Source organism: Agelaius tricolor, unplaced genomic scaffold, assembly GCF_023055355.1.
Source record: "Agelaius tricolor isolate 1412-34295 unplaced genomic scaffold, bAgeTri1.0.p SCAF_2, whole genome shotgun sequence".
Classification (NCBI taxonomy): domain Eukaryota; kingdom Metazoa; phylum Chordata; class Aves; order Passeriformes; family Icteridae; genus Agelaius; species Agelaius tricolor.
Window position 1 is genome coordinate 26,458,106 of NW_027269262.1, and position 288,358 is coordinate 26,746,463.

Here is a 288,358-nt window from a genome sequence, read left to right on the forward strand (position 1 = left end):
GGCAAGACATGACACTTCTGCAATTGTTACTCATTCAACATTCTACATTAAATCATGCACCTCTGTAGCTATTTTGTGCCTAAATTGTCACTGCTGAGAGGGGTCCTGGTATAGCTCAGGTTATTGTGGTCCAGTCTGCTAACAAGATAACATGGGGCATGTAGGCTTTGGAAACCTTTTTTATAAATTAGTTTTGGAGTTCAATCATCTGTCTCCATCTGGATTTATAGGCGACCTTTTTTTTAGTTAAATGGTTATTTAAAGATGACATGAGAATATAGTGTACTTTGCCTGCCAAATTTTTCTCTCACTCTTGGATTGTGATTGAGGTCCTGCTTCTGCTTGTGCTAGAACCAATAAGAGCTGCAGCATTTATTTTGATACTTCTGTGCCCAATGCATTCATATGAGCACTTGCTGGGACCTGACAGTAAGGACAACTTAGCACCTTTAACCTAAGCAGTGCCTCACAAACATTACCCACACCACCTTTCTGAGGGGCCACCCACCACAAATACCTGCAGTCCAACAGCCAGGGGAGCTGGATGGGCTAAATAATCACATTATTATGATAGTCATATGCTAGGGGGATCACAACTGCTGCCTAAGATTTGGACCTCCCCAATGCTTAACAAATGCCCAACAATTCAGCCCCCTCTTCATCCTCTGGCAGATTTCCTTTGGAGCAGACAAGACAGGCGAGGCCAGCAGAGAGGATATCCTGTAGGAACACAGGTCTGGAAACTGGGACATGCAAGAATGGAATGATTTGCCCAGGGCCACAGAGGAAGTCTGTGGGGAGGCAGAAATATAACCCAGGCTTACTGGGTCTCAGGACCATCCTCTGTTCCAAACAGGGAATCATGGCCAGAAACTGCACAGAAATCAGGAAGTTTTAGCTCCTGGACACACATTGATATTGTGAAATTCTGTTTTGTTTGCATGACTGTTCTAGTTTCCCTAAAATTGCCACAAGTATTTTGGAAGTTAGACTGTTACCCTTTCAGCAAAACACATCCAAGCCTGGGAAAGGGCCAACAGAGGAGCTGAGGGTTCATTGTGACAGGACACTGTACCACAGGGAAGGTGCATCTCACTGTAGTCTCAAAGCAGTGATTTACAGCTCCCTTGCAAATCCTCAGCAAGCCTTTACCCTCTATGAGTCCCCTATTTTCTCTTCACCCTGAATCAGTTTTTTGTTCTGCTGATAAAATCATTATCTTTCTTTCTTTCTTTGACCACATTGGGCACCCTGACCTTGCAAAAATGAGACAAAATACCACACAGGGACCTAATGATTTAAATATGAGACTGCACATTTCATCTTGAAATTCAGATGATCTTATTAAAGTGTGGAGGGAAAACAGACAGAAGTACAGCCTTTTGTGTTTGGTTGGGTACATGTATTATTTATGATGTAGAATGAATGACTGATTACCTTGAATCTTGATATGTGAGGCAAATGAAGAAATGTTACCTCTTTATATGCAATGCTACAGGAAAGTGGTTTCTTCAAGCCTCTGATGTGGGAAAAGCTGGATTATGGCACATTTCATATGTTTGATCTGCAGCTGAAAGGTAAACAGGCAGAGTTGATTCAACAGCAAGGACCTACAGTCATCTGTGGGGCAAATTCCATTGTATTTAACAGTATGGTACCCGAGCTGTATCTGCCCGGTATTTGCTGATTAAAACTTCATGTAATGGCAATGTGATTACTGGCAGAGCAGTGACCTTCACCCTTGCAACTCCGCTTCAAGGGCCACAGAGCTCTGCAGCTGAATAATAGACTCATGCCTGCAGAAGACTTCAGTCATAAAAATCAAGGCTCTTCCCTGACTTTGTGATTTTCTCATAATGGCCATCAGGATAGGAGGTGAATTAATCAATGTTCCACACTGCCAAAATGACCTCGAAATTATTACAGCCAAAGAGAGGAAGACTGTGAATTCACATTTAGTGGGAAAAGACTTGGGTCACCAACCTGCATACTCCATCTATAATGCAGTAAGTAATCATGCTGTCAGCAGGTATTTAAAAATCATTTCCAACCCATTCTTTAAGTTATTTTTCTTATCACCTAAATGGAGAGGCTGACTCCATTTCTGAGCACAACTAGAGGCTGCGAGAAACTAAGTCCTGCCTTTCCCTTCCCTTCCCTCCCTTCCCCTCCCACAGGAGTCCCAGCAGCAAAAGCTTGACCATTTCCCAACCACTGCTGTGCACAGCTCAAGCATTTTCCTGTTACATAAACTGACCTGTGAGTGTTGCCTGTCTTCCTGGTTATGTTTACATAGAGCCTATAAGAAAGGACAGAGCACCCACACAGATAGACATACTCCAGCGAGATGAGTTTAAATATAACTAGAGTTTGCAAGGCATTCTAAGGTGAAAAGCTTCACATGATTGCTGACTACCCTTAAAAGTTGTATTTTGTCTTCTTTTTGCTTAACATACACTGTCTGTAAGCGATGACAACTGAATAGGCTATTATCTCACAGGATAATGGCTTTCTGCTTCTGTATCGTGCTGAGTTAAATTGGAGATACCCAGGTGTGAGCAAAGGAAGGATGTTCATTTCCAAAGCAGAGAGACTCACAGTGACAGGCTTCTGCTACCAAAGCTTTATTCCTCTTGTGCAAAATGAACTTACGAAGACCTTGTAAAAGTAACTCTTCTTGTTGCAATGTGTTACAAAAAATTGACCCTCATATCTGTTGTCTGCTGCCTCCAGATATCAGCAAAACCATGCCAGATATGTGGACTATTTTAGCAGACAACTAAAGTACAATGAAAGCACTCCTCCTCCTTCTCCACCAGATTTTGATAGCCTCATCCAGTGAAATAACTAATATCTGAATAATCTCATTGACTTTCTGCAGCTTTTTGGCACAGTGAGGCACTGGCAGCCATGAGGTCTTTTCTACATGGAAGGTGTACTACTGCAAAGGCTTGGCTACACACAAAATTGTAGCTACACTAGCATAGTAAAAAATGGTTTAATTTCCCTAGGGTAGAAACAGTTACACCAGTATAAAGAAGCTTATTTATGCTTAAATTTCTATTTCCATACAAGCAGTACGGAATAAGCTGTACTAGTATAAAGCACTGTTGTGCCAGAACAAGTGTCCCCAACTAGTGGTTCCTATTGGTTTATCTATTTCAGTAAAAAATATCACACCTCAAATGGAAATAGCTGTACCAGTACAAAACCTGAGTCCAACAGGCCTAAGCAAAAATTTTCAAGACAGTCTTTTTTTCCCTCTCTCAATACTATAAAAACTGGCGTATAAGTAATCTGGCCAGATTTTTTTTGAGTACTGGCTTGAACTACCTTTCAGTACTCTCTGGTAAATGTGTGTCAAATATTCAGTAGCCTGATAGCATGAATGACAGTGCTTGCAGGGAATATTGTACTTGAATCCTTCTTATTCTCATGCTTCTCCTTTTTAGGCAGCAATTAATGTCCTGTGTAGAGATACTGGTGTGGACAGGGGCTGAGTGAGAAGCTGTGCTCACCAGGGCTGCCTGAGCACTGTGCTGACTCAATATCCCTTCTCCTGGAACTGCTCATTGCCTTTGGGGCCGCTTGGGGTTTCCCTGCCTGACCCCACAGCACAGCTGGGGGGACAAAGTAGGAGAAGATGGTGCTGACAGCTCTACCCACACCCCACAGACAGACAAAGGAGTTTTAGACATCAGGCAGACCAAACCACATGGCAGAACCTGTTCCCTTAAAAACAGAAAAATGCAACCCTCATCATACTGGATACTGGTCTCATGATTTTGTGGGTCTGACTCATCATTCCTCATCTCTGAAAATTCTGCCTCACACACTGAAAAATAAAATCTGCTCCTAGGTACAGGTCAGGTAGAGCTGGGATGTGTTTTTTATAAAACCAGGTTTACGTCTTCCATTTGGTATTTCATTGGCAGACTTCAGTGCTGGACTGGTTTGCTGCTGTGGAGAATAATGTTACCTGCTCTTGGGAGAAATGTCCCTTGGCAAGTTAAACCCATTTTTTCTAATGCTACCTTTGATTATTGGTGACAATTTACTTTCCTGGGCATATGAGCCAAAAGAGCATATTTACCATTGTTGGTAACAGTGGCAAACTTTCTTCTGGTTAAAGGTATACAAAGGGAACAGGTTGAAATTAGTTTTGAAATCTCATCCATATTGCATCTTTAGACAAGTAACACGAGACCTGCATTCTGAGGAAAACAAGAAATCCTCACCTTTTGTTCACAGTTTTGGGAACATGCAGCACGTTATTGCTCTGGGCTGGGCTCTATGCTGTCTGTTAGCACCAGGAAGAACGCTCTGGAAAAGAGGTACTGCATCTTGCCATAGACTGCATAAGCCTAAGAGCAGCTCTTCTGCACCAAGGCAAAAAAAAGAGGGAGATGAAGAGAAGTACAGGTTGTCCCCAACCCTTTTATTTTTGTCTGTGCAATTACTCTACTCACCATGCTTTAACCTGTTTTTGAATTGGGATTAAAATCTTCAGTCTTTCCACTGCGAGAAGAAGGGCAAGTTGTGAGCCTGTGCTGGTGTAAAGCTTTTCCTTGAGAACAGGACTTCTCCTGTGTCGGATCATTTGTTGTGAATTTTATTAGCTGGAAATAGTCTCCATTGCCTCCCAAGTGCAGTGTGTAACACAAGATCCACTCTTCGCAGATCATGCCCGGTGATTTAGAACGTGCAAATGATTTAAAATGATACGTGCTCCCTCCACCTGGTGTTGCCTGCCAGGGCTGCCATCCTGTGTTTACACAGGGGCTAATAGAAAGATCCTTGTTAAGGCACTCAGGCACTGCTGGAGCAGCAGTATCAGGAACCTTTTCCTCTTGGATCTTCCCTTGGGAAGAGCGGGCAGTGCAGCTACAGGTGGGCAGGAAGCTGTGATGGACTTATTGACTATTTAACTATCAGGGAGCTTCTACCACACAGAAAGTCTGTTTTAAATTTAGCAGCTGGATTCCAAATCCCTCTTCTATTGGGTGTTTGTTGGAGATGTATCTCATTATAGGCACAACTACCTAGGAGCATTATCTAATATTTCATACTTAATGCATTTGAGAGAACAGATATAACCACAAGGGCATGTTGAGTTACTAAAAGAGGTTGATACCAAGAGAGGTTGAGTTTGTTTCTTATACGATCCATACTTACTGTATTTATTATATAGGCCAGGAAGCTCTATGACTTGGAAAACAGGACCAAAGAATGGCACAGGAATCCCAGGCTCCAGTTCTGCCTCTGCCACTAACAACTTGGGTGACCTCAGGCAAGTCACACGACTGCTTTGCTCCCATCCTCCTCTTCTGACTTTTCTAGTTTGTAAAGGTCTTTGGGGCAGGGACAGTCACTTATGTGGTGATTGCACAGTACCAAACACAGCAGGACTCAGGAGCTCAATTAAGGCTTGTATTTACAAATATAAGTAAATAGTAATATAAATAGAAGGCATTCTGCCTGCTCAGCACACTGCTGCTGGAGAGGATTAACCTATTCCAGAAGTCCAATGTCTTCTTGACCGCTTTGATGCCAGGACAAGATGAATAAAACATGCTACTCATTACTTTTAAAAAACATTTGCATAAAATATATTGCTATATTTTACTACATTTTCCTGTTATGCAAGCCCACCTTTATGTGGTAAGATTTATTGCATGCTAAGAATTATTGACTTATTTCAGCATGGAAATGACTATTAAGATTGACCTGTCAGCAGTTTTTAATTTAATTGCTCTTTGATCCTTCAGCCTTGAACATATTTGCATTTGCAACTAAGCATCTCTTGGCAACACTTGTAGAACACGGCAGAAGCAGTCGCTGAGATGCAGAGTCCTAGGGAAGCCTGTGAGTTTCTCCATCTCTGGATGTGGACCATATTGACTTACTGTAGGTTGTTAATCTCACTTTACCCTTACAAGCGTGCTTTTGGGTGGCAATAACACTCCTTTCTTTCCCTAATCTTTTAATCCTGCTCTGACTATAAAATAGGTGGAATCTCAAAGGAACAACTTCCAATTTGAAACCAAAACCAGATATATCTACATCTGCCCATATTCTGTGTTCCCTGCTCACATTAGGTGCATGGAAATATGTCTTAGGTTGCTCTGTAGTATAAAGCAAAGGTCTGGAGGATTGATGATTTCCATGGCATTTATATGGAAATGTATTACATAGCCTCCTCCTCTGTGGGGAAAACCAGCACTACTGCACAACCTAGTGCAAATCTGACCACTTGGAAATAGGTAGGGTGATCAGGATTATAAAGGAGAATGAGGATGTGGAACTTCCCTCTCCTGGAATGAAAGACCTGCTCTACTTCCCAGTTTGAACCTGGAAAAATTATCTCTAATGACAGATGCATAGGATAAAACTAGCAAGCTTTAACTTGTATAACTGGGCTTAGAACACTTTGTACGAACATTGGCCCCAGTAGCAGTAAAGCAGTAATTTTACATAACACAGAATTGTTGCTAAATTATTCATCAACACATAAAAATATAACTCTTTGCAGTTTTGCAGCACTGGCTGCCTGCAAATTGCCTCTGACAGTTCCTTCCATAAGTTGGGAAGTTTGGAACATTAGCAGCGAGGCTAATGAATGAGGAAGCATGCACTGTGCAGGCAGCCAAACCACTGCTCTGTGTTTGGTGCTGCTGGTTGGGAACCTGCCAGGTACACCCACCTCCTGAGCTGACTGAAGGACTGAGAGCTGGATTTTATCAGCAAAGGGTCTATACTGGGAGAGTTTTAGTCTGGTCGTGGGAATGCTAACCCACCAGGTAGCTGTATCAGGAGAGATATGTGCAGTTTCAGGGTCCTGTCTGTAAAATTCAGACCTATCACTAGTTTTGATGGACCTGATGCTTACTGAGTCACCTCCTGCATGTCCTTTGCACTGTTAGATGTTGCTGGGGCAGGGAGGGCTGGAGCTCTTTGAATTACATGTGGCTTATTCCTAGGTTCTGTCACAAGGCAGATGCATCCATTTCTCTCTGCCTTCCCCATTATCATTACCTCTGGCTTAAGAAGATGAGATTGCACTGGCTACTGGCATCTGGGTGCTGTAGTTGGCACACACTGGATCATGGATCACTCTCCATCTCAACAGCAGTCCACGTGTGGAGCCTTTGCTCATGGCTATAGCACAGGTACTTGGTTTGCAGTCTTGAGCACTGGCTAAATCAAACCACATTTTGGCTTATCACAAGGCCAAAAAAGCCCAAACCAGTGGCACAACCCATCAGTGGTGCCATCCAAATCAGTACTCTTGAGCTGTGACCCACTCACCCGTGCCAAGCACTACTAGGGACAGATGCCAGTGCTTCTGACAGAAACCCCTCTGTTGAATGCATGGAACAAGACAAAGGAAGCCCATGCCTATTTGCACTATGTTTGCTTTGTTCCTGTTACAGTAAACACAGGTTCTGATGTAGAAGACAATAATGTTCCACAGTCTTGTTCTTTCAATAAGGTTTCCTTTTCAAGCTCCTGACTTGCCAACTGGACAGTGGTGTTTGTGTATGAATAAATGTCCTCTTTCAGTCTGATGTTCAATTGCAACACCACTATGCTTTGTTCAGGGGAAAACCTTTTAGGGCTTCAAGCACAATAATGACCTCAGAAAAGAGACATGGCACATACATGCTTTTATCAGTTCACAGACAAGAAAGGAAAGAAGGAAAAAAACCCAAAGGAAAAGAAATTGGCTGAAGATAGCATTATATGGAGCTGGGTTTGTCATTGCTTCCAGCAGTGACTGTGTATCGCTGCTGTGACTGCGCCAAAACTTCGTCCCTGACTTTCTGGAAGTTCCTATTTTACAGGACAAAAAAAGCTACTGTTAAAAATGGAAAAGGATCCCGTGGTAAAGATGCTTTTTTAACTATTCCTGACCTTCTGAAATGATGAAGGAGACTCTGCACGCGCGTGCTCCTGTACATATGGAATGAGTGATGGGAGGGAACAGACTATGGAAGGGAGCTTGTTCCTAAACTCCTTAAGTGTGAAAAACACAATATTCCTGTTAAGTAGTTCTATTTTCTCTCTCTTTTTGAAGTCTTCAATACTGTAATAAATCAGAAACTGTTTAAACAAGAACAAAAAGTTGGTAGACAAACAGAGGATAGTGGGATTTTCCTATGTGGTGCAGCATCATGTAACATATTTAAGCAAATTATATTTATTTAACAAATAATTATATTTGGTAATAATAACAAAAAAGGTACCTTTTTGCTCTTGGAAAAGGTCAACCATCTTACCATACTTTGATGAACAACCCTGAGAAGGCAACTATAGGGAAACTTTCTCCAGCAAAGGAAGCCATCAGCTATGAACCAAACTCCACACCATACTCAGCAACAAAAAAGTAAAGCAGATCAAAACAGTGATGCACAAAATCCAGGTAAACATTACTGAAAAATCAGGAATTTGTTTCCTTTTTTGTTTAAAAAAGAACTTTATCATTGCAAAGGTCATTTTCTGCAAGTGGGGAAATGCAGCCATTATGGCAGCTAAAGCAATATAGCAGAGGCATGGAGTATTTTATGGTGTGTGCTCAGCAACAACAAATGGAGAACAATGGGAATAGTCTAATAAATCTTAATAGACATGTTAAGATTTATTAGGCAAAGCACATTGGTACATATAATGGATATGTAACCCAACAGAGGATTAGAGATGAGAAACAATACACACAAATAAATACTTTACATATGTAAAAGTTGCTAATTAATGGTTGCAGAAGACAACTATTTTTCATATTGAACCAACAAAGGAGCCATTTATAAACATTTCATTCAGACAAACTGATTCAAATCGAGATTTGTGCAAATCTTTGGATTCAAATTAAACCTTGTGCTTAATGCTAAGCAGCACTCAACAACAGAACTGCTTCTTTCTTTTCTGGAGAAGTTAGAGGGAAAACTATCTCAGGGTGTAGTTTTCCATTGTTTCATAAATGCATCTCTTGTTCTCTTTCTTTCTCCTACACACTGGTAAAGTGCCAATTTTTGGCTGTGGCAAATGTAGCATAAATAGTGCAAATCACTACTATGAGCTGGGGAAGTAGAACCATGCCATGTTTGAAACTCTGTAGATTGATGTGCATGTCAAGAGGTCCTTTGGTCCAATACTTTGCATGACTAATGTTAACAGGCTGTCTTTAAAAAAAAAAAGAATCTATACTGAACTCCTCTAAATCAAATAGCTTGTGCAGACAACCAGTATTATTTAAATTAAATATCTAGGCAGAGAGATCTAATGATGGCTGACTTAATGATTGACAATTACTTTAAACTCAAGTTTAAAAAAAATTTAATAAAAACATGTAAAGAAAGGGAAGGAAGAAGTAGAAATTTTTATTTGAGACATGAGATTGGATTTCTTTAAGCCCTGAACATTGAATTATACCTGCACAATAAATAAAGATATCAAACCCAAATTCTCCATTCAGTTTCCGTGGTGATACCATTTTTTCACTTAATTCCAAACTCTTACTAAAAAAAAAAAAAAAAAAAAATAAAGGGCTGGATGAATCTGAGCCTTTCCTCTGGTTGAATTGAGGCAGGAGAATGTGAGGACAAGCTAGGTGGAGAGACACTAAAGAAAAGGGGAGCTCCCTGTCCTTCTTGCAGTCCTTCAAAAAAGAAAGGAGCTTGCAAGCTGTGCCATGACAGGACATGTCAGGGTGTAACCTGGGCAACGTGTGCATCTCTAGACACAGGCTGTGTCTGCACTAGCAAACAGCGTGGGAGAGTAAGAGCAGCCAGACAGATGAAAATACTTGTTGCTGAGAAGGCCATGTCTTTACCAGACACATTTCAAGGTTTTTCTTTTAACTCGGGATGAGCTAACCATTATTACAGCTAAAAGCATGAACAGAAGTTTACTATATGGAAGGGTCACACCTGTAACTAGACTTCATTATAAACAGGTTTACAGCAAAATCTACTAATTTCTTATCTAAATTCATCTGGGGTTAAATTGAGCTCCTACCAATAGTTCAACAGCACTTGGATGACAGTTTAAGAGCAGACGTAAGTCTCATTACCATGAGAAGGGAATGAATGAATCCTACTGTATATAGCTGAACACCCCCTCCATTTTTAGTTTGAGTTGTGACTGAGCCATCAGGGTCTTTGTAATTTTTTTTTTTTCTGTCAAAGTGAAGATGACATCTTATCTTGTAGCTGTTTTTATAGCTTTTACTCAGAAGTTTAGCTATGAATAAAACTTAGAAACTTTAGTTCTATATAGTGCCAGCACCCGGAACCAGAACCTTTGCACTGTGAAACCCAGAGGATGTTATTGTCCAAAAATCCAGTTTTGAATCCCTTACATTGAAAAGTAAGTACTCATACAACTTATTACACTAAAAGGGTGTTAGGAAGAAGGGCTATGCACACAGGGCCTTCAGGCAACACTAAGAACAAGCAGAAGGAGAGATGCACTGAAATTTGCCTTGTAGCAGCCAGCCAAGGAAGGAGTATTTGCTGCTCTGGGGAATATCTACAGCATCAAACTATGAGTGACTGAATCTTTTCCTGTGATAACATTTTCAACATGGTAGTGCCTCTGATGGCTAGCCCACCAAGAAATCTTTAAAGGCAAAAGAAGGATAATCACAATCAACAGAGGTGATCTTATTTATCAGAGAGTGCAACTGAGCATCTTAATTCTGAATATATTAGCTTCCCTAATGAGGAAATGGAACATTACCAGTACTCCATCATTGTTGAAATGTATATAACTCACATATTGATCCTAGATGGTGATTTCTACTGCACTTCTAAACTGTTAGTTGTGAGCACTTTCCTGGCTTGAGATACTTCACGTTAGACTTGAGATACTGAGCACAGCATACTGGTTTGCTAAAGTTCATTTCTAGTTCCAATTTCTTTCAGTAAATGGCAAATATTTAACCAAAAAAAAAAAAGAGCCTTTAAAGTCATGTCAGGTTTTGATTTTGTTTTTATTTGTGGCACTAACAGACATCATTATTTTATAATTTATAATATATAGTCACATTAAATGCAGATGGCTAAATATTTTCGTGCTTTCAACAGTCCATAGCTATACATTTTAAATTCCAACTTAAAGCAAAAATCTGCCACTGCTGTAGTCTGTGATTATAAAAATGTAAATGTACAAACTTCATCTTCTTCAGTTTCATTACAATATAGGAAATGTGAAAAAGCATTTTCATTTGTCCTTTTTAAGTTAATCAATTTAATGAAATATTTTCAAAATATGTACAACAACAACTACCAAAGTAGTTAACATTTGAAAAAGATGCTTCTATAAATACTTGTGAGACAACACACAACAGCCATACACATTAGAAACCAAGGGCCAACTTATGCATGACCTGAACAATAGACCACAAAAGTCCTGGTTACTGACATAAACCAGCTCTGCTTCATTTTACAGTGCAGAATGAATTCTACATCTTCGACCTCTATACTCTGAATCATATTTATAACCTTCACAGTCTGTTGCAAATAGAGATCCTTTAAGGTGGCTCAATATTTTTGAAGTTCCATGTTTGTTACCAGGGTTCAGCATATCTCTGCACATTAGCATTCTATACGTCATACCCCATAAGTAACTTTTCAATAGACACTGTCTCACATTCATTATTGATTGCCTGCTTTCTCAGAGCTCCAGCAGAGATACAAAGTTAATTTAATTTTAAAAACCTGTGACCCCAGCACATGACAATTTAGGTATCATAACTTTTTTCTTGTGATTGTTTTTTATAGATCTTTACTCTGGTTTTCACCCTAATTGCTTACAGCCCTTCTTGAAATCAATAAAGAAGCAAGTGAATAGTTTGAAATAGTTATATATTTTTAACAGCTGGAAATGAGTATTACTTTTCAGATAGCTAGCAAAGTTTTTAGTTTTGCCCATAAACACAATTAAGTATTAACACAGGACTGCACAGTGTTTATATTCTTATTAACCTGCCAACAAGAATAGTTTATTGGCAACCTTAAATATTCAGAGGCAAAACACAATTCCTTGGCACAGAAGCTTTACAGCAGAGCAACATATTTTCCCCTTAGAACCATTATGCAGGAACACACAGAAAATTAACTACAACTTATTTTGGCTTGTAGTCAAGAGAATAAACTAAACTTCTTGATGTTTTTTGCCACTTCAGACTTTGAATGATGATTATGGGTGCATACGGGGTTAGATTTTCCAGTTACCTATTGTTTTTACATGATTCAAACGAGCAGAGGGACCTGTAAGAAAGAAAAGCACATGATCATTCAAGATATTTTTAAACCTCCAACTGTTGACATTGTTAACCAAACATTCTCCCGTGGGGCTGTTTTCAAGCTTGGTTTCTTCATCTGCTCCTTGAGACTACTTAAGCTTATGTGCCTTTTTTCCTAGCTATATCACTTGGTTTAATGAAAAGTGCTATCCTTCCCCAAAAAACTCACACCTCATACATCCTTAGGTATTATGTTTGCAATTGTGTTATTTCTGGAGCATAGGTGATTCATTTTTCTATGAAATTCCTTCATTTTGTGGAATGAACAGAAGCCCGGCTGCAAGTATGCAACATCTTTAGCAGATGCATCTTTTACATCTGTTGCATCTAATGCAACATCAACAGTCAAAATCTACTCTCTATTGGTTAGCTGTCACTGGCCATGAAAATGAATTGATGAGTACTTTGCTTTCTGATTGAATGAAGGAAACTCCTGGTGGCTTTGATTCAAGAAAACACACAAATGCTTATCTTCCTTCCCAGTCCTCGGGTCATCTAAGCATATTCGTTATTTTAAATACATATGCTAAGGTGTTCTTCCAAATTCAAAGTTACTGAGCTTTGATTCTATCAGAGAGATATACATTAAGGTCACCACAAAAGCTGAACAGGAATAATGCATTTGATCAAGTCTAAATTTTCCATTTTGACCCTTACTCTCGAGGAAAAAAATAGGTCATGGTATAAATTATTAGCAAGGTGAAAAGTTCAAATTATGTTTTATCTTCCAATTCAAACAGAGTAACAGCATGCAAATGCCTGCGTCTCACTGTGCATGGGAACTAGAATCACTTTATAAGCTCATTTGACTACCTGTATATCAAGCTTGGTCAACCTTATCATTGGGCCTCCTGCCTCATTTCCAGAACACCAAAGCATACATCAACTGTGGCTTTGAGTCTGTAATTTCTTTCATTGCACCCACAGATACTGATAATAAGAAGCAGTATTTGTTCATTCACAATTATACTTCTCTGCTTATGTGAGAAGAATAGTCCACTGCTTGACATAAAGGTATGGAACTAGGCCATGCTTCCTAGAAGACACTCAACATGACATAATTCTGATCGACGCGTTACTTGTTGACAACCAACTCCAAATTATCCCAGAGAACACAGGGACTCCTTGCAATTGGTGCAGTAATTATCTTACCTGGCTCCTTTGACTGCCAACAGAATGATACACTGCACGTATCAAGAGCTGACGTGACCTAATGCTGATGCCAAACATCACCATGAATGCTTGTGGGAATTGTGATGGAGCCAAATTAGTTTTTAAAAATCTCAGTGAACAAACAGAAAAGGCTACTTCGGTGCAACTACAATCTTTATTGGAAAATACATGGAATCTGCAGAATCTCCCTTGCACATACCATTAAAAAGTGGTCTGAAGCAATCCCTTTACCAAGAGCAACAGCCTATTCTTCAGAGATATAACTTGCTTTCCCCACCACATCCAGAAAAATTCCTCTGCGATATTTCTACCAAATCTCTGAGTACAGAGAGTTATGGCATATAAGCTAAAGCAACTTTTATAGCTTCCCTTTGTTCCCTTTTTAATCCTGCATGGACTTGTGCTGCAACTATACCTACAGCTAGACATCTAATGGGTTATTTGCATGTGTAGTTATGGTTTTTATCCACAAATAGTCATGGTAAATCCCAAGGCAAGTTACATAAGCAGAAAAATACACATCCATTGATATAGAGAATTTCAGACATCTAGCTGCATTATTTTGCATTTTATGAGACGGCAACTTCAAGGAAGTTGAATACTGTACATAGAGATCTTAACTATATGATACTGTTTGACACAATTTAAGGAAAACACTAGTTCACTTTTAAAATCAGAACATTAAATGGTACAGCTCTATGACCTGAGTTCTGTCCACCAGAATTAGCCAAAATTTGGTCTCAGATGAGCTGTTTACTTCCTAGATCAGCTGATTCTCCTTTGCTCGTGTGGCAGACCCCATGGCTGGGAGAGCCTCCTTGCTAGTGAGACATGTTCATTTTGCATAAGTAACCACCAAAGGCACCAGGGAACCCATCCTGGATGGTGGCTTTACTTGATGCCACCTCCCTGACTTGCTGTTGTACTTTGGATGTGTTGAACACCTGTCAGGTTCCTTGACAGATCATTTTAAAAACTGGAGAAAAGGGTTACTTCCTTGTACATTGTCAGGTGTTCTCGAGATTGGTAAATTCATCCCATTCCTGTAATACATCCATGTCTCCCTTTCTTTTGGGTAGGATCTGTAGTGTAACCGCTTTCTGGAAGGTCTCTGAACTGCCCTGCACTAGGGATGAACCACTTGACTGAGCAGGCTCAAATGGGCTTGGCACCTGCAAGAATTTTCCTTCAGGAGTCTGGACAGCAACAGTGCAATTCAAAGCTATTTTTTCAAAACAAAGAGTGATTTATTTGCCCAAACAGGCACAGTACTCCAAAAAACGGATTAAGGAAGAGAGAGGAGAGCTATGCAAATACTATCTTACCTATACTTGGCATTTCCCTCAAGCATCTATTTCTGCTCTGGTTTCTTTTGGCTGACCCAATTAGAGACTGTGCTGTGCAGACCCTGACTCTCAGCTAAGCAAGGTCAGCCTGCAGCAACTTCTCTCCTCATTTCCTGCACAGTGAATTTTTTAACCTTAAAGTTCATGACTTTAGCAAACAGCTGTGTAATCAGGGGAGGAGTGGAGGAGCTGCCTTTTCACAGATAATACTTGAGCTCAAATGTTTGTTGGGATGCTCCTTATCTAGGTAATTGGTTGCTTTTTACATTTGCTTCCCATGACAGCTATGTTTGATCTACTTCCATTGCAACTAACCCCACATAAAAAAGCACCGAGTCACGCATAATTATGCAACACAGATTTTTCCCAGCTCTATTAGCTAAATAAATGACTTTGCTGTCAGCAACATAGATTTTTCCCGGTTCTCCACAATATTAGCTAAATAAATGACTTTGTTGTCAGAAGTCTTTGTCCCAGAAGACTTTGAGAAGACAATGGAAGAGAAACAGATGCCATTACTGAACTGAACTACCTACTCTGCTGCTTAGTTGCTGCAACCAAAATCTTCCAGGAAGCAAAGCCAAAAACAGTGCTGTGCTCACATCTCCAAAACACAACATCATAGAACTTTGACAGAGGAGGCAAAACAAAGAAAAAATTTGCTTCAGCCCTGGCACAAAGCAACCTGTCAGCCACTGCCTACAAAAGACTCAGTGTTCCTTAGACACGGGTAAAGGAAGAAAACCTTGATATTCAGTTATTATGTGCTCACTGTCCTCTGTGGATTCAACTTTTGCTCTCACCAAGTTGTCCAATTGCAGGGAAGGATCAGAATTTGGCTCACAATATAATGCATAATACTAGAAGAGATATTAAAACACACTGGATAGAAAGCCTTTTCAGAAATCTGACAATATTTTTACTTTAATCAGTTATCAAGGGCTTGAGATCTCAGACGTCAAAGTGTCATGATGACTTTGGCACACATAAGACTAGCTTGCGTATCCAGTATCTGGAAGGACAGCACAGTAATAAGAAAATCATACTCTGTCTTGGACAAAATACTGCTCTCTTTTATTTTCATAAGAGAACTATATAATGAAATGTACTCTTCTGTTGTTTCAATGTCAAAAGTAGCAAAAATTATTCTGTCTTGGAAATGAGACAAGACAGGCACAGTATTTAGCAGAATACATCCGTCTATCTGGTGTACTTTCATGACCTGCACTGGTTATCCAAGTGTTTTGAAATAAATCCCCAAAGATATGATAAAGACTTGTTTTCATGAGTAGAGCTATGGATTCCCTCAGAGACTTCTGCAAGAGCAATGCAGTTGGAAGAACAAGAAATTTGGAAGTATCTAGAAAACAACTGCATGAAGTGCCCTTCAATGTCCAAGTCCCATTTTTTTCTGTCAATTGGTCAAGTGGGGAAATAAAGGCCTGACTTCTTCATAATTTGTAGTCTTAAAATCACAGAATTTCTCAAATTGGAAGGGACCCATAAAGATCACTGAGTCCAACTCCCTGCTCCTCCCAGGAATGCCTAAAACTAAACCATATGACTAGGAGCATCATCCAGCTGCTCCCTGATCTCTGTCAGGCTGGTGCTGTGACCACTTCCCTGGGAAACCTTTTCCAGTGCCCAACCACCCTCTGGGGGAAGAACCTTTTCCTGAAGAAACTTCCCCTGACACAGTTGCATTCCATTCCCTTGGGATCTATTGCTGGCCATCACAGAGAGGAGTCTGTGCCTGCCCCTCAGCTGCCCTCCTCAAGGAAAGCAGTGACTGCAATGAGGTTGCTCCTCAGCCTTCTCCAAGGTGAACAAACCAAGTGTGAACTCAGCTGCTCCTCATAATTGTATGCATAACATAGATGTAATTTTTCACATGAAAAATTAACTGCACATCCAGGTTCCTGATGTAATCAGATCATGCTGATGTAAATTTCCCTGAAACACTGCTTTGTTTTGTGCCATTTGTCTGATTCTGTGGAATTTCTGGTTTATCAGAAACCAGATTTTTGTTTTGACAACTTCTGAATATTAAAATTTGAGTGCATTTTAAAATTATTTAAATGAGGAAAAGTGAGCAAGATTAAAGTCTATTTACACATTTATGGTTGGTATCAGCTAACTCATGTGTTGGGAAAACTGTATCTGCTTTTCTACATTCCTTTAAGTCCTTGGATCAAAGTCTATTCTTGGATACTGCAGTGCAATATTGGGATGCCTCCACTCAGGACAATTGATCTGCTTCTCTTTCCCAAGAAACACCGTATAACTTGAGATAGGGAAGAACAAAATTTGATTAAAGAGATAAGTAAAGTTACACCAAAAATCACACACAGGCAACTGAGCATTTAGTCATCTGGGAGCTGACCGATTCACATCTAACCACAAAAGTGAAACACACACAATTCAATTAATAAAGTTCAGGCAGACATTAAATTGACCTCACAGTTTCACTGACAGCTCTCAGCACATGTGATCAAGGCTTAAGTGCTGGGAATCAAGGTCTAGGACACACTGCAGAAGTTAGGAGAGAATATTTATTTATAAATTTGCTTCAGGGTCTCATATCTGATCTTTCTTAGGCTCACCTTGTCTAAAGGACATCCAGTATTATCCCAGATAATACAGAATGAAAAGGTCATGAAAATGAAATTATAGTCATGCTCTTGATGGTCTCTTTAATAAAACACATTGTCTGTTCACATGGTTGCATATATGCATGGGTGTGTTTCATTAGCTGTTCAAAGGTTTCAAATACATTCCTCATCTTTGATTCAGTTAGAGGAAATAGTGCATGTACCTTCTTCTGATGGAAGAAAGAAATGTCTGCCTAGAACAGCTTAAGAATAGTTCTGAAAACACAGCAAGCATAGGTTGCTTCATCCACTGTAAAATATAAAAGTACATTTACCTTTCTTAACTTTGCTGCTCCGGCACCAGAGCGAATGGCCTCCAATAGCGCTTGCCTTGCCTCCATTGGATTACCTGAAGCTGTGGCAGAGGATTTAGGAGCTGCTGCTGACAGCTGCATGGGAGGTGGTGGTGGTGGCTGCGCAGGGGCAGGTGGGATACACAGCTGCTCTTCCTGAAGGTCTTCTGCCTTCTGCAAGGACTGTTCTGCGTCCCTAAAACGCTGCAACTCTTGGGAGGCCAATGAGGAGATCTGCTCATCATGCAATTGAAAGAAGGTAGTTAATATCAAGCATGGCTAAACTGTAATTATTTGACATTAGATTCACTTTCAGTACCCCGATTTCACTTTTCTTGGATGATGTAAAACCCATAGAACTTTTGTTTGCTCATGGGGTTGAACATCTGTTACTACTCACTCACATCACTCAGCTGGGCTGATTACCAGCATCGAGGACTTGGCATTGAATCTGTCTCAGAAACTAAATCTTTATTTACTGTGAGCTTCAGCATCCTGTAACTCTTCTTGGCATGCAAGGTAAGAGAGAAAGTTGGACTTGGTATTAATTTGGAAACAACCACAAGGGTTTTGGAATCAGGAAGATATATTAAGGCTGCAGTAGCCACCCAGGAATATGATTACTTTTTGCAGTCTGGGCTGCACAGAAATAATCTCAGATGACAGGGAAGGTCTTCCAGATCTGAGCTCTCAGACATAGCTTCACTGAAAAAAAAGCCATTAAACCTAAAGTTTCCAGCCATACTTAAAAAAAAATAAAATACCAGAGAGAGCTGCGTGAAAGCACTGAGGACAAAATCAATTGATAATTCTTCCAAGTGTATTTCTATGGAATTTCAGAAACTAAAATTTCTGCACAAATTACCAGCTTGGAAACTCATCCTACTTTAAATGCATCCAGGCAAAGAAGACAGTCTTTCAGACTAAGCCAGTTTTTCCATCAACTGTGTCAAGATATACTTTTTTCCATTAATACTGGTTACAATCATGATGAATTGTTAGTAATTACAATGATTCAGCAATTATTAAGAAATTCAGTACTACAGGCCAAATAGGTTTCCAAGCAGATTCATTATAATTCATTTCTCAGACAAACTTCAGCATAGCTTCTGTGGAGAAAAAGTAAAGGGGTCATTTCCCCTAAAATAACCCACAGAGAGCTCCAGTATTATATTCCTTCCCTATACATATATATACACACAATATATATATGAGCATCATGTCATGTTACATAAAAGGCAAACATTTGAGACAACCTGAAAAGGACACCACATCTGTACTGTGCCCTGTACACACACAAACACACTGATTTAACTAGTGCAGGTGACATGGTGTGAAAAAGCATATGGTTTCTAGGTGACTTCCTTTAAAATCATGGCAAAAACTTCTCTGCCAGAGGAAAGTATTCAAAAAACTCTCAGTGATGACTTCATTGTCAGAGCCTCTTTTACACAAATTGCTATTTATTCCTAATGAATGCAGAATGCAGTTAAGTATGTGTGAAGATTGCTGCTGCTTAGCACATCTCGCTCACAGGCTCAGAGGAAGCTGTGCCCTACCTGCAGCAAGGGCAGTAGGATATTTGAGGGGTGAAGTAATTCCCTAACATAGGCAAGAGAATTTTTCTATCTCATGCCAACTATCTGGATATGTGCTAATGAACTGAGTCATTGCACGAGGGAAAGGGGAACCTCTTTGCCAAGGACACATCTTTGGCTGGATTAGTCAACTGAGTGAAAACTAAGGCTAGAAAAATGCAGGTTTTGGCTATTAGGAATAAGAAATGCTTTAATGGTTAGATAAATCTTTCAGAGAGAAGGAATCATCCTGCTGTGGTGAATGTTGATGAAACATCAATATCAATTACTTGCATCATGTTAGCAGATACGTGTTAGCAGATACACAGCACGTATGAAGAATCCCTAGTGTGTTTTCAGGGAGCTGAGATTGGATATATAGGGTAGGTAATGCAAATATATAATCCAACTGCAAACTCCTAAACTACAGCTTCTCTGTGCAGAGAAGCTGTGGATGTCCCATCCCTGTTGGTATTTGAGGGCTGGTTGGATGGGGCCTTGAGCATCCTGGTCAAATGGGAGAAGTCCCTGTCCAAGGCAGAGGGGTTGGAACTAGATAATGCTTCAGTCCTTTCCAACCAAAACCATACTAAAAAAAGACCTCACCTAAATGTGAAAATGATGAACATTTGATGTCTTCTATGTACATTCCCTGTAATTGGTTTGGATTTCTATGTGCTTCTTTCTAAGCTACAAGCACACTATTTAAAATACCTTTAAATTTTACAGCAGAGAATAGGGTTGAACCTGCTGTGCTGTCTGCCTAAGTAAGATCTGGTCTTCTGTCATGTGCTTACCCCCTCAATTTCTCTCTTTGCAGCACAATGTTTAATTTGTGGAATATTTGGGTTTATTCAAAACACTCAGAAGGAATAGAATGCCCTTCAAAGATCACTTACCATCCCGATTCCTTACCTTTTTTAGCTTTGAGGTGCCACTGTGGCCTCTAATTGCTGCTAGTAGGGCTGAGCGCTCATTCTCTGGCTCAGCATATGAGGGTTTCCCATGATTGCCATTTAATGCACCATTTGAAACCTAGAATATGAAGGGAATAAACCTCACATTGTTATTAGATATTTACTTAGAGATATCTTGGAAACACTTTTTGGCACTTGTACTAGAATGCAAACTATGAAGACCAATCAGTTTGTCTTTTTTTGGGCTTGCTTGTAAAACCTTATTCACACTGCACAGTAAGGGTATGTGTAGACAGTAATGCTGTACTTGGAGATGCAGTCCATATCCCCTGAGCATGAAGTCAGTGGCATACTATTATACCCTAGTAAAACAAAATGCAATTTTCTTTCACTGCAGATATTTACAAGTTTTCTCCATGTTCCTGTTTTTACATAACACACTGAAATGAGGGTTTGGCTCTTAGACTAACCTCAATTACCTCTCCTTTATCTGTGTCTATGCACCCTCTGCCTGTCCAGCTTGTGCAGCAGCCATGATGTTGTATAATATACAGGATGTACAGAATAAGCAGCAGCTTGGTCTGCATTTTGCCATTATAAATTTTTCAAATGCCTTGTGTTCTCTGGCTCACCAGCAGCTGTACAAGTTACCAAACCTCTGGTGTCTGACAGGGTGAGTATAGGGCTCTGCAGTCTGAGCAGGTTAAAAAAGGTTTCCACTTTACCTTTCTGAGTTTTTCCTTTCCCCCTCCAGTTTGAATGGCTTCCATTAGGGCACTGTGCAATGATGTGTCTTTTGGAACTGGCTTTTGGATGACAGGTTTGAACTTCTTCTTTGGTCCGAAAATATTGGTCTGCACATTAAGATCCAGTTCACCAACAGTATTAACATCTGAATCATCAGGTTTCTCCTCCTGTCCTGACTCTGCATTTGCTGCTGCACCATTTAGCTCAGGTGAAGCTTTAAGTGAACCAACTTGTACACCATTAGTGGGACGCCATTTAGTGACTCGTAAAGACGAGCTCAAAGAGGATGGGACTCCTTGGAGATCAGGAGACTTGAGGGATGAGGCTGAATTAGTATGGGTCAAAGTCTCACACTTCTGGTCAAACACAGTCTTTTTCTCTGCTACACTTAGCTTGCTGTTTAAATCATGATCATCTTCTGCACTGTTGTTATCCTTTGAAGAGGATTTAGTAAGTGGGACACTGGCATTCTTTTTATAGAAACTCACAGTAGTTGCTTGATTTGGTGCCCTGATATTAACTACTTTGTTTTCCATGCCAGAATTATCACCAGGTGTTAACCTGTGGGATGCTTTCTGACTGCAAGCAAAAATACTTGAAAGGCTTTCTCTTGTTTCTGCTGATTCTGTTTCCACAGGGCTATATTTGGCCACAATAATACATCTTTTTGGTGAAACTTCCGCTTCATTCTTAACCTCTCCTGCCCCTTGCTTGTTTTCATCTTTCTCATTATATTCCATAGTGTCAGATTTAAAGGTAGTTGCATTGATGTGTCTTGCAATGGCAGAGGCAACATACTGACTTGAAGTTCTCCTGTGCGGCTTTACAAACGGGAGTTCCAGCTTGTCCTTACTAATGGCCGGGGCTGCTAATGGTGTTACCTGGGACTGGGTAACTGAAAGGGCTGGTTTGGTCCTCTCATTCTCAGATGGTCTTTCAGCTACATGGGTAGTAACAGTTTGTGGTGCTGCAGGTTTTGGAGCTGAAAGACAGACAGGTTTGTGTTCATGTTTTATAGTAAAGGGCTTAGAGTTTGGGGTGACTGCTGACTTTTTAGGAAAATTCTCAGCAGAGTCATCACTTTGCTTTTCCATAGAACTTGACCTCCAGAATGCCTTCACTTTCCCAATATGAATTTCCTCACTTTCATCAGAAGAAAAACCTTGTACAAGCTTACTAACACTGGTGTTTGGGCCTATAAGATTGCCTAGTTCATCTATCTTAATGGCACCAGTGGAGACTGAAACTCCTCTATCAAAATGTCTTACTTCTGGTTTGGGAGGGACAACTTTAAATGTTGTCATGCCCATTTTAGGTTCGTAGTTTGACCCTGAATTCTGGGCACGATGACACCATGTGGGTGTTGATGGGACTTCTACTTCCGTTGTTTTTGCTGGTGGCCATTTGATTTCTAACTCTGATTTACTTTTTTTCAGAGATTTCTCTCTGCTACTACATTCATTAACTGGATTTAGCTTCTCTTTTGCTGTACTGATTTCAGCCATGGCTTTGGAGTGAGATGGACTCAGCTTGGATTTACATTCCTCAAACTTCATACCATGTTTAGGAGAGGGTTCCAGTCTTAAGTTCTTTTCATTTCTTTTTTCAAAGGAGGATGTGAGAGATTCAAAAATATCTCTCCTCTGTTCCACAGGCAAGTGAATGAATTCATTTTCAGATGGTTGCTGATATATTAGGTCCTTGTATACAGCTCCACCATCTGTGTGTCCCTTATCAAAGGAGCCTGCATTGTTGTTTTTATTTGTGAAGTTTCTTGCATTAACAGAGTCTGCTGAGATATTCTGTGAAAGCTTAATCTCCACCTCTTGATTTTCATATGAGTTAGAGGTGCTAATTTCTGGAGCATCATCTATGATTGTTACTGGAACAGAAATGGAGACATCTTGGGTGGCCTCAACTTTTCTTAAATGTGGGTTCAAGGCTTCACTGGTGTAGTCAGAGTCAGAGTTACTGACACGATCCACTGCTGCAAAATACATATACAATGTTACATATAGGCAGTATTTAGGCAAGACAACTATAAATTACACAAACAGCCAGTACAAATTTAAGCAAACCATGTATTTTAGTTACACATTAAGTAACTGACTTTTTTTTATGCCTGCATTACAAAAAAGGGAGACATCCGGGTCCTTCTTATTGTCGGGTTGCTGATTAGGATCGGCAAAATATTCCTGCAGTTCTGCTTCAGCCAGTGGGAAACACACAAATGCAGCTGAAAGCAGAATTCCATCTATTGTTCATACCTTATCTTTGACTAACTTATCTAAGTGATAAACATTTCACCACATGACTCCAAAGCAGAAACATTTCTAAGAAACAGCAAGCAACTCCAAATTATATTTCCCAGACCTGGTTTGTAATAACAGCCCAGCTGAAGGATTTCCTTGAACAAGCAAAAAAAAAAAAAAACAACAGTACTTTTATTTTTTCTCCATTCTTCTCACCCTTTATTACCAGTGACTCCAGAAGCCTCATTGTGCAAGAGGGCTATATATCCTCTCAAATTTGCTGGTATAAATCAAAGGTTGCAACACAAGCTAAGGAATGGCTGTGTCTGAGAACTCACAAGAAATCAAATCAGACTCAATTCCATCACAGAAGTATTAAAATGGAGATGGGAAGTTAAAAAAAAAATCAATGTCATTTGTTGACAAACCAATAATAGAGAAGTTGGGGTTTTTTTCACAGTAGGAAAAAGAGAAGCTCAATATGACATTTTATCTCTTCCCACTGTTTCATGTTTTCCAATTTTAACTTTTAAATGTGCCTGTTAACACAGAGGAGACACTGGGTACAAAAATGTTCCATCCTTTTCCACTTCATAATGATAAAATAAAGACAGAGGGATTCTTCATTAAACACAGAGCTAAATTCACAACTGATGTAGCTTCACTGAAGTCAGTGAAATGATACTAAATTTGGCCTATAAAATGTGTCCATTGACTGCTGTTCATCTCTTTTTGGTAGAAGACATTGAAATACAACAACAATCTGACATGCAGTTTGAAAAATATTCAGTGGGAGCCTATAAAGGGTGTCTGCTCCTAAAGCAAAGGAGCCACTTTGGGAGGACCACGTTCTACCACACACTCATGAGTTGTTCCCCGTGATCTCAGTGAGAAACATACAGGATGTCTCAAGAGTACAGCTTGATTCTGCATTCACTGGCCGTGTCTCTGTCTTTGGCACTTCAGAGGTAACACACGCTTTCCTACCTTCTAAATCTTCATCCAGGTCAGCCAAAGTCTGCTGGAGCTGTGCTGCAATGAATGTATCTTCATTCTCATGCTTAGCCAAAGCTGTTGCTTCATCTTGCCTGCTAAAGGAAAGAGAAGAAAATCATTGAGTGTGTCCCCTTTCTTTCACTTTGCACTGTTGCTCTGAAACACACTATAATTTCAGCCCCTTTGCTCCCACTGAGGTTCTCAGACTCATTCCCCAAAGCATGAAAACTGTGTAGCCTTACACACAAACCATTGTACTGACACATCCACATCTAGTAAAGATCTCAGTGGGGCTTGAGCAAACCCAGTGTGCTGGTAATCAAAAGATTACGATTAATAAAGCCTGCAAAGAAATGGTCTGGCTTCAGTGTGAAGTACACATTTCAGCTGGACTGCAGAAACACAGCATATGCCAAGACAAAGGTTTTGCACATCCATACAATTTTAAGGCAGACCACTAACAATCCCGTGCACTCGCTGTAACAATATATGTGCACCTTAATTAAATAAAAATTGCATGGTAATGAAAAATAAGTACACTCAAAGTACTGTTAGACAATCACTCTGCATCTTGAGGTGTGGGAGGGAGTGAAAGCAGTTTCTAATGAAACATCAAGGGACCTGATTTTGCCAGAAAACTGATGAAGCTGTACAATGACCTAAGACAAGCCTGAAATCAGAATCTGAGTGCCAAGTGTTGATTTGGCTTATTAAAAGAAGAGAAGAAAAAGAAAATGAAACAAAATAAATCCTAAAAACACCCCCCAAAATTATAAAAAGAGAAAACAACAAACCAAACAAAAAACCACCTGTATGGCAACCTGGTACACAACAGTTCTTGTTTTTATTAGAGGAAAATCTTGATCAGCAGATCACTTTTATTCAAATCATTGAAACTAGAATTTCACATTGGACAATTTATTTCTTTCAGTTACCTCACCCAAATTTAAGATGTTGTGGTCTGTGACACTGTATCTATGTTTTTCCCTTGTAATTAATCTATTGAAAAAGTTGCTTTCCATTCCATCCACACTTAAACTAATTCTAACTGGGTGAAGCAGATTTGCCCTTTTCAAGATCATACCCTTAATTGCACAGATACAGTAACACATGACAGATTTTTTTTGTTAGTTTACCAAACACTACCTGAAAAATGCCATTTTTCTTCTTCCCTTTAAAACAGTAATCTGAATAAAAATGCAGGCATGTCTTCTGACATTGATTTAAATTTCGTCCAAAAATGAAGCATAATTTTTCGTTACTTTGTTGTTTGATTTTTCCCTTGCTCATGCCAGGAGCAACCGAAAGGACATGTTGAAGCATCAGGTATTTGATTTTATTTTACTTCATTATTTATTTAGCATTCAGTTCTCCTTTATGTCTTTTGTAGAAGTCCTGCAGCCTGATCCTTCTGCTTTTACCTAAAATGCCTTGCACTTACAAAGCTGACGTTGCGTATGCGGTATCAATGAAAACAACAACATACACCTCCAAGGAAGCCTTCCAAAACTGTCATGCACACATTGTTGCATATCTGAATACACAGATGGGATTAATTCAAGACAACAAGGCTTGATATATGACTAAGAGGTTTCCTAAACTGTAATCAAAGACAGAAATCAGTATTGGTTGTTTGAAATACAGATGAGGATACAGGATGCGCTGTGACTGGAATAAAATTTCTTCTGACATCTGCTACTGACCTGAGCTTTGACAGGCCCTGAACATCCCCACAAGCCAGTGTGATCTTATGATGCTCAGGCTCAGCATCCACACAGCAAGATTCAAGGTGAACTGAGTTTTCCCCCTGACAGATTACGAGGATGGTGGAGTTAATCAGTTAAAGTCTCCAGTGCAGGCACCTGGCGCTATAGCACTGCAGTCCCTCTGTACCCTGAGGCATGCACACACACACACACACATACATTCATAAATCAATGAGATTACTCATCTGAGCAATCTGACAAAAAGATTTACACTTCTTGCAGCATTCAAATTGGGAGAGAAGACTGGCAAACAAAACTCCCAATGTGAAGATGGCAGAAAGAAGGAACTAACTGAATTTCATATTGTTCTTGCAGTGGGAAGTTTCATAAAATGAATAAAAAATACTCTACTCTGAGTGCATTTTAAAACAATTTATTTGCAAACTCAGAGAGAGCATTTACAATGGGAGAACCATTCAAACTGTGCACCAGCTAAGCAACAAGTCTATCCATCATGGAAAGCAAATATCACTTTCTTTTTTACAAAGCTGGTCTTGCAGAATAGTTGCACACAGCTGGAGGTAAGTAAGTGATACACACTGAGACTCATTCTCTGACCTACTGTGGAGAAGGTGCTTCCAAAACTCTGGAAGAAAAATCTGTAAACTCACGAGACCTAATTTCATGAAGACTATGCCAGCTCACCACCCTTTTGCTACCTGATTATATTTTCCTGTCTATTGCCTGACTTCTTTACAATGCAGCCAAAATCTGTATTACTAAGGTTGTTTGTGCTGGAATTTCTACAGGAAAAAATAGGCTTGAGAATGTTATGGGAAATTTCTCAAAAAAAAATTTTTGGGATGGGAACAAGCATTCCTGGGCTTCAAACATGGAGCATAGGTCCATTGCACTGCACAGACCAGTTCTTATGTCTATCAGTGGGAATCTTTCAATTTTCATAGAAAAATGAGCCTCTCCTTGCTGGGTACAAGAGTCAGTAGTGGTCTCTTTTATTATCCTCTGAGCACTTGTGCAGTGACTACACATAATTTGCCTCTCAATCTCTGCTTCAATCTCTTTACTTAGACAACTGGAATAATATTATCCAATTCACAGCATTTTTCTGAAGGAAGGAGAGCAATGCATTGAAAATGAAAGGATTCTTATTTGCTGCTCCAGAGGGAGCTTCAGAAAAAGCAGATATTTTCTTTTGCATTTCTAAATCTCTAAAAAAGAGCTACTGTTCGATGCATCTCCAAACTCACCTACAAAGCAAGCCAGAAGGTACAGATTAATCACAAGGGCTTTTCTGAATATTCTTACCGCTGGGAATTTAGAATGGGCTATGTGTTTTATGAGGTGAAGGTCTGGTAGTTTCCAGTAGCTCACATGACTTACAAATGTGCCTAAGAAGACTCTTTCTCACAGGAAAAGGAAAACAAAAGCGCCTCAATTTTATTTTTTCCATAGCCTTCTTCCCTTCTACACTTTTCTTTTGTTGACAGCTGTTCTGGCCAGAAGCCAAGAAAAATATTACTTATTTCGATACCATGTTTTACATTCTGGATAAACATTACCAGTGGTATTTTCTCATATACACTTTTTTTTTTTTCTTTGACTTAGGGAAGAACTTGATAACCTTTACGCTGCCTTCCTGGTTAAAATATGAGGTGCTAAAAATACAGCACTGGTGAGCATTTAGCCCAAGCTCGAAATGGCAAATGTGCACGGTTCCTGGAAGCCTGCGCACATATTACTTATGCAGATTAGCAGAGATTTGTGCAAGAGCACAGAACGAAGCAAAGTGACTACTAAACTACAGCATTTAATGTTCCACTGAGCTCAGGCTACAACGCCTAATTACTCCTTGGCAGTCATTTGCGCAGTTGGAGACAAAATGAAACTTACAGCAGCATTTTACCAAATTAGTGCCATGAGAGACATACATTTACGAGAAGGTTAACATTCTAAGAAAGAGAGAAATTTTTCTGATAAAACTAGCTGGAAATGCTGCATAAAAATAAATCCTTGTGGTAAGACAAGGGATTTGCAATGAGAAAAGCTGCCATTTTCTCATAGTCAAAGTTAGGACCTGTGGGTCCCTAAATGATAAATCTGACTCAAGTTTCTCTAAGAACTTCTTGGGAGGCTTGGTGAGCCTCCTGAATGGCACCAGAGGTAGAGACCACACCTCCCACCATACCTGCTTAAGGACAACACAGACCTATGTAAACTGCAGAGAAGGGAGGGAGGAAGACATTCAATTACCCAAATGCTGATACTTGGTGCCATTTTAAATGCTGTAGGATATTCAAGACATCTGTTTGGGGCTCTTAGACTTAATGTGGAAGACAGGGAAACTTGTGTCCTACCTGAATGGCAGCAGGTAAGAAGAAGCCTAGTAGCAGACATATCTCAAGTTAAATGAATGTGATTTGCAATCTCACTCATTTTGCACAGTATTTGCTGTACTGAGAGACTTGAGAACATGGCTCCTGTGAACCTGTTACTAAGTGGGGTGGGAGGACAGAGCCATTGCAAATAAGTCAAATCCATACAGGCACACTGGGCAGTTGGACATGCAGGGATGAAGTGACAACTGTGAGGTACATTGAGAGCATTCAGCTTCTCTCATGAGCCTTGGGCAGGTAAGAGGGACTGACCTACAGGGAAAACTGACATGGTTCCTCCAGTTCCAAAGACTGGGCTTTGGAAAATTCAGGCTCCCCTCCCTGGGACAGCCATCCCAGACTGGTACTGGGGAATTACATTAACCCATCTTTATGTATCCCAATTTGTCCTCTTTAAAATGAATCCATTATATTCACCTCTTACACAAATGCTGCAAAGAGAAATGCTTCTCCCTTGTCTATATATCAAGGTGGGTGTTAAACAAGAGACTGAGGCTGTAGGATTTCAAGCTGTAGGAAGTATGGCTGAAACTTTTAGAAAACAACTTGCTATTCAATCAGGCCAGAAAGATGACATTAAGCAAACTCAGGGTTTTTATATATTCATTTTTGTGAGTGATGTGGGAAAGTACTCTTCAAAAGTGGAGGTAACTGTTTCCTGAATAAACCAGTTGTTTCCACAATCTCAGAGACCATTTCTCCATTCTTTCTATTTCTTAGGCTAGGTAACTTTTTTCCATTTCTATTCAAGGAAGTAACATAACTGCAGCAGGAGAGCAGCTGGAATAAGTGCTGGACACTGTAGTCACCTAAACTGACTCTAGCCATGACCGGACCAGTGATATTTTCCGTTTCTACTGCCTCCTGTGAACTTGAGAATGAATTTTTAACCAAAGCCTGTTAAAATTTAAAAGTTGTAGACTGAACAATTCAGGACTGGTTAGATAGCAAAGTCGTCACTTGTGTTTGATGCAAGATTTCTGAAATTGGCAGGCAACTAGGAAGGGGAAAAAGCACATGGTCATATTCTGTTGAATACCAGATAACGTTCTTTTTTACATTCTTAGGCAATAAAAAAAAAAGCTGCACATAGTTTTGAGTGCAAGGAACAGGTATAACTTCCTTTCCATTTTTAGTTTGTGTTCTGTTTCTAGTTCTGTGGGACTACATCAAACAAAGGTCTTTACACTGCATTTATATCTGTGCTGAATAAAAGTCATCAGAGATTGAATTTAACTATTTTATAATCCTGTAATACAGAGGTCCAGTAGTGTCTTCAGATATGCTGCCACCCAATTAACAATAAGTACTTGAAAATAGAGGTGAGGAGGAAAATGAAGCAATTTTTCAAAGGCAGCTGGGTTTATGGTCCTTTTACAATTTTCCTCCACAGTTACTGGTCAAGAATCTAAACAGAAAGTAAATGAATATGCTTTTGCATAGTATCATTTTGTGTTGTAATGCTAGCAATCTCTAGTTTGGTACATACCAGGGTGATTTAAGCTTCCAGAGTACCCAACATATGCCAGTTCCAGGTCCTGCTGCTTAAGCAGCAGCTTGTAGTTGCTGTAATGCGGATGCACCCCCACTCCCCCTCCTCTGGCAACAGCTTCTCCACAGGAAAGGCCGCAGGCAGACAGAATTGCCAGAAATAGTCAGGAAAGGGGGCTAGCATGATTTAGATCTTAATACAGTCACATCACCTGTGTAATGTAACATTGCAAGTTAAAAGATGGTACAGTCAAATAACTTATCTTGATTTACACAGAAAAATAGAAATAGAAAAGGACCAGAGCCTTCCTCTCCTGTAAGCCAACACCAGGCCTTTAGCAACCCAAGCTGCTCTCTAATATTTAAAATATTCTACAGCTCCAAAGCATACAGTATTTTTCCAGTGGACGAGTTTAACTGAAAGGCTGATCAGTATCCTTGCCCTAGAATGACTGTGAGTATCTATTACTTAACCATAATATCCATCATATCTTTCCTCCATGAAGATCTGCCAGCAAAAAAGTGCACAAAAGTTTCCAAATTTGAAGAGTTTTCTGGAACAAGGGGAAAGGGAAAGCCAGAAATAAGGAAGGAAAACTATGTAAGAAGCAGAGGCTTGCAAATCTGTCAGACATCTGGGTCTTAATTAAATAATTTTTCTTCCCTGAGGTTCTCCCTGTCACTTTAACCCTTTCTCTACTTTTCTACTGACTGAAACTATTTCCAAAAAAGTAAAACAGATCTACCCAGTTAAAATAAAACCTATCCTACAGAGAAAAAACAGAACTAAACTTTCTCCTGTTTCTCAGAAACAGTTACAAGTAATTATACAGAATGTGTTTGCGCACAGAGGTATATATAATACATACATACACTGCTATTTTTCACTGCAGTTTTTCTTCTTCCCTTCCTGCCTTCTGCCACTCACTATTTTTATTTCTTCTGACCAATTTCCATGCTGAATTCTCTCCAGCTACTGACTTCTCCTTCTGTCCTGTCCTGCCCAAGCAGAACACAAAACCCTGCAACATTTGAATGTGAATGGGCTGGAAATTAAGCAGAACAGGTTCACCCACCCCTATCATTTCAAGCTTTTGTTTTAAACTAACTCATCAAACCCCAAACAGTTTAGTAGCAAACATCAAGTACTTCTCAGGTTGGTAACTAAGAGAACTGTCCTCCCAGCAGCTTCAGCTACCCTGACCAGAGCCAAAGGTAACAAATTCTTCCAAGAGAAAGGGAGGAAATGGGATTATCTCCGTCCAGACCCACAGCACGAACTGATCTCTGGAGGGTTCCCGTTCCCCCACCCCCACCCTGTGTCCTCTACTAGCTGTACGTGAAAAAATATTCCTCTCTCATGGCTACTGAAGCAGACACTCAAGGGAGGGGAAAATCCCTTTCAGACTTTTAGAAGGTATTTTGTCTTTTTGCCACACACAAGCCTGTATTTATTTATATCTGTATAACTACAAAGTTCCCTTCACATTTTAAAATACTTTCATTAGACATTTCAGTACATTTAAAATATTTTCAGAATAAAAAAATGTCTGGTATTTTAAACTGTTTTTCCTTCTCTGAGACAGGACAGCAGAACCACTCTTGGGAGTAACCCCCTTTAAAACACTGATTTCAGTTGCTTTTAAAGTTGAGAAACTACAAACCTCTGTGAGGTGACAGTCCACATGACACTTTATTTCATGCTCATAATCATACTACTATCTTATTTCAATCAAAATGTTTAAATTTCTTCCAAGAACAGAGTTTGCAGGAAAAGGACAGCTGCATTCTGATACATGAAATTCTATTAAATACTCAGCCCTCTGAAAAAACCAGTGGTCCTGGCATGGTCTATCTGTTCACTACTCTGCCTTGACTCTCTGCCCATCAGCTCTCCTTCCCTAAAACAGGAAAATGCCACCTCCTCATATCACATGAGCACTGTGCAGAGAAATGAATTAAAGCCTGCATAGCATGTGAATACCAGTGCAATGAGTAACATAAAGAGAGCCAAAGGAAATTAAGCAGTAATTAATTAATTCCAGAAGAGAATTTGAACTGAGTGAACAGCGGTATATCTGTCTTTTTAACTGGGTCCTGAAACTTAGAAAGAAAATAAAATTGAGTCCCATTCCTGTAACCAGAGACGTTATCATACTGCACAAAACGGGGGGAATTGACGTTAAAAGGGGAGAATCTAAGATTACACACAAAGCCTCAATATTGGAGTTACCTAACTTTGAGCACATGACCTAGCATTCCTAATAATATTATTTTAACATAATTTTTAACGTGTAATTATTTATAAAGCTCCAGACAGTAGGTGTGTATATTCTTTATAGGCGTGTAAAATTGTCTGATCCCTGCCCCTAGGAGCTTGCGTGATGACACCACACATGGGATGGGAAAAGAGGGGGTATGGGAGGACAGGGTTGCAACACTGTGAGATCATGAGATGTACTTACTGCTACATAAGCAACATTTCAGCTTCTCTGTGGTTTTCTTGTTAGTCATTTAACAATATATATTAAAATTTGGTGAACAGATACATAACACAAAGACATCAACCGTAAGAAAGGATATGAATAAAGAGAACTATGTAGTACAATGTTCAGACTCAGCAGTTAATATTAAAGCATTCACAGGCAAACGTTGCATGTAGTCAATTATTTATATGGGTTTAGCCCTTGGCACCTCCAGCTGAGGTCTGGATTCTGCTCCACCAGACACTGTACAAATGTATCATGAGATATGATAGCTGTGTTATGGTTTTTGCTGTAAAAAAACAGTCAGTGTCAGAAGGGGATCTCACAGGCAGAGAGACCAAGATGTTTTAACAGGTTAGAGGCAGAGCTAAGAGTAGGACTAGAGTGTTTTGACATTTGTTTTGATATTCGAATTGCTAATTAGTATGTATATTTGGATTACGATTGCTTGAACAGGAATCCCCAAACCTAACCAAACAAAAAGGAGTGCATTTTCAAGTTGCTACCATGAACAGAAAATTAAAACCATAGAGGAAAGACCCCAGCTTGGAAACCCTGGAATCCATGTACCTTCTTTTAGAAATTTCTGTTTCTGTGCTCTGGGAACTGAAGTAGATTAGAGCTCTGCTGTGCTGTTATATTTGTTTGTGCAAAGCCCGTGGTTGCTGTAATTTCTGACCTGGCCACAATCTTACCCTGCCATGTGCAGACAAACATATCCCACGCCAGAGACTGTACCCTTAAATACTCACAAGTTTCGTCGACTTCGGTAGTAGATGAAAAGCCTGCTGTGATATTCTAATGCTATCAGACATTACAGCCACACAGAGACCACCTGGAACAACCAGTAAAAGCTCCAGAAACCCTAAGAAAAATTAATTTAAAGCAAAACATACAACTAATTGGAGGAAGCCACATAGCAAAACATTCTTGATCTTCTGGAGCACAGGCTAACTCTTTGGAGAAAACCTATATGAGAACTGTGGACTTGATTCTGCTCTTCATTGCAGTTCTTCACAATGGATGGACAAAATACTACCTGGACCTTTTTTACAGCCCTTCACACTCCAAATATTGTTTGCTTCCACTTTAAGGGTACTTATCACAATCTACCAGAGTACAAAACTATTTTAGCACATAGCACTATTAATTCTTAGGAATTTATTTCACTGGCTGAAAAGCCCAATTTTTGGTCAGGTTTACAATTTAAAATTGCAACCAAATGTTTCCATTATTCTTATTAACCTTTTTTTCCCAAGCCTTAGCCAAATAAATAAAATTTCACTAAATAAAATTTCTGTCTCCAGTAGATCTCGGACTCAAGGAGAACTCAGTCTTACTGCTGCTAACCCCTACTACATCACAGTAGCAACACATTGTTCCAATTTCTTTGTTCTTATCTTCCTTTTAGAATTAAGTATAGATCACCAGGGTACAAAGTAGAAGATAGAAAGGAATGAGTAAACTCTGTGTAAAAATGTCCTGTATATTTTGTAGCTTATGCTACAGAGTTTTGCACTTTAAACTCTGTATAGTTTGGTATCTGTTGTTCACACAAAGTGCATTTTGACTTGTCTGGGGATTCATGAGGCTGGTTTGGTCCTGGAAGTAGCTCATTCATCAAAGAGCTAAGTAGAATTTCTGGGTTCCCAACACATTTTACTAGTGGGGTAGCAGTTGTTCTGACAGTGAAAATGGAAATTTATGTTCTCCAAATTTGTCTGTACTCAAAATGGTACTAAGAACAGATTTATGTCTGATTAAAACAAGAATTTCATGCAAATAGTTTTAAAAAATACCTTTTTCCCTTTCCTCTACACTTAGGAAGTGGTTTTTAAAAACCTAGGAGCTTGACCTCAAAAGGATTTAGAGGAGTACAATTTTCAAAGCTGCTTTGTTTACAAAGATAGGTTATGAGTGGAAATGGATTTATCTTCAAATATTCCTGGCACATTCCAAGCATAATATTTTAAAGAATATTACTCTCAGCATCACTGTTGTGTCAGTCTAAGTGGTTGCTGACATAAGATTAAAACACATCACAAATGTTAAGTTTTTGCTATATTGCTAAGCTGATCTGGAGCAATTTTGCTGTCTCAGAACCAAAAAAATAAATAGTATTTATTAAAAACAACTTCATGTCCCAAACAACAACAACCTATTTCAGTCCCAAACCCCTGTTTTTAAATTACAGACAGATATATTAGATAAATACAGAATATTAAGCATTATAAAATCACAGGAAAAAAAAGAAAGAAGAAAGTCAGAAGCCTAGCCCAATCTCCTGCTCCAAGCAGGGCTAACTTCCAAGCCAGAACAGGTGGCCCAAGGCTTCACCAGGCTGACTTCTGAGAATCTCCAGACATGGAGATTCCTCAACTCCTCAACTTCTCTGGGGAACCTCTTCCACTGCCTAACCATTCCCATTTTGAGGAATTCTCTCATATTTAATTTTTTATTTCCTTTAGAGAAGCTGGTGACAGTTGCTTCTTGTCCTTTCACACTGCACGCCTGAGAACCCTGATAGTTTTCCTTCTGTTAGGGAAAGACTGCAACCAGGTCCCTCCTCACCAACATTGCTTTCCCACTGTGAGCAGCCATTCCCCTCACACCTCCTGTGCTCCAGTGCCCCAGCCCCCTCAGTGGCTCTCCACTGGATCCTCTGAGTTTTCCAGTCTCTCTCTTGAACTGGGGGCCCAAGACAGGACCCTGCAGCACTGGCCTCTCAGAGCCTTCCTGACTGCAATGGGCAGTGCATCACACCATACTTCCAGCTTCCACTCCTTTGGCTCAGCAAGACCCCTGGACCCAAGTCCTGATGGACAGCTTCTCTGTGCACTCTTTCCAAATAGTAAAAATTATGTGGGCTTGTGGGGCAAGAACAATTCTAAATGTCATGGACAGAATATGTATCTTTGGCTGAGGTGAAAGATGTAGGGAATACTGACTTTCAAGAGGGAGTGTGTCACAATGACCTGTGGTTAATCCTTCATTTGATTAAAAAAACAGAAAAAGATCCCCCCAAATTGTAGCTGATTAGTATTGTTATTGCAAGGTTTTGCTTTGATGTCTTTGGTCAGCAAAATGCTAACTTCCTCCTCCGCCACTGAACATGCATGTGTGTTTTTCAAACCACTCTAAATCCTGCATTTTGAAGAAAGTTGGGATAGCCTATTTACCTCAAAAGGACCAATCTAAGCCTACTGAAATTAATGGGTTGCTTTTTTGGATCAGGTCTGGAATGTTAATTGCAGTTACTATACCAGCCTATCTAATCCTTTCAATAGAAACTGCATCAGGACCTAAGACACTGCAAAAGGAAAAATCACAAGGATAATGTATTCTGGAGCAAGTATCTAAGTAAAGCTTGACCTTGTCCCCATTGATACTGATGGATAAAGAAAAACCCCAAGATCATTCCAGTAGGTTAAATACTGACTTTGGTCTAATTTATCCCTAAGTTATCACCCACTGCATGATCCAAGATGAAGTTCTCACTCAGAAATGTGTGGATGGAAATAACTAGGTCATGATACATGCTTTTATGAAGAGGGTACAGATTAGCAGCTGAATGGAGAGAGACCAGAAAGCACAGACTTTGTGTCAACTGAGAATTCAGAGGAATTTCTGGCCCCTGTCCCATGACTCTGCAGCATCACACAGAGCGGATCCCTGTCAGTATTACCAGGCCACCCTCCTTGCTGGAGACCTAGCTTCCTATTTGGCCAGCTTGTATTTGCAAAGTCCTATAAATTTTGGGTTCCCTTTGCAGCTCTGCCACCAACTATGTGAGTTTTGGCAAACAAACAGTGTCAGAGTCATTTGTGCTTGAAGGCAGTTTCTAGTTAAACTCCAGGTTCTCGTATTTTCTTGCAAAAACTGCAGAAAAATGTTTGTTTATGGTGAAAAAAAAAAAGAGGGAAAAGAAAAGAAAATATGCTGAAAAGACCCCCACCCCAAAGTATAACACCAGTGGAGGTTAGCATTAGGTGAACAGATATATATACACATATAAACATATATGTGTGTATATATATAAAAATATATATATGTGTGTGTGTGTGTGTGTATATATATATGTATGCAAACATTTCCAAACCAATCTCCAAAGTTCACTGCATACAGTCCTTTTCCACCTGGCTTTCAGTGGCCTGAATTTTCTATTATATGACCTGCATGTAATTTTTCTGGATCAATATATGGTAACATTTTTTAAAAACTCCAGGTGCTATCAGAAGTATAAAATAAACCAAACTGTAACAGAATTATTTCATATTCCTTGAAGAAATCAACTCTGGAGGGCAGCGGTCTTTTGCAAGAAATGTAACTGCAAGTTCAAACAAAAAAGTGACCTTTGCCTGTTGCTACAAGTATGTCGCTTGAGGGGATTTGGCAGTGAGCTTTTCACTGGGAGGAGTCACTTGGCATTGGTACTGGTTTATGAAAGAGCAGAAGAAAGTATAAGTTGGTTTTCTTAAATGAGTCCCTAGCAGGAGGACAAGCGCTGGTGGCAAGCAAATGTTTACCTCGGCGGAGCGCGGTCAGGTCCCACGCTGTCACAGTAAGCATTCGGCACGGGGCCCGTCCCTGTGCCACACACTGCATCTGCCTCAGCTGGGTCCGTGTAGCCATTGACCAGCCTGATGTCTCTCAGCTTCATACTGTCACTTTGTGACTCCAGAGACACAATGTCAGACGGGGAGCTCACAACACCCGAGTCCTCTGTGGCATCCTCTGATGCAAAGCAGCTGCTTTCTGACGCCGTTTCTTCCACCTCTGATAGCTCCAGAACCGTGTCATCCACTACATAAACATTATCATGTGTAGACAGCAGGCTCTCTAAATGAAATACACCAAGGAAAGTTAGCTGGAAGTCATCAGTACATAAATCAGAGAGCTGTCCCTTTGTAATTGGAAAAACCCACATGAAATGCATTAGAAATGTGAGGGAGGGTGCTCAGTATTTGTATATAAGATAAAGATGATTTGAAAAGTGACAAAAATTATGTCCTTTGCTTTTAGAGATGTGGTTTGCTAGGCTGGTCCTCTGGGGTTTGGGACTTATAACTTCCAAAGTAAATCAGTTTCCTTAATTCTCTGAAGAAAGAATTTTCCAGGGACAGTTTCCTGAGGAATTAGACTGAAGTTTAAATAACATGGTTCAAGAAATCTCTCCTATTACTCCTTATGGCAACATAATCTGATTATTTCTCTTCTATTCTATGCCAAACAGATAATATTTCCAATAAGAAGTCTGGGTACAGGTAAAAATGGGCAGCATTTCCCAGTCAGGACACTTGGCAAACTAGACCTACTCCTCGCCCAGTGGGTGCCACTGATTTTATCACCCTTCAATTTTTCTATTTTTCAAAGCATACAAAATCTCCTAATAATTGTGCAGAAAAGTAGACAGTACCATACTTAAAATATAAACTTTTCCAATGTTTAGTTATTTATAAAGGAGATCAAGGGATATACCCTTTGCATGTTTAATTCTATTAAAAGCTACAAATTTTGAGAGGAGATTTGATACAGTATAATTTCTTGTACCCTGCTTTAGTTTGGTTTCTATGAGCTATCCCTTTTTGTGCTTTTTGGTAAAAAAAACAATTCTAATTTATATTTATAAATGTAATCAATTTCATCCTGCAATTATGCCACTAAAGGAGAGCTCCCAACCAGGTCAAAAATTTCTGTGACTGAAATTACTGAGTGACGAAACAGAATCAAGCCCAAACACACTTCTCCTGATCAAAAGGAATCAATAAAGACTAATCTAAATGTTTAATTTGGAGTTATAAGTGTGCTCCATTCTCTTCTTGAACCTCAGTAAGCAACAGGAAGATTAAACAACAGTTTATGGTCTGATCTTCCAGACACTTGTGGTGGATGTTAATTACATGAGAAGTCCCAGGTCTGCAAGTGTGACTAAGATTAAACATACACTTCACTGTATTTTAAGCTTGGAATTAACAGCTTTTTGGAGAATACATAAAGCTACAGCTCAACAAAAATGATCAACAGAGAGAAATACTTCTGAATTCTGCTGTATACACAAAAGTACTTTTTTCAAGTCAGAGAACTGAAAACAACTTTGTCAAAGACTGTCACAGAAATAATTTTGTCAGGGTATAGCTTAGCAGTGAAGCTTTGAGTAAAAGCAGAATAAAAATCAAGCCAACATTCTCCTTGACTGAGGTTACAAGATGCCATTAAGTACTGAAATTGATTTCCGACAGTAGAAGCAATAAAATTCAGAGGGTTACAAATCATGATTAAACTTTTAAGTGCTGTCAAGAATTGATATTAATGATGGAAGATGATCCAAAGACTCTATTGCAACTTTGGAAGCAATGTTATTTGATTTCTTTGACCTTATTTTCTGTAACATTAGTTCTAGATTCTGGATATAGTCTCAGAGATTATTCCATTTTAAAATGGTAATTACAAGAACAAAGTATGTGCCGCTGAATGGATTTGAGTATGCTAGCCATAGAACTACAGTTAGCAAAACACCAACATGAAGGATAAATATTAATAGTTTGACATTGAACATCAAATAATAAAACCCCACAAAAAACTCACTGTGAACAAACAGGTATGAGTATATGGCTTCTTGGCTTTTAGATAAACAAAAAAAAAAAGCCCAGTAACAAACATTAGTAAAAGTTACAATATGTTAAAACCAGGACAAAATAGGATAACAAAGAAATCAATTTATAGAGTGGCTGTTGAAGAGTGAAAGGACACAGAAAGATTTTGAGGTAATGCACAATGCAGTATATATACCTTGATGCAAAGAGATCTCTCTGTAATACATGACAAATCTATTGTCACATGGATGCCATAAATGACCTCCACCCTATAGCTGGCATAGTAATTTATAGCCAAGTACCTACTCCCAGATCCTGACATGAGGGGGGCAGCCTTTCCCTCACTCACTGTCTCTTGCATTTCCTCATCCTCTTCTTGCCTGCCTGCAACTATTTCCTGCATCTTTCTGCTCACGGATTTAGATCCTTTTGGTCACAGAACCCTACTTGCCTATTCAGTAATACCAACACTCAAGTCTCTCCCTGCTCTGCTGCAGGATCCCCAACTCCAGCCCACTGTCCCCACATGTTGACAAACAGAAGGAAAACCAATCTCTTGTTATCAGAGTTCATGGGTGAACTGATCCCTGTTACATCTGGATCTTGGCAGCTGAATCACTCAGGCCAGAATAAGAACCTTCTCATTCAACAGCAGTTTTATTCTGAAGCATGGAAATACAAATAGACATCTTTTTACTCAATGATTAAATTCCCAAAGCTCAAGCAAAACTAAAATGTTCCCCTTTCTTCAAACCTATCAGTTTGACAAAGTGCTTCCCTAATTTTTATCTTTACCAAGAAGATTCATAAATTTTTAACACAGTTAGCACATGGCACTGAATAGAGTTATTGGCTGAGGCAAACCATTTTGATTGCCACTACTACTTGTCTGAACATGAAAGCACACACATAAAACACGACTGTGATGGTTCTGTTTCATGTTAACAACCCTGTTTCAGCTAAGAGCAGCACTAAAACACCCCTGTTTCAAATTTGAGCCATTCTTGGATGGATTAAGTAAGAACTATTCTTCCTCCTACATGCTTGATTAACTCTTCACTGGTGCAAACTGAAGATGGGATGGGCATTATCGGGTAATGATACATGACATGAAGAAAGCCTACCTCAACATTACTGAGTGGTCTTGTCTTCAGGAGACCAAAAATACTTTATAAAACTTTCTAATTCTACAAGGAGAACAGGATAACATTTAGTAGTAGATGTGCTTCTGCCTTGCAAGTTTTGCATTTTTTTTCTCCACCCCACACTAACAAAGTGTGACCACAATGATGGCACCACTGAGGTTTTTTGTTGGTCAAATAAAGGAAAAAAATCTCAACATTTTCTTCTCTTTCCTCTGTCATAACATTAAGACAAATTCAGGCTCTGATCCCCAGGACCTCATGCAGACATATCCAAGTTAAGAAAGAGTATTCAGCAAGTACTTCAGAATTGAAAGCACAAATTACAACTGCCACAGATAATATAGTATTGAAAGATTTCTATACAGAAGGCTGAGTTTTCAAATGTATAACAATTTTCAGTAACATAACCTTATTCACTGGCATCAGGTGGGATGTGGTACTGAAAAGCACGTAGAAGTCAGTCCATGGTCTCCAAGTTATTCTAAAATTTCCTTGGGCATCTCTCCCCCACATGAAAATGGAGAGAATCCTTCAAAGCCTTGCATTGCTGCTTACCTATATCCTGCTGCAGACACTGCTAAGCCCACATGAGTGCTGCACCAGGGATCTCCCCAGACTTGCAGCAGCAGGGCTGTCGTTGCACAATTAGGTCAGCCACAAGTTACAAAGGCTTTCTTGCAGAGGGGGATGGACTAGGATGTCTGTTTGCAAAAATGTTGCCCGTGATCACCAAGAGGGAAAGAGGAGAGTAGCTCATGAGTAAGGAATGTGAGCTTCTTGTTTAACACAAAAGAGATCTTGTTGCTTTAATCTCAATAGCCTGTAAGCAATTAGGAAAACACTGAATTTTGAGTTTAGAGGAATCATATCTGCACTTGTGCAGTTTGATATTGCATATATGTACACATTACTCATCCAGAATGCCAACGATGGGGAGACAGATAAACCTCACCTGGTTTAAATGTGAATCAGCACTTTCAGAAATGAAGATTTAATTCAATATGTGAAGATTTCAATGGGTAAAATACTCACTCTGTTTACGACTATGAAAATAACCACTATCAAAATTGAATTAGATTAGAATTGGACGTAAGTGTTCAAAAGATGCCTATCCCACCTGGACTTACAAAATCAGTCACCAAAGCCCAAGTCATCACCCCTTCTGAGTCCAATGGGCACAGAGAGTAAATCCTAACTGTTCAGGAAGTGCTGTGACCTGGTTTTACAGCACTGCTGATGTTTTGTTATTACATTCAATAAGGACAGACATAAGACGTAAAAGTTGATTCCACCCTTACATGATGAGTAACCTGAACTTCACAATCATTTTAGAGATGCAGAGTTTCTCTAAGTTTATCTAACTCTTGCTAACATGTTGGTAATTGTTTTACAATTTCTTTCATAATTTGTTCCACTGCCAAAGAACTTTCTTTTCATGGACTAAAATTGCTTTGCTGTAGTCCAAGTGGCCTATTATAATGAAGTTGTAACAAATTACCACAAACTTCATGATATTAAAGAATATTAATTCTTATAATGATCCCCAAATTATAACATAATTATTTCACTGACAGTACTTAAAACTTCTATCTGGAGAAAGAAACACTGCTCTAAATATTTGTCCTGGCAGTAAAAAGTTGAGACCATCACAAAAGACCAGTATTAAAATACTGTGCATTTTTTTTCATATGCTTGGGAGAAGGCTGATGGAAGAAACAGGAAAAGATAACATTTGTTATGGCAATTATTAATAGAGATTATGAAAATGAAGAACACAGGATTAGCTTAAGGGTTTTCACACAGGTACAATGTGTTCTTGTTACATTTTACTCATTTTTCTCATGGATAAAAACCTGTATGTAGAGATAAGTGTTAAAGATCACTCAATGAGCAGATAAAGCAGTACACAGTCTGGGTGGTCTTCTCTCTATCATAATTAAAATTTTAATTTTAGTATGTTTGAACCTACGTGCATACTTTCTTCTTTTTTAAAAAAAAATTCAAAGAAACAAAGAGAAAATAAATGACCACTGTTATACTTTAACAATATTATTAGGGGAGCAGGGTAATGGATCAATTCCAAAGCACTCCTCTCCCAACTTCTGGAACTGCCTTGCAGAAAATCAAAAAGAGGCCAGGAAAGACTGAGCTGAGGTACCATGCTCTGCAGCTCCAGCCCTCCTCCAAAATGAGGATGTAGAGCAGCTTAATGTTGGCTTAGTTTATTTAGGTCACAGAATCACAGAACAGTTTCATTTGGAAAGAACCTCTGGAGGTCACCTAGTTCAATGTCCTCCTCAAAGCAAGGCTATCTTCCAGCTTTGACAAAGTAGCGGCCTTGAACAGCTTAGCTTTGAAAATCTCCAAGCATGAAGACCCAAAAGTCTCTGGAAAAAATAATAAATCATTCCCTGGGCAGCATCTAATGCTTCTCCCACTTAAGAACATTATTTTAATGTCAAACTAAAAAAATTCTAGCTGCAACTTGTCACTGTTGCAGTCTTATTATCTTTTGCAGTGAATCTCAGAGAAGACTGTCTCAGTCTTCCCTCTTCCTTTAGATGCAAGACAGCATTCAAACTCTCCTTACCCTTCCCTTCTGCAGGCGAGAGCTGAACATGCCCTGTTGTCTCAGCACCTTAATGCACATCCTTGATGCTTTGTGCCAGACTCTGCTGCCTCTGCTTTGGTGTGTCAGTATCTTGTTACACAGAACTCAAAACTGGAGTCGCTTTTGGACAATGGACTCACATGTGGCTTCATGGTAGCCAAGTAAAGGGGAATAATCATTTCCTGTGATCTGCTGGCTGTGCTCTTGCTAGTGCAACCGAGGCTGTGGTTAGTGCTTCATCCCTGCAAGGGCACGTTGCTGACTCACACAGCCCTGCATGCGACTTCCAGTCTCACATAATGAGATATTTTCAGTCTCCTTCCTAGTCTTATGCCCCATCCTCATGTTTTCCAATAGGCTCTTTAATTGAAGTCATTCTTACTGCAAACCCTGCAAACAAAAGTAAATCCATTCCTTTACACGCTAGCCAATAACAAAAATTAAAAGACTCACAAAGGACATGTCTCACCAGACATATCATCAGAAAGGTACAAATGGAGTGTCATTAGTTGCACCCTGTGAATCTTCAGCATTTCCTGTCAGTCCCAAACTAATGACAGTTAACTTAGCTACCTACGTCTACCCTCCTATGGTTGAAAAAGAAATAAAATGTGGACTCATTTAACCTGCCTTATGAATTTGAGGTAGTTAAGCACTTCCCTTGGGGTTAAAATTGTCTGTTGTTAGTTGATAACACAACAGAAAAGTATTGTAACTTTCACAAAAGCTTTTTTGGCAGTGGAGTTTCCTACACCAAAGGCAATACAAGATAGGATCAAGCCAGGGAACGAGAAGTGAAGAGTGTTCCAGTCCCTCCATTGTTTTTTCCATGTACAAGCAGCTGCGAAGATCTGTGCACTAATGTTTGCTTTTCCTTTCAAACATATACTGAAAATGATCCTGAAGCCTCTCTCTCAAAACAACACAACCTAAAATGTCTGCTGGCTCTTGAAAGTCTCAGAGGAATCTACCCCTGCAAGTAAATGTCTGCTACCCTCTCTCATTTCAGACTCTTATTTTTACCACCTGCCAAACAAGCAAAGAAAAATTTCTGAACTAATGCAGCACAGATTTTCAGACAGGGGAAAATCAACATATTGGACTTTATTATTCCTATTTCTTTCCCACAATCCTTTCTTCAGTGACTGAAAAAGACTCTCTGACCCCTGCAAAGCCCATTTGACCTAGAATGCTGCTGCTATTGCTGAACTGCTTTTCATCCTCTCTGTTTTGGCACCCTCTTGAACCCACTAGCTCCTTGCTTTTATAAAAGCCTTGTTTGGACTCTCTGACAACTCTACATCATAGCCAGTAACTAGCCTTCCTTATTCAAAGGGATCAGATGTCATAAAAGCGACACAAAGAGTAAAATGCTCTTTGACAGAAAAAGGATCATGTGTCAAGGTAGATCTTTCCTTGATTAACCAGAGAACATTGTCACTTGGCTTTGGGAAGGACAGATTTTAGAAAATGAACCAGTAGTGTGAGTCGTTAATTTCCTTTTATATACAATGAAGCATGATGGGGAAAGTTTTGTAACAGTTCCTGGTGTTCACTTTCTGAGGTTAACAGCAAGCTAGAATGATTCACAAGGTGATTTCAGGGCTCTGGATGGTCCCTTACTTCAGGTGAGGAGAGGGGCAAGGTGCCTAATTTGTGCAATTCAAAAAGACTACAAACAAGCAGACAATGTAGGTTAGAGGAGGGTGATAACACAGAAATATATTTAAGAGCAGTTATAGATAACTTCGAACTTGCACTTTCATAAATCACCACCTGTAACAGTGGTGACATGCTGTGTTAAATAACAGGGCTCTTTGGGGGTGTTTGCAGGACAGGAAAATCTAGCTCTAAAACCAGAGACTGTCCAGTAAATGAGCCTGGTGAAGAAATAACCCACTCTCCCCATTTTGCAGGGAATTATTAGTCTTAAGTGATAGATTTGGGCAATTCGCATCCTTTTCAGAGGTGGTCGGCTTTCACTCAGGCACACTGCAGTATCTAAACAAATGGACTGTGAAGGTGATTTTCATGAGCCACCTTAGAGAACACACTCTATAAAATTGCTTGAAAAGCATATGCAGTGCAATGATTAAAAGGAGAAATGATTAGTGTACCTGTGCAATAAAACAACGTTTTATTAGGTGATTTTTAAGACCACCGAAAAAGGCTATTTGCCCAACATCTCTTTTTAAACTTCACTATCTTTTTCCCCTTGTGCACTCTGCATCAATTAATTATTTCCTTAGTTTGTTAACAATTCCATAAAATCTCTACTGCAATTTTATATTTATAGCATCATCCACAGGAGAAAAACATAAGACAATTTTGCATTGTAATTATCCTTTTCTTCCCCAGCAACTGGCTGCCAGCAAACTCAGCAAAGAAGAGACACAAAAACCCAACCCTAAACCAAGCACACATACACATATGTACAGGCACTCTTGTAAGATTTAAGAGCACTTTCCAGAACTCTACTCCCAGTTGTGTATTTATTTCTGAATTAAAAGTGATTAAAAGTTAGGAAGGGTGAAAGAGAATCAGGTCAATCTGTAATAATCTATTACTGAAACCATTAGGTATTACACACATACAAATAAAAAATTTTGAACAGCTGCCTTCTAATTTTGGGGACAAAGTATACTTGTCTTGGGAACAGAAGCATTTCTACTGGGAACTGCTGCACATCTGAGAAAAAAATCTTATCAACGCAGACTTACTGGCAGTAATGGCAACAAATACTGTTTTTTCTTAATACTAAAAGCTAATAGTGAACTACAGGCTGGAGTGATGATTAACAAAATGGGATTTCATCACTCTTGCAGAACCATCCATTTCCCCCCATCAGTGCAGCCATCATTTCCCCTTCGATCTTTTTCTCTTTGTATAGGATAGTAACTTAGTCAGACAGAGTTCTGAAGTCAGACAGAGCCCTGAGAAAATTTTGTGAACAAACCACCTAACTTACAATTAAAATGGCATAAAACAGCTCCATTTAATCGGCCAAAACATACTTCAGCCAAACCACCAACAATGTAAATACCTACACAGATTTTCAACAGCTAGCTCCAAATTTAGATATGAAAACATTTTCATACACCTCCATAGTATAAAGGCACAAAACTCTACTCTGACCTCTTCTGATGTACGTGAACCGACTCTTCTTGGACCTTCTGATCGGTGGAAAACGTGCTTCTGCCTCCAAGAGGCTTTTCAATAAACTTGGGCTGGTGTTTTACTTTGGCAATTATATTTCCAGAAATAACTTAACCTAGAAGACCGTGCTTATTTTCTGAGTTATAACACATTTTACTGGGCATACACACTGGATTACTCTGCTATCATACTTCTCAGAGCCGTAAGACATCCAATTATGTCAGTAAAAGCATAAATCTAGTGAGAAACTACTTTGAGTATGTGAACACTTCTTGTCACTAAAGCAGTCTGCCTTCTGAAGCTGCGCAGTAAAGAAAAAATTATTCTAGTAGGGAAGAAAAACCAAGGGTTGGAGTACACATAGCATCTCCCTGAAGTTCTCGTGTGATACTCTCTATAATGGCATTGTACCATTTTCAAAGGATATTTCCTAGGCCCTTTGAAGACCAGACTCCTGTGCTGGGATGAGGGCAAACCAAGAGCAGTGAGGCCAGGACAGTGCATGCCAATCACACACTCCACATAAAACACTGCCAGGCACCCCTGGATCTAAACTAGCAGGAAACAGGCACACACATGCTGCTGAGGACCAGCAGGTAATTGGTTTCATGGAATTATAGCAAGAGACAGACTTCTTTTTCAGTGATACAGACATAGTCAAGAAATCACAGCAAAGGACAAGAATCAAATGCAGGGAGGGTACTGTGAGTCCAGAGGAGGTCCATGGAGATGATCAGAGGGCTGGAGCACCTCTCCAGTGGAGACAGGCTGAAAGAGCTGGATTTGTTCAGCCTGGAGCAGAGAAGGCTCTGGGGAGACCTCATAGCATGTTCCAGATCCTTGAAGAGGGGCCTTCCAAAAGAGCTGGAGAAGGATTTTTCACAAGAGCATGTAGTGATAGGACAAGGGGGAATGACTTTAAACTGGAAGAGGGTGGGTTTAGACTAGATATTGTGAAGAAATTCTTCTTTTTGACAATGCAACAGGTTTTCCAGAGAAGCTATGGATGCCCCATCCCTGGAAGCATTCAACGTCAGGTTGGATGAGGCTTTGAGGAACCTGGTCCAATGGAATGTATCCCCATCCATGCAGGGGTGTTAGACTATAGACGATCTTTATGGTCCCTTCCAATCCAAACCACTTTATGGTTTTTGATACTATGATGTCCACACACTATCCATGAAGTTTTCTTTTCCAGCAGTGCACACTGAAGCTCTTCCTGGGAGCCTTGTAAGAAGGGGAATACTGGACAAGTAGAGAACAAAGTGCTCACAGAAGAGCACTGCTGTCATGCCACCACTCCTCTTTGGCAGCAGATGGACTACATCAGATTATTTCAGACATAAGTAGAGATAGAAATACTTAAGTCAGAGCTGAATTTGGCCTGCTCTTCCACAGTCCTCGTGTGAAGTCAATTATCTCATCAATCATGCTTTGCCCTGGGGCTCTCTTTCCCTATTAACTTGAAGAAATGCAAACATGCAAGAGCGGTAACTGGATGTTACGCTTTGTACTGATTTGTGGATAGTAAAACGTTAGTGGCAGTGCCATCTCTGGTGAACAATAGACTGATGCAAGAAATGGGTCATCATCTGAACACCCACTTGGAAAACATTTTCCCCTTTCATATTACGTGCTGTTAGTATCAGCTCTTGCTTCCACTGCAGCAGTTAGGATCTGCCCCTGACTTCAACAGCAGCAGGATCAGACCATTCACTGATTAAAATGCAAAGCTGCAGATATCTCCTGCATGGGATGAATCCCCACAGGGAAAATTTGTCTGCATTTTTATTCATGTGAAGAATTTTAAGGCTTTCATTTACACAGTTCATTCAATAATAATGTGCATGCTGTATAATGGGGTACCTGATTAAGCATGCTTAAGTGCTTTGCTGGAGCAGGGCCATTTCTAGAATTTAAAGGTTTGCTATGATCATACGCTCAAAATAGGCAAGCTAGTTTGGGGAATTTCTCACCTGAGTCGATGGGCTTAAATAGGATCAGCATAAAAGGGAGAAATTTGGAAATGCCTTTGAGTTTCTTTCTTTTCAGCATCAGTTCCTCATCAAATAAGGCTGAGAAGGTCACCCAATTGTAGGTTTTAAGCTTGTCTATGAAACCCTCCAGTAACTTTTAAACTGGCTACCAGCTTCTCCTGAATGAGTCAGGAAGGATAAGAGCCTGAAGTTCAGTTACAAAAGTTTAATAAAGAGGTAGAAGGACAGAGCACATAAACTTTTTTCATCTACATGTAAAAGCTTATTTTCTATTCTCTACCAGGGATACTGATAAGAGAAGGATGAGATACTGAGAGAAGGATGCTATGAACAACAGCAAAACTTCAACCCCTAGTGTGATGGGGTTTAGATATCAGAGAACTCAGTCATTAATACAAAAGTTCAAAAGAAATCCTTACTTGATGTGGTCTGGGGGAAAAAAATAAGAAATAAAAGAGGAAAAAAAGAAAGGAGAAATTCTCAAATCTTTTTGGGTTTGAAGATCAAGAACCTCAAGGTCCTGGGATTTTAATCCCCATCTATTTTTCCCTTTTTTATTCATTATTATCCTCTCTCTTTACTGTTCTTATCCCTAAATAAAAAATTAAAGACTATTAAAAAAAAAAGGCACCTTCTCTTTTAAACTCCAAAGAACCAGGCAATTTTTTTCCTAAAGCCATTACCCAAGAAGTGTGTTTGAAAAAATTTTTAGCAGGTGTGACTGGCCACTGTTGCACTTTGTACAGTACAGTTTGTACAGTAATGCTCCAACATTACCTTAATTCTCCTGGTTAGTCATAATTTCAGCATGGTATTACAAAACTTTCCACTCACCTTAGAGCAGCCCCTATCAAACCAGCACAGAATCAAGCTGGTAGGTTGTTATTACTCTTCTCACTACAGCATGAAAATTTAAAGACTTCTGTCTCAATTACTATCAGCCTGCTAATTTTCTCAAAGGCACTAATTTAAGTCTGTGGAAAAAACCACAAGGAGTTTCCCTGTGCAGGGATTTTTTGTGTAGAAGAAAGCAATCGATACTTTGCCAAAGCCTTGTATTATGAACAGTGGCATATATTTAACGTACTCTGGAAGTGCAGAAAAGACATTCTAGTACAGTCTGTGTCCTTTGTAAGAGCAGACCGAAGACAAATGATTTTATTTCAGGAAGATCTGAATCCCATTGATTAGCATGATGAATACAGAACAGGAAAGCTGCCAGGTACGAAGGAAACTGGGCATGTCCACAAGGGAGTGGAGCAAACAAGCAAATTACAGTATATGCATGCCTTTTTTTTTAACCTAAATGTTTTCATTTGGAAAACTTGGACACTTAAACCTCAAGGTTTCTTTAACTGACTGGTCAGTTAATCAGCATATTGTTCCAATTCTCTGAAGGCAAGCAGAGAAGGGTTTTAGAAATTAAAAAATACAGTTTTAAACTGTAAGTAATAAATAAAATATTCACATACATTGTATTTAATCGGGACAGGATCTCTTCTGGGAAAAAAAAAAAGAAAGAAAAAAAAAGTAAAAAAAGATATTTCTTATTTTTGGGGAGAACAGTGGCATAAAAATAATTGTGTCACTCCCAAGCATTGATTTAGCATGTCTGAGACTGGGAGCACCCAAAAAGGGTTTCAGAACAAAACCAATATACCAGTGCATTCACAAAGTAGTCCCCAAAGTGTCATCTACTTCCAACAGCACCTGGAAGTTCCAAAGGGTGGCCCTTCTGCAGTCCTTGGCAGTCCACTGTGAGGCTTTCTGGAGAACAAGTCTGTAACAGGTTGTTTGCCTTCCAAAATGCTCCATCTCTTACAAGTAAAAGTGAAGTAAACAAGGCTCTGAACTTGAACTGAAAGCCAGTAATTATTTTTTCTTACAGTCTTTATAATTCTTACATAATTTGTCATACTTCTTATGTTTTAAGAAGTATATTCATTTAAATCTTGACTGTTTCATCCACAGATACACCTTAAAAATAGATCTCTTGCATGTTTCCACATAGTTGAGAAAAAAATATTGAAACTATTTCATCATTTTAGGTTTATGCTTTTACAAACTGTAAAAATATTTTCCTTTTAGTTTTTACCTTCTTGTCAAGTGAAAAAATTGAGGAAAAAAAACATGGAAGAGAAAAATGCTTACATACACACTTTAAAAATCAGAAAACAATAATGATTTTTATCAGATGCTTGAAAAGTAGAAAAATTTGTTGTTTTGTTTACTCTAACAAGTACGCAGATAATCCCCTACCAATCTTCAACTGTTTATGGGAGGGCACCATATATTTAGCAACTTTATTTTCACCTATTTTCACCTTTTAATCCCTATAGTCTTAGAAGAAAAAATTGTATTTGTCCGTCATGGTCTTCCTTTCTTGGTCTTTCCTCCATCTTCTTTTGTCTTTGTCCTCCATTACACCCAGACTTTGCTTATGGTAGTAGGTTAGAAAGTAATTATTTTATCCATGCCAGGAACCACAATTATGGAATCCACAAAAGGAGCTGACAAAGGAGAAGCTGTCTCTGCTCTCAGCCTTTGCTGCCTCATGCCCGAAACCCAGAAGTGAATGTGCATGGCCAGAATTCTCAATTTCTTAGCAGAAAGTAGGTAGGCATTTTAGTCAGTGTTTTCTGACTTAGAAGTGGTAATAGGAAAAGCTGGGTATGAGCATGTCTAAGGATGGAAAAGCACTTTGGTATTAGAATCATCACCTACCTGAAAAAGAGAAGAATTTTCAACAGTTTGTTTACTGCAGCTCCATGAGCATTGCCTGCATTTGAATCAGTAGGATCTTGCACTACATATGCCACTTAAAGCACCAACCTTCCAGTTTTATTTGGCCCATACCTTGTGTGTAAACCTGGCATAACTTCAAATTCACACCCAGGATGAAAGTTCTCACACACACACTTGCACCACATGCATGTTTTTGGTTGAACACACTTGTTTAGCCCCTCCTTGTTACTGATGAAGTGTAAGTTGTTCTGTGTGTATGGCTGTGACAACATCCTCACATTCCACCATTCAAGGGCAGCAGAGTGTGCCTAAGATGCCACTCAGTTATTAAAGATACAGCTGCTGTAGTGAAAACTGCTCTTCTTTTGATGAAGGAGGAGGACAACAGGGAATTTGGTTTCACTTGGAACAAACATTCACAGTTTATCCACAGACCACTTGGATTGCAAAGCTGGTCTGCAAGGGAATTAAGAGAAGAAATGTCTTGACATTTAGTCAGGATGGGAGAAGGGAAGCTCAGGTTTATTCCACACTACATGAAATAGGTAAGTAGCCAGATAAAAATCTAAATACCAGGAAATGTGTCTAGAAAGACTATTTGATTCGCTGGGGTCTAGTCCCATACTAATGTAACCAGAAAATATTTTCTTTGATTATTTAAAGTGATTGTGCTTCCTTACACTCAGACAGACTTCTGGCTCAAAGTGTGCAAAACCACACCTCTTATTTCCAATACAGGCAGGCAGCACAGTGTAGGGGAATGTAAAGGAATATGAAATTACCCCCACTTTCCAACCAGTGTTTGTACCCAGGACTCAGTCTCCTTCCTTAGAACTTTTTCAAGGTATGAGAAAATGAAGCAGATCTGGTGACCCAAATTTACTATTTTCTTATTAGAAGTGAACAGAATAAATAATTTTTTCATATTCAAGGTACATTCAAGGAATATAAAGGACTCAACAGGTAGTTGATACCTGTTCAGTATGCTGCCAGCTTCTAGAGTCATTCATTATTTCTTTGGGCTTGATGCTTTCAGCAGTCATTTACCACTACAAAATGGTGCCACAATAATATGCAATAAAAAAGGAATAAAGCAGGGGATTATTGCAGGGAAATATACATGATCACCTTTCCCCTTGGCCACCTCAGCAAAAATCAGCATTTATTACCTGTAAGCTCTTCTGGATAAACAAAGAATTAATTATGTCACTTTCTGTTTTGTCAACTTCTAATGAATTTTAACAGTGGACTTCTGTAGCCACAGAGCTGCTATAGCACAAGCTTATGAATAAGAAGTGTAAACAGAGACAGCAATTTTGTTTCACTGTCCTTGAGGAGGGAGTCCATAGTTTTACAATGACATCAGAAAACAACATGGCTGTAATTTTTGAGGGATGGAATAAGTTCCATTCTGTCTTCTAAAATAACATGTACTTTGGTATGGAACGCTAAATGGTGCCTACTGCATGTACTAAATATATATTGAGAGCCATGGTAGTGACTGGAAGCCAAGCTCAGAAGACAGAGCTGCTGTCATACACACACAGAGCCCAGCTTTCAAAAAGAGGCACTTTTTGAAGTGCGACAGAACAATAAGGAGGGCTTAAACTGGCTGTACACGTAAATGATGAGGGTTTGAGAATCATGACCACAGAGTTTACTTTAAAAAAGCAGAAAAAAGGGACAAATGATGGGCATATGATAGATTGGATGGCCATATGTTTAATAAACAAATGCATCATAATTCTTTGCAACTCATCATACAATTGGAACTGGATGATTTCTCTGCCAATCATTCTCCCTTGGCACTTACTGGAGCACTCTAGATACTACACACAGCTTTAAATAATTCCAGTTAAAAAACAACAAGAAGAGAAATATTTACTTTTTCCATTCATATATTTAGAATATCTTTCTCGATATTTTACCTGCCCAGAATAATTTTCAGTGCTGCACCAGTAGCACATTTTCTGAAGATAAAAATGGAATGAGTTCAAAGTTTAGTATTATTCTAAAGCCTTGTCACTAGAAAAGGAAAATAAAAAGCCATCTGCCCAGTGAGAAAGACAATATTCATTTTGATCCTCAAAGATTCCAACTGTAAAGAAAAAACCCTAAAGTATGACATGTAGAAAAGATATTTAAGGGTGTTTTGAAAAGCAGAGATTTTAGTCTCTAAGTGACTGAATTAATGGTAATGAAGTAATATGTCTGTGAAAGAAGATGGATACTAAACTGATCTGGTCATGATTTTAAAATTCTGATATTCAAGCTGATAAGATCCACCTAGCAGAACACAGCCTATCTGTACTGGCACTAAACCTGACCTACTCCTATGCACTTACACATGTTTTAAGCACGTATACCAACCATATGCACTAGTTACCACACTTTGGATACAGCTGCTATAGATAAAGAGGCAATATCTAGGCACCATAACTTGAGAAAGCTTAAAACAAAAATTTGAACTTGCATCTGGAAGATGCCGTCACAGTGGCATCACCTGAAAATATAATTTTATCTTCATTTTCTTATTTGTGAGGAAACTGATTTTAAAATAACCTAGAAACAACTTTTTTTTAAATTTTTAGTTGCAGAAAAGAGTAAAATAACAACTACTCCAAAAACTAAAAAACTTTGTGTAATTTTGTAATCTATCACGTTGAAATTCACTCGTAGCGTTATTTTTCTTGCTCTCCCACTGTGAATCTGGGACAACACCGGCTCCCTCTGGTGGCCAATGTACAAAAAGATTTCAGTAAAATCTTGCGCACCACGAAGTTTACTTAATCTGTTTCTAATTCACTAGATTTCGTATGGGTTGAGAACATTAATCAGAACAAGTTTAATCATAAATTATAAATCTGTCCTTATTCCCTAAGAGCACTGAATGTCAATGACATTGGAGTTTTAAGACAGAAATTTGTTTTGATTTATAAGTTATCTAGGCATTTATTTGTTCTCCAGAAAGAGCTCAATGATATTTTCCATTTTTTGACTGCTTATTTGATTTTCACGCCAGATATCTTAACATGAAGGGCATTTGAACAAGGCTGTTTGGTAGTGCAGATAAATCCTGAGTATATTAAATATGCTTCTTACTAATTCTGATAATAGCATTTTGGTGAAAAATTTGTTATAGTGGTGAATTTGTTATTAACTTTTCCATGTCATTCTCACTACATTTCCAATGTCTCCAAGGTTAAAATAAAAGGAGTAAAACCAAGCCAATGTCCTTTCATATCACTGCTGACCTAAGACTCCATCAAAGAGATCTAAACTGATACTCCTGCCTGTTATTAAAAATGACAGAAAAAAAACATTCTCTTTCAGAAACCAAGTTGAGGATCTCTTACAAATCCTGATTGGAAGCTTGGAACAAAGAGGAATTCCCCTCAGGGCTGAGCTGGTGCTCATGACCCAAACTTCCAGAGAGTTCCCGGTCCTGCAAATATGCTTTGCTCAAACCCCTCTGTGCACACACTCTGTTGTGCATTAACAGCTCTGTGACAGAGTATCTGTGCAATTCCACTCAACAGATTTGGATTTCTTGAGTGTCACTGGAAGTTTTTTCTGATACCATGTACAGTACTGGGGGGTTTCAAACTATCCTAATGTCATAGTATAATTTCTTGTAACTAGGATGATTTCTTATAAAGACACAGAAATCTTTCTTCTATATTTTCTAGGAATTTCACAAAAACTGTTAATTCCCCTGAACACATTTTAGAGGTAAATTTTGCATTTTAGTTAAAGACAAGGTCAATTAAGTGAAAATAATGAACTTTTTGAGATTTCACCTATAGCTTTTAAGAGCTTGAGGAGGCTACCTGAAAAGAGACTGCTATTTGTAGGAAACATGCCAGCTATGCAGAGAGAGGCCACGGCTGTATCCTTTCAAAGCAAGGAGATTTTTTTCATTAAAAATGTGATTTTGTTGAAAACTTTTGCCACCTTTCAAAGACAATGGTGTCAACGGAAAGAACTGCTTTGACAATACACCGTACTTTGTACTCAATATAAAACATTTTGTTTCACCGCTTCATTAATTTTACACTAGTTTGAACTCCACAGGACACGCAACTGTGGAGTTACAAATAGGGTGCAAATAGAGCAATGAGAATGGGTAAATTAGGTTCTTAATCTTCACATTGTGAACACCTACTTTTTTTTTTTTTTTGAGAGAAGACTTACAATTAAACCATTGTCCTGTCTTAAGAAGGTATTACAAAGTACCTGGCAGCTCAGAGAGTTCAAATCCACTCCACTTTTATTAGAAGACCCTTAGGGTACTAAGTATACTTTCTAAAGAATCATTTAAAGCTTACTAACTACATGTCATATTTGTATTAAAAACTGTCAAAGCCCACTTTAGTCATATTTCATATTATCTGTAGGAATGCTTTGCTTTCTTATTCTCCATTTTGCCTACCTGGAAAGGATTCAAGATTAACATGATTATTTGCTTGAGGGTAAAACAATAATTTTTCATCATTTAAATTAGAGTTATGTATTGCAAGTCACTCATTTAAATAACATTAATGTCTTAAAGCACAGTACATGTGAGGTCAGAATAGTTCTGGGTGTGTGCACCATTACATTACAACTCATAAAGCCTATGTTTGTAGCTCAGGATTATTAAAAATACATGTCTTATGGGTCGTTCTCATGAAGAATCTCCTTTAGCACAAAGAAGTTTTTGCTAAGTACAAACCTAGAGAAGATATTTTAATTAGAACTCACTGACTATTCCTAGTACGAGTGCAAAAAGGAGACTTGTAGAACGAGATGTATCTTGAGCAAACAGTGTTTGAGTCTTTTGTTACAGAAATAGAACACACACCTCGGTTTCCACAGCATGTCTTCAGCATCAAGATAAAATTACTCATATTAAACATCAGGATGAAAGCATAAGTAAAGAATATGAATCAGTGCATTTGGTATTAGTTTTTGGTATTCCTTTTAAGCCCCTTATAGATACAACAGATCTTCCTGTTTCTTTTGTCTTGACAGCTTGATTGATAGCCAAGATATAGAAAGAATCTTGCACTTCAACTTGGCTAGGCCATGCCCAGTACTAGTTTTGTTCCAAAGGAACAAAATAGATGCAATAAAAGGAAAATAGAGCAAATAGGCAATACAAAACTTTATATCTAGAGTAACAGGAAGAAAAGCTTAAAGAGTTCTTAGAAACTTTCCATTAAAACTTCAAACAATATGGAAAGTAAGACAACCTGTCCCAAGAACACACGCTTTTGCAACACCAAATCAAAGCAAACCGTGGCTTAAAATAAGGAGAATCTTTTGGAAAAGAACGACAGATAATCTTTCTGAGGCTGATATATAGATTTATGTAACACACGATTCAGTTCTGGAGCATACATCTCACCAATGAACCACAGCCAAAAATAATCAATAGAAATTAAAGAGAATGTGCGAGTTTAAAAAGAAAAGAAGCCAAAATCTCAGTCAAAAAAAAAGGGTTTTTTTCCCAGCAGAGGAGGAAGGAAGGCAACAGAAGAATCAGGGTAGCAGAGGCAACAGGAGGTTCAGAAGTGTGAAGGTCATAGGAAGAGGCAAGGTCTGTCAGACACGCTTGGAGTATGAAGGGAATGATGCACAACAGTAAACTGTCAGGGGAAAGAGTAAAAGGATAAAATTGTAAGTATTGTGTAGGTCAGCTGGCAGAATGGCTAGCATGCTCAGCAACACTAAAGAATCAGATGCCCAAAGGAGGTGTAGGTGCATGGGCACATGTGTTAAAATTTGGAATTCTACAGTTGCTCTAACTGCCTGGGTTCATGTATAAGCTAACTCAATCTTAAAAACAAAATACTTACTGATACACTGTATGTCTGTGAATTCTGCTCTACTTGGCCTGAATTTTAATTTTCCAGAAGGAGCAAGATAGATTATATTGGAGATTCAACTTCATTCTTTAGCCTCAGATTGCCTGAATGAGTGAGAGTAGTGATGGCGATAAAAACCTCCTAAGCCACATCTGCAGGCATACTTGCTTTAAAGACCACCTCTGAGAAAGAAAAGGCTGGGTCACTTGACACATGCCTTATGAAGCAGTGTACCATGACAAGCCAGCAAAACTCCCTGCACAGCAGCCCTCAGTTCTCAGTTGATATAGAGCCACATGTAAAAGAGTGAAGTTTACTCTGTGTTTCTACCTATTTTTTGCTTCAAGCTAACAAAACTGAACTCTTAGAATCTAGCCCTATGAAAGACTGATATGTCTAAAGTGACTGAAGAAATACGACTGAACTGTTTGTGAAACTGTCATTGCCTTTGTCAGCCAGATTGTATTACCTTTTCATATATCAGTGATATAATGAAAAAAAATTAAAAATTACATCTATAGACAAGGCTCTTGGTTTTATTCATCAACCACTAGTACACATGTCATCTACAGAAAATAAAATAGTGTGCCCATTCCTTCACCCCTTAAAGACCTTCTAATTAAGGGATGTTTGACTATTTTGATCTACAGTTAAAAACAATGACAGGTTCAAATCATTATTTAATTTCTTCAAAGAAATAGCACTTTCTGAAATTTACAAATAAATCAGTTGTCAAGTCCTTACCCAGTGTGAGCCCTGACTTCACTAGTACTTTATCCAGTGCCAGAGTGAAAAATTTAATCTCAGCATCTCACTCCACAGGAAGGCAGAGTATATTGTATATTCTTTCCCATAGAGCTTTTAATTTCTTACTGCATATCTTAATGATAGTTCATAACTAGCCAAATAAAGGGCTAATGTGGAGTTTCACAGGAATACTGAATTTATTCTAAAGTGCTGGCTGACATTTCAAGGCAGCAGGTTTCAGTTGCATGTCTAGGTGCAGCCGTCTTTCCCTACAAGCATTCTTTACCTCAGGTAAGTAGCACAGAGCTTACCACCAACTCACACATTTGGAACTTCACAAGCAATATGACATAACCAAACACCATGCAACAATCTCCATCTCTGCATTCCCAAAGTACAGTCAATCTTAGAATCAGGCCGTGAATAATCTGATTAGTATGGTAAGGAAGGAGAAAGGATCACATAAACACATCAATTTAAATGTGCACACAACATGCAGCTAAGATTCTACCACACCAAATGTTAGAGGAAAGGTCATGTAACCAGGATAAAAAGATTTAAAAGACAAACTGTGAGGATCTTCTGCACCCTTGTTTGTGGAAGAGATTCTAAAATGTATTAAATGGTATTTAATAAAGAAAAGCTCAAGTATCCTAATAAAGGCCATACTCATTAATTACTTACACTCCACATAAATTTGGAAAACTTAATGAACAGTGATAGCTATGTCTTGGGAGGGAGGGAGGACAGTCCTTCACAGACAGTGGCAGATCATATGAAGTGAGAATTTAAACTCCACATGATCACAGAATTTAACTTCTAAATGGGAATTTTTTCTCATGGAACACATACTGCTGTTGACAGTCACCCACCCACAACTGTTACCAGAGAAAGTGGTTTTGAGAGTGATTTCAGAAAAAAACATGTCTTCTAACAACACCTGGTATCAGCCGTTTATCCTCCTCCCCACCTCATTCTATGAGAAAACACATTTACTGAGGTTAGAGTTAGGAAGATTGAAAATTTTGTTCTTTGAATCTACCACCCAAATCTCATTTGCACTGCTTGAGGCATTCTCAGGCAATAAAACACATTGTTGCAAAATGTTGTTCTTACAGGGCTCAATCACTACAGTATCTAAGCACCTTTCAGAATGGCATTAGGCAATGTAATTAGCATCTGTCCTACCTGTGCTGCTGTCTCTCATGGGTACATCTATGCACACTTCTCTTGTGTAAATCTACACACTTATCTTTATCTAGGTAGGACAAGCATAATTACAGAGCTAAAACTTGTCCCTCTTCAACACTGATGCTTTAAGTCTAAAATAAGTACCCACTAAGCTCTTGCTCTCAGTAAATTGAGGACAATAAAAATTCATGTCATGTTTCTATGCACAAGCTTAATCAAATCCTTTTGGCTGAGATACTGTGTTTGTTTAGGAGCAAATGATGACACTGATTACATCAGTGCTGCATTGATTAAAGGGTATTTGATCAGCAAGGTAGATCAGGAAAGCATTGCAAAATAACAGTGATAGAAACTCAAATGAAGCAGAAATATTAATGCAAAGAAGGCCACAATGGATTTTTAATAAAGAAAACATCACAGGAAAGCTGATACTATCTAGAACAAAAAGAAGATTTTAAGTATGATTTCTGTGCATAAGCTGGTTAAGATGTCTTAGGGTTATTCCTCAAGAAGATTCAGGTTTTCTGTTAGTATGATCTCCTTAATTTCCATCATTAGCTCCAATAAAGCTTAACAATTTGTATTTTTGATTTGAGAAATAGTGCTTTAGATTTAGCTGGTAATCAACAGCAAACACACCCACATTAATGTATCAGAGTAACTGCTACTTGCAGAGTACTTTTGGTAAACATAAGGTCCTGGAAAGAGACCTTTTGTCAAATTAGTAGCTAATGGAGACATTTCTCTATGCCATGGTTGGGAGACACCCTCCTAGTCTTCAAAGGAAATGCATCCATGAGATGTCATAATGTGCAGAGCTTTGCTGCTTTTACCGGCTCTACATGGGTGTGCAGGGCAAGCCCACAGGGAACATAATACATGATCAAAGACTTGGATTGTGTACAAAGATTTAAAGGCAGTCAATGGATAAGCACGAAAAGCAGCATGAAAACATGCTTTTCACAAGTACACAGGCATGTGAAAAATATTGTACTTCTTTGTCTGATAACTGTTACGCCCCAAGGTGAAGAGCACACAAAGGACTACCCAGAGATGCCAAGAAAGATGTACCCATTAGGACAGGAAGGCCTTTACAATATACAGAGCCTGTAAATGGTTTACTTTTCTTAAGGAAGACACTGTAGTTTTCAACCTAGACTGATAGACCCATCAGGTCTCAAAGGAACTCATCTCTGGGGTGACAAAAAATTGTTAGTACAGGAAAACAAACTTGGTGAATTGATAAAAGATAAATATGTTTTTTTTCAGTTGAACAAAGCAAAAAAGCTTGATGATTATTTTAAAATGCTTCTGTACAATGACCAGGTATCACATGCAAAACTCTCTCCAAGCAAGTGTTTTTCTCGCTTTATATTAGTTAGTTACACTGCATTGGGCATTTTGAAAGATAGCAGGCTGGAAAAAGGGGGAAAAACAGACATGGATGTCTAAAGAGCAGAGAGGAAAGTCTGGAAAAGCTACCCCTGAGAGTAATCATCAAAAGAATGGAAATGCAAATACATATATTTTCAAACATACGTTTAGGTACCAGCTCTGTTGGTGCTGTAACATCTGCTTCTCTGTAACACACTGTTGGATCCACAATGTCAGTGCCAGGAGGAGGGTAAGGTGGGGGTGGGGGGATCACTAACTGGGGGGGACCACGAGTGGTGCCCCTAGGAGGCTTTTGTGGCACCTGCCGTCCAACACCTACAGGGGGATCAATTGACTTGTTACTTCATTGCAAGATAATGATCACTCTGTTCATTTTTATTTTTTAAAAACACATTGATTTTCCCTTACCCACATCCAAAGTCTCTCTGGGTATAGTTCTGCTCTTATTTACATCCAAATAATTAAGGGAGAAGGAAAAGGTGTGTCTTAAACCAACAGCAGTGGGACCAGAATTGAGCCCAGCACATAGACATACATTACAACTACCAGTTAAAATCACTGGTTTTGGCAGGCATAAGGATGAAGAAAAATAGTTAAGCAAACTAAAAAAAAATTGAAAAAAGCTGTGTAAGAAAATGTGAAAAATGTGTTTTATTTTATCTTCTGAAGTGTCAAACTGCCTGAATTTGTTGACCTCTCAGATACTTTATGTGACTATTTTCCTGACTCTGAGAGAAAGAGGAAGATGCTTTGTGTCACTATTTTGAAGTAGGTATCTTACAGACTTTTCCGCTCTTCTTTTTGAGTCAGTTTTCATTATTTTGACATTTTAGAAGCAGATGATTAAACTGTATTTTGCAAAATAATGTTTGAAGCTATCAAAGGAAATGCCCATAACTTTTTCTGGGGGATTATTTCAACACTATGTGCAATAACTAAAGAAATACATGTGTCTTTGCACTGTACTCTGCGAACCACTTTCAATGCAGAAAAGCTGCTGCCAGTTTGTAGTGTACAGAACTTGAGCTACTGTTATTTGGAAAGTCCTTAGAGGTTGAAAGAGCACTGAGGAACCACGACTACCTGCTTGTTCTGCTTTCATACCCTGCCTGAAGCATGTGCTGTGGTCATTGCTGAAGATGGATGCTTGCAGAGACAGATGTTTGGTCTGATCCATTCCTACACTCTCTGGCTTGTGCTTTGGGGCTGCTGAGAAGGGAAGCAGAACCAAGGCAAAGAAAAAAGATTAAACCATTATGATTTTTTACTTAGCAGTCACTAGCTTCCAGAAGAGTATCTTCCAGAGACACAATTTAATGCTGGCAAATGTGCAAGCCCTTTTTTACTGCTTTGAGGAAATTTGGCGCAATTCTTTGGCGTCATAATAACATAGTATTGAACACTATGGGGAATTTGCCAGTTTGAGAATATTTTTTGATAGGATCTTTTGCTTTGATTCACATGGCTAACTTGAGAGGTACACAGGTATCTTTAATACTTTTTTTCCATCATGTGGCTCACTATTTCTTGCAGCACGTTTTTTCCCCTCACAAGAGTCTTGCTTTTTTCACAGCTTTTCTCTCATGCTTTCAGAGCCATCTGTGCTTTCTCATTGTTTTCCTGCAAGGGCCCTGAAGAGAGGCTGTTTTACCAACCCTCTCCGGCTCTAACATTTTTTCTTGTTAATGAACACATTCATTCAAGAAAGTAGCAGAAAACAAAAAGCACTGAAGACAGGGCTACTGTGGGACGAGTTCTTTGTCAGTGTAAAATAATAAGGCTCCATTAAAGCAAACGATACTACAGAATCCTACATGAGCAGAGCACTCCAACAAGCACTTATGTACACAGTACTGAACAGACTAGAAGTAGCTCTACTCTGCTATATCTCATCTGCAACATTTGAGCACCAATACAAAAGAAATAGAACACTTATAAAAAGTTAAAGCAACAAATGTCATCAAAAAGTGACCAGTAGTAGGGCAAAGTGTGAGAAGCAGTAGTGTGACCTCTGTAGCGATTAAAAGTAAGCCAATTTGCTGAAAACTCCTGTGTTATATGGTCCAGCAATAACATTGCCCTTAGAGAGTTTAAATAAGAGATGTCAATGGAGTTGAATATGTCACATGATAATGGACTCCTGCTGCTACATAAATGCTGAGGCATTAAATGTGAAGCATTTACTGAAAATAAATGTTGGAACAAAGCCAAGAGGTTTCTTACTAAACTGTGAGGCATTTGTAATGTAAGCAATTATGTATGACAGAATGTCATATCTGTATGTCTTAGGCATTTTATGAAACATGAGGTCAAAGGCATGAACTGAAGTGCACTGAGTGCATTACGGCACTTGAAGAATGATTCTCTTAATGCACTGAAAAATGAGTTCCAATATGTGGGGTCATTATCTCATAACTTGACCCATTATAAAATCACTTTACTTGCTAGAAGCATAATCCTGGTGTCCTCACTCAAGCAAAGCTCTGACCAATCTGAACAAGCTACCAGGCAGATAACAACAGAGGTTTGGGAGAATGTTTTTCCATTTTCCTGTGTGAGTAAATGTGGTGCCACATGCAGCTGAAGCTACAGTTTCTTTTGTTGATTCTAGGTACGTATGGCATTCCTTTGAGAGCATCAGTTCTTTTCTTTTACGGATTAGCTAAAGAATCATCAGATATTGATTTATAATAAAAGTGAGAATGAAATTAAAAAAACCCCTTTACTTTATATGGGCAGTTGATGTCAGACTGTTGGAGGATTACATGAAAATCAAATGTCTTCAGGGTTTAGAAACATGAGGAAACACTGAACCAAGCTGACTGCACTTTGGTCCTAGCAGAACTTTATGGCTTCAGATTCATTCCATTTTGCCTGGCCTATCTCCATTTATTAGCATTTCCATTTACTATTTCTGTATTTCCACTTACTAGCAAACCAATCATGACCTTCAAGGCACAGAATAGGCCCAGGGCTAGTGCTTTTGGATATAAAGTTTGTGCCAAATATTCAAATCATCTGATGAGTGTTATCTACATTTTACTACCCTGTGATACTCTGAATGGTGCCATTGAAAAAAAGAAGAGGCAATATAAAAACACTTATTTCCAGACTTTCATTCTGCAGAGAAATGTAGTTTTTCCCCAAGTTACAAAAGTTTTCAAACTCACAGCATAACAGAATTAAGGCAACTTCAAACAGTGAGCATTGAAAACACATGAATAGGGTTATTCAGGAGAAAAGAACACTTCTCACCCATTGTGCTCTTCCTCTTGTCTTCCCTGTCTTCTGTCCTGTTTGGTATGGCAGGAGTGGGTGGAGCAGATGCAGCTGGTGGAAGAGGGGCACGCCTCTTCTTTTTCCTTAAATCATTCAAGGATGCTCCTTGTGATATCTAACAAAGTTGAAAAATAAGCACAGTAAAGGATACATTTTGTTGATGTTGAAAATTTTCAGTAACTAAAAAAAAAAGCGTTTGCCATATGACCTAATTTTTCAGCACAGTGTATTTATAATGAGCAATTATAGTGACAACCAGAGATTAAAGAATTACAGAATTATTGCACTCAGAAAAGGAAAGAGACGAGAACTGCTGATGAGTGTCACAGCAGAAATACCACTCTGGTAGGTTTTGGAAAAAGTGAACTAGAGAGCCCAACACTCAGCAGAACAAAGTATGTGTGTTGTTAAGCTTGAGCCATAACAAGATCTTTTTCCATTGGTTTCCTCAAACATTAAATTATGGTTAAATACTCCAATTGGCATGTATAGTGAATAAAGTCTTTCTCATTTCTTTTATTTCCCTCTGAAATTCTTGTTAAAGGATTTTTGAGAGAAGAATCTGAATTGCCTGTTTGTTTGCATGATGATATGAGATCAGACTGTGCTCTATTCATGCCTACTGGACTTCACAGACCTGCTTTTGAAGATCTGTAACACCTTGGCTTCCAATAATTGCAACATGCTGGTTGCTATGCCAAGACTTCATTACTGTGTATGCTCCTTTTAAAAATACGAAAAGTGTTATTACAAATGACTTGGGTTTCATTGGGCTGCATAATATTTTCTGTAGCTTGCTGGAACTTAGCTCTACTTCCTTTTTCTGGAAAAATAATAATAATAAAACCATGTAGGGAAATCTGTGGAATTTTTATATTTGAAAGGTACTGACAACACCAGTTAGTACCAGGCTTTGATGAGGTAGAGAGTAATGGTGGCTGCCCACATATAACATGCTGCTGGTATTCCACCAAAGAAGTCTTCAGTTCTTTGATTTAACTGCTGTCTATCCCAATACTTCTGTACCTAATATACAAAACTGCAGTGGTTTTCTACTATTTCAAAGGCCTAACTAATAAAAATAACAACAATCATATTAAAAATATTTCCTTTAATCCAGAGGATTAATGGACCCTTAAAATACAATTGTTGTGGGAGATTTCATTAAACAATTAGTAGCTTCACACTGCTTAAATCTACCACCAGACTTCAGAGGAAAGGCACTCATTTACAGGTTTCCTTTCCTACGTTAAGCAAAAAAATCTGAGAATGAATGAATTTTACAAAGATTAGGATATGAAAAGAGTGTCCATCACTTAGCCTTTCTTTTTAAAAGACCAGGAGGGTCTTACATTTTAAAAAAAGAACCCTTTTGTTCCCACCTTTGAGGATTATGCTTTAACCACCATGCCACATGACAATTGGATCCTCTCCACCCCTTGGGGAACCTGCATCCTGCATGGGAGAAACTTGGTAGTAACTTACATTGGACATGGAGCACAGCAACCAGGATGAGCTGCAGGTTCACACCAAACAAGGGTCGGAAAGGAAGGTGTCCTGGCCCTAATGCCTACTATGATGGATTATGTCACCATTTTATATTGAATTTCCACCAGATACAGTACATGACTAAAGCCAGTGAGGCAAATCTAGACAAAGTTAGGCATGGTAAATGGGCAATAATGTTAGGAGTAACTAGCAACTTTGTGGACTTAAACTTTGGTCACCAAATTTAATAGAATTTAAAAAACATTGGACTTATACCCAGAAAAGAGCACCACACCAAGTTGTCGAAATAGATACAGCAAAATTTCAGAGCTCCACTGAAAAACTTCTGCCCAATGTTACAGTGTTGCTCCATATTAAGATGGAACATTCACCTGACAAAGGAACTGCTTGTACTGATTAGGAGTTAACCACAATTGACTGAAGTTGAAACAGAATGCTCAATATTGAGCTGAACATGGGAAACTCCATGCAGTGAAATAGACTCATCAGGTTTTTGAGGGGAATAACACCAAGGACAGCCACCTAATGCTGCAGTCTTCTCCATTGAAGAAATTAGCAAAGACACACTTTGAAAAAAAAAATCCCATTCTTTGCCCCTGCATTTAAAAAAGCTAACAGCATGTAGGCACTTAATACTGTATCTTGGTTCTGCAGGATACACTACCTTACAGGAAAAAAAAAGAAAGAAAATTAATAAAGTGGTGATTTTGATTACTACAAAGACTGCAAAATTCAGTAACTATGGAGAAATTGAATCATCTGGGAGACAGGCACCATCTGAACTTTCCCAAAACTTCAAAACTTCACAAGTACAAGCTTGACTTTTGCAGCTGTTTAGCAGCATTTTGCAGCTTCCACCTTCACTCCTCCCTCTCCAGACAGAAAAGTCATTTTATTTTAGGACAAAAACTGGTTGGAAATGATAAAGCTAGGAAATCTTGACAATCAAGGCAGAAAGTAAGGAAATGTGTCTTCCCACTTAAAATGTTAGAGATCACTAATCACCCTTCTCCAAGTACCGGAGGAGTGAAGGATGTTAGCTTGGTACATTCAAATCCCACAAAGACACATAATTGCTTTCCTATGAAGAAAGGATCCTTGTTAGAAGTCAGATTATCCTTTTCAGCTCAATGTATTCTTACTTAGTCACATCTTCTGAGGAACATTAGATACATGTATGGATGATCATGCTGCTGCAGTTAAAGAACAGGCTAGCAAAGAGCTAGTGCATGACTGCAATAATGAAAGTTTGGTGAAATACACACACAAAAATGCTTTTATTATACTGTCAGCTAAGTGTAGTATTCTTCACAAACACCATAAAGAAGATGAAAAGCTTGTTTAAAGCCAGTCATGCTACAAAGTATATAAGAAGTATCTAGTTCATGACCAGGTCACAAAAATTGTAAAAAGTATCCTTTCTTCAATCCCAATTTCGTAAACCTATGAGGCTAAACATAAATGGAAGAAACACAAAGAACATTCTGTTTCTTTCTTCCAATTGTATATACAAAACCAATAGAACTCGAAAATAATTTGTTATGGCTGGCTGCTTCTTTTATAAAGAAATCAAGCCTTAGCAACATTATTTGCAGTAATTTCCCATTGAAACTTTGTAAGAGGAGCCCCTCTCTGAGCCTAACAGAATATGTCCTAGTCTTAGCACTTGTGTTCCGCCTATATTTATCAACAAGAAATTATTAGATCAGCCCCTGTCACAAAAAATACATAATTTGAAAAGATGTTAATTAAATTCTGACTATAATTAATACCATGAACTGAGCTAGAATAAAAGAGGTCAAAAGGACCCAAATCTGAAAAATTGCCCAGTTTCTCTTCCCCTATTGACAAGATAACATAGAATAATGAAAATAAAACAAAAACAAAACAAAACAAAATCATCACATTCAGGGCTCACATGCTCTTTGAAAAATATTTCCAACATTGCGCACTAAATATCTGAGCAACATGCTGAATGTGTTTTCCTACTGTGAAAGCTCAACACGTTTAACAAAATTTGAGGGCTCTAGATAAGATTTGAGAATATATTTAGAGCAAAACAACAACATCATGGGGAGGTTAATTGTCAAAATTGTGCAGAAAAGAATCCTACAAGGCCAATCCTTGAAATTTTCAATCAGTAGCATTTCAGTCACCCCATTTGCAAACAATCTGTGGACACTGTAAGAGTGCATGTGTAAACTGAATTAAAGATTCTTTATGTGTAACAGCCCAGTACTTTCTTTGGGTTAGGTTGCAATGAATATGAAATAATGAAACTTATTAAAGGAGGCCCAAGGTAACAAAAGTCACCACTACTGAAAATTCATCTTAGCATTCAAAGACAAGGAGGTTCTCAGATAGAATTCCAGTGTGAGCTCCACTCCTTTGCCTTGCCTGTCCTCTATATACAGGCCAGACACTGGTTTTGTATTTGTCAGCCCTTCCTTTTAAACTTTCTAACAGAAATGTTGATTTATAAAAGTACTAAGTCATCTGGTCAATGCCAACTTTCTGTAATCCACAGACCCAACTAGGCCCAAATTCACTGAAGGTTTATGGCTCCTAAAACCGAGCCTCCTTCTGTAAGCCAGAAAGTGCACCATTAATTTGCATAGTTTGTGTTTCAAAATCCAAGCCAGTCTTTCCAGTATTTTTTATAAACATTGCAAGAAACATTTGTCTTATGGCAACAGATTTTTCCTTTTACTATCACTCCCATCATTTTGCCATAGAAAGGGAAAATTCTTGAAAACCTAAGCATTGTCCAGTCTCGATATTTAATAAAATTCTCCTTAAAGCAATTTTCTTCCTGATGAAAAAACATAGCTACAGATTATGCAGAGGTATCAGCAGCAGAATCATGTCAGGAATAAGGATTGCTTTTAAGGGATGTTAGATTATTGTTGAGCAAATAAATAATTCTATAGCATGAGATATAAACTGTGTAAAGAAAGTCCAGTTACTCTCTTGCCTCTTTCTCCTTTGTATGCAATGTTACACATCAGGACCTTTTATCGTTTTATAGAGGAATTGGCTAATTTGTATACAAATTGTCTGAATCATGGAAACAGTGAATGACTGCAGAAATTATTTTTAGAAGTAAAGAAAAAGAACTGGAAAAAGGACACATGGATTTAATCACCAGCATACTCTCATTACAAAGTGGTTCCATCATCCACACTGACCAGACACACACGCTGATTTAAGTGTGCCAGATTCTGATACACCTGCTGGCCATGGTATTGTGTGGGGTCAGAGTGCCCATTGAATTTCAAAACTGTTTAAATGCAACCCAAAGAGAACAAAAAAACCCCCAGAGCTAAGCTGTAAATGAACAAAAAACAGTATCATCCCAAATTGTGTGGGACCATCTCAAACCTCTTTCCCTGCAAAAAAATTTAGGAAATCTTCAAATAATTAAGAGCCATTTTACAAGAATTCTAAAAGAAAAAAACAGATGCATGTTTCATTAATTGGCTTTAAACTCTTTATAGACTGCACTAATCCTTTATAATATTCTATGAAAGACAAGTGGTAGATTGGTATGTAAGATTTATGGGTTTAGATTGAAAGACATATTACTATGACATAACTTTAAGGAGTTGAGAAGAAAATATTTTGATCCAAGAAGAGTTGCTCTAGGAAAATCAGACAGATAAATCTTTCAGCGGCAGAATGGAGACATAAATCTGTCCACTAAACTTGATGATATAAAAGCTCTCCTGCACAGCTGATTCTGCATTTTCACAGGGCAACAGATGCTTCAACATGCCTAGAACTAGAAACCACAAGAAGTCCCAATTGAACATTAATGTGTCTTATACAACATTTACTCATGTGCCTAATATTCCCTGGACAGGTCATACATCATTAGGCTTTTCATTGGAATACACTGACAAAGGAAAATTCAGTGAGCTCTCAAAACTGGGCAACTGAGCTAATGAGGCTGACCACTTTAAGCTTCATTGAATAAAATAGTCTATTCAGCACTGAACTTCTGTACCTTCTTTCCTTATTGGGTAGCATCCTGTTTCATTTGATTAAAAGCTGAATGTTTAATCTGTAAGTACACAAGTGCACTAAAACACAAGTGTATTAGAAACTGCACTCAAAGGCAGCAGCTTGATGTCTCCTCAGAAGCATGTCCTTACTGTGCAGAATGCATTTGTGTGTGTTATTTAAAATACTTACTAGGATACCGTGCAATACAACAACACATTACCAAAACAACAGACAAAGAGATAATAAAAAACCTAGCACACGGAAACACTTTTAAAGAGGGTATCATTTGGAAAACTTGCAATTTGGTAAAATGCATAGGAATAACTACACTTCAGGAATTAGCAAAGAGTTTCTCTGCATTGGTCATTTTACTTACATTCATGTTGATGTGTTGGATCTCAAAGCCTGGCAATAGAATGAATAAAAATAGGCTTAGCTTTAAGTAAGCCATATGAGTTAGTATGCTGGGATAGCAGGACTGATATTTGGACCGACCAGACCTGACAGCTTGAGTAACTCTGGACACATCACTCTCCTGGGGAGCAGATTTAGATGGGAGACTCCCAAGCTACTGCCAACTTAAGTCCACAAGAACAGCAAGCAACTCAAGGAACAGGATAACCATATTTCAGTCCTGACAACACCACTTGCTATTAGGGGGCTTCCTCCTGACTTTGAAACTTTGCACTGTGCTTCCTTGTGCTGTGCAGGTGTCTGTCTCACCTGATGGCTGCATCCCAGCTGTGCTCCTGTACCAGCAGCTGTACTCCCTGCCTCAGCTTCTGAGCTGCTTTGCTGCTGGAAGGGCTCAGGCACTTTGGGAAATGTGTCTTAGAACTAGAATGCAAACTGCATCTGCCTACTGAAAAGAACCCTATCATTAATATTTTAATCACATATCACACTATTTTCATCACATATCACACTATTTTGCATAATTTTACCCATAATACCTAATTTCAGATTATTTTTTAAAATTATATAACTTTGGTGTTAAACAGCATTTTATAACAGAATTTAATATTGATTATCAAAAATCAAGCTCTGACTGCAAAAACACCTCAGCCTGACTAACTTACTTAAAAAAAAAAAGCTTACTACTGGATTTTATAGAAATTTCAATGTTCTTGTGCTATTTTATTCACAAAACGAAGAAGACAAAAGGCAAGAATGTCCTTGAATACTTGGCTGATTGGTGACAGAAAGCTAAATCAGTTAACACAAGAAAGCCAGTACAAGGTGAAGGGGCAAGCTCATTTTTCCATCTGTTTTTATAGAACACACCCTTTGTGAAATGTCACTGTCAAGGACAGTTAAAAATTAATGCCATTTTAATCTTTAAACCCTTTAACTTGTTCAGTTAAATGTGTCAGACAGGAAACTATCCATAAACAAATCTGAGATGTTGAATTACTAAGATAGCTGTGATTTCCTTCTTTGTAAAATCTCATTTCTAGCTGCAGCATTATTTCCACTCAGGGAAATCACTCTACAACACCAAATATTTTCACATGCATTGAAACATGTAGACTACACAAGTCTGCGGATGTTTGCTTTGGCAAAGAATTGAACTTCCTCTGTTTCTCAGAATACAATGTAATTTTCCTCATTTATGTCTTCATTTAGGGGGGAAAAAAAACCAACAAGAACCCCTCAAACACTTAAAAATCACATTTTCAAACCACCACAAACCAATGTTCATTTCTCCTCTACAGAAGTTTACAAAAAGGCAAAATTGACCTCCAGATTTTAATCTCATATTTGCGCATATCTTTTTAGTTAGAACCATACAATTAACATCTTACACTCTTAATAATGTTCATTTGTTTTGTTAATTGTCAATTTCCTTGTGTAGAGATAGCCAAATTAAATTTCTAGTGCTTAGCACTAAGTCCTAGGCAATCACCTTGGCAGTCTTCTCAATTTAGAGAAAACAATATCTGATTTTTTCCAGTGTTCTGCCCCCTTCTATCAGCCTTCTCCTTCTGCAGGCACATAGAAAACCTGGGAAACATGGTTTAGGCAGCAAGTTCAGTGATAGTTTCTGATTCCTTTCCCATTCAATAGGTCAATGGAATGGCTTGGGTTAGAAGGGACCCTTAGCAATCATCTTGTTTGTGCCATGCCTTCCCACTGCCCCCTTCAAATTCCCACTCAAGTCAAGTTCTCTTCAGCACTTATGAATACCAGCCAAAAGCCCCTGAATTTCCACAACCTAAAGGCAGGAAGAGGGGGGAAGAACAAAGTGGTACCACAGTGTCAATTAGATCTATTACTAGGACTGTAGCATAACATGGTTCTACATCAAGTTATTGACCACAAATGTCAAATTTTATTATCCAAAATTACAAATAGATTCTGCTATGAAGACTTGTTTGAGGAACCCATCATGGCACACTGATTGTTAGCCACACCTGGAAGTGTCAGCAACATAGAGCTGAGCAGGGCTCAGGGGTTGTCTACTGGGTCTCAGGAGGCAAGAAATCATATTCTAATTAAGGCAGGCATACTGCAAAAAAAAAAAAAAAGAGATGCCTATTTCTCCAAGTGACCCATGACAACTTTAAAGAGGATGGTGCCAGACTCTTTTCAGTGGTGCCCTGCAACTGGATGAGGAGCAATGGCCACAAACTGAAACACACAAAGTTGCACCTTAACATGAGGAAGAACTTTACCTTGAGAGTGGCAGAGCACTAGAACTCCTTGTCCAGGGAGGTTGTGGAGCCTCCCTGTCTGGGACAAAACCCCTCTGGATGTGTTCCTGTGTAACCTGCTCTAGGGGATCCTGCTTTGGCAGATGGGTTGACTGGATGATCTCCAGCTGTCCCTTCCATCCCTAAGAATTCCATGATTCTGTGAAAAATAGCTTGAAATAGCAGAGAACTTTTTTTTTTTTTTAATTATTATACCTGTGATGTTTTCCCTTATTTTCTTATTTGGCTAAACAATGACTATACTATTAAGCCATAGAATTAGACCTGATTAACACAGCACATACTTTGTTAATTTTTCAATTTTTACCTTTTTAATTTAGGATCTGTGTAAGGTGGAGTTAGAAACAAAGTTCGAAAAGTGATGCAAACCCAGTTTCTAAATTAAGCACAGTGCTAGGGTCATTTTTCATCGCTCATTGAATGCCTGCTCTTCAGAAGTCTTGCTGCTCAAAATGATCTTTGTCTATTAACTTCCCCTAAATACCGTGCCCAACAAAGCCTCATAATTACTTGACACATACTTTCTTCTTTAATGAGAGTCAAAGCTTACGATGACATCAGCCTGTTCTATTTGTCTGAGACTTGCAAGCCAGATGAAGTTTACTTACTGAGCATTGCAATCCTGCCAAAATTCAGGGCTGCATAGAACAGTATGTTCCGGCCCCAATGTCTTGCCAGTTTTCAATGAAGTGCTTGACAGAGACCACATGTGGAGGTCAATCGATGCTATCATGATCTCACCAGATGGTAAGCTGTGGTATCATTCCCAAGGCAGGTAGTATAGTCTGTTCAGAAACAGTTGGCAACTGAACCATGAACTCACAGCCAGAAGCAACTGGATTATTGCAAAAGATCAAGAATGCTATTGATGCTGGATAAAAGACTATTCCAGGAATTCTTCTTGCACATAATTCAAGGATTCAACTCTCAAGACATATGTTTTCTTGAAAAAAAAAATGGAAGTACTCCTGCCAAACAAATCTTGCATTTTTGCATGATTATTATGTTGTGTATGTTAAATTGTAATGTAAAGACACTGTAAGCTTACTTTGCTTGTGTTCTTGCATATATATTAAACATCACCAGGTAACTCCAACTTTGATGTCAATTCAGAGGTAACAGCTACACAGGTTAGACTGTAAGACTGAAATACATTTCACAAAACAACAGGAAAGTAGACCATGGAGGACCCTTACAAATTTTTATAATTACATTCTCCAATACCTCTAAAATAACAGTCATCCAAGTCAAATTGTGAAGCACTCAGCACTTCACAAAGTCCAGCCTTCAGTTAAAGCGGGTAAGCAATTTAAATCACCACTGAACTGACATTGCTTCTATTTCCTGGACAAAGTTGCAAAAAACCTATTTATGAAACTGCAAAAAAAAACCCACACAGTGGATTCCTCTTACAATGTAAAAATACATAATTTTAAATTCTTCTGGTGCAAAACCTGCTAATTGACTGTGAACATTATCTGAGTAAAGATTTTCTCAAAGGGGTGTTGCAAAATGAGTCTTATCTCCAACTGCACTTCTGAGAGGCTGTACCTTCTCACTAATGCAAAAACCTCTACTGAAATTCTGAACTAGTTCCTAGTTCTTACTGGCCAAGCTTCAGGAAAAAATATAATCAATTGTAGTTAATTGCTTCTTGACTGAGAAAGCTTAGACTCCTTTTAAATAGTTCATCACACTGTGACACCTTACTCTATTTAAAATTACAGGAAAAAAGAGTTGAAAGAAAAGGAGGGACAAAAAAGCAGCTGGAAAATAAGTTGCTGCCTAAAAAAAGAGTTGCCATTTTATTAAAATGCTTTCTGCCACTCTCTTTTTTTAATGAGACACATGCTGTTAGTAAATAAATGTGCAGCAACATGAAGTTGAGCATTAGGACCAATAAAGAGGATGGGTAGCAATTTGGACTGAAACAAGAGAATTTCTTTAGAGGTTTACAGAAAAAAATTCTGTAATACATTATTACAGCATACCTTTAACAGATGCTCTTTGGAGATATTGAGAAAGTAGTCACTACACTGCATGTATCATTTAAGCTGTAGTTTTTAATAACTACATTAAAAGAATTAATGTGTTTAAGTGCGCATACACCAGAATTAATTTTTGGAGCTGTTTCTATCATAAAAAGAAGTACAAATTACTCCCTTTCTCTAGCAGCTTTTTTTAGCCTTCCTAAATTTCATGCTTTACATGACAGCAAGATAAGCCTTCAGCCATCATTGCACTTTACTCTTTTCTTTTAATTTGGGCCTGCATCATTTATCCAAACTAAAGTGCAGCTGTTAGCTAAATTAAGCATCCAAACTGCACAGCAAACATTATCTGATGTGCTGTCAGCTGGCTTCATCTTTGCTATCTGATTGTTGTTTTGTAAAACATGAACAAGTCTGGATATTTCTCATTCAGATAACTGAATGTCATGTTTAAAGCTCTTTAAAAAATGAACAAAACACCTTCAAATTGGAAATGAATTGTTGAGGTTTAATTTCTTAGTCATTTACCATGGTATAGGGCATTTTAAAGACCACAGCTTTTTTTACTACTCACTCGTTTCTACTAATTGGTTCTGTACACCTTGATAATGGTCTCTATAATAGGATAGCACTAACCAGGTTCAGCTCCATTGGAAATATGAAATACATAAAGCCTTTCAGGTTTATGATTGCTTACAGAGACAATTGTTTCTATAAAACTTAATGTGCGTCATCACAAAATTTTATGTCTGTGAGGGGCAACAGTTTGAACAGGGCTTTTTTTGACAAGGCCATTAAGTGAAAGTCATTAAGAAAAGCTCCACCCTTATACACTCTTAAAAATTTACCAAAAGTGGATAGATGGAGGGAACACCCAAAGATATTGACTTTCTATCTCCTGAAGGGTAGAAATATCATCATTTTCTAAGTAAAACAATAGCCCTGTCACTGCACAAGACAGAAGTGTCTCAACAGTTCCTTCCTCAGAGGATCTGCAACCTAGAGAGTGTATCTGACATGCACCTGGATCAGATACTGATTTGAAATGCAAAGGGATCACATCTTTCATGCTGCTTTTTATTTTGTCAATAAAAGGCACACATCCTGTAGAGTCCACTGGACATCACCCATACAGCTCCCAGTCACCTGTAATATGAGCTGTATAAGCGCATTTCAGAATATTGAGGAGCAGCCTAAGGGGCCTGCAAATATGACCCTCAGACTCCTGTGGGGCTCTGATCCTACAGTCACACTACCAAGTCATAAAACACATACCAGGCAAGTTGCTTTAGGGTTCATGGTGCAAAATTCTTATTGGTCCTATGATTTACTGGCAAAACTTCCAGCCCCATTCTGCAAATGCAGCTTTGTACTCAGGAACACAAAGACTGATGACTGGGAATAGCAATCAGAGGCAGCTGTTTCTGTTTTTAATGAGAAACATGTTTTTCTGGTCATCAAATTACCACTGATAAGAAGACCTAGTGAAGTCATCGTGTATGCTGCCAGTGACTTTTCTGGAGTGATATCAGATTATATGAGACAATCATTTGGGTATGACCCTCTTCAGTATTCTCCAAAAATAGCTGCCTGTGTTAGATCAAGGGTTCTGCTCAGGCTTCTTTATTAGACTGTGGCAGGTACCTACAGGAGCAAAAGAAGAGGAAAGGTATGTTTAGTACTACCTTCTCCCAAATACTTTTGTGGCCACCAACCAACTTCATTTTATGGACTTCCTGATGTGATTTATCTTTCAAAATTCATAATGGATTTGTCATTCTTGCAGCATTTGTCCAGTCTCCTCTTAAGCCCATGTAAACTTTTAGTGTCCATAACAACCTTGGTGGACCAAGTCAATGAAGATCCATGTGCTTTGACTTTGGGAGTTTGCCTGTTTCCTATTAGCTCCAAATGCTCTTATAACGGCTGGCTGAAAAGTCAAATCTTTATCCATTGTCTTCAGTGACTTTTTCAAGATGAAGAATCATGGTTTACCTAAGTTGCACCATTGACCCTGTACTAAACTACTCCACACCTTTGATCACCCTTGTTGTTTTTCCATGAGTCTCATCCTATTCTGTAATATCCTTCTGAAGCAAGGAGAAAACTGTTGTAGTATTTAAGATGGCATAAAAAAGCTCACAATGTAGAGGTGTAATAAAACAATCTTTTTTACCCATTTTTCCTCTCCTAAATGCTAATTCTAATTTGATTTCCTTTTTTGATTGCTATTGAGCTTGTAGATGACTTTTTTAAAATAAAAATCCTAATCTGATCCTAAGATCTTCCTAATCAGTTACTGCCAGCAGAGAGATCAGTATCTTACAAGGTTTTAGGAAAAATTGAGAGTGGTATTTTCTCATGTATACCACTTCACCCTTGCCCACACTGAATTTAACTACTTCCATCTGCAAGTGCTCCCAGTGCACAGTCTCATAAGGTCTTCTAACTGTTCCTCTTCGTACTCAGTTTGGTCCTTGCTATCCAGATAACTCAAGTAGGAGCAACAAAAATTCTCACTGTTTCTGTTTCAGGTCATTTCTTAATATGATTGACATGGATGGTAAAATACTCCAAGGCTTCTGCAACATTTCACCACCAGATGAGCAGATCATTTAGTCCTAACCTGCAATCTCTCTCATCTTTTCTTTTGTGTCTGTTATTTAAGAGTTAGATGATCTTATTTATTATGGAACTGAGACTTGGTTTCCTTATGAAATTCTTGATGAGGGAACTTGGAAGCTTTGTGGAAACCCAGACAGACTGTATCAACCAGATCACACCCATCTGGTTGCTGAATGCATCAAGAGCACTCTAAGGGAAAAAACCCTGTAAAGCAGGGTTTCTCTTTTACTAAAGCTACATTTACCCTGTTCACTATCTTTATAAAGATGATAACTGGTTAAATTCTTTATTATATTTCCAGTAATTTTGCCAGTACATAAACCACCTAAGGAGGCTTGGTTTGGTTTTTTTTTTTTTTTTATTTCTCTTACTTTCCAAACAGCAACTATGTCTTTCACCTATTTTTTCTGAACTTCTTCATGCCAGAATGTGGCATTGGCAGCATTTAGCAGTATTATTCAGTAATTTTTTTTTCTCTATTTCTTTGCTTTTCATAGTGGAGACTTACTACAGACACAGTTATTTTATACAATCTTTCCTACTGCAGATAGCAGTATAGTCTCTAGTGCATCATCTTGAGAATATTTCACACACCTGCTGCTCCGACAAAGGAACTACAATGTACTCCTCAGACAAAGAACTGAAGTGCACTCCTTATCTCTGTAATTGGACAAGCTTGATGGTCATTATCTGTCTGTGCCAGACCACTTAACCTGTGAAAAATGTCAAGCCAAGTTTAACTGTTTTACCATCCCAGACTAACAGGCTAAAGACTCTGGCCAAAGTGTATGACAAATTATTTCGATATGGCTCTATGAACAGAGGCAAAAGACCCCATGATACCCATAAACTCTCAACATCTACAGGAACGCATAAATGAAATAAATTAGCTTCTAACTAAAATTCCAGGCAGAATGACTGGAAGAAAAGCACAAAAAACCATAGATACTAAAAGCCTAATGGAAAATTTTTACCATGCAGTATTTACAGCCTTGTACATCCAAAATAAGCAACTGCTACGTGAATTTGGTGTGAAACACAGAAACAAATAAAAACAAATATTATCTCCATTCTTAATTTGTTTATCAATAATTATTTGTAAATCTGTATTAACAGAGACACATAGCTACTCTTTGACCTTATCAAAACATTGCCCCATGTCAATCACATAAGAAGTCCTCAGCCTCTTAATTTGGCATCATACAGCAGTAAAAAGTGCACTCCAGCACCCAATATCCAAACTCTAATACAAAAAACTAGCTTCCTTCTTTAAGGCTTACATAACTTGGGCATTTGAACAGTGTTCCAGAGAAAGAGCGTCTTTATTAAAGATTCAATATCTCTGCCTCATCAGAAAAATGCTGTTGAGAGATATCACATACTGCCTGAGAATTCTAACAAGTCTGCCACAAAGACTGGAGAAGATCACAGCTAACACTCATGACATCCTCAGTTAATGAACAAAGGCAAAGACACTTCTAAAAATAACATGCAGTATTCACATTTCAGGCCTCTGTGCACAAAAAGAAAATTTAAATCAGAACAATGGAAAAGGCATATAAACTCAGTCATTAGTTAACTTTAAATCAACATTTTAAACAAATTAAAAAGTCAGTCAAGTGTTCTTCCTCCTTGTTCTGAATAAATCCTGCTTTCATGTTCTCAGGGAACTTATAAAAACCTGAGAAGTGACCTAGAAGATACAATAGGTTGTAGAAATAAAAGACACATTTTGAAAAACAGCTTTTTCCTACAGCAAAATCTGATTCATTGCATCCTTCCTCAGAATGTGAAAAAATGTATCTGTTATTCTCAAAGGAGACTTCTGGATGCTCCACAGAAAAAAAAAAAAACCCACAAAGCAAAATGAAAATACATTCACAGAACACTTAAGGGAGAAAGGAAATGTGTCATAAGAAAAAGGTTGAGAAGACCTCACCCAGAAGACCTTTGAGTCAAGAGAAACCTCCCTTCCTCTCTAAAAGATGATAAAAAAAGCATGCATTCATATCTTGTTGACTTCTAGTAGACATTTCTGGTTTAGGTGTAACCTATGAAAGGGAGATAAGTAATCTGAAGCCATCCACCCTTTTGTTGGATTCTGGGCTTCTTATTAAAACAGAATACATCTGTCATATGTCCCCCACAAACTGCCCATTATCTTTTACAGAAGAAGTGAAATAAAGTATGAGGTAGAAGAGAAGAAAATACCTATAGCATAAACATATCCTGCTGCAGTAAGTACAAAAACAAACCCCTCCAAGTATGACTGCAATATTTTCTATTAAAAATAGGGTCTACTAACCAGGTAAATCTAAACTAATTTGAAACTGTTCCTCTTGGGACACAGAACTCTGATCAGAGTGAAATTTAGAAAATAATAAATTGCAGCAGATGCACAAAAGAAGAAGTAGATGAAAAGAAGCTGGTATGAGTACTGTGCTTCTATAGGTGATGTTAATTAAGTGGGTTTTAGACAGCTGGCTACAATAAATCTCAGTTCTGTAAGAAGCCGTGGTAGGTGTTGTCATTCAGCTGTGACTCTTCTGTCCCTCAACTTCCCACAACTGCAGTGACTGTTGTTATCATGCTTCTCTTAAAAAATGTCAAATCTCATAGTTCAAGAAAATTTATGAGGAAAAAAAGCTGCCATCCAGACAAACACAGGTTCTTCCTAAAGACTTGGCTGTTTCTCAGAGGGAAAGCCAACTGCAGGAGTATTATTATTTCAAATATCAGATTTATTAGAAATACCCAGGGACAAGGCAGATTCAAGACTCACAGGACACACAGAGAGCCCTACTGGTGGCATCCATACTGATACAGATGTACATGGCAAGAACTTACTCTACACTGTTCTACAGGATGCTTTGTGCTCGTGGCTTTAAGGCTCAATTTGCAGCCACAGGGAAATATGTCATTTGGAAAACCTGAGGAGAACAACAGTAACAGTGTGATTTCATATCAATCAAGATTATCCCTGCAGCCAGCTAACCACAAATCTGTGGCATTAAGATTATACAGAAGCAAGGTGGATGAGTGGTTATCACTTTGTGCAAAAATGCATGAAAGATGACTGTGCAAAAAAACCCTGCCGTGCTGGGGGGAACATTACTGGAAGTAATTCTTGCTTTGCTCAGATTTTTGTATTAACAACCTCAATTTAAATTCCTTTGGTGACAGAAGGTGGCACATTGGAAAATAATATGATATTAAAATCACAGTGGCCAGATACTGAGTTGCTGAGCAACCAGACGTAGCTTCTGACATCTTAAAAGTTCAGAAAACATCAAGCTCCAGAATCAGCTTCCTAATTATGGACAGCTGAACTAACCATTTCTAAAAATCTTGGCCACCGTTTAAAAATACATCTTAATTCTAAGGAAGATTATGAGTCACAGTTCCAAGAAGCTTCCAAGTCCATACCTGTAGCATACACACATACAAAAGGGGAATTAAAGAACTGAAAATTCAGGGACTGATTCTAAAAATTTGCATGAGTCTACAGTTTAATAACACTGAAAAAATTTAGTATGTTAATTATGATCCCAATATTAAATTATTCATACATTTCCTTTACTGCCTCTCCTCTATTTTTACTGATTGAAGATTATTCTGTGATTCTTGCTGGCAGAATTAATTCCAGGTATGTTCTCACTATATGCTGTGCTCATCTGCAGTGTCATTTCAAGTGTTTCAGGGGTGCCTGTAGATAGGTAAAAATTCAATGGCTTCCAGAAAGGACATTTCACTGGAGTATTTTTCCTCCTTGCTAATATGCTCGACCACATAGGGAGGACCTAAGTTTTCAATCCCTGGTGTATTCTATTTATATTGGTTTAAATATTAAAGGACAGTAAATAATCTGTAACATGAATTCTGCTGTGAGAAAAGCAACCCTACCAAAAGCACGAAAATGCTGCTAAATGGATAGGATGCCTAAGCCAGAGTCCTGCCACCTCTGCAACACTCCTGTCCATGACTGCCAGCAGAATCATCACTCTTTCAAGTGCAATATGCACTGGCAGCATACTTTGCAGGAGGCTGCTATGTCCAGCATAGAGGGAGACAGAGATGAGCACCCTATTTGGTGATCAGTGTAAGAGATCATCAATGAAGATGGCAGAAACATAGCAATTACTGAAAATATCTTCTACATAAGCAAGACATTTGGCAAATTTTTGTCTTGGGTATCTTATTTTCTCCAGGAAAGATATGAAAATCTCATTTACATTTTTTCCACATTATAATAATTATCTTAAAGCCAAACTTTTCATTTAGGCATAGAATTGGTTTATTTTAACTATGGACAATGGGAAAGAAAACTGCCAGAAATTATGAGAGTGGCTGTGGCTCTCTTTTATCTCTCTTGCCTTTTTGTTCAAGTGAGTAAGACTCTTCAATGAGTCAGTTATAATTGGTGAGAAAATATCAGCCTTGATCAAACACTGGGTGCAAGCATTCTGCTCTAAAATATGGTCTTGACCAATAATTCAGAGTCAACAACCATCCTCAGCAATCCAACATTGAGATCTAAATGGAGAAGAGAGGAATGTAAAAAGCAGGGCAAAAAACCCACAGTATACTATACATTAGTTTGTCAATAGCTACATACAGAAAACAACACAAATAAATAAATAAATCTGAAATAAATATATCTGAAAAATTTGTTGATTTTTAATACAACCTTCTAAAAGTGCAGCTTAAGAAAGGAGAGGACCTCCTTGCTTCATAAGCATCAAACCTCCTGGATTTTGTCCAGGAATTGTTATATACCCTAGCATTTTGAAGATTATTTTTTTCAAGTGACTTCTCATTATTCTAAATAGCATCATTTGGAAGATGTTTAAGAAAAACAGGGGTGAAGTCTCCAGGGAAGAAATCTGTAGACTCCTTTCTTTGACCCTGCAAACTCATTTGCAAACTACCTAGTGCATGTTCAGCACACTCTGAACAGACATTAATATTTTCTAGGGTAGATTTAAAATGGTTACAGAGGGAACACTACCTTTAAATAGATATGGAAAACTAATGTTGTTTCACTAAAAAGTAAATAAATTTACTGCAGGGGCCTTATCCACAAGGAGATAAATTACCCTAAGCCCTACAGGAACAAAAGCTGTAAAACAGTAAAATTATATTGCAATAAGTCCCCTATGCAGAAAAATGAGTGCAGAAAATCTAAATGTACATCATAAACTAAAACACCCCAGTCTTCATACATATGGAAATTTTTGTTTGGGACCACTAGGCAGGGAGATGACATATATGTAACCCTAAAGAATCATTTATACCTGGAACATAACAATGGGTTAAAAATAACAGGCTTATTGGTTTGGAAAGTTAAAGGTGTTCATAACAGCTACAGTACTTTATTTCCTATACAATTTTATGGAACCAGACAGATAAAAAAGAAAAAACCTTCTGAAAGTTCAGAATATCACCTTTTCATTTTCTATTAGTGTTCTCGCTTCACTGGAAACAAACATGTTCCCCTTTTGCAGGATCTTCCTGTTAGTAACAGTTGCACATAAATAAAGTTTTCTAAACAAACATCTTATCTTTTTATGGAAGGAAGTCCATTAATAAGGAATTGACGTCCTTCCTTGAAAAAAAAGATCATTGCTAATTCTTTCCCATAAACTAAAGAAATAAACTTACACCCTGAGATTTTTTACTCTATTTTCACAGCAAACTGGCTTGTCTGCACGTAGATAAAATGGAACTATTTAGGTTTTCTTATAAACAATATCTCCGTTGCTACTTTGCCCCATAATACTGAATAATGAATTTCTTCCCTCAGTTTTTGATTGCTTTATGGAACTTGTGCCTTATTTCCATTCTACTCCATTCCTGTTAAAAGTATATGGCAGCCTTTGAGAACTTTCATCCTGGGAGCTTCAGAAACACACCATAACTTTCTAACATTTTGACCTAGGCCATTATTTCCAGAAAGATATCCTTTACTTAACAAATGCAGCCAAATACACTCTAGCACCTTTACTGTGGTCTTCACTGACTTTGTCAGCTACAAAGGACATTTCTTTTGCCCAAAATGAACTCTGATATGGAAAATCCTCTGACACAACCTTCATCTTCTTCCCTTCTTCACCATAACTTTTCCTTCAGACTAAGAGAATTTGAAGTTTATACTGTACTGTATACTACTTGCAAAATATAAACCACAGACTTTTCTACCCATGGCTTCAGAAAACCAGCATTTTAACCTATTTAACCTAATGCTGAAAATAGAAATGTTAGTATGTTTAAGGAGAGTTTAGATTTACAGTGTAATTGTACATCCCAATTTAGAATCTCAATGCCATACTGCAAGGAGATCAGCCAAAGAGAATGGCAGAATAATGCAGTCTGCGATTATCCTGCGAGTATAAACTCAGGAGTCAGAATGCCACAGTATTTTTGCATGAAAAAATGTATTTACCTTAAACACATTAACTCTGGGGGATGCAAGAAACCTCATAAAATATTTACATAGGAATTTCAAAAGGAAATTTTAAGAAAAAAATTGCACAAGTGTTGCTAGAAAAATGCTGTTATTTCTCTTCAGTTGTATCGATAAATAAGTGCTATTTCAAGGCATCTATCCCAATTTTGAAAGATGAAACACTACTATCTTCTAGCAATCACACTTAGATAACCTAAGAATGGGAAAATAAAAAACCACAATCCTTTACCAAGAGTGTGCATCAACTTTTCTTACAGAATGCTTCACCTGAGAAGGTGTTTAACATATGTCTTAATGTAGATAAATAAGAGAGTGACAGGGAGTGAGACTGAGCACCAGACTCCTCTCCTCTTCCTGGGTAGTGAATTCAAAGATTCCTTTCTGACTCCATTTTGTACTAGAACAGTTTGCTTTCCGAAGATCAGTCTGCTGTAGAGGTGACAAGTCCTGAGCAGGTAAGAGCCAGTCCACATTACACAGCTTTGGTGATATTGGTTCCTTGCACTCTTTGGCCTCCCTATATAACTTTACATGCTGATTTCTACAGTTTATATTTAGACCTACAATACTATTGCTGGTGGAACCAGAAGACTTGTGCAGGTTTAGTAACACACACCTGAGTGTCACTATAAAAGCAAGAGCAATTTCTTCTTCCGTTAGCTCTATTCTTTTCAAAGACTTAGGTTCTCAGAAAGGTTTTCCCCCATTTCTGTTTAATTCTCAATAATGTACTGCGGAACAATGACCTTTTATAAAAACAAAACCAGAGCACTGCTTTAAAAGGTCACATAGTAACTCAGAAAACAGAGTAGATATTCTGGTATCCCATGGCAGAACTGGAAACAGGGATATAGGTGATAGCTTGAAAAGTATCCAGACAAAACAGTATGCTGAAGGTTTTTGTCACTTGTTAGAACTTTCACCTGTTCTCCAGGACTGCCCTGGACTCAGTAAGGACACCTTATAAAATTTACAGCTTTTCTGCCTTACTTTTTCTTTACCCTCCTTCTCTTAGCATATTGCTTCATAAACCTTTTCTGATTTAGAATTGTTCTTGACAGGGCAGAAAGCTCGGGGCAGTCTCAAGAGAGCTCAGTAAATGTGTACAAAACACTAAGACCTTTGGTAATTTTATCTTGTAAGATGGGAGTTTTGGTCAGCTGTAGCTAACAGCTGACCAAAATACCTGTGAATGGCTTTAGGACTGCTGAATGGATGGATGGTACCCAGCACAGCAAAGAAAGGAGCCCATCCAGCAGTGTCACTGTTACCTGTGCTGCTGTCCTCTCTTGTCCCTTCACCTCCACGTTCGGCAATACCGGCGTCGCAACTGGTGGAGGAGGTGCTCTGCGCTTTTTCACTTCTGGGTTTGCTGTCATTCCAGAGATGTTACCAAGGGACAGTGATGAACCCAGGCTACTGGAACGAGAATTCACCGAAGGGGAATTTGGTGCTGTGGAAAAACCCTGTAAATGGATTAACATCTTGGATTAAACTCACTCTTTAAAAACAAAGGGAAAGAAAGAAGAAAAACAAGACACATCTGGTTACCGTTTAAACAATGATATGAATAATCATGTATGCTCCTCTGCCAAACCTGCTGAATTGCAAACGCTAACTTTTGGAAACTTCCAAAGGTCGACTGGAACAAAGCTTACAGGCAGTATTAATAAGACAGGAGGCATGATAAGCACCTACTGTGGTTTAACAGTAGTATTGATGGGAACACTGCTGCTGCTTGCTATTTAAAATTTAAAGTTCACATCAAGACTCGTAATTACAGTTATCCAAATGCATTTGCAGTTGCATTTAAATTACAAGTGTTACACATTTCTGGAAGCAAGATTTACTCTTAAATGAGAACACTGTATTAATAAAAGGCTGTCAGTGTCTCAGGCTTGTCTATTTTGTTATCAATCTCCCTGATACACCTGAGTCTTCTCGGCAGATTTACATAAGAGAAATTCTGCTGCCATTAAACTATTTCCAATTTATATGCACAATCACGCATAATCACTTAAAACTTACTGAAAACAACCATTTAACTTGGTGAAAAGAAGTCCTACTGACAGACACCACTCTGGATTCTAACAGGCCCAGATGAGAGGAGAAACAGAAAATTCAGAATTTCCTTACTGTTAAAAATTACTTTAGTTCTCATTGAAAACTTAACAAAATCATTGGAAAAAGTTTAATGCATTTCAGAATCTTAATACATTTTTATATTAATATGCAAACAGAAACATATGCAGTCACATCGTAGCAAATCTACAAATACAAAAGGTTAGAACTAGGATTCCTTGAAAATGTGCATTTTAACTATTTTAACTTTAGTCTTTACTCTTAAATTCGATACCTATTTTTTACTCTGCTAATAAAAATCTTGCAAAAAGATTTTTTTTTCCCCTCAAAATCTGAGTCACCTTTTCCTTTTTTTAATTAAGAGAACCTTCTATATTAAACTGAAGATTTTACTTTTTAATTAAGTTATTTGACTGTAAGTTCTTCCCAGAAATATCTTCTGTGGAATCACCACTGATACCACCTCACCATGACCTGGAGCTGAATAGCTCTTCTGGAAACATAGGCTGATGAGCATGGTTGATAATGCTGTTCTTATCACAACAAAACATGCTACCACAATTTCAAAACTCTCCAATCAAGGACATATAGCTCTCTGGTGGAATTTTGTCCAAAACCACAGAATACATACTGGCAGGGAACTTAAAGGCCACCCCAAATGCCATTACTTTCAAAAAAAGAAAGATAATTTCTTTCCACAAGTGCCAAGTGCAAGCTTTGGTAAGAAATGGAAAACACAGGGCAGCAAGATGAAAAACACAATTCATTTAGTTTTAGGACCATTGAGGAAGCACTGATAAAGCATAAAGAGCTAAAAAAAAAAGAGCAGTGCAAAAATATGTATAATACAGGCTCCTTCCTGGGAAAGTTCCATGCTCCATAGATTGCTGTGAAAGCAACTGAGATGCAAACAGATTTGTGCCTTGTCCTGCATTTACTGTGTGTGTGATGTGAATTACTGACCTAGATGCTTTTGTTAACTTTTATGTTGCACACTGCACAGCACACTTCATCTTGGAATAATGTATTTAGCACAAGTGGAGTATGATACCAGTCTTCTCTGACTGAAAGCAGTGTTTGCTGCATCTTTTTCATCACTAATTTCTCTGAATTGAGTGGCCTCAATAGTATCTTTACCCTTCTAGGAAAGGAAGAAAAAAAAGGTTGAAGTAGAAGGTATTGTTTAAAAGATTAGGTATAAAATTATAGAGAACTAGTCTTGTCTTGGCCCTGTACCTTGCGCAGTGGAAAAAATAATGATCACATCTGTAAGCTAAAAGTTTTAAGTCATTATCAGGGCATACTGTACAAGGTCCTATCAAATAAAGTTTATTTACTCCTACAGAAACAATGGGTTCATGGAGGGAAATAGAGTCTCCTCTTTTCACACATTTACAAAACAACTGAACAAAACAATTTCAAAGTGGGTTCTGCAGGTATGCTTTGACTCTATTAATCCTTTAACCTTCTAGATAAAAGGGTGGAGAAATCTTAGACAACGATGTGTGAAAATAATAAAAAAACCCAAGACTTCCCTCTTAGCACTAAAAATACAGAGTGCTAGTAAGACGATAGGCTGTAACCAGTTTAAAATGAATATTCAATCTTATTTCAAGATCTTGCGGCAGAAGAGCTATCAAAATCCTTTTCCAAGTTACAGGTCATTGGGAAGGAACACAGTGATGAACAACTAAACAGGTTAAAGCTGCTTTGTCCTGTTTTTAAGCTTGGATTTCCTAACAGAAGATACAAGGGGGAAAAAAAGGTAATACTTCCATGAAGCTATAAGTACTTTTTAATAAAAAGACTTGAATGATAGAAAAAAACCCCAACCTTGCAAGTTTATCTATTTTTTCTTTTCCAAGTCCAACCTTTATATCAAGCCTATTATTCCATCACTGAGCATTTCAAGAATGCTCATGTAAATAGCCTTGCCCTAAAACAAAAACTTGCCACAGCTTCCAGAGGAACGGAATGAGGACAGTTTTGAACTAGTTTGGAAAGCCCTCTCATGCAGCAACAAGAGCTTTGCCTAACTGGAGTCAGACCTTCAAATTCTCCCATGTGTGTAGTCATTTTCATTAGCTTTAAGAGAAAAAACAAAACCCCGGACACAAAACACTGACACAAGCGATTATGGTATGACTTGTCCTTTGTTGTAAAACTAATACCAATAGACAACACCTAACCCAGCTTTTATATTTTACCTTGGGTTACATGCAATGTAGTTCCTTTCCAAATCACAGGATTTTAGAGGTTTGTTTTTCAGGCAGTTTAGCAAGGCAAAGGCAACTATTAAGAGCATACAACATTAATCAAGCAAAATTGCAGGGACATGATATCTACATGCCAAATACTCTAACCATCTCTCATTTCTTGTTTTTCTAATTTGTTATCAAAGAAAAAATTGAATTTCTGAAATGACAGCAGTGTAAGTGAGGAAAGCCAAGCTCAGGAATTGAAGCCAATGTTGCTGGCTAAAAAAAGTCAGCCCCATTTCATTTGACAAACAGGTTAGCACGAATACTCTGCTTAGATTCCAAATTAGATTCCAAATCAGTTCACAGAATCCATGTGCTTCACAAGGGGGAAAAAAAAAGAAAAAAGGAAAAAAGAAAAAATAAATTAATAAGAGAAAAGTCATTGAAACCAATTATATAAAGAGCTTTCAAAACTGTCTCAACTTGCAAAATCACAGTCCAAGCCACTAGTGTCGGAGCACTTTGCTACCAGTTCAAACAGCAATTAATTAATGTGAACTAGAAAGAAAAAGAAGCAGTTTGATTTGGGGTTGTTTTTTCCCCCTGAATTAAAGCAAACCCAATACAAAACCGGACAGACCAGCATAGGTCAGCAGTCAGGTTAGACACTAGCTGAGCATAGGTTTGGAATATGTACTGAAGCACAATCATGGATTAGAGCCCATTTCAATTCCATGAAGATATCAGAAGGAGGCAAGAAACAACTGCCGTACCAACCTATGGTGCCATCACGTGTCATCACCATTTCATGTTAAACTTGCTAGCTAGGTTTTTCCCCCTCTTATTAAACTTCTGAAACCCAAGGAACATCCTGTTCTTTCCTAATGTACCAGGTGTTTTCTTTGGGGTTCAGCAATTGAATGTTAAGATTTTTTTCCTACTAGTTCTTCTATTTGAAATTTAGCTATCAAAGACATTTTTGCAGGGTAAATAAGGACTGCTAAAAACACAGAATTATGAAGGCTAAGAGTACTCTGGTGAGGTACGCATACCACTCTCGTTTTCAGAAGACACCAAGCAGTCAGCTTTCTACAAGACTCCTAAAGTCCCATATCTGCTGAACTCAACACAAGATATATTAAGAGCCTAAAGCTGAGGCCAGTCTCTGTTCCAAGGTCATCAACCCAGAATGCAATTGTAAACTATCTTTTTCAAATTACCTCCTTTTCAAGATAAACAGAAGTTCTGGTATCTTATGGATACTTGGAAAATTTTGAAGTCATATATAAATAAAGGTAAGTGTAATCTATTAAAAATATAGCTGTACTGCTGTGAGAATTCAGCTTTACAAAAGCAGATGTGTATAAAAATGGAAATCAGCTTATGATTGTTTTTAAAGTATGCTCCTTATATATAACTTTCTTACCTCAAGCCCTGTTATTAGCATTTCCTTGACTTTCTGATGACACTAAGTGGCATTTAAAGGTCAGCAAGGAAGAGGCTGCAGATTGCCTGTGAGAGTGATTTGACTTCCTGTTCCCTGTCCACACCGGTCAATAAAAATTTTTCAAAATGTCAAGTTCTTTTCTTGCAAGGTTGCTACAGACAAGCCTTTCTTCCGCAGCTCTTTGCCAAAACTCACATATTTGAGCTCCCAGTGTTGTTGTGCAACTTCCTTCTCAGAAGTTTTTAAATCAGAAGTAATCAATTGAGCTGTTTTAATGCACTCAAAGTACCAGCTGTATTAGCAAAAAGTAAGGGTTTTATTTTTTCCAAAATAGAGACAAAAAATAAAAGTATCATAAAGAATATAGGTTTTTTTGCAAGTATATATGGGTAAATATGAAACGTAAGATTTACAGCAGGCAAACAAATTCATCTATTCAGTGACAGCAAGAATATTTATGCCTGCTAGATAGTTAAACTCCATTAATGCAAACCTTTATTGATTAGCTGAATGATACCACAACTGATTACAACTGGCCATATAAAGTGCCAGACAGACCTACCGCAGAAAGTGAACTAGAAGCTGCTTTCCATTACACGACACTGATATTACACTAAATTTGCACTAAAATTGACAACAGAAACAGAATTAACAATTAACAGAAACTGAATTAATCCAAGATCCTGCTTCAAAGCTAAAGCATTATACTAGTCATGACATTGCTGGGAGACACAGTTTAAAAAACCCAACAAAACAAAACAAAAAAAAAATATGACTACTCAGGTTTTCCTTTCTCACCAGCCACACTGAATATAGTTTGTTTTTTTGTACTCCCTGAAGCACTTGTGCTAACAGTCTGCAGTCAGAAGGAAAAAAAAGTTAATCTTTTCCTGTTCTGAACTGAAAAAAAAACCCAAAACCATTTTTATGCAATTTACTTTAGGCAGCTTTATTATCTTGCTGCATTTTGCTATTGGTAGGAAATTATCTGGTCACACACTACAATAATAAAAGAGAAGCAACTATTTCATCCCACAACAGTTTTTTTACACATGCTGCACTGTGTTGATTTTATATGCCTGGCAATCAAGTTCTTACTGTAAAAGTTTTGAGTTCTACTTTGAAGTCTGTACAACTAGTGCTACCTTACACTTGTATGAGTCTATCAGAGCATCTAGATAGCAGTTCCAGATCTTGTGGTCAGGGCCCATTTGGTAGACACCAGAACTTACACAACCAGAACCAGAGATGCCTGAGAACATTCTGTCTCCTGTGCCCCTGCCAGCTCTCCCCTCAGTGTGGCTGACCACATTCCTCTAGTTTTAATACAGAGTTTTTAGATCAGAAATCCTAGCAGTGCCAGGTGCAAGGCAGCCACCTCCCATACAAAATCATCCATTTTGTCTCTCAGTGCTAAAGTGACCAATCTACCTATATGTCACTGTGGAGGTTACTACAATTCTCCTATGACCCAGGTCCACACCATCTGCAATTATGCTGTTTTTCTTCTTGCCTTGACCATTATTATTTTCCTTGTACCATAACCATAACTTCCCTTCCTAGAAGCTTATCTGATTACTTCTTGTCTTCACCTAGGTTAGCTCATGTGATGGAATGTGTCTCCACAACTAAGAGTACAACTTTCATTTCCAGCTCCCACTGATTTATGTTCACTTTGACACTCCTGTGGTGTCCAACTTCTTATCCAGTAGAAAAGCTGAAAAAACAAACACCCAAGGAAAGGAACTAGAAAAATGGAAGCCTCTGGGAAAAAAGTTTTCAAAACACAACAAGGGACTTAGATTCACTGTGAATTTCTCAGTAGGGAACAAGTATGGGTATTAACTCTGGCCCCTTCCACTACACTGAGGACAACAATGGTGCACAACCAGAGAGAATTTCCAAGAACCTTCTTTAGTTTTTTTTATACTTCTTGTGCCTTGTATATATAAAAGAAGTGAAGCAATATTCAAAACTCGGTTTCCATTTGAAAATCACATGGATACCGAATGAATATGGCAAAACCCGCAGGTAAGCTGATTGGTTTTTTTTAATGAGCTGTCAAATACTATACTTTGAAGTTGAGGAATATAAACATTTTACTCAAATCATTAGGAGATCAGAAAACATGGATTAGGAATACATGAATTCCAGCTAAATGTAAACATGTCTGTAAACTCTTGCAAATATAAAGAAGCAGATGCAGTATCACCCACTACTATCACCTCCCTCAGTATTCTGCCAGTTTGAGATCACAAATTTAATCTGAGTACTCTAAAACTAAAGTATGTACCATGGCACATATAAAGCAGTGGAATACAAGTCTAGGAATTCAAAATCTGTATTAATCAAGCAACTCAGAGGTTGTCAAGTCAGTTATATTTTTTCAAGATTTTATGACAGATCAGTGCTTCAAGAATTCCTCAATACTTTGAGAATCAAAGCTTTTAAATCACTTCTGTGATTTAAAATTCAATGTATTTTCTCCAAATAAATTGTCCTGTTTCACTTTTCAGGTTTTCTCAAGTCAGAATACCCTTCATGCTTAATAAAACCTATGTCTATTACTGCTACCCAAATTCATTCATGTCAATATGAAGAAGTCAACCAGTATCAAGAGAAATGGACACAATATTTTTTTCCACTGCAGCAATAGATGCAAAAAAGGGAAGACAAGCTAACTTGATTTACATTTTTGCCTTTGTATCATCTCTTCTGTAAGTGACAGTGTGTTTCAAACAAATTCATTTTTAAAAAAAAAGTAGCATCCTAACAATTAGCAAAAAATAATCTTTCCTTGACAGAAGAGGGTAGCCACATCTCCACAATTCCGAAGGTGGGAGCAGGCAGAATGCTGCCTGGTACTAGTGGGAAGATCCAATTGTATAAATGGATGTTTGGAAGGCACACACACATAAATCCTTTGTGTCCTCTCCTATTGGTCTGGACACTGAACTCATTGCTGTAACCACCAAGCTCAAATCCTGTGCACCTTGTGAATCACAGCTCAGGAACTTGTTAGAAAGACGAGAAACATAATTTCTTTGATTCAGAGCTGTTACCATTGACAAGTCACTCTCAACTCTATGTAGTGAATACACACTTGCTATAAATATTTGTAATGTATAATTAATTTAATTTCTATTACTGTGTGTTCTGTGAAGGAACAAAAAATTATTTTGCTAAAATCTGAAGATATTTAGACACAAATGAAAGAAACTTAGACTGCTAAACAATCTTTTCTGAACAAATGTGATCAGCAAGGCAAGGAACAGTATGTCCAAAACAGCAAACCTCAGCTGAACAACACACAAACTGACATGTTTTACACTTAATATTCCACTACTCTCCAGATTCTGAATTTACAAAAATGCAGCTAAAGATGATGAGACACTAAACTATTAAGAGATACTTCAACATTGGTATAAATCCAATGACATCCATGAAACAGGCTTCAGCACGTGTGTCCAGTCCCTTAAAATGTCATTCTATAGGGCCATACATGTTCAGAGAAAACATGAACATATATGCACAAGCTTCCAAAACATGCCGACCTCCTTTATGCCCTTATGGTGCTCTGCAGCTGAGACCATCAGGCTGAGTGACAGCACACAAAGCATCTGGGTTTTTTTTTAACTTTCTAGATGCCAGATGTATTTAAAAAAAAACCCCTAAAACGGAAATACTTTTGCTTTTGTTTTGTGAATGTAAACCCTAGTGAGGAAAAGCCATCATTAACATGGCACGGAAAACATCTTGGGATCAAATGTTCCTTTGCTCCTTGGCAATTTAAAGGAAACATTGCTACCCATCACTCAGGTAGGAGGTAGGGAGTGCAGGCAGCAGGCACAATCTGAAGTGAATTCCAAAATCAAGCTGAACTGCAGGGGACAGTCTGATTCATCTTGACTTTCAGAAGTGTGTGGACAACTTTGTGTCTCATTTGATGGAATGCTCTCTTTTTTCTTTTCCCTCTTTCCTTTAATATAATTTTGGGAAAGTACCAGAATCAATTGACATCTAAAATGCACCCTCTTGGGGCTGATTTACATCTTTCTGGCTAGACTGGTAAAAACTTATTTTCCAGAAGTCCAACACTTTTTGTAACAATGGACTCTCAAAATATGTCAGCCTATAAAAAAATCATCGTATTTTGAAAATAGATTTTTCATAACTGCCAAAAATACCAGTATGTAAAGCCACTATGGGAAGAAATAATAATTTCAAATGAGTCCCAGAAAGGAATATCCAATAAAAGATAGAGAGTCCGTAAATTCAGCTACTCTTTTCTTTCAATAGCTTTTATTTTTTTTGATAGCTATGTGCTTGTAATGAGAGATGTGCAGGGAAATATAAAAGAATTGGTGAATAAGAAAAGGAAATAAGAAAAAATGTGGAAAACATTACAAGTCTCTTTTTGGCTATTTGTCCAAGTGGAATAAAAGCAGATGTGAAAGAAGTAGAAAAGAATACATGAAGTGAGGATGGGAATTAAAACAGTAATTGTGACAAAAAATGAAATGAAAATGTTCATGAGATTTGACAAGAAACTAAGTCCTTGAGGAAATCCAGACATGAAAGTCTGGAAAAGGAGAGGAACACTGCAAAAAGCAGAAGAGTTCAGTGAATGTGATAATAAAAGTACTGCCTTACATCCTGGGGAAGGAACAATGAACTAAGGAGGCTGTGTAGGACAGAAATCATGTTTTGTAAGAAAACTCCATGACTGTCCATGTACTGGCCCAGAAAGATGGTGATGTTCACGTTCGCTTGTCACGAAGGCAGTGGGAGAAAAGTCAAACAAAACTCAGACCAGAACAGATTTAGCACTGAAGGAGAAGGGGATTGATATAGAGAGATTTGTGAATGTGCGCTAAATATTTCTGTGGTAGGGATTTGATACATAGTAAAACATGGAAACACAGCAGAATGGAAGAAAATAACGAAAGAAACATTTTGAAACCTACTAACAAAAGTCCAAAAGCCAATGAGAGACACAAATAGAAAAACACATTTTAAAGAAACATGAAGAAAGAACTACAGAGGAAAATCCGCATGGACTCCAAAATTCAGTTCAATCCCAGTACAGAAAGAAGGTAGGAAAATATTAAGCTGGAAGCAAAACAAGCAAGAACATCAGAAAAGAGGCTATTTAAACTTTGCCTTGGAAGGGCATTAGCAGATAGAGTGAGAGCACTTTTGGAAGACTGAGGATGGAAAAATCCACATTTTTGCAAGCTTGAAAAAGTTGGTTTCTCCTTTCACTTATACTTTTGCACTACATGAAAATAGATTAGCTGAATCCAATAGTGTTGAACAACCAAGCCAAAAATCAAAATCTGTCTTTACTAATGGTCTGGCAACACACTTCAGGAAACAGGGAGTTCAAAAGGTCGAAGACTGACAACAGAAAAAACCCCCATTTTTCCACTGGTGTTAAGCATTCATCAATCATAAATAACAGAAAAGTGAATCAAAAGTCTTGAGCAAAATTAATTCATCATTGCAATATGAATTGATTTTCTCTAGAATTACTAATTCTTTTAAATCAATCAGCCAATGTTTTTAGTTCATGGAAGAGAGGAGTTGCTAAATCTGCAATATATGTCCTCCTGAATTCAAAATACTTAAAAACTATTGCAGAAGAAGTTCTTCTCTGCAAATTCTTTTAACATATAGAAAGTATTAAACCACTAGACTTGATAATCTTCAATATATTTTCATTGTAGATATGCCAATTTATGCTGGAGGAGAAAATGGAAACTTTACATAAAACATAATATTTAAAAATATCTGCTTTAATGTCTGCATAGTCAATTTTAATGGTAGCCAGAATTATGAATGGAATAGTTCCTGGCATGAGGTTTCTGGGTGTGGATTTCTTTGGTTTTGGAGAAATAATTTCTGTGTTTTACTGAAAGTATGTTTATTCCATTCGAATTAGAAAGTGTTTTCTCCACATTTTAATGAAAGTGTTGTCGGAAGAAAGAAACATGAATGATCAATCCTCAAAACTTTCAGTGTCTGCTGAAATTCTGACAACATATGACTATTGGCCTCTGAAAAATCTCTACTTATTATAGCTGTGGATGAGTGAAGAAAATCTACTGAGATTCAAAGGCAAATTTTCATCACAATCTGCAGAACTTCTCTGAAGTCAAAGCTCTGATCTATTCAAGCTCAGGGATCTGGCTTCCAGCTCCAGTCCTTATAATCCAACTCTGACACAAATGCTTTACTAACTTAGAATGCATTCCTGCAACAACTTTTCCCTTTGAAGCATGTGGTGACTGTAGCTGGTTAGCTAGAGGGAGACAATCATCCAAATGTCAAAGCAAATTTTCAAAAAGGAAACTTTACACTTGTAATGATAAAACACTGCCAAAGATATTACTGAAAAGCAATATAACCTCTGAAGACTTTAAAACCTAAATTAGAAGAACAAATAAGCTTTTGAACTCTAAAATTAGTGCAAATCTTAAAGCAAATCCTAATTACAGAGTCACTAAGAAGATTCTAGCAACAATGAATCAGAAGTCTGCAGCCAGGAACTTTATAGTTTCAATAAGCTCTTTCAGAAGTCTGGATGTGCAGGTGTGCATGTACATAATCTTGGTGCACACATACATGGATCTACATGCAAACACAGGGATGTATGCACACACAGCTTATCACTTTGGTTAGCTCTTCCTGATATCTGCATGCGTGTTTGCGCCTCAATGCACGTACCTTCTACACACTGAGTACAACATGCTGATCCTGAAGCCCAAAGGGCTGGCCTAAGCAAGCTCCCTAGCTCTCTGCATCTTTCATGCTTTTCAGGAGTTTCATGACAACTTCTGACTGCAAACTACAGCACTGGAGCAGACCAATCCTTTAACAAGATATGACAGCTTTCTGCAGAAGACAAAATCAAAAGACAAACTCACATCATGCTTACAGCTTGATCATTAGGAACTGATGCCAACAAACCACTTTGAATAGTAACAGTTGAATATTTAGTCCCAGATCAGCATCAGTGGTCAGAAGTGAAGAGAAGGAGTCAGGAGGACATCATGCTAGAGTACAGGGGTGGGGAGAAGGTTTAAAGACAACACCCTTCTGGTGGACAATGGATAGAGCACATCCAGGTGTGGTACACAGCCACCTTCTGTTTCATAACACCTACAGATTGATACCTGCAGAAATTAAGTTTGTCTTATCAAAGGAGGTGATTGATTTGGATAGAAAAATACATATGCTTTTACTTTGAAGAAGTCAAGTGAATTAATTTCAGGATTTGAATCTTCCAGGACCGTGAAATTCAAATCCAAGCTTCCTCTCCATCTTGAAGGATGCTCCAAAGACTATCCTCTTCAGAGAAAAATCAGTACCCTGATCATGCCAGCAAAAATCATGCAAGTTCATTAATTGGGTTCAGAGGAACAGGCTAAGAATAAAGAAGATGACCCTCCCTTTGAATTTTTTTAAGTAATGCTTGAACACTATTTTAATACCCTTGGCCTTTAAGTCTTTTCCTACTGTGAGCATGTTTTGCTATTCTTTCAACTCTAACTTTGTCTAAACCACTCCATCTTCTAAATAAATGTGAAGTGATATTATAGGATAATATGGGATAATGCCACAAAGGGAATGGAAGTACAGATGTGCTGGAGACCAGGCTACTTCACCCTTTTCCCACTTTTTTGTACACATATATATAAATTCATAATTTTACCTTCCTTTGCAGTATACTGTAGCCTGCAAGGTTTCTCCAAGTCAAAAAAAAAAAAAGCAATATATCCTTAGGAAACCAGAGCTTGACTTGTTAATGTTTATTATTCCCAAGAAAGTAATTTTCCTACTGTGTATAGCCTTGTTTCTTTGTGAATTTAGTGTGAAGTACTAAAAAATCACATCTCTCCAATCTATTTATTTTCACAGACTGGTGTAGTCCAGTTCACTGGAGGGAACCCCCCACTGCTCAGTTTTGGCAGAAACTTTTCAAGCACAGTCCCAAATTTAACTGACACAGAAGTTAAAAACCTATGGAAATAGATACAACATATACTGACACTTGGACTTCAGCTGGCACAACTACAGCCTAAATAGGGCAACCAGTGCTGGGAATTCTGCTCACTTGTGGGTATGCACTGCTTCAGATAACAAAGAAAAACCTGCTTTTGCAACAAATTATTGGTTGGTGAAAGCCACTCCCTTCCTTTGCCACTGTTTGCAATTCATCTTCTACAAGACTTAACATGTTTACTTTGGGGTTTTCTCCTTCCCCAGTGAGAAAACGCTCTATAAATTAAGCAACTTCAAGGGGTTTATCTGTGCTGGCTGTCCATCAAAAAGGAATGAAGGTCTTACATTTTAGAGATTACAGTGAAAGTGTCAGAAGACTTTTGAGAACCTGAAGTAGGACAAGAAGGAACGATTCTAAAATGGACTAGTGTAGATAATGGCTAGCAACTCATAAAGGACCTAGTCCAAAGCCAGTTAAAACCAGCAGGAATTTTTCTATTGGCTCTAGTGAGTTCTGCATCGAGTCTCCAAAGGTCAATCTAACTGTATGATGCCAACAGAAAGTAATAGTCTAAATTATGATGCCACTATCATTTCTCCAGAAAATCTTTTTCTTCAGTATACTTTCAAGCTCAATGAAAATCATAACAATGTCAGGTAAGAAAGCATAGCTCTGATTTTTTAAACATAAAATTTGGCTCCAGATAGCCATACTTCAATCTCTTCTGTTAAAGAAATGAAGAAAGGACCTTCAACAAAACACATATGAACTGGATGCCAACAAATAGCAAGGAGTTTTTTTAAAAGCATGATCAAAACAGATTAAAAACCAAAATCCATAGAGAACCCAATGCATGATCATATACCCTACACTGATATATAATTAGTTCTCTAACTAATTAGCATGGGTTTAAAAAACCAAAACACATATTAAACAACATATGAACATGTCTAAGAAGCTAAAAGACCTCTACTTTCACCCTTAGCATGATTCTTTCTTTGATGTAATTTTCAGCCACAGGAAATTAAAAGTAGAACAATACATTAAGTTCACAATCAAAACAAAAAACTTTAAGAAGTCCCAAAGTATTGCCTTTCCATAGACAGAGGATAAAGTGTTTTTTTTTCTTCCTAACTCAAAGAAGTTGCATAGGATATATTTTCCCAGCTCCCTTTCCCCCGCTTTTGGGGTGAGGGGGGAAGAAGGTGTCAGAACTTTGGATAGACAAGTTACTTTTAATTAAATACTAGTTAATAACTTGGTCTGACTTGTACAACTGCCAGTATTTTTAGTTGATATTGTCTTTCTGACCTGTAGCCCTTAAACTAGAACAAGGACCTTGTTTAACATTTGTTAAATGTAGACAGCACCACTATCCACTACTATCCCCCTCCCACTGCTGGTGCACTAATCTCCCATGCCAGCTGCTCAAATGTTTACATCTGAAGGGCTTTCTCTGTTTGTGCAGAAACAGCCTCTGCACAATATCTCTCATCTGTACATTTGCCAGAATCAAGCAAGAAAAGCCTCCCTGCTGGAATTCTTGATTAATAAATAGTCTTAAATGTTTCTTCTTCCCTCCCCCCTTCTGTCAAATCCATTGCCATTAGGTTTTTACAAGGCAAACCTCCACAGTGCACTTTACTGGCCTGACTCTTGTCCTGTGCAAACAACTGTAAATCAGAACAAGCTCCATTTAGAGTCAATGAAATCACACCATCTCTGTACTGAAACTGGGAGAGACTCAAGTCAAGATGATACCTGATCATTTGCTGGCATGGAAAGAAGAAAATGTTGCCATCAGAGAAGGGGGATATGGGGAATTTCACACTAACAACACAAATCTACTGCCAATCTCTCCATCTCACTATGTCAGTGTACTTCAGAGACTACCTACACAATTTATAACCTACACACTAGTCACACCTGGCTCACAGCAGGTCACCAAGATTCTGAACCAGCAAAACAACACCTCAACAGATGCTTAGGATGCACTGAAAAAGTCAGTGGGGCGAATACCTACAGCTAATTTCCTATTTAAGACTTCTGTAGGGCTATGTCTTGCTACCTGCCTTGATCTTCTTTCTCTTCTGCCCTTCCAGCTGACCACCTACAAAATCAGAAATATTTTCCTTAGTTTGCCCAAGTTTTTAAATCTGCTTAAAAGTGCAAATGACATTGAAAAAATAATACAAGAAACTTGAACTACTTCATAATGTTGAAAAGCCTTTAAAAAAATTGATCACTATTTGCCACACTCTCTCTGCTTCAGTTCTCATCCCAATATGTTTCTTAGAATTCAAATGAAGTATTATATTCTTGAAACATAGTAAAAGTAATGGAATGGCTGAAATTATTTGTAGTCCTTTCTGCTAAGCTCCAAGGGGAGGAACAGTATTGCAACTGCATGTAAAAGACTTACAAAACCTAATTCAACAGCTGTCTATTAAAAAAGAGGAAGAAAAGAAGAAAGAATACAAAACGGGCTACAGGTGTTAGATGATCTCTTTTTGTAGTGATGAACAACTGCGAAGCACACACTGAGAAGCACATTCAGTGCTACACAGTCTTTGCTTCATACAGATAACTCTTTGACTTAAAGGAAGACCTGTAAGAGCCACTAAGTCTTATGTAGGTCTGACTTTGCATGAGAGAACTAAGCCATAAAGTTGACTTAGGAAAACTTCCCCATCAAAGTAAAATGCATTGTGTCCTGTCAGCAAGTGTTTTGCAAATCCTCCCTTACCTGCCATAAGAAGTTATTGAGACATATGGTTTCACACGCTACCAAGCAGCTCAGTTTTGCCAACTAACAATAATGCACAGAACAAATATGTGTGGAAATCATGAGATCATCTAATTAAAAGAAATGTTATTGTATGCCACTACTTTTAATGAAATCGAGTCTTCGCTGTCCACAGAAGAGGCTGGAAAGAAACCAAATCCTATTAGCGCTCATGCCTCAGAAATTATTTGCAAAAGAAAAGAAATTATACCTTAACTGGTGCTGAAAATTTTTGCTGTATCTAAAATCTACATATGCTAATAGGATATTTTAGACTAATATAATGAATCCACGGTTACATGGGATTCAGATTATGCCACTACAAAACAGGTTTTACTGCCTAAAAAAATTTCCATTGTATATTAGAAATATGGAATCAATGACAGACTATTAGCCATTTCTGATTTCATCTAGTAAAGGGCACTGGCATAAACACACACTAATCCTTTCACTACAGCAGTTACCACTGGAAAGCCTGACAAGAAATTCCAATTGTGAAAAGCCTGATCCTGGTATAAACTTTTGTTTAAAGATGGTATTTTCCAGACCACTGCATGCTTGCCACTAAGAACAATATGCTGAATGTGTTATGACCAAATGTGAATTACAAGGCTATTACAGACTATTAAGGGGTTCTGGTAATATTAATTACCAAGAAAGCAAAGCCTGAGTGGTTGAAATGTCACTAGAAAAATTTCAAGTGGAATTTTAAGTTTGTCTTTGGGTATTTTTTAATGTGCTTTTATTAATGCAAATTAAAAGCCATTGGTCTTATTAGCTGCTGCTTTATTCTACTTTTTTTTTTTTTTTCAGTGAGTTAACTTCAGAACTTTTCAGTGAAATCAGTAACAAAAGATGAATCAGACATAAAAGGATTTGGGTGGTTAAGGGTGTGTCACCAGGTCTTAATTAAACATCCCAGAGAGATATCTGAGCCAACTTACGCCAGACTGGCTGGGTACATCACCGTGCAGAGAATGATGCCATACAGCCCAGGTCTGGAATTGCCACACACAAGCCTAACTTAGTGTGCTCCTGTTAGATTATGCCTCCCTAAATCACAATGGTTTGTGCTTTCCCATCAAAAAGCCTGACACATATCCCTCTGATGTGCTTGCTTCCATTTTGGTGCCTGAATTCTGCTTCTGGGCATGTTGAGCATATAAACTGTGGAGAAACCATACTTCTAACCTCCTGCCTAAATTCCAACAGGATCCATAAAATGTACAAACCTCCTTCTTTGTCAGCCAAGGGGCCTGATCCAATAGATAAGTTTAAAGCACAACTAAGCAACTGGGCTTCACAAAAATGGAACTGCCTGAAAAGGCAGCTATGGTATTTACCTCTTGTCCTGTCTAAACCCCTGCCACAAGTTCAATGATTCAGTAAGAGTATGGTAAATCCAGGTCCTAAACCATTGTTTAGGTGAGAAATTACAAACTCTCCCCTCTTGTGAGGAGAGCAAAACTATTCTCTGTTGAAGGACATGAACATGAGTTTAGCTAAAAAGAGACTGAGATTAGGGCATTCATCTGGGCAGGAAGCCATTTGGCTCCTCCAGTTCTAGCTTTAGTGACTACTTACTTGCTGGATGTAACATCTGCTCAGCATAAAACACAGAAAAACATCGCTGGCACTGGAAGCCAGAGCTGCCACCGCGCTTAAGTTAGTTCATTACTGGTCTGAATAGTTAAGCTTGCTCTTGCTCTCTGAGTCACTGAATATTTGGGTATTTTTACAAAAGGATGCTTCCCACATCAAGAATACCTCACAGCTTTGTTCCAGGCAGTCTCCAGCCCAGTAAGTATTTTGGTTTTCTTTTTTGCAAAGGAGGAAATAATTCCCTGATGTTGATATCTTTAAAGGCAAAAAAGAGAACTTAGGTCACTCACATTTTGGATAACAGTGGTAGGTAGTAATGCTCTAGAGTAAAAGCTTTAAATACCTGAATCTAACAGCTGATTTGAGATTTGAATCTTGAGCAGAGGCAGGTAACAGACACAGATGGGCAGAGTTTAACAAGCAACTCCGCCTTTGAAGATTTTAGTGGATTCAAAACTTGGGAAATCTGACTCTCGGCTGCTGAGATTCAGAGTCCAGACATCCACACTGTCAGGTATTTAAAACAGGCACTGCCAGGCATAGTCATTGCCAATTCCTTTTGTAGATATAACACTACTCAAGTTCTTTTGATTTGACTTAATCCATTTCTCTTTGTTCATATCAGAATGTTTCTTGACAATATTTCCTTCAAAATCTCCAGCTAATACTACTGCAGGACCTGAAGATTATGACCTATCTTTTCAAAAGCAGCAACATGAATACCAAGAGTTGTGATGATTTAACTCTGAACCATGCATTTTGAAATAAACACACAGGTTCTGGTAACTACTGACTACCTACTAATATTTTATTTAAAAAATAAAAAACCTTCATGGTCACAAAAAGGAGCTTAAATCCAACTTCTACAAACTTAAGACTCAGAAGTCAAATGGAGGGAAGTCCACCCTTAATGATTTCTTTTCAAATCTCATTATCTTAAGCCACTTTTGTGTGGTGAGGACAAGAGCTGACAAGTGATTTTTGAATGCATGAAGTTGGCAAGTACAGCTAAGCAGCACAGACAGAACAGGGGTCATCTGACATGTCTCTTCACCAGATACTGTTTTTAATAGCTTGTAACTTCACCATGCTTTAACCATGGATGCTGAGACTTTCCATTCCAGGTGTCTGCCTCGGGCTATTTTTTTTCAATTTTTTTTAGCCAGAGTAGTTTGGCTGGTTCTGAGATGACTTGTTTTACACTAACTCCAAGGACCTTTTCTTTGAAGAGGTCTAGTAACACCACATTGTGGAGGAAAAACTTGAAGTCTGGTGGTGGCAGGCAGCCACTGTTTCAAGGTCTTGCCTTCTGCTATCACATACTGTAAGGAAAATCTAAAGATACTATAATATGCAAAACCATCTATGATTCACAGGAGTGAAGACAGTTAATATCCTGTAAGTGCACACCACAAAAGGAGGTGGGTACGTCTGTATCTCTCCAGCAGCCATAGCCTGGCTGAAAGGCACCTTCATGGTCTGCCTAATCTATAACTCTGCTCTGAGACAGAATAAAGTACATGTAGCTCATCCTCTAGCCATTTTTGGACGTTTTGTAGATTAAGGGATGATAAGGATTTCAAGTAATTTTAATAGCATGCTCTCCAGTGAAATTTCCATGCAGTCAAATTTTTCTCCCTCTTGTATTCAAGTTAAATTTCTATTGCTATATATAAAGCAGATTGCTTCCTGTCCCTCAGTAGATAAGGAGAACTCAAGTTGGTCATTGGCATCTTTACTATTGAAATTCTCTCAATGCCAGCTTAAGCCTTGGGCAAACCTTTTTCCTTACCAAGGCAAGTTAACAGAAATGAGGTTTTTTTTTCCCCACAGTGTATCACAGGCTAACAAAATAAAACTAACTCTACTGTGATGGTTAACCTTATGCTGAGATATACAGTATTTATTAGATTTCTTTTTCTTCTAATCACGTCAACAGCTGCACAAATGAAAATATTTATAACTGTATCTTCCCTAGTGTCATCCTCTGGCATCTACCTACCAGCTTACAGGCACCCTTTAACAACAGCCCTGACTGCTGCAGCATTTAGACAACTTTCCATACTCAATTTGTTGAGTTTCATATTTTGCAAAGAAAATTACACTAGGAAACATTGCTTCAAGGGCAGATCACAACCTACATCTTGGACAGAGCATAGACAGCTTTAACTCTACAAAATGCAACATAACTATCCCAGGATTTGTTGCTGCTAATAAGAAATAAACTCACTCTAAGTGTTGTCAGGACACCAAGCAGGGAGAACATGAAACCAGGAATTTAAAGCAAAGGTGATTGCCAAACACAAGGAAATATTACAAGTGGATGGCTGTTAACTTCCACCTAGATGACATGGCCAGTACTCTCTTTCTTATTGCCTTGAACAGTACCTGCCTGTGTGACATGAAATCCTTGACAGGAAAGGATATTACCTGATCACCTGGGACCTGACATGGTTGAAGAGAAATAACACTCACCTAACCGTATCTGATTCTTCTTTTCACCCATTCTGAACTGACAAAGCGTACCATGAATGGTGCAACTCCTGCCATCAAAGAGGGCATAGAAGTTACAGCTAGAGTACAAGGCTCTGAAAAGGTAAATCATAAATATTTTTAAAGCCCTTATATGGAAAAGAGTTGCTGCTACCACTTAAAGAAGTGATTGGCAGGATTACTAATGCACCAAAATTCTTGATGATTTTCTTCTGGAGAACAGAACAGAACTTTTCTTCTGGAGAACAATTTTGCAATTATTCAGGTACATTTGTTTTATGAAATAAAAACAAACCAAAAATCCCCTACACATATCCTCAAAATATCTGATAACTGGTATTTTAAATAACATGTTTCCTTTTTCCACTTGTAGTTTTGCATATGAACATATATAACCATAGCATGACAGACTCATCAAGCAGAGAACTACTGGACTATTTGCTTCATTTAATTAATTGATTCTACAATGGGTAAAACTTACATTCTGAAATACACTGAAAACTAGTTATTTTTAAAATGGTGCTGATGAAGTGCTCATGAAGATCCTCCGACATTGCACTGCTGCAGCCCTGTTTGAACTAGAGAAACCCTGTGTGATAAGACTTTGTGCTGAAGTTTCAAAACCTCAGATAAGTGTTCCTGGCTGTACTTCTAAATATTTGTTCCCAAGCTGATATATTACATAAACAAAGTCCACATCAGAGCTACACATCGTTCAGCACTTGGGACGTGTTTTTTCACTCTTGATTTATGAAAACACGAAGGCCCCAAAAATAAAACCGTCTAATTTTAGTACCGTGTTCCAATACCGTGTTTTATCTTGATCAACTGTTTATATGAGGACAGCGACACCAAGCGGCAGAGAGAACTCAAGTTCCTTTTATTTCCCCCCACTGCTCTGAACTTGAGCTCTGACAGTCCGCCTTGGGCACAGGAAAAGCTGCATACACTTGACTGTGCTGCAACTTCCAACTGCTTTACCTGAATGTTGTGTATTTCAATAGCATTTGTTTTGTGAAAAGTTAGCCTGGGTATAAAACTGATCTGCTTAGCACAAAGCTGATTTGTTTTTCTTCCCAGATCAAGGGAAAGGATTTCTGCTTCATTTACAATACACGGCTGGATTTTGTGTCCTTTACTGGTGTGTGGTGTAATGAAGTGCTGCACTTTGAGGATTTTCATGGACAAAATTTTGTACATTTCTTTACTCCCTCTCTAAGATAACAAATATTTTTCACCTTTACTTTTGCTGATACTGTGAAAAAGTGTCCCTTTACCTCAAGCATAAATGTTGACTTTGCCATCTTGACTTTGAAAATTTGCTTCTTCATCAACAACTCAAAGTATTTTTAGAGTCATTAATAATTCAAATAATAATTAGATAAATATGCCACTGAGAATGGTTTGGTGATTAAAAAAGGAATATAACTTGTGTTTGAATAAACACCTAAGCATCTATTATTTCTTATACTTTTATTCCATTTCTTCATATTTCCCAGTTTAAACAAAGAAAAAAACCAACTCCAAATCAATCAACTCCAGAATAGAATAATTAAATTTTCTTTCCTACAATTCAGTATGCATCCCCACCACATAATAGTGAGAAAAGGATTTAAACTGGGCATATGAAAGTTCATGCCTTTACCTTGGTAGTACTTCACAAGTTAGCTATTTCTCTATAGGCAAGAAAAATTTGCTTTATCCAGTCAATGTAATTCCTGGTACTGTACCAAAAGCAATGGCAAGATATTTTTCTTTCAGAAATAAAACTGAAACTGCCTTTGGTTCCCACACAGCAAAACCAAAATACTTTCAAGATGACCCAAAACAGTACTAGAGAGCAGACCTGAGGTAACCACAAAAGAGGAGTCCTCTACTGGATGACATTTTGCCAACAAACCTATCTCAGAAATTAAACTTCTATATAATGATCTCTAAATACATATTTCACATATATGTCCATATGAGATACCACTTAGTTGGAATTGGGATACTTAGTTCCATTGAAGTAAATGAGGTATCTTTTGAACAAGCAGAACAACAAATTACTCAGAATGATTGAGGGTATCAAATCTAGTCCATAAGGAACTGCTAAGCTAAAGTTTTAAAATTATGAAGTGTTTTTGCTGGTATTTCCATTTGAATTTATCTTAATAAGAATTATCTATGGCAACTACCTGTATCAAGTTTGCAACATTTTTTAATTTTTCTCCTAAGGAATCACAATAGTTGAACTTTTTCTTGAAGCCTACCTAGCCTCTTGAAAATATGGACTTTCTGTGCTGCTGAGTGAATCTGTTAGACTTATTTAAAACACCTTCTACAAGCTTGAACAGAATACTGCCAAATTCAATACAATAAGGTCAACATATTTCTTCATGTGCTCATGTATTAGCAGGATTGGTGCTCATACAAATACAGGTGTCAAACCAGAAGTGAAAGACAAACACTGAACAAGGGCTACATTGTTCTTCAAGATTAATTCCTCTTATGAAGAAAGTTGGAAAAATTTAAATCCCTGACATGCTCATTTAACTGAATGAAAAGAAAACCTTTTTGCCTCTTCAAGAGCCCTTTCCTCCTTATAAACCGGCACCTTTAGAAGACATTTACATGTTCAAAATGGTTTTAAAATCTTTTTTCATCAATGTCAGAGGAGGAAAAAAAAGATTACAATTTTCCCTATAACATTTCCAAGAAAAATAAGGTGATGTCTCTCTTCTGGGGAAAGCACCACACACCTTTACCATCATATTCTTACTTGTAATTCCTACTCTTTCTCCTCGCTCTTTTCTAGTACTTGGCTATCAAGGTATTGAGATTAATTCATAATGGCAGTGAATACAAACCACAAAATTCTTTTATTTTGGCAGAGTTTGTGATGCTTTTTCTATGCTTTTAATTAGCCTATTTCAATTACACATGATCACCCTCTTGTAGGACTTTCCATTAGTAACAAAGGCCTATTAATCTCTTCATCTTTATAGTGTTGCCCAAATTTTTAGTATCACAAGCAGCTTTTCCATCTCAGTAATCTTTTCTCATAATGTCTTCAGATTTGCAGTTTGGTGTTTTTACACTCATAGCAAATCAATTTTCTATCTATTCCTCCTTTTGTACTCCTCTCATATTATTCTTGATCTGGGATTTGTTCTCTTATTCCTTCATTTTTTCCACAATTCCCTGTCATCCTCTGTGGCTAGTGAGTTCTTTATTTTGCAGATCCACACTCCTTTTAGAAAGACCTGTTTATGAAAGGGGGATTCAAAGCTGAACCTCACATTTCAAACTTCTATCACATCATCACTCTTCTCTAGGTTTTGAAAATATGATAACAAAAAGTCAAGTAATTTAAAAAAGTAATAAAAAGATGTGCCATTTATTATAATTACTATACCACCAAAACCATCTGAGAAAATATTTAGGATTCACACTTCCTAATCTGATACCTTCCTATTTGGATCCTCATAAATTGGTATGCTGCCTGTCACTTAATGTTTCTAAATGTGGTTCACAGGGTTTTAGTACCCCAAACCCTACTGACATATTTAAGAAAAATCCTATTTGTTTTTTTCCAGTGTTTGCTCTTCACCGCTAAGCTCCTTATGAAACAAATAGAATGCTGCCATGCTGTGGAAGTCAGATACAGGGATGAAAAGGAAAGGTGGGGCTTTATAAGAAAAGTCCCTTTTAAATAGCATTGGTAAGGCAAAAATTCTCTTGCATCACACAGGACTGTCACTGATGTCACAACACCCATGTTCTTCTTTCTCACAACTGCTTGGAATTTAATACTGAATGAAGCTTTATTCATAGTGAAGTTAGCAAGTTTTATTTGAAGACAATGCATTACAGTTTAACTTCATTAAGATATGCAAACTGTGCACTCATGTAATGAAGCCTGCTAAAACTTCAGCTATTTCTACTTCTACTTGGCTAAGCATCAGGAACAGCAGTGGTTTCTGGTTAATTCAAACTGTAGGAGCTAATAAGGACACAATAGCATCTACAAGCTGTGTTAGTACTTACATCCAAGCTTCCTTCACTTGCAGATGCAGAACTAAAACCATCCTCCTCACCATAATCTCTGTTTGTCCTCAAGTATTCTTCTGTCTGCAACACAAACAAGTGTCCTACACAGCAGCAGCAAAGGAAACAAAACTGCAAAAACATGCCAGAGCAAAACACCAAACCCCATCACTGAAGCAAGACAAACTGTCTCAGTAGTGCTGGACCTGATTGCTGAGAAACTCTGAAGTAGTCTGCAGAATTCCCTGATGCAGGCAAGGAGCTAAGAAAGCCATTGGGAAAAATATTTAAGAATACAAAGACAAAATTCTTAGGCAATTATAAAAATAGGGAGTAACTAATTCCAGTAATATCAGGGACCAGACTGCTAATCTCTGCTACACCCACAGACACAATGGAACAAGCAGGGAGCTCCTTCCTTGCCATTTCCCTATGAAGGAACTCTTTCTGTGTGCTAGCATGCACCTTACTTAAGCCTAGATCCCATGATTGTCTGCATAGCACCTCTGCTCTACTGATTGTTTAGCAATGCCAATTTTATCTGGATTTAGCCTCAGGCAAACAACTACATTTAACATAGAAAAGAAATGGAGTTCATGCCACCTATATGTTTTTTATGCCAGCTGCAGGAGAAAGAGGGTAACTGATCCAGCATAAAATTAGAATGGAAGAGAACAAGATGATACCTGATCTGGCATTAAGCCTGCCAGTACAAAGTTAACCAAAGAAATACTTTTAACAAATTTGTACCAGCCATGAGAGTAGGATTTGGCTTTCATTCTATGTCACAGTGTTTTCAATATAATGGAAAGGTTTTTTTAGAAAAGTTAGGTCTGGTGTATTGTCATACCACAATTACTGCTCTCAGTGAGCCAGTTGAGAAAGAAAGCATGTGCATGGAAATCTGAGCATAGGCCTGTAGTGTGCAGTGACATCTGATCCAGGACAGTTTGCAACACAGGCTAACACTCTTCTTCCCTTGCAAAAGAAATCGCCTTCCCCTTACAAATGCCTGCAAGTCTGCAGTACTACTGCTGTGCAGAACTTTGAACAATTCTTCCTGTTAAATAGTTCTAATATGCATGACTACATACACACACACACACACACACATCACCACTGCAAATCATAATGCAAACAAACAAAAAATACACAGAACCAACTTAAGCCTTGTGGGAGAGTAATGTAAAAAACCCATAAAGAGCAGAGTTTAGGTACCCTGGGCTTTTGATTCTAGGTCCCTGAAATCACAAGGCATCCCATCATAGTCCCTTCATAAAGCTACCAAAACTTTCATTACAAGAGCTTTATTAGTTTGTCCTCATCCTGCTAAGTCTGTTCAGCAGTTTCCCTGCTGTTTTGGTTAGAAAGCTTTCAGAATAGAAAGTCAGATATATAATGTCGAATTAACACCTGATTGCTCCTGTGTGCTGTGTTACTCTTCAGTTTTCAGTAATTCTTCCATCTATCACGTTTTATATTCCCAGAGGTTTGTGAAGGCAACAGTGACTTTTTCTTGCTCAACTAAACAAAATTACTGACTTAGTTTATTTTCCTACAGAGTAACTGTCATTTGAAAGTAAGTGTCCAATAAAGAAATGACCAAGAAAAATCAATTAACTTGTCAGAACTACCAGCAAGAAAGACTTAGAATTTTTTCTCAGATTTAGAAGCTGTTTCTCATACTTATTTGTGCAGCTCCTACTTTTTCCCAGGTCAAATAGAATTTTGAATTTAATTCACCCACAATGTCCTTAGCATTTTTTCAAATTTACTATTTTGAAAAACTCAAGAGTATCACCTCCTTTGCTTTCATAAGCAAGAGAAAGAGAACAGAAAAAAAGAGAGGACCTTACAATCTTTGAACACATTTCCAACTCAGCTGTGAGAAATCCATTGCAGTAACCATTGAATTAGGATGCTTCATAGCAACTTTGCTAAGATTATGAGCATTAATACTTTAGAAGTTAAAACTGATCTGCTTCAGGAGTTAGAACTGCCAGGACACAGATTTCACACCCAAGTTCAGTAAAATGGAATGAGAGGACAAAGTACAATGCAGAAACTGCATGCTGTAATGTGTTTGTTTCTTCCAGAGGAATTGCAGCCCCACAGCGTGCTCTAGAGGCTCAGGTTGAGATCCTTTGTTTACTTGATTCATCTGAGCAGATACAGTATTATCACTCCAGTTATAATTTTTCCCTTCTATACAGGAAGTATTTTCTTACAGTGGAAAAACACTTTGAAAGTGACTGACTTCTTATCTCATAAAATAGTTCTCATGTGTCCCTTATAAGATATTAAGAATAATTTAGTATCTATGACAGAAATAAGTAATTCAAAATGTCCATAAAGGGTTCTATTCCCTAGCAAAAGCACCACAAATTTAATCATGAATAAAAAGGCAGACAATTGTGAGAGATTTTGAAAAGCCGTCACAGTTTTGCAAATGTGAGAGATTTTGAAAAACCTTCAAAGTTTTGCAAATGTGACTGAGATGACTGGATAAGTAAAACACCAGTCCATTAACAAGCAAATGTTTCTTTTTGCCAGTTAATCAGATACACATTTTGTAATTCCACTCCAAAAGCCTGGAGGGTTTAAACTAGAGAAAAGAAAGCTCCCTTTTTCCTCTGACATCCTAGAGCATTAAACACTTTATGTCCAAAATCATTTAACATCACTATTTTTAGTAAAGAATGCAAAAAAGTATGAAGTTAAAGCCCACTATTTTTTCTATGTTGTCAGAAAGTTCTTCTGTATTTAATTCCTGTGGTACATGAAATATTCTTCAAAAATGCATCTCAATGGAATCATTTAATACAAAATTTCTTTCCTAAATTTTTCAGTTCAAGAATACAAAGTTTAAAATGGCTAACATGTACCGCAACAGACACTGATCCTTCAGTTCAGTATTGGAAGTTATTTCTTCTATACCTGATTCATCATCTTTAAAGACTTGGAGAAGGCAATGGAGTGACTGCACAGAGCTTCCAAGAGGTCTGAATGCTTTAAAAGAGATCATCACCCATGCACAGAAGAAGACATAGGACACATCTACTTGGTAATTAAATTGTTCTGTATTACATCAGTCCTTTCATAAATGCATTTTTTAATGTGAGTACTACTAATAAACAGACACAGGTTGCTTGAAACTAGTGCTCTTCTTTAACACCTACTGAACTCACAACATTGAAAAAAAATAAAGAAGAAAGTAAATGGTCAACATGCTTGACTCCTTCAATAGGCGGGTGATATCTCCATCAGGCTGCACTGATCACATACAGTTTATGCCCCTGTTAACACATTCCTCTCTGGAAGGAAAAGGAAAGCAGGCCAAACAAATGCCACCACCTACAGACATAACAGATCTGGAAAGAAAGTGAGCAGTACACTGCTGGACACTTACCTGGCTGCTTCTTCGATCAGCATTAAACAATCCCAAAAGTCTTGTCTTTTCTTTCTCTATTGCATCACTGCTTACTGAAGCCTTTCGATTTGGTTCTGAAAAAATTTTAATGGAATACTTGTTATTTTTTTGAAATAAAGCTTCACAAGATGAGTACTTTAAAATGTCCTGGGTTAATGCTGGATTTTTATGAGTTGAAGATGTTATGGACTGGATTATCTAAGTAAAAGCCAGGTCCTGCACTTACTTTGTCATCAAACTTTCATGTGTTCTGAGTATATTCCAAAATCTAATGGAATAATTTAGTATAGTGCATTAAGTTTTCAATCATAATCCAGTAACCCTTATTAAAAGGCAAAACGTGAGCAAATTGCTTATGACTTCAGAAATGCTTGTTAGATGTATCACTTAAATCTCATACAGTACCATAATACTAAAAAAACCCCAAACACCTAAAAAAAGATATACTGGTGAGTACCTTTAACAATTCATTAAAAAAAGATATACTGGTGAGTGTCTTTAAAAATTCATAGGTCTGACTTAATACTTTGAACTTAAACAAGAGATTCTAAATGTGTAATTTGGATAAAACTCTTCCCCCTGTTTCCAAAGAGAAGGAAGAAGACCCTCCTCTTGGAAACAGGGCACTCCATAGAATTTGGATTAGCTGGTTGTGGTCGTCTTTCTTATCTTGGTGCTTTTACTTTAGGTGGGAAAAGAGGGGATTTTATAGGTATTTCAGGCTGTGAGAACTCATATATGTCTTCCTTGAACCTGCTTAAGAAATTGTATGAGTTCTCATACCATTTAATATCCCTACAATCTCCCCCTTCAGTTTCTCATCCACAAAGCTGGATGAGCAAAATGACACACTCATGCATTGCAGGAAACAACATTGCCCATTTAATACACAGATAATGAAGTCCTCTCACTTTTTTAAATTGACTCTGCATAATGTTATAAATCTTTACTCCTGATTCCAAGCACATCAGATTATCCACTAATACTCAAAAAGTTTAGTTCACAGGGAAAAAAACCCCACTTTCTCTTGTAAATATTTGCTTGATAACAATTAAAACTCAAATTCAAAATTACTTGTTGACACAAAATAAAGTTTTACTTCACTGAAAAAGCCTCATCCCAAAACCCTTGTAAACTTATTTGCATAAAATATGAAGTGATTTTCATATCAGTTTTGCATATAAACAATCCCATGTGTCAGAAGGTGTTAAACATAAACAATGAACACAAAGGACAAAAAGGAGAAACTATCCTTAAGAAAGGCTACAACTGCACTGCAAAGAATACAGTAATGAATTAATGATTTTCTTAAATAATAAGCACTAGCTCTGCTGGTTTCTTGCTTGGGGCTGGGCTGTGTCTAGATATGGATTATGATTCATTTACTTGCATAGTCTTCAACTATAAACAATGCTGTGGAAAGGCTAACGTAGCAGCTGATCACCAACACTGTCATTGAGCACTGTGTAATCCAAATAAATTAGGACTTAAGTAATGCATATAATATCAACATGATTAGACTTTATTAATCTGTATAACTTTTTCTTAAATAAATACAGCAGATATTTCATCTAGCATTGATCTCCATGTAAGAGGAAGCCACAGAAAGTAATGACAGATGATTAGGGGGAATAGTGCTGCCATTAGTGAAGCCAAGAGGCCATGAGCTAAGATTTGCTTGATGGCTGCCACCTACTGGAGGTGGACTTTCTTCATAAAAATTTAAACAAGTTATCCAGTTTTACTGTGCTTGTGTTGTGTCTACTAGCAAAGAAGTAAAGCTTATTAGAAATCAACCATACCTTTCTTGAGGATAATTTATTTATGCAATGTATTGAAACAGACTCAGTAGGGAAAAGGACATACTAAATACACACATTTTCTACTTGACTGGAAGCAGAAGTACCAATATAATGTAATTCAAGCCCAACTACTGTAACAACTCAGAAGTCAGTATCTATTCAGTTACACAATGCCTATGTATACATTTGATAATTAAGTGCTTTGCTGCACGGAAATTGAAATCAGTGGAAGATCTCACAGACATCAAAATTTTCTGCCTTTGCTACTAAATAAATTTTGAACCCAACAGACTGCGGAAATGTTAGTAACTCTGAAATTTACCTAATCATGATTGAGATAAACTGAACAGGCTTGAAATCTACAGAGATACACCACAAAACAGTTAAATAGCAAAATTTGCTACTTGCTGGTGTTCTAATGGCTATTGCTGAAGAGACAGTACACACAGAATGTGTTTGTTCTTAGCAGAAGCACAAGACATGTAAGCAACACTTTGGAAAGACAAAACAAATAAGAATAGCTTGTTTCTCTATGGCACTTCACATTCTTAAGGATCTACCTACAAAACCCACATTAAACATAGAGTGAAGTGAAAGAGTTAGACACAGAGTGAAGCTTCCCCCTCAGCAGCATTGTACAGTACCTCTATAGTTCAGAGAAGGCTCAGACTGAGTTTTTGATGGAGGAACTGGAAAAATCAGGCAATGAAAGGATAAGAGAAAACACATTAAAGTTCTAATATACCCCTGTAAAGCACGATATTCATTAATTAGTCCTAGCACCTTTTTCCTAAGCATTACAGAAAAAATGTTGGCTGACAACACACATGCAGAGTTGCTACTGAAGCAGTTTTGCTGCATTCGTATTAATTCCTAATTCAGTCATGAAGCTGCTTCAACTGCTAAGTAGAATTAAGTAAGCAGGTGGCAGCAGAGCTTCTCTTTTAATAATCCTTCAGCTCTTGGTGTTTTCTGTTTCAGGAAAGGCAAGACCGAGTAAGAATCTGCTCTTACAAACATAGCCTATGGCTTTCAGCACCTGTGATATCTTACTTGTTAGTGAGAATATGTTTTAAAAACCTATTTTCTGTTAAGTAAACAGGCTAGATACCCACTCAAGTCACAGACCAACTGTTACTGAAACCAATAGGTTTATTCCTCTTGGATATTACAAATAAGAACATTGAAGAAGAAAATTGCTGAAACAAAGGAAAAATTCTTGCAAATTTTATGTGCATTTACTGTTTTTGTCAGACACCGTGGTGGTAAGAGGAAAGCACAAAAGATTGACTTATACTCAGGATCAGGGGGATTTCATCAAAATGAAAGGAAAGGAATACCAAAAGGTTAGAAAGGAATAGAATAGAAAAAAAGAAAAGCTGATGTAGAGAGCAGCACATTATGATGTGTAGATCTTTGTGGGTTCTTTCAACTCAATATATTCAGTGATAATTTGCTGCTATAATCCCAGCCTTGTAGTAAAGTCCTGGTTTTGACTGTACAACCAAATTTGAGAACCAACACTGTACCAGCATACATACCACCACTTTCATTTGAAAGGAAAGACTTTACCGAAGGCTTATGATAATTACTCTCTACATTGTCCCTGAAGTGTGTTGAATGAATCCTGTTGAAAATGCCCCACGTTCAATATGTTGCTCTAAAATGGTTAGCTTAATTACAGTAAACATGTCTTGAAAAAACAAACATGCAATTGAGTTATGACATGTTGTCAGCCTCTTTTTGGAACATCCCAGCAATTCAAAATAAAAAGAGATATTTAGTTTACTTAGAAGTCTAAACTCACTGAAATTTGACTCGCACAGAGGTAGAACTGTCACTTCTCAAAGAGTTGGAAAGAAGAGAATGTCAACATAAATAAATAATTTTATAAATAAAAAATAAGCCTACAGCTCAGCACCTACAAGAATGACGTTATCTAAACAATAAATAAGGATATTTACCGTGCTGGAAGTGGTAGCGATTGAGAAAAACTGCAGGAGACAATTTTAATGAATATCACAATCTGACCTCAAAGGAAGTAGCGCTTGTCAATGTGTATTTTAAAAGCAGGTATATTTTAAAGCACATCACGGAATTATGTTATTTGAATGCATAATCAGACTGATAAAACTCAACTCCAAAAAGCTGCTATTACAATTTTGTCTATGAGAACAGAAAGTGAGGAGAGGTAAATATAAGAACAAAATTTTAAACACAAATACCTCTTAGCTCCTCTTCACTAAACCGTCAATAACTGTGCTCTTTGCAGGAACTGTCTCTGATCCTGTCCAGTCTGTTTCTCATAAGCCCTGGTCTCTTGCCTCTGCCTCTCAGCTTTCACAGCTGCCATGACTATGGCATGTCTCTTCTTTCCTTCTCTCCAGCCTACAGCACAGGCAGGTGACAGACTCTGCCTGGATGAAGCCCCTTGTATTATGCGCACCTCTACGAACAGCAGCTCTGGGACACAGCAAAGCTCCTCCTTTTGCCCTGCCCTAGGCCAACCTGCACCCTGCCAGAGTCCAGCCCAGCCTGGCACAAGGCCCAAGAGCATCCAAGGACAGCTGGGCACATTGCTGACCTGGCTGCTGCTCTGGGCACAGCTCACTGAACAAACCCATGCTGCTCTCCAGACTGAGATCTCACTCTGCTGTTTCAGCTGGACCCCAAAAGAATGGCAGCACAAATGCTTTTAATTGCCCATAATATTGTTGTCACATCATATAACCCTGAAGAGACTGTTTTGAGTCTTGGCTCACCTTTTTTTCTGTCCCAGGCATACAGCTCCTTTATTCCTAGCTCCTCCAAGGACTTGGTAAGCTCCAGCTCTTCCCCAGTTATGCCATCCCGCAGAAGAACAATGTGCTCTTGGCTGACTTCACACTTCTCACAAATAGCTGGGATGATGCTGTGGAGAGGCACCTCTGGACTAACTCGAACCACAGCCTTCTGTGTCTTCAGGTAGTTCACTACCAGCCTCACAGATTTCTGCAGAAACAAACACAAACTCTCAGTCCCCCTTCTGTGGCGGATAGGCCATCTCACAATGAGAAAAGCACCGGGGATTTCCATGTTGTCTTGACTATTCCTAGGCAAACTTACCCCACCTTGCAAAAAATAATATTTGAAAGAATAACACCTCAGACCTCGCTTCCCACTAAGAAGACATCCACAAGAACACATGAAGAAGGAAAAGGAATCAGAGGCAGATGTAATGTAAAAGTTTACTAGTCCCACTCTGAAAGGTGGGAGAGTATAATTAGATATAGTTATTAGAACAATAAAAAAATTTCAGCAAACATTTGGAAAATGGCTACTCCTTAATCTTCACTTTATCATGAAATACATTTATTAATGATGAGCCTTCTCCCATATCTTCAATGAAGCTGTTGCACAGAATATCACCAAAACACTATCTTCACACAGCCTCACTCCCATTTCAGCCATTACTGCAATTTTCAATTGCCCTAATCTTCAGATTTCCATCTATCCAACCACATGCAACATACCATTTTGTCTAAATGTCTAGACTAGCCTCTACTAATCTACATGCAAAACATTATTAGTTAAGCTAGTAAAGCAGGTTATAATCAATCCCAAGTCTTTCCCATCTGGTTTAAAGATGAAAAGATTGGAAGAACTGAAATCATAGGAATGGAATGATGTTCCACGGCATCATTTTAGCCCTCCAGAGTACTGACCTCAGGGACCCTTGGCAGAGGTCTCTTTGCCTTCTCTTCAGGAATCTTCTCTTTCAGAAGTACTGTCTGTACATCCAGTGCTCCTATCAAAGTGTTTGGCTTGTAACTCAGAACTTGTTGAGTTCCCGAAGACTTTAGTTCAAGACTATGTTGAGATGGATTTAAGCGATACTGGCTGCATAAATCAACCAATACATCCATCACAGCTTTACTACAAGGAAGAAGAATTCACCGTTAGCATGGGAAAAAAAACATTGCCAGAAAATTTACCTCAGTTTTAAGATGGGGGATAAAAGACAACACAAGCTGTGGATGTGCCTATAGCTTACCATCTTTGGGAGAGAACAGTGCTAGTGCTTTGAAATGTTAAACAGATCAGATAAAATGATAGGAATTAAATATATTCACACTTCAGTGTCTGTTTATGAGTTAGTTCACAACTAACTGTTCAGTATCAAGCAGACAGCAGAGCCAATCATAGCACTTACAAACATCAGCCAAGTGCAGACAAAGAGCATCTTATTTACTTCCAGACCACAGACGACAGAATATTCTGAGTTGGAAGTGATTCTCAAGGATCCAACAAGTCCAACTCTTAAGTGAATGGGCCATATGGGAATTGAACCCACAACCTTGGTGTTATGAAGCACCATGCTGTAACTGAGGGTCATAATGTACTAAATCCATATATTAAATGCTCCAGGTCAAATTCCGTTCATTAATTCATTAATTAAGATATGAGTAGATTATGAACTCACAGTCTGGTAAACTCCACCTAGATCTGAACAATCACATAACCCAAAATGGAGTACTTAAATTTGGAACAAATGGTAGATAGGGTTTATTTTTCCACGTGACTTCCCCACATCCATTAGATACCAGCTATATTTTCCAGTACAAGAGATCCTGTCCATATTTATTTGGTGACAATATTAAACCTGTACAAAACCATCTAGTTTTGAGTGTCCCCATTATCAGCAAGTTTACTGCAGTATGATTCTTAAAACATGAAGTTTTAAGAGAGTCAGCAACTGTCCCTCTCATTTCGTGCCTCTCCACAGAAGTACTCTATTCTGTATCAAGAACTCAATATTCACTGGAGCTTGATACTGCCTAATGCAGCAGATTTGAACTGTGCTCCCCCACACTCCAGAAATTCTCCTCTGTAACAGTAATGAAGGGTTCTTTCATTTTCATAGCCTTCCCCTCAAAAACTCTGTACAGAATCAGAGAAAATAGGCTTATTAAAACTGGTCATTTTTCTCAAAAGTTTTGGTTTCATAAACCAGTCTGTCACCAATAAAAGAATGTAAGCTAAAAAAAATTTACCAGCTGTAGCTGGAACCTGCCACATACAGTGGGATATCTGTCTTGTAGCAGAAGTGAAAAAAAATGCACAGACAGCAAATTTGCCAAAATAACTGGCACTCCTTTTAATGTTTAAACTGGAAAAACTGTATACAGATTCAAAATTCAAGCAAATTCAAAGAAAATAAAATCTTCCACAGGTTATTAGCTAGCACCGTTACATCTGTAGCTCAAGAATTACCCTTTAAACTGCAAGCTGTTGGCATCTGGGAAACTACTCCGTGGTGGCCAACAATCTTCTTTCTATAGGTATGTTGCTGGCCAGCAACTGCTGAAGAAGTTGGTGAAGAATGCTGGAGGGCTAATGGCAAAGACAACAAAAATGGAAAACTAGAGCAATTCCTTATTACCTGGTAGGTGACAGCTCCTCTCATGCAAGAGAAGAGGAAGGACCTCCATTACAGTAACCTTTTCCAAGTTTAACTGAGTTACACAGTGTGACCTGGGAAAGTGGCAAGCGTGGGAAATTTGAAATAACATGATCTCACTGAAAAGGGAAGAACTCAGAATATGATAACTGAAGATCAAATAAGGAAAACAGATGCCATTAATATGTATATAATGCTTCAGAACAGAGTGCACTGTGGCAACTGCTAACATACAGAGCACAAATACAAATGTGTAGCATCCAAATCAAAACTGTATCAGCTCATTTCATAATGACTCATTCTGACACAATCTACATGTTGAAAACATCTGTGTTTCACAAGTATGTTCAATTCATATGCTCCACACCACAAACCAACAGACATTTACAGCTACTCAGTACAAACTACAGAAGAATCCCACCTACACCAGTATTTACATGAATACTCATTAAACTGTGCAGTGCACACTTTTTTAAAGTGCTTATCAGGTCTCCTGATACAGATCTCAACTTGTCTGTTTACAGACATATTTCTTTTAAACTAAAATTTGCATGTGTTTGCTTTCCCTCAGATTCTTACTATTGTTTCAGAGAAAATGAAATAACCTGGCAGAATCATAGTACACAGTGTCCTATGTGCTTGACATTTATATTTGAAGCGGAACAGTACTATATTCTGCAGTACATAATACTGTGATAATTCATTCAGATTTGGATAGTTATCTTGCCTCTTGAAAAAGTATTTGTAAAGAGAAGATAGTTCATCAAAATAACAATTTATGATTTCACACATACACCACTGAAATTATAAAATATATTCAGCAGCAACAGTACCGCAACTATAATATGATCAGAATCCACACCAGCCATCAGAGAAAATAAGTTACAGACAATCATGCAACTTGAACAAATTTGTCTGGACAACAGAAGATACAAAAATCCAGCCAAATCTAAGGTTTCACCTTATTGCTGATTATGAACAGGCACACATTAAACATAACATTTAAGGAAGTCTACAACATCCCACCCTGTGCCATGCTGCTCAGAAGGATGCTTTTCATGGAACAATTGTTCCATGAAAAGCATCCTTCATCTGCACCTTTTGAAAGTACAGCTGAAGCTTTTGAAAAAGCTTCAAAGCAAATTGCATGCTCTTTAAAAAATGTAAAGTCAGGGAAAATTTTTCACAAAACTTCTGAAGTGTAAAGAAAAAACATAAGAAGCAGGGAGAGAAAAGGAGGAAAGGAGAGGAATTCCACAAACAAAGTTCAAAATCCTTGTGTTTCAATCGAAGTAAGAGAGCTGGGAAACCCTTGCAATGAAGTTATTCTTATATCAGATTTCCATGGCATCAACTTGAAAAAATTTCCTTCTAAACCATAATACAGTTCAGCTTGATTTTAAATGAGAGTTTTATTTCAAGTACGTCCATGTATATTCTACACACATAAGAGAGTCACTAAACACAGCAAGAGAATAGTAATCGACTAATCTAAACCAACTTTTCTTTCTAACCTTGGGCTGAATATGGCTCTTGGAAGATGAAAAGATTCAATCCTTCCTTTGCTTCCATCTTGTTCCACACAGATCTCCACTTTTTATTAACCTCCTTGGACATCTAGTAGAGAACATACTCTGCTTTGAAATTCAGGCAGGTCTTAAATCTAAAGCTGAAAAGAAGTTAAATACATCCTGCCTTTCTAACTACTCAGCTAAGAAATACCTTACTTTTTCATTTTAGCATGATGTTGCTGAAATTTTTGGTGGAGTGACCAAAATTTGGTGTGTCTATTATGTATACATAATAGACACACCAAAGGTTTATGACTGACAAGCAAATACTAGAGCACAGAAACAAAACTGGAGAGAGAACACAATTTAAGACTCATACAAGAAGGTTCATATGACTATTCTTACAAAAGAAAATACTTTGTCTCTATTTTGATATTTCATTACTAAGCTGTTTGACATTTAATGCCAATTCTGAACAGTAAAAGATAACTACTTTGTCAGCAATACTTATCATGCTGATCCAGTTCGACCAGACTGCTTGTTTCCCGCTGTTCTCCAGTAAAATGCAGCAGATACTTATGGTTTTTAGGAAGTATAAAACAACTGAGATGTTTTGGGTATGGTTTGGCTTGACATCCTTGGATCACACAGAGAAATGCATTTTAAAACATACCCTTGGCCAGCTAAAAATAAATGTGCAGGGTAAAGTTGTATTCTCTCAAACAATTTTCTTTTTTATCTTCTACTTTCATGTTACAAATGGTGTCCAGTACCTAAACAGGTCTAGGAGAAAGCTGGAGAGGGACTTGTCACAAGAACATGTGGTGACAGAACAAGGGCTAAAAGTTTAAAACTAAGAGTAGGCTTAGATTAGATATTAGGAAGAAATTCTTGACTGTGAGACTGGTGAAGCACAGGAACTGGTCCAGAGAAGCTGTGGATGCCCCATCCCTGGAAGCATGGGAGACCAGGTTGGATGGGGCTCTGAGCAAGTCCCTGGTGCATGGCAGGGAGAGTAGAATTAGATGGTCTTTAAAGTCCTTCTAACCCAAACTATTCTGTGATTCCATGGTTAAAAAAAAATTAAAAATAGTCTTAAACTGGAGGAAAGGATCTTCTTTATTTAGGTCAATGTCAAATATGCATTAAGAATCTGCATTAGCAATTGACTGGAAAAGAAAGTAATACTGTAAAGGGAATGGATGACCCAAAATCTTTAATTCTTTCACTATTCCCATTTAAACTAGAAAATAGCATCAGTCTTTATCTTTGCATGCTCCAAAGTACAGCAGGCACTTAATGAAAAGATTACCACTTTTTCTACACAAACAAAAATGTACACACTAAGTACTAATCTGTATCCAAAAAAGTTCAGGAAATGTGATAAATAAGATACTTATAAATGTTTTCTATTTCTTTTCTTAACTTGCTCCTGTGCATTTGGCTCTTATTTTCCACAACTGAGCAAGTCCACAGAAGGAACATCAAGATGATACATGAGACAGAGGACTGGATTTTTTGAGTCTTAGAACAAGAAAGGTGAAGAAAGACCTTGCTACTGTTTGTAAGTAGGAACTATAGGGTTACAGAGACAGACTCTTCTTGACTGTGAAGAGCAAGAGACAAGTGCTGAATAGGAAATTCCATTTAGATACAAGTAAACATATTGTCTCCAAAAAGATGGTTCCAGCCCTGGAAAAGAGGTGCAGGAATATCCAGAAACCTCCTCTCTGAAGTATTCAAACTTCCAACTTGCCTAGAGACTCTGTGTTCCAGGGGCCCCTTTCAACACAAATTCTAGTACAACTTTCTCCCCCTCCCCCTTAGCCTACACTGAACAACTGTACTATAGACCTGACTCTTATTCAGTATTTAGTTAAACTATTTTTTAAGCCTTTTGCCATGTGCCCTGTTTATCTTCTTCTGACAACACCCCTTGAATGTTTTATCAACCTGACTGATTTCATATGTTGAATCTTTCCTGAAACACTGTTCTGTATGTCGAGCTATAAGCCTACAATAAAGAGACTGAAAATATGTGAGAATATTCTTTCTGAATATTCTGATATTACTCTGTACTGAACTCTGTCCTCCAATATTTGCAGAATCAGACTACAGCTTTGGCTAGTTTACTACTACTTCCAGTGTCCTGCTCTATGTTCATCATATGTATGAGAGAATTTGTGTAACATGTAAGATGCAGGAGCAACAACTTTCCAGTTTACTTTTCAGCATATTGGTCATCCACGTGTTGACAACTTCAAAACAAACCTCACTTAGCTTCAAACATCCCCATTTTTCTACAGTGCTTTTCAAATACTACTGAGTTCCAAGCTGCTGTGTTAATGAATTTATCTGTGTTAATCAGGAAGTCCTCCTCAGTGCCACCAAGTGTGAACAGAGATGCATTACCCCTTTATTTATGGGTTACCCATTGAAAGTATTACCTCTGAGAATCATGAAGAGAACACTGATAACTTGGGAGCTTTTCCAGTTGTTTTCCATCTAAATGTCTACCCACCACCTCTCTCAGACCTGTTAACTGTTTGTGTGGATGTGCTACAGATCTACATGCATAAAATGTGTAAGTGGCCAATGCTCTACCTATCCTTTCAGAACATCAGTCAGTGCTCACACCCAAGTACAAACACAGAATAGTGTTTCCCTCCTTTTCAAGGGGAAGTAGGCTAACAGTTTTTCATGAATAGTTCTACATGTCTTATAGCAGAGTTCCCAGGGATCAAGTCCTTCAAAAAGGAAACTGTTTATACTATTTTATCACTGCACACACTCCCTAATGATTCAGCTTTGTACTAAAATCTGTGCTACACATTTTCAAATTCCCAAACAAATTGTGTGTTACAAGATGGCAATAAACCGTTAGAGAGACTGTCAGCTTGAGTTAACTTTTATAAATAAAACAATTTCAAGGTTCCAGATTGCAATAAAATATCTTTAAATAATTCAAACTTTTTTTCTTAACATGTCTTCAAGAAAACTTAATGAGAACATTCTGCCCTTCTGCTGATATTTGCAGGAACTTTTTACATAGAGAACAAAGTTAAATTACAACATGTTGCTTTGCCTACATACAATGAACAAATTGAAAGGCGTAATTTTTACTTTTAGTTCACTTATAACAATCTTAAGTGATACTAATTATCTACAGTATTTATATTTTCAAATATAATCCAGTGTACTTCATTGTTCTGTGGACTGCTTTCCAGAAATTACAGAATAATTTTTCATTACGAACATGCCCAGGGCAAAGATTTGCAAATTTTTTTGAAACAGAAAAGCTATTTCCCCAGGGTAGCCAAATGGAGATTCTGCAGAAAACAGTTTTAATGATGGCAACAAAAATAATGAAGATTTAAAGCAGTATAAACAACAGCAGATTTTTCTGAAATGTCCTTCCATGATATCATCACAGATAAAGAGTGAGCAGGGAAAATAATTCATTACCTGTACTGGCTCTTACTCTTGCCACAAACTTAAAAAAAAAAAAAAAAAGGGCAAAAAACCACCACATTACCACATTTTATAAGATCCAGTAACTTCATAATTTAATGTTTACCCCCTAAGTATCATTGTATTTCATAGCTGTTTAGATTCCAATACCAAAACAATGCAAGAAGTTGAAAAAACCTGGGCTTTTCCCCAAACCTGGAGACTTCAGACAGTTCATCCCCTAAAAGTTTCAGATAATCTTGACATTATTTTTCACTATTCTACATACCTAAAAACAAAGTCAGGGCTAATGTACAGAAAATGCACCTTCTAGTGATTAGAAAGAACAGCAGCACACATGAGGTCTGTTCATAGACTGATGCCACTGTAATACAGGGCTTATTACAGAATATTCTTTTCTCATTTCATAGCTTGTTAGGGGAATTAATCTTCCTTTCTCAGTTTCTGTCATCTTCCACTTCCCACAGCTGGCTATCAGTGTCACTAACTTCTCCACTTCAAGTCTTGAAGACAGCATGCAGGGGGAACAGCCACAGCCTAGGTTAGGCACCAGTGATGTGCAGATTTGCACATTAACACAGGCAGGAATTTAATTGCCCCCTAAATCAGAGGCCTATACCCATCATGCAGACCCTGAGAGAAATGAGCACCCTCACAGACAAAGAGAATATTTTAGTTGCTTAGAATGCTTAATGCAGATGATATAAATAACCTCACAGAAATGCGGGAAGTTTCATATTTGCCATTTCTTTCAGGTTTTTGTCCATAGACTAAAGACTCTAATAAACAAAACAGTCTCAGTGTATGGGACACATAATGATAAACACTTGTGTGAGACATAGAATATTTACTGTACAGGGACTTTCTACTTGCTCTTTGCTCCTGTAGCTTTTACATTCTTCAAAAAGTCACAATAAAAGACCACTCATAGCACTCTTGGACTGCTTGCTTTGGAGAGGAAAAAATGTTTCTAACCTTATGGCAATTATCTATGTCTCAGTACAAAATGCTGCATGAATATTAATGTCTTGTCAGCTCCCAGATGGCTTGCATTTGCCAATGAAATACCACCTTTCTTTGGGCTCTAATGGCCAGTGAGTTTCATGTCCTGTTCCACTTACCAGGCCTGCTCTCTTCTTTCTCTGATTAAGTCCAAATCTCCCTATAAAAACTCTATCACTACACATATTATCTGAGAGCTCTGGTAAGTACTGCTTTCCTTTCAAACCTTTAACATCACTCTGGCTTTGGGGTAGACACCCACAAGTTGCACTATCTCCCAAGAATAGATAAATGTATGTTAGTTGCTATAAGAAAAGTAGGGGGAAGAAAGAAGTCCCAGACACCAAATAGCAGTTTACACATCCTCCTCAGCCACCGAAATATACTATGAGGGAAACAGTCAAGGCAGACTAGCATATGAGACAGAAAGTAGTTCTGCTGGAATGCAGACTAACTACTGAAAGCATTAATTTTAAAATAAACACAGAATCTGATTTACCAATAGGCAGCTACATTTCACAGTTGAGACGGCCACGATACACAAAGCATCATCATACAATATCACAAAGCATCAGCCCAAACAGAATAACACCATTTCAGAAATCTTCAAGAATCTGCTCTTTTTTGCTTTTCAGCCCTATCTTTTATACCCTTCATTTTACATGCCTTACACCTGTGAGCCCTCTGCACACTTTGTGGTTGGTCAGTGCACCTCAGCACTCCATGTCCCATTACCTTCAATGCTGCTCACCTGTCCTGCACATTGTAGCCCAGTGGGGATGAGGCTCACTGCAGCCCCACTCCCAATTACCACAAACTGTGTGCCTACACCTATACACCTTTTGAATGTGGTCTTACACTTCCTACAGTTTCCTGACTACTCCTGACCACAACATTGTTTGCTATGGTTTCATCAGAGTCTTGTTTGTACTTTTGAAACTTCTCTGTACTATTTCCTAAAGTAATGTCTCTTTCTTTCAAAACAATTTACACAAAAAGAATGAGGATAAAGAAGAGCTCCCACAGTGAAGAGAATTATCTCAAAATTACCTTTCCAATAAAATTTGCTCTTGATTGTACCCAGTAAGTAACACAGAAAATCCCTGTCTCTTTCCATGGGAAAAAAAATACACTTTTACATATAAAAAGCTTCCTAAATACGAGCAGATGCTTTTCTGTCTACACAACTGCACTGTAATTGTGAAGGCAGGTTCTCTGAATGCGATGAATCATCCATCTTCAGAGCCTGCTTCCTGGCATGCCTCCAGGCACTCATACTGTCAGGACTGTTTGCCAGCAGCACCTAGTTCCACTGCAGCAAGCCCACTCTGGATTATGGGATGTGATGCAACCTAAACACAGTGACACTACATGAAAGGGATAGATCCATACACGTACTGATCCATGGGGAAAAGAGGGACACAATAGCTGCTAAATCCTTCTTGCCCCAGAAGAGAGGATCCTTTATACTTGGTTCTCAGGACTCTGGTGCAACAGCTGCTTAAAATGCAGAGAAAAGCATGACAGAGAAGCCCCATAAACTCAGAAGGACAGCACCACCAAGCATCCCATGGGGAACAAAAGGCTTCAAAAAGTGAGAGCTAATCAAAGCCTTACCTTCCTTGCACTGTGCACTTCTGCTCCACTCCACTGGGTAAAACAACTGTGAACTCCACCAGTCTGTTTATCATGTTCTCCTTCATGCTCACAAGGTTCTGATCCGAAATTACAGATGTCTCTGCAGGTGACTTGGGCTCACTTTGAATTCTACTTGCTGCAGAAGGTTGATTTGGTGGAGGGGGAGCACGAGCTTTCATTCTTTTCCTTGAGAAAGAAAGGTAAGAAGAAAATTAATAATTTCTTCCAAGAAAATCCACACACATTACTAAGAAATATATGTTCATTTGCCCATAATCTCAGACTGTTTTAAAAATTTCCTTTAATGCAAGTAATTTCTTTCTTCATCATTAACTTTTTCAGTGGAGTTGCACTTTTATTTTTACCTCCTCTCTAAAAATACGCTAATTTTTTAATGATGCACTCACTCCTACTGTTTGCTTTCCATGCCCCAGGGGATGAATCAGTTCCATAATTAGCATATGATATAATCGTTTTTCTGTCGAGTACGAAGCATACTCCTATGAAGTGAGAAACAGAAATGTTGGGTCCAGTCCAGACCTGACTCAAGAAAGAGTTGTATTTACGTACATGAATGTTTCCTCCAAGTCAGAATGGCAGCAGTGAAAGCAGGGTGAGGTTTCATTCAGCTATATTTGGGTTCCACAATATTACTCTACTTGAAACATTGTCTCTTCCTCTGCTCTAAGTTAGTAGTATTAAATCTGGCTCATCATACTTCATAGGGAAGCACCATGAAAAGGTCAACTGTGAATGATATCACTTCTTATCATGTAACACCAAAACTATAGCTCTTTGAAAAGCACCCTGAAAGGAACTCATTCTTCAGTAGCAGGCTATGCACCATGTGTGATATACAGAAAAGCTGCATCACCTTGCACCAAGCAAGCAGAGTGCTTTACAGAGATATAAACCCACCACAGACTTGAAGTTTACTTCTTTGGCAAGCTGCCAGACAGATAAGCAACATATGTGTGCTGTTAAACTTCTGAATAGCTGGCCTCATACCAAACACATGTCTAAGAGGATTAACTCTGATGATTAATACTCCAGTGACCTCTTCTGACTAGATTTACGCTTAGTTTAAGTCAGATTTTAGTGTAACAGATGGAAAAAGCAGTAAAATATTTACTCAGAAATTATTGTGGAGGCCTACTGCCTGCATTTTGTTAATCTGCCTGTTTTTAGGGTGCAGGAAGAGATTATGATTCTTCACACGATTTTCGCCCTGCAAACAATATGAACTGAGGTCCAGATAGGAAAAGTACAGAAAAAGCACTCTAATTCTTAAAAGCCGGAAAAGCTTAGTGGTCAAATCAGCCAAGGGCAAAACTGTGTATAGGGGGAAAAAAAAAAAACCTGAACTGAAATACCAAATCAAACTCTTCTTTAATAAGAGATAACCACTATTCTCACAGATAAAAAGGCTAAACAGAGTTTGGATAATCAGTGTAAGCTCCTGGCAGAATCAAAAAGTAACAGCTTTATCACATTAACAAAAATACCCAAACCAAACCAAACCAACCAACCAACCAACCAAAAAGAAAAAAAGTGTTCAGAGGTAATCCAAACCCTCCATACTTTGTAATCAGTATTTGCATTTGACCAACAATCTCTGTGACACGTCTCAACTTGCAAAAATTCTTTACACTTTCTTGAAAATTCTCATTTCAGTGAGACCTCAACAAGGCAGTGGTAAATCAGTGGTAAATCAGCAGTGATGAAGATACTGCCTTTCCTTCCCTGTGGGCATAACAAATAGCATTCTCTTCAGATATGCAGGCAGAGGTAGTGCCTTATTTACTAGTATAGAGAGATTTCTCTTTCATCAGAAATTTTCTTGAACATTCCATTTTTATCCTATATACACTGAGTGAAGCATGAAGTCATCAGTCACTAACTTGCAGCTCCTATGCTCCTCCCTGGTGATAAGTTCAGAGCATTGACAAGTAATTAACTAGCTTGTTTCTCCATGAACCAAACTCTTAATTTATTTGTCTATTGAAGAAAAAAAAATATTTTGGATTCATCTTCTCCTCAGGTCCTTTTATATTTAGCTACAGTTGTTATTTGTAAGCAGGTGGTGAGAGACGGGAATTTTGCATACATCCAGACTCATGGCAAAACCGCCTTACAATCATACAGTTTAAGAACTTCACATCGATTTACAAATCATGTAACTCTTGCCTTTCATAATACCAACTACTTCAACAGAAGTAGCTATAGAGCTACTATAAACTATAACTTGTTTCTTAAAACAAGCTTTTATTTTTTGTTCTTGTGGCTTGTTCTATAATGCAGGAGCTAATTCCAACACATTGCATCTGACAAAGTACCAAAGGAGGTAGAAAGAAAAGAAGCAGGCAAGTGTTCTGAGCCTGGCAGAACTAGTTTTAATTATGATTTACCTCATAAATTCCAGATCTCACAGTGAAAAAAGGTAGAAGAAATAAAGCAATGGTAATAAAATAATCATGAAAATGAAATTAGCTGAGCTGTAGACACTTGAAACTTCAGAGAAAAAGTGAAGAAGGACTGAGTTTTGAAGCTAGTGAAGGAGCTGGAAGTAAATTGGGACCATGCTACACAAGGCATCTGTTCCCTGGTGATAACATAAACCTGACAAACAAGGTCAGACACCTTAATGAGAGTGTGATTTTTATCTTTTTAATATATTTTAAAAAACTTTTTAAGTACTCCTCAGCCAATTCTGCAGTTACAGACCTTGTATGAAACCGCTTGAGGCTGGGGGTGAGAGTAGGGCAGTGTGTGCAGTGTGTCAGCAAATCAGGCATCACACCAAAAAAAGCATCAGCCGTACATTGACCAGCAATACTCACTTTAACTCCACATAACATCTAACAATGCTACTCTTTTTGGCATTATGCAGACAGGGCCTTTCAGATACTACAATCCTCCTTTTCTTTTGTGCAGAAAGGACAGGGCAGGTCTGCTTCCTTCAGGGACATCAGAGAAAGGAAAAGGAAAAACATTCCCACTGCAGTCTCTCTAACCTAGCAACAGTTCAGGTGACCTCATACGAACTTTCCCACAATAGTGATTTACATATTCTCACTGTGACTGCTTGAAATTCCTGGTTTTCAACATTTTCCAAATGACAGATCTCAAACTATTTCAGTGGAAGCAGATCCCTCTGCAGTTCACATCTGTGGAGTGATATGTTGCACAGATTTGCATTTTCTAGCCAACTTTCTGAAACATCTCTGTAGGATAATGTAGCTACATGAATCAGAGACTGAAATCCACAGATCTAGCTCTACCTTGGATCTGACATGAGCAGCTGCTTTTTCTGACATGCTCCAGCAGCTACAGTCAGAAGATGCCTAGAAGCCTGTTAATACTATTGAATGTGAGTGAGAAAAAGAATTAATCTTTCTTTGTCAGAGCAACAATGGTTATAGAGGACAACACAAAAGCACTCCATAATAAAAGCCTTATTGTGACCCCACAAAAATAATGCACAAAGAAAGTGAGTGATTTAAAAGCCTGTTTTAAGCAAGGGAAGAAAGGGTACTTTCCATGCTATAACCACAACATACTATAAAAAAGTTGCATGCCATTCTTCAGTGTCAGATAAATTCAACCTAAATTTAGTTCAACAGCCATCTTCTCTCCACAAACATGTTTCACTCTGAGATACCTGTTAAGTACCTGCACTCACTACTGAGATACCTGTTAAGATCCTGTACCTGCTCCTCATCTGCAGGAGAAGTTACAAGTGGGAACACTTCAGATCTGGTTTAACTCATGGTTACGTGAGTTACATCCTTCCATCCAGTCCTTGAGACTGAGACAGAAAACAAGCAGCTGATTCTAATACACAAATGTACAGTGGCTTTTACTGAGGCTTGAACTATTTATTTTCACTTAACTGTAAATGGGAAAAAATGCATATAGCCATGAAATAGCTAGGCAGAATATATAAATCACCTACCAGCACTGTTCTCAGTAAAAGCACAGGTTTCTCAAGATGGAAAAGGAAAAACAAGGAAACTGACCTGTTACGGTTGCAGCTACCACTGACTAATAAGATCAGTGTTTCTTCTTCAGCACAGAAGAAACACAAGAGAAATGAAAAGAAGTTTCATCGGATTATGAACTTCAAGACAAGGTAACACAAGCCCTTTGGACCTATAATTTATTAATATATAACTACCAAGCAACAGAATGTAACCTGGACTTTACAATCCCATCCAAGAAAAACGTGATCTCTCTTTTGAGCAGCAGTGGTCCTGGGACTTCTACGCCCAGGGCAAAGCTATGCAGAGACTGCCTTTCTTCAGACAAGGTCTAACACAAACGCACACACACACAAAAAGAAAAAAACTGAAAGTGAAAGAGTGAAATGCTACCCATTTCCACCATTCCCAATAAATAATCTTCTCTGCCCTGTAAAACAAAGGCAACTTAACAGGTACAGAGCAGACTTCATTCCATGCATGTCAGCAGGACTTTGGCAAGTGCTCCATAATTCACCAGTTCGTAGAATCTGGTCCTTTCTATGCAGTGTCTCTCTCTGACCATTAATTTTAAACAAGCGAGAACAACAAAAAAAGCACAAAAACACACATACACACACACACACTGCAAGAAAAAATGAAGAACATAAAAAAAAAAAGGAGAGAAAAGACCCGACCAAGAAACCTTAAAAACCCCACCCAACAAAACCAAGAAAAATCCAATCCAAAACAAAACAAAACAAACACTCAACCGTCCCTTATCATAGCAGAACTATGAGAAATTCATTTTTTATCTAATGGCCAACTAGCACAATGTGGTCAAGTCAATTTGCAGTCTGGTCAAAAGGCTCAAACAGGTGCAAAGGTTTTTCTGTGATAGTTATATACACCCCATCTCATAATTAGGAGAAACAAACCAACATGGGGGTGCTCAGTGATGAGAAAATATAGACACAGCATCTCTTGGACGAAAACCAGGAAACATGGGAATAAGCATTCTTGATTTTCAGGTGATTGGACTCCTACAGCCTTTTGAGGGGAAATCTGTGTATATAGGCAAGAAAAAAAAATGCAGACGAATATGTTCACTTGCTCCCTTTCCCCTGGCAACTTGCACAGCAAAGTCAGAAGCCCAGCCCTTAGGCACACACCTCATACTCCAAACCACCAAGACACAGCAGCATAGAAGTCATTCATGCTCAGTGATCTAACTTGTGAAGGAGGTATCTTTCAGAAAACACTTACTTTTCATTTTTTGCTAGTTGCTTATGGCAAAGCAAAGAAAACCCAGATCACTGGCTAGGAAAGGGACAACCACTTTATCAGAATAAACAGCATGCTAAGTTTCCTCTTTGTAAGTAAAATCCTTTCAGCTTCTGATGCAGCAGCTCAGAAAAATTGTAACAGACACTACAAGATATAAAGGAAATACAAACAGATCAGCGGCAAGATCAATTCACCTCAACAATTCTGAAAATGGAAACCAAAAGTCAAACAAATCTCAGAGAGATTAAGAACAGACACCAGGAGCATGATAATGTCCATAACTACTAAAGAGGCACAAATTCATCCAGATGGCCTTACAGCATAAACTAGAACTCCATTCCACTTTGCCATCTATAACACTTAAATTAACCAATTAAATTAAAAGCAATACAAAAATACCAAAGAACATTCTCAAGTTTACTTTGTCTATCATAGGCTAAATATACCAATTCATTACAATTGTGTGCAACACAGGTAATGTAAACCTTTAAATGTCTCATACAGGTTACAGGTCTAAAATGCATTACTATTGTAGTAACCTGTTTCCAATATTATTTTACAATATTTTGGTAAAATTAATAGTATTACACAAATTTCACACTTTCTAAAGATCTTCAGCAGACACTAAGATGGAATGAACTAGATTACTAGTGGATATGGCTCAGGCAACAATGGGGGTTCTCTACTTAATTTTTTTAATAAGTTGCTGCTTTGTTTTAGCATTTTTTACTCTGAATTCCATGGCTACTATAGTATATAATTATTTTATTCTTTTCTCTTTTCAAACATTTATTGGAATTTCATATTCCTTGTAAAAGATCATTCCATTTTTAAGGCAGGATCACAATAACAGACACAATGAAAATTATTTCCTTGTGGGCATGATAAAGTCACCCAAAATAGACAAGAAAAAATAATTTGTTTCTGGCAAAGAAATGAAAGTCATTTAATTATATTTTTGATCTTCCATTTGATTCTACTGATGAGAAACCCTACAGCTTTATGCATTTTAAAAATAAAGTTACTATGCCAGAAGAAAAGAAAAGGAAATAAAGAACAGAAGCAAATAGAATGAGCAGATCTGTAGAAGAGGAAGAAGGGATGGAAGTATACGATCATGGTTGCCCAAGGGTGAAGTTGAAAAAAATAAACAGAAGTCAAGGTGAGATGATACAGTTTAATGGAAGTAGTTCCTAATATCATCTCTCTGATTTAAAATTTTTCACCAACTTCACCAATTAATCATTTCCTGGTCCTGGATGTGACAGTGAATAACTGTTATAAAATTTGCTACCACAGGCGTATCTCCATAAATGACCCATTTCATGAGAGGCTGAAATGTCACAACACACAGCAGAGACCTGGCTACTCTGGTCCTTGTGAAACATTGCATAGCTGCCAAAGAAGAGAAAGCAGGCTTCTGCCCAGCCAGGACTCAGACTCCTGCACTGACAAAAAATAGCTGAACTACTGTGGGCTCACCCTCTGACAGGAAGGCTAAATGATTTGTTAGCCTGTGGCTGGTATCCTCAAATAATTGTGTTTTTATACATCACCCACAATTTTCATTAAGAATCATAGTGTACTATCTTCCAACAAAAGCCTAATTCTCATTCCAGTCACTAAGGCATTCCCTCAAGACCTGTACAGAGCAGCTGACATACCAATTTCTCAACAGCCATTTTTAGGGCCAGAAGAAGCCAGAAGCACTCTAACCTGACCTCCTGTAGTGCATAGGCCAGGCAGTGCTCCCCACTGCTACCTCAGAAAGCCCTCTCAGCATGAAAGCAGGGACGGACCTGTACATGGGTGGGCTTTAACTGATCAAGGAATAACACTGGAGCCTACCAATGCTTTTACACTTAGTAACCACAGCCATGCCAGGGAGCCCAATAGATCTACCTGTATCAGTTCCCAAAACAAAGTAGAAGGCAAGCCCTAAAAAAATTCTTTTAAAAAGCAGCCAAATCCCCAGATTTGGGTACGTGCCCACTGCAGTTAATGAAAACATTGCCTGAATAAGCACTGTATAATAAGTCTGTATCACTAATAGCTGTATCATAGGACTTTTGAGATACCACCCACACATTCAGTGTGTGGCAAAGACCACACTACAAGTTGGTGCCATGCTGTACAACTCCACTGGGTTGCACATCAGTAAATAGGAATGAAATGGGGGAGCAGTTAACGTTATTTAATTATTTACCTAATCTGCCAAATCACATGCTGAAAAAACCCAGAAGTCTCTGGTGGTTAAAGGCAAGAAAGCACAGGTAAGTTCTATTTCGGAAAGGTAAAATTCTGCAATCTAAAATACAGCAATATCACATCTCTCAGTCAGAGATACACAAATAGTTTTAACTCTTTGGCTTGGGAGATGTGATACAAACAAAATGTCACCAACAATTCATGCTGGAGGATGGGTAAGAAGCTTCACCTTCAAAAAAATGTGATCTGGAAAAGCAAAGTTGAAAAACAGCAGTCTAGGTAGGGATGTTGAAGCCTTGCTCTTTTCACAACGGCACTTGCCAGAAGAGAAGCTGCAGATGAACCAAAACATGAATACAGGCAATAAACATTTAGGCTTTAGGACTCAAACATGTTTAACCATCACCACCTCAGCTAAAACTGTCTGCCAATTTCACGCTGACCAAAATCAAAATTGCTGTTAAACTGACTTTCAGAGAAAACAGTAATGCAGTAGTGCAATGCATTCAGTGAACAGTATCCCTACCAGTATTTTTGACATTTTCCTTCATTATCCACAAACTCACAATGTTTTTTCCCCATTTATCAAGTATTGATCTATTAGTCTCATTCCATTCCAAGCAATGATAATACTAAAATAAACAAAACACTTAAGGAAAACAACACATTGCTTGTGCTCAGCTGAAATATCATCCAGTTCCTTCATCTGTGACTAAATCAGGCTGCTTTGCATGGTATGCTTCAGTGGGAAAAGAGAACTCTATTTTTATGCTATTGATATGTAAGCATAATGGCATTGGTTAGTTAAAAAACCAAACCAAACAAACAAAATGCCAAAGCCATCCATGCTAACATCCTAAATGCACTTAAGAGAGAAAACCAGAATACTGATGCTTACACTGTAAAATGCCAAAGCTCTGTTACCAGAGGACTCTGTTCTATTCTCTGCACTCTCAAATCATCACTGAGCTGTTAAAGACACTCAGTTAAACCGATAGCAGGCTACAACCATGCAGACAAGCCACTTGCATACTGAATTCTCTGCAGAGGGCAAATGCTATGGCTGAAGTGTGAAAAACATAAGGTTAAAATCTCTTGCAAGACAACTAATGAGATTTGTCAGCATTATTAATGAGATTATAGTCAGGTTCATGTTGGTTAACTGGACCCTTACTAACCATGCTCACCTGTGGAAAACACTGTCATGAGACAAAGCAAGAGTATTTCCAAGCATGCTGGAAGCACTGCCAGCCTTCTGCATGTTGTGGGCAAATGGGGATCATTCAGATGCACTCACTCTGCTACCTGTCAGCTGTGGTTTTGTGAGGATGCCACAACTCCATGACAAGCTCTCTAGGTCTGGAAAGGTACTTTGCCAGTTCTAATAGGCTTTATTAACATACAATAGTCTTTATCATGTTTTTTAACAGTGAATCATGTCAGCAATGAGCAGATGATTTGTTTCTAGAGGGGTCAAAAGGCTAAAGGTATGGTTTCTCAAGCCTGAGGCTATCTCAGAAACACTTGTACTGCATGCTATCCCTGAAGTGATAGATGTTGTTCAGATTTCAGGGTGGTTGTCCTTTCTTAATCTCTTATCAACAATCACCTTCAATAAAAGTTTATTGCTTAGCAACACTGATTTATAAACTCTCCTGTAGTGACTTGCACTTTCAACTAACATGCAAATTCAAGGTGCATTTGCACTATATTGTTGAGCAAAGGTATCCCAGCTTGCATTCTATTTTTGTACCCACAGACTTTTAACCTCACTACCACTTACTGAGAATCACTCTCTAGAGGCCTGAAGACCATAAATTAGTGCTCCTTGCAGTAAAGTGCTTGCCTTATTCCCACAGAAGACGGAATAGTTTTGAAAGAATCAAGGAAAAACAATATATATGGTTAATGAAATTCTGATGTGATTTACTGTGCTGGCTAATTCCTAAGTTTTATAATATGCTTGGAAGCCAGTGAGCAATTCAGTGAAAACCACTAACTAATTACTACAGAATATTATTCATAGTAATACCTTTTTCAACTAGAAACAGCCTTAAAAGAGTGTCCATCTGAGGTGCAGATGGGAAAGAATTATTTAGCATGATTACCTGCTTAAATAGGTACATGTGTGGTGAACACTAACACCTGCTACTGTGAGCTGAGAGATCATCATGCTTCATCCAGGGACAACGCTCTAGGAATACACCACTGAAGCTCATTTCATCTATTCACCCTGACACAAACAGATCCTACAAAAACAGGCAGACAATGGTCATTAAGGGAGAATTTTCAGAATTACACCAATGTTATTCCACCTGCCTCCACTCAACTGTCTGCAAACGGTGACAAGATCACAGATACTTCAGAAAACCTTGACATACCAAAGAAAAGGACACAGACAAAAAGTTAAAGGCTCTAACCAGAGTAAAGAGGAGGCATCCTTGCCCAGTTCCAAAGCACCCCTTGGACCCAAAAGGCTTCTCAAAACATTAGAAACATGTACTTCTAGGCAGGAATTAAATTCATAAATAGCAACTCCCCCAATGTCTTTACAGGCTGCTGGAAGGTATCTCTGCTTCTGAAACCTGGTAAGATTCTTCAGCTACAAGGATCTGGGCAGGAGAGACACAAAACACAGCAGGCCGGACTACAAAAGCCATTTATTTTCCAGCTGCACTGCACTCCCCTAAAAGGGGAAGACCCTCTGCGCTTCCTCTCAAGTTCACTTCCCTTAGAGAAGCATTTGTGATCTTATCATGGCTGACCTTACATCAAATTTCCTGGGGCAGAGAAGGGAAAGCTTTGTCCAAGTCCAGTGCCCATGTTCCCCGTACATTCAAAAGTCTACATCTGCTGAAATATTGGAAGATAAACAAGAAGACAACTTACTTTGGATTTCCTGATCTAAAAGACAAAATGCATTAATCTACCCAATTTTTTTTCATCTACAGTTATTCTGTAAATTCTAACTGTAGAAAACTACATGACAAACAAGAATCCAGCACCTGAACTACAGGGCTGATAAACTTCTCTTTGGAGCTAGAAAAAAATCCCATAAAAGATCTAACAATGCATTTTTTTTGTGAGATATAGTTTACATTCAATCACAAAGAAAAAGAATCAGAAGTGCCAGGACATTCCTTACCCTCCCTAATCACCTTAATTTGCATTTATAATTCAGTCTTAATACATACGCTATCACACAGCAAGGAATAACTTACAGCAGTATATTAAATGAAGGTTAATGAAGCAAAAATGTAGTATCAATGAGATAAAGAAATATCCAATTTTGACACAATAGTCTAAACTCTTGTCAGACCTTGTACTTCTCAGATGCCACATGTGCTTTTATGAGGAAATCTCACAGCTTCAGCTGACTTTCTGTTTATCTTTCTGGTGCTGATTTGCTTAATTAAATTTCTTATTAGAACCACAAGTATTTTGCTTTCACTTTCTATGATGTTCTCTTCTTTCGAAATGACGCAGGAATCAAGTACTTCTTGATTTAAACTAAAATTCAAGTATTTTGGTTTATTAAAAGCAAATCATAAAATTAAGTAAGAAACCCCACTTCAACTCTAGTATGAAGGTGGGAACCTACATTAATATAGAAACCATAAAGTCTGACCAAAAAGAATACTGCAGATGTTAGCACATAAATACACTTACAACACCAAACAGGAGGACTCTGAAGTGTGATCCTGATTTATCAAGTAAGAAAAGAAGTGCTTTAATGATTTTTATATGCCAGCAAACCCCATTTTTTTTTAGTTTGTTTCCATTTAAAATTCTGTTTAATGTATCCTATAGGCATACACGTTACTTAATGGATTTTAAATCTCTCAAAACCGAAAATGATATAGGCCTCATGCAGTGCAAACTAGAGCACATTATGAAGAAAATCTTGATAAATCAGGCATGTCAACACACCCAGACAGTATTAAATGAGAGAGGAAGGAGCCAAATACCCTCCCTCTTTATCACACACATTCAAATCAGGGATGATTATTGTGTGCATTTTACTGATGTATGGCACTGGCTCAGGACACAGGAAACAGGCAGGAGTCAGGACCATTATGGACTTTACAGAGTAAAACCAAGACTTTTTCTGTCAGCAGCCTGGAATCCAGAGGAAGGGTGCTACATGTTATCCATGAGAAAACAACACCAAGAAACTGAAGGCATCTGCTGCTGAGGAGCTTTAAATGCTGCTCAAGAGATAACTGTACGCAAACATGCTTGAGGCTGCCCTGTAACTACTGATGGGGCATCACAGCAGTGATTGCAAGATTTTGTAGACATGTCTGAGCCAGCTGCACACTCAGCAGAGCCTACAACACACACACAGGAAGAAACAGATATATTAGACTACCTTATAACACAAACTGCCACAGTTATACTAGAAGTGGCAAGAGGCACAAATACTTCAAATGCAAGCAACAAAAAATGGTGATTTAGAGCTGGACTTTTAACCAAGAGACTTCCATCTCCTTGTCAAAAACAAAGAAACAGCAGCATTAATGGCATCCAATTTCCTCCAGGTTCCTTGTCTTGTCTGAACTACTTTTCATATCAAAAAGGGTGACAAGTCTCACAAGTTCTTTTCAGTGCTGGAGCACTTAATGACTCTCTTCAGCTCTGGACCTTATCCTGCAGCTGTCACCCCACTGGTTACAAGGTGGTTACAAGGCCTCCTCTCACTACCAGCCACCAACTTTCCAGACACTTATGAAAAGCTAGTACATTAGCTTTTTTTTCTCTCTTGTCAGTTAAACTGAAACCAAACTAACCAGTGAAAAAAACAATATTTTTTTAAAAAATACAGGCAAAGAGGATAATGAAATAAACTTCATCTTTTATTTAGGACTGCATGGCCACACAAGCTGTTGGCATGCTCTGCTGAAATAAGGGTGTCTGTCCCATCTGAAAGCCCCTACCTCATAACAGTGAATGAAAGCACGAGTTAGGAAGTGTTTGACTACAGAGTTTCCTCCTCACAACTGATGAAAACCAGAACAAAGATATCCTGGACTCAGTTAAGTCAGTAGGACTTCTGCCGCTGATGTTGCAGAAAGCCAAGTTTTCATTCTGGCAGAAGCTCAGCAGAGCTCAGTTTCACCTCTGTGCTGACAGCCCCACTTGCTGGCTCCCCCAGTGAGGATGGAACTTCCAGGTACCAGGAGAAGGTGGAGCATCAGCAGCATGGCACTTAGAGAAGCCTGGGGAAGTGGAGAGCAACTGCATGGTACTGCCCTGGGCATCCAACCAGCTGCCTTTAGCTATGCAAAGGCACAGTTCTCTTAGATGCTCTTACTACATCTTACAGAAAACCAGAAGAACACAACTAAGGCATTAAAAAATAAAAAGGGGAGAGAGGAAAGGAAAATCAATTAAAAAAGCAAGCAAAGCTATCTTCATGTGTGACCACCCTGACTTTTTACCATTTCCGATTCTAAAATGAGTCAGAGAGGTCAAGGAAATCTGAGGACACCAGATAAAGTCAGACCTGCCACACCACAATTTCTCTGGTCACCTCCTCTGAAATAGGAAGGCCAGTGGCATAGTGATAATTGGTGAAATTACCAGCATAGAGAGAGCACTCCCTGAGCCAGCGCCTAACAGTTGCTCACTTGACACACGTTGGCACTCTGCTTCCCAAAGAGACATGAGAGCTCTCGACTGCTAGCAAGCAGACCTAGCATCCCCTCTTGCTTATTTGACTTCCCAGACAGGAAAATCCTGAATGCAGCTTGCAGAGCCATGTTCCTCCAAATAAATCTCTTCTGAGCCCAACATAAACTGCAAAGCAACAAGCAAAGCAACAATGTAGAAGAAACCCGGAATTACATCTACCAAAACAAAAGTGAAGGGGCTTGTTTCCCTTGTGTTCTAATTCTAGCCCTGAAGAAACAACAGTGGTGCAATCCAAGTTATTCCTGCAAGCTCAACTGACCCCTGTACTTCAGGATAAATGCTGCTGAATTAGCATGGGCTACTCACAACAGTGTGGGAAGGAAGGGTGCACTCTCCTGACAGGAACACAAAAGCATTTCCATGGCCACAGCTGCTGCACATCAGAATTGACAAAAGCACAGGCCTGCTTCACACCTTCACATGACACACAGCATGTAAAGGCTGTTCTCCACTTACCCAAATGCGTATCATGCATACATATCTGATGTAGAAAGAATGCTATCAGGCTATATGCTATCATTTCTGCTTCTGAGGCAGTAATGTATGAAAAGTAGGACTAAACAACATACAAATTATATTCACTGTTTAGATTCAGCTGCTTCTACACAGCATTGCTTTATCTTCTATCAACTTTCTCTACAACAATATGAATGAAGAAATTATTATGGACATCTACTAACACAGGCACAAGCAGATCCTGTTGATCACTCCTTGTTGCTCTACAAAAGGATGCCACCAAATGCTGACTTGAAAGCAAGTACATTTCCAGCTCAGATTGCAGTTGCCCCAGGCCTCCTAGCAAGCTAAATTCAATCTCACAGCATCTGGGAACAGATGAGCCAGCAGAAGATGAACGATTTTTGGAAACAGCTTGACCAAAAGTTTTTTTTCCCCATCCTGAATAGGGAGTGACAAAATTATATGACAGAAATATTCCCATGCAATAATGGAAGACATCAGAGATTGTAACCAATTGTGAATCATCACTACCCATGTTCAGAGCCAGAGAAACAGACATGGATGCATTCATGCACCCAGACATGTAGGCATTTGTGCACCATGGTCTTAAGCTGCATCAGGGGAAGTTCAGGCTACACATTAGAAAAAAATTCTTCATAGGAAGAGAAGCCCTTTCTAATTACTGAGCATTAGAATGGGCTGCCCAGGGAGGTGATGGAGTCACCATCCCTGGAGGTGTTTAAAAAAAGACTGGATGTGGCACTCAGTGCCATGGTTTAGTTGATAAGGTGGTGTCAGGCCTTAGGTTGGACTTGATGATCTCTAAGGTATTTTCCAGCCTAGCTCATTCTGTGATTCTGATGGTGTCATTTGTTGGCTATAATGTAAATATCACATTATCACAAGAGGATGCACTAGATTTGACAGAGCAGTTGATCTGTTACGTCCAGAAGCACAGTAACAGAGTACACTGAAGGTTTTGCCTGGCATGCAAGTGTCAAAAATCATGTTCACTGATATCAAAAATCACATATCATTTGTGCTTATTATGAAGCAGCAAATGAATGCCCAGAAGCAGATGCCTCCTGACATACGCTTGACATCAGCAGCAAAAAGTCCACCTTGAGTGAATCAAACACTTCCATGTACTGAAGCCATGCATACAGGCATTAGCTAAAGTACTACTTGCACACAGCCCCATTTCCTTGTTAATATCTAAAGACTTATTAATGCATCAATCTTATACAAAGTATCCTGGCCATGCTGTTGTTAAAAGCAAGCTATGCTTTATCACACGTCCTTGACCACAGGATTAGGTCCAGAAAGACAGGGTAGGAAGAGTGAGAATTTAATTTCACTACTGCTTTTCTCTCAAAGCAAATAATGACTTAAAAGTTTAATCTTTGACGGAATGAATACCTGGCATGTTGATAATCTTGGCAAATGACAGCTAAATTAAACATATACGAATGGTATCACATAACAAGTTTAACTGCTTATTTTTAAACTTTAAAGAGTCTGGACAATTGAAAATATCTGGGTTGGGCTTATGAATTCCACACACCCTTTTTTTTGTGCACTCAGTCTGCATAGCTGGTAGAAGTAGGTGGCATGAAATGATGAAAAGAAATCTGAAGATTCAGAAAAAATTTGAAACAGAAACAAAAAAAAAGCCAAAGGAAAAAAGGAAAAACTTCCTATACTAGCGATATTAATGAGAAAATAAAATGTAGCATAATATTGCTTTTCATTTCTGCTGCAGAATAGTATGGAACAGCCTTAGGACAGAGAAAAAAACCCTTTACATATGATATTAATATTGAAGAATTAGTGGTAGCATGAATAGAAAAAACACATAATAAAAATTAAATAGCCTAACCCTAACCTCACTCAACTGTTTCTCCCTTGATTCAGCAAACTTAAGCCCACAAAGAATTGCTGTCAAGTAGACAAGCAATGTGGTTTGTTGCATTTCATTATGTGTGTATACAAAAGCAAATTTTTGTCAATCCCTAAACATCTTCATTGTTGACAGAAGAAACAAGTGATATTAAAAGAAGTCTTATTCTGACTTCATTGGTGTTAACAAGCAACTTTTACAAGTAATTATTTCTATCACTTTGCAGTCTCTTCTTCAGGTAGTCTGAAGAAAAACCACAGACATACAGAGCCCAAATACAGCTATGTACCTCCAAGTATTTTCCTAAACAGTCTCTTGATGTAAACTGGGGAAGGGGGGAGGGAGATGAGGCAAGAGAAAGACTATTTAAAGGACAGGTTTACAGGTTTGCAGCACATCTAACAAAAGAGGTGGATGTTCCTCCCAGTGCCCAACTGGCAGCTGCCAGCTGGGTTCATCCCAGTCCTGTACAGGGGCTCAGTCATGCCCTGCTGTGGAGCCAGCTGGAAAGGCTGTGTCACGCCTCACTGGGGCTGCCCCTCCACCCTGCCAGTGATGCACAATACAGGTAAAAATCAAAAACACCAGCAGAAGTGGAGATGCTGAGAACTTCACATTTGACTTCTCCACTTCAGGAACACTGCCTGGGAATCCACAGCTGAGGCACAAGGAAGGTTCCATTGATTCCTCTGCTGCAGGCAGATCTGTCTACAACCCAGACAGATCCCTCCACCTCTTCAAGCTCATCCAGTTTGTCCCTCTCTGGCAATGTGCATACTACAGCAAAGTGCTCAGACACCACGGAAGAGGAGAAGTGTCTTGACAACATGCCCAGTGACCTGAGCTGTCCAAGACCCAAAAGTGACTTAAGCATCAGGCTGAGTGCAAGAAGCCTTGTGTGAGAAAAGACAGCCTCTACAGAAGAACACCAACTAACAGGGTGTGGAAGCCAACACTGGCAGATCTCACTAAACTCCAAGTTCATGCCAGACCCAGAAAGGCTACGCAGTAAAAACAAAACAAAACTCTCAGGCCAATACACCTCTCCCTACCCTGAGCCACCGAGGTCACTTTCACCCCATGTCAAACACAGAATGGGCCTTATGAAATTACCCAAGAAAACTAAGAAGGCCAATGAGAAGCTTTACCTGCAGCACAGAGATGGCAGAATTCCCTGTCGTAAGGACAGCAACATGGGATCACGTGCAGGGTTTTGGCAAGAGGGCTTCAGTCTTACCTTTGTCCTGCAGCTTTGGCTGGCAGTACGCCAGAAGAAACTTCAATCACACTTTGAAAGGCTACCATTTAAACAAGCTAGACCTCTTCTTTAATTAAAATGAACTCACAAAAATTCCATGAAATATAAAGATAAAATAAACCCCAAAAGCACCCAGTAAAATCAAGTATTTAAAGAAATAAACAGCAGTTTCTTAAATCCAGCTCAGGGAATGATCCTTCAATGTCAAGTGCTGAAGCAAAGCAACCACAGCTTCCTCTTACAGTATCACCACACAGGGATGCAGCAACACATATGGATGGTGGCAGACAAGCTCTGTGTAGTGTCTGAAACACAAAACCCCATCCCTGCATTTTTATTTCAGGTTTTCAATTGCCTTGTTACTCAATACATGCCAGTAAGGCCAAGGATTGCAATCATTAAAATACTAACTTTTCACACAGATTACATTAGCAGCAACTGTCTTAAAAACAAAGAGACAAATTAGCCAAATTCTGATAGTCCTAGTAAATATAGGATTTTCAAAAACATAACACTTATGAAAAAAAACCAAAAAAAGCCACTCATTTCATAGAGATGCTGTCACTGTTAGTAAGGCATGTGAACTGTTGCAGACTTTCTTCTGCTCACACCTTGACACTCTTTTTTCAGAACTACAGTGGTGTGAACACAACTTTTAGTTCAAGAGCTTCCTGGTCATTTGCTGTGGCCACTTGTTGGTAAAATGGGTGTGTAAAATAAATTATAATAATTAATTATAATAAATTATAATAAATAGGTGTGCAGAATGGGTATATAAAATAAGAAATATGGATCTCTTTAAATTATTCACATGTAGAAACATAGGATGGTTTAGAGTTGGAAGGGACCTTAAAGATAGTCTTCACGTCTTCTGCCGTGACTACGGCAGAAGAAAAAAGAAAAGAGGAAACAGCCTTAAAATGAGACAGGAGAGATTAAAATTAAAGATTCACTGTTAGGGTGGTCAGGCATTGGAATAGGTTGCCCAGGGAGATGGTGGAGTCCCTGTCCCTGCAGGTGTTCAAGAAGTGTCTGGATCTGGGTAATGTAGTTTAGGAGTTACAGCGATAGGACTGAGTTGACAGCTGGATTGACTGAGCTTGAAGGTCTCTTCCAAACCTGATGATTCTATGATTCTTCCAACACTTTTGCTATGGGCAAGGACACCTTCCACTAAACCAGGTTGGTCAGAGCTCCATCCAACCTTGCCTTGAACACTTTCCGGGATGGGGCATTCATAACTATGGGCAACCTGTTCCAGTGCCTCACCACCCCCACAGCAAAGAATTTTTCCTAATATCCAATCTAAACCTACTCTTTTTCAGTTTGAATCTATTCCTCCTTGCACTATGACTACATGACGTTGTAAAAAGCCCCTCTCCAGATCTCCTGTAAACCCTCTTTAGGTACTGAAGGCGCTATAAGGTCTCTCTGGAGCCATCTCTTCCCTAGGCTGAACAACCCCAACTCGTCTCTGCCTGGTCTTCACGGCGGAGGAGCTCCATCCCTCTTTAATGCTCAGTTTACACCATCGCTTCTGTTTTCAAATCTTTAAAACCTGTTATGTTTCTCTTGGGAGGGGAAAAAAAGCAGAGCGGGAGGAAAAAAAAAAATAAAGGTCCCTTTCACATCGATACCAAACGTTTGTTTGCTGATGCCGGTATTTTTAAGGAAGGAACAAGGCCGGGTGCTGGCCCGCAGCGCTCAGCGAGGGAGCAGAGCGGGGCAGAGAGGCCCAGGCGCCGCCCGGGGGAGCTCTGCTGCCCGCGGCTGCCGGAGCCAGCCTGCCTCCCTCCTCCTCCTCCTCCTCCTCCCTTCCCTCAACCTGAGCCCAGCCCGGCCGCAGCTGCCCGCGCCCCGCGCTATTCCGGCGTGTCAGAGGGGACGCTCCGACTCCCTTTTAAATAGTGCTTTTAAACACTATTTTTAGCTCTTGCCTTCTTATTGTTCCCGGTGGAAAACAAATACAGGAGCCAAAAGAGAAATCCCCTTTCCTCTGGCAAAACTGCGCTAATTACGCCATCATTAGAGAATGAACTTAATCGAATCACAAAAGCGTCTGGGCTAACCGTGGGCCTGGGGGAACAACTGTCTGGCTGATTTTGTAACAATCCTTAGAGAAATAAAACTGATAAATGTTTAATTCCCTTGCTGTGCGAATCATCATTGTCCATTACATTAAAGGGATAACCCTTCCTTAACCAATGAAATAACCTGCTTCCAAGATGTCTTTAACATACATATCCTATTACCAAAGTTAATTTCTGAGCAACGTCTGTTTGGCAAACTATCAGTGAAACTGAGAATTTTATATTTTTCTATTAAAAAAACACACAAAATTTATGAAAGAAAACATGGACAAGGCATGGAGATTTTAAACTCTTTTCACTTATCATTACACCAATAGAGCTAAAAGTGTCCATCATTTAAAAATGTATGCAAATATTTACTTATAGTGCTGTATTTTAACTTAGAAAATGGAAAGGAGTAGATGATTTCTCAGGACCATTTCCTGATTTTACAGTAAATCCAAGAAACAACAGCAGTAATATTACTCTTATAAAATCTAGCCTGGGGCAGAATAGTAGCACATTAAGTGCATCTTCAGGGTGGAAGGCATCAGGAAAAATAGAACGAATGTGAAAGCCATATTTGTACAAACTGAGAAAAAAAGAGAAAAAATTAACTTGCAGAAACAAAGAAAATAAAAATAAAAGAAATAAACAAAAGAAGAAGGATGTGGCCTGCCAGATTGATCCTATCTTGGCAACTGTTGGCAAGAAGGTATGCTGAAAAATTGGAGTACGACAAAGCTAAAACACTGATAAAAGGATGAAAAAACCTAAATCCAGTAGGGAAACAAGAAAGAGGATATACGCCCCTTCTTCTGAAAAAGGTCATTTTTTTACACTATTCATTTCTCCTGAACCACTCTTATCACACTTCTATTAATTACCTGTGTCATAATAAGGAAAAACATTTTACATTTTCAGCAAAATTCATGACTGTTAATAACATGTAAGGAAGTTGTTTAGAAATTGAGAAGAGCAGGGAGCAAATGTCTACTCTCTCCAAAAAGCAACAGCAGGGCTGCCAGAAGAATTAGACGTGTTGAACTACTAGATTTGCTGCTTGGTGCACACAGGGGGATTCAGAGTTGGGGTTTTCTGTACCTAACCTACAGGTATTTCCATTAGTTAATACTCAGAAATCTGTCATTCTGCAATTCAGCCCTCAGTTTAAAACAACTCACTAAAGTTTTTAGCTACTTTTTAAGACTGCCAGTAACATTCTACCCAGACTTATCCAAAGGCTGCCTAAAGGGCCATGCTTTCCAGCTGAAAAGGGTCTGCAGGGAAATTTAGTACTGCCAGATACCCAGTGTATCTGTTCTTTTTTTCAGTAATCTGTTGAAAGCTAATCTTCATTGAAAGCTAATCTTCAGTATCACAAGTAAGGCATTGTCTGCAACAGGAAAAAAAAAAAAAAAAGACCACTGTCTCTACTCCTGTTGCATATACTATAAATATTCTACAGTATCCCATTTTGGAGCAAGAAAGAAAAGCGGAAGCAGGTTTTTTACAGTCACTATAGAGGGAATATGCATCATGTTGCAGAAAATAATAAACTGATGGAATAAAACCAGATGCCTTAGGCGTATTCAACTTCCTGACAGAAAAATGCTTACTATTACATCAGTCATTCTACAGCTTGATCCAGAGATCCCAAAGCAGTGGCTGTTTTCCTCACATCCATTTTTCCTCACATCAATTGAATTAAGCGGCAATTTGGAGTGATTTCACACAAACCCCTCCCTAGGTAGATCGCATGGTGTACTATATCTATCTGAAAATAAAAATACTTTTATAGTATAAATGTCATAAATGTACAACTTCATATAGGTTGTTTTAGAAAAGAATTTTTTTTTGTCACATCAATTTACTCATCTCTTTTTAATTCTTGACTAGATATCCTGAACTCCTTTTCTGTTCTGTTTTAGATGAGCAGAACATTCTGGCATTGCCAGTGGTTGACCTGAAGTCAATCAGTATCATATTCCATGATTTCTCACAATCTCCTTATCTGATGCCAGCTACTATGACAAAAAACTAAGTGAATACTCCAGTTTGAATATGAGGTTCAAAGAAGGGGAAAAAATCATGCACATTAACATTTTCTGCACTCAGGAATATCCTAAAACAAACTACTCTTTCCTATTCTATTGCTATATCTTGCATTTAAGAAACCTTAGACACTGCACTATCAGAGGGGCTGAAATACTGACTAATGGAAGGGGTCTGACATCTGTCCAGCATGAGACAATGTTCTTGAAAACTCAAGAATAATGTTGCAGTATTCATTAAAAATAAAAGGCAGTAATTGCTTTTTCATAGTAACAGCTGTTGGATTGTGAATTCACCAAGAAAACACACAGCAAGTGAAGGAAATGCCGGTACCTAAGGACACCATATGCTAAAAGGAGGATTCCCAGATCATAATGAGGTAATGAATGAGCTACTGCTGAGACCCAAAAAGGAATCACACTGAAGTATGCTTTCAATATATATTATATAATTATAAATTTACAACAGAATAGACACTGATATTCTGGTATTGAAAGCTAAGGACAAAGTAACCTTCCTCCTATTAGTCTGATTTAATCCTTGGAAATGAGCTACACATTCCATCCCATTATCAGTTTGGTCTCAAGACTAAATAGAGAAAACTGCCACTTTAGAAATGCTCCCAAAGTTTGTGTTTCTGTATAAAGTTTATGGACCCCAGCTGTCATAATCTCAAAGATAATCTGTACTTTTGGTATTTCATGACGAAAATTTGGCATTAAGGACAGTCAACTCAATATCATATATTACTAAATACAAAGAACATATACTTGTTTTTTTGAAGTGAAAACAGTTCATATGTTAAAAAGGCTAAAGAAAAGCTATTTATGTTGCCTCATAAAAAGATTCAAAAAATAAAATCCCTAGCTTTTCATAGCAGTGTCACCAAGAGACACTGGGCAAAAATTACTGCTCTGTTTCATTATAGTGTATAGTCTCTAGTGCAAGCTATCCATCTCCTTTCACATCCCTTCAAATCAAAACTGTCAAGTGAAACCACCTGTAAAATCTCTGCTTTTAACTATCCTTTCCAGTCAGAGGATCAAATCAAAATTCCACATACTTCGAGGATCTAAGATGTTCAAGGCACATGTGTTGTTACAAGCAGCAGCCTGCTTTTGAACCCCTCCCTTCATGCCTTCACCACTTTATTTCAACACAAACCTGCAAGTCAGCATCTTTACCCACCTATCTGCCACAGAAACTGGCACAAAAAGCAGTAGAAATCTGAAAGCTGAAAATCACAACTGAACTGTGAGTGAAAAAGTAGAAAGACAGATTTCCTTCTCATGTTACCTTGGGTGTATCACCACACGTTTCTTCAAATATAAAATCCAGACACGTGTGCCACCTTTATTTTCTAAAATAACCTATATGAAGTTGCATATTTATGATACTCACTCTGTAGTAGTATTTTCATTTTCAGATAGATATAGCACACCATGTGATCTGCCTAGGGAGGGTTTTGTGTAAAATCACTCCAAACAGCAGCTTAATTCAAACTGCTAAGTGTCTCGCCTCCTTCATTTATCCTCCCAGGGCAATGAAGGAGAAACAATTTCCGTAGAGGGACCAGAGCTCTGTTTTGCTTTTCTTGATCTTGGATTTATATTTACAGGAGATCATTAGCGAGTCCTGGTAACTAAATTACAACAGCTCCTCTGTATGCAGTCAGCAAGGACATGAAAGGAAAATGCCCCCACTGCTACCATCCCCCACCCTGAGGAAAAAAAAAAAAAAAGGCAAAAAAGGAAAAAGGAATTCTCTCTCAGAGCCAAACCTCAGCTTACACAACATGAATCAATGCATCTCTTTTGGTCAGGTTTCATGGGATCCCAATGCCACAGATATGCACAGGATTTGCCTTGCTTATGCCCTGTTTCTTTTAAACCCACTCACGCCCTCCCCTCTGAAGTGGGTTTATAAGAGGGAACACCTGTGTTATCTTTGAAACACTTTGGCCAAGAATAATCCAGCGCATAGAATGAGGCTCTTTTTACACCTGCCTGCTCAGCACAGGCACACGTGTAACCTGGCTGAGTGGTCAGAGCCAGCAGCCGTGGGCCTTCCGATAAGGCAGCCGAGTCATAGCTGTGGCTTGGCAGGGTGCAGCCGGACAGACACAGCTCGGCACCAGCGGACAGAGGCTTGAGAGGTAGGTGGAGGCAGCAGGAGGAGCACAGTGGAAAAGGCAGACTTGACAGGGTATGAAATGCTTTGATGGGAGCAGGCGAGGAGGAGAAAGGCTCCATGGCACCTGACCTGTGTTAAAGCGTGCAGTGGAACGCTGTTAAGGAGGGCCTATCTGCAGGGCCTCCTGTACAGATAGAAGGCTTACAACACCTTTTAACAAGCATTTCTTTATATCACTCCTCCTCACCAAGGCTCTTTGTCCTATGCCATGAAAACCCAAACAGATCTCAAACTCAGAGATAACATAAACCCTCCAGTTTTTTACTTCAGTCTTCAATACCTCCATTCATGTGAGTTAAAAAAACAAAAGGATTTTGTCTGAACGCTTAAACCCTATTTCCCAACAGCTAGATCTGTTGGAAAAATCGACTGTCAATGTCAAAAAACATCAACTTTGCTCATCTGTTACCAATGCCTACTGTGTGGTCAGGGTCCAGAACAACACTATAATGAAAGGAATACATAAACCAAAAGACATGCAGTGAGAAACTGTTTCTCCTTTCTTTGTAGCAGGGCTGGACTGGACTGAATTTTCTTGGTATTGTTGTATTTTAATTTAGCGTTGCAGTCACAGAACTGTATGACTGCATCATCCGTGCCCTATCCACAACCAGCAAGATGCAACACAGACACTGGAAGGTATTCTCTGTACAGCACCTGACTTCACACACTTGGGACACCTGCAGTTACACCTTCATTTGTAGAATTTGCCTGTCACAGGGATGTGAACTCACTGCACTTCTGAGTCTAGTAATTCTGATCTGCAGGGAAGTTTTATAAAAGTATGTTAGGCCATACACTAAGGGAAGATAATTCTCACTGCAAATCCAACACAAATGGTTTGCTGAAAAACATTAAAAAAATATTTATATATATCAAGTTTGGATGTACAAATAAAGTTTTTGAAGGGGCTCCTCTTACTTGTACCTGAGGTATTTTAGGTTCAGCAGCAGCAAAGGAACTAGAAGAAGGATATAAGAGGCATCAAACCACACATGTGCAATGATTCCTGGGCTGCCTCTCTCCCAGAAGATGCTGCACTGAAGCAGCCTCCAGGTCTTTACACAGAAATCCAAAGAGATACTTTACTTCAATCAGCTGCTTCAGAGGTGGAGTCTGTTTTAACCACAGTTTCAAAGGACATAAAATTTGACAGAATATGCATACACCTAAGTAAACAATTTAATCCCAAATGCTGTTTAAGGTCATGCCTACATGATCTTATCAAGTTTGTTCTGCAGACTCCTTAACTGACCTCACTGGCTCTTGTACACTATGCCAGCTCAGGGTTGAAGACCAAAGCCTCAGACAGGTCATCCCTTCCAGACTAGTTTCCACAATCCTCAGATATTAAGTTATCATAAATTATAAATATTTTCTCTGTCTTAATCGGCCTTTTAAAAATTACTATACAATTTATGTTAAAATACTGTAGGAAAGGCTCACATCTCACAAAAAGTGTCTCAAAACCCACCAATTTAGACTGAAATACTCCCGATTTACAATTGCATAAATTAGTGAAGAGTGAAGCTTATGGTTGCTTTCTTCCTTATACATGCTATGGACAGGACCCTGCCTCAAAATTACAGGAGAGTTATCTGAAGCTTTGCAGATCATTCATGTTGTCATTACCACATCACCCAGGCTATCAGGAAGCACTAGAAAATGAGGCACACTGGTACAAACAAGTTGAGGAGAACTAGACCAAATAGGTCCCGAATATCTAAGTCCTGTTTATAGAGAGATCATAATTGTTAGACAAGTTAGAGACTTTGCTAGTGACACAGGCTCACAGTAAACTGCTGTATGGGAGAGATGCTAATTTCTTTTAAGAATGTGTTACATTAAGTAACAGATTTTTTAAAAATTAAAAAATATTCCAAACACCAAACTTGTAGCTGCTCTTTGCCTGGTGATCACAAAGAACTGCCTAACTCTCTTCCTTTTCCATCCCAGCTGCTACACAACAGCAATCTCAACCAACACATCAGCTATGCAGCAGAACATTTTTAAATCCCTACTAGAATGGGATGTACTGTCTGGAGGATTTACACCAAACTACTCTGTTTTTCCATTAATGATAAATTACAGTTGTGTACAAAGATGGAAAAGCAATTCCTTGCCAAAAGGCAACTAAAGAATCATACTCCTTAATTTCCTTGAAAAAAAGCTACCAGAGGGTAACCTCTGTTTTTCCTTTTCCCAAAATAAACCCACCCCCATGCTTGTACTTGGAACTGGGTAACATTATATGGTCTTCACACATATGCATTATTCTACCAAGGCACTAACATGTCAATTATAACTTGATAATGTAACATCTCTATATATACACACATGCAAATACAAGCAATATATCTGGTTTTTTTCTGAGAAGTTATATGAATTCAATATTTTTCCATATTTAGACTAATATAGACAGCCACTATGCAATCCAAAACTAGCTATGCTTTTTTGGGGGCTGGGGGAAGGCACTTCATTACTCACATAAAACTGTACTGACTGTAACTTGTTCCCTGTCTTTCACACAGATGCTTAACTCTTCAGAAAAAAACAGGAGGAAAGATCTAGTCTAGTTGCTGGGCTGTTGAGCAGAAAAGGATTCTCAAATGAAAACAGTTGTTTGAATGTTTCTTCTTCATCCTTTCCCAGAAAAAGAAAGTCAAAGCTGTAGACCTGTCCTGTGCATCCCTCACCAAAAGAGCCAAGGAGTTTGTGTCCAGAGAGGACCTTCAATCAGAATCATCTTTCCGACCCTTCCTACACCTAACTGAAAACCTCGCTGCCAGCCCCAAAGCCTTAACTTTTGACTGACCTTCAGTCAGACCTGGTACTGGAGTGGAATTACCAGAGGAGGATAACTGAGTAGGATACAGCACCTTCATACGTTAAATCACTGCTGCGTGGGCGTCCAGACATGAGTCTGGAAGGGGTCCATCTGGGGATTTTTTTGTTTAGTTTTTATTGGGAGATTAGATCATAGTCACTGCCTCAAAACACCACAAACTCACTTTGTGCCCGTGATAAGGCTGTGACTAGTAAGCAGACTCACACTTGTCAGTTGGAAGGCTTGTTTCCCTTCCACAATAAGGCTTTTTCCCCCGATGAACAACAACAACAAAAAAAAATCACAAAACATTTCAGTGACATTAGGACGGTGGTATGCATATATTATGTTTCTACCTATCTGTATAATTTTGCATCTGTTTATACTATAAAATTGAATAATTCTCACCAAATTGATAAGCTTATAAAAAACTAACTTAAACATGCTCTTCAACATGGAGAAATGGTGACTTACAAAGCACATTTTTACATAATCATTAGCTTAAGATATAAAGAAATTCATTGATTTTCAATATGAAGTAAAGCCAGACTCCTCAGCACTTTTCTTACAGCTCTCTTACCTTTTTTTCTCATGATCTTTTATTTGGATTTTCCTGCTTGGCTACCACTTAAATCACATCATCTCATAGTCCTTGGTCACATTCTAGAGTCCCATCCAGTTGTAATCTCAACTACTTCTGACAACAGTCAATGGTTGATACCTGTTTATATTAAAGGTGAAAATGAACGTAACTCTGGGTTTATTAATGATGTCCTTATAATGTTATTTGCTTTTCCACAGATTTTTGTGGTTTTCACTTTGTAACTAAATACTGCCAGCAATCTCCTTGCCTTTTCAATACTTTTCGAATTGCATGTCCTAGTAGCAAATGGCACGCAATAATGACAATTTATAGATGCAGCCTGTACTTTCAATAAAAAACAAGTTGCCAGTCGCTTCAAAAATAAAAATCCTCGTGGCTCCATGACTTTCCTTTGAGTCACGGGTAAAGAGCAACTAGATGCTAGAAACTCTGAATAGCCCACACACCCACGCTACATGCGCCCAAAGAAGATCATTTCCCAGCAGACACTTGTGGACTCATTACTAACAATCCAGCTGCTAATTTAGCATCTGCTCTTGCTCTCGGGTTACCAGCAGGTCCCTCCCTACCCTACAACCCCGCTCTGAATGGGTCGTACTCACGCACAGCTTTGCTTCTTTAAAATACATGGGTATATTTAGCAACAGTAAGCGACTTTACACGATAAGGAAGAAGCATGGTTCAGATTAAGTAGGTAAATAAAACCCAATCAACTTAATCAAAAGCAGGTTTCATAAAACAAAAGTCTTTTTGATTTGGTCATTTCAGGGAAAATCTGAAAGAGGGATAAAAGCTATAAAGCTTTATCTGTAAGAAAAAAAATATTTTTTGTTACCCTCCCCCTTCTCTAAAAGACAACTTCCTGCAGTTTATTTAAACTAGAATTTTTTCATTAAGAAGCAAAAACTGTAGAGATATGAGAGGTATTTTTGTTGTATAAAGTGAAAAACCTCATATTTTCACACGGGTACTTTTTTTCAAAACTGAATTCAGTCATTAAAACATTAATTTTTCCAGCAAAGCTGAAAGCAAACTGCCAGCAGTAAAGTTCTGAACTTTCACTCAAGACTAAGTTGGTTTTGTAGATAAAAAGGTCCCTGCTGTTTGCATATTGCATTTAATTTCATTATTAAAACTGAACTTCCTGACTTATATAACCATATCATAAAGTTACACAATATTCACTTGTTTTGATTATTTGGGAGTTCTGAGTTGGGGTGAAAAAGATAATATACTGAAGTACTACAGCAATAGAACTCTGTCTATTCAATCTGTACGTACATATTTTGTCACATTTTGACAATGTACATGCAAATTTCACTTTGTGATAGAAAAAAATAAGGGAATGAATTATTAAATGCTATTAGGAAGGGAAAACATTTTCATGGTAAAAAATAAGTACATTATCACATACTCAGTTCTCTCATTTAAGTGTTCATTATGTACTGTTCTATTATATTTCTTTATGTAAAAAGTAATAAAGATGGCACATTGTGAATTACAGACTGATCTAAGCACAGAGACATATTCAGACATAATAAATCAATTGATAGTAATATTTAGATCTGTATGCAGAGGTCATATGGCTTGTTATCAGTTTTACGTAATTACAAAGGTATAAAGTAGGCAATACACTGGTATTGTCTGAGCTTGAAAATAGCTGGCATTAGATTAAGTGAGAAAAAAATGCTAATTCTATTCCTGCCTATATCCTATCTATAAGCATAAATCAGTAGGGGGTAGCTGTTTCTTATAACACACTGGTTGTAAAATTTATATCTAATCATGTAAAACTTTATGACTATTACTATGCCTACACAATTTAACTTGCTATTTCATGAATAAAATTTTTTCCCTTTTTTCTTCTGCAGGAGAGTAATTCTCGGTGAAGGAAGACAACAGAGAGAACTGAAAGGTGTCAGAGGAAAAAAAAATTAAAACAAACAAGCAGCTTGAGGAAAGCAATTTATGCAGCTATGGACTTCAAAAACTTCATTCAAAAACTTTCCTTTATAAATGCCCTGCTGTGGAAAGTCAGTTTGTGACTTTCTGGCCCACTGTCATTGTAAGGACAATTTTAAAAGACCAAAGTGCTGCTTCAAGTGTGGGGAATCAGAGCTTTGCTGAGAGATACAGGCTTGCAGACGAGACCTGAAAGGACCAAGGAGCACAAGACCAAGCAGAACGTGGCTGTCAGATGACAAGCCGTGGCAAAGAAAACTCCTTCCAATGCTTGTATAATGCAGCCCCCAAGCAATGATAACTTTACTCCAGATACAAATTCAAGGATGCAGTTCTCCTCTTCTATCATGCCACAAAATTAGAAACTTGCTAGAAAGAATTAATAAAAAAGCCCAGGAAGAATATACTTCACTAACAAGGGACAGTTTCATTTTTTCCAAGTGTTTTTCCAAGTGAGGTCTATTTACCCTGAGCTCCCAGGAACATACATGTACTTTCTGACAATTAAAAAACAAAAAAGAACCCATGAAGATCGAACTCCACCGCTTGTGAAATCTGCAGGCAACAATGCCAAGCCACAGAAACATGCTGACTGTGCTATACAAGCCAATAGAGAATTTTGGGCAATTTTCAGTCTGCATCAGGTGTCAACACGCCTGCACCCTACTGTGCAGCAATAAAAATTATTTTCTTCACCTCTTATCTTCCACATGTATTCTGAGGAGCACAGCAGTGCCATTCCTCTCTATATAAGGAGAGTTTAATTGGTGAACACGTGGTTTCCCCTGTGTACGGAAAATTTTAAAATCTATAAGCTTGAATGGTCTGTCAGATCATTATCCCCATAAAGCCATCCATGACTGCAACATTTGTTTGAAGTAAATAGATTGCAGAACAATTCTGGAAAGACTGGCACAGCTGTACGACTCAGTGGACATGCTGGCTCCAGAAGCAAGGTCCCACAGGGTAGCATTTATTTCCAGTATTAATCAACATATGTTGCCCAAATCACAGTTTTCCATCTGCAACTCAGTGAGAAATACGAACACATTAATTCAGAGATATGCTGCCATTTTCAAAGATTCCTAAAATAATTACACATTTCCTTTTAAATGCCAAGAGAGCCTACCAAACCAGCAGGATAAAAGAAAAATCTGTTTCTTTCTACAAGCACTAAGCTTGCTCTCCCTTGTGCTACTGATCAGAAGAAGGCTTGCTGCCCAGACCACCTGCATGGGTGCAAGACTAGAGCTGAGCAGGAGCATCTGCAGCCTAATCCTTCCTCACATCACTCCCAAGCAGTTCTACAGGTACTCTTCACAAACATCATACGAAGAAGCCTCCAAAACAGCTTCCTGTTTCGGAAGAAACAGCTTCCTGTTTTGGAGGACCTCTCTACACCCACAAAATTTAATTCCCAAAAATTGAGGTATTTTCTGATAAGCATTCTGATAAGTATGGAATAAATCACAGGTACTTCAGCAGGCCAAAAGTAACATGAAGTCTCCAATTCACTTAGTTCTTGAAATTTTGTAAGAAAAACTATCTCATTGCTGAAAGATAAAGCAATACATTTTTAGTCTCTTAAGTGCATCCCTATAGTACAGCCAAATGCCACTGAACTTCCTTATTTTTTTCCTACACACAGCAATGCTATCCTGCAAAAGAGAAACAAGGGAATATATTTCCCCTCATCAGTTGTCTGGATGATTTGCTTGAAGGGTTGATCTCTACTGCAGGCTGACGTGCATGTCCTCTCAAATGATGGGGCAGAACAGAGCTCTCTGCTCCCAGACATTTTATGTAGCCTCCTACTCACATCTGGCACCAAAGTTTTGTACACAGACACTGCTTATACAACAACAGCCTAATATTCTATATAACTCTACACTGAGTTGTTTGTCCTCCAACAATACAGGTGAATGGTAATTTACATTTAAAAAAACCCTCAAAACTCTTTTCATATACACCACTTTAATTAAAAGATAAACTCATGCCCTTAAAAAAGAAATAAGATAAATTTTTTAAAAATGATAAATCAATATTGTCAGTTTCTTTCCAAGTAAGTTTAAGCTAAACTAAAGTATGAAGTAGTTTCAGACATTTTTTCCTCTCTATCACTTCAATACCAAACTCAATTTAAAAATCTGAAACTATTCTCAGGTAGCAAATTAGTATATAAATAATTGGCAACTCACCACAAGCAATATTTCTTTTCAAGTAACTCCTTATGAAAATGAAGCAGCACGGGGAATTTACAGTGCTTTTTATGGCAAGAAATCCATGGTATCTGTATAAACAGGTTTTATACTTCAGGCAGTTTTATATGTGTAAAATATTTTCCAGTAGACCTGGATCTCATTTTTAATAGGAGAAAGTGTGGTATTTAACCACTTGAATGCAAAGAGATTTCATTCCAAAATAACTAGGGCTAATTTGAGAATACTCAATAATAAACAACAACTATATACTTGAGCAGAACTCCTAAAAGACAAGCTGTAGGCTTTATAAAAAAAATAAAAAAATATAAGCAATATCTAATCTTGCAAAAAGAATAAGTGAGAACAGAAACAAGTGACCTCTGTATCCTCAATCAGTATGAACAATGTCCAAATGTCCAAGAGGTCTTTAGCTGTAGAATACTGGTGAAAAGATGGCATTTTGAAGTTTACCATCACATAAAGAAAATCAACTACAGAAGGAACACACAGAGGAATGTACAGACTGAAGTCACCCATCTTTACCTAAACAACCCCCTCCTTTTATAAATAAGATACCAAATTTTTGTTACTTTAATATGAAACATAAACCTGAACCCCTGTAAAGCACCAAGATCCGTGTGCATCCACAAGTATTTTCCTGATCTGCCCAACTGAAGACCACATTGGTCCCTCTCATACTTGTCTGGTGCAGGAGCAGACCCAGAGATTTTAGCCAAGCTGCTTGGGATTTGCAGACCTCAGCCTGGCAAATGAAGCAGAGCAAGACCAAACCCAAAGGGCTCTTCAACTCAAAACATAAATATTAAAGCAATGGGAGCATAGCCATGCCCAGTCTCCTCTGTGCTGAACAGGTCAAATAAATTCATGCTGCTTCAGAGCAGCTGATCAAAGTCCCATTTTCAATTTTGCATTAAACAATTAGCAAGTCTTTTGCTGCTCTTCATTCTCTGGTAAGTACAACTCTCGACTCTGTCTCAAGAGAATCCAGTAGTCTGTGGGGACAGACAGACTCCGAGTCTGCTCAGTCCTTAGCAGTCATTTTGTACAATACTACACTAACAGCCTTAACAAGAATTTAAAGTGGGAAAAATGAAAAAAACAGAAGTGCTTCTAAGAAAAAATTAAAGTCCTTGTTTCTCCTATATGGGGCTGGAAAATAGCAAATGTTACAAAAAATAGAACAAAATACTACATCTGAGTCAGGAGAGGGAAGGCCCTGTATTTTGATCCTGGTATCATGTACTAAAATAACCTGAGATATTATTATTTGTGAAATAGAACTACTAAAAGCAAAGAAATCAAAGAACAGCTTGTACCCACTGATAGCAAATAGCTCCAAAATTCACAATTTGTCTTCTTCAGAAAGAATTCTACACCACAACTATAATCAGTCTTCTCTAGAAGAATAAATATTTGTTGCAGAATAACTAAATGCTCTTTCAGGAAGGTATTCTCTTCCTTCTTACAAATCCATATAAAAGCTGGAAGGGGAATTCAAGTATTTCATAGGAAGTTAGGAAGAAAAGCATCTTTACTGTTGTCACTTTACTGTCAGCAACTTTACTGACCCCATGTCATGACATTGTTTAATCATCAATAGAGCTGTGCTAAGGTAGTCTTTTCTGAACTGTTTTATAAAGTTAGTGCAATCTATAGGACTTGAGGGGAAGGAAAAAAACAGCCAATTAAATTTATTATTTAAAACTGCAATGTAAATTTTTATCCTTCTCCTACCTACACAGGTAATTTGGAAAATCCACAAATCTCTGAAATTAAGATAAAATTCTGTTAGGTAATGACTCATGTAAAAGGTGATTTCTTTCAATTTAAGTTTGATCCTGGGCCCTCTGTTCATCACATATGGATATGTCTGTGTTTGTCTCACAACAGAAAAGCTGGGTTTAATAAGAAGAAGCAATTCTGCACTAACACATTATATTTCAGAACAACAGACTTGATCAGAAAACAGCAATCCTTGACTTGCTAGCGTAAGAGAGGGAATAAAAATAGCTTCTGGTTTGCAAAAGACATGAAGGAGTTGGAGAACAATTTCCTGCCACACTCTGGTTGCTCCCTATCATGCCTATGTCAGTCTGGCTCAGGTAAATCTACTCCCACACACAGCCTAGTGTTGGACAATTTGCATCTTCCCTGGATAAATGAAGGGTTGGAGACTCACAAAATGGACAATGGTCCCAATTTGTCCCCCTCAGAACAAGTCACTACCCAGGGACTGAAGCTGCAAAACAGACCTTAAGCCATATAAAATAAGACAGCAAAAAGACTGCATGTCCCAGAAAACACAGAGTAATGCACATCTGGCAATGTAACATTATTTTAGCATGGGATGCTGCTCTGTGTTGCTGTGACATGACCAAGTGACTCTCCAGTTCAGCAGAGGAGAAGAAACAGGTAATTAAAAGCAAAAAAAACCCCCAAAAACTGTGTTAATTACAACACTGTCAGTTTAGAAACATGGTCTGACCTAACTGTAGCTGTATTTAATGAATTGAGAGAGTCAGTCTTAGGAGTGAGCACCTGAAGGTGTCACAGTACCAAGATTTTAATCATGGCACAAGCCAAAGGCTGGCCTCCTCCCCAAGAAAGCCCTGTCCTAGCAGTAAGCGTTCCTCAGAACGACCACAAGCAACACGACCAGCCCCCTTAGAGCAGAGAAAGCTGTGTTGACACTGAAACGTGAGCTGTACCCCCAGGGAAAGCAGCAGTAATTTATTTATTATCCATAAAAGAGTAGGCTTTGTTCCAAAAGTACCATGAGAAGTTATTCAAAAGAAAAAAAAAAATAAAACCAAACTCAATACCACAAAAAGAAACAGAAGGAATCTGGATTTGTACCAAGATACTGCCTCCTCAACACCCTGAACCACTGCTGAGACGTTCAGAAATAAAGCACTGCCACAGGAGCAGATATTGAAGAAAAGCACAGAAAACGTTTTTTCTTCCCATTTGTCTGAAACTGTTTATTGATTTTGGAGACTCCCCTCCTGGCAAACTCAGACAAAAACAGGGGGGAAAATACACATTCTGTGCACAGTAAGAGCAGACATGCCATGCTTGCTGTATTTATCTAGGAGGTATTTTTGCTGTCTATGCAAGACAATGACCTCACACATAAAAAGTGCAGAAAAGAAAATCATCTAAGCACAGGAGTAAGAAAAAATTTAAACAATATGTTTTTTCTATAAAGTAACTTGGAGTTTTTATTTGTCTTTTGGAACTTACTAATGCAGGGAAAAATTGTTATCATAAACAAAATAACTACACAACAAAAGATGAGTGTTTTAAAGGGTTTGAGTAGAATTTACTAGTCAATTTTCTCTTACATCAGAAAACTGCTGTCATAGCACCCAAAAAATCTCCAGGGTGAGCACTGAGGAATGCCCACTGTGGAATGCATGGGGCAAGAAGGAAGAAATGAACTTTTAAAACAAGTCATCTAGATAATCTAAAACAGAACTTTCTTCTTGTGTTCCTGGAGATGTTGGCCTTGACTGAGATTATTCTGTAACTGCTGGATTTACATATACTACAGCATGGGGACCTCCACGCAACCTCAGAGGACAAACTCCTGCTCAAGTCACCACCACACCATCTCCTGGCATCACGTAACACAAATACAAAGGAGAAACATTTCTCCCCTCCCCTGCAATAAAACCAAGGACCATGCTTTTTCAGAGAAAAGAGGACCAGCAGACTAACAGGAATGGCCATCAGACTTCGGAGATGGCAACAGCTGATCATCAATGGTGTGTTTGTACTCAGGCACTTGAATTTTACTGTTCTTTAGTCTAACCAAGGCACTGAAATATTACCAAAAATCAGTAATATAAAGAGGTTTTATATCATCTTACTATGAATGGTAACAAGAATGTTTATCGAAACAACATTTAAAAATTCAGAAAGCATCTCATCAACCATTGTTATCCATTTTAAATCTGTTTGTGTGGGCTTCAAAAAACAATGTCATTAACCCCTGTTTACTGAAAACCAACAGTTTTAGTTCCACTTCACAATAACACCCCAGTAACAGTCAATGAGATCAGCATGCATTTATATAAATAGAGCCTAACACACAGGAAAGGAAAGTAGGCATGGCAAACAGAGAATCACACTGATTGTTAGTCACTCTTGGTGAAAACGTAAAATAACACTTATCTGATTAAGTACTTTCGGATCGGTACTTGCTGTTGGAACCTTACAGTATGGCTATATTTAGAACACTGATAATATAAAATGTAATTTTCTTGCTCAAGCTCCATGTCAGAGTGATGATTTTGCATGTTACCTGTTTATTCTTTTGAACAAAGGAAGTTTTCACCGTTAGCACCACAACACCAGTGTAGCTGAGGAAGACCATATTTTCTCTAGCCTTTGAGTCACTAGTGAGAGCTTGCTACAGAAACACCAACTACAACACAATGGCTTCAGGAATACTGAGGCTCACATCTGTCTGGCTTTTCACGCAAAGGAAAAAGGAGGACTCCAAGCTGTGGGGTGTTCCTAGCAATCTGGTGTAGTAAAAGCTACTGCAAGTTTAACCCTCAGCCCTTCCTTTGTCGAGTAGATCCTTGAACATGGGTTTCCTGTAAGAGAGTTCCCTAATTACCTGGTTGATGATTACTTAATTGAGGGATTCTCCACCACACTTTACTGAGCTGTTCCACTTTGCATACACCACAGCAACACTGAGAGAGGAAGAGGCAGAAGATCTCACAGACCAGCCTTGAATACTTATGCACAGGTCAGCCACATTTAATAAAAACAAGACACTAGAGAACACAGAACCAGACCTGAAAATGCAGTCTATCTAGTGCACATCTGCAAGTACCTCTGGCCAAACTGCACCACGTCATTTCCACCTTTCCTACCTGCTTTAATGATGCATGCCAAAAAAATACTGTACCCAGGTTGCATCATTTTTTGACTACTAGAGAAAGCTTTGTAACTCGTTTCATCACTGAAACCGTAAAGGAGACTGAGAACTCTTTTCCATACAACACATGCCAAGGAACACACAAAACACAGCATATTATATAATTATCATGTTGAATTTACAGGAATAAGAAATTAATTTTATGGTCTCATAGACACTCTGAATCTGGAAGCTATAGTGAGAACAAAAGAACATAGAAAAACCATCCCAAATCCATTTTTTCCCTTTCTCTGGTTATTACAACTCTGCACAAATGCAGAGCACCTGAGGCAAGCTTATTAGCTGAGTTTAACAAAACTGAAAAGTTATGGTTTCTGGTATGAGGGGACAAAAGGGTATGAGATGCTGTGCTTCAGTGCCCTCAGAGCACAGCCATGCCACACAGCTTTGTGACTTGCTCCTTAGCACAGGTGCAGTCCCTGCCTCACCGCTGAGACTCTCATGCTGAAACTATGACAACAATATACTATTCCCATCAGTTATTTAATGATAAGTAGCCTGGCTCACTGGGCAACTCACAGCTCTGGAAACACTCTCTATATTAAGAGGATTCATACGTTAATAAGAGTTGTAATTTCCATGACCTGGAAATGCAGCCATTTCTAAACGATCCTTAAATCATAATTTTAGCTGGAAACATGGATTGTAAGTCTTTTCCATTTCACAGTTTCTCATGCATAAACTGGCTTAACCCACTATGGAAAAAACAATTTCTAAAGGCCCGTCATTCTCTTAGAAGCAGCATTAAAGTGTGAAAACTGTCAATTTTCATGGAAATCACAATGCCAGAGCAACACAAAAAGCTGCAGTATACAGAACACAGTCGTTGCCAGAAAATCAAGTGTTTGCTGATGCTAACAGAGTAGCTAAAGCCCATACACAGGGGAGCACTTGTTAAGGCACTGAATTGCGATTCAGGAGAAGTGAGGTACTTCCCTAACTCTGTCACAGGCCTCCTGGCTGCTTTTGGAGCTGGTCGTGTAAATATGTTCACACTTCTGCCTATATAAAAAATATGGAGTCTTCTACATGTATATCTTTAAGCCAAATGAATATTGTTAAGAAGTCTTCATAAATGCTTGAGAGATAATTCAAGTCCGTGACAACAGAAGTCTACATGAGGACAGATGATTAAGAATAAATGCACGTATTCAAGAGAACTCTCATTCCTTTGAAGGGAAAAAACAAATTCTTTCATTCTGGCCATAAGCATGCATTGGGTTCTGAATTACTTGGCAAAAAGAAATTTACCACACAGTAACTACACACAAAGCAGCCATGTATTTTTTGAATACTGACTTCAATATAAATATTTAGGAAGTTGTTTTCCTTTAAGGGCCTTAAGCATCTTCTCAAAGTGTACCCAGGAGAGCACTTGAAACTGTAACTAACGCCCCTTTCTCCAGTGCAACCTCCTGAAATTGACTGTTAATGGTGTAGCCAGCCCAGACAGGTGGTAAGTAAAATCTGTCCTATCAAAATATTCCTGCATAGCACAGAAATGATTCCATGAAGACTAGCAATTTGACCAAGATGTAAATTTACAGGAGCAAAACCTGAATAAAAATGAATCTGAAATTGCAAGGGAAAGAACATGAAAGGCAACTAAGGTGACAGTAAGAAAGAGAAGGTTCAGTTTCATCTAATGGTGGCAGGGGCGGCATAAAATGGCAAGATGAAAAAATATGAAAGATTCCATAGGAACAAAATAATGAGAGACAACTGGGAGATGGGGAAAATCAAAACAAATCCTGAATATTCTGGACAGTACTGAAACAAAAGAAATTTTAGAAATGAAAGAGATTTTATAACACCTTCATTTTCTACTCTGGCAGATTCTGAAAGAAAGGAAAAGGGGAAAAAAAGGAAAAATAAGATATGAGAAATAGGAATTTGGACTTCAGAAAGAACAGCTGTCAGGACTGGATTGCATTGCATTTATCTCGCCATTTGGCTTACCCTTACAATTAGTATCCTTATCTTCAGCAATCCTGAGATATTAGTCATGACTGAAAATACAAATCTGTTACAGTATATTAGCTCAGCAGTTACATTCATTTGGAGGTGCCAAACACAGAAAAAAAATTACCCTGTTTCATTCTATGCAGTAGCAAGAACAATTTTTCTGTCATTACTTCCAGAGTTTTATTTAATGCGATGTATGTCCACTGACACAGAAAGAAATACTTTGGGCCCAGACTGAGAGGAAGACAGGGTTAATGTTGACTGTGGTGCCAGGAAAATGCATCACAGGGAAGCTCCCTGTCTCAGGTGGACACGTAAGAAGTGCATTGAAGTGAATCAACTGAATTCTGCAGGAGTGGTCCAGATACAAATAATGAAACAATGTGAAGGCCAATGCCAAAAGCACAAGTGTCAGTTTTGCAACTGTTAGAGGCAGCAATCTTGAAAGTTGCTACCATGCAGGGATAGAACAAGGGGGAATGGCTTTAAGCTAAAAGAAAGGAGGTTTAGATGAGATATTAGGAAGAAATTTTTTACTATGTGGTAAGACAGTAGAACAGGTTGCCCAGAGAAGCTGTGCATGTCCCATCCCTGTCAGTGTTCAAGGCCAAACTGGATGGGACTTTGAGCAACCTGGTCTAGTGGAAGGTGTCCCTGCCTTCAGCAGGAGAGCTGGAATGAGATGATCTTTATGGTCCCTTTCAAGCCAAACCACTTTGCGATTTTACCACACTGATACTGAACATTTATGGTTGCAGTCATTGCCCTTTGCCAGCCACCACTTTGCACATTACACAGAAATCTCATATAAATACAAAACATAGAAAATATATAAAAATTGCTCAGTTTTCCAATTAAAAACTAATTACATGTTGCTTCTTTTTACCCTAAATTGTGCAACACCTGGAGATGAGCTAGAGTATGATATAACTGGTGTTACATACACTAAGAGATGTTCTGTGCACAACAGTGCTCTCCAGGCTTTCCTAGACAAGAAAATAAAACCCTAACACAATATTAATTTTCTTAAGCTGGTTGTGCAGTTTTACAAAGTAACATGCTTAACTATGTGTAGTAGTTATAAAATAGTAAGAAAAACTTTCAACAAGTTGAGATGTGCAACTTGCTCTGTAGCTGTAAGTTCTGCATGTAAACCTTACTAATGTTTTACATCCATAACTGACTTCCAGAGACACTTCTATCCAGCAGGGAAGGCACTCTAAAGTAGGTGTGCTAAGATGTGCCTGTATTTTTTAGTACCATAAGGCCCTGTGATATAGCAAAGGAAGTTGATGCACAGAAAATAAAGGTCTTACTTAAAGAAAGCACTCATACATCCAGTTGAATACAGAGGCTTTCCTCACATTTGCCAGGCTCCAGAGGAAGCTTTTCTGTGCTCAGACACAGGCATGAAGATGGATCCATAAACTGCTGGCTTTTATGGGAGATGGAGATGACTTCAGTGGCCAGGGAAGATGCTCTGCTCTTTGCAGGGCTCCTAACAGAGCAGAACAGAATGGATCCTTGAGCTTGCAGTGCCATTTATGACCAGTGTATGTCTGTCATGCCAAATTATGGTCAAAAAAGAAACCAACTGAAACATCCAGAGAAGGTTCTCTCTGTTTTCCCTAATGAAACAAGGGCAGATACTAACAGAAAGATACTAAAGAAGTGTATTTGTCTTTTAGTATCCGTTGCATAATCACAGAGTAAATTGTCATTTCTACTTTTTCTACTGGTTGTTCTTAAATTCACTTTCATAAATCAAAATAAATGTTCATTAAATAAAGCATTATGTACTTGATAAAGCTTCTAAAAAACTTATGTCTAGCAATCAGTAATAATAAAATTATTGGTTCTGAAATGTGCAATTTTTTTTGAAACTGAAAAATTGGAAAAAACCCTGAAACACCAGCACAAATTGCAGTTTTTCCTTTGCTATTTAAAATAAACAAACAAACAAAACCAAAAAACAAAAGCCCAACAGTATCATCTTCATTTAAATGAAGTTCCACACAGTTCCACACAAGGAACTGTGCCGTGGAACACACACAATCAATTTATCTGTATAAGCACACAGCAGAGCGCCTCTACCCTGCACAAAATGATACATTAAATTTGTTCACTGTTTAACAAGGGAGAGTCACAATGTTGCTGTTAATGATTTACATAGAGACAAAACAGTTCTGCCTAAATTTTGTTAAAAATTTTGAAGCTACGGTCATTTTAACCTCCCTTTCATAACTGCAAGCTAAGCCAATCAATAAATTGGAAATGTGTATAGCACGTCTTCTGCCATGAAAGGAAGGTATTTCTGTCACAACGGCCTTAACAGCCAGAGGTCCTCAGCCACACTCCACAGATGCAGTTCATGTCTGGATTCACATGAAAACCAAAAAGGACAAAGCTGTGCACTTTCCTGACCCTAACAGATTTCATCACTGAGTGAGCAAAATCTGATTAGGGATCAAACATCCACCAGTGTCCAATATGGATGATAGCAACTGAGGGAATTATGAATCATTCACTGAAGTCCCCTGCTAACAGCACAGACACATCCAGGCTGGGAAGGTCTGACTTGCAAGAAAAGGCAGCAAAGAGTAATTCAAGGCTGAAATGAGCTCAGATAAAACAGGCAGTCACCTCTTGGTGCACATGACAGCGTTGCCATCAGCTTCCACATGAGCAGATTAGCACCCACACACTTTGTTATACAATATCACAAGTGCATCTGTACCCTACCATTGGCTTCATCTTCTTGAGCCATGTCAGGAGCAATATGACTGAAGTTCATGCAGTTACTGTAACTTCTGTTCATGCATGTGATTTCTGAATCTGGCTGCTGACAAGTTTACACAGATGAAACTGTTTACAAAAGGATTCAGGAGTTTTATTCAGAAATGCCCCCAGGCCCCAGTGGTCCTCTTTGAGATGCATCAATGACATGGGTTCCTATTGCAAATTAATTTTTTTTTAATGAATCTTTGGATTCATTAAAATGCTGGATACGCAGCAATCAAGACAAATTTTTAGTCAGCACTGCATCTGAATTACTCTTCAAAGCACACGTGTAAATTGGCACCATAGATCTCCTCTCCATCAGGATTTTAGAAAGCAGCTATACTGTTACATCAACTAAATACAGAGAGGGGAGGCACCTTACATCTACCACTCTTCCTTTAGGTTAGCCTAAAAGGTCATGATCAAACAGGCTCAATTTCATCTGGAAGTAAGCATTTTATTTACAAAAAGAGCAGCAAGCTATGTCCTACTCTGCAAGTCAAAGAAATATGGCACACACTGTTTCATTACCACAGCACTAGCAATGGCATCTTTTCTTCACTCCCTGCTCCCTGTACTACTTTCTGTGTACACTGCAAGGTTCCCTATTAAATACAAACTAAGGAAATGAAACTGAACAAAAGTACTGTAGCCCACTAGCACGTACTTTAGATCTATTTCCTACTTTGTTGAAAATAAATTTATGATATAAACATTAGAACTAAAAATAAAAAAAGCTGCTGAAGCAATCACAGTCTCTTTCAGCCTGTACAGTGTGAAGTAGAGCAGTAAATTGCAGCGAGCAGACAGCACAGCTCTTAAAACTTGCCCAGCTTTTGCTCTCACAAAAGAGATCACTTAGGACCTCATCGTGCTGCTGCTCTCGTCGTTTAATTAACGGACTAATAAATTCCACTGCTGGCATATCTTCTACTTGTCTGTTCTCTTGAAAAATCCCTAACTCTCCCGCGGTCTGCACTCGGGCTGACCGCTACTTAGCAATAGTGCTGCCAGAGCGGTGCTTGTCACCAAAGGCAGGAGGTACTGGGAGTAGTCACCGCGGTCTCCCACCAACCTCGGACAATTTTGGGCACTTTTAATTCGCGGTTGGCAATGCTCTTCCTTCCTCTGCCGCGGCCGTGCGGTGGGGCTGAGACCCACGTCTGGGACGGCTGAATAAACCTTTCAAAGGCTTTTGGCAGCTGCGTCCTAGCGCTGGGGCAGAGGGGCGTATGGATGAGAACATCTGCGGCCGCGGGGGCTCTCCGGACCCTCCGCCGGACGGGTCTGCCCCGAGCCCCGCCGCGGCCCCGCCAGTGTCCCTTGCAGCCCCGGTGGCCCGGGTCGGGAGCTACAAGCAGCGGCTGCCCTTCGTCCCGCAGGGCCGCTCCGAAGCACCCCCTGAAGGGAGCAAGCCCCGAATCGAACCGGCTCTCCGGTCTCGCAGCCGAGGGGCAGCGCCGGCAGCCGGCCCGGGGCGCCCCTCCCGCGGGGCAAAGGCGAAACAGGCACTTTCTCCTGCTGCTGACCTTTTTGCGCCCGAGCTCACCGCCCTGCCGCCCCCGGCTCCCCGCCGTGCCCCCTCCGTCCCAGGGCTGTGCTCCGAGCGGCCCGGCCGCCAACACCTGCGCGCCGCTCCGAGCTCGGCGCCCAGAGGGAAGCGAGACAGGCGGGACGGAGGGCAGGCACCGCGGCCCGCCGGCCAGCACGGCCGCTGTCGCCGTCCGGAGCCGCTCCCGCCCGTGGAGAGGAGCGGCGGCCGGTCCGGCCCGGGTCCCGGCGGGAGCTTACCCGGTGGGGGGTTTGCTGGCCCCGGGGCGCACGAGGGTCTCCATGGCCGGGCCCCCTCGCCGCTTCTCAGAGGACGGGCTGGTGCAAGACGCGATCCCGGCAGCGGCGAAGGTCGGAGGCGGGGGTGCCGAGAGGGAGGGAAGAGCGGAGAGTTCAGGAGTGAGAGCCGCCCTCGCCCCCTCCCTCGCCCCCACCTCCCCCGCTCCCCGCCCCGCTGCCGGGCGGCACTGCCCGGGCCGCCGCCGCCCACGGCTGCCCTGCCCTGCCCGGCCGGGCCGCGGGTGCGGGCGGGGATGCGCTGCCGGGGCGGCCCCCGCCCGCCTTACCCGGCCGGCAGGGAAGCCACGCCGCGCCGCGGGCCCTGACAGCCGGGCTGCCCGGCCAGACCGCAGCCGGGCACGGCGGGGCGAGAGCCAGGCGGCGGAGCTCCCGGCGCGGAGGGGCTCGGCCGGCCGCTGCCCGGGCAGCGCGGGAGTGCGGGGGCGCTGCGAGCCGGTTTCCATGAGACTGCCCGGCACAAACGCAAACACGGCCGTCGCCCCCGCGGGCACTGCCAGGGCGGCCGCCCACGCCGCCCACGCCACGGCGTGGGAGAGGAGCGGATGGGGTAACAGGCGGGGGAGAGGAGCGACAAGCCGAGAAACGCCCCGCCGGCGCCAGCTCCCAGGACCCTCCTCGGTCTCTTCTGCCACGAACTTGGCAAACCCAGCGCTTGTCAGGCGAGTGTGCCCGAGACTGAGCCCCGCGGGGAGCAGAGGCTTTTCCTCAGCCTCACACCCTGACCAGCCCTGGCTCTGCCACCTAAGGCCTGTTTCTCGTTACCTCTCTTCATACAGGGACATGTTTTTCTTCTCTCGGAGGCGGCACAAACAACTTTTAAAATTAGCAGCGGCTGTGGTCAGGAAGAGGGGCTGGAGGGCCGTGGCACGGCAAGGCAGGATTCTCCTCGGGTTTTCGACCTGTGGAACGAGCCCAGCAGGGAAAAAGCAGCCCCAGTTCCCGGGCGGTGCGGGGCGCACAACGGCAATGTCTTCGTGGAAACGCGGGCATCGCGTAAAAATCTATGTGTGCTGTTTCAGGAACATCCCCCCTCACGCCTTTTCCCCATAATATCGACTGCTACACCTGCGTGCAAAAGCAAAACCCGGCTGGAGGCGGGGAAGTCTGGCTGGCACTACTGTTGTGTGTGTCCTGAGCCCGGCGCACCCGGCTCTGGGCAGCCTGGCTTCTCCAGGTATTTCAAGAGTTTTTCTGCTCCTCTCCATTTGTGTCATCTTGCTTTCCCAGCCACGGTGGGAGGCTGGCAGAGACAGGTCAGGCCAGCAGCCAACACTGGGACCAGGAGATAGGAGCAAGCAGGCTGACTGAAGTTACAGCTAGAGACTCGAATGAGGAACTGAGCTGCTGCCTTACCTGGCTTTTACCTGGCTGCCTTGGTGATAGTCACACAGGTTCTGCTTAATGGCCACCCCTTCCCCAAACCCTTCCATCCCTTCAGTTTTGAGCTCATATTTCTGCATACTCTGCCCATCAGAAAGTATCTTGCCCAGCTCAGTAACCCCACAGAGTAGATGCAAGCAGCTTCTCTGGCTCCAAAAGTGAGAGTTGCTTCCTCAGTAAGCAAGACTTGGCAAATAGGGGTCAAAAGGTGCATGTGGCTGATGGCATTGCCATATGCAAAAAACCCCGTCCCAGGCAGACTGAAAATGCTTTGAAACATTCAGACATTGGATTAATTTGCAAGTAACAGAGGAGTGAAAGACATGTTCATCTTTTCTTTACTACATGACTGGAAGATCACAGTAAATGCCCACCTTTGTCTACCAAGGCTTTTGCATTATGATCAAAATACCAATTTCTATGTATTTACCCCAATGTATAACATAACACTTCTTGTGCTATAGTTGTCCTTAACTTTATCTTCTCTCACTTTGACAGCCTCAAGTCTCCACTTAATTCCCATCTCCTCAGCAGACATTTAAGAATGCTGGCTTCCATTCCTTTTTCTCCAAGCCCTTGTGTGCAGGTACCTATGGGAGGCAGCTGCCTCTCCTAGCTGTATGTAGAGAAACAAACCCACAAATTTGCAGAAGCAAAACATTGATCTCTAATTTCCCTGTTACCATGGGTAGAAGTTGACTGAGTCACCACAGTTTAGTAATTACCCCCGGTCATCTGAGCCACATGCCGCAGTAATGAGCCACATGCATGATCCTAATTTGCACCTTTATGAAAATAAATAGGCTAGGCTGTATACTTTATTTTGCATGTGGATGGGTTCAGTCACTGCGTGCTGTCAGTTTCCATAGCTCCAGGAATGAATGATCATCTATTAAATCATGGGAGCTTGATTTCATAGCTCTGTTCATCATCTGTTCAGTCATTTTTCATCTCCTGTTTTTACACCTAAATCATAATCAACTCCTCCCTATTCTAGAACAGTTGCTAAAGCTGCACAGGCACAAAAACCTCTGCAGAAACACCCAAATGTTTTCCCAACTGCATCATTAGCAAACTACACCAAAAGGACTTCCCTTGCCTCAGCTGTAACTTCTAACTTTTTATACCTGAGCAGGGGTGTAACATACAAAACATCAAACTACTATTTGCTTTTTATGTTCCCTTCATTTAGTACAGCATATCAAAAGAGTGAAAGCCTATTAATTACCAAAGTCATGATCTTGCATCTCCAGAGCACCAGTGGGGCCAAGTGCCCATGTCCCCCATTCTTTAGTCACAAATATCTGATGGAAAAGCTGAGTGAAATGTGAGGAGTACACTGTGTGATGCAACATGGGAATCTGTTTTTCTCTAGGCTGCTTGGCACTGTGTCCCTCTTAAAAAGGGCAAAGGGGCTATTTCTAGTGTGCATTGTAATCCCCACAATCAGGGTGCTGTGCTCCTTTGTTTAGGCAAAGGGCATTAGTTTGGAGAGGGGCTATATGAATATTTGCCAATGTCATAAAATTGTGAGATTGGCATGTTCAGCTCTCCCAGTCTGTTTAACCCTTTTCTGTTTGTAGATAGGCCTCTTCAATATGTTTCCTAAGCAAATCAATTCACTTGCATGACAAAATCCTTGTTGTAAAATAGTTTAGGCCTTTACAAATAAAAAATAGAAATCAATTATTCACCAGAGCAATTTCACATTTATGCCTTTGTAGAGTTTTCAAAATCTTATTCCTATTTTTCTTCAGCTTCACTGCTGGTAGTATTACAGAATCAACCCTTTAAGGCTACATTTTTTTTTCTACTGAAACTGGCCTGCAATATTTCAGGAATTTGAGTTTAGTATAAACGTAGCTGAACAGGTAAGGAATCTAGTAAGACAAGTCTAATACCAAAGAATTTGTTTGTATAGCAAAAAGAGCTTAAAATTAAATCAGCATTAGCTAGTATGCACCAGTCAACCAAGCCTTCTCTCTAGTCCAACACATAATCTCTTTTTATGATTTAGCTGTTTGAGGACCATCATAGAATCAGAAAACCGATCTGAGCCTAAAAATGAAAGCAAAAAATAACAACCCCAAATTTATAGCAGGAAGAAATTGCGAATAGAAGTTAATTATTGTGGTTAGGTTCAGTTAATAGCAAACTTTTTTAACTGCATAAGTCTTTTTCCCATTTTAAGCAATCTAGAAGTTGCAATTTAAGCATTAGTCCCTGTAAGAGAGTTGACTTACCGTACAATTGTAAAATTCCTGGTTATGTAATTATAGCAATTGGAGTTGTGTAGCCTCAAGCTCACAAAACTCTTTTATTTTGCTACCCATAGTGAAAAGGAAAAAAGGGACAGGAATTTAGATTTTCAGGGCTTACTGGGCCTTTTCCTTAAGTCCCAGAGCACCCATTCTTCAGAAATTTGTTCTGGGAGTTGGCCTTACATGTCCTGTTGTTTTTGTTAGGAACCTGAAATAGCTGAGAGCACATTATATGCATTTTAGATGAATGAGTCAAAATAACAAATAAAAACTTTTACTAGTTTTGAACAAATATTGTGTCATTGGTCCATAACAGCCTAAGACACTATCAAATACCACTGAAGAGGCTGAATTTGCTTCAGAAAGGCACCATGGCTTGATAAGTGGAGCACTCAAGGGGGAACAAAAAACAAAGGTGCTTGGATCTGCCCTGAGTCACATAACAAATTGCCAATAAGTTTCTGCTTCATCTTTTGTTCTTCTTACTTGTCTTGTGTGGTGCTGAGAAGCCTCCTTTGAGACTCAGTGCCAAACTGCACTTGCATGGCATCTGCAAGAGAGCAAAGACAGTTCCTGCCCTGGACATCCTTGGAGTTTTGGAACAGCAATTTTGGTTTTCTTCATCTTTTAGAAACTTACATGTAAAATGTCTGTGATGTCACAAAGATACTAATCATACAAAAACATGACAAGACATCTGAAAGAGCACATGGATATAGATACAGATAAGGGTTTTTGTAGCTTTTGCTGAGGTAGTTTATGATATTTCTGAATTATTGGGTAATTGTCTTCTGCGTTTGTAGAAATACCGAAGCTTGTCCTTTGTCTTGCTATCTCTCAACCCATTCTGTTTTGAAAGACGGATCCCTTCAGAGATTTTTTTCCTTTTATCTCCCAAAACTTACTGAAGTCAGTGAAGAGTTTAGTGGGTTTTTGGCATTAAGACCTACAAAAGGTATCATAAGTGTGGTGAATAAAACTAGAGGCTCTTGCATGGAAGAGGCTGCTGGAAAAAGCCCTGTTTGACCATTCACTCATGTCTTAAAACTGTGGTGTGATCTGGAAAGTGGTGGAGGGAAGGATGAAGCAGCACTGGAGACGAGAGGGTGTGTGATGCAGTCCTGGCCCAGCACCAACAATCAGGAGCTGCAGGGCAGATTGAGCACCATCATGCCATGCAAAAATACTCTGGAAAGGGAGGGTCCTTTTGCCTCAGAGAGTATTTCAGAACACAAATGCAGGGTGGGAACGTGATGTACATTAAAAGAGATGGGAAAATGGTTTAAACATATGATGTGAATAGAGCAAGTGAAATTTCTGTGAACAATGCATTAAAGGACATTAAACAGCCATCAGGACATAAAAACTGGGTTATTTTAAATGGGGCTAAAAGTGGACACAGCAGACAACCACACAAGCTGGACTGAAGCTGATCTCTATAATACACTGATGCAGTCTTGAGTGTAAGAACCATAGAACTTTGGGGATTTTGTTTTAAGATCTGGTATTGATTTCATGCTTATTCTTCCATGTATTCTTTTTTTCCCCCCAACATTTTTTTTCCCTACTATTTTGTTTTATATGTTTTGGGCAAGTAGCCTTCAATTTTCTCTCTTTTCTACTATTCCTCTTATTTGAACTTTTATTCAAGATTTGAATAAAAGGCCTACAAATGAGCTGACATTAATGAAAGTCTATTTACTTGGACAGACCCAGTGGGCCAAAGCTCATGTTCTTGGGCCCAGCTGGGGTGAGAACCTTCCTATGCAACATAATAATATAAGATGCTTCATAAAATAGTTGCATGACCTGTACTTATCTATACAGTGAGAACATACTTCTCCAAACAGTGTCAGAGAAGGCAATAGTACTATCCAGAGAAAATCCAAAATCAATTTTCAACACCATGTCGTATTGTATGACTGAAAAAAGCCTTTGGGAAATCTTGGCGACCTAATAAAACAAACTTGAATCAAAACACTGGGTAATTTATGTAAAATTATCTTCACTGTACTGAGGTGGGTAGTCTTGCTAGGCCTGCTGGTCAGAGTGACCCACCTACAGCCATTCCTCTCTGGGAGGTTTTTAGTTCTTTGAAGTTGTGAAAGTAGCATTTCAGAGATGCGACTCACTGCCTTACTTTAGTGGCTCATGCCACTAAAATTCACTTAATCTTTACCTCTTCCTCTAATGCAAGTAATTTGTACTATTAGAATTACCCTCTCATTCAGAATTTTTGTGAAACTGAAGTAAAGGTCTTGGGCCACCCAGCCCAGCAGAACTATCAAAAAGGGAAGCTTTATGAGCCCCCTGCATAAACAACTTTCCACAGATCTGAAACAGTTCATTTGGAAGTGGTGTGAAGTTGTAGCACATCACTTGACTGATGCTTTTCCAGTTAGTGGGGCACAGACAGGCTGAGCTTTTGTAGAGTCAGGCAGGATTGAGAAGAAGACTGCAGAAGGGACACTCCATGCATGGTCTAGTGACACAATAAAACAGAAAACTCCTCTCTATAAGCTGTGGATGTGGCACATTCCCAGTGTTTCCTGTGCAGTACACTGCATACACATCATGTGTTCTCCCCTGCAAGCAGCCCATGCCCCTCCCACGCATCACACCAGTCCTCCAGGTTGGAGCTGGGAGTGATGGCAGTGAGGAGCACCTGCTGCCTTTGAAACCCTGACTGTCAGCTGGGGCTACAGCTACTAACTCCTGAAGTCATTCTTGGAGTAAATTAATCCCCAATGCCCTTAGAAGACAATTCTCATGAACCATGTCTGTAGTGAATACTTGAATACTCAGTACCAGGGTTTCTAGTTCAAGAAGGCCATTACCATTTTGATATTAAAAAATATTGTCATGCTATAATCAGAAGAAATATATAAATTCACAATCCTCTTTATAAATATTTAACACTGTATGGGAGAAGCTTTATTAACATTGTCCACAGCTATCTTTTAGCTCACAGACTGGGTTAAATTTCTATTACATTTAAATATTTTTTTTCAGGAAAATAATTCACTGAAATTTAGAAATTTTCCATGGTTAGGGGGTAGTGGTATCTGAAGGTTTCATTTTCAAGTTTCAGAATGGATAAATTGCAGCACAGATTTTACAGAATTTCATAGTTACATACATAATTCTCATTTCACACGTGCATCCTCTGATGCACTTTTCAGTAAACCCTGATTGATAGCAACATAAATGAAAACAGGTTTTGGTTCTGTGTTTAAGTCGCAACTAACACAGTACAGAAAAAGACAAATACATACATACTTATGCAAAGTTACAAAAGTAGCAGCCTTGGTGCTACTGCTGTTTCTACTGAGTTACCTAATTTGTGATTGCCTTAGTTCAGCAATTCAAAGCACACAAAGATTTAAAAAGAAAGATCACTAATATTATATCACCATATTCTTTAATTCTTTAGGAAAAAAATATATTTGACACATCATATAATCTCTACAATTCTCCATAAATTGAACAGAACTTGAATAGCTGCATCCTGTTAAATTACTACATGCACTCCCAAAGGCCTACCTTTTACTCATTCCTACCCCAAATACAGACCTCATGAACCTGCTAAAATCACTAAATTGTATTAATATGAGACTCATAGCCATGAAAGAATGATGCACCTTAACAAATGCTATTGTCAGAAAAGCATCTGAAGCAGGCAGATGAACTCTGACATACATAAAGCCTTATTCAGACTTAGGTTACAAGCATGAGGGGCTAAATGAAAAAATAACTTACCTCCTTACCTCCTTACCTCCTTACCTTGAGGAATTGACTGTGAGCTTATTAGATTGACATCATGTACAACACCATTTTTCTAGATTTGGCACCATCGTGTCATGATATGATCAGTGGTGCCAAGGGTGACTTTTACATCACCTGATCCTCTGAGGCCACAAAGGCTTCTTAATTCTCCCATTGTAGATTTAATAAACTTTACACCTTAATACCAATACGTGACAAAATAACAATACTTTTCTTTTTGCTAACATACCTTGAGAACAATCCTGCTGCTTATGTCTTTTTCCAGAAGATTTGGGTGAGCTAGGTATGGCTAAAGAATAGAAAAGGGTGTCTTCCAAATCCGGGAGATCTTGGTCTGAGATGAAGTACACTGTTGTTTCACCACAGTGTCACTGAACTGATGTGGTTACGCAGTGACAAGACAGGGTTGCGGTCACCTTCCTCACCCTGCTCCTGTGAGCAATACACAGAATTAGAAACCAGAAAAACTGTCCTTGAATTATCAAGGAAGGGATTGGAGAGTCAAAGAGGGGTGGAGGAAGTATGGATTATCTAAACAACATCATTGTAATGATCCAAAGCCAACTCATATTGAGAGGTTTCCTACTGATTCCAGCTGCATTCACCAAATCTTTCATATCACTTGCAAGCACAGGCAAGTGTTTGCAAGTGATATGAAAGATAATGACCGTCTGTTCCACAGAACTTTTCTTCTCTCATTTGTTTCCCTCTTTCTTTTGAATGGGAAGTTAGTCATGTTGTAATTCTACCTCTGGCCAGTTGTACTGGTGCTTTGTGAATCTTCCCAAGAGTCTGCTGTTTACTGTCCCCTAAAAGACAACATGAAGGTAAAAAGTCTGCCACATTCTTTAAATACCCTTTAAACACCCTGTACCTGACATGATGTGGTTGATGTACCTTTGGAACCTTTTTATTTATCTGTCTTCTCTTGGCTTGGCAGCTCTCCTTATGCTGCAGTCTCAGTCTAGGGGTGTGGTATAAATTATTACATAATTAAAATGAAACTACACTCCATTTTTTTCAGGTGAGTCATCTGCAGGTATCTAGAAAATGTACAGCATGACAATTACCTCAAGTTCAAGGCATTAAGAATACAAAAGTAGCTGATTAAAAGTCCTTAGGAAAAATAAATGTGGAGCACCTCTAACTTAAAAATAGAGAGATTACTGTCTTGATGTTCACAGTTGCAAACTAGGAAAATTTCAAGGCTTCCTGTGAATTTGCTACTCAGGGTGGTGAACTGTGTGTCTTCAGGCACTGCCCAGAAAACAAACTGTGATGACAAGATCTGTGCTTGGTTCCTCCTCTGCCTGCATGGCAAGAGCTCTGCTGGCAGCAGCTAGTGTCTGGATCAGCACTTGCTTGCTGCCCAGCCTGTTGGCACAGTTTACCTTTCCAGCAGAGTGGGCGGTGAGCCAGAGCCCCACCTTTTCTCCACCTTCTCCTCACTCAGCAGAGATGGATGACAAGGGAGGAAAACAACAATGCCACAGAGTCTCATCTTTTCTCTGTCACAGAAAGGCCTTAGTGGTCATGAAGGGTCTAGGATTAAGACTACAAACTCTTCAGTAAATGGGCACATGTTCAGAAAGATTTGAAGGAATTGATTGGTTTTATACCGGTTCATAATCTATGCAATATCAAAGGAACCCACAGATTTACATTCAATTTTTTCTTTTACTAAAAGGTGACAAATGAAGGTTTAAATCCTCTTAAGATGCATTAGACTAATACCTGTGATAACTATGGAGGTGCTTTCACAGCGCTGGCCTGTTTTTAAAGTCTGTCACAAAAGCCACATTAACTTTCGGGATCAGTACTGAACCAAAATGGAAATATTTACAAACTTTCACTGATAATGTATTTTGAAACCTGTGTACAGCTTACATGGGGAAGCTAAAAGTCAGAGTGACAGTTTAATTGTTCATGTATACTTTGTATTTGATGTGCCAAATCACACCACTGGTTCAGAGAATCACAGAATATGCTGAATTGAAGGGACCCAAAATGGCCATCAAATCAAGCTCCTGGCTCTGGACATGAAGAATCACATCATGTGTCTGAGAGCATTGTCCAAACACTTCTTGTACTTGAAGTGTCTGCTTGAGTCAGACCGTGTGTGCACACAAGAGCAACCAGCTGGGAGTCTTGCAGCAACCTCTGCAGCCTAAATCATTGCTTACACTAAGGTTCCTCAGGTTGCTTGGTGTGAGCAGCCCCTGCTTGTTCTTGTCCTTGCACGTACAGAAGATACCCTTGTGTCCTACTCCAGTGTGGGAACAGGATTGGGTCCCACCTGCAGAAGCTTCCATGCCCTCCCCCCCACAGCCTTTGCTCATGGCTACTGACACCACCTCTGTCAGGTTGCCTAGTCTCTGCTGAACTGTTACCAAGCTCACAGCACGTTTTAAACAACAGGTACAGCTGCCCTGCACAGTCACCCCTGTGCTGGTATAGCCCTCCCCCTCACAGAGATTTCCATGTCATAACATAGGAGAATATTTATGCAGCTTGAGGGGTGGCGTTTTTAACCCTTTGGAAAAGAGTGGTGTGGGCAAGGGTGACACTGAAAATCAGCAGTACTTTGCTACCATGTTTTCAGTTTTAAGGTGATTCCCTAAAAAATTACAAAATATGGTTCATTTATACATTACAACTGCATTTCCAAACTGTTGTCTAATACAGATCTTGATAATTGCATTTGTTTCCCTACTGGTTTGGGCAACATCCTGATAGATGAACCATAATGATGGCTAAACCTGGAATTTTCAGATAGAAGTAACATAGATTGTAAAACACATATATTTATCCACAGATATATGACTGTATGATTCTAGAGTTTTCTTTCCTCTGTGGTAGGGTTTTATGTTTGGGGTTTTATTTCTGCATACTGACATACTTGGAAGCTCCAGATGCCTGTGGCTTCTTCTGAGACCCTGCCGAAACAATAGAATCCAACTCCAGGGCCATCACCAGAAGAAAGCCATGGAACTGTTGGGGTGGGTCCAGGGGAGAGCCACAAAAATCATCAGAGGGCTGCAACACACCCCTTATGAAGAAAGGCTGAGAGAATTTGTGTTGTTCAGCCTGGAGAAGTGAAAGTTCCTGCAATCTTTCAATACTTAAATGGGTCATATAAGAAAGATATGGACAGACTTTTTACCAGGCCGTGTAGTGAGAAAAGAGAGGGGTAACAGTTTTAACACAGTTGAGTAGATTTAGATCAGACGTAAGGAAGAAGTTCTTTACAATGAAAGTGGTGAGAGGCTGGAACAGGCTGCCCAGAGAACTAGTGGATGCCTCATCATTGGGAATGTTCTAGGTTAGATTGGATGGGGGGAAGAGTAACCTGGTTTAGCTAAAGATGTCCTTGCCAATGCTGTGGGGATTGGACTATAGATGATCTTTAAAGGCCCTTCCCAACCCAAACTGCTCTTTGATTCTTGAGTGCCCAAGTGAGGATTCAAGGATCTGTGTTAGTGGACTCAAGTGAGAGTATATATATTCATCACTGACAAGCTAAGGATATTTTAAGTCAACTGAGAATGAAACTCCAGGATTCAGAACCCTACATGGAGTGTTTTTTTGCAGGGAAACAGAATCCAGCAGCTAAGCCAACAAAACAGCCAGGAACTCATTCCTAGTTTATTTCTACTGTAGAAGCTCAAAATTAAATCAGTGGTTCCACAGTGGTCCAACAGTACCATCAGAAAACATGCTGTGGAAAGCTTGGGGAAGGAAATTTCAATGAGCATGATTTCTTCAACAGTCTTGTGACAATCTATTACAAGAAAATTACCAATGAAAGTCATAATAACATTTCAATGATTGGATTAAAGCTTGGAAAAGACTAATGATTAAGAAAGGGGAGAGAGAAATCAGCAGGAAAACAAACCCAAAACAAACCATCAAAAATTCCCCAAGGTCTTATTGCAAAATTAGGCTTTTAAATGTTTGCATCCAGCACCTCTCCACTGGGAGGCCTCTGTCACTGCTCCCTGGGGATTTGAGGCTGATAGTCTCAATATGCATCTCAGGGGGAGGGGTCAATTCCTTTCCTAAGATGGCGAAATAGGGTGTTACTACCTCCTGGAAAAGAGAACAGGATGGCTTTATTTTAGTCATGATATCTGCTTTTGTAATCCCTCTATGCTCTAAGCAAAGCCAAACAGCTTTTACTTTTTTCTTAAAATGGGAATGAAATGCATGGGCATGAAGGGGGTGCTCTTAGGAGGTCGATGATGAAATATGCTGCTAACATCATCATAAAAGCAAAGCTGCAGCAGGAAGCTGAAAGGACATCCTGGGTGGATTTGTTATCAGAGCTTCCAGTTTTGATAAGAGAGAGGTACAAAAATAAGATAAAGGATTTTGCATTTCTGAGCTGCTCATGGCTGCTCTGAAGAGCTGAAGAGGTCAGGTTGAACCCCTCATCAGTGGGACGATGATTTCAGCCATTTGTGAAAGACTTGTATTTTTGTCTCTTGTATTCCTAGGTATTCTATGTTTAAAAAACAAAAGAAAGACACTTCAGCAACAGAATGATCTTTAACTCAGTCCCTTTGAGTCCTAAAACCTGATGGCTTGCCCCAAAAATTTAAGAACTACCTTCCCCCTAGACACCTCTGGACCCCACCAGAGGAGATTCTTTTTCCCTCTGGAGGGATGAGAGGGAAGTAAATAGAACACCTGAACAGATGTGCCCTAAACATTTATTTTGTACATATGTATACTACTCTTGAGAGGTATTGCTGAGAAATGGATTTTAAAAATTTGGGACAAATTTGCAGATATAACAATGATATTTATATATAGTCTTCAAATTTTTTTGAAGTTTTGTGAAATGTATCTGAGCAAATGGCTGTCCCAGCCTAAGGCAACAGCTAATATTGTGCTTTGAGTGGAAGGTTAGTGGTCATGCTTAGACAGCTTGGGCAGGGAGTTCACAAGATTTCATGCTGCAGACTGTATGTGCATATAAGCAAGAAAAAACCCATTTCCCTGCCTCCTTGAAGATCCATGTCCAGCTCCTCATTCGGTTCAGTTCAGCCAGCTGTCTGTGGTAGCTTTGAGCATTAAAGCACTGGAGTCCAGCAGCCACAGGAGTCACACAGGTGGCTGTGCCAGGTTGGGAGCTGCCAGCCAAGAGCAAAGGGCTCTTGGCAGAGCTGCCAAGGCCCATGAATGAAAATGGATCAGCCAGAGGCACAACCATCAGGGAGCCAAGCAGCTACCAGAGCATTGCTCCACACAGCATTTTATTGCCCAACAAATCTTAGCTTTCACTTACTTTCACTTAGATGATAGGAAAAATTCTACCCTGGAAATTGCTTCTTTAGAGAAAAAAGACTATGAACTGTTATAGTTAAAGAATAACTGTGAGTCAGTTACTATCACTGTTTATCTACCTGGTCAGATTTTTGTTCTCTCTTACCAAAAAAAACCCCAAAAAATCTTTTTGAACTGTTTGATTCATGTTTACCTCTTACTTATGCCTCTGCTTTTGAAATACTAGAGTTCAGTATAATTTTTCCAGTTGTCCAGGTGTGGCCTCAAGTCACCACATTTGGAGCAATTCCCTTCAATTTGAACCCAGACCTTGTTGCTGCCAGTCACATCCTGGCAGGAGGGTTACTTTGGAACAACAGCAGCAGTGTTTCAATGAAATGACTAAACTTTTCTTTTTCCAGAGGATCCCAGCTACCACTGGTATGTAGGAGGATGTGAAGTCTGAGGATATACTAAGGCAGTGTAGTCTATCTCATTAGTTTGAAAATGAAGCAAACAAAGAGATTCTAGCAAGAAAAAAGGACAGTGTATTAAAATAACTAAGTACCACCCCAGACTCAACAGACTCCTTGTCTCAGAGCAATTATGAATAAAGCTGGGTACTTGGGATGAAACTTAATTTAGACTACAGTTTCACAGTCACTTCAAGCTAATCTAAATTGGCACAGATTATGAAAGGAGGAATCTCGCCTGCCTGTCTGTCTCTGGCAAAACTATTCCCTCTTTTTCCCCCTCTTCCCACCCCTTCAACACAGAGCAGCTTTATTTGTCTCTGTGTGGCATGGAGTGGGGCAAGCAGCTTGCCCAGAGGGTCAACCCTGCTGCTCCCAAACACATTTTCAGCCTCCCCATGCCCCCATCCAAGTTACAGCCATCCTGACTACAACTGGGAAACACTCCACGAATGACAGGGAAAGCATTTGGTAAGCCAGATAGGTTTCCTGGTTTGGGGTGGGGTGGGAGGGTGGTGCAGTGATGTTTCAAGCTGCAATGACAGTACAGTGACAGTACCTTGAGTACTGTGAAACAGGGCAGTAGTCAAGATACATGGACTTGAAATTCCTAGAGCAAGGACTAATTCCAGCACTTGTTACTTTAACACTGTTTTATATTATTGCTGTGTAACATATTAACTTCTAGAGGTCACAACCCATCAGCCCTGATATGCTGGTGACTTGTCCAAGTAAATATAGGCAAGCAAAATGCTGTTTATTCTATCCATGGAGGAAAAAAGGCTCTTTTTCCATATATGGTTTTTTTTTTAATTGTTTATTCCATTAAGATAACAACACCCTTCTATCCCTATTTGTCTTTGAATATTATAATGAGATGCTTGCATCAATTAATGCTTTGGAGTTGTTAATCAACTCCAGGGAATTGATGTCAGGGAGCCCAAGCTGAACACAGCAAATGTAGCCACGGTATGTGCTTGCATGTGTACACCTAATTCTGCTTTTCCTGAAGTGCAACCTCAATGCCACAGCTGAACATCTCTGCTTGTTTAAAGGTAATTGCACAAGACAAAATACAACTCTAATGCAGCAGCCTTATTCGTAATTCTTAAAAACAAATTCCAAATAGGGAAGCAGTGAGCAAAAGGTCCCGTGGGATAATTTCTGAGGTCATGTGCTCATTTTGCAGGAAGCTGGTTTTTTCCTTCGTTAGAGCAGTTGCTAACTGTGAGTCAATCACTCAGGTGCAAACGTTTTTAAGATCTGCTCTTCACTGGCAGATATGCCAAGGGTTCTCGTATAAACAAGCACTGTTTACAGACACCTTCTCAGCAGTGGCACTGTACTGTTAAACATTAATTCCTATGTGTATGTTGTGCAACATTTACTCATGCTCTTTGGCTGTGTTAGCAATTTGAAAGGACACTCCAGTAATTTAGGAGCAAAGCATAGGTTTGGGAGAGTTTCCTACACAAAATATAGGAATAAATACCTTAATGAGTAAGCAATTTTTATTGCTTTTCTTTCTTTATTTAGTAAAAGAGATGTGAGGTTTGTTTTACAGACAGTGAATATTTAAAAAGACCTTGACAGCTGGCCCCACCTGGTTTATTTGCTCGCTGTGAGCGCAAGAGAGCAGGCACACAAGTGGCAAAAATGAGTTGGTAAAAAAGGCTGGGGAAATAACGTCAAGATTTGCAGTCACTTTTGGGGAGACAAACAGGTAAGTGCACTATTTTTACTGAAAGGTTCCTGTGGATAATGGCAGTGGTGAGGTGTCTCCACTCCACTTGTTGGTGGAGAAGAAAAAAGAAAATTCTGCAGAGAGAACACAATATCCCTGTTTGTCAGGGAGTCTGCATCAATAGTCAGAGTTTCACAGGCCTTTCCCTGTGTCTTAGAGGATAAGGAAGTGAATCAGAAACTCCAAAAGGGACTCAAAAACAACAAAAAAGAGGATTTACCTGCTTATCAACAAGCAATTCTGCCTGGCCTACTGTTACAGCTTGGGAGAGATGGTTGAACAAATGCACCTCATTGTACACACCATACACAGAGTTTTTGGATGGAGTCTTTTTTGGGGTGGGGGTCATTTTGCAGTTTGATCAACCTATGTTACTTTAGAATGTTTTCATAGAATCATAAAGTAGTTTGGGTTGAAAGTAACCTTTAAAGTTTTTCTGACCCAACCTACCTGCAATAAGCAGGGACATTTTAACTAGACCAGGTTGCACAGAGCCCCATCCAGCCTGGCCTTGAATGTTTCCAAGGATGGGCATCCTGTTCCAGTGTTTCACTGCTGTCATTATAAAACCCATTAGCTGTGAAGTGAGCCCACCAGCCTCTCAATAGAGTACAAGATCCTCTAGCAGCTGCAAGAATTTACTGCTTGCTATTTTATGGTATGTTCTTGCTTGGTATTTTTTGGTATGTTCTGCTCTTTGCTTAACTGAGGTTGTAACCACTAAGAAAAACTTCTAATTTGCTGTCTTTGGCTATTTGTCAGTGTAATCCTGGCTTGCTCCTTTCCCTATCTAGAGGCTTTCAGGGAAAGTAGAGTTATATTTTAGGAAGCATTACACCTGGTATCATTACCTCTTGGTGGAAGGTTTAATTTTTAATTTTCCAGGAAAATGAGGATACACTTAGATCTTTTCTGTGGGAAAACAAGTCAGTGACCATGAGAAAGCACACATACACACAGAGTGCAGAAATGACAACATCTGTTAAAGCTCTCATTAAGGAGATTCAAGCTGACCCTAGTAGGCAGAGGTATCTAGAATATGCACTTGGAGTATCTCATTTGGTGAAGGACAGCACACAGAGCGGGGAGTTCAGCATGCGTCCTGGAGTCAGAGCTGATCTGTATTTTTAGACTCTAAATCAGAGGGTGCCTGTACAATAGTGTTATTTCAGTATCCAATTAAGAGCCTGATTTCTCATTGGGGACATTTTTCAAATGTCCATGGCAGGGATAAATCACCTACATCTAAAGTCAGGAAGAATTCCTTTGAGAGTCACAGTGACTCAGGAACAGCCAAGCTCTGTTCCAGCCAAACTGGAACAAGTTCAAAGCGAGCACTGCCTATGATCAATTCATTACATAAACCTCAGATAAGGGAGTGGCAAGAAACTTTCCTGCCACCAACCACGAAAATAGTTAAGGGGAAACAGCCATCCACCAACTGGGTTTTAATAATCTACTCCATCTCGGTAGTCTAAGGGCCCCGGTGAGCCTGGTAGTAAACACAGAAAAAATCAGAACCAGAGTAAACTGCTCTTCTGAGCTATAATGCCATTTTTTCTACTATCTCCAGGCACAGACAGCAGCTGCAGTAAGTAGATAGCCTTAGGAAATAGTTTCTTATACAAGAAAGCAGGAGAAAAGTCATTTTATTTCCTCACATTCTTCCTACAGGCACTGTTGCTCAAGGTACGAAATTCCTATGAAATGTAACAATAAAAAGCAACCCTGTGTAGTAAGGGCCTAAAGAAGTAAAAAAACCCCAAAACTGTATCTTCAAGCAAGTCCTACACAGGCTTCCATGAACCAATTACTTTCTTCGGGCATCAAAATACTGGGCACATGAGGACAATCCTGCAGTCTCAGGGCTGGTAGAGCCCCTGAGCACAGGTCTCAGCAGAAACTAAGTGCAAAACAAAATTTGAAGCTGTTTCTCATACTAAATCTGTTATAATTCAGTACTTGGTCATGTGTATATAATAATATAAAAGACCAGGACCTGCACACAGTTACTTTGCATGCTGTGCAAGAAAATAAACTAAAATCCATGTGGGAGAAGAAAAGAGCTTATGACCATGGTTTAAGCACAAGTCTTGTAACACTTCAGCATGTCCTGCAGAATGCCTGGTTGGAGTATTTAGCAGAAAGCATTTATCTGTTCAAATAAGTTCACATTTGACAAGCTTTTACAGAACACATACCAAAAGGCTCCAAAAATTTTTTTCAACAGCCACAAACATAAGAAAAAAGTAAGGTAACACCTGTCCTGGTAATTGTGTGAAGGGGATAAAAAGAGAAAAAAATCATAAAAATGCTTAAGCAAGTATCTTCATAAGACACTTACTTATGCCTCTGCTGTTGAAATACTAGAGACCAAAACTTCATGAAGATTAAGTGGGAACTTCTGGGATACATCCAGAATTAAGCTATGGAAAGCTAATGAAAGGCAATTTGACAACACCCCCAAAATCTTAAATCTTCCAGAGAAAAACTTTAGCTTCTTTTAGGAATTCACAGAAGAGGTTGGATGGTAGCCACTTCCCCCTCCAAGATGGTAGTTTTTCATGGCAAGAACAATTAAGTACATTTTGCTCAATTTTCTCTAGGGACTGGGTTGTTGCAGAAAGGAACACACCCAGCTCTGGGCAGGAGAGCTCTCCAGGACAAAGGCTGTGCCCAGCAGCTTCCCATGAGGCAGCACCACATAAAATCCAGGGCTGTCCTGTTTAGCAACTCAGTAAAAGGAGAATCAGAACTGTTAGAACTTTTTGAGTAAAACTTAACTCTTACAAGTATCTCTTCTCTGACAGGAAAATACCTTTTATTACTTGAATTCAAGTCCTTTTCTCACATGTATCACAAGATGCATGTTTTGCTGAACCACATAAGAAATCCCACCCTAAGGCAGACTCACTTGCATAGGGAACATTCAATTCCATTCAGCATCTGCACTAGGAGAAATATACTGACCTCATCCAGAGGAAAAATAAAGTTTGTGTGTAAACAGAACCTGAAGAGGATTTTCCTAAAGAATTTGGTTGAGAAATCTGAATAACCAACAAAATGTTCCCTTATAGACAAAATGTATTCTGTGTGTGGGAAATGATCCAACAATTTCCCATATTACCATGGTAATTTTTCATTCATCCATATAGACATGTCTTTGCAATCACTTATTGCCATCACATCAAGGGTCAGAAGTGGCACTTAAATTGCAAAACATATTAGGTCTTTCTCATAAATCTCTATTAGATACAAAATACTTTAAAAACCAAAACCATGGTTCCTCTCTGCAGTATAAGTTAGACTAGAAGACTGTAGGAATCTCCCGTGCCCTAGAACTAATTAATCTGGCAATGTCTTTATTCTGTCTTTGCAATTCCTTCACAGCCAGGTTCAGGCCGGGACAACAGACAGGGCTTAGCCTGACATAGAAGAATTCTCCATTTAAATGCCCTAAGTCAGATCAACAACAACCTAAAGATACAAGCAAACAAAAAACCTCCAAACATACTAAAAACCAACCAATGAACCAAACAAAACCCTCAAGCTCCACAATTTTGTCAGAACAGCCAGATTAGCTCCAACTAAAAATCCACCTACAGTGAGCATCTGGAAAAATAAGATCAGAATGAAAGGTAAAAAGATAATTTCAGGTGCCTTAATAAGTTTTCAGCTAGATAATATTTCATTTGTTTTTAATTGAAGTTTACAGTCTTTACAACTGCCTGATTTTTCTTAAAGTAAAGGAATAAGTAGAGTGGAGGAAATTTAGCAGCACCATAATTAACTACTTAGGGCAAATCCTCCCATCAGATTCATGAGACAGATTTCAGATAAGCAGCTCAAATGAAGGATTATCTTGCGAGCAATGCGGAAATGTTGATCAGCTTGATATTTCCATTCTGCAGACAAGAGTTCATGCTGCTGCTCACTATTTTCTGCAAGGAAGTAAATCTCCACAGAGGTGGCAAGTCTGATCCAAAGGGGATTTTGTTTTTAAAACCCCTGCACCTGACCATCTTGTACTTGTCTGTTTTCAGGCAGAAATGAGATCTGAATTTAGATGCTGCTCAGCTGCCCCCTTTGAGAAGGGTTACCAGGCAGATGGATGCCCTGATGGTATGATGGATGGGCTGGAGAGCATTGCATATGTGTTAATACGGTGTCTTTACACAAACATTAGCACTTGAGAGCATCACAGAATACTCAAGCATCCTGAAAACATTAAGTTTAATTAAAAATATAATCTCCTGTGACTGATAATATTCTCAGCATATGTTTCATGGCATTTAAAGATAAATTGAACCCATTTAGCCAGGGGATTTAAATTTCAAGGAAAAACATCCTGTCAATCACCAGATATTCTGAAAAAAACCCACACAAATTTTAAAATGGAGTCTTGTCATAATAGTCTTGCATACACCAGTCTTGCCTGGTGTCTGGGCAACCAATGGAACTGAAAAAGTAAGATGCTTGCCTTTTACTATGCACTTTGCAGTTCTTTTGCCTCATTCAAAAGATGCTGAGATGGCTAGAACAAATTCTTTATTTCAGTTTCAGGATCTAGAAGCTGTTTGCTTGATGGGGATGAAGGGTCTCTATCTCTTCATTCTCTACATAGTAGAAAAAGACATAAAAAAAGTAAGTTATGTGCTGAACAAGAAAGAGAGAACCAGAAGCAAAAGGGGGGAAAAAGCAAAGACAATTCAAAATATTTAGTATTGCTGTACTCACAGAAATAGTACCAATCTCTAAGGTTTTGTTACTTGAATATGGACTGCATATTTCACAGAGTATATATAAGATATTTTATATGTCCAGTGGATATATTTTCATTTCCATTGTTTGATTTATGCAAGCAGATTACATGTTTTGCCCCCTGGCAAAATAAAACATTGGTCATTTTGAGAAAATAAAAGGTGCTATGGCCATGCCACATGTTTTCCCCATGTCTTAGGTGTCCACAAGATAAGTAGCTTTCTTTTATAATTGGCATCAGAATTCTTCAGAGAAGCAACTGTTAATTTAAAGTACATTAAAATGCATTTATTTACATTTTCTAGTAAGTAGAGTAAATCTGTTAAAACATAAAAAAATCTGTTTGAAAATTGGAGCCTAGCCCTCTCCCATCCTTATTCAGATAATATCCCACCCCAAAACCCCCCAGACAAAAATAATTTTTGCGGAATGCATGCCTAAACAGATAAGCCTCACAGTAAGATTTCCTACAAATACTCATGAGAGTTAGATATCAAATTCCCATCAACTGAAAAAAAATCCCCCTTTCTTTCCAAGAGCATTGAGATAACATCATGTGCAGACATCACATCATACTCTGCTCATGTCTGTGTGTTTAGCTCTGAAGTACTCATGTTGTTCCTGAAATTATTCATCCAGGCATGTTAGCTGAATCCAAGAGTTATGCTCTCTTGGCAACTGCCTTTTCTCCTTCAATTTTTATCTGCATAGGCAAACCCTTAAGTCTGAACTCAAGAACATCAGTAGGGCACTGCCCTACTGTCAGGACAGAATCACTTCAAGCTTTACAACTCAAACCCAGCATTATCATCTCTGTGCAGGCAGCTTCTGCCTGTTAAGGAGAAGCAGCTTCTTATGCTCATAGATAATAAAACGGCTTTTTTCTTCCAGTGGGGAAACCCATACTGGGGAATACAGTCAAATAACATAAAAAATCCAGTAAGCTCTCTGTAACACACCCACAGAAACAATGATCTCTTGTGTGCCTCTAGGCATATGACCATTTACTGAATGTTGAAGTCACATGTACAGGTAAACAGTTGATCAACTCCCAGACACCACAGTGGGATAGTTTTAGGCATTATCACCATAAACCTTGTCTTCAGTGATTAATTATAGATTCACAGAATGGTTTGGGTTGGAAAGGGCCTAAAAGATCGTCTATAGTCCAACCCCTCTGCCATTGGCAGGAGTACTTTGCATTAGACCAGGTTCCTGAAAGTCCCATCCAGCCTGGCTTTGCACACTTTCAGGAATGGGATATTCACAGCTTCTCTGAGCAACCTATTCCAGTGCCTTATCACCCCCACAGTAAAGAATTTCTTCCTAATATCAATTCTAAACCTACTCTGTTTGAAGCCATTCCCCCTTGTCCCATCACTACATGCTCTTTATCTCTCTTGTAACCTAAACCCTGTAACCCAAAAATGCAATGGCAGAAAAGGATTTTTAATAAGTATCCAATAACAGAATAAAGCTCAAAATGTCATTTTTAGGCAAAAGGTACTTTTTTTTAAAAAATGGTTTGCTCACAGGAATAATTTTTATAACAGCTGTAAAATACTGATTTCATTTTCCCTTGCTTGCTGCTACTCTTTCAGGCAGCCCACAAGGCTCAGCTTTGCATATAATCTCATTTTACTCCCGTTCCTCCTATGAACAGAAAAATCCTGTAGAAAGTGATGTGTAAGATAAAATTTATGATGGACATTTAGAACAGCTTTAAACAGTGAAGTCTGGTGTGTAGCTCATTAAAAATCAATAAACTTTGTAACATCCTTGCAAGAGATCTTTCCACAGTTACTGCATAAGACAGAAGGGAAAAACAGAGAGAAGCAATGCCCTTGGTGACCTTGCCCTCTAACAATACTTGTGGCTTGACAGTGGCTGCAGAGCTGATACTTGGTTACCTTGGCCTTTGCAATAAATCTAGCTCATGTTGTTCTTATGAAATAAGTTGTGCTTCCCACAGGAAAAAGAACGTATCTGCAAAGCACAAGTGCTCTGAAAGTGAGTCTTGTTTGCTTTGTTTGCTGTAGGGTACTTGCTGGTTATCTTGGTTATTCAATAGCAGATGGAGCTCTCAAAGACCTGAATGCTTCTTTATTGCTAATTAATACTTTCAGCTGAGATCGTAACCTTCAGGCATTTAACTTGAACTTAACATTTAAGTTCATCTGCTCTTACTTTAGACATTGCCTCCAGGAGAGCTGAGTTCAGAGCACTCCAGTTTCTTGATTTGTAGAGAAATATGAATCCCTCTTTCCTTCTCCTTTAAGTATAAAGGGAAATATTATTCTGATAGCTGAGAAAGTACATGTCAGATAGGGTGGAAACCTGCCCATCAAGACCTCTTTGTAGTTGGTGAATAAAATTTAGTATACATAATAGTGATATGGAGTGTGAAGAGCAAAGAAAAGTTCTTGGCAAGCGACTTGCCAAAAATGCAGCAGTTTCTAATGTCCTTGGAATTGCAATCATATCAAATGGAAAGGAAGGTAATCCAAATAATTCAAGATAAGTGAAGGGCAAAATTTTTAGACCATTAGAAAGAGAAGCAAGTCCCTTCAAGTCTGCAACCTGAATTTTACAGTCTTTTACCTCAACTTTTCATCTAATTCCATTCCTTGCTGTTAGATTGTGAGTTTTCTAGACAAAAGACACTCTTCATCAGTTGCCTTGATTTGTAAATAATCACACTTATAAATATGAGAATCATGTTTTAAAACACTTGAAAAAATGGAATTACTAACCAAATCTGCCATTTAGCAAGTGTCAATGTTCCCTAATGAATTCAACAAGTGCTAATTCAAGGATGACTATCAGAAGTATCGCTATAAAAACAGGGAATACCAAAATATAAATTTGTGCCTCTCCACAAAGTTAACTGGTTATTCTTGAGTTTTAAGGCTCACAGAACATCAGCCCTATCCCAGTGGGTACCTATTTAAATCATACAGAAGAAGAAATGTCTGTACAGCAATTGTTGAACATACTCAAGCAGGAAAAAAAAAAAGATAAACAAAAGAGAGTTTTCTAATGCAATTCACTCAGGTAGAGCTTCTAGACACCATGTCTAGAATCACAGAATTATTTAGATTTGAAAAGATCCCTGGGATCAAGTCCAACCTTTGACTGTCTACCACCTTGCCAACTAGATTATGGCACTATGTGCCACATCCAGTTGTTTCTTGAACATCTCCAAGCATGGTGACACCACCACCTTCTTGGACAGTGCATTCTAATGTTTAACAGTCATTCAGTGAAGAAATTCCTCCTGATGTCCAGCCTGAACCTCCCCTGGTGCAACTTGAGGCCATTTCCTCTTGTTCTGTCACTATTTTCCTGGAAGAGACCAACCTCTACTTTGGTAGAGGTTGGTCTCTCTACCTCTTCCTTTCAGGGAATTGTAGAGAGCAATGAGTTCTCCTCTGGGCCTCCTTTTCTCCAGGTGAAACAACCCCAGCTCCCTCAGTTGCTCCTCATAGGACTTATCCTCTGGACCCTTCACCAGCTCCATTGCCCTTCTCTGGACATGCTCTGGCATCTCAATGTCCTTGTTGTAGTGAGGGGCCCAAAACTGAACGCAGTATTTGAGGTGTGGCCATACCCATGCTGAGGACAGAGGGACAATCACTTCACTGGCCACTCTATTTCTGATGCAGACCACAATGCCATTGGACTTCTTGGCCACCTTAGCACATGCTGGCTCATGTTCAGCTGGACACCAACAGAACCCCCAGATCCTTTTTTGATGGGCAGCTTTCCAGCCACGTTGCCCCCAGCCTGTAGCCCTGCATGGGGTTGTTGTGGCTGAAGTGTAGGACATGGCACTTGGACTTTGCTAATATTCACTAACATCCCAGATGCATATTTCAGGAAATAGGTTCAACCCCCAAAACTTTCCACTACTCTCAATCCAATCTTTATAAAGTTTATGTATTAAATACATACATAGGTGTTATTATTCACACAGTAGAAGTAGATTAATTTCCAGCCTGCTGTCATAGCACATTATATAGGAGATAGATATCTGTCTAATATATCTGGGATCCTTGGTTCTAGGGACATGTAATGTATGTGCTACATGTTAATGCCGTTCAAATTTTACTGCTGTGTGTATGAGATGATATGGATGCTTCCAGTTGCATATCTTTCTGGTAAACTGTGACATTCCAGATCAAAAGCTAAAGAGTATTTAAAAGCTGATGATATTTGTGCAGAAATATCACTCAAGTCCTGCTAGAATCAAAATAGACTTAATTTCAATGCACAAAGCTTCAGATTGTTTGGACATTTGCAAGAGCATAGCACGCAAGTCTTTGGTCCTCAATGTAGTGTTGGCAATTAGATATTTCTATCTTATTCATATTCATGTATCAAAGGTGTTCATGTTCTACATTATTTAAAAACTTAATTGTTTCCAACTTCAGAGGAAAAACTTCACAGAGGAACATAATACACCATACAATGAACCAGCTTATTGCTTAACACAGGTTAGGAAGGAAGCCTTGATTGTAAGCTCAAATCTACTCAAATCAAGTTTACTTCCAAATAACTAGATTTGGGGTCTTTTTTACATTCTGTTTGGCATTGGTTTTGTCAGCCTTTCATGGCAAGTTTAGTTTGTATAGTTCATCCTACAGTCAATATACTATTTCATTCTCATGTTTCAAAACCAGTACAAAATTTCTTTCCCAGTCAACATTCTCCAACAGTAGCTAATTTCCTAACAGTTCAAGTAAAAATGCTGTGGGTAATATCACTCTTCACTGTTATTTGCATATACGCTATGTGTAACAATAGCAATGCTGTTAACAGATTCCATAGGTAATGTAATTTATGTAATAGATAAAATCAGCACGGTGCATCTTGTATTAGTTATTTTCCACTAAACATTGTATGAACAAAAACCACTTGAACTCAAACACAGGGCATAATTTACTAATGTCTTTATATATAATCCATATTTTCCTGAAACTAGGCAATATTTCCATTGTTCTTTCAACATTCTTAAAGCGCACGAGTATTCCTATTGATAATTGATATTTTCATGTCACTTACTGAGTGTTTTTTTGAGGAATGTCCCATCAATGGTAGAGGTACTTACATGCTATGTTATTTGTGTGAACTTTATATATCATTACTGCTAAGCAAGGAGGAGTTTACAGATGCCTTAGGAAGTTTCTCCTCCTTCATATCCCTTTTGTTGATACCTCAGGCTTCAAATACATCTTTGACATGCTGAACTAGTCCAGCATTTGTTTCCATGTGTGGTTGTGTGGCCACTTTGTTCTCTTTTCAGAACAAAGGCCCTGTTTCCATCAGCCGTAGTTTTCTTTAGCAGGAGCCCAGTGATTAAGGATGTTAGTGGGCTAGATGCCAAACTCTCTTTACCCACATTTGATATTAAAAAGATGGGGTTACGCATTCAAAGTATCACCCTACTCAATGAATAACCACAGTGTCCTCAAGAACCTCACTGAGCAGACTTCTATTCAGAGGAAATGCGATTTATGTCTTCAATGAACAGAAAGTAAGTCCTAGCCAAAAACCTGCAAAACCTAGTTTCCTGATTATCTTCAGAGTTAAAAAGAAAATTTTATATGGATTGCTGTCAACGCTTATAGTAAGCAAAGGTATCTAAAATTCTGGCATAGGATGTAATTAAACTTTTGATCAGCTACAATGTCAAGTAGAATGTCACACTCCAGTGTATTCAGGTTCATCTTTTGAATAGTCAGGTACATCACTGTCTCTGTTACATTTGCTTACTGCACTCTGTAGGAGCTTTGGAACTTCCTTTGGTTCCATATCAAGGAATAAAGCTGAAGGAATACCCTGCACAGAAGTTTCACTGTCTGTTTACTAATTACAACATGAACACATGCTCTTTCTCATAGCCAGAGAGCAACTCACAAGCAAGAGGCAGGAAAGAATGGTTGTTCCCACTTCCATAGCAAATCAATTCAACAGCAATGAAGACTTCATTTTCTATCAATGTTGTTATTAAAAGTCACACTAATTCATTTCCCATTACTGTTGCTATAGGACACTGGCATGAGGCATTCCTACAGGTAACCTCAGATGTTATATTGTATTAAACTTTGCAAAATCAGGTATGTATTACATGCTTCCTCTTCAGTTTCATTAAACAGCAATAAACTAGGTTTCCAGAATCCAGATTCTTTACATTGATTTTGTGCTTTTCAGACTCTCCATGATAACAATGCAAGTTAAAATATGCATAGCAGGACAAGCCATCCTCTTGCACGGCAAGATTTCCAATGCAGGAACAGAATTTGAAAGTCAAAGAGATTCAGAACAGGCTGCAGTAGGTTCAGACTTCAAAGGCAAAAGGTCTGATACCACCATAGGTGAAAATGAGATCACTTCTTAATCAATTAGGATTCAATGTGAATTCTCTGCAGAACATTAGAGAATATGAGAAATCAAATGCCAGAAATTCACCAGCCTAAGTCAGTGCAGTGTTTTCACGCAGTTCAAAGACAAGTATATTCAAAGCTCAAGCTATACTAAAATTAGCCTGAAATTAATCAAACAGTAAAACTAAAAAGCCTTTTTTCCTCAGGAGACGAAACACTTCTGCTGTTTGATTCACCTGAAATAACTCTCAGTTTTGGGCTGCTGAACCAACTGTATGTGGTACATAGTGTACACTGATAAAAAGCATGCACCTTAGTCAAAAAGGCAATATACATTGTTTAAAACCACATAAGGAGCAAAACCAAACAGCAGCACTTGCAAAGCAGCCTCTAAAGTTATCCCTCCCCCTCCAGCACAGCATACTTAACAGTGTTTTTAGACAATCTGGTATGATAATCATAAGTAAAAATGACATTTTATGAGAACTATTTTTACAGAATAAGTGGAGAGACTGAGTGGAAAAAACATTAGTTTTTCTTTTTTTTTTTTTTTTTTTAAATTGAGTTGTTTGTGTGAAAACAGAAAAACCAGGCATGCAAGAAACTCCAAATTATACTAATCCAAGGTCAGCTTTCCAACAGTGTAAGATTCAGTTTAAATTTCATATTGCCATGAATTTCTCTATTTCCCACACCAGTTGTCAGAATTAAGTAATTTCTTTGTAATTCTGCAACATGTTTTGATTTACCCAGGTCTTGTTCCCAGCAACAGTTTCATGTCAATTCATGACATCAAGTAATCAGGTATATGGTACACATAGCACATGCGCAAATATTTTGCAATCATCCAAGAAAGTGATGAAGATAAGGCTTTGCTTTGCTATTGCTCATATAGAAATCACTGCTTCACATCCAGGTTTAGTGGCAGGCCAGAAGTGTGGGGCCAGGTAGACATAGCATTATCAGCTGTGCAGGCCATGGTTGTCTACAAGTATTTTCTTAACCTTGCAGTAAGTAAATCATTACCTGGATGCATGTCCTCCTCTGCTGCTTCAATCCAACAAGGAAATTGATAAATGGGATAGTATTAATCGATGATTACAGCCCATGGGGCTTTATTTTTTTTTGCTAGGGGGAGAAGGAGCATGCAGGTAAGTATCAAAGGACAGATGGAAAAGAGAAACTTCCCTGCTGCCCTTAGTAGCTGCTACATCATATTGTCACGTGTAACAAAATCACAATTTACCTGATATAAGACATTCATTTTTGCACTCATAGAAGGAAAAGAGCTTGCTGCTGTTAAAATCTGAAATATCTTTCTTTTATTTTAATTCACTTTGAGTCAGTCCCCGAGACAGGCATGTTGGGACAAAGAAGGGGAAAATTAAGGTAGCACACAGCTGTGTACGTACCTCACAGGCTGCCAGCCAACTTACAAAACCCCTTTTGTCTGCATGGGCTGTCTGGAGATGACAAATGCTCGTGTCCCAAAAGATTGCTACAGCAATGCCACTTACGGGCCAAGGTCAGGGTCAGGTTCTGGCTCTTAACACCAAATCAGATTAAGGTTGTGTTGGGCATTGCATTCCTGTGCCAGGTCCTCAACTGCACAGCAAATTTACCAGGGTTAGTAAAGAATCCTTCCCCAGCTGAGGATGTGGGGTTTTATTATGTGGAACATGTGCATAATATTAGATTGCGAGCAAGATGCCACAGCCATTAGAAAGCTGTCTGGTGCATTGAATGCCTAAGGGCATGCGGATGACTCACTGAAATTTTGTTCAAACACAAGACATCTGCTTCAATATGTTTCCTGCCAGCCCTTTTGCATGGCTGGAAATAATGGGCTAGAGATTCTCTCCTTCTTCACCAGTCCTGGCACCAAATGAGTGGAAAACTGCTGTAAGCCAGAATCTGGGATTCCCCTTTGAGTGATGTGAGCTGCCACTTGGCTCTGGGCAGTAAAGTGACCCTCTCTCTCTAACAATCCTGAGTGAGCATGGCAGGGAGCATCTCTGTGCTACTCTGGCAGCCCCAGTGGTTCATTATCCCAGTGCTCCAGCCATGCTGACTCCCCAGGGGCTATAAACTACTGCAAAGCCTTTGATATTGCCTCCCTCTGCCTCCCAGAAGACCAAAACTCATCTTATGCCATCATACCTACTGTTGTGACATCAGTCTTATGCACAGAAATAACAGCAATTATTCCAATGACACTGTGATGTCACATGAAATTAAGGAGAAAATTTCATATTAAAACTAAAAAAAAATTCTTAAATAAGGAGACTGTAAACGAGAATACTTTCAAAACCCCCAAGAACAGTAACAGTTTTCCAAAGCTTTTGGTAAGATTTGGTTCTGAAGATGCAGTTCCCATGACACAACCTGACTTCAAAGGAAATTTTAGCATATAAGATACATAGATCTGCACAAATGTGATGAACAACAAAGCAAAGCCACTGGCTTGCCTGCAGCAGGTCTACCTTAGAACTGCAAGTCATCACACCCTTTTCCTCTTTTGCTGAAGGGTCAGGCCTAATTGCATTGTTCTAAGACAGCATTTCAGCTACAAATTAACCCTTACAACTATTTCATGTTAAAAATAAACTTTAAAGTGAAGCAGCAGATGCGGCCATGGAACATTCCTCAGAGATTTCATGCAATGGTCACATCTGTTCAGCTGGAAGAGTGACTGTTTCAAACCAGATATTGGATTTTAAGTGGTGACAAAAAAGAGGGGAAAAAAATAAATGTAGAAGGCTCTGGAAAAAAAGTTAACTTGCAGTTCTGTATTGGGATAATAGCACTCAGATAAAGTTTTGGATGGAAACTTGGGTCACAAACAGAAACAGTTTAAAACTACCAGAAATGCAAGCAATTATTTCTGGTAAAACAGCAAAAAGGGAACTAGTATTCACCCACACAGAAATACAGTTTTAGAGGCAAAGGTCCATCTCATCTCATGGCAACTTAATTCTTCCTATAAACTTTGAGAATGTTACAATTTCTGCTGAAAAATTACCCTAATAGAAGCTGTAAGTAGATGTTGATATCTAGCAGAGCACTAAGGAATGATAAATCTGGTTTTGTCTGTTTTCTTTAGTTGTTCTGTTCCTTCCTACTCATTTATAGAAAAACACATGTCAATGGGACCTCTGTTCCCAGTTTTTAATCTTCAACTCACTGGCTTAGTAAGCACAGGTAGTCCTCAAAATATTAGCATGAACATAGCACTTCTCACTGGTAAATCTTTAAATACGCTTTACAAGTCACCTCAATTAACCCTTTACCCAAGTTTTAGAACATCCTTATGGAATAATACAGATATTGAGACTTATGCCCATTTTACAGAAGTGGAAAGGAACCCAGCAAAAACAGGTTAATCATCCCAAGCTACAAGTGATACCAGCAAAAATGGGATCGAGCAACATGAATTGTTAGCTGTTTCTCTTAGGACAGGAAAATAGTGCATTTCCCAAACAGAACTGGCAGGAGAATGGAAGAAATTGCAATTTAATGAGTGTGGTACTGGGAGTAAATATTGTGTTTCCTGAAATTGAAATAGAACTGTGGAAGGAGTGTATGGACTTCAACCAAAGATAGAAGAAAAAAAACCCCAAACACGCTGCTGTTCTGCCCTTTTCAGAATCAATCTTGTGACTCCAGTTATGCTTCTCCAATGTATTGGCCAGAGATGGTTTGCACTGAACCAATGCTGACTGTGTACAACATCCATACTTAAGTATCTCTGAAAAGCAGTCTCTGGCTACGATTTTCTGAGCCAGCAGCCTTCAATGAAGGTAAATGATTTAAATGAGGGTTTAACTGAGTCTGGCATCTAAAACCCTGGGAGGTTTGTAAGCTTTCAAGTATTGATCCGAAAGACTTGCTCCTGGAAACATCTGATTGAGTGTTCTATGGTCTTCCCCGGCATGAGCATCTGAAAACAGTAACTTGTTTGTTCTGCTTGAATTGTTACAGTTACCAATGCTATCAGCAGAGGGGAACTCAGGTTTTTATGCTAGTTGGAAAAAAATTCAGACATTTTTTTGAGGGTGTGGTGATTTTAGTTTGGGATTTTGTTTCAGGTTTGGGGGTTTTGTGAGGGAGAGGGTGGGGGTTCCCCTCCCATACGCACATATTAAATATTACTTTTTTTTTATATTCAAGCATGAAGAAAATATGACTTCCTGAAGGTGATGATTTTTAAAAAGATCAGTATTGTATGGGCTTCTATTAGCTACTCTGCAAGCAAGGAGAAAACTACTAAAAGCATTAAGTGTCTTCTGCCTCTACCAAACAAAAAGTTGCATCCTCTCATCCCCTCAGTTCACTGTTGCTATTTCACCCTTTAAAATAAAAGCTCTTCACCTCAGCTGCAAAGAAGAAATGCCAAAGAGAAACTAATACAGCTTTGGGTCTTAAACATTTTTGGGTGTATTTGTAACCAGTCACAAGTGCCAGGAAAAAACTTTTTGTCTCTTCAACACACTCTTACATAATTTGGCCCAAGGCATAAGTAAATCAGCTGGTAAGCAGTGCCCGAAGAAGACCCTGAAGCACTTGCTTCAGTCTCTGTAGTACCTTCCAGCCTTCTCTTTATAATATAATGCCTAGTCACAGTGAGAGAGAAATTTTTAATGGCACTACACAATTTGGGTAGAGTAGAGAAGGAGTTTATTTCATCAAAAGGCTGTAAAGTCTGGAGGCTGAAGCAGCTTTTCATACTGAGTTTTTATTGCCATTTTTCTGTCATTCTTTGGCAGGATTTATTAAAGTAGTGTTCTATTAACCCAGTCAAAAACTTTGAGCAAAATCTCACTATAGTAGTTGCTCAAACTTCTGCTCCAACTTTCTCTTCAGGGTTGCATGTGTTATAAAAGTTAAAGTTAAAAATAAATATACAGGTCAAACATTTCTGAGCTCTTTGTCTCAAGGTGACTGATTAATCAGGAATTAAGGGATAATAGTCATGCTTCCCAACACAAATTTGGAGTACTTTGTCAATACTTCTTTTCCCTTATTTTACCAACTTCTTCATTCTTTTTCCACCATTCTTTTTGTTAAGAAATTTTGGTCAACAATATTTGCACTTCCACGCATGTTATGATTTACTGTTGTCATAAGAGGACACAATTTGATCTTTTCCAGTCCTGTTACAATTTTCACCCTAAACCTTTCTGATAGCTTTGCAAGAATAAGATCACCTCATTGATAATTGGTCCTGCCTAGAAGGTGTCTGTTTCTTGGAGAATTTGGTCAGACACATATATGCACAGAGCCTGTCCACTGGATTACTGCAGCATTTGTTTTCCACAGATGCCTTCAAACACTAGAAGGAGCTCTATGCACTAGAAAACTATTTCATCTCAAGGTAGGGGTGAATTCACATGCTGTGCTGGCATCAGGTCCAGTCAGAAGGTTTGGCTTTGTGGTTTGTTTTTTTTTTTTTCTTTTTACTCTCTCTATTGAAGTAATAAGCAGAATTCTTTGAAAAGTTTGCAGGGAAATATGTGTACATATTCCTATTTTCCCAGTATAACAGCTCTTTTGACAGACACTTTCATTTCTTTTAGATACATCAGAATAAATTAAAATGAGACAGTGTAATTTGGACTACAAATAACCTTTATATTTTTAATCTGTTAAGTGCTCTTAATAAACCCAGCCCGTGAGTAAGAACATTTTTTCCTTTTGCCAAGGAGTGGTCTCTACCTGAGAGGTGGCTGAAGTTTTAAAGTGATTTGTTACTGTACTCTGTGTTCATCCAGAGTTAGAACACCTAACAGGAGCTATATCAAGACTACTAAGGCACAACACATTCTTTCAATCCCATTTTTATCACCAGATTTAAATACTAATCAACTGATAGGAAACAGCTAAGTTCAGATAAGAGTAGGCTGCTTTTGAGATGGAAATTTCATTTGGAGATGTTTTTTTTTCCACCCAGCACCATTGTGCTAATATACAATACAAATTGTTTTCACTGAGTCAACATCAGGAACCTAGTTAGTGAACAAAGAGCTGGAATAATTGTAAAGCCTTCAATTCAATTTAAAAAGTATTCTCCCCAGTCACTTTTTTCCCCAAAGGCATACTGACTCAGTGCTAGTCAGGTAGATGTTAAATAAGGTCCTTAGTGAAGAGAACTCCTGCGCCCTTTTGGGAACAAACTGGGAGCTACTGTAAAGCTAAGGCTGGAGGTGGATCACAATTTGTCTCTGAGCTCTCAGCCCTTCAGGCCCTGGACTTTTCTCAAAGGTGTTTTTATCATGATGTTCACAACTGCTTTTTTACTTTGTTTATTCAATGGACAATGAATCACTGTCTAGGTTGAAGATTAATTGACAAGTCCAGGGGATTTCTTTTTGAAAAACAAGACATCTCTACATTTAACCTGCCCAACTGGTTTAAAGAAACTGTGTTTGGCTCTTGTAGATCCCACAAAGAGTCTTTGTTTTCCACTGATTCCCCCCAGTCCTCTCCCACCCCGTTTTACTTCTTAGAGTTAACAATTGCTTCTTTTGCTGCATGTAAATAATTCCATTACTAGGATTTCTAAATTGATACAATTTCACAATGATCAACATTTGTTACACCACCACCTCCCCCATCACATTGACCAAGGTGATGGAGATTCTGATGAGAAATACCAGCCTCTTCTTCCCAAGAACAAAAAAAAAAAACAAACCCATTACTCTTTCTCCCCTGCCCAAAAATATTTAAGATATAAGGTTCAATTAATCTATATATTTTTTTTAAATGCAAAAAAATTGCATTTTAACATGGGAAGGCCTATAGTTTTAACTATTATTTTTAAAAAGGCCTTATTACTAGATTAAGCAAAATAAAATCTAATCCAAAAAGCCAACTGAATTGTTCTCATTAAAGAAAAACTTAGATTTTTTTTTCTGGAGCCAGGATCCTCATCAACAGGTTTACAGAAGAAGGAAAAAATTATGAAAACCTGTGAGATACAAGAAATTCAAAAATTCTTTTGAGATCTGTGGGTACTTTCCCACAGTTTCAGTTCAAAATAATTCACCAAATGATATGCAGATAGAAAATAAGACTAATTTCTGAAATCTTTGAAAAGAATATATCCTTTCAGCAAATGCAGTGATTTGGAATCCAAACACTCAAGAAAAGATGAAAGAGGTCTAAACCTGAGTTTAAGGAAGAAAATTAGCTGAAATCTGGACCAATCAAGAGGGTGAACCCACCTTAAATTATATATTAATTTTTGTGCCAAGGCTGCTCCCATGCTGGGAGTGTGAATAGAATACACTGCTCATTTGAACTCATTTTGCTAATTTTCCCCTTGAAAATTAAAGCGTAATTATTTCTCCAATTAGATACTTTTGTCAGTACTTTCAGTACTTGCTAGTGGAACTGTAAACAGTTTTGAAGTGTAGGTGGGCAGACTGAAAAAATATTCTTTTTAGGTGCATTGTTAGGGGAGGAGTTTAATCTCATCCTGAAGAAATATGCACTGCCCTGTAGTTTTTGGAATGGATATTGAGCAGGGAATCATCCAAAGCCCAGCTCCCCATACATGCTATGCAAAAGTGTTGCCCTCTCCTGGCTTTTGTTGCACTGATGTCTTAGAATGGTAATTACAACTATATAAAACTGTTACTACTATCTGGGAACAGCTATTTAGCTTATGCACAGGTAGCTTTTTTCACATGGGGAAAATGGCATGGATATTTCAAGATATCCATTTATTAAAGTGTGGATTTCATAACTCTATGGATAATTTAAGAACAATATCTTCTTGTCAACTTCTTCTTTGTAGATTTTTTACATGTTAAGTAATTTTTAAACTAAAATAATATGTAATAATTATCCAGCCATTATTTCAGGAACCATACTTAAAATGCCAAGTATTTTGAAAATGCACATGGGCACAAGTTAATTAACTTTTTTTTTTTAAAGTTTATAAATACTGCATTTCTGAGCTCAAGTCTTGCTTTCTGTGAACTCTTTCCAATCACTGCTTTAAAATTAAAACTTCCGAGTAATACGAGTAGCTTGAGCGCTTGCTGTAAGGAAAGACAAACAGAACTCTAGCACAAAGCCCACAGGTATTCAGAAGAGTATTTGTGGAAAGATTTTTTCCTTAGGCTGTGTGTCCTACAATCAAGAACTGTTCTTGTATGTCACATCATAAGGCTTAAGGAAAATGTGCTTCTGCATCAACCCAATGAAGTTCAGGTGTCCAAAGGCAACACCGCTCTTCTGTCTGGATACTCAGAACTGTGTCTCTGTCTTCAAATGTTAAACTGCAGAAATTACAGGGCATCATCTCTGCTGGAAGAGAAGAAAGTAAAAAAAAAAAAAAAACAAAACCCAAAAATTCCACAGGAAAACACCCCCAGAAGACCTGAACCACAGAACTTTTCTTGGCCCTAGGAGGGAAGGTCAATTTGGGATAGAGAAAACAGGGTCAGTGTCAAGGGATGGAGGAGTCACCATTTCCCCACATTGTCTCCAGCATGCTGGCATGTTCAGGCTACTGAGCACTGGCAGCTGTGGAGAAAATTCTAAGTAGTGGGATAGGGTCTCAAAACTGTGAAATGTGCTAGGCTATGTAGCTTTTTGCTTTCAAGAATCATTAGGGTTGGAAAAGACCTCCAAGGTCGTTGAGGCCAACCTTTGACTAAACACCACCACTCTCACTAAACCATATCACAGAGTGACACATCTTGGTTTTTTGAACAACGTTCAGGGGACAGCAACTGCATCATCTCTCTGGGCAATGCATTCCAATGCCTGCCACACTCTCAGGGAAGAAATTCTTCCTGTAGAAGCTTTAATCAGAACATTACTAATTTACCTGATAGCATAAGCCTTGGAGAGCTGTCAAAGGTATTCTGCATTTGCAATCCAAGAGGCAAGCTTGTTATTGTTAGTGCCTCACCTATGAACATTATTATATTTCTTCTGAAGATTTTGTGCCAAGAAAAAAACAAATTCAGGACAAGAGAGTATAATCCACAGAGAAGCATATGTCCCCATTTTCTTGCTTCCATATGTATGACCACTCATTTATACAAAAGCTCTTAATAAAACAGAAACTTAAACCCACAAAGTTAAAAAAATAAAATTGATATTTGTGAAATAAAAATTCCTACTATGTTGCACCACCTGTTATCTCCCTTCAGAAATACTGACTGGTATCCATAGGAATGTACTGTGATATTCATGTCCTATGAAGACAAGGTATGACAATCCCTCACAGGTACAAAAGCAGCACCAAAGATGGGTTATTTGGTGGTATCTTGCATAAATGAGCCTATGTTAGTCCAACTAATTCATTATCTGCATAACTCTGAGCTATAAGTAAACAAGATATGTTGTTTAATTTGCATGGTATTTTGATCTCATCATGTCTAACAATTTCATGCATGTTTCAGTTTTGCTTTTATTCTGATCTGGATCACTTCTTCCCTACTACTGTGCAAGCAACAAACTCTCCAGGTTATTCCAAATCCTGTCCATGAACTACATGCATAGATATTTCAAGAACAACTAGTGATTTGTTGAATTTTCATATTCCCTTAAACATTTGCATGTAGACAGTTTAAATTCCTTATAGAACAGTATTCCTAAGACTGTCCCAATCAGCAATCAAATCCAAGGTTCTTCAAATAGAAGGTTACCTTTTTAAATTTTGAAAGTTTTTTCCATTTCATTTGTCAGTTTCTACTTCTTAGAAGTCCCCTTCATAGAAGTTACATATACTAGTACAACCTCAAAGAAAGGTTTTGTTTTCTTTTAAATGTGTACATTTTAATGTCTGAGTTGCCCAGAGCATTAACTCTTGGTGTCATTGCTTCAAGACTCCAGAGCTCTCAACAGAATCTTTTTGACAGCTCGTGCACGTACTTGGTGTTCTTTCCTAAATTTCAATGGTGATATTATCTAATTTGTTGACATAAACTGTCCATTCACTTTTTCAGTGCTGGCCCTGGCAGATGAATACCAGTCTGCCAACTCTGCTGCTCAGCACTGCTGGCAGGCTACAGGAGCAGACAGTGACCCAAGGGGGACACCCCCTTTGCACTTCTCTCAGCTCCTGACTGAAAAAGTGTGGAGTCCATTCTTATCACAGCTATGAAACATATATCAAGATAGCTAGACCATACTGATTCCCCAAAGCAGCATTTTTTGCTGTTGTTTACTTCTTCTTAAAGAATATTTGTCTATTACAGGTATATATGCTGTCTTACTTGAATACATTTTTCTACAACTTGCTTCTGAGTCTTTTCCCTGGTTCCTTTTACACTTTGCAGCCAACATGAAGTGGTGTATGAGCTCACATAGTCTTTTGTCTTTTTGACTTATACTAGCTCCCTGAAGACTAACTGGCAGCCAGCATGCTTTGGCAAAGATATTGAAAACAAATCTCTGGTCTCTTCTGAGGACGGAAGATTACTGAAGTCTTGCTTTCAAAGGAAAGAAAGCATCGAGCACAAATGCTTAGGGAGTAAAGGACTTGTTTAAATATCTGTGAAGCAAGGGTGACAGAGAACAAGCTAAAGACTTCCATGTGCGTTTTATTCTCTGTATTTTTCCTGTATCTGTTGGCAGGAGAGAAACAATGAAGAACCTGAAATTCTCTTCCTCCTGTCCAGAGGACTCTGCCGTCTGTTTGAACACATCACCTGACCAGAACCTGTCCTTCAAGCCAAGATTGATTAAGCACTGTGAGTTAATCAAATGACAGACATCAACAAGGGCTTAAAGCAGTATTTGTCCTAAACACAATACATTGGCCCAAGGCTTATAAAGATACAACAGCAACAAATTACAGCACAGAGCTGTAATTTGTGTGAGGAAACTCATGACTGCTAATGAATTTTGTTGACAAACACCTGCCCAATATATTATTTATCTATTGCCTAGCCAGCATTCTTGTAAGCTTACAGTGTCCTTCTGGATTAAGGAGGAAAACTCTGCTTGATTTTCCATAGCATATTTAATCAATTAGATTAAAAAAACCCCCAGAAAATATTAAGAAACTAATTCAAAACTAGGTCCATTTGATAGCCTGAGAGGCTATCTACGTAAAAGAGCTGTTTCATAGAAAAGAAGTAATAAAAACCAGAGACACTCTCAGGATGTCTTTCATGCTGTGTCTTCCGTACACTTCTGTGTATAAAAATGTGAAATAGCTTAAGTCCTAAACTAGCACAGGTATATAGGTACCTGAAACTGTGACACTGTGCTCACAGCACAGGATCACTATAAGAGACACAGATCTAGTCAGCCAAAATGAAATATCAGGCTGCTATCAAGCCTAAAGCTACCTTTGTTTACTGTGCTCTTTACACAGTACAAGATTCTGATGGAAAGTTCACCCCAACATCGCTAGCCTGAGATACCTAATATCATAAGCCATTCTACCCTAAGACTCACACAAAGGCTATTTTGACTTTTCATAAGACTTAGTGTAATTTTTGTTTCTATTTCCCTGACTTCAATAATCACGTCTTGCTACCTGCAGAGGCTTTTTAAATTATCATGCTTATCAAATTTATTTAATACCAAAAGACTTCAAAAGAAAAGAAAAAAAAAACCATATCTCTTTAATACTTTAATAGGTTTGAACCAATGAGCTTAAGAGTTGGAGAGCAGCACAAAAAGTGCCTTTACTTTGTGCTATGATCATTCTTACATCCTTATTATTTATACCGACTTAAAAAGGACATGGACCTGCTGGAGCTAGTCCAGAGGAGGGACACAAAAATGGTTAGAGGGCTGGAGCACCTCTGATATGTAGATAGACTGAGAAAGTTGGGGCTGTTCAGCCTAGAAAAAAGAAGGCTCCAGGGGGACCTTATGAGAGCACCTTCTAGTACTTAAAGGGAGGGCAAGAAAGCTGGAAAGGGACTTCACAAAGACATATAGTGGTAGAACAAGGGGAAAAGACTTTAAATGGAAAGAGGGCAGGTTTAGATATTAGGAAGAGGTTCTTTAATGTGAGTACTGCAAGGGTGGTGAGGCACTGGAACAGGTTGCCCAGAGAAATTGTGGGTACCCAATCCCTGAAAATATTCATGGTTAAGTTGGCCTTTGAGCAATCTTTTCTAACGGGAGTACCCCTGCCCATGACACAGGGGTGTTAGGAGATGATCCTGAGTCGCTTCCAACCCAAGCCATTGTACAGTTCTGTTCTTGTCGCAGACATCTTTTCATTAAATCCTTTCTTAGGATTTTTCTTCCTGAGAAGCTGAGAACCTTCAGGAACAAAATGTAAACAGTGGTTATCTGCTGCTGTGGAATGCAACAGGTGCATCTGTGGTTGGCCCATCTTGTATGTTTATAATTAATGGCCATTCCCAGCCCAGTTAGCTTGGACTCTCTGTCTGAGACACAAACCTTTATTATTAATTCCTTTCTATTCTTAGCTTAGTTAGCCTTCTGAGATGAAACTTTTCCTTCTATTCTTTTTAGTATAGTTTTAATGTAATATGTATCATAAAATAATAAATCAAGCCTTCTGAACATGGAGTCAACATTCTCGTCTCTTCCCTCACTTGAAAACCCCTGTGAACACCGTCACATGTCCTCAGTGCTAACTAAAAGCCCTTGCCTTACCACTGCCCTGAATAATTATCTGTTATTTGAACACTCCAGAAAATGCCCGGAATGCCTTCTGGTCTCAGAGTGCTTTGTATTCTCTTGCTCTCATTAGGAGAAAGTGAGACTATGAACTTTGTTAGAGATTCAGTTTTTAAAAACTCACGAGGTTCAAGCACGTAAGCATTTGGTTCACGTATAGATGACAACAGCACCTGGACTTGCTGAATAATGAATTTCCAGACAGATTCAATTCAGCTAAACTTTTCACAATTGGACTGGGGAGTGAAATAACAGCTGAGGCCTGTAAATATAATATACCAACATGTTTTTTAAAATTCATGCACAAACTCACTTTTCCCTGAAAAGGCGCCAACTCCATCAAGGAACATCATTTCACGGTTTCTTTCCAATGTGGGCAGCTGCTCCAATGCAGGTAAGCTGCTCATAATAAGCAATTTCACAAGGCAAAGGAAAATCTTCAAATATAAAACCATTGCCTCTTCCAAACAGTCATTTTAACTACAATTCTTTGTTGAATTCCAGCTCTAGGAGTAATACGAAGGCGCTGCATAACTAGCTAAGGGAGTACTACTTTATTTGCTAATAGTGGTCTGAATCTCACCATTTACTTTGGCTCTGAAAATCAGAATTTGGATAAGAATGCATAGTCCCATATAACCTAATACACCATTTTCAGAAAATGCTGTATAAAAAGTTCAGAGCAGCTGTTGGTGGATGCAGTTGGCAAGTGTCCTATTTCTGTGATAGTAAAAGACCTTTCCCTAAATGCATTTTGAACATTCTAGCAGTGCTTTTATTTTTATTTCATGATAGAAAGCCATATGGGCAGAAAATTAGAGTGCCTTCATTACAGGGTTACCCCAAGGACCACTTCCAGAAATAATAGAATGGTTAGAGTTGGAAAGGGCCTTAAACATCATCTAATCAAATACACTGAAATGTTTTTAAAGGATGGGGCAGATTTATTATTTTGGTCCAAGGCTGAGACTCAACGAATAAAGATGCACTTAAGAATAGTTACTAATAAATGCTATGATGCAAAATTTCACCTTCAAATTTCATTTGCTATTACCTGAAATAAAGATCAACCTTGAAGAGAAAACAAAGTACAGGCAGATTATCGAAATTAAAATATCAGCTGAGTTCTAAATTTAAATCTTAGATTTCTAATTACATTCAGATCATTTACCTAGACACAAATACAGTGTCTTCTAGAAAGGCTGAGTGTGACACTGAAGGCCAAAGATAGCAGAAATGAAGTGATGGTAACTTACTCCCATCACTGTGTCTTCCTTTCAGTGAATAGTAAAGCAGCAATTTATAACATATTTCAGTGGCACAGGTGCCATTCCTGTTAGAAACAACAGCAAAAAACAAACAAACAAACAAACAACCCCAAAATGAAAAAACAAGCCAAAACAAAAAAGGCTGTTTGGTCTAATAAACAAGGTAATGCACAAAGAATTTCAGAGCCCCAGGACTTATATTGTACTCTGGGCACATTTGGCAAGAAGTGGAATAATATAAATTAGATGCTAAAAAAAAAATCTTTCTCTCTCATACTTCTCCTACGAATCATTCAGCTCATGGCTTTTCTCACATATTCCCAAGCTGAACTCATCCTGTATTGCAAGGGCTTCTGACACAACGCCTGGATCTAGTTGATCTCTTGGGTAAGATTCAGCCTGAGAAGAAACATACCAAGAATTCAGCCTTTAACCTTTGGCTTCCAGAGTGCTTTGAAGAACAAAGACATTTTTTTCATAGGTCAACAAAGTGATCAGGATTACATCATGCTTTGGATTTCTAGAGGAGATGAATTTACAAGTTTCATTTTATAAAAGGATCTTGTTTTCACAGCTTCCTTTCTTGCTGTTATGTGCCATTGTAAATGAATGCTCATGTAAACTGGGGTAAGGGGGAAGAGAGGGGGAAGAGAGGGGGTGATATCCTTGCCAGTGCTTCAGATGCCAAAGTTGGAACAGCAGGTTTTTGATTCTTCCCTTTCAGAGAAGTCCACAGAACTGAAGCAGGCAAAGCAAGTCCTTTTCCAGTACAAGGTCTACCACTGAGACATTTCCACACTTTCTACTCTTCACTTTGTGTTACCCTTTATCTAGGATTGCTTTGAACCAAAGCCTATCACACTGAAAAAGACAGAGAAACGTGGGTAGAGCTGAGTCTAATTTGACCCAGTCCCTCCCTATAAGGCAATCTTACCATGAGGAAAGAAACTGAAGTATCTTAAAAGTTTAGAGATGCAGCAAGCATCTCAGAAGAGATAGAGATCTTTCTGTTCAAAAGTAAATTGCTCTGAGATGATTGTTTCCCTTTGTTATTTTTGGCCTAATGAAGCAAAATTGCTGTATCATCAACCTTCTGTAACCAAACCAATAAAGGTGATGGCAGAGTGTATTTTGGCCACCTCCTCATGAGAGGTGATAATTAGATCATTGATCCTGAGGTTTTCTGACAATGTGATTTGGTGATGCTCCAAACTATCTCAGCTCTGTCATTCTTGAAAAGGTGCAGTTTAAAGAGAGAAACAAAACATATACCAACGCAAAACCACAAGAAAGCAGCAGTTGCTATTAAAAAAAACAAAACAAAGCAAGAAAGCACCTTTCACTGAGGTGTACAAGTATGTTCTTTAAAAGAAATTAGATGGATTTGGTCAAAATGAGCCTGTTTTCATACGTAGTAAATATCTTAAGTGGCAAGTTTGAATGACAAAAAAGTATTAACTACTTTTTAATTAGAGATTGCCAAAACTTGTTATATCTTAGCTTTAAATTAAAAGAAATTAAAGCACTTATACAGTGAAACAAAAATCTTCAGCTGCCTCATGCACATAGGACTACTCCTGGCCTCTGGCAAGTGCAGCTGCAAAATGAACCACACACAGAGCAGGTGACATTTCTCAAGGCATGGCTAATTTCACCCTTTGTAGTTGCAATGAGCAACTCAACTCTTCCCCTGCCAGCTGACAGACAGGTCTTGTGACACTTACCTGTCCCAGTTTTTAGAGCTCCACAAAATAGAATGGATGATAGAAGTAGGCAGCAGGCACAGTCAGGCCACCCTATTTTAAGATTATCACTGGTCATTTCCACTGGCAGTAGAAAATGTGCTAGTTGCACTAATGACATTAAAAAGAGATTAAAAGTAATTAAGGAATGGTGCTGTGTTGTGCCAAAGGAGGTCAGTAAGGTAATACGCTGTCATAAGGCATCGTGAAAATGCCAACTACTCAAAGTACTCAGGAAATAAAGGTAGTTCTTGAAACATGTACTTCTAATCCAAATTCCTGACAAAGACACCAATTAATACTTCCCAAATACTGTTCTTTGTTCATGTACCAGAGCAGAAAAAAATGGATAAGGATTCTTTAATTTACCGTAAAGTGGATATTTTAATGGTTCTAATAATGGAATTGAAGAATATGAAAATACATTGAAGCTCATGGAAGAAAGTACATGGTGCTTCAGCTTCCAGCGCTCACAAGAACATTTGGTCAATTTTTTTTTCCCCTTAGGTCAGATAATTCAATGTTTCTTTATGGAGAATTCTTTTTTTTTTGGTAAGGATTTGTAATTCTAGACATGGATGTGACACTATTTCTTAGTAGGTTTCAATTCAAAGCCCCAAAGATACCTGTCTAGGGAAATGCAAAAATGGGTTTGACACTTAACCATGTCCATTGTAGTAGAATTTAAAACCATTTCTTTTGCATTTCACAAGTACCCTAATGACCAGAAGAATTAGCTATTTTTGGGTAAGAAAACTGAAACTTAAGAGCAAACTGATCTGATCTACATGGTAGGAGCTCATGTTTCTAATCAAGACTTGCCACTGTTTCAGTTGTAATGTTTTAGCCACTGTGATGTGGGTTTGTTATGATGTTTACAGACAGTAACAATTATAACATTATAGAGAGTATTGAGGAAAGGAGCTTTCCCCAAATTTTATTTTCTTAGCAGAAGAGGACTTACTTGATGGGAAATCAGTTCAAATCAAATATAGTTGACTAAGATCTGAGGACTAGGACTTAAAATCCTCTGTTTGAGAGGATCTTAAGAAAACAAAAATTGTTGTGCTGAGGGTAACAAAAATCAACCAATAACCAAGCCAGCTAAAAATTCATTGGCAGAATCACCAAGACCCTCAAGCATTTGAGGAAAAGTTTAAGTAATGAAGATCAATAACTTTCAAAACCCCTAACCTTAAGCAAGGACTTTCTGCCACTGTTTCAGCAGTACAAATCAGAGATTTGCCTCAATAGTTATTTTTTCAGCCTCAGTTTATTTCTCTGTTGTCAAATGTGAGTATGACCACAAGCTGTAGAAATAGTCAGCATATACCATTCAATCCCAAATCCAGGATCAGGGCAAAACTTAATTAGCTATGTCATGCATGCACTTCTTACAGGGGGAAAAAAGTATCTGAGAATTCAGGTCTTGAACCTTAGCTCAGAACAGGATGCTCAGAGCCAAGTACCAAAACAATGCACACCATGAGTAGCTCCTACTTTTTCCCCTCCTTGATTAAGTTTTGCCCAGGAGTTCAGAGACTACACCATTAGATGATAATCTCCTCAGAATTCACATTGCAAGAGCAAATCAAAGTGACTCTGTTCTCTGAGGCGGTTCTTCAAAGACAAATCTTAGACAAACACCATAAACCTATTTTTCTCCCTTCAAGACATGAGGGGGTACAAGAAGGTTTGGTATGTGGATCCTGTTGAAGTTCCTCTTGGCACCAAAAATTAATTCACTTCATCTGCAACCTTTCTGTGGTTTAGCTTACTTCTTTGCATCAGATTGGAACTTCTGACAGTCCGGCTTATAAAAGAAAACTACCATAAGAAAAGCCAGCTTGCTATATCTTAGGGCAAACAGCAAGTATTAAATAGCACTGGAAACAAATACGTGGTGCTATGACATCTGCTCTGATTCAAGGTCATCACCTGACTGCTTTGTGTACCACAGAGCTCATGGAAACAGGATACAACAATTGCTGTAAAGCAGGGACTCCCTGTTGAGAGGGTTGAAGAAGAGAAAATAAGCAAATGTCTTCTGGCATTTGTTGTTATTTATGTGGAAAGGAAGAGGACTGACATCTCACAGCTTGTGTGTGGGTACACAACAGACATGCAAAATGTTAGGCCCTTGGAAGGAGGAGGAATCTGGGTGCTACCAAAAAGAAGCACAGTCTATTTTTTATTAATTAATTAAATTAAAAGCATTTGCCCAGGGGGAACAGCTTTCTCTCATCTCAAACACTCTTGTCTGGGGGACCAGGAAGAAGGAACTGGTGAGCAGGGACATGACCTGTGATACATCTTGACGTGGTTGTGCCTCACCAGTGAAATAATTGTGCATGAAGTTCACTGGATAAATGCCCATTTCACGTATATACCAAAAGGAAACACTTCTTCTGACTATACTGGAAGTGGTCTTTTCCCAAACATGGCTCTCTAGCCAAGCTGAGTCTTTAGAAAATATCATATTCAAAAAGAAAAAAGATAGAGAAAACGGCAGTATTTTCTCTTTAACACCCCCACAGTAATTGTGCACCCCAGAGTGGCCCAGTAGGCAAGATACCAAAATCTGAGCTTTGGGAATCCCACTGCACCAGTCAGCACAAAGTCACTAAATCTCTCAGCTAGGGATGCAGTAGGCTATCTTAGGGAAAAAATACCAGCAAACCCACATATCCAACTTCATCTTTCTCAGGTAACAACTGTGAACTTGTCACTGCCAATTTTTCTGATTTAGGTTTTAACTCTTAATGCTGACATCAAAATAAATGTTCTTGAAAAGCCCTAAAGATTAGAAAGGAGCAGATTCTCCATTCCATTTAGGGGAACTGGAGGGTAGAAAAGGTATATCTTCTCAAGTCAGCATTTAGCAGGCCTATCCCTTCAGTTCCTTGATTAGGATAATGGGCAACACAAGAAATAAAACCCTTGCCTGACTTCCTGATGGATCCTGTGATAACAGCATATTCTTAATTCTCAAATGGTGACAAAAGCTCTGAGATAGTTGGGTACCATTTCCAACTCAGATACCTCCCTAACTTCTGAGGAGTTAAACCTAAAAATGAAAAAAAAGACTGCAGCTGTGGAAACCTGAGTACCAACATTTCTACCTTTGCAAGATGACAATTTTTTCTCAAAATAAAATTAATTGTAGACAAGTGCCAAAGCTTACTAGAAGACAAGTTTCATCCCAGCCATAGGAAATTATATTACATTTCCCAGAAATGGTTTGTCAGGAGCTCCTATGTTGTCCAGCCCAGCTCCTTTCACAGTTGGCTTGTGTATCCTTGTAACTTGGGGCTGCATAGGGCATGTTCATGCTGCTGCTGAGGTCTGCTTGAAAGAGCAAATTTTCTCTTTAAATAGTGTCAGAAAAGGACTGAAAAATGCTGGGGTTTTGGTATTTTTCTAGCTGCAGGCTTGTTTATTTTCAGAGCACTGTATTCACGTTATTCTGATACAATAGCTTTTGCTCTAAAGCACCAGAAGGTATTCATAGCAATTAAGTATCAATAGTTACATGTAAAGATCATTACAATAAGCATGAGCTGTTGCCTTGCCCACCCACTGCACATTACCAGCTGGGTCAGACATGTGCAAAAGTTTTTTACCGAGTTCACTGGAAGAAAGTATGAACTTATGTAATTAAAAATATCAACTCATTTATGTTTCAATAACTTGAAGAAAAATTAATTAGAAAAAACATCCATGCATTCCTTGAGGGAAAAAAAGCAGGAGGTGTCACAGGAAAAAAAATATTTAAGCAAAGCTCGACAAGAAAAGCACTCATAAAAATGACACAGCATCTTCAGTAAAACTCCAGTAAAATTCCAGGCAGAGATCTCCTAGCCATTTCCCAAATTCTTATATTTTCTTATCAGCGTTATCAGACATATCTAACAGCGAATCAGAAAGTTCAGAGCCACAACAGCAGCAAGTTGTGTTGGATCCACCGCAACCGGCAGTGCTACCTGTCGCCTCCTTTGGAGGGAAAAAAAATCCTAAAACTCTGGATGTGCATTGCCCTCTAGTGACAGTCACCTGCCGCCACACTTGGCTTGCTCAAGGTTTGGTGCTGCCGTGGGGGCAAAGCCTTAGGGCCAGGAAAGCCTGTGAAAACACAAGCGTGAGGCACAAAGAGCCGGTTATTGCACACCAGCTTCAGCAAGAGACCAGACACAACCGAGAGCTGCAGAAGGGTGAAAAAATCCAGTTCATCCCTCTACCCATCCAAAGGTTTTTGTATAATATGTACTGAAAAACTAAGCTGGAACTCAGTGCATTTACTCTGCTTAGGCTCTTTCAACTTTTACTGAAAAATTACGTTTAAGGAATCCTAGAACGTAAAGTTCTCATTAATAAGGCTGTCTGGCATCCTTGAAGTCCAAAATTTTTAGTTTCAATTCAGTTCAATAAGAATTTTTGCTGCATTCAATCAAATCACTTAGGAAAATATGAACATTATGCTTAAAATTTAAGCTCTAAAACTTGTATTTTTGTTCCTCTAGAAAAGTTTTTAATAAAAATCAATATGTCTTCATTTTCACATTTTTTGACAGAAAAGCTTTCCCCATGGAAATATGCTAACTCATGTATTATGCATTCCTAGACTGATACCCTGAGAGTAAAAAACAAAACAAAACTAATCAGGAAAACAACCCCACAATAAAAAGCAAAGTAAATACACTCTAAATTAGCATTGAAAAAATTAGACATAAAAGATCAACACTAAATTGAAAAAAACTGAAAAACAAACTGATCTTCTTAGGATGTTTCTTGTAGCACACACACAGAGTTTGTCAGGCACCCTAACTGAATCTCATAGTACCTTGACAAGACACACCTTTGATTAATTAATAAAAGCAGGCTGCTTCCAAAAGTAATTTCTTTTAATCTTAAGTACTTGAATGCAGGGCAGTCTGAAGAGGTAAGTGAAAAGCTTCTCATAAGGTTAGTGCTTCCATGACTGTATTTCTGACTGCCTCTCCTGCAGATGTCCAGAATTACAGCAGCCACCAGCGCCTCTGCCCATTTGATCTGTCCAATCATTATGCCCTTAATTTAGAGCCAAATATGGCCCTGTAACTTATACCAGGAAGGAATAAGATTATTCCTATACCTATGGTACTCCTATAGAGCAAGATACTCCTCTAAATGTGTGAGTAAAATAAGACAAAAAGGGTTTTCAAATGAGTTTGCCGGAGCTGGATAGAGAATCTATGTCTGCTGACTTGCTCATGGGGCTGCACTTCTTTTAAGAGGAATTGGGTGAGATTTCACAATAAGATAGTCAGCATTATTAAGAGATGCACATCTACATGAGCTCAGAGAATGTTTAAACACTTGAGATGCAGCAATCTTAATAAGTTGATCATTATAGAAATGTCATAAACAGCTCCATGGTTCTACACTGTTACTCAAATCCCATGAGTTTTTCCATTGCATTTTGAAGCTACCATTAGCTTCTGTGGCCAACACCTTCAGAAACAAAAATTATTATTTCTCTTTCTCAGATATGAGCTACAATACTATCTATTTTTATAAAAGTTTTGCTGAAAAAGAGATATTCATACCTTACCATAAATCAATGAACTTGAGAAGTTAGGAGCACTTTAGCACTTGATTTGTAGTTTGGACTTCTCTCCTTTTGCCTTCCTCAGCAGCACATCATTTGTGTCAATGCTCTAGTAGGATTTAGAATCTTCCCAGGTTTAGCATGCTGCTTTGACTTTCTGACCTTCAGTTTTTAAATGCAAAGTCACTGGGAAGGTATCTCAGCTACTCTCACTCCAAAGCTTGTAGGGATTACCTTCAGTCAATGCTGTGGAGCTCTGCAGGAGTGATCAAAGTTTAATCTGTTTCTAATTAAAAGCTGATCTGCTTGACCCCATGCTCTAAAAATATCAATCTGTTTATATAAACTGGTTTTTATGTTTTTTTTTTTAATCCCCGTGATTTCATAACACAGCCAATAAAAGAACACAAGGCATCAGAAACAGTTGTTTTTAAAATTTAATTCCAATACAGGAGGTTATGCTTCAGAATAATCAACATTAGAAATTTCAAGAACAATTAGAAGTGCTAGAAGTGAAGAGGTAAATAAGTGAGCTCTGATAAACATGACCCGTTTTTCACTACAGAGAGCAAAGGCAATTGATAAAACAGCAACAGTGATACTACAAACAATCATTGCCTGTGTGATGTACTTGATTGAAGAGATTTTAGGGTTGGATTAAGCAAAAATGAAGAGATAAAAAGAAATCTCTATGCTACCTACAAGGGAGACCATGCAAGTAAATGGCACTGTTGTTAGGTTTTATTATGCAATATTTTCTAGCTAATATTAGGAAACAGGCACCTGATATCCTTGCCTACAAAGTACTTGAGAACAAAGATTCAGCACTTCTTCTAAACTGGTTTCTCTGAAATATCCCTTTCTCTTATTTTTTTTCTAGTTAGACTTTTTTCCTCTTTTCTATTCAGATGGAACAAGGAGGTCTTCTAGATTATTTTATGTGTTTTTTTAACCAAAATAAAAAAAAAAGAAAAAAAAACAAGAAGAGAACATCTTATCTTTTAAGTAATATTCTTTTTTTACATAAAAGATTGGGATTTTCTGACCTCTGAATGATGGCCTTTTAAATCACTGTGATACAGAAAAAAACCATTTCTCTAGAATGTCCTATTACTAAGACATTTCTCAAATGCAGCTCATAATTTTCCAGATAATTCATGGAGCTTTCACCATGTGCTGTGACGTATAAACTCCAGAGACCCATGTACTGAGATTAAAAGGTCTTGCTATCAGGTCCTGAGTGTCTTACATGACTCTGTACTTTCCTTTGTAATCTTCTTGCAGTTGCATGGTCTTTTTCCGAACTCTGGTATCAGAAGCTCTGTGATAACAAAGTTCCTCTTGACCCACATTCAGCACAGCGGACAACAGACATGTTTGAGAGACTTGTCATACCAAGAATCAGAATTTTCATCTGAAAGATCCTTATAACTAGAAGTAACAGGATTCCAGTCTGTAAGCATTTTTTTATAATTTTGGAAGAAATTGAGTGAAGCAAAGCCACTGATTAATTTAACAAGCTTGTGCACAATGCACAGCTGAAAACATTCACTGTTCTTGGGACACACAAATGATACAAGGACATGACTTAAATGTAGAAATTCCAGTTTAGGCTTGAAGGTAGAGCTTATATTATATTAAGAAAATATAACTTGCTTTTTCAGAGGCAATAGTACCATTTACCTCGAGAAACTGGAAAAGATTTCATGTATAATTTCATTTATCTACCTCTTTGTTTTTCTACCAGTGTGGATTCCTTCCACTAGAATTTGTTAAGACAATTGTGGCACCCTGAATGTCCAGTAAACTTTCTCTTCTCCCTTGTAGCATTTTCTTTTCTTACACTTGGCCACATATGTGTGCTTTCAGCTTATGCTGCAGTAGTGCACTGTATTTGAGGCTGTGAGTTATTATGACAAAGAAAACATGATTTTAAATGCATGAGCTATTGACTCATTTGTTAAACAATCTACCAGTAAACAAGCTTGCTTCAGTGCTTCATAATTCATATTGAATGGTGTTTGCTGCTCAGAAAGAGCTTAGGATCTTGGTCATCTCACCTAGAGCCAATTGTCCTAATTAATAGCATTAATTTTAGGGGTGTGTTTAAACAAAGATTGATTGCTTCCTGCTCCAGCCATCTGAGAATGCCCACAGATTTGAAGCAATATTATTTTAACTGCCAAAAATCCCTTCTTCATATCATAGATGTCAGTCAGTAAACCATACACTACTGTGCAGCTTTGCCATTTTGCAGGAAATTCAAAACCTTACTTTTTGAGGAGGGAACATGACCTTAAAAAATATTTTCTTCATCACCAAATGCTGCCGTTAACATATTGTAAATAAAAATATTGTAAACATATTGTAAAAATACATGTAAGGTATTTCTATTTATTTTTTAAAGCTGGTGGGTTTTGTTATATATATACTGTGTTGCTAGAAGAGATTGTTCAGGTAAGGGTTGGTGTGTGTTTGCATATAGACCCTAAAATTCCTGAAGTCTTCTGCTGCCCAGAGAAATGTGGGGTGTGTAAGATTTGCAATAGCACTGGAAAGTAGGTGAAATTGCAAAGAAATCATGGTGAATTGCCTGACAATAATGGGGTTTGTCTCTTTTCAGAACATGCACTTGTATTCTGTTTTGATCCATTTTCTTGCAAGCGTACAATAAGGTAAGAATTGAATGTCAGCACAGTTGTCTTACAGAAGTAAAGTGTATGAATAATGAATGCTAACTTGAAAGCAGATACTGTTAGTCATCATCCTAATTATATACATGTTATATTCTAAAATGAAACAATAATTTTCAAGTATTCACATTTAAAGGAAGGAGAAAGCATATTGCAGAAACTATGGAGAATATTTTATTGGTCATGAATCATGAATGGTCTGGAAGGGATCTTAAAAATCATCTCATTCCAACCCCCTGCCCCTGGACAGGGACACCTTCCAATAGACCAGGTTGCTCGGAGCTCCATCTAACATGGCTTTGAACATTTCCAGGGGTGGGACACCCAAAACTTCTCTGGGAAATCTGTTCCAGTGTCTCACCACCCTCACAGTGAAGAATTTCTTCCATATAACTTGTCTATACCTACTCTCAGTTTGAATCCATTCCCCCTTTTCCTATCCCTATATACTCCTGTAAAAAGTCCCTTTCTGTCTTTCCTGTAGGCTCCCTTCAGGTACTGGAAGGCTGCAAGTTTCTAGCTAAGGTTTCTCATGAAACCTCAGATAAATGATCTTAACTTTATCTTTAGCTAGTTGAGTCTTTTCAGTGACATGTTGTAACATGAGAAGACATCAAATGAAATTGGTAGCGTGCAGCCTGGGTTTAAGTAGGAGAAATTCGGATTATTATAGCTGGTTTTACACTTTGCTAATTCTTTGGCTTGCTATCTATTTACAGCCTTTTTCACAGCACTATTTCCAAGTAATTTCCATTAGGGAGCTGTGCAGATCAGGATCATATGTTTGTTGGGCTGTGTTTTGTTAAAATAAACATCTGCATTTTCATCCTATGTTTGTGCCCAGGTGTTATAGAAAAATGTGCACCAGCAATATTGACTTCTTAGTTATCAGTGTCAGCTATGCTGGTATTTCTCTGGTTTCATCCCTGGAGAAAATACATTCTCTCCAATTGAAAGCTCTTCCATACATTCTCTTCCATTTGAAATTTTTTGATGGGGAAATAGGAAAAGCAAGTCACTTGGGAAATTCCTGAAATATCATGAACTGTCTAATAGAAACAAGTCTGAGAGCCAAAAATGCTACAAAAGCTGTCTTTCCTAGAACAGTTGCATACACATAAAGACGTTTTGAACTCCCACAAAGGAGACACAATTTTGAACTTCGGTTTGGGGAGATTTTTACCTACCTCTAGACAAGGACCTGGTTTTTGAGGTACATACTCATGGAGTGACCAGGCTGTGAATAAACATTTTGAGAGTTCCAGGTACTTGGCAGCTGCTGTGGATCATGCTAGTATAAATATTGTGAAGGACCCCAAGCTCTTGCTGTTAGATAACTGAGCTCACACAAATGGTTGATATTGGGGCAGGGGTGGGTTAGCAGTGATAGATGGGATCGATCATATGTCTCTCTGAAGCCTTTCTCCAAGGTGCTTGTTCATGAAGATTTAGGCAGAGGGCACTGATGCTTTGCAAGGTCACAAGGTCTGTCTTACTACTCAGGTGGAAGAGCACTCCTGAACAAAGGGAAAAGCTTTCACTTCCGCTAAGCCAAACTGATCTTCCCTAAAAGCAGTGTTTGCACAACAATCCCCACCTTTGTAGAATTAATACAGTTGAAAAATGTAGATACATTTACAGAAATACCTACTTCCCCCTTTGCTCCATGCTCTGTTTGGTCATCACTTGTAGTTCTCCCATATGACTTATTACTCCAAATATCCAGGCACTACAGGTAATGATAACAGCAGTAACCTACAGCATTAAAACTAGTGTCTATTAAAAAGAGGGAAAACTTTAACAGAAAGAGTTGCCCATTTGGAACAACTTAACATTGTATAAAAGACAGTATTGTAAGTACCGTGCCAGCAGGTTTGGCATTGTTTTTGGAACATAAGGGACAGCTGGCACCTCAGTATAAAACAAGCCATAGCAGCATCTGTTGTCCAAAAGAAATACTTCACTGTATATTTTAAAGAAGAAAAATTAGAAAAGGGTGCAATATCCTCTGAAAAACCTCAACAATGTCTCTTTTATTCAGACTTCCATCTTGGGAGTTGTTATGAATTTATGAGTAGATGTAACTGCTCCCTCCCATTGCTATCCAGGTGCCACCAAAGTTGCTTCTGGACTCAGCTTTGGCCAGTGGTGGGTCTGTCTTGGAGCCAGCTTGTCCTGACTGTCCAACATGGGGGCAAGCTTTAGGTTTATTTGCACCTGCAACTCCCCAGGTACCAAAACCTTGCTACAGAAAGACAATTCAGTCTCCTCTGCCATTTCACAGAATTAAAAGATGGGTAAGATTGGAAGGGATAACTGAAGATCAACTATGCAATTTCCCTGCTCATGCAGGGTACCTTAGAGGATGTTATGCAGGATTGTGTCCAAAATGCTTTTTGAAACATTTCCAGAGATAGCGACTCCATAACCTTCCTTGGCAGTCTGCTCCAGTGCTCGGTTACCTGTACAATAAAGACGTTCTCCCTCATATTCAGGTGGAACCTCCTGTCCATCAGTTTCTGCCCATTGAATTTCATCCTACTGCTTGTCACTACTGAGCAGTGCCTGGCTGCATCCTCCTGACTCCTTCCCTTCAGATACTTAGATACATCAATAAGGTCCTCCCTCAGTCTTCTACATGCTAAACAGGTCCAGTTCCCCTGGCCTTTAGCGATCAGAAGAGAAAAGGAGAAAGAAGAAGAGTGCAGTCAGCAAATGGTTTCTTTAGCCTGAAACATCTCTGACCTCAGAGCTGTTATGTAACAAGCCCCTGAGTGCTTATATTGTTTGTCCTTGTTTTGTTTTACTTAAGATTGTTTATTTTGAAAAGAACTCTGAATGAAGCAGTTATGGGGGGGGACCTTGTTGCTGAAGGCCAGCTCTTCCTGGCAGAGCTGCAGTCTCCCCCTTTTCCAGAGGAACAGCTCTCTCTGACTTCCTTCATTCATCTGTTGCTGTTTCTCATGCACTGCCACGTAGGCTCTGCCTGTTTCTTCAGCAACACATTGGCTTAGGAGTTGTTATGAATTTCTAGGCAGATGCCACTACACTCTCCCATTGCTGTGGGAGTACAGACTATTGATCATATTGATCAATATTGATCATATTGATCATAATTGCTGCTTACAGAATTTCCACTGAAGTAGACATGCATTAATGTTTTCAGGAGTGATGTGGTGCATGCATGTCTTGCATCATCTTCTGCAGGGGGCAGTAAACCACAACCCGAGAGAATGCTGAGATATATGAGAGTGATGGACATGGACTTCATGAGCTCAGTTAATAAAACTTGTGCTAAATCATAGAGCCTTTATGCTGAAATAGCTATAATGCATTTCTATGCTCTCTTTATTCCCATACACCCAACTGATTACACTGTATGATGGAGAAGCAAAAGGAGGGATTCTTCAGCATCTGCAAGATTGGCATAGACATACCCTGAGAACGGCTATTGGAACATTTTAAAATACTGGGTGATCTGATTTGTTTTTATGGTCATCAGTACTCTGTGACTAAGATGTTTTGCTTGTTTTGATAAAGCAAATTTATTCACTTAAAATTCAAAAATGTCATATTTGTTTGTCTCTGAGACAGCAGTTAGAAAATTACACTCCTTACTCCTTGCATTCACTCCTTATGTTGGGCAGACAATTTCTTTTCAAAATATGCTTCTGAGGAAATTGTAATTCAGTCATGTTTGATAGGAAAACTTGTTTTAGAAGAATTTTGATTTACTTTGCAGTTTGAATTCCAGGCAACATTGACAATGTCAAGCTGTCATCCAAAAGCCAGTACTAACATCACTTCTTATTTATTTTTCCTAATATCATAAATATTAATAGAATTTTTCAAGAGAACATAGTTTTCCATTCATGAATTTCAAAGGCTTTAAAAATGGTTAAAAATGCTCTTTCTTTCTGACAGTTAAAGCATTTTAAGCACAGAATTTTGTACCCTCGATTAGTCAAAGGCTAACTTAATTGCTTATTTTCAGAGTTTATTTCTATGCATTTCTTGAATAACTCATTGAATATAGAGAACTGGCTAATATCCATACTGGTGGTAGCTAAATAATTTAATCTAGAGTTGCCTAGTGAGGTGGAGAAGTCTGGATTACCATGGATCACTACTGGATTCTGACTACCTCTTCAACAGGAAATTATTTACCCATTTTGAGTAACATAGGATTTGAAACCAAGAGACAAACAAAATATTTCTCTGCAATAGTGACTGAAAACAGAATTCTGGAACCACTGGGTGTCACTGCTTGACTGCCTTTTGGTGTTAAAAATATTTACAGAGGTCTGAGAGAACTAAAAATAATCTTCAACAGCTCTGAATAGTTGCAGCATTTTCACTTGGAAAATATTTAATTACTGTTCAAGAAACCACATTTGTTATTAGTATCACAAGTTCCAGGAAAACCTTTCTACTTTGCTTGCAAAATGATATCTTTGAAATATCTAATTTGTTTATACTGGCTTATTTTTCTGGCAGCTTATCAAATATAAAATGTTATTTTGTACTAAGTCATCAGGAGAGTTTTTAAATACAATGATATTGAGGCAGGTGAGAAAAAACCTGTTTATGTTAACTGAAATAATTTGCCTTTTCTTGATGTTTTTAACCTTCTTCAGATTACCAGCTTACTAGACAACAAATATTTTTAAAAAATGATAGAAGTTCTGAACCAAACTAAATAAATATGTAAAAACCCTAAAGATGTGTGGTATTGTTGTTTCCATTTATGGACTCTGATTTTTTAAAGGCGTAATTTGAACACTTGCCAGAGAATGGGGGCTGATCCTGCAATCTGAGGGCAAAATCTGTAATTACAGTGGTAGTTTGAACCGACACAGACTGTAGTTATAGTTTCACCCACTCAATGGACCTATTGCACATAATATACATCACAGAAAAGACATACTAAGAAAAATGTTAATTGTCAATTTAAAGTGCTGTCCATCAATGCATTACAACAGCACTGCTTTATTATCTTGGTGTATTTAAAGCCCCTGATGATGCCATAGGTACAATTAAGGAAAAAGCAGTAACACTCCCCGTTTCCCCCCCTGCCCCAATTTTTCATTGTCATATATCTTTCTTTTTAATTTTTTTTTCTTGCATTTCAGAATTTAAAATTTAATTGGATTGAAATGAATTTCATAACCTTGAAATCCTGCTCAAAAGAAAGGAATCTCTTTTCATATTTATAGTCTTTCTAGAATTCCAGTCAATAGACAAGCAACAGCCTGTGTCTCATTACTGAAGGTTTGGAGCTAGCAGTATTGTAACCAGATCCAGTTCCTGCCTTGATGGCCTGCATCAGTGGCAAAGAAACCCATTCAGTTACTGGAATGTCACAGTGTAGCACTGTTGCTCATTTCTAAAACTGGGAAATGAGTATTCTGCCCTTTTTGTGTTCTTTGTTGTATAATGTCCTGATTAAATGCTAAAGACAGCATAATACTCCATATTCTAACATTTAGGACCAATTGCTCCAGAAAACTTAGCTGTGGTTTCTCTGAGCCCCTTTCATTTAGTTCCATTTTTCTCTTGTACACATATTTCAGTATTCAGCAGTGCTGCTTTGCTGAGAAAGTTGCAGCCCCTAGCTAATTCACAAAGCCCCAAGAACCTCCACAGCTGAGAGTGCTTAAATCAAAACTCACATAAAGCTAAGGGAGTATTTCTGTACATCTCAGAGAAGGTACAGATCTCTTTTCCAGCAGACTTCTCTAGAAGCTCATTCCAAGACTTTCAAACAGAAGAGGAATAAGCTTCCACTAGGATAGCAAGTAATTGATAGGGAACAGCTGTTGTGCCCCTTATGTTAGATTCTGTCCTAAACAGGCAAACCCACAGATATTTACACCTTAAGGACTGTAAAGGAAGTAGCAGGAAAATCAATTTAAAATATAACAAGACTCAAACACTCTTTGAAATACAAATTCCTTTTATAATTGAACTTGAAACCTAAATAAAACCATGCTCAACTGTGCAGAACCTAACCTAAATTTTCTCCAAAGAGCATCTGGATCTGGGAATCTGATAAAAATCAAGAGTTCAGCTGAATCTGGGCTGGTGTTACTGTGAGTGCTTACTTTGCTGTTGAAGAGAGAAACTATTTCAATAAGAAGCAACACAGGCTGGTAAGATTTATTTGTTGTATGGACAACAAATATGGAGTAGGCCTCTGAACTCCAGTACATAAACTATGGAGCAAATAAAGGGATAAGGTTAGCAGAAATCATACGATCATTTATTTTTTAAAAAACTGACAGAATCTGCTGACACGATAGAAATCTCTAAAATAAGCAAAAGGGAAAGTTCCAAGATTTCTATGCTGAAGTAAGAGAGAAGCTCCAAGAAAGGAAATTCCTCACAATAACTATAGGCTGAGACTTTACATTTAGCAGGAAAATATTTGAATGTATTGGGGAGTGAAAATCCTAATCCTTCAGATAGTCCTTCCTCCATTAATCCTTGCAAATACAATAAATATGAACGAGGTTATATCACAAATAAATTGAAGAATATCTCTTGAGACCAACAGATCCAGTGTCATAAAGCTGTAGGTATAGTGCAAACATACTTGAAATTACTCTTGCAAGTGTTATAGCACTCAAAAATACGACACAAGTGCAGAGAGGATACATTCTTTGAATATGTAATGGATGACTGCTTCACTTTGGTTCTAAAAATCTGTATTTCAAAATGTCTTCAGTATACAGCTTTTAATTGATATTTCCTTCAAAGGGCTTATCAAAACCAGGCAAACCAACACTCTGTTTTCACAGGAAGTTTAAAATTTTCAGCAATTTTTCTTTGTAAATACCAAGAATCCAAGTCAAGAACATAGAGATTTCTTGAAAAACAATTACTAAAAACAAATTCACCTTAAATGCTTCCAGTCTGGCTTTTTGACACTAACATGTATTTAAGGAACATTGTTTGAAACAACAGACAGCACAAAGAGACAGAGAACACTGCATGAAGCAGAAAAGAAGTTATAGTAAACACAATCTTGGTGGAAAAACCTGCCAGTCATAGGATTCAATACAATCTCAATAATGTTTAATTTAAGATTCATTATTGTAACCTGTATGTTTACCAAGTTACACTACATATGATCTTACTTCTCTATATCATTAAATTTGTAAAAAGAACTCCTTGAGCTACCACTTTTATGTCTCCTTTTTGGGCTCTGCTTGTTTCACTACCTAAGCTTTCCCTCATGCATCTAATACTTGACCACTTGAATTCGTTATTATGGATCAATTTACCAACTCATACAATTTTTTAATGTTATGTTTATTTTTTTTTCCTTAAAATACTTTCTTGAGCTGTGGGCTCCAAAACCAGATACAAGATCTCTGCCACAGCCACAGTGAAATCTTTTGTAGTTGCTAGTGTAACCTGTTACTTCCCTGTTCTGTGCTTCTGTGATCTTACAAAGAATACACTCACTTCTTTTCTCTATTATGACATTCACCCTCAATTAATACTTAAAGGCTTGTTTGTATCAGATTTGAAAAGTCCCCAGGCATTTCAAAGTTGACAAAATTGCTTTTGTCAGAGGAAAAATACTTTGGCATTACCCCATAAAATAAGCAATTAGCTTTTAAAGTAATTTCAAAAAAGAGTGGTCACTGATTAAAATACAAATAAGTGCCTATGTTTACAAAATTTATGTAATTGCTTGAGCTTCTCAAACAGCATGACACCCCTTATCAATAAAACAATTAATTGCAGAACTACAGGTTCACAAAACAGTAGAACTATTCAAAGTTCACAAAACAAGAAGAACTACTCAAAGACAGAACCATTTGACTTAGTTTTTTCTTTTTAACGAATTAATAAAGGAAAAAAGGGAAATTAAAGACTGGCCAATTCAAAATAGGAATGAAGCACACATAGCAAGAAAATATAGCCATTGGATCAAAATCCTAAAAGAATTGAAGACCAGAAGATATGCTGTAGCCAAACACAAAGCACACTGCTCCTAGTCATTCCTTCCTGATTCTTCAATGAGAGCATTACCTCACTCCAGGTAAAGATGACTCAACATTAGGGGGAGCATAATGAAGTGGGAATTACTGCTAGAAACAGCTATTTTTCCAGCTATGGTTTGAAAAAGAACATATTTTGTAAAGCATATTTAGAATTGGTACCATTCCTTTAAAAAACTCTTTAGTTTTGCCTCATATTTTAAAATGAAGTAGAAATATGTCCCTCTCTTTTTTTATTTTTCAAGGCATGATAAGACCCTCCCTTGTCTGTTTCAACTTTCCCTACCTGAAACAGGTTGAAAAAAAACCAAAGTCTTCCGATGTGTAGGGGTTAGTATCAGCACAGCTGTGGTGGTGCCTGAAACCAGAAGGAGCTGTCAGCAAAACACAGAATCTGGTGTTTTGTCTCAGCACCCCTTCATTTTCCTTGCTGAGCTGAGACTCTTTCAAGCAGGCATGATCTTACTCTATTATTAAATTCAGAAAAATCAGCCAGTGATACTACACTTGGTACAACAACACATAAAATTTTGGTGCTACAACATATTTCGCTTTACGTAATCTGTCCCTTCAGTTAGGGTCTGCTTTTAAAAGCACTTAAATCAATACCATCTTACCTCATGCATTTTTTTTACTATATAAAATTGGTTTTGTTCTACATATGAAATTACAAATGTTATTTCTTCCTCCCTCCCAGTTCTATCTGGCTAAAGTATATGGCTTTTCCATATACTCCTGAAATTTCAAAGTTTGCTTTATATTAAATGAAACTTCACTTAGACCTTCCCAAACGCATTGTCTTTGGAATTTATGCTAAATGATGTTTATGAAAAAGTTGTAGTTTTTTCCCTAGTTTTTCCTAGTTTGCACCAAAATAACAGACTAGGTTCAGTGTGCTTTGGACCACATTTTGATATTATGCCAGCAATTTGAAGAGTGGTAGGTCAGATGTGGTACAACAGCTGCTATGAATTTAGATATGGTTAGATGAAGATGATGGTTCTCAGCTTCTAGGCCAAAATTTTATTTATTCATTTTTCATAGCCTGCACATATGCAGAGGCAATTTTGTTTCAGGCAACATACATGTACATGCGACACCCATTTCTAAACCTTCTTTGGCAGTAACTTCATCTCTGGCCATGGAGGAGGCAGCCTATTATAGCCACATTATTCTCTTATAGGAGGAGGTGTTGGCTCTCCCTCTTGCTTCTTTTAGTTGTATCACTACCATTCTGTGTCCTTGGCTAAAGGCTTTGCCACACAGGTTTACATGCTGTCCCACCTGTTGATGGAAGCTGAGTAAAAAACAGTAAAGCTCAGTAAAAAATATTTTCCTTGAAAATCAATTTCGAAGTCAGCACGTGACCCCACATTTAGATGGGGGGAAGAAACCAGGATTTGAAAATGCACACTCATCTAATCATAGTGGAGGTAAGCAAAACCAGTTGAATTGTTTGGGGAAGAAAGATTTATGAGGGAGTCTTAATTAGATAAGGGGAATAATTATGGGATGCCAGTGACAACAGAGCAAGTATGATTGTTTACAAAGTAGCAAACACAAACAGTAGGTGCCTTCCTTCTTATAACATGAAAAGCACCATCCCTGAGTGAACTTAAAATTGGTTAAGTTGTCAGCTCAGATTCCTAAATCTTTATTAGCCCATTTCCCCTTTTAAGTTCCATTTCTGTAAGGCATTTAAATATGTGCCTACTTTTCAGCTTAGAAGGGCTGCTGGTAAAGCCAATCTGAATTCCAAATTAGCCATATATATTTTAATACTCTGCCCAACAGGAGCTTTGAATAACAGGATGAAAGAATTGGGTTTTTTGTTCCCTTTACATTGATTAACCTAAGATGACTGTATGTCTCAAAGCTGCAGCAGTGGCCGGTCCATTTGTCACATCAGCTATTGACTATCTTGTGTTCTTTAGGGATGGCAGCTTGCAATAATATGACATCAGGAAGACTGATCTGTTTTATCATTTTTCTGATTTGTGGAAGCCTCCGTCTCTTACATTCAGGGCTAGGATTTGATAAAAGCTCTACTGTAGTGGTTCCTATTATTTATGGTGTAATATATACAGAAGGGTTACAGTTGCCATCATGTTACATAATGTGTTTTTCCTTTTGACTTTGAAATATATTATCCTGATTGATATAGATGGAAAGACCTGACTTGGTGAAGGCTACTGTATGATGCCATAGCTAATTGCATGTTGCTACTTAATTTTAAAACTCACTAAGGAAAATGAAGTGCCCAAGAAAGGGGAATGCTTGAAGTCCCTGCACATGGAAGTCCTTCAGCCTTTTCCTTGAGATGGTTATTTCTGCAAATATGGGATAAGGATGGGTGAACTTTCTCCCACTGCCTCTCTACCATCCTTTTGTCCATATGCAGCCATGGAACCTTTGCAACAAGAGGGTTAGTTCTGATTTTTCCATCTTTAATCCCTGCCCTTTTATTGAGGCTGCATCCAAGTGAAGTAGTTTTGCATTGTTTTTTCTTTGTGAAAGCTGTCTACAAAGCTGGAGATTGAAACCAGCAACTCTTCATATATAACAGAGGACACTACAAAGGACTTGTTAGCAGGAAGGTTTCCAAAGATTGATAGTCAACACTTTTTTTTTAACTCCCTGGATAGCAACCAGCTTTAAGGTAACCTGCCCTTTCTCACATTCTATTTCAGTCCAGGGTAGTAGATACTCTTTTGACCAGTTGAAGTAGTCCTACAAAAAACAGCATTCTTCCTGTGTCTGGGAACAGGAGGGACTCACAGAACCAAAGGACATATCTAAATGCTTTGCAAAAATCTCTTCTGAATGGCATGTACACCTCTGTAAAGCATCAGCCTCTGCCTGTGGTCCAGTCTGTACTGTCTCATTAACATTGCCATGACTACTTTCACAGTGGGTACAAAATTTTCAATGGTGGTTGCTTTTAAATTTACTAATACAGAAATTACATGAGATTGAGGGATATGAAATGCAGTAAAACCTGCTTGGTTTTCTCATTCAGTAAAAAAACAAACCTGTGAAACTTGGGAGGTTCTGTGTCCTGGATGTCACAGAGAGGTTAAGAATGGCACCACTGAATCTGCAACTATATGGAGTCACTCTATTTCTGACAAAAAATCCTGTCATTTCTGGGAGCCACTTGGATGATCTGCACTGTGGTCACACCTGCTGGTACAAGGGGCTTGAATTTAGCTTTCACAAAAAATTATTTCTTGGTTGCCAATGGGGTCTATTTGCAGTTTTCAACTGTTGGACAGGAATTTAGCTTTTGACCTTCAAGGAGAAGGTGGAAAAGGAAGGTGGTTGTAATTAACCTAGCAAAAGCAGAGTGCACAGCCAGAAAGACCAATCAATAGCATACTTTTCTTTATGTTCTGTTACAAATATGACCTGTGTACCTTTTCATCAAGAGATATCAAACATGTTAAAGGGAATATTGGATTACTACATACTGCACTTCTGCATACTGAAAAGTACCGGATAACTTTTATGGACTTCTACCTACCATACTCACGCATTTGCAAAAGTCAGATTTCCATCCTTTAGAGTCTTTAATACAGTTAACTAATATTTTGTTTATTTCATTAATCCAGAATTGTTTTCATAGATTTTATTTAAGGATTTTTTCTCTTATGCATGATTGTCCTGAGTTCCAAATAAATTTTGTCTGCTCAAAGCAATAAAGATATAAGGACTCATCCTTATGTTTTATTTTAATGAGCATTCAGATGATATTCCCTCTGTCTACTGCAGAAAGAACCCCTCCAGACTTTGCTTCTGAAAAGTGGTGGTTTGAATTTGAATCCTATATACTACCTGCTGTGCTTAGTGCATCTACAAAGTTAATGACTGCTATTTTCGCCCAATTGCTTTCTGCTTGTGTACTATGTGGAAAGAGTTGCAAAATTATTTTAAATATTTAAAGGTGTGGGAAGACAGCATATTATTTAACAAAATTGCTATGCTTACTATAATATCTGCATTTTCATTACATCTGCAGTCTTATTGCATGTGGCTCTTAAATAAACAAGCTATTAACAAAGTTTTACTTGCAAGTAAAAATTAGTAAGTTTTGGACAACCTTTTCTCATCCTAAGGTTAAAGTAAATGCTCTAGATAGAAAGACCTGTGAGTAGTGTGGAAGATGGTAGGGAAAGAGTATGTTACAATGAGAAGAAAACATTAAAAATAATGTATGAGACAGAAGTAAATGAGAGGGAATAAGAAACGAGATGTATAAGCTGGGGAGTAGTTGCCATAGACTCATAGAATTATTTGGGTTCAAAGAGACCTTACCGTTCATCTTCTTCTGACCCTCCAGGGTAGGGACACCTTCCACTAGACCAGGGCCTCATCCATCCTGGCCTTGAACACCCCCAGAGATGGGGCATCCACAATTTCCCTGGACAGCCTGTTCCAGCGTCTCATCACGCTCACGGTAAAGAATGTCTTTCTAATACCTAATCTGATCCCATCCTCTTCCAGTTAAAAGCCATTCTTCCTTGTCCTATCACTACAGGCCATTGCAGTGCTCTCCAGCTCTCATGTAGGCCCCCTTTAGTTACTGAAAGACTGTAGTAAGGGCTCCCCAGAGCCTGCCCTTCTTCAGGCTGAACAGCCCCAACCCTAACCCTGTCTTTATTGGAACTTAATGAAACCACTCTTGGCTGTCACAAATCTCCTTATTTATTTTTCATACTCCTTGAAGTAGTTTTCAGTAGCATCTACTTCATGACCTGGATGGGCACTGAGGTGAGATGGACCAGCCTATAGTTTCCTATTTTTTTCTTTTTTTTCCCTTTTTAAAAAATGGGGGTTGTTTTCCCCTTTTTCCAATCATTGAGAACTTCAGCAGATTGCTACAACTTCTCAAATGTAATGGACAGTGGCTTAGCCACTTCTTCCATCATTTCCTTCAGGACTCATGGATGGAAGGCATCAGGTCCCATGGACTTGCACACCTTCAGGTTCCCTAAATAGACTTGAAATTGATCTTTTCTTACAGCAGGCAGTTCGTCATTCTCACAGTCCCTGCCTTTGCCTTCTTTTTGTTTGATAGTGGGGCTGGAGCACTTCCCAGAGAAGACAGATAAAAATGTCATTGAGTACTTCAGCCTTCTCTATATTCTGGGTTACCAGGTCTCCTGCTCCCTTCCAGAGAGGACCCACATTTTCCCTAGCCTTTCTTTTATCAGCAGTGTACCAATAGAATCTTTTCTTGTTGCCCTTGGCATGCCTGGCTGTACTCAATTCTATCTGGGCTTTAGCTTTCCTAACCTCATCACTGGCTTTTTGGACAATTTGTCTGTGTTCTTACCTGTCCTTGCTTCTGCCCTCTGCAGGATCCTTTTTCATGTTTGAGTTTGTCCTGGACCTCCTTGTGCATTCACACAGGCCTTCTGGCATTTTTGCCTGATTTCCTCTTTGGTGTCATTGCTTCTGAACTTAGAGATGATTCTTGAATGTTAACCTGTTTTCTTGGACTTCTCTTTCCTCCATAGGAATGGAGGCTGCATTCCATGGTAGTCCACAAGGCAGATCTCTGAAGAGTCTGCTCTTCTGAAATCCAGGGTAGGGAGCTTGCTGAATGCCATCCTTGCTGCTCTTAGGATCTTGAACCCCATTACGTCACAGCCACTGCATTCCAGGCTGCCCTTGAGCTTCGCATTTGTCACCAGACCCTCCCTTATGGTGAGAAGGCAGCCCAGCACAGCACCTCTTCTCATTGACTCCACTCAGTTGTAGAAGGAAGTTAACACCAGGGAATTCCAGGAACCTCCTGGATTGTTCTTTCAACAGCTTTTGTGGTGGTTGAAGTCCCCCATGATGATCAGGATTTGTGAATGTGAAGCTTCTCCTATCTGTCTATATCTGTAATCTTCTCAGTTTTCCTGTTTGGATGACCTGAAACAGACCCCCCAGTATAACATCTCCTGTCCCTGATGCCTAAATTCTCCAGCAGCTCCTCATCCATCCCTATGCACTCCAGTTGATCATTGACATCCTTTCCTTGTCTGTCTAGCCTGTCATTCCTAAAGACCCTGCATCCTTCCATTCCAACACTTCAGTAATAGGAGCTCTCTCACCACATCTTCCCAATGTCAATGAGATGATAGCCCTGCAGGTGTGTGCATGCCTCTAAACTGCTCTTGTTTGCTCCCCATTCTTCATGTGTTTGCATGGAAACATTTGAGTTGGGCCCCCCAGGAGGCTGACCTAGGACTGGAATTCCTTTGTGGTGCTCCTCAGATGCTCTCCCCCTGACATGTGATCCCTCTCCATACTCTGGGCATCCCTTTCTGACAATGGCATCAAACTGGTAAGAGTGGAATGGAATGAGGTTCCCCTCCTCTAGCAACTTTAGTTTAAATCCCTCTTTCATTATGTACAGAAAAGATTACTTTGTATTGGAGAGAAGACTGAGATCAGAAAAAATAAATAAAACTGCAAGATCAAAGAGAAAGGTGCTGAGTCAACAGGAGAGTGTGAAAATAATGGGCAGTGAAGCAGACGACTGATCATAGAAAAAGGAAACTTCAGCAAACAGCTAATAATGGAAAATGAAAAGCAAAGGTAGAAGGAAAATAGCAAACCCAGAGAAAGAAATTGTCAAGCAGGAGAGAGTAGATCTGAGGGAGAGTCTCTTCATTCCAAGTAAAAAGGACAATTTTTTGCCATACTCTACTGGTGGTAGCAATGAAGTATCTTTCCTGCTGATAGGAAAGATAAGTTATTGTTGTTTATGCTGCTTGGGCTGCTGGTGGGGAAATGAGAGTGCCTGCGTGGTAGTTGCAAGCTGGGGTTAAACCATGACATGAGTGCAAGGATTGCTTTTTCCTTTTTTTTCCTTAATATGATATATATCTGTGATGAAGTAATGAAAATCAATTTCTATCAGGTGATAACCTTTGTTTCACTCTCTTTTCCAAATTTCTAATCTCCCGTACTTTAGGTTAATATTTTCCTCCCAAGAAGCTCCAGATGTTATGCTTCAATTTAATAATTCCCTTTAGATTAAGCAATTGTGATTGCTTTCTGCAGCAACCTAATTATGATCTAGCCCATACCAATAGCCACTCTAATTAAAATTTTCAGTAATTGACTTGAATTTGTAGAGAGAGAAGAGTCACACAATCTAGACTGCTGAACTAAGGATGCTGCCACTTTTCCTTGAATGGGAGTCACTTTCAGGGAGTTTAATTCCAAGAGAGAGATCTCTGCACCCAGGAAAGCCCTTTTAAGTTCAGCTAATCTTGACAGTTTTTGTTAGCGAGAACTTCACTCTGAACTCATGGCTTTGTAACCAACTCTAAGGAGCTCCATACACCATTTGGCCCTTTCTCTATTCTCTAGGTTGTGTATTCATTAGGACCATTTACTTACTTATGTCCTTAAAAAGATTATATGTCATCGACATTCTTGTTCTCATCACATTGGGAAAGAAAATTTACCCTCCAGGCTACACTAGCAGGATAATAATCTGCAATACTGAGATCATGTTGAAGTTGGCCAATGTAGTGAAGATTTTGGTACCAGCAGCTAAGATTTCCACTTACTCATCCCTGCATGAACATCAGAATGTGCCATCTGAAGGACACAAATGAGTTACTGGCAGCTACCTTACAATGGGCACATAGTTTTTCTGTGTCCAAGAAGATTTTGTGCTGATCCACAGTGAAATGAATCCCAGAATGGGCATCTGGACTCAGCTGTTTCCATTTTTCTGCACCAGGCTTTAGAGAAAGCAGGTGGAAGAAACAGCTGGAAACCTTCTGGAGTGTCTTTAATAAACATTTCCACCAGGCTCAGCTGCACAGGCCCTCTCTGGCTGCTAAATTCCTTTCACTCGAAATTTATATAAAGGATTAGCAGCTGCCAAATAAGCATAAAAGAACTGCAACAGGTGATGAGTCTTTCATTTTTAGCAAGAAAATCCTAATCAGCCTGTTCCTGAGATGAAGACTCACCACAATTCACTTCTAATACTACAACAAGATGTGTGGATTATGTCCGAGACCTGCAATTACTTTCTGAGTGCTATTTAGCATTTGCAGAACATAAGTATATTGGAAACTCTCCTTTCTAGCGATGGTTTGCATATTTCAGTCTCTGCTTTGTTCACAATCTGTTGGAATATGCTAATACCTTGATTAACGAGCTTCAAGATTCTGCTGATAGTCTGCAGTTTGCTTGAAATCTCACAAGTATGAAAGGCCAAGACGAAGCCGAACTATGTCTCTTCATAAGACTTTGAATTGAGTGCCAGTAAAATTCTTCACTGACTACAGAATTACATGCAGGATTTAGTTAAATGTGTTTTGTACCTACTGTAAGTTTTACTCACAGAGGTTGTAAAATTACTTTCACTAGATATTTATATTCCAGTTGAATTCAATGCCTCAATAAGAATCAGGTCCTCTAAAGAGCCAGTTTTAGCTTTTAAAATCCAGGGAAAGATATACAGCAAGAGGGGTAGAGGGGAATAGAGCTATGCTTTCAAGTTGTTACTACCCTGGAGCAATCAATATGATTTTAAAGCTGCCATGCATCAGAGGCCGCAGAGCTGTGCACCTCCCTATTTGCATGACTGCTGCTGCTCTGAGCTCATAGAAATTCCTAGGCTTTGGCATACCTTAGTGTAGTACAGGAACTTCTCAGAGAAAAAGAGGCTCTCATTTGTCTGACAAGTACATTACTGTTAGCCTGGAGCAGCTATCATGGAAATGTTTGATAGTCTTGGTGTAACAGAAGGGTTGGGCCCATTGTTTACAATAATGACTTTGTAATCATAATAAAATAGTAGTTGAAGTGGTCATTTTGTAGTGTAGCCTTGCTGAAATTGCTTCATAAATATGTCATATGCTGCTATAAGAACACTGACAGGATTTAGGGTAGTTATTTCATCCTACATTGTACGTATTGACATCTGTATGCATATGAACAATGAACAAGTATTTAATCTGAAAAATAGACTTACATGAGCATGGTTACTTACTAATAAATATTTCATTGCTGCAGATATGGTAATTTTGCCTCTAATTATCACTGAAGCAAAGATGATTACTCCCTTTTAGTTACTGGGATGCTGACTGCACGTATTATTGATTGATCTGCAAAGCAGTTTGTAAAGGACAGATCTGCTCCTCTTAACCAGTTGGTAAAACAAGTATTCTCAAATATTTTCTTCTTGGAAGCAACAAGGAAGAAAAAAGTGAACTGAGAAGTAGCCTTGGCACACATACACTGGAACATGGGAAACAAGAGAAAACCATTGCAGTATTTTGTTCTGCTGAACTCCCTCTTTCTCTCTTATTATCTTTCCCTGTCTTGATGTTGCAGAGCTTGATACCAGCATTTAAATATGCACTGGAGCTCACTTCTCTCTGGTTACTAAGAAATGCTTGCTCTTATAACAAGGTTTAATTCCCTATACTAATCACATGCTTGTATGGTGCATTTTATGGCCTTGTTGGAAAAATGTATCAAGTTTCATAGAATAAGTCTGAGATGAGCCTTCGCAATTCTGGCATTCAGTTCTGTCTGCATCCCTCTCTGTTTCTCCCCCATTGAACACAATCACCAAGGCTTTCTGAAGTTTTCACACATTTCCTCCTCAGTCAATTTTCTATGGTGGAATATCTTTTTTGAGAGGAAAATGTTCAATCAATTCAATGTAATATCACAAATCTGTGTGGAATATATTAGCTATATTTTCCAGAGAATTTATTATTATTTGCTAGCCTCTCTATATGAAAATGTAATAATCAGCGAATAATGTATATTAACACTTTGGATTAATACTAAAAGAATAAATATTACTCCTAGAAAATGTATAGGTCATAAACATGTATTTGAAAAAAAAGCTTTTAGAGAAACTTTGGATAGACAGGCTCTATTCATACTCTCTATGGCATCTAAGCATTTTCAACTTAGCAAAACAATGACTTCTATTTACAACATCACTGCATGTAAAATGTTTGTGTTATCTTCAATATGTTGTGGTTGCCAGGTAAGGATGTGCACAGAGCAAAGGGGAAACAAAGCATCCATAACACCACACCTACAGTGCAATGTATTTTATGTTCACATTCTTCTCTGGTAATTCTGTAAGCTCCTCCTTATTAAAGCAACTAGAGGCGTGTTTTAAGAAAACTCCTTCTTCCAGGTTTCTACACACTGTGATTGAGCACACACATCATCACATGCTTGCTTGTAACATCCTGATAGCAACTACAGCAGATATTTTATAGGTAAATTCATACTTGGCAGATACTCATATGTACCCTACAGATATGCTCGTTTGTCTCTCCGATGTCTCCTGTTGTGCTTTGGTATTGTGTTGATGCTCAGCTGAACTTAAATTGTTATCAGCGTAATCTTAAGTGCATTTGGCAATAGACCAAAGGTATAGAAAATGAACAAAGGCTTTTTGAAATAATGGACTAAGTCCTCAGTTCAGCTGCTTTGATTTGTTCTATCTGAAGTCCTGTTCCAATATCATCAATGTCTTCAATCAATCTATAATGCTAAAACTTTTGTCACAGGAACTTTATAAAAGTCCTATCCCTACAGTCACAATAAAATAACTGCATTTATGTGATCTTCGGAATGCAGGTATTGTCCTCCTAATGGTCTGTAACTATCCAAAATTAAAATTCTCTGCTTATTCTTGAAAAAGAAAAAAGAAAATGAAAGAAAAGAAAAGAAAAGAAGAGAAAAGAAAAGAAAAGAAAAGAAAAGAAAAGAAAAGAAAAGAAAAGAAAAGAAAAGAAAAGAAAAGAGGAAGGAAGGAAGGAAGGAAGGAAGGAAGGAAGGAAGGAAGGAAGGAAGGAAGGAAGGAAGGAAGGAAGGAAGGAAGGAAGGAAGGAAGAATAAAATACCTGTGGTATAGATACTGAAAACAATTTCTTTGTATCATTACTATTTCAACATCAGGATGAATATATTAGAAGTATACTTGTGGGCTCAGTCATGTATCAGAAAAATTTGGATTTATCATTTATTTAAGGGTCAGCTTTCCTTTAAGTGGCTAATTAATGAAGAGGGGTGATTGCAAATGGATGCTCTTTCCTTCTGTGTACCTAAATCTAGGTTTTTTACTGTGAACACCTTAACCCTTTGTGAAAGCTTTCCCCTTGTGAGGACAGTTACAATACCACTAACAAAAAATTACATTTATAGGACGTTCATGTCAAAAGAAAATTCCTCTTAATACACACATACTAGAAAGAGCAGAACCATACAAAACAGAAGGCAGGCTAATGAAATGAGGCTATTGTACTGAATAGAGAGTTTGCTATCATTACTGATGAGAGTAAATGAAAATGGCAAGCAGCTCCTGCTTAAGTAGTAAAAGAAGTGGTTAGCAGCTTGCACAGGGAGAATAAATAACTGAAATTACTGTAGCTTGCTTTTAGAAAAACAAATCTCTGTTTGATGTAGAAAATAAATAAGCAACCACATTTTCGCCCTCTTTGATCACTCAAAAGACTCAACCCTCTAATTTCAGATTGCATAATTCAACAATTCTAACCAGAGGAACAGAGTAAAACATATATATGCATACTTCTATATTATATTATGTTAAGTATTTTAAAGGATGGGATTTTATTTTGAAGTATGGTACTTAAAATTATAATACATGTATAATTTTAATACCCCCTTTCTTTCACATACACATTTACATGCATATATGCATACATATATAGATAGTAATTGATGTGAGTCAGCTTTGTAATCCAAGCACACAGCTTGTCTGCTGCATGACTTTTTTTCCTGTGAGAATTCCTAGGTTATAATCCCAGAAGTCATTGTGTGTGAAGCAACTAAGATGATGGGAGGTTCAAAATAATGAAATCAAAAAGCATCTTTCAATCTCAAAGGTTTCTTGCATGACATGCCTTTCTGCAGCAAAGGGAGCAGGTGTGTGATTATGCTATGTCTCATTACAGTTCTTAACTGATATTTCAGTCCTTTGTGTACAGCACAATCCTTACCTATCAACCTCTGTCTTAATCCATTTGCTTATAGGCAATTGCTAAAGATTTATCGCTATATTTTGGACTTTCATAAGTGATGGGTAATAAAGGGTGCATTGTTTTAAAATACCTGGATTAATATTAATCTCAAAGGAGAGGAGTTAAAGGAGAAATTGTCCAGCATACTCTTAAAACACTTTCTGAAATGACATCTAACTTTAAAATGGTAGTAGTTAGAATAATTATCACTTTAAAAAACCTTCTACTGCTTTAATTTATAAAGCAGTTGTTTCACATTTTCACAGTGAAATGAACTCTTTAGGGTAGACAGGACTCAAGGACACTTGGACTGCTGTCTTATTGCTAATTCTATGTTCACCAGGCTGACTCCAGAAGTGCCACAGGTCACTTTTGCCACATAAAAATCCATGTTTACCATCTCCCTGATCCACCAGGTACATGGAGGAGCTGCCTGTTGGGTCTGTTGGAGTGCTCTACAGTGCTCTACTGCCATCCTGTCCAGTGTCCTAACACAAGTATCAGTGACCTGCCAGAATGGACACTGTTGTGTTGCTGGGACCTTGAGATCATTTGCAGCACAAGCTGGATTAAGGTAAGTAGACAAATAAAAGTTCCAAATATGAACATTATAGTTACAAAATTCTTAGATGGAACATACAGAGGAGTGATATTACATCTAGTTGTGTCAAGATCTAAACCAGCAGGTCTCTTGTCCCTTTTCTTAAGAGGACTTGTTCCTCAAGATATGCAGGAAGTAATTGGATATTCTTGTTTTCTGGCTATCAATATATTATCTCTTTCTTCAATTACTAAAGACCCTTTTGAATGTCTCTATGATTGATTGAATTATCAAATCAATAGCCTGTAGAGAGGTAAGTGTATTTTCTCACTTGGCAAAAAAAAGTTTGCCACAGTTTGAAGCCCATACACACTTTTGAGTTTACATTCCATGTTATTGGTGCCTCACACCTTACACACACACACACACACACACACACACCCACACCTTGTCATGATAAATGTAGCTCATTGCTGAATCTTGAATCAAGCCAGATTGACAGCAATCAATCATTTTGATATGATAATGGATTTGTGGAGACTAATCTTCAGCCATGCTTTAAAAGAAACATCTTGACAAATCACACACTCATGCTGCAGCTGAAAAAATCCCATGATTTTTAAAGCAGTGACAAAGAGATGAGTGCAGATCTGTCAGCTCTTGGGGATTTGGCAAATGGCTCTGTGGTTACATGACTGACATTTGTGTTCTCCTACCACCTAAGAAAAATTACTTCCATATCTTTCTGTCCAGGAATATCTGTGCACTGTCTTGTACTTGCCTAACAGTATTATACATCCATGCTCCTCAGTGTGTGGCCAGACCATATAATGAGATATAACAAGATGTGACTGCTGTGCATATCTTGTGTTTTGTATTATGCTTCCCCGACTCAGTGTCCAGCACTGAGAAACTTTGGTAAGCCTTTCAAAACACTTTTTATGACAATTGGAGTTACTTTTGATCAAATCTCTATGAAAAAATTACCTTTGTCATTCTACAATCAATTTAAAGTATTAGGTATTAAAATACCAAATACATTTTAAATATTTCAAAAACTTGGTTAACATTACACAGAAAGAAATGTAGCAAAGGGCAGTCTGTGAGAACAGAGTGAGTTAAGAAAGATTTTCTCTCCTTAGCCTGACTTCACTATCACCTTGAGCAAATATTTATTTTTTTATATATTTGAAATATAAGACAGCATCAGCAAAAAACCACAGAGTATATCTCTGACCTCTTGCCTCAGTTGTCAACTCAGCATACTGGAAAAATGACTCTCATGAGAAAAGACAATTCAAAGAGCAAAGGATTTACTAGGAGGTAGAGGAGTTTGACATCTTTCCATTTGTGTTAGATATGTCCCATGATGTCTTATTACCTGCTCAGCTTTGTAGCTGAAACCAGTCCAGGGTTTCAAGAGATTTTCAGTAGAGGAAGGCATTTCCCCAGCATTGCAGTGTCTCCCATAACTTAGGCTTTTGACTTGAAACAATTGGAATAAAGAGGTTTTTTTCCTCACTTTGTCCAATCAGATTTCAAATTATGTTCTATCACGTGTGTAAATGGAAGAGCTTGGAATCAAAATGGAATTTTGGTGACTAAAATATTTACAAGGGTAAAAATTAGGTCTGCTATGAACTGACACCTTGATAAAATTTGTTGTTGTAAGTTAGTTCCAACAGAAGGAAAGGGTAAAAGGAAAATGTACCTGCCAAAATGTACAGTTTTTAAGTAGTATCCACACAATCAAATATATTGCATTAAATGCTTCCTCCACAGTGTAAATCTATATAGCTTGTCAGAGGTGTTACTTGGTCTCCAGATGACCGGTGTAAAAGAAAAACCTGGACTACATTTCTGCCATCTGCTGATCACACTGATTATTTTGACAGGTTTACAGAATGTTTAGTTCAGTCCAATAAAGAAAAAAATGTGACTTTATTGGAAAGGTAAATTGGTAGTATTATGCAGACCTCAGCAGAGGAAATCAGTCCAATTTAATCAGCTGGCATTAAAAAAAAGCTATAATTGAAAGTGGAATTCAACTCAGAGCAAACACCTGCTTTTTTCTCCAGACTTTTCATAACAGCTAGGCTACAAACTTTTGCTGGTACTTGGGATTCAAAAGCAAATTTAACTATGAAGCCCAGGAAAATCTAGTCCCCTGCTTCACTATATCAAAAGTTAAAAATTCTGTATTTATCTTAAATACAACTTTCTAAAACTGTTAACAATATACAGTTAACAAATAACAATTTCTTACACACCCTACACAGGTCAAAATCTTCACATGAAAGAGTAAGCTTGCACATTATTAAAATCAATCCCCAAAGTAGTAATTGGCTAATTGGTTGTTATTCTCTCTGATCTATATTCCATGTAACCAAGGAGACATGGTTATCTCAGATTCATGTCCCCTTCTCGTCTCTCTTATTTTCATGTGCTCTTTCATTTACTTCACTCTGATCAAGCACATCCCATTTAATTCAAACAGGAGCCACTTCTTGTAAGCAGAGTGACATTGCATTTATTAATATGCCACTGCATTTAGTAATACCTGCTCTGTGTGTACAGCATCAAAGATACTTAGGAGCTTAATTTCTTTATGTAGGTAGCTGAATGGTCTGTGGATGAGTGCCCAAGTGTCCAGTTAAGAATCATGAGCTTCTCAGAATCCAAATAAACAATGTATTTACTTCACATTTTTTGAGATATTCCTGCCCTCAGGCAGGGCTACCTTGTCACATTTATTCAAGCTTTAAGGTCTATTGTAAGACTTTGAAATCCATCTGAGCAGCAGACCAGAGAACATGTTTACTCATTCTTCCTGACTCTCAGTTTACAGGGAGAACTGGTGATTTCACACAACCTTTTTTTCCCAAAGTATCTCCCTACCACACACAGAGTCAGTAGGGAGTAAGGACTGTTGCTGAAATTTTATTCCATATAGCTGTCTTTTACTCGACCTTTGCTCCCCTTTATATCCACAGGGGCCAATGCAGGTCTATGCTCTTCTTTCATAAAACTATGTTTTGTTGAGCTGCCCACTGGTAGCTGCAGACAGATTTTCTTTTCCTGTTTCCTGCTTTGCTGTTATTCTTCTCTATATTAAAACCTTGGAAAAAAGAGAATTCTTTCTCATAAGTACTGATTTTGAAAGGTTCTGTAAAATTGTATTTTGGGACACCTTCTCATGACAGTGATTATTGACACAGTACTGGAAATACTCTTACAATGACAATCCAAAAGAAGCACAGTTTTCTGAAAATACAGACATGAGATATTGAAGTGCACCAGTGCTTATTCTGCCTGTTTTTCCTGACATTTCCTGATATTTCATGTTTAAGGCAGCTTTGACTAAATTTGGCATAGATTGTCTCTATATCAATCTTCTCTACACAATAATTTCACAGTTCTGTGAACATACAGAATTATGGACACATGTCTCTGGAGCATTCAAGAAGAACCTCTTCTAGTATCATCCTCTATAACTACAAGGGTAACTAAAAGCTTTTCACATGGACTAGGTAGTTGCAAGGAGGAAATTTTCTTTACTGCAGTTTAGCTGAACTGTTGAATGAAACACAGTGCACTAGATATCTCACTCTTAAATGTGTACATATATATATGCATATATGCAAAAATCTATCTTTCTCACTTATAAATATTGACAAAAGATGGGTACAAATACATGTGCAGACACTGGTTTTTATCACAGTGTTTAGATTTCTTTTTATATTGGTGCAAGTTATATAGGAATTCTTTAACATCTTAGGAAAAAAGATGAAGTCACATCTTATAATGCTGTTAAGATTTATGATGTCTCTATGTAAGATTGACATTGAATTTACTGGAACATTTTTGGGGAAGACTTTTGATCGACCCCTGTTCAGAACCCAATTGTCTCACACATACACGCTAAAAACTAGCCTAGTGTAACAAAAAGAGTTTGTGACTGTATTAACAAAATGAAATATACATAAAGTACTGCAGATCTCACAAGGTTTTAAATTCTGAGAACTGCTGATTGCAGAACTAGTCATATGAGTAATATTGTAGTCTCTCATGGAGAGCAAATATAATAAAATAATGATTTTATATAATTGAATCACCTTGAGTCACCCATCAAAATAAAATTCTTCAGTACAGACCAAAGGGTACATCAAGAAAGAGACGAAATTTAGGTTGGACAAAGACAAACCAAAGGAGGCAGAAAAACCAAAGTAAAATGATTATTAATTTCATCAAGCCTAACATAGGTAATTAATGAAATAGATATTTACTATTTGTTTGTAATACAAAATGAAAAAATAAGTGATTTTAAAAGGGAAAAATGTTGACAGCTACAGGTAACTTTGAAATTGTTTCTCAACAATCTGGTTGAGATATGCTTTCTGTTCTTTGAAACACATCCTGTGAACTTCAGAGAGACTACTGAGCTTAATTTCTTGTCTGCAGAACATGCTATGAAAATATTGCATTCAGATTAGCAGGTAGAAGGCCTTCACTCAGCAGGCTCTGTCAAAAATGCACAAGAGTAGTGATGGAAAGGTATTACCTTCATGTCTTATGGCCTGCTCAGGATTCAAATATTGGTGTATTTAGGCCTTCAATGGAAAATATTGTCTTTTGCAGCATTTACAGAAGGACAAAACCCTGAATGGAAAAAGAGAGGAAAGTCTTTTAGTGACATTATTTTACCAAACTCTGAAATCTAACACAGACTTAATGGCTGAAAAAATTCCATTGTCTTCTATGAACCTTGTGAAAACTTGCAGAAGATGAAGATCATGCATTTATCAGTTGTTGGCAAAACAACAGGAACAAAGCCAAAATATCTTTTAGAATCAGTTACTGAAGTTTGAAAAAGCTTCAGATGGAGCTGAATGTGTGAATACATCTATATGTTATACAGATGTAATATATATATTTGTAATATATATGTATATGAGGTATCTACCTGTGAAAATATGTGATACATGTAAATATATCTGAAAAGCACCACCTCACTTTCTCAGTAGAAAAACAAATGAAAGCTGGCTTCTATTCATCTGCTCCCTACTTGGTCTTCAAACTGGATCTGAAAGGCAGAGATGCTATTTTATTCTACAGCAGCACTCCAAATGATGACTCTAATTTGTTAAAAATTGAAAAGGACTGACTTAAGGAAAATATTTTTCAGTGCTAACCGATTCCTTATGCTAGAGAATGAATATGGGCATACTGATAGTAAATTACCTGAAAAGGGAGGCTGGTGCTTTAAACGTACAGAAAAACATGATGTGTCACCTTCCATGGCACTTGATAACCATTTCTAGCCTATAGGCATAAGATATAATACTACCTAGAGATAAATAATATTTCGCAAAATTTTCAGGGGGCCTTGATATCTGTCAGCCAACAAATACTATTAAAATGAAAAAAAAAAGAGAGAAGAATTTAAAGTAATCAGGATTTATCTAGTTCAATAGTCCTGAAGATTACAATGAATCATACTTTCTCTCTGTAATCTAATTTGCAATTAGGTCTACAAAATCTTGAAATTATATAACATAGCTAGATATAAAATTCTAATTGATGTGGAGAGTGTTAATACAGTGGAGTTTTTAGGAGATGCGTTTTCTTTTTGTATTTTTAAAATTTTTTAAAGACTTGAAGGAAAATCTTTCAAGGTTTCTAGCAGATGATTCTGGAGAAAAGGCAGGACCTTGAAAGTGTGAGTACTTCTTTTCCTTTCCTATTGATATTTTCATGGGTTTTGATGTGGTAGAACTACAGATGCCTAGGAAGGAACCCACAGTGGCTGACTGCTCCAGGGCAACAGGGGGTCATTTATTGGATTCAACTACAGAACATTTTCTTTGGTGGCAGAAATGGAGAATATGTGCAAAATAACAGCATCTATGATGCATTATTGAATCAATTTATACTAGGTCCTAGGTGTGCAAGTGGCCCAAGACAATGTAAATTAGCAGAGCTACTCAGGAGTTTTAAGCTATGTCCTTTATATTAGATTGTTTTGTCCAGCTTACTAAAGACTTTTAAACTTTAAAATATCTGAATATTCTAACACTTTGCAATATATATTAATCATCACAACACAGAATCTGAAGAGGTTCTTGAAGAGTTGACTATTTCATTTAATTTACAGAAGCTTGAGAAAACTACAGCAAAATTATGACATAATTAATACAGATATAGTTAAGTGATTCAGATAATAACTTTGTTGTACTAGAAAAGCAACACAGAAAACAAATGGTCTCAGCTGGATGGAGTATTTCTGGGTAACAATATTATACAATTTTTAATTTACAGATTATATTTTGGGTGATTAATATTGTCAAAAAGATAAATTATCTCTTCCAATATAAATATAGATTTAGAAAACAGTACTTAAGGGTTTTACCCAGTAGTTGTATATCATTGTCAAATGTAGGAAAAAACTTCAGGGACTAAAGCCAGAAAGTTCTGCTACAGAGCAGCACAGTGCTGATAAATATACAGTTTACTTGCAGACACATCATTATTTTTTGTTTGCAAATTAAGCTTCTGCATCTTCTGTGTTGCTGCGTTCCATGATCTCAAAGATAGAAATGTACTCTCTCCTTCCCCTCCACTGCTTCAACCTCCAGCTTCTTTGCTTTCAAATGATTGCCTTGAGTATTATTTTCAGAGGTCTGAGGAAGGTAATGACAGCTGCTCCTCCTAATTTGTACCAAAGGCTGTGATTTAGAAAAGCACTTGAACATATTCTTTAAATCTTTTGGTGGAAGGGTGGGTAGGCAAGGATGGGATTGAGGCCAGAAGTTTTCTCGGCTGCAGTGGAGCAGGAAAAGAAGGCTACTCAATTCTCTTTACTCCATTTCACAAATGAAGAGGTGAGGTATATAGAGGCTAAATCCCAGAATTGCAAAGCAGTGAAAGACTATTCCTGCTGAAACTTGTAGGAATTGGAGAACTATGAACACTTTAAAGTATCTAGGCTCAGTGACTTGCTGAGATTAGTTTGAAAATCTGGATAGAGCAGAGGACTTAAATGTAGTACTCTTGAGATATTTTCAATTTTAAATTTTATTGTTTGGAGGGAAACTTTGTTTTTTTTTTTCTTTTGGCAGCTGGATAATAGCACAGCCTCTTAGTGTGGGATACTTTCCTCCTTTCACCTTATCTGTGACAGAGCAAACAGTCTTTAGTTTCTCTGTTTAGATGACTCTGAGTATTTAAAAAAAAAAATGTAATTATATCCCACAGAAAGTTCTGGGAAAATGGTAATGCTAGTAAGAAAGAAGATCCATTTGAAAGCAGTCCTAACATGGAAATGCTGACTCATTTATATTTCTTGAAATTCACCTGACTACCAACTTCACTGCTTAGTAACACCAGAGGAGAAAAGGTGAATAACTTGAGTCTGATTAAAGTAATCCCTTCTCTGACCCTCTTGGCTCAGACTGTCAGAATTTCAGGTTGAGTCTGCTAGTAACTTCTGTTTTATGCTGTCATCAGCTGTGAATTATGTGCAGTCTCAACCTTCTCTGACAGCATGCTTAAATGCTTTGTTAGCTTCAGGTCTGTACACAGGCTACACAAATAGCCAGAGACTAGAGGCACTGGGGATAAAGCTGACTATTTCAAGCCCTACACAAAAGAAGCAGTAATTCTGTGCTGACTTGCCCTCTGTCTGCAAACTTCAAGCTTAGTAGTTTTCATCAGTCCCTAGCTATTTCTACTGATGGTCCAGAATATCTGCAGCCCAGAAAACCTCCTAGTCAGCCCCTGGAGAAATTTGGCAAAGCTTTGACATGTATGACTCATAAGTTTAAATCCAGCTAAGACTTTGAATCAAGCAGTATTTCTGTGTTCCACGCAAAACAAATGGTAAACATTTCCCTTTTTCCTCAATCTAAAATGTAGCATTCTTAAAATATTTAACAATTTATAGAAAGTGACCTTGCAGGAAAGGTGAGTTAGCAGCACTGATTTAAAAAAAAAAAAATTAAAATAGTGTGATTGACAGCAAAATATGTTCAGATCTGAAGCGAGTATCTGCCAGTTTAGGGGACAAAATTTCAGCATGTCCTACTGTGCTCCTTTGGTGACTGGCATTCTGACAGCTGCCATCCTGGAAGTCTATTCTCCCCATTTTTGTGAACATGGAATTGATGGCCAGGATTCTAACATCAGGGCCTCAGTGCACATCATTGATCCCACTCTTTTGGAAGGGACTTAATCTAAAACACGTGACAAACATACCAGGGGGCAGTCACTGAGATGATGTCTAATTTTAAGTGTAATTTAATATAAGGAAATAAGAGGTCATAAAGGATCAGCCTATTTTCCCAGGCAACTAGTGATAGGGCAAGGATATGTGAGAAATAGCTACTCACTTTTCATACTTTAGGAAGGTTTATTAAACCTTATCAAAAATACAACAGATGACTGAATAAAGAAAAAAGGTTATGGCACCAGGAGCAAAAGATTTTCCCTGCCATGTGCTCAGTCCCCTCACAATGGAGGTTTTCTCTTTTTAACCCTTTAACCCCTTCCAAAGTTCTGTCCACCCACCCCTTCTTCGCTGTCCAGTGATGGAGATCTCTTCCTCAAATCCTGATTGGAGGTCAGATGTCGCCACAGTGACAAGCTGGCCCTCCCAGATGTCCCAAATCCAGCTGTCCCTTGATAACCACACAAGGGGGTAAAACATAACTATAAATCTATAAAATTTTTCTTAACCTATATACATGATATTTGTCTATTAATTGTGAGAGTCAATAGTCGCATTACTCATCTATCACAGGTAAATGGACTTAAATTGCACCAGAGTCAAATAAATGTAATTACTGAAAGAGAGGTTGAGGATTGGAATGGGCTCCCCAGGGAAATGGTGGATTCACCATCCATGGAAGTGAATGTTCACCCCTGGAAGTGAATGAAATTCAGAGAAAGAATAGGTGTGACACTCTGTGCTATAGTCGAGTAGGCATGATGGTATTTGGTCAAAGGGCAGAGTTGATCATCTTGGAGATTTTTCCATCTCAAATGATTTTGTGATTCAGTGACCAAGGCAAAAAAATTTGAGCAACTAGTTTTAAAATGGGTGTCTCCCACTGAGGCAACTCAGTGAAGAAAACACATTTTGGTACTCTCTTGCTACTAGGAAAATTTTTGTCCCTCCTTTGAGTATCAGAGAGATTTTTGGGAGATTACCCGGCCAAGTTCAATGTTGTCAGCTGAATATCTTAATTTGTTCAACTTTCCACTGCAGTAATATGGGCTAGGCCTCAAAGAACTAAGAAATAGATTGCAACAGACCAATTATTTATTTTTGCAAACTGCATGACTGATGATTACATAATACTGTTTTCTACAATAAACAATGTTGCATATCATTCAGCTTCCCACTTGTTTGGTTAGGAAGCTGAAAAAGTCCCTCTTGTAGATTCACTATAAATGGAATAAGCTAATAGACTTGCTTGCTTTCTGTTATATGCAGGAGCTGTGATGTGAGCTGTTGCTAATCTGTGAGAGGACATCAGAGCCCACAAAATTGGTGTTAATGGCCCCTGAGGTTCTTGCAGCCAGAAAGGACCATACCACACAGACAGTGTTAGCTCCTCTTGTGATTCAAAGTCATTCGTCTGGTTTGCTCCTTGCCCTAAATGTGCTACTGAGGCCCCTGGGGCCATGTGCTGACTCAGCTGGGCTCTCACAGGTTCAGGTCTTCTGAGTTTAAAGTGGCCATTAGCTCCAGGCAGGGCGATATTTCAGGGAAAACAATATCGATAGATTTTCTCTATGACATATTTTCCAACAAGGTCTTAACATTTTAGGGACCAGCAGATGAGATGTTAAGCCTACACTTCTTGAAAGGGTCAATGCAGTGGAAATAGTGTGTCTCTGTAAGCAGCCACAGTGCATGTGTCTGTGGTGTAATAAGTGTGCTTGTTTGTCCTGGGCTAGAGTTAATTGCCTTCACAATGGCTGGTATGGGGCTGTGCTTGGGATTTGTGCTGATAACACAGGGATGATTTTGTTATTGCTGGGCATGGTTTGCTCAGAGCCAAGGCCTTTCTGTGCGGCCATGCTGGCAAGGAAATGGGAGGTGCATGGGATTTGGGAGGAGGCACAGCCAGGAAAGGTGACCCCAGGTGACCAAAGGGTCATTAAGACCATATGACATCATGCTCAGTGCATAAACTGGGGGAAAGGAGGAGGTAGAAGGTTGTTTAGAGTGGTGGTGTTTGTGTTCCCTAGTAACCATGTGTGATGGAGCCCTGGAGATGGCTGAACACCTTCCTGCCCATAGGAGGGAGTGAATTAATTCCTTGTTTTTGTTTGCTTGTATGCATGGCTTTTGCTTTCCCTATTAAACTGTCTTTAACTTGACACATGAGTTTTTATCTTCTATCCTGATTCTCTCCCTCACCCCACTGGTGGGGGAGTGAGTAAATGGCTGTGTGGGGCTTGGCTGCTGCCTGGGGTTAAAGCATGACAATGAGTTAGATTCTCTTCTCCAGTGCAAGTGAACTCACAGCATTCCACTCATTCGTGCATCCTAGGCCTGCACTCTCCTAAAGCCATTAAAGTTCACACCCCACCATGCATTATTCCTGCCAAATACAAACCTTTGTACTCTCTTATATGTCCAATATAGCTAATTTTCAGAGGTAGACTTTACAACTGAAAGCATATTTCTGCATCAAACTCCTCTTTGTAAATTAGACTGCACATATTTTGAATTCAAATAGCCTTTAGAAGAACCAGGTACGTACAAATACCTGTTATTTTAATGAACATGAAATACAAGGAGTTTGCAAACTGTGTGGAAGGTAAGAGTTTAATGATACTCATCTAGCTGTGAGACTGAGGCTCAGGCTGTTTACTGGCAACAGCTGTGCCTGTAGTACAGCTCAGGAGCATAACAACCCACAACAAAGCACTGAGGCATAAAAACCCACTTCGTTCATATAGATAGGAAAAAAAAACCCAAACAAACCATGTTTTCTGATCTATGTCTGGGGAATTTTGCCTGTGTAGCACTCACATTTCCAGTGCGAACCCAAAGAGACAATTTTCCTTTATTTGTTACTTGCCTTAGGGGACTTCTTCACTCTACAAAGAGAGCCAAACACAGGAAATTAGTTAGACTTTCTGAGATAGAATCATTTAATCTTTATCTTTCTTCCTAAATGAGAAGGATAAGCCACTGTCTCAGTCCGTACTTACTTGACATTTCTGAATAACAGAATTGGTTAGTAAATACCTATTTTTAGAATAACAGGATGGATATTCTTCCATAGTGAATCTCTGGAGGAAAGAGTTGCCACTGAGTGGTTATATGGAATTTTCCTACCCTGTTATCAATCCCAATAGTTGTATCTGTCTATCACTTTCCTGAAGAGAGTTTAGTTGCTCCACTGAGTCCCATTGTTAAGCTGACTCAATTTTTGTCTGAAGAAAACATTGAAGTCCATGCCCAGGTAAACTGCAGGTCATCTTTGCCTTGTAGTGCTTTTCAGTTAGCAAACTTAGTGAATAAAAAAATTCATGATATGCCAATTGCATGTCTCATTATAGGACTTGGTTGAAACCATTCCCAAGCAGGCATATGTAGGCATCACAAAACTCAGTGCTGACACTTGGGTCTCTGATTTTCTAACCTCTTTGCACTTATTTCTAAATATTTTCTCCACTGTGACTACAGATGCTCTTCCAGATGTCACACAAACTAGAGAGCTATTAAAACTAGAGAGCTATTAAGAGCCCTTCTTCCTTTATTCTCTTTCTTCCTATCTCCTGAAAGGATCTTCTTTCTGCTACTGTTAGAACATGAACACTTAGCTATCTTTGCTAGATGGCTACACATTCCTGGGTTTATCAGCCCTCAGACCATCTATCATAAACAAATCCACAGTCTTTTATGTAGGATCCTTGTCCAAGTGTTCTGCTGTTCTATATGGCAACTGCCTACTCCTTAACATGCAAACACCAGACACCGTCATTCACAACACCCTCTTTATTTCTCTGGGTAAGTTCTCACTGACATGTTTTGTTTTTTTTTTTAATAAAGAAGAGATTGACTGGATAAGTGAGATGTTCTGACATTTCTCTCTCATTTTTACTTCTGTTTTCAGGACTGTTTAAAGAAAAAGGTAAATATGATCTTAGGTTCCATAATTTCCCCCTAACTGGAACCACTTTTTAGATTTGCTCTTATGTATATACACGTCCTTGCCCTACAATATCCTGGTTCCGATGGGGTTCTTGCTATGTGATGGAAAAATTCAAATTGCTTGTGTGGTTTAAATCTCTTCTTAAAAAGTCTTTAGCTGTAAGGAAGGATCATCATCTTTTTCGTATTTTTAGTGCTCTAATAAATTAATATCATCCTGCTTTACACAGTTCCACTGTGGATGTCTTTCTGCATCAGGGGAAGATGTACAGTTTTAAACATTTTCAGTAGTTTTATATTCCTCGGAGTAAGCTGAAAAATATCAAGCTGCTGTTGTCAACTTGCCAAAAAGAGAGTCTGCTTCCTTTTTCCTTTCATTTTAGGGACTGAGAGAAGTTATTTGCTTTTTGAGAGGTCCCTTGTCAACTTTTTAAAAGAGCTTGAAGTGAACCTATAAGCCATGAAATGCCTGGCTAGGAAGAAATATATTTATCAAGATCTAACAGCTGGATATCTTGCAAGATGCTATGATCTCTTCCCAATTTATCATCTGTGCTTAAGCATGACTCAAAGCTGACTTGCTTTTAATTGGTTTTGGATCAGGCACCATTATTTATTCATTGCATCAAAAGGATGTTCAGGATCTCCAGTTCTGAAACTTTACCCTGCTGTGCAAGAAGCCACAACACAAAATCAGAAAGTCTCTTTGTGATTGAAATTATGTATCACAACATGATGTATTTTTCTAAGAGTTATCTAAAAATCTTAGCTATTATTTCCAATGCAAAGTAATTTCAAGTTAAAATATATAACTAGTAGGAACCAAAAGGAAATCTGCCAATGTCCTAAAATAAACTAATAAAATTCTTATTCTGCATGACTACCTAGAAAACCCTACATACATGTCATGAAATTAAACATGGTTCCAGGATCTACCTTACTATGTTTGCAAAAATAGAGAGGTGTTTGCTTGCAAATTCTATGGATAGCTGCTGACTAAAGTGCTCTACAAGAACTTGTGAAAGTTATTATTTTATTGTCAATACTTTGTTAAAAAGAAAGGGAGGTCAAACACAACAGGGTAAGGGCAAAAAAGATTCCTATTCCCTAAGACTTTTGTGAACTACAGGATCTTGTAGGTCTACAACTTTTATGTGGTTAATAGCTGGCAGGCCCTAACATGCAGAGCTCATTAACTAAATTAACACAAAGACACGATCCTCAAATTGTGCATTGATACTATATCATGATAGTGCCCTTACTGTGAAAAAACCCCACTACACTGTGGTGTTTCTTTTGGCTGTATATGTACTATAGACTACAATTTCATTCAGAAATTCTGATTAAGGTTCTTCAGTACAAGCTGCTGCTCTTGTTTGCCTGGGTAATTTCCTTACTTTGCTTATCAGGTTTGAAAAAGTTTTGCCTACTGCTTGAAAATGCCCTGTAATATCATTGTAGATCTGTCTAGGGAAACCTTTAATGAACTAGAAGTGTCAAGTATCGCCCTATTTCATATAACAGTTTAATATTCAGAATGAATATTACAGGTAAATGGATTAGTTTTCCTTGATGTTTATGAAGCTGCTGTAAAAGCAGATGGATAATCACTATAGCAACTTAGCACATAAGGAGAGAGTCATTGAAAAGCATTCTGTAACCAGCATTGTGACCTTGACAGCTCTCACTTCCAATTGCCTAAGCAATATTTTTCATCTGTTGTAATCAGGCAAATTTCTTGCATACCAGTAAAGCTAGCTGGACTATCCCAAGACATACTCTGTGTTGGAGTGAACAAATTTAAGAAAGGTCATGCCTCTCAGTTCAAGATATTTTATTATGTTTTCCCCTTTGGCATCTTAAATATTTTTGTATTTCAAACTTAGTACACTGAAATAATTAAGTAGCAAGTGGATGTAATCTATATCAAACTTGTAAAACACTGTCTCTCAAAGGTTCTTCGTGGACAAACTGAGACAAAAAGGCTAGACAAGAGGACCACCAGATGGGCTGAGAACTGCCTGACCTGCCAAACTCACAGGATTGTTATCAGTGACAAGACCTCCAGCTGGAAGTTTCTCTGTAGTGGTGTACCCCAAGAGCTGACGCTGGGATCAATATTATTTAACAGCATCATTGACTACCCAAATAATGGGACTGAAGGCAGCATTGGTAGGTTTGGTTAGGACTATATGAAACTTTGGTGCAGAGACTGATGCACTACACAGTTATATTGTGACTCAGAGGGACACTGACAGTCTGCAGAAACGGGCTGAGAGAAGCCTCATGAAATTCAACAAAATTAAATGCCCAGTCCTGTTCCTGAGGCCATGTGCAACAGTACAGGTTTGGACAGAATAACCGAAAAGCAGATTGGCAGGAGAGGACCTGAGTGTCCCAGTGGACACAAAGTTAAACACAAATAAGGAATTCTCCCTTGGTGTAAAGGGTATCAGTAGTACACTGGCCTGTGATAGGAAAATTGTTGCCAGTTGGACAAGAGAGGTGAGTCTCCCCTTCACTGGTGCAAAGAAGACATGGATGTACTGCAGAAAGTTGGAAAACAGTCAGAAAGATGATTAAGGCACTGAAAATATGTTGTATGAGAAAAGGCAGAGTCAGCTGGAACCTGACATGGGAAGTGGTAAAAAAAGATGAAACCAGAGAGAATCAGTGTCAGGACAAAAGAAACAATAAGCACAAAATCAAATATGAAAATTCCAACATAAAGATAAGGAAAAAAAGTCTAAACACAGTATTGTCTGGGTAATTCAGCACAGAAAAATACTGTCTTTCATCCTTTAGGATGTTCAAAACCCAAGTGGACATGGCCCTGAGCAAACTGCTCTTGGTGACTGTAATCTGAGCAGAAGGGTTGACTAGACCATTTCCAGATGTGCCATTCAGCCTCGGTGACTGATTGTGTGGTAACGCAGTGTGATAGGACTCAAACCAAAGGAGGTGATATCTGATTTACTCCAATTTATCTACCCATCTGCAACTGGCCAGAGATCTTCACCTTTTCTGCAGTAGCCCAGTCTAGTGTCAGTACTACAACCTGTTCTGCTGCTCCTCTCATGAGCTGCGATCATTATATAACTTTGTAATGGCAGCAAAAATAAAAAAAATCTGTATCACAACATTATCAGTAAGATCTGTGGAAAGAAGAAAGGAAAAATAAGAAATGAGACACAGCACAACTTTCCAACAACTGGTATGCGTATACCTCCCTTCTGAAAAGTACCATTTCCAGCTCCAGAGGGCATAGACAAGTATATTCTGCTGTAGACCTGCAGACTGAGGACATGAGCTACCCTAACTTTACCATAATAGGATTACAAACTAGAAACTAAGAGATATCTCATTGGCTTAGCTGACTGCTCTACAAGTCATTTGGGCATGTGATGACCAGTTTCCATGAAAATCTCAAAGGATTATATTTTCTCAGAATTTCTGTTGGTTTTTAATATTTAGCTGAAGTCAAAGTATCACATGAACAGGCCTTAGAATATTTCACAGACTAACCAGGAAATCTTGAGTATTTATTTAGTGCTCAGAGGAATTTATGTGCAAAGTGTTGCAGGTTTGTCTCTTTCCTGCATAAATGCAAGTACTGAAAAATTGACTTAAGGAATTAAAGGTAAGGATGGTGGCTGACAGCAGAGAGTGGCAATGCCTTACTCCAGCAGAGGAAACTCTCTCTCTTATTTTTTTGTGTTTGTGCTCCAAGCTGAAAACAAAAAATACTTTGGCGTGCATTCAAACATTGAAAATAAATAACCCTGTCTTAATTTAAAAATCTCTGTATTAATGAGATCTTGGATAAGGTTTTTGTTAAACAATCAGGTCAACAATGATAGATAACAAAAACCCATATTAAAACTGGCATCAAGAAATTTTTTATACCCTAGCCATTCTTCAAACAAAGATAAAATTTCTAGCTTGTTGTACTGAGCTGACTAATGGAAACTTTCCTGACTGACAGTAAAGATGCCCTTCTGGGGGGTGAATTACCCTTCTTTCACAATAGAAAGAAGAAGCGTTTTGTTTTTTTCTTAAAATAAACTTATATTTTTTTTAAGGAAGTAAGAAGTCATTTACAGCAGAATTTTTCATGCTGAGAAATGTATAACTCATCCTTGAATAGTGTCAGAGTTTGATGCTGCATCATGAATGTCCCTGGGATTTCCTGGAGTTTATTTTGATCTCATAAGCCAAGAGGCTCCAAGATAATCTTATCACAGACAGCAACCTCCATGTATTCTTTTTGATTATGGTGAAACAAAAAACACATGGGAGAAATATCACCATTCAAATACAATTTTGTATCTGAGTATCTGAGAATTGAAGTAATGAAAGATGCAATGGAGACAAAGGCCTTGTTTTGGATATAGAGATGGGAAATAAGAAACTCAGCTCCCTGAAGTAGCTGCACATTGCACATTGCCAGTGGACAGTTTATTTCCAGGGTGCTTTCTTCAATGTTACTGAGTCCTCACTGCATGGTCCAAACTTGCTCATTTGCCTAAACCAGTATAGAAATCACACACATAAGCAGTCACAGAATGTCTTGTATCTGCAGATTGTTTCATGTATAGCAGACATGTATATGAGTTTCTTCCAGTGGTCCTGACCTTAGAAATATTTGGGTTTCAAATACTGATTAAAAATGTATGGAAAATGTATAGATAAAGTTATTATACTTCATGTTTATTTTGGTCATATCAGAACAATACTTGCCTTGTAGTGAGTGTGTGCAGCCTTCAGAAGCATAACTAAATGAAAGCCTGAGTGTTCAAGCTGCTCATGGCTTGGAGGGATGCACTGTTCCCTGGGTAAATACTGTCTGGAGAGAGGGGTCCAAAAAGTGATAGTGAATGGAGTTATATCCAGGTGTTGATAGGTCAAAAGTGATGTTCTCCAGGGTCCAGTCCTGTTTAATATCTTTATCAGTGATCTGGGAATCGAGGCAACCGAGTGCACCCTCAGTAAATTTACAGAATACACCAAGCTGGAAGGAAGTGTTCATCTGCTGTCGGGCAAGAAGGCCCTGCAGATCATCTGGACAGGCTGGGTTGGTGGGCTGAGGCCAGTGGTGTGAGGTTCAACAAAGTCAACGTTGGGTCCTGCCCTTGGGTCACAAAAACCTCATGCATTGCTCCAGGCTTTGGGAAGAGTACATGTAAAGCTGCCTGGCAGAAAAGGATCTGGGGGTGCTGCTGAATATGAGCCAGAGTGTGCTCAGGTGACCAAGTAGGCCAGTGGCATCCTGGCCTGTATCAGAAAAAGTGTGGCCAGAAGGACCAGTGATTGTCCCCCTGTACTCAGCACAGGTGAAACCACTCCTCCAACACTGTTGTGATGAGTTGATATTGGCTGGGCACCAGATGCCCACCAAGCTGCTCTAACTCTCCCCCTCCTCAGCAAGACAGGAGAACAAAATGCAATGGTAAAAAACTTGTAGGTCTATATAAGGCAGTTTCCTAAAGCAAAAATGAAAAGTTGCATGCAAGCTACGGAAGGAACTACAGATTTTATTCTCTAATTCCCTACAGCACGTGATGTTCTGTCACTTCCTAGGAAGCAGAGATTCACAGTACATAGTAGTTGCTCCACAAAACAAACATAAAAAACTAATGCTCCCCCTTTCTCTCCTCCTCCATTCTTTAGCTTTTATATCTGAGCAGATGTCACATGGTATGGAATGTCCCTTTGGTCACTCTGGGTGGCAGTCATAGCTGGCCTAGCAATGTCCCCTAGATCTTGCCCCGCCCAGCCTATGGATGGGAGGGCAGAAGGTTTGAGAGACACTCCCAGTGCTGTGCCAGCCCTGCTCAGCAGGAGCCCCAACACTGGGGTGTCATCAACACCTTTATAGCCATCAATGCCAAGCACAGCACTGGGAGGGCTGCTGTGGGGAGAATTAACCTCATCCCAGCCAGACCCAATACAAATGTGTTCAGTTCTCAGCCCCTCAATACAAGAGGTAAATGGCCTCAAGTTGCACCATGGCAGGCTTAGATTAGGTACTAGGAAATAATTTCTTCACTGAAATAGTGGTCAGGCAATGGAGCAGGCTGCTCAGGGAAGTGGTAGAGTCACCATGCCTAGAAATATTCAAAATACATGTGGATGTGACACTTGGGGATATGATTTAGCAGTGAATATAGTGGTGCTGGATTAATGGTTTGACTCTATGATGCTAGAAAGTATTTTTCAACCTTAATGATTCTGTAATCAGGCTCCAAGCCATTCCCAACATTGAGAGCTCCAGGATTTTACTCCTGTCCCTGAGAGAGCTGCATGCTTGGGAGCCAGTTCCCTTCATCTTCACCCAGGGCCATCAAAGTCCCTCTCATGGAGACACTCATCTTCATCACAGAAAATCACCTGCTGGTAGTTCCAGTTCTGGGGCTCGCTCTTCTACACTTGGCAGAGATATCAGGAGAGTTTGCATTACAGTGTCACCAGCGGGGTAGGATTTCCCTCAAAAGTATGTGATGCTTACAGGTAGCAAAAATAGTCAGAGCTCTTAGCTGGCAGCCTAGCATATATTACACTCATTTTACTGCCTCTAGTAGACTGTTGGGCTTCATAACTTGGTACCTATTAGTAAACATGGAGCATGATAACTTAAGCTCTGAGTTTGGTTTGAAATTCAGAGATTGCTGAAATATTTAAAAAGCAGGTCTCCAGATATACCCTGTCATTTTTTTCATGACCTCACTGGCAACTGCACAGAGCCACATACAATGCATGGATGTCAACCTTTACAAAAATGTTATATTATCTAACCTTACCCTGTTAATCCAGGCTGTTCTCTTTTTTCCCTATTATATATACAATTGGAGCAGACTAACTGCCTTTCAGTTCAATATTAATTCCTGCTTATTAATAAAGCATGAAAATTTTATAACAATGGGAGCTTTATTAAAATAGCTTTCTGAAATAATTAAGATGTAAAGATATTAATAAAAAACACACTCCTAAACAGCCACATGAATATATTCATCACCTTTAGAAACTCTTGAAAGAACCTCGGGTGATTTATTTCCCTTCTACTCTTTGAAAATAGCGTTAAAAAGCTTAATTTGCTTTCTCAAGGTCACACACTTAAGTTACTGACAGAGTGGCAATTGCAGGGTAGAAAAGCCAAGGTACTGAATGCTAGCAACCACAGCACTGGCACTGGTGCCCTCAGTCTAATCAGTGCTTTCCTACTCTTGGGATAAATATAGCATTTTTTTTTTTCCTTTTTTCCCCTAAAGAAAGAGATGATCTGCAATTTCTGCTGGCTGCTAAAAATTTGGTTTGCTGGAGCTTTGGTGGGTGAAGATGAATCAGCAGCAGGTGGCAGCAGTTTGTCATGCTTTCAGCCTCCTCTGGGTTCACAGGCAACAATTTCTGGCCACATAAATGACTTTTTGCCACTTGGATTTGTTCTGTATTTCTGCAGAAAAGAGATTTGACTCTCCTGAAAAGGTTTTCTACCAGACTTCAAAGAAAGCTTGGTACTAGGCAACTCCTGCTGATGCCAGGTATGCCCAGCCACATATTCTGGCTTCCTTGTAAGACTGCCTGCATGGATGCAGAGAACAGTGATGTTCTAGGAAGCTTGGGTTCAATGAGGAAGAAAGGGGCATATACATATTCTGTCAGTCTCTTGGGTACCACAAGTGTGTCCTGAATTATGTGTGATGATCAGAATCACTTATGCAGACCTCTAAAGCAAGATTATAAAGCACTAAAATATTCCCTATGAAGTGAACCTATTAATTGCAGTGCTTAAGTGCTGCATTTTGTTGCATCCAAATACATGCCAGTAATGTATTTTTTGTTTATTTCCAATTAACACGCATGGTTTCTTCCTTCTTAACTTGCACTTTATAACACAAGCAGTGTCTCAAGGATATGTAAGCTAATTGTTTTGCACTGAAATGGCCATGTTTTTCATCTGTTAGCTACAGTTATTGTGTGCAGGAATGCTGTTAAAACCTTAGTAAACATTATTAGGCACAAAAAGAATGATGATAGTCAATGAGCACTAAGCAGTGGACTAATGGAATGATGCATGGTACAATGTAAGAACAAGGGAAAACAACAAAAGGAATTCCACCCTTGCAAGCAAGCTGAGCTTTGTGAAATCTCTAAAGATAAATTCAGCAGGGTAAAGAGTGATTAAGCACATGCTGCAAATTCTGCTTCCTAGTAGAACAAGCTGGTTGTGAGAAACCTATTAAAAACACCTATTTTCATGTCCTTGCCAGGAGGAAAAAAGGGGACAAAAGTGTTCTCTACATACACATTATGATATGTGGAAGAGCAGCATAGGTAAAACTACGCACGTTCTAGCTTCTATTAATTTTTACCATTTAATCCATTACCATTATTTAAACACAGAGAATTGGCATAGTCACCTTGAACAAGTGAATTAGGACATACTTTATGAAAGAATTTTAATGAAAGGAAACCTCTCTTCTGCCAACCCAAGACTCCATTCCTGTTTATTAGAGTGATTTGGAACATAAATTTTCTGAGATTGATTCACATCTCTTGATTTCTGTTTCTTCTGTTCCATGGATGAGGATAGTGATTTACATCTCCTGTTCAAAGTATTCAAAGTGACAGAGAGCAAATGCTGTCTGATATGCAAGTAGAAATAAACCTGTGGTGGTACAAACCAGAAATAACCCACTGAAGGGTTATATTTTATTTTGCTTTTATCCTGGAACACTAAGGGGGTGAAGGATACAAATATTTGTATTTTGATATTTTCTAATGCCAACAAGCATTTTCTACACTCTTCAAAATTGTCTTATTGTTGTACCAAACTGCATCATCAATGTAGTCTGTGACAGTGAAACTAGAGATTTTGGAGCTAATTTTCAAATTCACAGTGTCTGTGTTGAAAGAGACTGCAGCTTTGCAGGAGCCTACATGCAGTAAAATTCAGCAGGACAGTAGTCACTGCTTTTCCTTTTTTGTGACTTTGGTTGTGTGCCATGCATCTGAGGTGCTAGGAAAGGTAGCCTCTTTCAGTGGTGAAGATTTGAGGCCATATGAAAACATCCCTGTAGAAGAGAGCTCGCCAACTACACAGGATATGGAAAGGTGATACCATGAAGTTCCAGCTCCCTATTTTAATTTGTTATCTAGGAGGAAACATAAAAATTAGTAGTTCAATTAGCCTTATTGTGCCTGAATTTGCAGTCATAGAATCATAGAATCATCAAGTACCTTGAGCTGGAAGGGTCATTGAGTCCAACTCCTGGCATGCTGTGTTTAACAGTTTGTCCTAGACAAGTATTTTCTTTAGCAATTTGAAACCCATTATTTACATTCTCATGACTCTAGAATATTTATTAAATGTTTTTCCCAAATCAAATCCACTAGTGAGCAAAATGTTAAAATAATTATACACAGCTATTTAATATAACTATCTTATTTCAGTCATCCATATGATATTTCTGTAATGAAATTCTAATAGCTCTTGGAAGAGTATGAGCAGACAGTTGTAATTTTCTGGGCGTGGACTAGATCCCAGCAGAATTAATACATCCATAAGTTTATCTATTAATGCTTATCAGCCATCAAGCTGCAAGTTCTGACTTGTGTGTGCCATTTGCTTTACATCAATATGCTAACACAATCAGATTGGCAGTTCAGCTTAATTAAAAGCAGATTAGGAACTAGAGAACACCAAAATTTTTCTAGAAAGAATATTCTTAAAAATAAGCACAAAGTAGAAACAGTGACTGACAATTGCTTAGAAAAAACATTACAAAAGACTAAGAAATAAATTCGGCTACAAAGTCTAGTTAATAGTAAGAGTATCACACCTATGTATCCAGAGTGTAAATAATTTGCCTACCAGACCCTGTTTCAATCAGTCTTATCTTCTTTACTTCATTTTACACATGGGAAGAGTTGTTTAATTTCATGTTTCTAGGCATGTTTAAAAGTATTACTTTTGTAATTACCAGTATTACTATACATACACCTTAACTCAGAGTGTGCAGGAGAGGAGAATGGGTAGTTCCTGGGAAACGCTCTCTCTGCTGCCCAGGACAATCTATGGTTTGACTTCAGCTTCAGGGCAGAGGATCGTCTGAAGGCTATTTTACAACTTCCCAGTATTGCCAGGACTTCTGTCATATGAATTTGTCTTTTCCTAAGAGAAGGTGCTTTTTCATCATGTTAGTGTAAGACTGGGAGAGCAACTGTATTTCCCATTCAAACTTTTTCCCTTAAGGCTGTGAAAAGTGACCTCCAAACTTCTGCTTAAGTCTCTTCAGTTCCCTGAATAACTGGCAGAGAAGATTACTTGGAATATTTTCAGGAAATATCTTTTTTCTAATGAGTGAAGAACTCCCACATGTTTGCTGCCTTTTTTCATTGCTGGGGTATTGCTTACTTTTAGGGAGGAGTTATTGTAGTCCCTACAGTACCTACCACAATACAGCATCTATAGAGAGATAAATTTGAGGTATCAGAGCTGCTGTTGTTTTGACATATCATACATATTCCTTCTCCACTTTCTACTTCAACTATTTATTGGTATTAGAGATACTGAGTTGCTGTATGTCTCCTTCCATTGCTATAGGCACACTTGCCTTTAACAGGTAAAGAAGTACTAGCTGAGCTGAACGTGCTGTTTGTGACCCATGAAGAAACAAATCAGTAGCAACAGGCATGTCAGGAGCTGATTTTATTAGGTAACTCAGAAACTTGTTATGGTTTTAACAGCTTTTAATGTTTAACTGAACCAGTCCAACTATTCTTTGTACAACCCTGAATCAATGGGAGCAAGGGTAAGCTCATAAGTGTTAAAGCTATTCTTTTTACAGCCTGACTTTGGGGGAGAGATGAAGGGATAACAAGCAATTTCCAGGGCAACAAGCACCTTCCTAAGTCTGAAAGGATTACATTTTGCAGAAAAGAGGACAATTGGCAATTAGTTTGGGACACTTGTCTTGAACATAACCTGTCCAGCTTAATTTGAATTGTCTTAGGTACTATTCTCCTAGCTGTTATTAAAACTTAAATTTGCTTTAATTAGTGTTAAAAAAAAACCCAACAAACCCACACCAATGCAAACATTAACATTCTTAATATCAGTGGCTTTTTAATCACAGTATGCAATGCTTTGCTGAATTTGAGAAGAGGAAGTCTGTTTTATTAAAGATGGACTTGAAGCATATTCAGCTGGATGTGTATGTTTACATCAAGCCTGTAAGGATTTAAGTCTGTTCTTCAACACCCATGTGGTTACAGTGAAACTAGATCCCAAACAGGTTACTGAGCTGCAAGAATTATTTGCATGAAGGGGGTGCTGAAGACACTGCAATCTGAGTACCTGAAACAGTAATAAACCAAATAAATTTGCTTACACTTACTGGCAGTTCACGGAGACGCAATGTTCTCAGCTGCTCAGGTCACAGCCCTACCTCATCTCAGTCTCAAACAGAAGCTTCACTGGTGGTTTGGAGGGGGGGAAGGGGAAACATTTCTAAAAGCACACCTGGCACTTCCAAGTGATGCAATGCCTTTAAAGTACTGACATTTAAAGCAATCATAATCTCAGCGGAGAATTAGTTTATTCTGTCATCCTCTGACTTCCTCAGCTTACTACTCTAAAATCCAGCTCTCATGTAGCTGACAACAGGCCCATTAATTCTGTCAAATGATGGCTTTCCTCTTTTCAAACATGGTAGGATATTAAGTATCCAGCCTCTGCTGTCAACGGCTGTCAACTTTCAGCAGCAGTCCCAATAAGTCCCTCAGCACAGTGCCCAATAATTTACTGGGTTAAATATATCAGCATTCTTACTGCATTCCTTATTCCTTCCCCCTAACCCAGCCAAGAGTTATTCAGTGGATTTTTTTAGGTGCATGTTAGTAAAACATAACCTTATTCAGGCAAATATTTACTAAAATATGCGATTAGGCTATGCAAGATATCCTCAAAAGTTAGCACAAGTAACTTCTATAATCAGGATGGATCCATGGGAGGTATTGTACTTTAAAGTTTTGTGCTTCACACTTGGTTTAAATTCTCTCTTGTTCTCAACCTTATTTCAAAGCATTTGTGCAGTTACTTTCCCATCCCTGTGATGTGTTTAACAGATTCCGACGCCTCTGCTTTGAAGGTGCAGACACATTACTGCTCTGAAGATGGAGCTAAAGATTTTTGTAAAGTTAAAAGGAACTAAGCACAAATAAAAAGAAGAGATAAAAAAGTTTTTGGGTTTTCTTTTCCCTTGTAAAGAACTGATAAATAAACCATGTTTTCCTGACTGCTGCTTATGGAGTTGGACATCTGTAGCTCATTAGTTTACAACTGTCATTCAAACCAATTAATTGAAAGAATTAGGTGCTTTCTAAAAGAGGGACTGAACAAAAATAACTTCACTTTTTGAAGATTTCTTTTAAAAGTGTTTCTGACATTATTAGTTGCTAAGCACAAATAGCATATTATTCCAAATCTATTATCTTTCTTTTTTTCCCCCTCTTCTTTCTCCTTTGCATCATCACAGCTTGGTTGGTGTATCAAAAAAATCCAATAGTTCCATTCCTACCCAGAGTTTTCATTTTTGGAGAGGGATGTTTTAGACTCCAGACCTGTGAAAAGACCCTCTGGATGCTTTGTTTCTCACCATACAGTGACCTAGTTTTTGAGTACTAACTAAATACTCTGCATTGTACTTCTAGATCTGATTGAAATTATTTTAAATATTTTTCCATACTTAATGGTTTGAATTACAAGAAATTCTCCAGTATTTTAGGTCTCCTAGTTTTTCTTTTGAAAAATTATTGCCAAATATTCTGAGTTTTTTGGTTTTGCTTGACATGATTAAACTGCAATGGAATTATGTGGTGGCACAGGGTCTGCCTCCTGAGTCATAAGGAGAACTCAACAGGATTTTTAGCTGAACAATAAAACATCCTTACTAAGCACACACTGAGGTTGATGTCTAGGACTTCATGCTCCTAGAAATCTAAATTTGACTAGCTTGCAGGGATTTCAAGTCACTTTGATAATAAGTCCAATACATGCTGAATCTTGAGTGCTCAGATCTTCTTTACATTATCAAGTCTATTGTGCCACTCAAATGGATTAAAAATGTAAAAATGTAAACTTAGCTAAATCTTGTGTGTTCAGCCCTGAAAACCATACATGACTTCTGGTTTCAGAGCACCAGGTACAGGAACTCCTCAGACTGAAGGTGCCTACAGTGTCCCTTTCAGTCTCACTAATGTTTTTCTGATGGCTTCTATAAATTCCAGAGGAATCAGTGGTTTAGTAGTATTTTATGCTTCTTAAATTTTTCTGAGGAATTATATTTGATCTGTTTCACAGAATCACAAAGCCACTTAGGTTGGAAAAGACCTCTGGGATAATTGAGTGCAACCTGTGACTGAACACGACGTCAATTAGACCATGGCACTAAGTGCCACATCCAGTCTTTCCTTAAACACCTCCAGGGATGGTGAGTCAACAATTTCACGGAGTAACCAGTTCCAATGCTTCTAAAAACCTTTTTGGTGAAGAAATTTTTCAGAATATTATATAAGCCTTCCCTGGCACAACTTCAGGCCATTTCCTCTTGTCCTGTCATTAGCTGCCTGGGAGAAGAGGCCAGCCCCCTGGCTACAGACTTCTTTCAGGCAGCTGTAGAGAGTGGTAAGATCACCCCTGAGCCTTCTTTTCTGCAGGCTAAACAACCCCAGCACCCCCAGCCACTTGTCATAGGACATGCATAATCTATGTCCAATTTTATGGTTATAGATGTCAAAGAATGAAATAGTTCCTGAGGTTGTCACCTTTTTTATTGGAAAACCATTCCTCAGCACATCCTTGACCAGTGGCAGCTGGGAAGGCCATGAAATCATGCTTTCCCAAATTGGTTTACTCTCCAACAGACATTTGCATAAAGGTCAATTGTTTTCATAATATAGAGCTAAAGCCTTGTGTTATAATATGTTTGCTAAAAACGCTACGTATAGAAAGAGTTCTCGGGATCATATTTTGAAAACAACTTATATTTTCATTAATAGAGGTGAGCCAATGGGCTCAAAAATACCTTTTTAATAGTTTTACATAATAAAGATGGTTTATGAAAGGGATTTCCCAACCTCCTGGAGCTGGTGATAGGGAGAGGGGAGAAAGAATATCAGACTAAACAGGTCTCATGATAACATCAGCTTGTAATCCTGTTTAAGATGACTGCAGGTAAATATTACCTTTTAGGACTCTAAGAGGCCCAGAAAGCTGCGCTGTAAAAACTTGAACTACCTGAGCTGCTGGGGAAAGGAGAGATTTTCTGTTAATTGTGAAGGTCTGCGACTCCTTACAGTGGTCAAGTGTTGTGAGCACTGAGATGCAGTTTAAACATGCCTGGCAAGCTCATTGCAAAGTATGAAACAGAAGGATAACACCATTAGTTAACTCAAGATAAAGATTTTCATAGAGAATAATTGCAGGAATAGGTGGATCTGAAGGAAGTCCACTGTTATTCATAGCTTCCCAGAGATGAAATGTTTATGTCCTGTAGTGTATAAGTTGCCCTCAGTTTTTTGTTAAAAATTAAATAAATATAGACCCTTCATACTTCTTGACCTCATCTCCAAGCTGTTTCTGTGATTTTGTCTGTTGGATGAAAGCATACCTCAGTGTCAGATCTGAAGCCATAAGGTGAAACTTCAGATCACTCTGTTTTGTCTTCTGCCTGAGAAATTCCCAACCCACTCACATAAGTGCAAAAGCAGCAGCATCAGAGTAGAACTATAGAATCAGTTAGATTGGAAAAGACCTTTAAGATCAAGTTCAACCATAAACCTAACACTGCTAAAAATACCACTAGACCATGCCCCCAAGTGCCATATCTTCACATCTTTTAAATATCTCCAGGGATGGTGATTCAACCACTTCTCAGGGCAGTTAGTTCCAATGCTCTGACCATTTCAGTGTTGAAATTTTTTCCTAATATCCAGACAAACTTCCCTGCAGACAGTTTAGCCAGCTCTTGTGTATCACTTTTTACTTGAGAAAAGAGACAGACACTTTTCCTCCCAGCTTGCAGCCATTGGAAGGATTGATCTCACTTCTTTCTGATCACAATTTGCACCTAAAATCTCCAGTGCAGTAGTGTGAAGAGTGGCTCACCCAAATTTTAAAGTCCTAGTTCTTTACAGGAGTTGTCCCCTAAGATTGATCATAATTCTTATTACCAGTTTGAACCTTTGCTTTTTTAGATATGTTCTTAGCCTTTGCAGGCAGGAAAAACTAATGTACAGAGGTACCTCAGCCTTGCAACAATCACTGCACTGGAGTGCAAACAATTTTTATAGTAAAATACAGTCACTGACTTTTATGATTTTTAGCTAGGAGACTGAATAGTCTTTTCTTGAATGTGTATTTTACAATGGTCAAAGCCTAATATTTTATACATCACTTTTTATTACTGAAGATACCACATTATTTTGGTATTCCTGCCTCTCACCATACCTGCTCTATTTCCCATATGAAAGGGGTCCTTAGCTTTCAAGAGGGCTATGCTGATACTCTTGTCTCTGTCTGCCTGTTCATATTGTGACTGTAAAGCATTTTTGTTCTTTGGGGAGAACTACCTAAGTTGTTCCATCCTAAGCTGAGATGAAAATTTGGGAAAATTCCAGTGCTGAAAGTTTTAGATCACTTTGATTGCTATGGTTTTGATGTTTATCCTTGAGTAGAGAGATAATAGAAAATAGAGGAAAAAGCAGGCAGATAACTATTATTGTGTTAATAGTCATTTGAGAAACTTGCTAGAAATGTTACCAGCTCTCCACCTTTTGTGAAGTATTTGCTTTGGTAACCATGAGTTTTCACCACTTCTCTTGTCCATTTTCCCCCAGCTAATTTTCCATATTCTTCTATTCTGCTCTCTGAAAAGATGCTGTTCAGCAAGCAGCTGTGCTTAGTAAAGAAGTTGTGCATGCCTTACAATGCACGTGTTTTCAGCAGCCTCCTCCCTAGATGTAGCAGCTGTCAATGACACAGAGATTTGAAAGTTGCCAGCACATAAGGGTGTGATATAAAATATTCCCTGTAAAAGGAACAAATTAAAAAATAAAGCCTAACTTCCAGATGCTACTTTTAGTTGAGATGGTTGCAAGCACATGTGAAGTCCATATAGTAATTAACTATTCCAACTCAGGAACCAGAACAATAGTGCAAAGGATGCTACTGTTAGAAACAGCTGAAGGTTAAGAACGCAATGATTAAGCATTGAGAATCAGAAATACTCTGCAAATAGGCTAGATCCAAGATAGAACAAGAGTGTAGAGAAGCAGGTCAGAGCCACAGAGAATTATTTTGGCTTAGCTTTTAGAAAAATAAGAAATAGATGCATGAAATTATAATAGCACAAAATACTATTTAAAAAAAAATAACTGATTTCTCCTCATCATTTGCTGAAGCACTTGTGAAAAAATTTACAGAGAAGTCTCATAGTCAGGGAGATGCAATTGAAAATGAGTGCAAATCAGTGATCTGCTTGTGTGGGAGACACCAATAACATTTGACACAGAGAAAGAAACTATACGTCTCTTTCCTGGAAATATTTCTCCTACATTGGCAGAGCTGACATTCTACAAAGAATAACTACAAGTTCAATTTATGCAGTAGGAAGAATCGGCCTGATATTGCAAATCTCTTTATCTTTTTCAGCTTAGCTATTGTTTGTGGAAGTACTGACTTAAGAGTTATATATTTATTTTTATTTCCTGTCTGGTTTTGTTTTCTCAGATTAAATATCTTGGTTTAGATAGAAAGGAAAACATTGAGGGTCAATTTATAAGATTCCACTTGCTTTAACAGCAAGACAAGGATGAACAAGAACAGAATTCCACCCTGGAGTTATTTTTGCTTAGGGAAATCAGAACACATTGAAATTAAGATTGTCATTAAAATGAAAAGTGTTTTGTCTTTCCCATCCTATAGTGAGTTACAGGTGCAAAGGAATGCTCTGTGCACTACCTGGGATAGTATCTTCACTGGTGGAAGGCACCAGAGATATCCTGAATAGATATTGGATTTTGTATGCAAACCTAATTTTGGACTTTAAAAGTGGTTTGTTTGGTTTTTTTTGGTTTTTTTTTTTTTTTTTTTTGTTTTACTTATAAATAAGCATCCAGAGCATGAAAAAGAGAGTGTTTTATGAAGTTATAATGTTTGAATTTCTCCTGGTTGTCATGCATCTCTTGTATTATTATGTCTCTGTGGTATCTCTATGTACCTCTTTTGCTTATTGTTTTCACACTCTGTAATAATGGAAAGAGCTGTCATAGAAGAACTGTAGGAAACTAATTGGAAATCACTCAAAGTTTGATTAATTAATTGTAATTTACTTTTTGGCATTTTTGAAAGAAACAAATGCTTTCTTTCAAAAGTAAAGTTGCTGAGTTTTGTTTTACCAGAGTTAAGCTGCTTTCTTCAGAACATAAATGTTTTGATTCCCTTATTTTATCTAGCATAAAGTCACAATAAACTCTGCATAATCTCTGAGCCATATCCACTGGTACATTATATCGATTTAATGATGATATAACTCAGTGAAATAGAGAAACAAAAATTTACGGACTTAAATATACAATACTGGTTATACCCTGGTAAATTAATCCTATAATATAATACCCATATATTTTGAGTCTGATGCTGAAAAAAGATGTTGTGTAAAGTGAATAAAGAAATCAATATAATATGGCATTATTTTATAGGTTTTAAGTGTAAAAATATGCTAAATTCTGTACTTCAATTTAATAGGTTCACAATGTTGAAAATCGTACATCTAAGAAACAAAACTCCAAATGCCCTTTGCAATATATTCCTAAAAATGAGCTAAATTTATATTATCATTATTGTTTCTAGTTACTTTAGAGTCTGGCCTGAAATAATTTCAGGGAGAGTTGCTTTTGTATTTTCAGACTGGTTTGATTAAGTACAAAGCAGACAAGCTACTGGAGTTAAAGAAAGAATAGGATGAGATATCTTTGCTCCAGTAAAGTTCTTTTCCAGTGTCAGAAGTGAATTATTCCTGAAATTACATGTTATGATCACAAAAGAACTAGAATAATGTTAACAAATTCTTATTTATTTTCCAGCTCCCTTGGTACAATCTACTTTCTTGAGTTTACTTTCTTGACTTTGGTTGAATCTATTTGTATTTAAATCATTTAAACCTCTGAATTTGGAGGTTTATATATTCAACATTTCTTGCTTTAACAGTCAACCAAATGTTCAATTTTTTTTTGGTTGCCCAAGGATGTCAAGACTGTAATTAGCACTGGACTTGTCAAATTCACAGGCAGTATAAATGTTGGCCTTTCAACAGTTACCTGACTTACAGGCATGTGCTCCAACAGTGAATGTTCAAAACGTGTAGGAGATAAAATTTGTGAACGTATGTATTTCAATTTTTTAAGAGAAATTTTTGCTATTACTGGGATTCATTAAACTCATTTCAGCACAAGGCTGTGCTGTCCCATATTAAAGTCACTTAAAAGAAATGCATGTATCAGATATTTGTAAATATAACTGATACATGAAGAATGGGTTTCTTTTGATTTGCAACATATGCGTAGGGAGAAATCCACATGAACAAATTTGACCTGTTTTAGAAAAGGAGAATTTCATTAAGTTTAGAAAAAAATCTGAAAATGTAGACAGTAAAGAGTAAGGAATAAATGGCAGGTACAGTAAATATATCAAGTTAGGAAGATGACCAGCAGATTAAACAGCTAACTAAGAAACTCCAGCCCACCTGGTGCTGCAAATGCCTCATTTTTCAGGTGCTGCAACTGAACTGCTCACAGAAGTTTCTGCTTCTCAAATGGCAAATATTTCCTAAGAAAGGGAAAAAAGAAACAGAAGAAATCTTTAGAATCACAAGCCTTCCATGTCTGCAAAACACATTTGTGCCTATGTCACCAATTTACCACCATAAGGCAGACAAAAAATTGAAAACCTTGGAAAAACAGCAGTCCCTCTGCTTGCTGCTACAATTTACCGGGGGAGCAAGCAGGGATGAAAGCCTGGCATCAACTGCTCTGTGGCACCAGCTTGTTCTTGTGACACACAGAGAGCACTAGAACAGTCAAGGTAAACAATACAGAGAAGATCGGTGAACCTACTCATGGTGTTTGGTGCTATTCAATGTCAGCAAGGGTAGGGAAACCTACTTCTACCTTTAAAATAAATAAAAACCACAACTTCTACAGCAAAACTTCCTTGCTTTGAAGCAGTTCTCCACTTGCCATTCGTCTCATTAGCAGGGGAGTTTATTTGTGCTTTTTTCTCATTGAAATACAATGGCACAGTCTTTCTTTAGCAAGGCAGCTTCATTGTTTTAATATTTGATACGTCATAAGCAAGCCTCTCTCCCACATAACAGATTTTTCAGATTATTACTGCATTTAATCTACTTTCCTCTGGCATGGGTAAACCTCAGGAAGATGGTAACTCTGAGGGAAAACAAATACAAGGATGTCAGAAAGCAAAAGCTTGCATGTTTACTGTTGTCTTTCCAAAATGAAAGCATGTATCTAAATATGGAAACATCACACTTATGAAAAAATCTGTAATGTGAAAATGAAGTTATACAAGAACAAATCATAGAACACTGTACATCAGAGACATTTAATTTATATTATTAGGGAAACAAAAAAAAGGTTCTGAAAACTCTCTTAAGAACTTAGAAAAATAAATGTCATGATCACTGCTTTATAAAAACAAGCCTATTTCTTCAGAATTACACAACAAAACCCTACAGATTATTACTTTCTTTGCAAATTATACATGAAGAATATAATATATAACCCTTTATCCTTGTTAAACCTGACAATTACTGTCACTGGCTCATACATGGATCTTTTTCTTTTGTCAGCCTTATATTTTGCAGCTTTTTGATGCTTTGCTCAGACAGTGACATTTTAATAAAGCTTTGGTATGTGTGTGTTGAATTTTAAGCAAAATTCACAAAAAATGGTAGGGAGGAGAATCTTCCCAGACAGGAGACTGCCAGATAAGATCAAATCTCCAATGTTTTATCTTCACTGGTGGATGGTGCACAAGGTTCTGATGATAACAATAGTCCTTTAAAAAACAATTGCTAAACATGCAGGTAGTCTGTCAGAAAAGAAGGTACAGAGAGAGAGAATAGAGAGAATAGAGAGAATAGAGAGAATAGAGAGAATAGAGAGAATGTCCTCTCTTTCACAGTCAGTACTTTTGCTATAATTTTTCTGCTTAAATTGTTCTCACAGTCTGCAGCTCACAGTTTGTGCATGGCCTCTGCCAGCCATAATTTTCTGATCATCTGTTATTAGTCAGCAAACATGCTACATTACATGGGTAGTGGCTTCATCCTTTCTTTACTTTCCTTGACTATTCGTTCCTTTTACAAGCCTTCTCCTCTCAAAAAGCAATGGGAACATACACATTAAAATGTGTTGTATGTAGCAATAAAGCTACTTTTCCCTTTTAATGACACTACCTCAGTGGGTACAAAGATAGAGTGGTTAGCCAGAATGCCATTGTACCTTCTATAAGGTCTACCAGGTATCCTGCTTTTATGCTGCTCTTGTATCACCTCCTACTAATGTTGTCACACCACAGAATGTTCTGCAATCACTGCACAAGCAGAACAGTGGCCAGCAATTGTCATTGCTTCTGCTCTTCAGCCATGCCTTGTTCCTGTAGTGCAATACCTAGTGGCTAGAATATCTTCTGAATGCCCTGAGCTAGTAGCTAAGTTTCACAGCAAAAAGGAAACTTCTCCTATTTTTACCTAATAGGAACAAAATGGGATATTCACAGCCTTCTCTTGCAATCCTCCTTTTTATTGCTTCTCAAAGTCATGATCTGGCAGCACCCAACCAGTTCCTTATTGATGATAAATCCCACCAGGGCACTTCTCAGTCCTGCAGCTACCATCCCTTTACCAAGAGACAGCCTCCCCTCTCAGGGGCTGACCATCTGTCAGGTAGCTGTGAGCAGTAACACTGCTGCTCCAAGATTAATGTCTGTTGAGAGGTGAAACAATGCTGTTTTGAGGCTTTTGTCCAAAGATATTTTTCCTGTTTCAGAAAGGGAGATGTGCCCTATCAGAAAGGCATAAGCACTGCTTCATTTTGTGGTTGGAGATTCTGAATGTACCAATGGCCACTCAGATCAACAAATCATGATAAGAATATTCCTACCAGGAAGTACAGGAACTGGTATAGGCTGGCTTTGAAACAATTCAGTGGAGTGTTTTACTGCAAATACTGCCTACCTGGTACAATATAACTCTTCCTTAAAGAAAAAATTAATAGCTTAAGAATTCCATCATCGTTGCTTTAGTTTCCTAAATTGGAAACATTTGACCCTGCTCTTTAATTTAAAATAGTCTGTGAGGGCCTGCTTCACTCAGGAAACATTAGATTGCTCTCATCCTTGAAACAACTTCTGATTTTTAATCTGCAGCTAAACTCTAAGGTCACTTTTCTTGCAGTCTTAGAGATCAATTTCAATCTGTGTTGAATTCTGAATTTCCATTGTGTAAGGTCTAGCTTCTCTTTCCAGAGAAATTCACCAAACAATGGTTTTCATATTCTGGAAAATTAATATAAATTCTTTCTGTACCCCTACACTGATACAAAGTTCAGGCAGATTTTTTGTCTTCTGTTCCTAAATCACCTTCTCAGTGGGGCCATAGTGTGGAAAAATTTGACAGTTTCTATATTCTCTCTGGGGACAGCAGAATTGAAAATGCTGGCTGAAATATATAACTGTGTTCTGATTTTTTCCATTGGTGGATTTTTTTATTACTTCTCCTTGATCTTCAGTGGTCCTCACCAATTCCATCAGAGTAAGGAGATACAAAATCAGAAGAGCCTGTCTTGCCAGCAATCCAAAAGAGACTGCATTCTTTAACAACTGGCTTTCTCCTTCATTGTTTTCTGCTATTCAGTAGTACTTCTTACAGGTCCTGTTATTGACTCTGGAAAAAATGTCAGATTTTTCTGCCCATTTAGGGATGACTCTTCCCTCCACTGAAATACTTTTATTAAATCAAGTTGTTTTTGTTACAGAAGCTAAAGCAGCTTGCATGTTTTGGTCTGTAACTGTTTATTGTGTACAGTTTGCTCTGAGGAACTCAACTGTCTCTTAGAGGAAAAGCTCTAATTTCCATGCCTGAATATTGACTGTATCATATTACTAGTACTAATGTAAATATGCATTTAAAGTGACTACTAAAAATATAATTTGGCAGTGTAAAGTGTGTTAGTAGTAGTGTCTTTGCAGTAAGGTGCTAAACCCTTGTGCTCATTTCTTTCTTTTTGACTGCTGAGTGATGTTGAATCTGACGTGGGTTTTACAACATCAGTTTGGGAACTCTGCAGACCTACTGGACTGATTTTTTAGGTTAAAAAGTATATAGACACTAGTAGGCACTACTATTCTTTCTTATTTCAGTAAGGTCAACTGGAACTAGACTCAGTGAGGAGAAAACAATTCTATCTGAAAGACTCAATTTAAACTTCACCTGGCCTGTAGTCTAAATTTTAGAGACTTCTTCTGGCTGACATGTCCGTAACATCATATCTACCAAGCCAAAATCTGGATGAAATCTAGTGAATTTAGTATCTGCTGGGTCTATGGTATACAAATGAGACAATGATGAGCACTCAACATTGTTTTATCAAACAAGTATTTGTCTAAAGTAGGTTAAAAAGATGCCTTTCAGTTGCTCCCTAGGCCAAGGAAGACATAAGTACCAATCCACAGGTTCCACCACTCATCACTATCAGGCACAAACTAACAGTGTATTAATTCTTTTGTGTAAGATCTCAATTTGAAGTCTATAATGAAAAATATTAAAATATTCTTGATCCAACTTGACTCAAAGAAGCATGAAACTTCAGCTTTTTAAATTCAATCTGAAAGAAAATATATTATGTGTCTTCTTGCAGTTGTCTCCTTCCAAGAATAAGTCTCCTGCTGAGTTCTGGATCTTTCTCAGTAATGGACTGCTTGAATTGATGAAAAATATTTTAGCTGGAACAGACCCTTCAATTAATCAATACCTATTAAATTCATATGTGGCTGCTTGTATTTAGCAGTCTTTAGACATGACTCCTTGAGCAGAAATGTGTGGGTCTCGAGGGTGTCTGTATACTCGCACTGTGAAACAGCTAGCTGTGGATAGATGTTAACTATGCCTACACTGTGAAAAGTAAACAGGCTAGCAAATGGCTAGCTACAGAAAGTTAAAGCAATATGGTTTCATACTAAATATTAACAAAAATAAGTTAACTTTTCCACAAAAAGCTCTGGAGGCAATGTTCTCTCTCTAAAGGGATGAGTCAATGAGGTTCACACTAACTCCTTTTTAAAAAAACCCACCTTTTCTCCATTAGAGGTACATTCAAGGAACCAAAGCATGTAATCTGTTGGCTGCATTTAAGCATTGCAAACATCTGGCCCCTAACACTGACTAAAGTTTTCTTAAAATGCATATTACCATTCTCTTTTTATCTCACTTGGATGATGACTCAATTAAAGAATTATTTCATCCTCACTTTAAAAATCTTCACCTACAACAGAAAGAGGCTGTTTTTGAAATAAATTGAATGACTTCAGGAGATGGAATTGAAAAGGTTTGAGGGTGAGGAGATACACAGCTGCTGGGTAATTCACCCTACCTGCCATCTACAGCTGACATTTATTAGAGCCTTCAAGCCATTTGTGCAAAAAATCTGCAGTGGTTCCTCTGTTCCTTTTACTGAATTTCAATCAGTCCTATAGGGTTTATTCCTGAAGTGAATCAATACAGAGAGTTATTTTCAAAAGGCCTAAGACATCTATACCCTATTTGCATTTAGAACATTATTTCAGCCACTTTCCCACAGAGCAAATATCACCAGCAGCAAGACCACATCTTTTCATATCTGTACAGGGAAAAGGACAGTTTGTCATTTTGGGCAAAGATCTAAAGATATTATTGGCTTATATATTTGAAAATTTATTCTTTAAAATCTGCCTGAAAAAATACAAAAGAAAGAAATGGGAACTGTGCTCTTTGAATTTATGTATTGTTAATAATTTCAGAACAGACTGAATGGTAACCTTTCAGAAGGATTCAGAAGGAACCCTGAAATAATGAAAAAAACTCCTTGGTTTTAAAAAATTAACAAAACTCCCTTATTATAAGCTCAAATAAGCTCAATATAGAAACAAATCACAGAACACATTGCCTAGCATCAGTATTTTTACCACTTCCAAGTATGTGGATGTTTACAGATTGAGGAATGGCAGAAAATGTTTTACTTGAAACATTTGTCCAAATTTCAGATGTAATTTTGACTGCCCTGTATTAATGGCTACTAATGTACTTAGGCACTATTAGCATGGACATGTATCTAGAGTGGATATTGACACTGGTGAAAATCAGAACATCACTTATGAACATGTTTTTATTGTATTGCTGAGAACCTGACCCCACATAAACACACCTAGAAGCAAAGTTTGCTGGTTTTCATTCAGAATTCAGTCAGTGTGGATTATTTAATCACAAAACCACAGAATACTCTGAGTTAGAAGGGACCTACAAAGATCAGCAAGACCAACTCTTCAGTGAATTGCGCATTCAGGGATCAAATCCACCACCGTGGCATTATTATCACTGTTCTCTAATTGACTGAGTAATCTCAAGTTAGACATAAATCACATAGTAATGTGTAATATGTGAATATCTGACAAAGCATAAATTTCATATAAGAAAGTAAAAATCTTCAGACTGTTTTATAACTTTTGTTATAAAACTGGATGATTTTCAAAGTTCTCACCACAGCATTTACTCCAATTACCACATTTTCAGTGATGAAAATGAAAAATTGATTTGGTACAAGATATCCTCTTTGTGAGAATAGCCCTTAATGTGCTCTCTCAATCAAGGGCTGGACTTCAATGATCCTTGAGGGTCCCTTCCAATTCAGGAAATTCTATGATTCTATGAAATAGCATTGACTTGGATGAGTAAAGACTGAAGATGAATGAAAATAAGGTAAAAGAATAGAATGGTAGAATTCAGCATTTTATATTAACACATTAAGTTCACTTGAAAGTTGTGTCATGCACAGTTTAGTAATTGTTTTAAATTACACATTTTGCATCAAGGATGGAAACTACAAATGTTCTTCTTCACTGCCATCATTTGAGTTTTTAGATTGCCACGTATATATCCCAGAATACTTCCTTTTAGGAAAAGCAGTAAATATATCTGTGATGCTGGAGTACTAGAGCAGAGGTACAGCAGTCCTGTGCAAAAATCACAGAAGCAATGGGAATGAAGGAATTTTGGTCTGACAGGGATCCCCCAGATCCATCTGGCAGCTAACAAACACAGGAAGTGACACTGATATTCTGGGAAATTCTGGAACAGCACATAATAATTTGTTCTTCAGTCTGAGAAACGTACATCTTTCTTTTAAGTGTGTTAAAGAAAAAAAAAAGTACTGCAATATTTAAGACCATCAGAACTGGGTTCCAGATAAAGCAGCATATAATTTAAACTGTCCAGTCCTGCATTTTAATCTGGCAGCTTCACCTTACACCGTTTTTAATTCTATGCTAATTTTTAATGAAGTAGTTCTCCTAGATTTAACTAACTGTTAACATTACAATGTCAGAGATTTCCTGTGTTGAGCTTAAATTCTACAATGCATCTTCAAGACAGAAAATAAGGGAAAGGGTAGAGAAACTTTATGGGTGTTCTGGTTATGACACTCAGAAGTGTTTAATACTTTGGTTCTAGATATAACAATAGGAAGACCTTCTACCAAGGGATATTCACTAACCCTGGTTTATGCCTCCTTACACTGCAAGGACAATTGATTATCTCAATTTTATAATAAAAGTGTTAAGAAACTAAGGGAAAAACTTCATAATTGTTACTAGATTAAGATTACAACACATTTCATGACTCGGATTAGTTGCAAGGTAATGCTTTCAGCATTTGTTTTATTTATGCATAATGCAAACAAAGACTCTAGAAATGTTAAAAAATTAAATCTCCTGGTGAAATTGCTGTAGTCTACTGTCTTCATAATCATAAGGCTCACAACAGCAATTTAACCCTCTGAATTGCTTCATTCTGAGAGTATAGTTAATTTTCTTTCATGTGTGGAATGTACGAATTGCTTGAGCTTGTAGTGAATATATACTTTTTAATTGGTTTAGTGTTGCCAAAACCTCAGAAAATATACAGCGGCCTGGAAAGTCATGCAACAGAAATCTTCCTGCTCCATTTGCTTTATCAGACATATATCAATTATTTACCTGGCAGAAGGTGCAATATTATTTAGGGTCATTGAATCTATGGAAAATAGCATCTGACATTTCTGGAACAGAGTGATATTGCAAGAGCTTCCTGGTATTCATTTATCAAAGGTGAGTCGCTGAGCAACCTCCAAGTTAGTACAAAGAAGGTCAGTTTGGACAAATGCATTCCCCTTGCCCACAGAAAATGTGCCCTAATACATGGATACTAGGGTAATTCTACAAAATCCATAAGAACTATATCATTAATTCTAAATATAAAAGAATACCATTGCTATAGTTCTGTCAGTATGACCTTTTGCCTCCAAAATTTTAGCTTGAGTCAGTTGGAGGCCAATATGACTTCTATTAGTCTGAAGCAGAATAGTCAACCTCTCTCACACCAACATATATTTTTTATTTCATGGGGCAAAGGCCTGATCTCATTTCCCCTGTAGTCTGAAAAAATTCCTTTCACTGAGATGCATAAAATGCAAGGCAGGTCCAAACTCGGTTCAGTGGACTTAGTTAAAACTTCTCAGATATCAGCTTGACAAGATTAAATTCCCACTCTCTTTCCACACTCTGTACCTGAAGCAGAGTGTAGGATAGCAGGTAGAGGCAGTAAAAGTTAAATGGACACATCTTAGTCTCCCCTAGCCTGAGGCACATGGAAAGTGTTTGTAATGGAAATGGTCACGTTTTTTTTTCAAATTCAACACCTGCAGAATCTGTACATATACTTTATCTACTTGCAGTTACAGTGAGTGTTTAATAAGCAGGAAGAAATATTTTGGCCTGTGAAATGCAAGATTAATGGGTTTTTTGCCTGAAAATCCACACAGATTCTGGCCAGTAATGGCCAGAAATCAGAGCCTGTGCCAGGTTCCAGCACCTGCACTGACTTTGAGAAGTGGCAGACCAACACAGTCCAGCTATGATGCTCCACTGTGACTGAATTAGCCCCTTTCAGCATTAAGACTTTGTATCCATGGGGACTGAGTTTGCTGCTACAGGACTGAAGATGAAGCCTAAAGCAAAGTTGTAATCCAACTCACCTTAAACAAGCTAAGGGGAGCCCTAATTCTTCATTTCTGCTCAGGTGAGCCTACCTGCCCTTGAGGAGCACTGCTGAGCCCTATAGCTATGTTGCAGTTCACTTACCTGAGTAAATGAACAGGGGTGGGGGAGGATTCCTGCAGTTTGGTGCAGAGAAGCAAAAATCCTTTAAGTTCCATTAAGCAGCTCCCTCTTCAGCTGGTATAATGCCCAAAACATCAACAGACACAGAACTAATAATAGGCCTCACATGCTGCTCATTATGCTGGAGTCTATCAGATGGATGAGGTTTAAATGTGAGGGATGCTTTGCCATGTTAGGCTCCATCTGCTCTAGAAGAAATGCTAACCACTTGCCTTGAAGAATTTAGTATAATGGCACAGGACTATCTTCTGCTGACATTAAAGCTGACCCAAGCAGATGTTCTAAAGCTATGCAAAGGCTGTGCAGGTCTAGCTGACAGTGTTGGGAGAAGATTTGCACAAAACAGTAAGGGCTGGCTGCCCAGAATGAGAAATCTGTTGCCTTATGTTATGAACAACTGAAGGCTATGTATTGATAGGTGTTGAAGCTTTTTTTCAACTGCTGATGCAGCAAAGAATGTGTATTAAAATGATGAAATTAATATGTGGTCATATTACATACAACCATGATTTATTTTTTTTTGACAAGTAGTTATTTTGTATACAAAAGTATTTTGTTGCCAGGGCAGATGCAGCATGCTACTACTTTTAAGTCCCTTTTTAGAAGTCATATTAGAAGTATTAACATTACTGCCATGGTGTGTGTTTACACAGCCAAGGCCTGCAGAGTATTTTTGGAGAATTGCCCCAGTAATCTCTCACTATTTTTCCTGTCTCAGGCTTGATACTAAGAGAGGGATTTTTTTCACCTGTTATTCTAGACCCAGCTAGCAATAACTGGTGACTGAGGCAGTCTGGACTATCCTTATAGCAACTGCCCCATATACATGCATTGTTCCTTAATACATAAAATTTTTCTGTCTGCAACTATTTTTGCTCTCCTATTTAGCTCAGTGGAATGGTATAAATACATGAGCTGATCTCAACCATTAGAATTTGAAATTGCAAGTTATCTAAGAAGGTCATGGGAATTGTGGAGTTTTTTCAAGTGTATGTATGCATTAGCACACATTCAGTAAAACTTTTTTTACTGCAGTGTGTTGTGTAAAGAAAAGAAGGAGGGGAATAAACACAATAAGCATAATAAACATACAGTCTTTCCCCAACCAAGTAGTGAAAAAATTGCCTTCCTGGTGGTACTAGAACAGCTGGGTGTGGAATAGCTCTGCTGTGCCACTCCAGGAAGCAATATGCTGAAATAGGAAATACCAAGTCTGTACAGAAGGTTGCCTCCAGGGAGCAGGGACAGCATGGCTGCTGCCTAAGGAAAGGCCAGCCAGGAGCTGGGGGCGCCTCAAGGCCTGTAGAGCACAGGGCCCACCTGCCTTGGCTTGTCCCACCACTTCCAGCATGGAAAGCAAGACAGACCTGGAAAAAACAGCCAGTCTGACCCACAAGCTGAGACTGTAAGAAAACACAGCAGAATGAAGCCAGTGTGAGGCCAGCCTGGAAATCAAACCAGAGGTCAGGGCCCGGCCCCGCCATCCCCTGCAGGGCCACAGGCCCGGGCCGAAGTCAGGCCAGGAGTAAGGTCCATGGCCAGCAGGGACTGAAGCTGAGCCTGACACGTCAATCCTCTGGTACAGCTCTGGCAAGAAGTGGAGGCTTCCTGGCAGAGGTCAGACAGAGCTCCAGGGCCCATAGGTGTCGAGAAACCCCAGTTCCCTCAGCTCACCTTGGTTAGAGCCCTGCCATCCCTGGGGTTTGTCACTGGGGCAGAGTGGGACAAGGGGAGTGGCAGTGCCCTGAGGGCATCCCCTGCCCCTGGAGGAGCCAGGAGCCTGATCCAATGGCCGGGGCTGTGCCCAGTGCCCCATTTTCTTCAGAATGCTGGCTGTAGAAGTACACAATGGCAGAAATAGGCAAACTAAGAAATGCCACTGCAATTTTAATTTCTTCAAACCTGATAGGTTTGCCAGTGGTTTTTTTTAATATTGGGTCATATACTGCAGAACTTGTTACCTAGTCCGTGTAATTTTCAAGGGAGAAGACCTCAGCTGCATTAGGGTGGAGATCCTTGCATGTGGTCACACTTCTCCTGTAGTATTTTACTGCTGTGCAAGAATGAAGGTGAGATTCAGAGACTGCAAAATGGAGTAAACTTGTATGAACATCCTGATGAAGAGGATGCCAAATTGAGAGAATCTCCCACTGAACCACTGTCTTCTCCTAGCAGTGTGTTTTCTATTGGCTCTTTCCCTCAAAGTGCATGACTCCTTCATGGTCTCCTGTGTAGCTATGCTTTTGGGATTGGGTGACAAGCTTCCCACATAGACCAAAGATTGGTACAGTGGCCTTTTCAAAAACTGCAAGGAGGCTTTAAGTGTCTTAGGCTGGGTTTTATTGGAACAAAAACTAAGATAAAACTGAAAATGCAGAAACTACATTTCTGCAGGGCAAGACAATAAAATAAAAAGCAGGTTTTATATAAGCTGCTTTCAATGTATCCTTCCTCTCAGACCTGTGCTATGTCTGCCAGTTTTTAAAAGAAGGAATAAATGTAACTCAGATCTCCAGAAAAAAATTCTTCTCCATAACCTCTAAGGTGTTTCTGGGCTTCTCAGAAGCTGCTTGGCCCCTGCTTATGCTACAGGTGCCTGACCTGTTTGTCAAAAGTTGGGTTTTGAGCCCCATTCTTCACTCCCAAAGGCTCCTTAAGCTTTGTATGATAAATTAAATTTGAAGCTACAATCTCCCATATTCCTTTTGTCTCAAGGCACAGAGCACTGCACAAAGCAGTTGGTAAACTGCCTCACTGCCTGGACAGCCTTTTTAAACAAGGAATAATTGAATTTTTTTTTTTTTTTATGTGCTGAATAGGGAAAATCTGTCTCTTTTGAAGCTGTAGATTAAATTATTCTGAGCAGAAAAAAAGAAAAATCTGCTAAGTTTGTTGGGAATTGTGCTGTCGAGGTTTTGTCTGACAAAGAGTATACAATCTTTTCATTTTTACCTAAGTTATAAACCATCACCATAGTATTTATTTGTTCAGTTTTGTTGGCTAGACAGACTAAATTAAAGTGACATTTGTCTGTAACTAATGGATGATGCACTTCACTGTTTATATTAGCAAAGAGAAATTCTTCATTTAGAGTTGTTTTTCTTTGCTGCCCTGGATTTTTAAACTTATTTAGGGTAAACCCTTTTCCTTATGTTTTTGTGTATTGCTATGCTTTTGTGTACTTTTGTGCTAGCCAGTTGAGTAATACATACACAAATGCTTAGAAGATAAGGGATAGTGACGTTCTGCATTATCCTTGTTAAATATGGAGCAGAACATAAACAAGGCCCTTTCCACTGTTGGCTGTTACTTTTGTAGTATCCAGTCTCCATGCATAGTCTCTGGTGGCAGAGATTGACCCATACATACTAGAGTAACTTCCTCTGGGGTAAGTATGGCATTTATTCATAATCATATTTTAGAACAAAACCCAAATTTGTGGTCAGTTTTGACCCAGAAGCCCAGCTACTTTCAACTGTGGGTTGAAATTTCAAATATCCTTAGTGTATTCTTTGTAGGTGATTGCTTTGGGTTGTTATGAAAACTCAGGAGTTATGAAAACTCCCACTTATTTCTCCCTGCTCTGAATTGTTGTGTCTTTTGTGTCTGTCCCTGTGCATTCCCTACCCCCACAAAGATTAAGCACGTCTTTCAGTCTATTAAAGGTGTCATGCAGAGCAAAAGAAAGAATTAGAAGGGAAAGAGGGATCTTTGATACCTTTGATGTAAATAATGTTGTCTTTGACATCAGTTTTGTGAGTCATTGTTTCAGGCAATATCCTGGCTCACCTTTCATGAGTAAATCCTCCTCTGCTGTTATTAACAGTGGTTTCTTTCTCACTGCAAAACATTTTGGCACCAAAATGTTCTGAATTACAACAGCAAAATATTAACAAAAGAATTATAGCTGGATTTTTTTTGTCTACTCCATCACACATAGTAGATGCCTGGTGAGTGTATGAGTTTATGCTCCCTGCAAATTGTTTTTGTGCTCCTTTGTTTCACAAGCTGCAACACTGAGCCACTAACACTCTGAGAAATGCTATTGGCTTTGTTTTCTGCCATTTAATTTCCTGTAGTTTAGACTATCAGAAGATCTTGCATGCAGAACGGTGTCCTCTAAACCATAAATTGGGAAGAGATACACTGAGATCTCATGATGTGTTCTTTTTTTTCCTCCCAAATCCATCATGTGTTTTGTATTGAAATGTTGATATCAGTTTTATTAGATGAAGTAGAGGAAAACAAGTATTTGGAATATAGTGGTACAGTCTGCAGTAGCCAAATACAAACCTACTAGCCTTTTAAGAAGGTGACTCAGTAGTTGCCTTGCAATTAAATTGACATGTTAAGGAGCTTCTGAAATTGTCTAAAAGGCAAAAATATGCAAAACCTAAATGCTTTTTAAATTATTTGTATATACTTACGACTTCTTTTGTGTAGTCTTCTTTAAGTCAAGTGTTGCTGTTCAGACACTTCCAGAAAACGGCCTGCATGCATGACTGCACACTATCTCTGGGTGACACTTACAGACAACAGCAATGTAAAAGTAAGCTGTCTGTGGCACATAACAGATAGCTGTTGTTCAAAAAGTCTAGATAGTCTGACCAAACTTCTAGTTTGATAAAAAACCCATAATGATTGGCAATTCTTTCAGCTTACTTTAAATTTATTTGTTTCTTCGTGTGGTTGTCAACGTGGAAGATCACCCTACCTCAAATTAAGTATGAAACTAGTGTTCTAAAAGAAACCAAAATTTCAATAATATTTCAGATTTTTTACAATATACCCAGTGGATTTCTAATTGAATGCTGGTCTTAATTTGACTGTAATAACCTTTATCCAAAACTGCTTAATTTTTTTTGTAATAAAAGGAGTGGAAACCACATTTTTGAAGCATGAATGTTCAAAGCTGGAAGCAAATTTTTAATTACATGCACACTATAAAAGTTTACAAGTGGGGCTCTTGTGGCTAGTTTTGCAAATCACCTTCCTCTTAAATTGGTCATAATCTTGAAACTTGCAGCTCAATCTAAAACTATAAGGTGAAAGTCAGATGTATACTTTGATCTCTATTGGACTAGTTAATATGCAAGTCAGATGATAGTTTCATTACTCCCATATGAATAAGCTGGGTGACTGAGTAATGCAGCATGAATTTCAAGCCGTGTATTACAAATGCATTTGAATAATTTGCAAATGATTGTGTGCTAGTCAATTTAATTTCTAATTTTTTGGAAAAGTTGGTATTACTGTATCCTACCTTTTAGAGCCACCCATAAAGAAGGGTAATCTGAGACTTTAGAATGCAATATCAGAAAAGATGCCATACCATGGGGGTCGACTTTTGTACCCCTGATGAATTTATCTTACTAACTTTGGAAGTCACAGATAATGGCAAGCAGGGAGGGTGTTCTGAAAAAATACTTTTATAAAGTTACTCGTCTGACTTATTTTAGAAAATTTATCAAATGGGAGTGTGACAGCAAGTTACAGAGTTGAGCTGGCATTCACCCCACAGGCAAGACAAGTTTGGATATGTGACATTTTAATTTGAGACATTATTTTTTTCTACTTCATCTCATCATTATTTCAGAATCAAAACAGCAGGAAGGGTCAGGAAGTAGCAATGCACAATGCATGATGATACCTGACTGTTAGAGTTTAGCGTTTGTAACTCATTGGAAAAGGATGGGGAACCTGTATAACCCCATTCTTAAGTTTATTTTCTATAATAAAATAGGAAAATCCACATATTTCTTAACAAAAGGTTTCCCTTCCTTTGCTCTTGGCAATCTGGTGTTTGGGAAGCATGGGTTGTAGCATGCGGCTAGTGCCCCCTTGTTGCTACCTCCTGTCTGGCTGCTATTCTGTAAACATGCAGCCTCTCTGCTGGCTCCCACCCAAATCCTGGGTCTGCTTGCATGACTTTGTGTTGCCTGTGATTGAAAGAAGGATATAGCACAGGTGAAGCAGGGTAGAGAAGGGCAGATAAATTGGTTTAAGAGCTTGGAAGAGCTATGCTATAAGGAAAAGAAAAGAGCACTTAGTTTAGAGTGGAGAGTTCTGAGGAGAGGCCATGTAGCTGAAGCTCAAAACCCACAAGGGCAATGAGGAATGCTGAACTGCTGTTGAAAAACTCCCACAGTACTACAGCCAGGGGCCACTTGAGGAAACTAGAAGAGAAGCTCAGGATGGATAAGAGAAACTATTGCTCCTATGTAGCAGTGAGGTTTGTAAATATCATGTGTCAGGAGGATCAAGAGGCAGGTTGTATCAGCAGACTGGAGAAAAACATGGGGATAGATAATCACATACAGTAGGTTCCTGAACTGATAGAAGTAGCAGGGAGGGTGCCTTTTAACATGCCTCACTCAGAAACTAAACCCACGTTGTGGATGCTAGGAAAGTGTGGATTGGACAGAAACCAGAGAGTGGGCAGGCTTACATGGTTTTAGGATACAGCATCTCCTCTGGCCATTACTGTAGAGCAAGTACAGGGAAGGATGGACCGCAGGACTGATCCAATAGGACATTTCTAATGTTCTCTATCTTAAGTCTTGAGATTTTTTCAATAAACAAATGTATTTTAATGAATGCTTGTCCTTTATAGAAAACTTGATTTTTACTCTTTGTCTAAATCATTCTTTTTAATGCATACAAGAGACTGATCTGTGCAAGTTGAATGCCGGCTTAACATTCTTAAAGAAGATTAAATTGTCTGGAAATGACTTTGTGATTGAAAAAATTCACAGCAGAGCCATAAAGTGCACTTTTGTGTCTCTGAATCTGTTCAGAACCTTTTGAAATTTTTGCTTTCTTTTTGTCTTTAGTTGTCTCTTGTGAGGTACATACCTCAAATTACATTTTTTGCTTTCCACCATATCTGAAGTCATTCGAGTAACTTATATAATTTAGACACTGGCACATCTGAATCATCATTTTCTGTACAATTTGGGACTTTTCTGAAAGTGAAATTGTGGGTTTGAGAGATATGTCAAAGAAGGAAAGACTAGGTATTCTTTCTACTGTGGATTCAAGTACAGTAATTTCTACACACATACATTTCATTAGATGGCCATAGTTGTCACATGGCCGCTCAAAAATGATGCCTTCTCTTGCATCTTGTGTCTAATTTCAGATATCTCAAGAATATTTCTGTGCACAGAATATTAGAAAGTGATTAACAGCTCAATGTGCTTTCATCACAAGGCTATTATTTGGAATACTTTACTTTCACAAAGCACAGGCAGCTGTGTGCTATTCTTCTGTGAAGCATAAGTGCAGTGTCTGGTCATTATACCATCCTAATGTGTTAAATTATACCAATATCATAAAGCAATAGCAATTTAAAAAGAAATTTAAACTGCTCAATTAAAAAAATAAAACCCTTGGCAACTCCCCAAACCTCTCAAAGGAAGCAACAGATGTTGAACTGAAACCATGAGCCTTTATAATTTAGTCAAACATTCATTTCCCAAATCCTATTTAAAATTTCAGATTTTGATCAAAGGAAGGAGAGGGAAGGGAAGCAGAACACTTCCTATCCAAGATCTTACTTTACTTTTTCTTCCTAAACATTTCTAAGGTTGCAATTTTAGGAAACTATAGTGCAGCACAGTCTGTAGTGACCGTGGATCTACAGGGGCAGAAACTATTTCCTTGTTTTGTAAGTTTATACACAGTCTAAATTAGGAAGAGATGGATTCTGCTTTGACATGCTTCAACTGGCTACCCCCAGGAGGGAAATTCAAGTTTGCATGCGAAGGATGGCCTGCAGTGAAGTCTCAATCTGTCTTTTGTGTGCCCAGCAGTTCTGATCCCATTGTCCTGCCCTCTCTGCCATGAGCTTTTTGTGTCAGCTTCTGTGTCATTCTGCCTACAGTTTGTCTCCAAGTGGTTTTATCCACTTGAAAAATAACCTGATGAGATAATATGACTGGAGTGCCTCAATATGCTCTGATATTACTTGAAACTTGCACTTTTTAAGCCAACTGCACATTGTGTGTACTTCCATGATGGAACATTACTGTATTTTCCTTTCCAACCTAGAAAAGGAAGACAAGAAAAACCACAGGAGGGCCTCATGCTTGTACATGTGAAGGTGTTGAATTTACAGGCACATAATGCTTTAGCTTAGAACATTGAACATTTTTGTGTTGTTTGGTGCCAAATCGCAACAAAACAAATGTTCCAGGTATGCAGCTGGTTGAAGCTATTGCACCTACATGAATGAAAAAATCAGCTTCTGTCACAAGTAAAGGTTATTCCTTAAAAATATTTGAATGCTCCTTTTTGACTACATTACTAAGTTTAGGATGTAAAATGTATAGACACCTATGTCAGGTGCAAAATATTTTACTACGCATCTAATATAAAGAGAGGGAAATTGTTCTTTTGAGGAAAATTACAGTTGGACTTTTAAATACTGAAGTTTTTCCAAAAAGGTTGGCAATTCTGAACGGGTACAAGAAATGAAAGCAATAATTAGCAATGTTGCTATTAGGCAAGGCAACTGAATTGCAAGGTTTCTGCATTTAGCAGCTTTGCTGTTTCAATTGGATTCAGGTAAATTGGAGTGAAAGAAAAGCAGTGACTAACTACTCCCAGAAGTACTGATGAGCTGTAGTATAAAGCAAGTAGAGAAGATTCTGATAACTTCTCTGCAAGTGAGTCAGCTCTTCAGGGTGCTATATAAGAAACCTTGGAACAGAAAAAAAGATGGGCTTGTATCCACAGCATAAGTGAATACTGACACAGAAATGAAGAATATGTGTGCTGGATTATTTATTTCAAAATAATTCTTCAGGTCTTCAACAACAAGGAATTAAATTGTACCATGAATCAGAAATAATTTTGAAACTCCATGTTTTCATTATTAAGTATTGATTAATGCTAAAAGAGCAAAGAGAAAATGATTTGTGAAAATTACTTTCCTGAATCAATGTTTCCTATGAAATGCTTACTTTTTTAAAAAATGACTTTAAAGAACCACTTGGAATATCATTAACATCCAATATTTTTTTTCCTGCTTGTCCTATTTTGGAACAGGTTATTGAAGAAAGTAAAGCTAAGACTATATTCAGGAAGCAGAAGCTAAGTATGACCTGGATCACTTGCAGACTTCAAGGTGAAAAAATTCAAGACATCATCTCTTCTGTGATATGGTATCAGTTCCCATTGAGTTGACTGATACAGGTCAGTACTTCTATTCCTTCACTCACTAACGTGGTATCTAATGGAGTCCCCCAGAAAGGATCAGCAACAGTGACATTGCTTCAGTACTTATTTAAAGGAATTAACTTAGCTGTAATCAAATTCATGCTGCACACTGCTGACAGGAAAAAAACATTGTTTATTTTCCAGCATTTTATGTAGGCAGTGTACATGATTTTAATTGCTGCCAGAATATTAGAACTCTGTTTTATAGCTGCTTGGAATGCTGAATTCCCCCAGACTACATTTTATAACAATTATTTACAGGTAGCCTTTAGTACCAACATTTAGCAGTATTACTCTTGTAATTATAATATGTTTGCATGCTTCAGCTTTCTGGGTTGATACACTCTATCACAGCACTCTTTCAGAGTAGCTCTTTTCTCTTGGTGTGCTTAAATACTAAGATCTTAGGTTAGCTGAGGATTATCCCCTTTGAGAATCTTCCAAGAAGATTTTTTGCTATTGGAAAGAATTGCAGTTACTTCCCTTCCACAGGAGGATCAACTTGTTGGTTTCCTCCCCAGTCCCCTTGAGGATCTGTCTGGATTATCTTTTTAAGTGTCAAAAATGACCCAGTAGCTCAGAAAGACACTTCCTACTCATAGAAATTTTTGCAATCAGTGCCTTACATAGGCAAGGGAACTTTGGGTGATAGAGTTATTGCTTGGGATTGTCATAATAGTTTGTCATAATAGTTTTTTTGTTAGCAAATATTTCCAAAAATAGATATTTTGGGATCTCTTCAAGGACAAAAAAAAAAAACAATAAAAAACCAAACAAACCAAAAGAAAACAAAACCAACTAAACAACACCAGTTTCTTACCTCATAGCAGCAGTGAAATACATTCCTTGAAATGAAAGTAACATAGCTACTATGGCAATGTGCACTCTCCCTTTAGTCCTGTTGTTTGGGAAGGAACCCTAAAATTTCCTCACAACACTTTGTTGGCCTGATTTGTAAGTATTTTTCAGCATATCTGCCTACCTGAGTTTGATTTATTAAGGAATATTGTTCTTCAGGGGTTATTGTGGTTTCTGGGTTTCTGGGTTTCTGGGTTCATTGTGATCTGTGTAAGACAGAATTTCACTGCAAACCTTATATGGATAAAGAAGCTTTGTTTCATCAAATCATATTTCAATCTTACTTTAAAATTATGAAATAAACTTGGTTCACAGATTTAGTTTTAAACAGATCACCAAAGTTATTAAAGGCATATGAAACTCATTAATTGGACAGTTCTTCCAAAGACCATATGGTTCTGGCAGAAAAATTATTCTTTTGCACTCATCTTGTCA

The 288,358-nt window shown here is 38.5% G+C and overlaps 1 protein-coding gene across 3 annotated transcripts; it reads right to left on the minus strand.

Annotated features, from left to right (window-relative positions):
* Positions 1 to 10,971: 10,971 nt before the first annotated feature.
* On the minus strand, positions 10,972 to 168,539 carry COBL (cordon-bleu WH2 repeat protein). Of its 3 annotated transcripts, XM_071454859.1 has the most exons (17): positions 167,827 to 168,160; positions 167,501 to 167,578; positions 125,292 to 125,498; positions 115,955 to 116,165; positions 115,013 to 115,241; positions 112,895 to 112,939; positions 110,428 to 110,522; positions 107,019 to 107,102; positions 83,643 to 83,837; positions 63,038 to 63,176; positions 59,927 to 60,097; positions 36,880 to 37,192; positions 24,248 to 24,351; positions 20,987 to 22,995; positions 20,260 to 20,379; positions 17,750 to 18,001; positions 10,972 to 12,269 (listed from the first exon to the last, which is right to left on the minus strand). In XM_071454859.1, exons 2-17 carry the CDS (start codon positions 167,542 to 167,544, stop codon positions 12,252 to 12,254), a joined length of 4,236 nt encoding a protein of 1,411 aa, XP_071310960.1. In that variant the 5' UTR covers positions 167,545 to 167,578; positions 167,827 to 168,160; the 3' UTR covers positions 10,972 to 12,251. The 3 variants fall into 3 exon arrangements, with proteins under 3 accessions (XP_071310960.1, XP_071310969.1, XP_071310975.1); XM_071454868.1 differs by lacking the exons at positions 59,927 to 60,097; positions 167,827 to 168,160 and adding an exon at positions 168,323 to 168,539; XM_071454874.1 differs by lacking the exons at positions 10,972 to 12,269; positions 17,750 to 18,001; positions 20,260 to 20,379; ... (3 more) ...; positions 59,927 to 60,097; positions 167,827 to 168,160 and adding exons at positions 55,887 to 56,230; positions 168,323 to 168,539.
* Positions 168,540 to 288,358: the final 119,819 nt, after the last annotated feature.

What these genes read in the sequence shown, in the direction of transcription:
- COBL (XM_071454859.1), bottom strand. Translation starts at nt 167,544, where the DNA reads ATGGAGACCCTCGTGCGCCCCGGGGCCAGCAAACCCCCCACCGG. An exon ending in AAGTGCACAGTGCAAGGAAG is followed by an intron (nt 116,166 to 125,291) that starts GTAAGGCTTTGA and finishes TCTTCCTTGTAG; the next exon opens with TAAAGCTGTGATGGATGTAT. An exon ending in CCTGGATGAAGATTTAGAAG is followed by an intron (nt 22,996 to 24,247) that starts GTAGGAAAGCGT and finishes TGTATTTTGCAG; the next exon opens with CAGTGGATCGTGTCAGTAAC.